The sequence below is a fragment of the Sebastes umbrosus genome, chromosome 18 (genome assembly GCF_015220745.1).
Source record: "Sebastes umbrosus isolate fSebUmb1 chromosome 18, fSebUmb1.pri, whole genome shotgun sequence".
Taxonomy (NCBI): Eukaryota; Metazoa; Chordata; class Actinopteri; order Perciformes; family Sebastidae; genus Sebastes; species Sebastes umbrosus.
In genome coordinates, this window is record NC_051286.1 from 15,352,742 (window position 1) to 15,634,374 (window position 281,633).

Sequence of the window (281,633 nt, forward strand, 5' to 3'; positions counted from 1 at the left end):
GATTTCAGTATAGTTGTGTAAATCTTGGTCTATCTCTGTAACTTCTCGACATCAACTGTTTGATGTCAGTGACCAATAACATGTTAGCGTTGTCTATCATCACGTAGGCTTTCCTTGTTTCCTTTTTGGCTTTGTCTGCCTTTAAGGCGCATTCCCCTGATTTTACACATGAAGTCCAGCTTACATATAACGAGGAGTGTAAAAAACAGATGTGTATGTTATGCTTTCAAAGTTAACGTGACAATAATGTGTTAACGCAAATTTGTTTTAACGCCACTTTCTTTAACGCATTAACGCAACTTTCAGTTTTTAATTAACCTCTTAAATATCTGACAGGCTGCCGATATTTTGGAGGCTGTACCGGGATCAGTTTTAAAACTAGAGTGAAGATACTGGCATCATATGAAACTAAAAAACCTAAGGAATCCATTTATGTCATACTAGCTTGTCGCAATCGGACGCTAAATAATGCTCCAAGCTTTCGCTAAATTTTGGTGAGAAAAAATGGCACGGCCATTTTCAAAGGGGTCCCTTGACCTCTGTCCTCAAGATATGTAAATAAAAATGGGTTCTATGGGTACCCACGAGTCTCCCCTTTACAGACATGCCCACTTTATGATGATGACATGCAGTTTAGGGCAAGTCATAGTCAAGTCAGCACACTGACACACTGACAGCTGTTGTTGCCTGTTGGGCTTCAGTTTGCCATGTTATGATTTGAGCACATTTGTTATGCTAAATGCAGTACCTGTGAGGGTTTCTGGACAATATTTGTCATTGTTTTGAGTTGTTAATTGTTTTCCAATAATAAATATATACATGCATTTGCATAAAGCAGCATATTTGTCCACTCCCATGTTGATAAGAGTATTAAATACTTGACAAATCTCCCTTAAGGTACATTTTGAACAGATAAAAAAATGTGTGATTCATTTGCTATGGACAATCATGCGATATATCATCATAATTCTTCATCATCATCATTATCATAATTGATTTTGACCATTCTTATAGCTCTTGTGACTCCTCCATCTTTATGGAAGTACAATATTAAATCACTGGAGAATCTATTTAACACAATGCATTATGTAGATTGTATGATATACAGGTTGGTAGAGGTAAGGCTAAATATATTAATCTGTTGAAAGTTTGATTTTTTAAAATATTTTTTAGTGTAATTTTATGATGTTCTGTAAATGAATAAGCTGATATGATTTGATTTGATATATCAACTGTTGTTACGGCTATTGAAGTAGACTTTTAGAGTTTAATCATGTAAATATTTTGTGATCAGACTGATTAAAATAATTGAGACAATTTTTCCTGTTTTCATAATGTTTCCCTTTTTTTCCTTTTGGGTCTTAATATAGAGAATGTAGCCTACCGATTGAAACACAGAAACCAATCACATAAACAGGATTATTTGCTAACACATTTGATTACTGCCTTCAACCTGCAGCATAATTCTTCCCAATTTACAGTGTATGAACAAGGGAGCAAATGTGAAGTTAGGGAATAAGGGGGTAACAACAAACTGTAGATATGTTTTTACAACTAGGTTCCTATTCTGACCGTCACTGAGCCACAAACTGGTTGTTTGGAGGAAGATGGGGTAATTATTTCTGATTGGCTACCACTCGCTGCCTTCGTTGGATGGATTGGTTAGGTTTAGGCATCAAGAGTGCGATTGGTTAGTGTTAGGGTAAGAATATCACGGTTAGCCAATCAGAGGCAGAGTAGGGCAGGGTCATATTCTTTGAACTGCAGAGAAGGAAACAAAGCACAAAAAAACGCTTCCCTTTTTACACAGAAAACAGGAAGTAGTGAGAAGTCAGGTCCTAAAGCTGCTCGGTCCTCGTGGTAATGTATTTGAAAACAAGAATAAGCAAGACAATCCAGTAAATAGGACGCTTAAATGTAACAAGGAATTCACGAGTGTTTGTTGAAAGCGTTTGGAACTAAAAGCACCGAACCTGAGCTCTGGCTGAGCAAATACGAGTGAATCTGTGAAAGTAAGTTTGCAGTCTGACAGACGCGGGAGAAATCAACAAAATGGCTGCTAAAGCATCACTGACAGAAGTGGATTGCACCTGCCCCGTGTGCTGTGAGATATTTAAGGATCCTGTTGTGTTGTTGTGCGGTCACAGCTTCTGTAAGCACTGTCTTCAGGAGTGGTGGAGACAGAGTGCACTCCAGACATGCCCAGTCTGTAAGGACATATTTCCAATGGCTCAGCCTCCACGTAATCTGTCACTGAGAGACCTGTCTGACAAATTGAGACAAGAGAAGATCAAGAGAGCTATCTCAGGATTTAAGGACATCTGCAGACTGCACATCGAGAAACTCAAGCTCTTCTGTCATGATGATCAAGAGCTCATCTGTGTGATTTGTAGAGATGCACAAAAACACAAGACACACAACTGTGTGCCCATCAACGAAGCAGCAGAATCCTTTAGGGTAAGCAAATATATATATAGTTCATAAAAACAACTGAGACAGGTTTAGGGTTTGGTAGTTTTCATCATTTTAGAAATATTGCATATTGCACTTAACATAGCAGGCATATACTGTATGTGTTGTGTAACTAATCCACTGTTTACTATGTATTTAACCTGTGCACCTTTAATTTGTAGGCCCACCTCAAGCTGAAGATGATGCATTTAAAAACCAAACTGGGGTCTTTTAAAGCTCATAAACGCACTTGTGATAGATTGGATGGCCACATCAAGGTAAGTCTCAGACATAATGGTTATAGAAGCAGAAAGCAACATGTGTTACTTAAAGCAATGTGTTTCTCCTCCTCAGCTCCAGGCTCAGCAGACTGAGAAGACAATGAAAGAGGATTTTCAGAAGCTTTATCAGTTCCTGCGAGCAGAGGAGGCTGCTAGGATTGCTGCAGTGAGGAAAGAGGCGACAATCAAGAGTGAAGCAATGAACATCAGGATTGTTAATTTAACGGCAGAGATCTCCTCGCTCACAGACAAAATCAAAACCTTAGAGAGGGAGATGAAAGCTGAGGACGTCTCATTTATGCTGGTACTGTTGAACTCTGTTAATTCATATTATGATCTTAATATTGAATATTTGAAAAAATTATAGGTATTGATTTGTTATCTTGTTTTGTCTTTATCTGACAGAATGTCAAATCCATTAAGGAGCGGTAAGTTGTTGTCCTGAACACTATCTATTAAAGCACAGCTGAACAATAGACAACATTTGAAAGTGTCAACTTCAACATTGCATTTCAACATTGAAGCAGGGTTGATGGTAGCTGAGTGCATCCCATTGAAAAGTTTAGGGGAGATAGAAGCTGCTTTCTTTGTGCTTCCTGTGATTGAAGGTGGGGATGTTAACCTGTCACAAATTTGGAAAAGTGAAACACACTGTATGAATGTTTTTACATTGTGTGGGAATGGCGGACAAACATTTTATAGCTAGAGAAGAATAAATACCAGCCGTGAATAATACAGAAAATTTCGTTTGATATGATAGAAATTGTGAAGATTATATCTTTAAGATATGCACCAGCACCAAACAAAAATGTGACCAATGTGGGGAATTTCAAAATATTTGACTGGTAATGTGTGGCTGCCTAATATTCCCTCAGATATCGGTGCAAGCTACCAGACCCAAAGCCTCCATCAGGAGCCCTGATCGATGAGGCCAAACACCTGGGGAACCTGCTGTTCACAGTCTGGATGAAGATGGAGAACTTAATCCAGTACAGTAAGCAAAGTGTTTCTGCCTCGCTATATTTTGACATTTTAATCTGCCGTATACATGTGACTGATAAACTTTATCACCAGGCTTTTCTATGAATACACTAACACCTTCAGTAAAAATATACCTTTACTTTATTAAACATCTTAATAAACCTTCTCTTTTGTTTCCATTTGTTTTTCTCTGAAGCTCCTGTAACTCTGGACCCCAACACTAGTGGCAGTAGATTGATTATATCCGAACACATGACCCGTTCGACAGAAAGCGCCAAGAGTCAGCCGCTTCCTAGTAACCCAGAAAGGCTGCGCAGCACTGACGTTCTTGGCTCTGAAGGCTTTAGTTCTGGAAAACACAGCTGGGACGTGAAGGTGGGGGGTAAATGGACTGTTGGTGTGGCTGTTAAGGGTAAAATCCATATAAACATGTGGGGCATCTACATGCACCTTTGCGCTGACATTCTGCGTGAACTTACTCCAGAGAGTGATTTGAAAGTTGTATCTAGAAAGTCATTTCCCCAAAAGGTCAGAGTGCAGCTGGACTATGACCAAGGGATTCTATCATTTTTTGACCTTGTTAGGAAAACACCTGTACACACCATCAAACACACTTTCACAGAAACAGTCTTTCCGTATTTTGGTGAGAATGTAAAAATCCTTCCAGCTGAAATGTCAGTGAAGATAAGAAAACCCAGGTAAACATTTCACATTACGGCCTTATTTTGGGAACGTAAGTGTTCACGATATCATCTACCTTTGAAAATCCTGGACTTGTTGCCTTTTTCAGTTTTTAATACTGTATAATTTCTTTTGATCTTTTTTTTTGTTTCCATATTTAGTTTATGTTTCTCAGATTTCAGTATAGTTGTGTAAATCTTGGTCTATCTCTGTAACTTATTGACATCAACTGTTTGATGTCAGTGACCAATAACATGTTAGTGTTGTCTGTCATCACGTAGGCTTTCCTTGTTTCCTTTTTGGCTTTGTCTGCCTTTAAGGCGCATTCCCCTGATTTTACACATGAAGTCCAGCTTACATATAACGAGGAGTGTAAAAAACAGATGTGTAATGTAGGGCTGTCAAAGTTAATGTGACAATAATGTGTTATCGCAAATTTGTTTTAACGCCACTTTCTTTAACGCATTAACGCAGCTTGCAGTTTTGAATTAACCTCTTAAAAAGCTGCCGATATTTTGTTGGTTGTACCGGGATCAGTTTTGAATCTAGAGTGAAGGTACTGGTATCATATGAAACTAAAAAACCTAAGGAATCCATTTATGTCATACTAGCTTGTCGCGATCGGACGCTAAATAACACTCCAAGCTTTCGCTAAATTTTGGTGAGAAAAAATGGCATGGCCATTTTCAAAGAGGTCCTTTGACCTCTGACCTCAAGATATGTAAATAAAAATGGGTTCTATGGGTACCCACGAGTCTCCCCTTTACAGACATGCCCACTTTATGATAATCACATGCAGTTTGGGGCAAGTCGTAGTCAAGTCAGCACACTGACACACTGACAGCTGTTGTTGCCTGTTGGGCTTGAGTTTGCCATGTTATGATTTGAGCACATTTTTTATGCTAAATGCAGTACCTGTGAGGGTTTCTGGACAATATTTGTCATTGTTTTGTGTTGTGAATTGTTTTCCAATAATAAATATATACATACATTCGCATAAAGCAAGCATATTTGTCCACTCCCTTGATGATAAGAGTATTAATTACATGACAAATCTCCCTTAAGGTACATTTTGAACAGATAAAGAAATATGTGATTAATTTGCTATGGACAATCATGCGATTAATCACCATAATTCATCATCATCATCATAATTGATTTTGACCATTCTTATAGCTCTTGTGAGTCTTATAGAAGTACAATAATAAATCACTGGAGAATCTATTTACCTAAATGCATTATGTAGATTATATGATATACAGGTTGGTAGAGGTAAGGCTAAATATATTAATCTGTTGAAAGTTTGATTTTTTAAAATAATTTATAGTGTAATTTTATGATGTTCTGTAAATGAATAAGCTGTTATGATTTGATTTGATATATCAACTGTTGTTACGACTATTGAAGTAGACTTTTAGAGTTTAATCATATAAATATTTTGTGATCAGACTGATTAAAATAATTGAGACAATTTTTCCTGTTTTCATAATGTTTCCCTTTTTTTCCTTTTGGGTCTTAATATAGACAATGTAGCCTACCGATTGAAACACAGAAACCAATCACATAAACAGTGTTATTTGCTAACACTTTTGATTACTGCCTTCAACCTGCAGCATAATTCTTCCCAATTTACAGTGTAATATAGTTATACTAATGGTGTTCCAAGTACATGATACACATATGAACAAGGGAACAAATGCGAAGTTAGGGAATAAGGGGGTAACAATCTGGGAACTCTGAAAATAACTTATACTGTAGATATGTTTTTACTAATAGGTTCATATTCTGACCGTCACTGAGCCACAAACTGGTTGTTTGGAGGAAGATGGTGGTAATTATTTCTGATTGGCTAGTACTCACTGCCTTTGTTGGTTGGATTGGTTAGGTTTAAGCATCAAGAGTGAACGGCCGCAGGTGTCGCTGTTAACATGCATTTCTGATTCTTACAAACAGTCCCTTTAATACATCCATGAGGAAGGTTCCTAACGGAGTGAAATGAACCGTAAGTACCTCAGTAGCAGCCATGACAAGAGCTGTTCGAATTCACCAAATACTAAGGAAAGGAGCTTCAATGCTTCCTTTCTTATCTCCTTTAGCAGAGGATGCACTGGACCATCCTTTACCAAAGGAGAAGAGAGAATAACATCCCACAATTCCTTGTGGCCGCAGCATTGGCCATTCATAATAACAAACTATATGCTTATCTTGCATATTATTCTCATACGCTCATACGCTAATTGGGATTCATGTTTAATATGAGTGGACAGTGACAACCATTTGGTTTCACTTTATTTTTAATTCATTATTTATTTCGAACATATAACAAATACCTCAGTAAAAAAACAAAACAAGAATAACAAATAAAATGAACAGTAAACAATCAATTAACAAATAATCAACATCAATAAATATTACATGTCCGAAAAGAAGTTGGAAGATGTATATGATCCTATACACCTTCTCCATAACTCCAACAATTAACTCAATAGTTATCATATATTCCTTTGTTTATTTCAATTCCAACCTTGGTAATGAAGTGATATTTTTCACCATAATCCTTTATTATATGTTGATGTAAAGTGTTCCAGCAGCAGGAGGAGGACCTGTGGTATCTCTCTTCACACACAGCAGGTGAAGGACTCTGTCACTGAAAGACCTATTTAAGAACGCACGGAGGGAAGTTGCGTCTTTTGTAGTCCATCTTCAGAACATTGTAGTTTCACCACAGCAGACTGACGTCACTAACATCCGCCTCCGTCGCATCATATTTACGCAGCCTAAAGTGAAAGTATAGTCGGTTTCTCTGAACACCACGGTTGTCTCGGGCCTCTTGGTGATGTTTTTGAAAACAAAAATAAGCAAGACAATCCAGTAAATAGGACGCTTAAATTTAACAAGGAATTCACGAGTGTTTGCTGAAAGCTTTTGGAGCTAAAAGCACTGACCCTGAGCTCTGGCTGAGCAAATACGAGTGAATCTGTGAAAGTGAAAGTAAGTTTGCAGTTTTTACAGACGCAGGAGAAATCAACAGAATGGCTGCTAGAGCATCACTGACAGAAGTGGATTTCTCCTGCCCTGTGTGCTGTGAGATATTTAAGGATCCTGTTGTGCTGTTGTGCGGTCACAGCTTCTGTAAGCACTGTCTTCAGGAGTGGTGGAGACAGAGTGGACTCCAGACATGCCCAGTCTGTAAGGAAATATTTCCAATGACTCAGCCTCCACGTAATCTGTCACTGAGAAACCTGTCTGACAACTTGAGACAAGAGAAGATCAAGAGAGCTAACTCAGGATCCAAGGACATCTGCAGACTGCACAGTGAGAAACTCAAGCTCTTCTGTCAGGATGATCAACAGCTCATCTGTGTGATTTGTAGAGATGCACAAAAACACAAGACACACAACTGTGTGCCCATCAACGAAGCAGCAGAACCCTGTAGGGTAAGCAAATATGTATATATATATAGTTCATAAAAACAATTGAGACAGGTTTAGGGTTTGGTAGTTTTCATAATTTTGAGAAATATTGTATATTGCACATGACATAGCAGGCATATACTGTATGTGTTGTGTAACTAATCCACTTTTTACTATGTATTTAACCTGTACGCCTTTAATTTGTAGGCCCAACTCAAGCTTGAGACGTTGCATTTAAAAACCAAACTGGGGAAATTTAAAGCTCATAAACTCAAGTGTGATGAAATGGACATCCACATCAAGGTAAGTCTCAGACATAATGGTTATAGAAGCAGAAAGCAACATGTGTTACTTAAAGCAATGTGTTTCTCCTCCTCAGCTCCAGGCTCAGCAGACTGAGAAGACCATCAAAGAGGATTTTCAGAAGCTTTACCAGTTCCTGGGAGCAGAGGAGGCTGCTAGGATTGCTGCAGTGAGGAAAGAGGCGACAATCAAGAGTGAAGCAATGAACATCAGGATTGTTAATTTGACTGCAGAGATCTCCTCGCTCAAAGACAAAATCAAAACCTTAGAGAGGGAGATGAAAGCTGAGGACATCTCATTTATGCTGGTACTGGTGACCTCTGTTAATTCATATTATGATGTTAATATTGAATATTTGAAAAAATTATAGGTATTGATTTGTTATCTTGTTTTGTCTTTATCTGACAGAATGTCAAATCCACTAAGAGGCGGTAAGTTGTTGTCCTGAACACTATCTATTAAAGCACAGCTGAACAATAGACAACATTTGAAAGTGTAAACTTCAACATAGTATTTCAACATTGAAGCAGGGTTGATGTTAGTTGAGTGCATCCCATTGAAAAGTTTAGGGGAGATGAAAGCTGCTTTCTTTGTGCTTCCTGTGATTGAAGGTGGGGATGTTAACCTGTCACAAATTTGGAAAAGTGAAACACACTGTTTGAATGTTTTTACATTGTGTGGGAATGGCGGACAAACATTTTATAGCTAGAGAAGAATAAATACCAGCCGTGAATAATACAGAAAATTTCGTTTGATATGATAGAAATTGTGAAGATTATATCTTTAAGATATGCACCAGCACCAAACAAAAATGTGACCAATGTGGGGAATTTAAAAATATTTGACTGGTAATGTGTGGCTGCCTAATATTCCCTCAGATCTCAGTGCAACCTACCAGACCCAGAGACTCCATCAGGAGCCCTGATCGATGAGGCCAAACACCTGGGGAACCTGCTGCTCACAGTCTGGATGAAGATGGAGAACTTAATCCAGTACAGTAAGCAAAGTGTTTCTGCCTCGCCATATTTTTACATTTTAATCTGCACTGTACTTGTAACTTGTACTTGCAACACCAGGCTGTTCTATAAATACACAGTAATGTACCTTCAGTAAAAAAATACATTTACTTTATTAATTATCTCAATAAACCTTCTCTTTTGTTTCCATTTGTTTTTCTCTGAAGCTCCTGTAACTCTGGACCCCAACACTGGTGACAGTAGATTGATTATATCCGAACACATGACCCGTTCGACAAACAGCTACAGGAGTCAGCTGCTTCCTGATAACCCAGAAAGGCTGTGCTACTTTGCCGTTCTTGGCTCTGAAGGCTTTATCTCTGGAAAACACAGCTGGGACGTGGAGGTGGGGGGTTGTTGGGCTGTTGGTGTGGCTCCTAAGGGTAAAAGCTATAAAAACACGTGGGGCATCCACGTGTACGGTACCAATGGGTTTCTGTGTGAACTTACTCCAGAGAGTGATTGTAAAGTTTTATCTAAAGACTCGATTCCCCAAGCGGTCAGAGTGCAGCTGGACTATGACCAAGGGATTCTATCATTTACGGACCTTGATAGAAAAACACATGTACACACCATCAAACACACTTTCACAGAAACAGTCTTTCCGTATTTTCATGGCAATGCAAAAATCCTTCCAGCTGAAATGTCAGTGAAGATAAGAAAACCCAGGTAAACATTTCACATTACGGCCTTATTTTGGGAACGTAAGTGTTCACGATATCATCTACCTTTGCAAATCCTGGACTTGTTACCTATGTCAGTTTTTAGTACTGTATAATTTCTTTTGATCTTTTTTTATGTTTCCATATTTAGTTTATGTTTCTCAGATTTCAGTATAGTTGTGTAAATCTTGGTCTATCTCTGTAACTTCTTGACATCAACTGTTTGATGTCAGTGACCAATAACATGTTAGTGTTGTCTGTCATCACGTAGGCTTTCCTTGTTTCCTTTTTGGCTTTGTCTGCCTTTAAGGGGCATTCCCCTGATTTTACACATGAAGTCCAGCTTACATATAACGAAGAGTGTAAAAAACAGATGTGTATGTTATGCTTTCAAAGTTAACGTGACAATAATGTGTTAACGCAAATTTGTTTTAACGCCACTTTCTTTAACGCATTAACGCAACTTTCAGTTTTTAATTAACCTCTTAAAAATCTGACGGGCTCCCGATATTTTGGAGTTTGTACCGGGATCAGTTTTGAATCTAGAGTGAAGATACTGGCATCATATGAAACTAAAAAACCTAAGGAATCCATTTATGTCATTCTAGCTTGTCGCGATCAGAAGCTAAATAACGCTCCAAGCTTTCGCTAAATTTTGGTGAGAAAAAATGGCATGGCCATTTTCAAAGAGGTCCCTTGACCTCTGACCTCAAGATATGTAAATAAAAATGGGTTCTATGGGTACCCACGAGTCTCCCCTTTACAGACATGCTCACTTTATGATAATCACATGCAGTTTGGGGCAAGTCATAGTCAAGTCAGCACACTGACACACTGACAGCTGTTGTTGCCTGTTGGGCTGCAGTTTGCCATGTTATGATTTGAGCACATTTTTTATGCTAAATGCAGTACCTGTGAGGGTTTCTGGACAATATTTGTCATTGTTTTGAGTTGTTAATTGTTTTCCAATAATAAATATATACATGCATTTGCATAAAGTAGCATATTTGTCCACTCCCATGTTGATAAGAGTATTAAATACTTGACAAATCTCCCTTTAAGGTTCATTTTGAACAGATACAAAAATGTGTGATTCATTTGCTATAGACAATCATGCGATATATCATCATAATTCTTCATCATCATCATCATCATAATTGATTTTGACCATTCTTATAGCTCTTGTGAGTCCTCCATCTTTATGGAAGTACAATACTAAATCACTGGAGAATCTATTTAACACAATTCATTATGTAGATTGTATGATATACAGGTTGGTAGAGGTAAGGCTAAATATAGTAATCTGTTGAAAGTTTGAGTTTTTAAAATAATTTATAGTGTAATTTTATGATGTTCTGTAATTGAATAAGCTGTTATGATTCGATTTGATATATCAACTGTTGTTACGGCTATTGAAGTAGACTTTTAGAGTTTAATCATGTAAATATTTTGTGATCAGACTGATTAAAATAATTGAGACAATTTTTCCTGTTTTCATAATGTTTCCCTTTTTTTCCTTTTGGGTCTTAATATAGACAATGTAGCCTACCGATTGAAACACAGAAACCAATCACATAAACAGGATTATTTGCTAACACATTTGATTACTGCCTTCAACCTGCAGCATAATTCTTCCCAATTTACAGTGTAATATAGTTATACTAATGGTGTTCCAAGTACATGATACACATATGAACAAGGGAGCAAATGTGAAGTTAGGGAATAAAGGGGGAACAATCTGGGAACTCTGAAAAGAACTTATACTGTAGATATGTTTTTACTAATAGGTTCCTATTCTGACCGTCACTGAGCCACAAACTGGTCTTTTGGAGGAAGATGGTGGTAATTATTTCTGATTGGCTAGTACTCACTGCCTTTGTTGGTTGGATTGGTTAGGTTTAAGCATCAAGAGTGCGATTGGTTAGTTTTAGGGTAAGAATATCACGATTAGTCAATCAGAGGCAGAGTAGGGCAGGGTCATATTCTTTGAACTGCAGAGACGGAAACAAAGCAAAGAAAGAAAAAAACGCTTCCCTTTTTACACAGACACAGGTAGTAGTGAGAAGTCAGCTCCTAAAGCTGCTTGGTCCTCGTGGTAATGTATTTGAAAACAAGAATAAGCAAGACAATCCAGTAAATAGGACGCTTAAATGTAACAAGGAATTCACGAGCCCTTTCTAATTGATCTTATTGTCATAATTAGCAAGTGAATTCTTGAGTTATGGAAAAAAATAATGTTTTTTGAGGTCACAGTGACCTTTTCACCATCTAAATCTTATGAGTTCATCCTTGAGTCCAAGTGGACATTTGTGGCAGATTTGAAAAAAATTCCCTCTAGGCGTTCTGAGATATCACGTTCACAAGAATGGTACGGACAACCCAAAAACATAATGCCAACATTATGAAAACACAGTGACCTTTTACCCTGATCTGTGTCTGCACTTTTTATCTCAATGTTACTCCTCCCTTACACTAGTGAGGTGTAAAAGGTTGTATATGGTTTGCCATTTTGTGATACAGAAACCAATCGGATAAACAAGATCATTTCTTTCCTCATTAGGCAAAACCAGATGAGTGTGTTTCTATTTATTGCACAGGGCAGGACACAACTGCAGGTATAATAAAGCAAAAACTCCTCCCTTATCACACAGAAGACAGGAAGAAGTGAGAAGTCAGCACCTAAATCTGCTCGCGGTAATGTATTTGAAAACAAAAAATAAGCAAGACGATCAAGTAAAACGGACGTTTATTTTTATAACAGGGAATTTCTGAGTGTTTGCTGAAAGCGTTTGGAGCTAAAAGCACTGAATCTGAGCTCTGGCTGAGCAAATACACGTGAATCTGTGAAAGTACGTTTGCAGTCTGACAGCTACAGGAAAAGTCAACAGAATGGCTGCTAGAGCATCACCGACAGAAGTGGATTTCACCTGCACTGTGTGCTGTGAGATATTTAAGGATCCTGTTGTGCTGTGGTGCGGTCACAGCTTCTGTAAGCACTGTCTTAAGGATCGGTGGAGACAGAATGGACTCCAGACATGCCCAGTCTGTAAGGAAATATTTCCAATGGCTCAGCCTCCACGTAATCTGGCACTGAGAAACCTGTCTGACAACTTGAGACGAGAGAAGATCAAGAGAGCTAACTCAGGATCTAAGGACATCTGCAGACTGCACAGTGAGAAACTCAAGTTCTTCTGTCAGGATGATCAACAGCTCATCTGTGTGATTTGTAGAGATGCAGAAACACACAAGACACACAACTGTGTGCCCATCAAAGAAGCAGCAGAATCCTTTAGGGTAAGCAAATATATATATAGTTAATAACAACAACTGAGACAGGTTTAGGGTTTGGTAGTTTTCATCATTTTAGAAATATTGCATATTGCACTTGACACAGCAGGCATATACTGTATGTGTTGTGTAGCTTATCCACTGTTTGCTATGTATTTAACCTGTACGCCTTTAATTTGTAGGCCCAACTCAAGCTGAAGATGATGCATTTAAAAACCAAACTGGGGTCATTTAAAGCTCATAAACTCAAGTGTGATGAAATGGACGTCCACATCAAGGTAAGTCTCATACATAATGGTTATAAAGGCACAAAGCAACATGTGTTATTTAAAACAATGTGTTTCTCCTCCTCAGCTCCAGGCTCAGCAGACTGAGAAGACCATCATAGAGGATTTTCAGAAGCTTTACCAGTTCCTGCGAGCAGAGGAGGCTGCTAGGATTGATGCAGTGAGGAAAGAGGCGACACTCAAGAGTGAAGCAATGAACATCAGGATTTTTAATTTGACGGCAGAGATCTCCTCGCTCACGGACAAAATCAAAACCTTAGAGGGGGAGATGAAAGATGAGGACGTCTTCTTAATGCTGGTACTGGTGACCTCTGTTAATTCATATTCTGATCTTAATATTGAATATTTAAAAACAATTATAGGTATTGATTTGTTATCTTGTTTTGTCTTTATCTGACAGAATGTCAAATCCACTATGGAGCGGTAAGTTGTTTTCCTGAACACTATCTATCAGAGCACAGCTGAACGATAGACAACATTTGAAAGTGTCAACTTCAACATAGTATTTCAACATTGAAGCAGGGTTGATGGTAGCTGAGTGCATCCCATTGAAAAGTTTAGGGGAGATGAAAGCTGCTTTCTTTGCACTTCCTGTGATTGAAGGTGGGGATGTTAGCCTGACACAAATTTGGAAAAGTGAAACAAACTGTTTGAATGTTTTTACATTGTGTGGGAATGGCGGACAAACATTTTATAGCTAGAGAAGAATAAATACCAGCCATGAATAATACAGAAAATGGGTTTGATATGATACAAATTGTGAAGATTATATCTTTAAGATATGCACTAGCACCAAACAAAAATATGACCAATGTGGGGAATTTAAAAATATTTGACTGGTAATGTGTGGCTGCCTAATATTCCCTCAGATATCGGTGCAAGCTACCAGACCCAGAGACTCCATCAGGAGCCCTGATCGATGAGGCCAAACACCTGGGGAACCTGCTGCTCACAGTCTGGAGGAAGATGACGAACTTAATCCAGTACAGTAAGCAAAGTGTTTCTGCCTCGCTAGATTTTTACATTTTAATCTGCTTTGTACATGTGACTGATAAACTTTATCACCAGGCTTTTCTATGAATACACTAACGCCTTCAGTAAAAAATTACCTTTACTTAATTAAACATCTTAATAAACCTTCTCTTTTGTCTATATTTATTTTTCTCTGAAGCTCCTGTAATTCTGGACCCCAACACTGGCAGCAGGACATTGACTATATCAGAACACATGACCCGTTCGTCAAACAGCGCCGAGAGTCAGCCGCTTCCTGATAACCCAGAAAGGCTGCGCAGCACTGACGTTCTTGGCTCTGAAGGCTTTAGTTCGGGAAAACACAGCTGGGACGTGGAGGTGGGGGGCTATTGGGCTGTTGGTGTGGCTGCTGAGGGTAACAACGATAGAAACATCTGGGGCATCTACATGTGCCCTTGCAATGACATTCTGCGTGAACGTACTCCAGAGGATTATATGAAAGTTGTATCTGAAGATTCATTTCCCCAAACGGTCAGAGTGCAGCTGGACTATGACCAAGGGATTCTATCATTTTTTGACATTGATAGGAAAACACCTGTACACACCATCAAACACACTTTCACAGAAACAGTCTTTCCGTATTTTAGTCATGATGCAAAAATCCTTCCAGCTGAACTGTCAGTGACGAGAACAGACAGATAAACATTCTGCGTTACTGCGGAGTTCAAACAACAAGATGAGGCCTGATCTTAAGCGTTTATATGACCTATAGCAAATCTTTGTTGCCACATTTTTTATTTCTGTATAATACATTTTTCATTCTTTATTTTTACTTTTACAAATTTAGGTTATGTTTCTCAGATTTCAGTATAGTTAGGTTAATCTTGGTCTATAACATTCTGACCAATAACATGCTCATCTTAGTGTTGTCAGTCATCACGCAGGCTTTCCTTGGTTTCTATTTGGTTTAGTCCACCTTAAAGGGACACTCCACTGATTTTGAGCTTTGAAAGATATGGGCATTTAGGAGGCAGGGACGGTCTAATGAAAGATGCTATGGGGTTGCATTATGGGAAATGTAGGATCCTGTCCTTTTGGAGGTTGACCCATACTAGGGACTAATAGTCGGCTTATTTTAATCTAGTTTTTGTGAGACCCCCAACTTTATGGAAGTACAGCACTAAATCACAAAATCCATTGTATGTTTTAAAGGGACTCAATGGAAAAATCAGAAATTGTTTGCTAAAAGTGACACCTGTGGACATTAAGTCAACAAACCGCGTTCTGTTGCTTGTGCTTGTGCTCGCACTGCGTAGACGCGAGTGAACATCGGTAAAAACAGTGAGGCGACACACACGAGACTGAACGTTATTGACAGGCATGATGTTGATTATCAGTAGCAACATTAGCAAAAAAACACAATATCACTATATACTCACTATCACATGCTTGGCAGTAATGTTAGCCCTCCATGAATCGAAAGCCCGGCCGATGTTAATCCTAGCGTTAACTTTTCCTGCTTCAGCCTCCCGACCGCTTTCAGAAGGCACAGGGGGAACACCGTAGTTTTGGTCTCCTGAGCCGGAGAAACAAGATGCGGGAAACCTCTATTGGTCTTGAGGAGCTGCAACATTTATTTCTGCACAAACTGCAACTTCCACTGTACATTTACTTGATATTATCAGAGCTAAACTAACTCTCTTCTGCTCCGCTGCTCGCTTGTTTTCTCACACACTTGCCGCTGCTCTCTCTCTCTTGCTTCACCACTCACTTCCCCTGTACACACACACACTTCAACAACACCAGATCCCCCCCCCCCCCCCCCCCCCCCGACGTTGGTCCCATTCCTGTTTTGCAAGATGGGCTTCACTTGATATAACTTTGGTTTTGTTGTTCTTCCTTGGAGTTTGTGTTGGAGTCTGAGTTATGGTGGGGGCTAGTCGTTTGTTAGCATTAGAGGACTCTATTTCTAACCGAATGTCTATGTAAGCAGGAAATAAAGGCACTCGCGAGTGGGCATGATGTCACATCCGATTTTATCCAAAAGAAACAGCCCGTATTCCTCACATTTAAAGTAGTCTACAGGCTGATAAAGGAAACCTAGGAAGTTTAATTTTTTAGGTTAGGTTACAACCCATTCACACATTGTCAATACAATTTTTCGAAAAATGTTTATACATGAAAAACTTACATACAGTCCCTTTAAGTAGAGTGTGTGATTTACAGGTTGATAGAGGTAAGGCTGGTTATTTGAATCTGTAAAAAGTTTGTAGTTCATCATTTTGTGATATGTTGTAAATATAAGGTGAATGAAACGTACTTTTGGAGTTTATGTAAAAATGTTATCAGACTATGATTAAGACAATTTTCCTGTTTGTATAATGTTTCCTTGTTTTTGGGGAGTTCTTGCTTATGTGAACTGATGGTCTAAGGATGGAGGGTGTAGGCCACAGATTTCTTTTTTTTTTATTATTATTTTTGAGTTAAATTTGGGATTTGGGCTTTATAAAAAAAAGTGACTTAACTTGTATGTGCTGCAATATCAGTCAAAATGTATATCAAGTATTTTAAGTAATTTCTTAGAGAGCTGTTTCGGTATACATGTCAACTGTTGTGTAATGAAGGCAATAGTCATATGATGCTAGCATCTAGTGTGTTATGGTCCAATTACGGATCATGCATGGAGGGTGTCCATGCTGATGACTGAAAAATGTAAACTATAATCCATCTAAAAACAAACAAATAAACAAAAATACAGCTCTCAGCCAGTCTGAATGTCTTCATTAGAAATCTCCAGTATTCCCATAATGCCCCTGTGTGGCTGATATGTCTGCCTGCATGTACGCATAGCACAGGGATGAATCATTATGAGGCAATGCCTAACATCTCTAGTGTACTGCCATCTCTCTCTCTCTCTCTCTGTTCGTCGCTGTCACACACACACACAAGTTTGAATCCACTGATACTGAATCTCAGTGGTATTCCACTTTTTAATCCACTTTTTACTATGTATTTAACCTGTACGCCTTTAATTTGTAGGCCCAACTCAAGCTTGAGATGATGCATTTATGATGCAGAGACGGAAACAAAGCACAAAAAAACACTTCCCTTTTTACACAGACACAGGTAGTAGTGAGAAGTCAGCTCCTAAAGCTGCTCGGTCCTCGTGGTAATGTATTTGAAAACAAGAATAAGCAAGACAATCCAGTAAATAGGACGCTTAAATGTAACAAGGAATTCACGAGCCCTTTCTAATTGATCTTATTGTCATAATTAGCAAGTGAATTCTTGAGTTATGGAAAAAAATAATTCCAGACCAGGCGTTCTGAGATATCACGTTCACAAGAATGGTACGGACAACCCAAAAGCATAATGCCAACATTATGAAAACATAGGGACCTTTTATCCTGATCTGTGTCTGCACTTTTTATCTCAATGTTACTCCTCCCTTACACTAGTGAGGTGTAAAAGGTTGTATATGGTTTGCCATTTTGTGATACAGAAACCAACCGGATAAACAAGATCATTTCTTTCCTCATTCTTTTGCACAACCAGATGAGTGTGTTTCTATTTATTGCACAGGGCAGGACACAACTGCAGGTATAATAAAGCAAAAACTCCTCCCTTATCACACAGAAGACAGGAAGAAGTGAGAAGTCAGCACCTAAATCTGCTCGTGGTAATGTATTTGAAAACAAATAATAAGCAAGACAATCAGTAAAATAGACGTTTATTTTTTATAACAGGGAATTTCTGAGTGTTTGCTGAAAGCGTTTGGAGCTAAAAGTACTGAACCTGAACTCTGGCTGAGCAAATACACGTGAATCTGTGAAAGTACGTTTGCAGTCTGACAGCCACAGGAAAAGTCAACAGAATGGCTGCTAGAGCATCACCAACAGAAGTGGATTTCACCTGCCCCGTGTGCTGTGAGATATTTAAGGATCCTGTTGTGCTGTTGTGCGGTCACAGCTTCTGTAAGCACTGTCTTAAGGAGTGGTGGAGACAGAGTGGACTGCAGACATGCCCAGTCTGTAAGGAAATATTTCCAATGGCTCAGCCTCCACGTAATCTGGCACTGAGAAACCTGTCTGACGACTTGAGACAAGAGAAGATCAAGAGAGCGAACTCAGGATCCAAGGACATCTGCAGACTGCACAGTGAGAAACTCAAGCTCTTCTGTCAGGATGATCAACAGCTCATCTGTTTGATTTGTAGAGATGCACAAAAACACAAGACACACAACTGTGTGCCCATCAACGAAGCAGCAGAACCCTGTAGGGTAAGCAAATATGTATATATATATAGTTCATAAAAACAATTGAGACAGGTTTAGGGTTTGGTAGTTTTCATAATTTTAGAAATATTGCATATTGCACATGACATAGCAGGCATATACTGTACAGTATGTGTTGTGTAACTAATCCACTGTTTACTATGTATTTAACCTGTACGCCTTTAATTTGTAGGCCCAACTCAAGCTTGAGACGTTGCATTTAAAAACCAAACTGTGGAAATTTAAAGCTCATAAACTCAAGTGTGATGAAATGGACGTCCACATCAAGGTACGTCTCAGACATAATGGTTATAGAAGCAGAAAGCAACATGTGTTACTAAGAGCAATGTGTTTCTCCTCCTCAGCTCCAGGCTCAGCAGACTGAGAAGACAATCAAAGAGGATTTTCAGAAGCTTTACCAGTTCCTGCGAGCAGAGGAGGCTGCTAGGATTGATGCAGTGAGGAGAGAGGCGACAATCAAGAGTGAAGCAATGAACATCAGGATTTTTAATTTGACGGTAGAGATCTCCTCGCTCACAGACAAAATCAAAATCTTAGAGAGGGAGATGAAAGATGAGGACGTCTTCTTAATGCTGGTACTGGTGACCTCTGTTAATTCATATTCTGATATTAATATTGAATATTTAAAAAAATTATAGGTATTGATTTGTTATCTTGTTTTGTGTTTATTTAACAGAATGTCAAATCCACTAAGGAGCGGTAAGTTGTTATCCTGAACACTATCTATCAGAGCACAGCTGAACAATAGACAACATTTGAAAGTGTAAACTTCAACATTGTATTTTAACATAGAAGCAGGGTTGATGGTAGCTGAGTGCATCCCATTGAAAAGTTTAGGGGAGATGAAAGCTGCTTTCTTTGCACTTCCTGTGATTGAAGGTGGGGATGTTAACTTCCACAAATTTGGAAAAGGTGTATTTGGGGTATTTAAAAATATTTGACTGGTAATGTGTGGCTGCCTAATATTCCCTCAGATCTCAGTGCAACCTACCAGACCCTGAGACTCCATCAGGAGCCCTGATTGATGAGGCCAAACACCTGGGGAACCTGCTGTTCACAGTCTGGATGAGGATGAAGAACTTAATCCAGTACAGTAAGCAAAGTGTTTCTGCCTCGCCATATTTTTACATTTTAATCTGCATTGTACTTGTAACTGATGAACTTTATCGCCAATGCAACACCAGGCTGTTCTATGAATACACAGTAATGTACCTTCAGTAAAAAAATACATTTACTTTATTAAACATCTCAATAAACCTTCTCTTTTGTTTCCATTTGTTTTTCTCTGAAGCTCCTGTAACTCTGGACCCCAACACTGGTGGCAGTACAGTGATTATATCCGAACACATGACCCGTTTGACAGAAAGTGACAAGGATCAGCCGCTTCCTGATAACCCAGAAAGGCTGCGCAGCTATGAGATTCTTGGCTCTGAAGGCTTTAGCTCTGGAAAACACAGCTGGGATGTGCAGGTAGAGGGCTATTGGAGTGTTGGTGTGGCTGTTAAGGGTAAAACTAACAGAAACATCTGGGGCATCTACATGTGCAGGTGCAATGACATTCTGCGTGAACTTACTCCAGAGGATTATATGAAAGTTGTATCTGAAGATTCATTTCCCCAAACGGTCAGAGTGCAGCTGGACTATGACCAAGGGATTCTATCATTTTTTGACCTTGTTAGGAAAACACCTGTACACACCATCAAACACACTTTCACAGAAACAGTCTTTCCGTATTTTGTTGATAATGCAAAAATCCTTCCAGTTGAACTGTCAGTGAGGATAAAAAAACCCAGATAAACATTCTGCGTTACTGCGGAGTTCAAACAACAAGATGAGGCCTGATCTAAAGAGTTTATATGACCTATAGCAAATCTTTGTTGCCACATTTTTTATTTCTGTATAATACATTTTTCATTCTTTATTTTTACTTTTACATATTTAGTTTATGTTTCTCAGATTTCAGTATAGTTAGGTTAATCTTGATCTATAACTTTCTGACATGTCAGTGACAAAGAACATGTTAAACTTAGTGTTGTCAGTCATCACGCAGGCTTTCCTGGTTTTCTATTTGGTTTAGTCCACCTTAAAGGGACACTCCACTGATTTTGAGCTTTGAAAGATATGGGCATTTAGGAGGCAGGGAGGGTCTAATGAAAGATGCTATGGGGTTGCATTATGGGAAATGTAGGATCCTGTCCTTTTGGAGGTTGACCCATACTAGGGACTAATAGTCGGCTTATTTTAATCTAGTTTTTGTGAGACCAACAACTTTATGGAAGTACAGTACTAAATCACAGAATCCATTGTATGTTTTAAAGGGACTCAATGCGAAAAAAAAAATTGCTTGTTAAAAGTGACACCTGTGGACGTTAAGTCAACAACAGTCCGCGTTCTGTTGCTTGCGCTTGTGCTCGCGCTACATAGACGGAAGCGACATTGGTAAAAACAGTGAGGCGACACACACGAGACTGAATGTTATTGACAGGCATGATGTTGATTATCAGTAGCAACATTAGCAAAAAAACACAATATCACTATATACTCACTATCACATGCTTGGCAGTAATGTTAGCCCTCCATGAATCGAAAGCCCGGCCGATGTTAATCCTAGCGTTAACTTTTCCTGCTTCAGCCTCCCGACTGCTTTCAGAAGGCACAGTGGGAACACCGTAGTTTTGGTCTCCTGAGCCGGAGAAACAAGATGCGGGAAACCTCTATTGGTCTTGAGGAGCTGCAACATTTATTTCTGCACAAACTGCAACTTCCACTGTACATTTACTTGCTATTATCAGAGCTAAACTAACTCTCTTCTGCTCCACTGCTCGCTTGTTTTCTCACACACTTGTTGCCGCTCTCTCTCTCTTGCTTCACCACTCACTTCCCCTGTACACACACACACTTCCACAACACTAGTAATAGGGGTAAGGCTGAATATCTGAATCTGTCGTAAGTTTCTTGTTCATCATTTTGTGATATACTGTAAATGTAAGGCGAATGAAACATACTTTTGGAGTTTATGTAAAAATGTTATCAGACTATGATTAAGACAATTTTCCTGTTGTCATAATGTTTCCCTGTTTTTGCGGAGTTCTTGCTTATGTGAACTGATGGTCTAAGGATGGAGGGTGTAGGCCACAGATTTCTTTTTTTTTTAATTATTTTTGAGTTAAATTTGGGATTTGGGGCTTTATATGAAAAGTGACTTAACTTGTACGTGCTTCAATATCAGTCAAAATGTATATCAAGTATTTAAAGTAATTTCTTAGAGAGCTCTTTTGGTATACATGTCAACTGTTGTGTAATGAAGGCAATAGTCATATGATGCTAGCATCTAGTGTGTTATGGTCCAATTACGGATCATGCATGGAGGGTGTCCATGCTGATGACTGAAAAATGTAAACTATAATCCATCTAAAAACAAACAAATAAACAAAAATACAGCTCTCAGCCAGTCTGAATGTCTTCATTAGAAATCTCCAGTATTCCCATAATGCCCCTGTGTGGCTGATATGTCTGCCTGCATGTACACATAGCACAGGGATGAATCATTATGAGGCAATGCCTAACATCTCTAGTGTACTGCCATCTCTCTCTCTCTCTCTCTCTCTGTTCGTCGCTGACACACACACACACGAGTTTGAATCCACTGATACTGAATCTCAGTGGTATTACAGCTGGAATGTCTGCTATGTTTTTTCAACTAATGAAAGAATGAAGAAAAACAAACAGAGGGGCCAAATTAAAAGAGAAAAAAAGGGCTGAGAGAAGAAAACACACTGAGGGAAAAGAGGAAATAGAGGGAGAGCAGAGCATACGAGTGTCCCTCATTCAATTTGTATTCCTCTGCATGTTTGACATGATGATGAGTCCAGTTTTCTCAGAGCTAATGAAGGTTGGAGATCAGAGAATAGTTGATACAACATTTGCTCAAATGGTCATGGGGAGGAATCCTTTTCCCCCCCCGATTACCCAAGATAAATTTCAAACTTTACAAGTCCGTAATTAGAAAACGCTAGAATAGAAGTGTGTCAGCTTGAGTGGTTACTCATCTGTGAATTTAATTAGGCAAAGTGTACATTTCAGGTTTGACATTCAGAATTGGTTTTATTCAAAACTGAATTCAAGAGTGGCTGCTTAGCATAAATGCATCATTTTATATGTAGGCATCTTTTTAAGGTTTCTAGTTATTAAAATTAATCCTTAAACTGAATGCAAGTGAGCAATTATCTGGCAGATTTCACATTTTGGAATCATTTTTTTTTTCTCTTTCTCCCTACAAATCATCATTCTTCCTGTATAAACCATTACTTTAGCTCAAAGGAATGACGGCAAACCAGCGTATCCAGCTTCTCTCTTTCTTTCTCAAACTCCCCTTTGAACGATCAATCATTCGATGGTGACCAGAGAGCACCGAGGAGCCGCTGAGTGGAATACGTCAGATGTTATTTCACCGAAAGTCCCGTTTTTCTACTAATCAGATGAAATAAACACATTAATCTGAGGAATTTCAAAGCGCTGGGCATTTTGGCTTTTGGCCCAAAACATTGCAAAGAGAATCAATCATATTTAACATCAATGATTTTAGCTACACCAAAAGGCAAAAAAAACAAGCTGTATACATGGGTGCACGTTAATTTATAGGTTCTTTATGTGAGTGTGTTACTCATAAATCTGTATGAATCAGGATGGAGAGATCAAAGGTGGTGACAACATGGCTCTGAACTGGAGCCAAAACAGTAAGCAGATATCAAGTTAAGAGACAAATAGAAAGAATACAAGAGACAAACAAAGGTGTACCAATGGCCTGAAGGGTTGAGACAAGACGTACAGTAACTCTGTCTGTCTGGACCAGCACCTATGTAGTTTGACCTGGCTTCTGAGGAGAAGACAGTGTGTGAAATGTGTGTGTGTTGAGGATAAATTTGCAAATACAGATGGAGGACTAATGGTGAAAACAAGCATAACATGTAATCAAAAATGACCGTACGAGCACACCACAATTATTGCCTAACTGAGTGCAGTGTACATAATGTATAGATACAAGAACACACGCATGGAAACACACACACGTGCACTTTTATGTGGTTGTTTTTCCATCTGCTCCTTGTTTTCAAGTCCCTTTTGGTCACTTTTTTGCTGTGGTCTGGATATCTTCAAGAAACAGACTCCAAGTATATGATGTTGTCATTTCTCTCTCTCTCTCTCTCTCTCTCTCTCGAAGGGTTTATTGTTTTGTTTGGCATTTATGTTTCGTTTGGAGGCAATCATTGAAGAATTTGAGCAGCACGTGTCCTCGGCAATCATAATCATGAAATCCCTACTGGTCTCACACACACGCACGCACACACTAGGCCTGATTACTACTGCAGTCTGGTCTGTGTAATGTTATAGATACAGATTGAATGTGTCAGTCAGGACCTCACAGGAGGATATTGGGAGCGATGGTGAAGGAAGGAAGGAAGGAAGGAAGGAAGGAAGGAAGGAAAAGGAAGTTTGCTTTTTAGTAATGAATGAATTACAACGTGAGTAAAATGCTGTATTTCAAAGACAGATTTGACATTTCAGATCCTATTATTGTGTTCTACAAAATATCTCTACATTAAGTGTTTTGCTAAAGCTCCATCTTCCTCTCTCTTTACACACCAACACACACACACTTGCACTGGCCAGCCTCGATGGTCAAGTGCTGTGATAAAGTGCTGTCTAGTGTTCTCTCACTCTCTAAGCCCCCTGAGAGTAGATCGATACTCACTCAGCATCAAGTTACCGCTAATGTCTTCATGTTTTTAACCAGGCAGCGTGTGTGTGTGTGTGTTGTTAGTGAGCCAGTGTGCGTGTGTGCATCTGTCCCTGGTGTGACCCAAGTTATAATTATCATTAAATGTCAATGAAGGCGATGGGAAGAGCAGTCCCAAAGCCCTGACTCACAGCGCCTCCTAAGGACCTTTATGAGAAACTGCAGCTTCAGTAAAGGATGCATTCACTTCACAAGAAGATGAATTCTGTGGTGTGGCAGAGTTATGACCTTATGTGTGTGTGTGAATCACTACCTTCTGACATTAATGAGAAGAAGGCCCTCATCCATTATCAGCCTCCACTCAGCTACTATTTCACATCTACAGTTATGTTGCTGAGTCATACAGGATAGTTAACACATCAATAATACATGTCTGTCTTGCTGAATCAACAGGTATACATTAACTTGAATGGATACTCTCGATAGCGATCAGTGTGGTTAGCGGTTTGCGGGATTTAAAAATGTGTGTATGAGTCACATTCGTTGCCAGCGCTGACTTAAAGGAACATTCTGCTTTATTACAACTTGGCTCTTATTTTTGGCCATCATTTTTTGTCCGTTATATGACAACATTGTACTCACCAAAGTAATTGCAAAGATCTGGGATCACGGTAATGAAGTTTGAAGGGGGCGAGAAACACGAGCAGCTTGACAGCAGGTTTTAAAGCTGGAGTAGGCAGATTGGAGCAGTTTTTTAAAACAGTTATTTTTATGAAACGGTCACCATATCCTGACAGTAGTGCATGAGACAGGTAATATGAAAAAAACATGTGCCTCTGTGTCCTCCTAATGGCATCTGCAAGATTTCACAGACCGGAGGAAAACAACCAATCAGAGCCGAGCTGGAGCGTTGCCGTCTCTGAGCAGCTGTCAATCACTCGCGAACTCCGATCAAACGGTGAAACTAGGCAGCGCTGATCAAATATGAATTAACATTCTGTTACTGTAATGCCTATTTCTCACCTCAAATGTTTTCACAAACGTCTTGTAGTGTACTGTTTAGCTGTAAAATTAGAAAGTTTGTGACCCGGCAGCCATGTTGAGACCAGTTGAGGAAATACCAAGCACCGCCCTCTGGCTGGAGCAAACTTTCTAAAATAGGCATTACAGTAACAGAATATTGATTCATATTTGATCAGAGTTCACGAGTGATTTACAGCTGCCTCCATTGAAGATTAGATTTTAAATAGACATAGATACATACATTACATAGATTTTTTAAAGCCTTAAAACAGAGCCATGAGGAGATGCAGAAGTCTAGTTATCTCTCAGAACACTTGAGTTACAATATGCTGAAAGGTTATTATGGAATTTTAGCTCAATGATGCCAAAAATATTCAGCCTACTGTCGCTTTAAACACACCAATGGTTTAGCCAGATTATCCAAACCACTTTGGTGGTAAAAAGACAGCACAGTCAAACTGTTGGTAATAATCCTTCCATTGCACTGGAAAGCTACAGTAGCTTTTAACAACTCTGTCTCCTTAAAAAATCCATTTTGGAGCAAATGTGATTGCTGCCTGGATTATGTCCAGAGAGTGTTACAGTCTTGCACCCTGGGTGGATGGTGGTCATACAAAGTGTAGAACTTTGTCACTGGAGAACGAGGATGAGGAGTTTGGGCCTGAGGGTGAGGGAGGAAGCATGAGGAGTCAAAGGTAGATTTTTGTCATTACTCAAAGACAAAACTGACAGAACACACTTCTTCTTCTTCTTTGGCTATGTTCCGAATTGCATACTTTTTCTTTTTACTTTTGGTGCGTACTGCAGCTGCCCTAACAAAGGCAGTATACATGCAATGAGACATACCACTTTGTCATAACATGGCGCCTTGAACTTTGTCCCTCTTGCTCATATATCCGCTGTGCAGAGGATTGTGGGTCAGAATAGCCAGAAAAGCATGCTGGCTTGCATACTGCAAAATGCGACCGGATGTAGTAGGACATCCTGGTATTTTTGGCATACTGCGTTTGACATATTATGTATTTGGACATACTAAATCTTTTTCTGGCATACTAAATAGTATGCTAGTATGGGTATTGGAACGCAGTTCTTCCTCTCCTTCTTCTTCTTTTAATGGCAAACTGCAACCGGGCAGAGCATTGACAGTGTCACAAAATTCAGACTACTTTTGAAACACAGGAGTAACACAAACAACCAACTAAACTACAAATAGAACAAAACAGAACAATTAGTTTAGCAGTATTTTGCAATTAACCAAAACAAAAGCAACAAACTAATATAGTCTAAAGAAACAAATCGAAAATCTATTTCTATCCCCCCCCCCCAAAGATGTGGCACACACTTGGTACATTCTGATTGGCTACTTCCTGTATTTAAGAGCTCTGTTTTAGGGGGCCATCTTTTGCTCCAGTCTGACAAGATGTCCTCCCGGCAGCGGCAGCAGCAGCAACCAGCAGCACTGGTAACTAAAAGAAATAGAAATTAGAACAATTTAAGACGAAATAAAGCGTGAATCTACAGAAAAACTAAAAGTGTGCACTATAAATGGAAGCTAATTTACTGCCAACAATACTAAATAAGATAGGAGTATGATGGTATGAAACAAAAGCTGTGTTTCAGCATTTTATCTGTTCCCTGATGAGCATGAGGTCAAAAGGTCAACAAACTAAATGAGAGAAAATATTTAACTATTAAGTGTAAACTAGCCTATAGAAAACTAAGGTGTGTGCAGGAGGGTTACCGACATTTAAATCCCTTGTGTGGCAGCAGGGGCGGCCATCACAAGGCTACAAAAGGACCTTGGCTAATGTTGGGGATACATTGTGGTTTGATTGAATGCTATAATTGTAAACTAAATGTTTCATATCATCATGATTCATATGGTACCATTGAATGTCCACTGTCTTAAACTGAAACCGGCAACGGCCTTCAAAAGACAGTAATGTTAACGCCAGTCAGATGATCCATCATCAAAAGTAGGCCAGTAAACCAAGAACTAAGGAGGAGAATAATTCCAATTTTAAGATCATGGTGATCAATGAGACATGCAGTCTAATTAATATATAACCTTCGGTTTCATTTTTCACTTTTAGATGGTTAAATTATGTTATAAATAGGCCTACATGTATTGCAATTACATTTTTGGCCTATTGAAACAAGACAATTTAATTTAAAAGATAGGCTGTATATCAGCTTAACTTGTTTGTTTTTTTTCCAATATGTTACTGTGTCTGGTGCATTCTGGTCATATTTAATTATTATTTTTTTGTCTCATAATCAAATTCAATATGGTATCATAAGCTGTATGCACAAAAATAACACTGAAAACCTCCCAGTAGGGCCCGCTTTGGTCAACGTTTTGCAGATACAAACAGTATGTTTTGCAACTTTGCAAAAAACCTTTGCTCATTGTGTTAAAAACACATAACCCATGCATCATTACGTTTTTTTATTCAATGTATTTGCTGTTAGTAGTAAATAAATAAGTTTGGCTACATGGGGTTTCGATTAAAATCTTTATGATCGTCTGACTTCTTGTGTTTCTTGTCTTGTCTGCCTTTAGTGGAGCAATGTCGCCACATAGACCTCAATAATTTAGTGAGTGCAATATAATTATTACTGAGAGGAATGTTGATCAAAACTGTAATGTTCCCTTTAAATTATTTTTAAAAAACACAGGTGTAAATACATACAATGCTGCATACAAGAGCGTATACATCATTATAATAAAAAGAAAGTATTGCACCCCGCTCCACCCCTTCTTTCTCTCACCTCCACCTCTCTTTATCCATTCCCTCATCTCTCCATCCCAATCAATCTCTCCCTCCCCCCTCACTAATGCACTCTTTCATGTGCTCTCCTATTTCTCCCCCTCTCTCCCTCACCCTGATGTCTCATGGCCTTTTCGTAGGCCCTCTACATTTTTGGAGGTAACGTGATCCCCCCCCCCATTTCTCCCCAGGGTGGTCCGCTCCTCTCATTCAAACAACAAGCTCGGGCTGAATGGAGCTGGCGGTGAGAGGGGAGAGATGGAGAGAGGCTGGGGGAGAGGATGGAGAGAGAGCCAGATAATGGGTATGTAAAACAGCCATTAAATCTCATCCTTGTTCATTCATATCTTACACCGACAGGTGGGTGTGCATACGTAATGCATCACATCAGGTGAGTGGATCCTGTGTGTGTGTGTGTGTGTGTGTGCTAGTATCGTACCTGTGCCATCTGTTTGGTCACATCCAGCAGCTGCTCCTGTGTTCAGCCTACAATATCAAGGCTAACTCAATATTGCCTCAAAGCAACATTTCCATTCAAATTTACTTTTATTCAAACATATGTTATCAAAAGGTGTATCAATGTATTCAAAGAAGTATTTTTTTTTTTTTTATCATTGTGTGTTCTCAAGCAGTTGCCTATTTACACATCCAGCAGACACAGAGCAACATTAATATTCATTAACAGTCGTGTTTCTGGCCACCTGACAAATATAAATCCGATATTCACTCTCTTTTAGCTCCATTTTGGTCTCCACCAGTCTGCCTCTTTAGCTCACTACATTCACCATCTATTGCTAACTTTATATGTCTGCTGTTTGGTGCTGGGCAGGAAGCGTACAGCGGGTTTATCAGTGGGTTTTTACACTGGTTGATGAGAATTGGTGATGATTGTCTTTCGTCTCGTTGCTACAAGCGACCTCTTTCGCATCATTTACAGTCATTTAAAGGAACAGTGTGTAGGATCTGGCGGTATCTAGCAGTGAGGTTGCAGATTACAACTTCTACTGTTTGCCAAGCATGTTGAATTGCTACGGTGGCTGACGTGAAAACGCGAATGGCCCTCTCTAGAGCCAGTTGTAAGAGTAGAGTGCTTAGCATGTGTGTGTGTACGTTGGAAGTGAGTGGTGAAGCAAAAGAGAGAGAACGGTGGCAACAGACGTTATTTACTCCGGCTCAAGCAGGAAAAGTTAACAGAGTTTGGTTTGTCTGTTCTGGGCTTCTGTAGAAACATGGCATTGCAACATGGCGGACTCCGTGAAGAGGACCCACTCTAGATATAAACGGCTCATTCTAAGGTAACAAAAACACAACGATTCTTGTTATCAGGTTATTATACACTAAAGAAAACATACTTATTAATAATATATTCCATTTCTGCCAATAGATCCCCCTAATTGTTATGCATTGGTCCTTTAATCCGTTGTTGATATACAAATATTGATTAGTGCAGCTTTAAAGTTATTTTCAAAATCAGTTTTGTGTCTTGTTTTAACGCTGGAATACTGAATCTCCTGTCTGCGCAACAAATTTACCTTCGGGAGTCAATAAAAAAAACTTGACTTTTTCCATCCCATGCGTTCAATAACACGTTTAAGTTTCAGTTTTCTTGAAAAAATGTTCAGATATGCTTACAATAAAATCAATTTATACAATAATGTAGGTTAATTAGGCTCATAAGCAGCTATACAAACCCAAACATTAAGAAGAAAAGGCAGATTCTGCACTCCGCCTAGCAACCGTTGTTCTGATCCAAAAAAAATATTTCTTTGGGAAAAAAATAAACTTATTGATAGGAAGCTTTAAACTACTTTTTCTATCTTGAATTCACTTTGATATTGATTATTTATAAAGTGTTGGTGTAGTAGTATGATACGCATTTTCATTTTTAAACACCTTTTTCTCATCTGTTCCTGTTTTATAGTTGACACATCATGTTTCTGTTCTTTCTCTCTTGCCGTTCTTTCATCCTTCTCATCATCTCCTCTCTCTTTCATGCCCCCAAAATGTATTTCACCTCTTTGTTTCTGACTCAGGCTGTCATCCTCCTTTCCTGTCATCCCTGAACCATCATGTTTCCTCGCCAGGGGACGTTCACACACACACACACACACATATGCACGCACACACTCACCTATACATACCACTGCGGTGCCCCAGACAGTCCTCCACAATGTGGATGCCCCAAGGGAGCTTGGGTAACTTAGTCCCCTCTATCTGCCAACTGCTGTGTCACAAAGAGGCTCGCATTACACACGCACACACACACACACACACACATACTCGTTCACATAATTAAACACACACAAGCACATACTCAATATTTAGGCATGCAAATACAGACACACACACACACACACACTTTCAGCAGGTATCAAGCCAAGTCTCTTTCATTGCCGGCTCCAAATTGAAGCTTATAAGGAGGGAGAGAGAGGATTAAGAGAAGGGGAAAAAAGTGAAACTGAGCTAATGTCCTTACATACCGACAGGAAAGCTTTAAGGCCTCACACGCGTTCATTTCTACACACTCGCACCCAAAAACACACGTTCACTTTCCAACAATGCAAAAGTTATTTCAAAGACACCGTCATTTTGTCACCCTGGATTAAGTGACTCTTTCATCAGCTATTTTTCAAAAATACGTCCGTTCGAATGAAAATCATTTTATCCTCACTTGTCACCTCTCTGAGTGCAAATGTGTTTAACCAAGTCTGTGTTTGTGTGCATGTGGGTGCGCGCTTGAGTTAGGAGTTGTTGTTGTTGGCTGCGGGGCTGAAGTTCAGCTCCAGTTTGGCTACGAGCTACAAACCTCAGACCTTCACACACACACACACACGCAGTGGTTTGTTAAAGTGTATGGAGGGAATGCTGTGGTCACACCTGGGAATGCTCTTTCAGCTAACCTGCCTAACGTTTTCGCTTTCTCCATCATTTCCTCTCTCTAGAGGTGGAAAGTAACAAATTACATTTACTTAACTTGTGTTTACTTCTCCTTTAAATCAGGCTTTAGTTATAGGAATAAGCATACACAGTGTTGTAGCTTTTTGAGAGACTTAAAAATTGAAAGACTGGCCATAAAACCATTCAGAAAGCCGTGCTATAATACAAAATACATATTCTTTACACTGAAACGTGACCACTTCTTGTAAATATCTCACAACTCTTTCTTTTCAGTAAAATCTTACTGAAATCACTACCTAATTGTTCTTATTGTTGACTCTACATATATTGACATTTTGGGAAATATGCGTATTGGCTTTATTATCAAAAGTTAGATGAGAAGATCAAAACCACTCGGTGGCATCGACCTTCTAATCTAACTCTTGGAAAGAAAGCCAATAAGCCTATTTCCCAAAATCTCACAGTTCCTTTAATTTCCTTCTGTGTTGCCCTATATTTGTATGATCTTCTCTTATCAAAAGAAGTTTATTCAAGTATGCTATTAGTATACTTATTCTAAACTTAAAATAAGAGTATATTTCAGTTTACTTTTTATGTACTTATCAGAGATATACTTAACAAAAGTATACATAAGTATGCTTCGCTCATACTGACAAGTATACAGAAAAGTCTACTTGGCTTATAGTCCTACTTGTACTTAATCTTTTGATGGAGATAAAATAAGTATAATGAAGTATTCTTGCCTTATAGGCCTACAGAAAGGTGTACTTGGCTTGTGGTTGTGCTTACTTTTTGATAGAGTAGCCTATTAAAGTGTGTGAGCTTATAGGTTTATTAACTCATCTTTCTCCCCCTCCTCCTTACCGCTCAAATTAAGGGGAATATGTCTTTATTGGTAATACTATAGTCTCCATTAAGAGTACTCAGTAATGTCTCTCCTCCTTCAATGAACGGATCACACAGTCCTGGGGCAAAGCCAGCACAGGAGAGATTATAATGTAAAGTTACCACAAACACACACACACACACACACACACACACACACACACACACGGCTAGACAGTTTAACACACAGCAGGCCGCTGCCACGATGTGTAGGATGCACATTGTGACACAGTGTGAATTTTAATTCTGATTTGATTGGAATTAAAGTGGTTTTAAGCCAGAGTTAATGGGTTTAGACTGGCTCTAATCCTGGTTTAATGAAGGCCACGGTGGGCTTCTTGCCTCTTTCATCATCCTGGACTCCGGCCCATCATAATCCAAGTGGTGAATTAATCAACCACTTTATGGCGACTGAGGGACGTATGTGTGTGTGTGTGTGTGTGTGTGTGTGTGGGTGTGTGTGGGTGTGTGTTTTGTAGAAATAAATACATGGTCTAATAAGGCTGTCTATGAATGTTTGGATTTAAGCACTTAGAGGATAGCTGGGTCATTCTTGACTTTCTTTCTTGGTCGTGTCCATGGTGTGTATGTGTGTGCATTCTCCACCGTGCGCACTCGGGCGCGTGCTCGCTCCCTCTCTCCCCATCCCTATGTAACTGGAGCCAGCCCTCCCCTGTCAAAAATAAAAATCATTTGTCCGCTGCACGAGTGTGTCCATTAAAAATGCATGGTGGAGGGAGCTGGGGGCCGCTGGGGAAGAAAGCTGATACTCGGCTCTCCGGAAGGGCATCAGAGTACCAAGGTGGACAAATGGCATCCAGAGAGAAAGAACGGGATGGAGAGTGAGGGTGAAGTGAATGGGTGAGTAGGTGGGTGTTGTGTTTGTCACACTCTTAATGCGCTGATGAAACTCTCAACTTGTGGGGTCTAGTGAAAGTGCCTCTTCTTCTCGCTCACTGACCCTCACATACACATAAATGTATTCAAAACCTATAGATTATATAGATCCATCACAGTGTGAATTTGAAGGCAGGGATACAGGAGAACATGCCATACAATGCTATACTTTATTTAGAGAGTAATCATGTGGAAAAGGCTATTATGGAGTTGAAAGTGACACAGCAAAATTCATCTTCTCCTATGGTCCCATTTAGAGTCAAATAGACCATAAAGCAGTGTATGCTTTAGGGCGGAGCTACCTTGTGAGTGACAGGTCGCTAACACGGCGTTGTCCGGTCTAGCAGTTGTCCTTGTTTTCGTCTTACAACTTTAACCCTTTCAAGGTTCACATTCAAAGTTTGATTGTGTTTAGCTCCACCCTCTCGTGTCACTTCTGGTTGCAAGAAACCAAGATGGTGACGGCCAAAATGCTGAACTCAAGGCTTCAAAACGGCAGTCCACAGACCAATTGGTGACATCACGGTGACTATGTCCACTTCTTATATACAATCTATGGCTCATTTGCTAATAATAAGCTCACACATTTTATTTAAAAGACATATATATGTATCGACTCCTGTCTCATTACTGTCTGCAAACCAAAACCGACAGAGGACATTAAATAAACGTGGATGGTGCAACACAGCTAATATGCTACAGTGGCTTCCTTTTATTTTGGACAGCGCTATCAAGACGTCTTACTTTGCGCAAATTTCACCAAAGTGGAATTTGACGTGAAAAATTCACAAGATCAATTTACTTTGCTCCTTGCGTGTGAATCACTCAGTTTCATTGAAACAAATCTATTTTGTTATCAAAATTTGCTATATTCAATGCCTTAAGTGTTTTGTACAAGCAAAAATTAATTCTGATGACCCCACAAATTGAGATTTTGAATTGAAAGTTCTTAAAACCTAAGATTATGGCCGATATTAGGTTGTAATCTGCTCTGCGCCAACTGTTAAGAGGAGGTAAGGGAGTTTGGTGGACAGCTGTAAATATAGCTGACAGGAAATTGTGAGAGAAATACAGATGTAATCTGAATGAAGGCACAGCAGTGTGGGATTTTCCTACAAGAAAAAAAAATCCCCAACGTAGTGTTTGACCTTCCAGCTGAGTTTTATTGAATCTGTTTTAACCTTTGGAACTGTGTCTGGTTGGGCAAGAAAAATAGACTCTAACTGGAAAAGCAATGAGTTTTGAGCATGGCACAATAAAAACCTTGATATGGTGAGGAAAAACAAGGTCATTCCTTACGTCCTCTTCAGTGTTTGAGTCAATGCCTTTTCTTTTTACCACAGCAGTCATTCCCAAAGGCTGGGTCAGGACCCACTGGTGGGTCGCAGGAGATTGTATTAGGGTCAGCAAAGACATTTGCAGAATTTCTTCCAAATTAACATTTATATCTGCCGTACATCTTTGAGCCACATGAGGGAGCCTGAATGTTCGTATTGTTCTGATAATTGTCGCCTACTTATAACATTGAATCTAATATGAAAGGATAGCGTATATTCTGTTGTCTTACTGATGAGAGAAAAAAAAGAGGGCCCGTTAACTCCCCCTTATTGCCTTTATTTGGTCTCATTTATAGAAGTATTTAACGTGTATATGTTTTAAATAACACATAAAAAGTTGTGATTTATTAAATGTATATCTCTTCGAAATGACTGGTTTACCTGTTCAATATAAGGTGAGCGGAAATGGCAGTAAAAATGGTCAGAGACGCTCATTAACGCACAATTTCACTCATCTTACGATTTATAGATAAGGCCTATTGTGAATTGGGTCGTGATAATTTATCATTATTAAAAAGTGACTTCCCAGAAAGGTTTGTTGCTCTACAGTATGAGATGAATTATCCACACAGGTATTAAATCACTTAATTTGCACATGAAATGAGGCAGCATGTGTGAACTATAGTTGCACTCTAAATGCTATGTCTGCATTTTGTAGACTATAGTTGATGATTTTCCAGTAATTTGTCGTGCCTTTGTTAGTTTGTCAGTGTTTAGAGAGACTTTAGAGTGGTGTCATTGTTTTCATATTTTGTGTTTTTGCCACTAAAATGTCGGGATGTCATTTTTTCCAGGTGTACTGTTGTGTGGTCTGCATTGTCTCCTATTTTTAAACAGTAAAAATACAGATGTGGCTGAATTGGATGTCTTTCCTACTCTCCACATCTGCCAGTCTCTCACTTTTCTTCCTTCCCTTGCTAAGTGTACAGTAGTGTTACACTTTTCCTCTCACAGTGGCCTCTCAGAGCTGTCACTGGAGGAAAAGTGCTGTTGTGAGTTGCGTCACTCCACTCACCAGATAAATCTGTCAAAATACAGGTGTGTGTGTGTGTGAGTCCATGAGTGTGCGGAGATTAGTGGTTTTTCACGGTGTCAAACTTGTGGCCCTGCATGCTAAACTCATTAAGAAGGTGGGTGATCAGAATATACTGTTACTGTCCAACATACTGTAGTTCAATTCTTGCATTTTGATCAATAAGGTTGAGACTTAAGAACATTTAGTCTTTTTTTCTCACATTCACATTTCTTTCTGTCATACTAAAACCTCTTTCTCTCTTGTGGGACTCACTGTTTTCTTTCCTTGGTCTTGTCCATCTGCTTCCTATAACACTGGGGCAGTCTGATCTGGTTTGCAGAAACCCCCTCTGAAAAATCTGACATTTATTCACGTACAACCAAAATAGTCCCTTTTTTTTTTTCCCAACAAAATAACCCCACTAAAAAAAACTGTCCCGGCCCTGTTTCAATAGGGTGGTCGAATCTGGACCCAATTAAAACGGGGACCCCCTAAATTTCCTTCACACCCAGCTTGAGGAAGACCCCAGATTAGAGGAATATTTTCCTTATTGCCGACTTTACGTTTTGCGGAATTCCTTGGGATAATAATTGAGCCCATGTGTGCTCGGTATTCCGAGGTGTTCCCCTTTTTGGTGGGATAAAAATGGCACGTTGTTAGAGCCATCAGGGCGGGCACAGTTTTGACAAATCTGTTTTCTTTTTTTCTTCCTCTTCATCTTCTGGCTTTTTCACCACAATCCCTGGAACGTTGTTTGGAATTAATAGAAGGGGATTTTTCCTTTTTTTTTTTTGGGTCAGATGTCCATGTGGGAAGAGGCGGAGGCTTAATTGAGATCAAATAAACAAAGTCACCTGTGAGTGATTTCAGCTTATAATGAGACACATGTTCGCTAACACGAGGCCACGCGCACACATATACACACTCACCCCCTCAGTTTGATAAGCACTAAAGCAGGTGTTTGTATCACTCCCTGAAATCCGGCCATATGCCTCCACACTGGCACTGGCTTTTTGTCCAAACACACACACACAGACTCACCAAGGATTAGCCTCGGCTTCTCATAAACTCCATGACTCAACAGTGAGAGCTTGTGTTCTGCTCCCCTATGCAGTGACCCATCATCCTCGATCCCGCTCCCTCTGGCTTTGTGAGTGCTCCGCTCTAACCGCGAATGAATAGCCACTTGTTCAATAAAACCCGGGACGCTGCATGCTTAGGTATCACAGTTGTCTGCACGGTATTATTCTAAGTGCTAATAATAAGAAAAGCATCAGGACACTGTCTGACTTCTCCGCTGCTCGGCTCAGACGGTTCTCTACCTGTGAGTGGTCTGCGGAGAACTGTGGGAGTCTGACTTTGATTCATGTCTTCCTAATTGTAATAGACCTGAATCCCCTAAAAAACAACATGTGGATAATTCTTATGCACACACAGACACACACATATACAGAGGCTTGTGTGCATGCACCCACAGGAACACACACACACACACACACACTCCACACACAGGTAATTGTGCCCACCTGGGAAAACATCATTTAGTCAGGCGCCCCTTCCTTCTACTAACACTGCTCTTACAGCATGGATACGTGTGTGTGTGTGTGTGTGTGAATGTGTGTAAGTGTGACCTCCTTTAGCCTTTGTATGCTCTGTGATCCCAAATTGCATTTGACTATCAACACTCTCTAAGCCCTAAACCATCCAATTACAATACTGTATTATATAAGCTCAGCAGTTCAAGGCTTTGGGGGAAAAAGACTGTGCTTCTCTGTGCAAACAACCAACCACGTTGCATCGACCATCTGTCCTACCAGATATCAAATACATACTTAATTTACGCTGAGAAGGAGAAAATAGCTTTCTGTTGTTTTGGTTGTCGTCTTTTCTCTAGTTGCCTCTATAGGTGCAGGTTAGTCCATATATATTAGTGATTTTAGTTATTGTAACATAATCACCAAGGCCTGGGCTGACAGCCACCGTGTTTAGGTCAAATTCCTTCACAGTCTGCTGGATGTGAAGTGCTTTAAGCTACATAAATCTGCGTGTAAGCAACTACTTCAAGGCTTCAAGACACAAACATCTCACAGTGAAATTTATTGTTTTTTCACTTATGTGCTGTATAATGGCTCAGGAGGAGGAGGAGAATGGTTGAAAGCACCCAAGCAGTGATGGATATTCATCTGTTCTACTTGTCTACCTAACAGCTATGTGTGTGTGTGTGTTTGTGTGTATGTGTGTCATGTTTTCGGAGCTTTGATCTGACTATGATGCATTATAAGTTGTGTTTAAATAAAAAAGTTGCAAATCTTTGAATTGACTTTCTACAAAAGTCGGCAAAATAAAATAAAAATACATATCTTTTTATAAACTAGTGTTCAGCGATTGTATGTGGCAAGACAACATAATTAAAGGAGTAGTATGATAGTTCGGGATATATGCGTATTTGCTTTTTTGTTGCAAAGAGTTAGATGAGATGATCATGTCTGTACGTTCAAAATGAAGCTGGAGCCAAGTTAGCTTAGCTTAGCACAGAGACTAGAAACGGGTTAAACAGCTAGCCTGGCTTTGTCCAAACTAACGTAACAGAATTTGCCTACCAGCACCTATAAAGCTCACGAATTAGCATGTTTTATTTTTTTATTTTTTTTATTTAATCCATACAAAAACTGAACTGTAAACACATCATGAGTTATGTGCCGGACTATTTCTTGGCCTGGTGCAGTGACGTCCTGCAGACTTGAATGGAACGTATAAAAGAAGGAAGGGTCATTACGTCTGAACTCACATTGGTGCCAAGCGGGTGGTATTCTGCATGTATTTGATTGTAATAGGGCATCTTTGTTATCAATAACTAACAGTATTGGGTAAGTTACTCAGGAAGTGTAATAAGTGACTTTTTACTTATTGGTCCTTTAAAAAATAATATTACTTGGCATCAAATATAAAACGTTACTCATAAATATTACTATAATGCTTTGCCCCTCCCCCCATGGTTGAAAGCAATGTGCTGCTTGCACAAAGTTTACAGCTGACGACAATGTTCTTTGCATCTTTGACTGAGACAAACTCAAAATAATAACAATACTTCCAGCGGTTGAAATAAGCCTTCCTCTACTTCAGGGCAAAGTCACACATGTGCAAATGCAAGTGAGTGGCCACTGCCTGCAGAAACGATATTCACCTACAAGTTCACCAAATTTCAACTCAATGAATATATAACATAAAACAAATTGTGTTCTGGTAACAGTAATGCAGCGTTACTTGGATTAATAATATAATGACTTTTTTTGGAAATTGTAATCCCTTACACTACTCGTTACTGGGGAAAGTGATATTACAGTAAGTGTCCAACACTGATAACTAACCAACCATCAAACTGTAATATTTAATAATATTCAGGAGGGCTAACATTAGCCAGCTCTCTCGATAATGTTTCCTATTATTGTCAGGAAGTGGCGCTAATCGCCAAATTTTATATGCCACTATAAATCTGGACCTTTTTATACGGGTTCTTGCAAAATTAGAATAGTGTCACGATGATGTAATGACCTTTCCTTCTTTTATGGGTTCCTTGGAGACTTGTTGTCACTGTGATGTTGCCAGGCAACCAACAGAGACTTCAGGAAGTCATTATTATTTCCCCAAATGTCAAAATATTCCTTTAAACATGCACCAGTGACTCTGATACCTCATGCGTCTTTGCCACTTAGATGGTATTTTTTATTATTCTAACAACTTAATTTGTGTCCTCTGCCTATACACACTGTGTTAGCCGCCTCAGTGACGGACCATATACTGGCAAAAGGTCAAACTGACAGACTGCAGAACGGTTATAGTATCTGTGGTAAACAGAGAAAAAACACACCTTATACACATTAAGTCAAATAGATTTCAAAGTTTTGGTACCATAATGTATTGCTGTATCGAACCTTTTCTTTCACACCTAGTATTGTGAGTGGAAGGGTCAGGGGGTCAAAAAATTAAATGGGTTCTTCTTGTGAGTGCAAAAGGTAGTTTTCTGCAGAAAAAAAAAAAACCCGAAGGAAATAAAGACCGATAGTTTACTGCATGGATGACTCCAGCAGTGACGTAAAGGCCAAGAGTCTCATGGCACCTGCTGTGCTCCTTTTAATAAGCACAAACTGATGCCAACACCAACAATCACACACACACACACACACACACACACACACGCACACAAGCGTGAGCATGCCAATAAACATGGGTAGGTGATCTGGGCAGGCCTCAGCTATCTCTGGCATCTCCTGTGCTCTGGTGGCTGCTGTGCCAGGCTGCCCAGGCTGCCATACCATCTGATACAAATTGACACCACTACCAGCTGTTGCCTAACCTCAGTCATGTTGGTATATCTGTCCGTTTTTTAAATGCACGATGAGCTTGTTTGCTTCCTCGCTCCTCCACAACACTGACCCCCTGCTACCATCTCCAGTGTGTCCACTTGCTGTGCAGCCTGTCATCATCTTACAATATAGTCTCTAAATCCTCAAAGATCCATGCGATGTGTCTTTATTTCTCACTTCTCCCACCCTTCTATTTCTTGCCCTTATTGCTTTTATTGACATTCACAACTTTTCATTATAGGGGATCCTCTGCTGCCACCCACTGGTTTAAATAGTTATTGTTTGCAGATGCACTTTCTCCTACATGGTGATGGACATTTGTGTGCCACTTTAAATGATGTAAAGCTACATATCCATTGTGCGTTTGAATAATTGTCAAAAAATAATATGATGGACTGAGGTTGAGGAGCAGCTGGTAATGATGTGAGTTTGTGTCAAATTCATCCATTTAATTTAATCCCTCCAACACCTAAAATGATGTGTCACCAGTATTGTAAAGCTGCCATCTTCTGGTCATATAATGCCAAGTCATTATAATAAAGACTTTTGCTGTTATTTGAAATCATAATAATAATAATCTTCTCGACATACATAACATAAAGACGTATGGGGCTTCGTTACAGAGCAAAGTGTTAAGCTGACCTTTCATGAGAGCAGCAGCATGTTGTGTTTTTGATAGACACTAGTCTCTAGTTAAACAGTACAAACTGACACACAGATGGATAAAGAGAGACATTGGAGAAATCCCAAATAGTGCTAGATAGTGATAGTGGTAGAAGTTATAGATTTTCAGCGACAAAATATGCAAAGAATTGGAAAGTTTTAATTACGCTTTTTTCATACATTTGCAAGGAACACCTCCTAAATACAGAGGTCAAAGCCATCCATAACTATAGAAGTATAAAGGTAAGAGCATCTTCTTTACCGATGACTATACAATTAATTAAAGGTGCTAAATTCGAAATTCAGAGCATTAAAGGTACACTGTGCATGATTTGGCGACATTTACTGGTCTGGTTGCAGATTGCAACCAACTGAGAACCCCTTCAATCCCTATCAAAGACTGCAGTAACGTGAGCTGTCGTGTACAAAACCGTGGTAACGCCATTCACCTCACTCAGAGGTTATCCTTACCATAGTAATAGTACTTTGGGAGCAACGGAATCAGACAGTGGCTGCCGGTACCACGGTTTTACACGCTGCGGCTCACATTCCCGCAGTTTCACAAGCGTGTTGGAGAACTACGGTGGCCTCCAGGTAACGTAAAAATGCGAAAGCCTCTTTCTCGAGCCAGTGTTTGGTTTGTCCGTTCTGGGCTACTGTAGAAACATGGGGGACTCTGTGAAGAGGAATCACTCCCTATGTAGATATGAAGGGTCATTCTAAGCTAATGAAAACCCAATTCTTAGTTTTAGGTGATTATATGCTAATGAAAACATAGTTATGAATATCATATTCTATTTTTACTAATAGATTCCCCGAAATGTTACACACTGTTCCTTTTAATATAGCAGCAAACAACAAGAACTCCGAAAGATGCTACTACTACTACTTATTTATTCATGTACAATGAAATTATATATTCAAATAATAAAAAAAAATGTTGAAATGTATCTAAATCCCCAAACGACCCCACCATATAGCGAAGCAACATCTGCTATTTCTCACATGACCATGTAGACTAGCCTGCTGCACGTGTCTCTATTTATCTTTGTGTCACCTTTTACTCTTTTAATCAGAGAGCTTGCCAAACAGTTTATCAAAAACATATGCTGCAGCTTCCATGACATATTTTGCTTATAAAACGGTTACCAAGCCCCATAAATACATCTCCATTTTCCCTGATGAGGCAGCAATAGACGGAAAACATAAACCTGCACTCGTTCTGCTGTTTTTGCTGCCCGGCCTGTTGGTTTCATGTGCTCTTGAGGAGTGAGCAAGTTAAGGAGGGGAGACCAAACGCCTCGATTTCCAGCTTAACAAAAAGCAACTTCTGGGCCCTGATACCAAACCTGATCAAACCAACACCGGCCCTAACATTGGGGATGGAGGTGAGGATGCTGAGGGACATGGTGGGTGGAGCAGAAGGTGGAACTGAGGACTATGGAAGCCAGGCTGAGGGAGACAGGCAGATGAGCAGAAGTTTGATCTCCTCCTCACTAAAACCAGCTTGGAGGAACTGAGGAGAGATCACACTGCTACGGAGGAGAGATTGAGAGCTGGTGAAAAACAAGTGGAAGAAATTAAAGTAAGCATGGAGCTGGGTGTTGATCTTTAAAACCAGGCTGCTGAGCTTTTGTCCAGAAGACAGAGTGACCGTCGGTGGCTGACAAGCAGGATGGATGACTGGATGAAGTTGAGCTTACATCTGAAATGGACAGGATGAACGCTACTGAGAGCTGAGTGGATATTCTGATCAGTGCAAAGGTGGCATTTTATGCTGCTTTGACAGACTCAAAAGATGCAATACTCCAACAGTCCTAAAGTTCAGCAAGGTCTTCACCAATGTTGGCAACGCCTACAGTCCAACCACTGGCTTCTTCACTGCACCGGTGAAAGCAGTGTACTATATTAGATTCACAATATGGTTTTCAGACAAGGAGGGCAGCATGGTAGTGCAACTGTTTCACAACGGGAGAACCATAATGTTTAATTTCCAAAGCAGGTATAATGGGTATTTTGAGCATCTGTCAAATGCTGTTAGAGTTGAATGTCGGTGATGAGTTACATTTGGTCCTCCCAGAAGAGCATGCAGTCTATGATAATGTAAACAATCACAGCACATTTAGTGGCTTCTTGCTTTTCAGTATTTGATGCCGATCTAATACAATTTGGAACAATCCATCAAAATTGAATAAATGACGAATACGATAAATTATTACCGTGTTTTTGAAGGCTACTCTGTCAATGTAAAACATTTACCATGTAATCATCCAAATAAATATTTTTCATCTCTTGTACACTGTGAATATTGTCATTTATTTTTTCTTGTGTCTTATAAATTTCCGCTGTTTGAACTTACATGTTACTATAACACAAGTTTGATTGTCAGGTCCCAAGATGTCCACAAAAACACCTTATATTTTGTCCAGAAGATGGCAGTCTTAGGATGCTACATGCACAGATGGATGTGTTATTTCAGTGGTTCTCAACCTTTTTCCTTAAGGGACCCCTTTTCTATCATTGAGTAAACTGTCGACACCTGACTAAGCGATATATTTGATGGATATGTTATATTATATTCAATTCATAACAACAACAATACAGAACACCTGATAAACTGTACAATTAACCCAAATAGTGAAACACAATAACTGCAGGAAGTTTGTGTAAAACGAGTGATTTGAAAGAATTTTGAGCCGATTATTTCCTGTGAATAGAGATGAGTTTTCCTGTTATTTTTTAGGGACTTTTAAATACAATTCTCTGTATTGTGTATTTTTTTTTTTTTTAATTTTCAGCAATCATACGTACTCAATAGGCTTCTTTTTTGAAAAACTCCGTGTTTTCTTCTCCCTGACGCTTGGCCATTATTCTATCAGCTCTTTGGTTGTTTTAACTGCGTACTTTTCGAATGCAGGACGAGGCTATTTATAGCAGAGAGAGAAGGCTCTGTGAATATAACTTGATTTCAGGTCTTCACCGTGCCCTTATCCTGTTTATATCTTAAATAATAATCCAAACTTTAAAAATAACAATCTCTTTTAGTTTTCTTAACATTAATGAATGAAATGCTGAGATATAGGCCAACTGTATACATTTTAAAAAAGGAGTTGTCTTACACCCCTTAAAATCAAGAAGGCCTTGTGACCCCCCCGTGAAGCTTTGGCGACCCCTAGTGGGGGTTGGGACCCCCATCTTGGGAACCAGTGTGTTAGAGTGGGACCTGGGGAGAGTTTCTGGATGGTAATGACATGTACAGTATATAGTGATGTAACATAAGAGAAGGAGTGCTGTTTTTTTGCAGAGGGCTTGATGAGATCTTCAGAATAAATAACTTTTAAAGTATAAAGAAAAACATCATAAATACAGCTGTATATGTCTCTCCATTGGCTCATATATCTGTCCAATATTTATATATAAACAGACTGCTGGAATGCACAGTATAAACTGTTGATTATAGCCTTCACACTGTTACATTGCGTTAGCCATATCATCCCTGAAAAACAATATAAAGTAAGTGATCTGAGGGTAGATGGGAAACATGATGGGATCAGCTTGTGATTTCTTTCCTCCTCTCAGTCCGTGGACCTTTTTCACATCCCTGTTTTGGGCAGCCGTCCAACAAAACAATTAGCAAGTATGGGAATCCCGGCTCTGCTCTCATGCAGACCCCTCCCTCCCTTCTCTCTATCTCTCTCTTCCTCTCTTCGCTCTCTGCAGCTGGCCCCAGGAGAGAGGCGGCCAAGTTTATTTTCTCCACGGTGGTCCCTTTGAGGTGGCGGCGAGGCCCCTGCCACGCCGCCGCTGATGTATTAGGTGAGGGTCCTTGAAGAGATGTCGGTGGGACTCTTTTATTACTACAGCACTCAATCTTATTGTTCCTGTTATTAAAGGATACTTGGTACTGTCCTTTTCACATGGGCAAAGTGAAGGGAATGAGTTAAGTGTGATTAAAGTCAGTCACATCCCTCCTGATCGTCACTGAAAAGTATAATGACGAATTAAGCAAATAGCAGCATCAATAATAATGTAAATATCTCCATGACAACTGTCCATCTGTGGGTGAAGACCACGAGATGCCATTGAAAGTAGAAAAAAAGCTAGTAAGTGGTTCTTGATTAGCATTATTTTATAAAACCACTATTTTCAAAAGTCAAGAATGACATTTCACGCTCAGTTTAAATAAAATGGAAATATTAAACATTAATAAACCAACGTTATTTTACTTTGTAAAAATGGCAAAATTATCTAAAAATATTCCAATACAAGTAAAAGTCCAGCATTCAAAAATGTCTTAAGTAAAAACACAGAAGTATTATTGGCAAAATATACTCAAAATATCAAAACCACAAGTATTCATTAGGAAGTCTAATGGCTCAAGTCAGTGCTAGATTATTGGATTACTGAGGCATTACTGTGTACGCAGCATTTTAACTCTGCCACTGAGGACACAGAGGTCATGACCTCTGTAATGTTTCTGTGAATGTGAAGGGAGTTTACACTGTACGATTAAAAATAACACACTGGGGTTATTTTAGCCTGATTCCTAGATTAAATATAGATGGAAAATATTTAAACTAGACCACTTTTACATTAAAAAATATATATATTCTCAGTTTTTGTCATTTCTCTAATCTTGGCCACAGACCTGCCTGTAACTTTGTAACATTTAGACCACTAACTGTAGTTATAGCTGGTCATGGTCAAGCTCTTTTGTTGCATATTGATTTATAACAATGTATCATTATTGTATTATCTCATCAAAGGTTATGTAGACTAAATATAACCAGTATATCTGAGTACAATATTTACCTTTGAAATATAATGGAGTAAAGCAGTGATTCTTAAAGGGGGGTCCGGGCACTCCATAGCACTCTGTCAGTGCGTCCGCAAAATAATTTGCTATAAATTATAAAATTGTGCTGTATCATTAAAAAGTGCATATCTACAGATGGGGACTATTTGCGGCAATAAAACAAGCCTATTGTGTCCATTACTCCCACAGCTGACACACAGCAATAAGCTCATTATTTCTTTTAAATTGAAACACTTACTGAAAGTCAGCTTTAGACTGGTAATTATGAATGTCTGGATTTATTAGGACTCTGCCAGACTTGCTACTGTTCATTTTCTGAAAGCTTATAAGATCAATTACTTGAAATGTAGGCTATAAATGCTGTCAAGTTGAGTCCAAATGCAGTTTTGAATAAAATCACCCTCTTTTTAAAGGTATATAACTGGTATCAACATTCAATAACATTGCAAATGTCCTCGCTGCCGGACTAATAAAGAATTATCTCATCTTATCTTAACATGATTCAAATTGAAATGTTTCCGTTTATCACTATAAATAAATGAAAGAATGAAAGACTTTATTTCGAACATAAACATAAATAAAAACAGATACAAAATAATAACAAACAAAACAAGAGTAATAGTGTCCGAAAAGGAGTAGGTAGAAGTAAAACTTATATTTCCCTACCCCTTTCTCACTTCTCCTCTAATAACTCATATATCATAGAATGATTATATAATATAATATATAAACTATCCCAGATTTATTTACATCCCAAATTAATATATGAACAGCATCCGGAGTTTATTTACAACCCACATATTCATCCGGAGTTAAAAAGTAGATATAAACCAACTCTTATCACAACTCTTCCTCAACCATATACCTCCCAAAAATATATTTTTCGTATAGCTTTTTAAAGTGATTTATATTTGTGCACCGCTTCAACCCATCACCTAACCCATTCCACAGATCTATGAAACAGGTCTGAAGTATTTTGGTTGAAAAACGTGTAGAATACAAATAGTTCCAAATGGCATCTAAGAGTATAAATGGTAGTAAGAATATGCTTAATCAGTGGTACAACTATGAGGGGGTCGTTGGGAAATTTTCTCCCCTGCAAGGGGTCCCTGGCCCCAAAAAGTTTGAGAACCCCTGGAGTAGAGGTAAAATAAATGATAAAAAAAGACAAGTACATGACTCAAAGAAAAATAAAGCAATTTTGCTTGTCTGTAAAATAGTACAAATGTAATATTAACATCAGGTTTGTATATTTTATGTAATAATTATAAGTCATTTTCTGAAAAATTACCTCAAATCAAGTTCTGGAACCGAACAAAAAACACATTAACTGTCAGCTAAAGCAGTCAAAATGCAAAGTGAAATTATTTTTTTAAAAAAATGCCAATTAAAGCAGAAATCAGGAATACTCAACCTTTATTGAAAATTTTAAAAATGAAAAAAAAAAGAGGAATGAATGTAAGGAATGAAGGTTATGCTTTCTTACCCAGTGAATGCATGCTGTTAGAGAGAGTATAGGCCTACACTGTAAACAATTGCTGTTAATTTACAGCAGGATTCCAACAGTATTAACCTGTTATTGCTAAAAACAGTGCTTTACTGTTAATAAAAAAGAAAACCTGTTAAATTACGCTCATAGGCCGTTTTTTTAATTGAACTATAATGCATTCTTAAAAAACAGCACTTTACTGCTGATCAACTATCTAAAGTATCATCAGTAACAGTTTCATGCAGTATTTTTTTAATTCTGGGACCTGATCTGCTCATGTGAGGCTTGTACATTGTACATGATTGAAAAATCAGTGAATTAGCTTTATTGTTCTTCACTCACATGTTGTTATGGTTTGCATTCTGTGCTTGTAGCCAGCTATAGACAGACATTTTGGGAAAAGTGTCAACAAGTCTATTATAGCCTTTTTCCTAACAAGTGCCTTTAATTGTATTTAGTGTGACTATTCCTATGTCTGTAACCTGATAAGTTTATTCATCTAGGCCAAAAAAATAATGTTTATTAAAATGTATGTAAAAAATACAACTTAAATAGTGCATTAAAACAAATCAGTAAGATAATGTAAAAGAAAGGTGAAAAACAGCTACATAATGTATCTTTAAACAGTAAATTAACTGTAAAATACTGTGAAATTAATTAAAAAAAAACCAGTTCAAATAATATTTTTCATTAACAGTACAAAGCTGTAAATTTCAGCGACAGTATAATAATGTTAATTTTACAGTAACATAAAGGCAACCCTGCTGCCAGTTCTTTACTGTTATTTTACTGGGAAATTCTTAACAGTGTAAGTGTGAGAGATATAGAGATGGACAGAAAGGGGGAGAAAGGAGGGATTCCATGTAAAACAGAGAGAGAGAGAGAGACAGAGGGGCCTCGTGTCAGACTGCATAAATAACTGTCTGCATGATGTAAACAGCGGTCATAACCCGAGCGAATTAAAACAACTGGTCTGGGCGGGATTAAAGCTCAACCAGCAGCTTTTCTACAATTTTTAAACTGTCTAAAAAAAAAAAATCTCCTGACCTCCTTTCCTCTCTTCTGATTGGCTGAATCCTAAATAGTCTATCCAATCAGCACAGTTAATTATCCTAAATGTAATTATGGGCTCAAACTCATATTTGTCACTCATTTTTATTGTGATATTGTTTCAGAAATAAATATGTGAAGTTGTTGGCAGTGAATAAAGCAAAAGCTTTACATAATTTATGGCCTAACAATAAAGACATTTAGAAGTGGAATTATACTAGCTGATCATAAATGGTAATTTTTGGTGCATTTATCAATGAAATTGGCAGGGAGATAAACTTAATTTGACTTGTTTAAACTACAAGAACTGCTTTTAGGGTCCCAAATAATCTTTTGAAGGTTTGTTTATGTAATGACAACCACGTCCAACTGTTATCTTTTAGAAAAACAACAGAGAGAGACTTATCTGGTGCTCAGGTTCTGCTATTCTGAAGGAGTGGAGTGATAACAGAGGTTACTATAAAGGTCAAAGCATCGGCCCACACACACAGGGGAATAAAACAGAATTAAACGGAATAATAATAATAAAAAAGTACACAAGTTGTAAAAGTGATACAAATATATTTTATATACAATCTGTACAACCATTTGGACACTTTTCATGTGCACATCCATCCATCATGAAACAGGCCTGCATCAGTAAAAAAAAAAAATGCATCTGCAGAGTATAAAAAAAAGCAATTTAAAGCAGTTTATCTTTGAACCAGCAAAGACAACGATATGTGGCAGGATGCATTAAATAAAATCGTCTTTACAGGAACGAAGGAGAGACTCTCTCCGTTATTCCCACTCAAAAGTCTGCAGAGATGAGACGCGCATGTCACAAGTCACAGTTTTGTCTTGTCAAATCATTGTCCCTTTTTTGAGGTGTCCTGCTTGGTTTCGTCAAGACGCAGTTGTTCCACATAACCTCGTTGTGTTCAGCATCTCCTTCAACTCGTTCTCCGGTTTACCTGCAACCATGAAAGGCCACGTCTGCGGAGGGAAATGCATTTAATTATAAGACCAACAGCTTCTTAGAATATAAATTCATCACGTCATTAAAGACCCATTATGTGTCAATTAATCACCTGTAAAGGATCAGTTGAGAACATAATGAATTACAGGCGGGAATCATCAGATGTTTACGCATTGAATGAAAAATGTTTCTTTGTTATGATACAATGTTATAAAATGTACCTCATATAGGCTTAAAAGTGAGATTACAGTGTTTTCCCGATTGTTTTCTTATATCATGATAAAATATTTCTAATTATTTGGAGATATTAAGTGATATCTATAGCACAATTATTGAAGCTTTTTTCATTTATTCATTTAAGGCCCAATGTTGTACTGCATCATGCTTTATATCGAATGAAATTAGGCTAATTGTGAATTATGCTTCATAAAGGGTGATAATTGCTTCTGAGTCAGATTTTTTGCCTAAAAACAGTCACCATAAATAGCAATTGTTGCTTTTACCCTCTCATGCACCTGCTTCACAAAAGCTATCACCCTCATGTGTCACCTTGGTACCAAGCATTTGAGGCCTATAACATGCTGCAACCAAAATCCTAATAAATATATTAATTCCAGTGGTGCATCCTTGAATAAAAAAAAAACATCAGTGACTGATGTTATTATTAGGCAAACTAACCATAATTTCAACAAAAGTCCCATTTTTCATGCACTATCTGCAACCATCTTGGACTCAAACCACTGGCGCACTTACACTATACAGCCTATATACCACTTTATAGACTGCACATATGCACATATTACATTTATTTATTGACGGACTGCATACACTATGTTCACCCATTCACTCTGTATCTTTTATATCTCTATTATTGTTTTTATAATTTTTGTATACCTTTTTACCTCTCCTGTGTTTCACTCTGTTTGCTGATGTTGCTGCTTTGACACCTGAATTTCCCTCCGAGGATTAGTAAAGGTTCATCTTATCTTATCTTATTTTTCAGAATGTGGGCCAACCTTTTAAACTTCACTTTAACTGTCCCTCACATACATTTCTTTCTCTATACCATAAATAAACTTCCAGCTGTGTTTCCCCTCCACCTTCACCTCTCTATATCCCCATGCAGTCTCACCAGGTTAACAGGGTGGATATATCCATTTTCATATTTGTCGTTGGCCAATATCTGCACCTGCTTCACAAAAGCTATCACCCTCATTTGTCACCTTGGTACCAAGCATTTGAGGCCTTTAGCAGTCTGCAACCCAGATTAAAAAAATCCTAATAAATCTATTAATTCCAGTGGTCGTCCTTGAATAATAAAAAAATAATCAGTGACTGATATTGTTATTATTATAGGTTTTGAATGTTGAGGTTGTTTGTAAAGCTCATCTACTTAAAAGTTGGTTTATAGACTGTTGTAATTACAAACAGTGGATTGCATATATGAAAACAGCCTTGAAAAAAGGGAAAAAATAAAGTATATATATATAAAAAAAAAAAGATATTGTTATTATTAAACCATCTAACCATAATAGTTTTTAAAAAATCACAATTTTAAGAATGTAGGCCAACTTTTTAAACTTCACTTTAACTACCCCTCACATATATGTCTTTCTCTATACCATAAATAAACATCCAGCTGTGTTACCCCTCCACCTATCAGCTATCACCCTCATTTGTCACCTTGGTACCAAGCATTTGAGGCCTATAACAGTCTGCAACCCAGATTAAAAAAATCCTAATAAACCTATTAATTCCAGTGGTGCATCCTTGAATAATAAAAAATAATCAGTGACTGATATTGTTATTATAAGGCAAACTAACCATAATGGTTTCAAAAAAAAAATCTAACTTTTTATCATGTCAAACTTCACTTTAACTATCCCTCACATTCTTTCTCTATACCATAAATAAACATCCAGCTGTGTTACCCCTCCACCTCCACCTCCACCTCCACCTATCTATGCTCACCAGGTTGACAGGATGGATAAATCCGTTTTCATATTTGTCGTTGGCCAGTATCTGCCTCAGGTGCGCGATGTAGCTGGACGCCAGACGCAGCGTGTCCAGTTTGGAGAGCTTGGTGTCCGCAGGTACCCAGGGTAAGGTGGTCTTCAGCCGGGAGAAAGCTTTGGACAGGACTCTCATCCTGGCTCTCTCTCTGGCGTTGGCTGCGTTCCTCTGCACAGGTTTACCCTCCTGCTGCACAGCCCCACCTTTGGATGCACTTTTCCGGGTCTTCCGTTTCTTGCTTGGTGCGTCGTTTGTGCCCTCGCAGTTGGAGGAGCTCTCCTCGGTGCTCTCCTCGTTGGAGCCGAACTTCAGGATGCCGTCCAGGAGCTCGTCGTCGATGTCGCTTTGAGACCCAGTGGACATGGTGAACTTGTCTCCTGACCTGGAGCTGGGTTTAACACATGGGAGGATGAGGGTGGACAAAAACACACTACAAGCCTTTTGGAGATGGTGTTCATCTACTGCTCACTCTGCTGTGAAGAGAGGAGCAGACTTTATATCTTCATATAAAGGCTGCAGAGGGCGTTACCTCATGCTGGGAGGAGACACATGGTGCTGGTCTATAACATGCTGGTCCACAAAGGGTTCCCAAGGGACCCTGGATGGATCCCCAGGAAAAATGCAGAATAGATAGTTTATTTTAAGTATCCATCCCTTTTGGAAAATTGCAAAGAGATGGATTAATTAGACCTATAAAAATCATCTTATTTACACAAGGAGCCCCTTGACCTTTTTAGAAACTTAAAGGGAGACCTGAATATTACTTTGTGAGCTACATAATATGAATGACCTAACTGTAAAGTCTGGTGCCTATACCATAACTATATACACTCGTACTTGTGTTGAAAAGGAGATTGACACCTTTCAACCTTGCACAGATTATTTATTATTATATTTTTCTATTTATCTATCTGTTAATAATATGGATATTCATGGATAATTACATAAGATGTTGTGGCACATGAGTTGTTTCTGAATGTTAGTTGTACATGATTTATAATGTGTATTATGTTTATTGCCTTAATTTCCTAAATTTATGTACAATATAATTGTTGTTATGAGGTTTAAGAGCTATGCCTCCCTCGTGTCTCATACAAAGTGCCTTAAGAAATCTTTTTTTTTTTCTGAAACACATGCAGGCTCAATCTGTAATCTGTAAAGCTCACGTGGTCATAAATATTACAGATGTTAAATAAATAAATAAATAATAATAATAATAATAATTTGGGAATGATAGTTTTTTTTGAAGTGGTGGCAAGGCCCTTTTTTGTTGCTCCTTTTAAAACCTGAAGAAAAAAAATACCTGCAGCCAAATGTTTTTCAAAAACTTTGGTAAACTTTTTTTTTTACATATCATCTTGTATATGTAATTGGCATGTTTATTCTCATAACCTAGAAATTAGCTCAAAACATTGCTAAATTCAAATATTGCGTTTTTTATAATATGTTATCATGAAGAGGTTGTGTTGTTCCTTAAACCCAAAGTTGTAAATCTAAAATACTGTATAAAATGTGCTATTTTTACTATTTAATAAATCATAAATCATTTAATTCTTACAGACTTTACCTTACAATTAAAATTCCGAAGTATTTGGTATTGGCCTGTTGCACTCACAGGGCCCACATAACTTTCAGCACATCTTGCCAGTTAACGGGATAAAGTGCAAGGACAAGGGGGGTATCACGTCTCAAATGGCAAACTGGCGCCTTGGTCCCCTCTGATGTAATGGATACCCGGCACCCACAATCCCCTGTTTGGCCTTCCACATCATTCCACACCGATGCTCCATGCACCGGTCCACTCAGGGCCAAGTCCAAACAACAAAGTCTCTGGAGCTGCTTTAAGTGGAAAATGTTGGGGTTGCACCAGGAGAATACTGATGATTATCACTTGCATCTCGCTGACTTCCTTTTGATATACATCGTTCATTGTGAGGGAGAGACTGAAACATGTCATGTGTGCACATTTGCATGAGGCTGCAGATCTTTTTTGCTTGGATGCACGGTTGTGTTTGTGTGAACACAACGCCTTTGCCTGCACAGCTTAAGCGTGTGTGAGGGTGAGAGGTGTGTCTCTTGAGAGCTGACCTTTAACCTCTTTGCTTCCGGTGTCACAGTGCATCTAAACAGGCACAACCACCACCACCACCACCATACGTTTTAGCCACTAGAATCGACACAGAAACACACTTAATGTGGAGCTGCATTTTGGATCCAGTTGGAAATTAGTGTTCACAAAAAAAATGTACATTACACATCTGAAAGAGAAGAACCCATTTTGGAAAGAAGTTCACAGGACTGATACTGCGAGGAAAAGAGAGAGAGAGAGAGCGCTACACAGAGCAGACATAAAGAGAAAAAGGACTAGATAGGTGAGGGAGAGGAAAGAGAGGAAGGAGGGGGCTTAATCTCCTGGGTGGGCTGGAAATCAAAGCACTTTGTGGAAAAGTAATAATAGAGTCTGCTAGATTGATGATCACCTCTGAGATACATGGATCCACCAGAGAGTAGAGAGAGAGAGTCAGGGAGAGGAGGATGAACTAAAATAGCACAAGAAACAGAGCACAGCCCTTTTTCTCCCCACTGTGTGCGTCAATAAAACACAGACCCTGATGTAATGCCATCATAATTATCTTTTGTACTAGCTAAAGGCTCTTCATGTGAATGGCAAAAGAATGTAGCGAGTATTTAGGAAATCTTTTCCCACTCGGTCACACACACACAGTGACATGAGGCAACAGGTGGAGAGGGGGGGGGGTTAATGAGGAAGATGGAGAGAGAAAAAAGAGGGGACCCTGGCAGTTATGGAGGGACGTGTTGCTAATTAGCCGGTTTGGGGTCAAAGGTCAGGCTGGTTGTGTGATGTCACCACGAAGGGACGGGTTCCAGATGTTGCTTGAAGGGCCACCGAGGGGGACACCTGATGCCTCGGGTCATTATCATCATTTCTCTCTCTGTCTCACACACAAACACCTTTGTTAATGTTGAGAAACGGTGGACCTACTATGTGAAATTGTTATGGGAATGTCCTGTAGGAGAACAATTAATATTGTATCTGTGATGACACAGGCATTAAGTGTCCTTGCTCCAAAACATACAAACATTTTCCGACTGAACTCAATATTAATTTTCACTAAGAAGTCTGTATATTTATCCTTGGTGTATATCTCAGTTGGTGAGCACTAAAGATGGTTTATTACTTCAATTCCCATCACAGGCAGTTAATCAGCTGGGAGCCAATGTTGTTAGCCATTAACCAGGCTTCTTAGGTCACAGGACTACCTGTTTCTCTGATTTTTGACAGCTTGGTTATTTGCAGTGGGAAACTTATGGGTCTGAAAAGTGAAGCCAATGCAGTAGTGCCTTAAACTTGCATTATTTTCTAATAGCCAGCAGGGGGCGACTCCTCTGGTTGCAAAAAGAAGTCTGATTGTATAGAAGTCTATAAGAAATTAACCTACTTCTCACTTGATTTATAACCTCAGCAAACATTGTAAACATGAGTTTATGGTCTCAATCATTAGTTTCAAGTCTTCTTCGATACAGCATGATGTTCATTTAGTAAATTATGGTCCCGTTTAGAGTCAAATAGACCATAAAGCAGGGGATGCTTTAGGGCGTGGCTACCTTGTGATTGACAGGTCGCTACCATCGCGTTGTCTGGTCTGGGCGTTTGTTGTTGTGGTTACGTCTTACAACTTTAACCCTTTCGCAGTGTTTTCAGTTCATGAAAGTTAATTGTAACATTTTGTCGCCTAAAAAATTCTTTTTCCTTATTCTTTTGTACTTAGCTCCACCCTCTCATGTCACTTCTGGTTGCAAAAAACCCAGATGGTGACGGCCAAAATACCAAACTAGGTGATGTCACGGTGACTACACCCACTTATTATATACAGTCTATGGTTATTTGCTGCCACCACAACTAGACCCATGAAAGAGAGACAGCTAATGCTAACTAGACCCCATCTTATCTATAATGTATGACAAATATTACACTAATAGTACACACCCATCGAGGCCTGAAGCTTTGGTACTCTTTCCACAAATATGTCCAAAAAATCATTGTTTCCTTACACAAAAAAGTGAGATTTCAAATTTCAATTCAACTTTAAAATGTATAAAGAGTCTCTACAATACATTAAAAAGATGGTATTGTGGGATGAAATGGAGTAAAAAAACTAAAAATGGAAACTGAAAACAAGGAAAAGATGTTATTGAGGCTTAAAGCTACTATATCTTCACTGTGAAGAGTGGTTATCAGCAGTGCTCTAACTTGGTTATGAAGATTAAGATTCCCTTTGACCTCTATCAAATTTTATTTTTTAAGGGAATATTCTCACTTTCACTTTCATAAAAACTACTTTTCTCATCTTCTTTCCTCACCCAATTTTTCTAAACTTAACTGAAAAGGTCAAATCATCATGGGGACAATACAATACAGAGAGGAACAGTTGAATAATGTGAAGCAAAATATTGTTTTATTTATTGGCAAAAAACTGAAAAAAGCTGAAAAAAGAAAAAAGTATAGTTGCTTGGTGGCTGTGAAGAACAGAATGAGAAACTGTAATCTCAGAGTGAGGCTTGGGGTGAGAAAAACATCATCCATCTATGTCTAAGCACTCCAGTTCCCTGTCCCTTATCACAACCATACTCCCCCAACACACACACACGTAAGCACACATTGGTTTCCGCCTCAGTTCAAGTACCTCTAAAAAAAGCACAAAAATCAAAGTGAAATAACTAAAAGCGAGGTTGCAGAAAGTGCAGCAGGGAGTGGAGAAAGCCGGGGGGATCAGGATGTGTCGCACAAACTGGGCAATAAGAGAGAATTATGAAGATGTTTATGGGAGTGGAAATATCACATTATTATATTTCAAAAACAGTACAGTCCTTTGATATTCAGTGACAGGAACATCCGGAGGGAGGCAGACAGTGATCCTCCAGAATAAGACTGATATTCTGTCACAGTGTCGGTTAATGACCTGGAAGTCTTGTCCTGACAGTGTGAGGGAGTCGGAGTGTATTGGTCTCTGGAATGTGTGCACACATTATCTACATAAGTGTGTGTATCTGTGGTAAATGTATTCGGTTTGCAATATGTATTACGGATGGAACGTATGTGAAGAAATCCTGTGATATGTTGGAGAATGTTAGAATCTGTGAAATGCCCCTGCAGCATTGCTTAAACGTTTTTCTCCCACCTCACCGACCAATCAGACGACAGGAACAACGTGCTATTTTGACTATAACACAAAAACTAAAAATCACTTTACAATCAGCTGTTCGTTTATGTCCCGTATTCACAACGTTCAGTTTCATTTTCACTTTACAAACGTAGCAGTTTTAAGCTCAACCATGTTGTTTTTTCCTAAACCTAACTGAGTGGTTTTGTAGCCTAAACCTAAAGTGATGCCAAGGGGTGTGACAAAGCGGCTGTATGTGGCAAGTTGGGATGAGAATGTGTTGGTAGAGTCGGCAAATGAACACAGACAGGCAAAAATGTGTCAGAACACACCTTTAGTGAGCTGTTCCTCTACTTAGAGTTTCTTTAAGACATTTGTTATAGAGAAAAGAAGACATGTCAAATACAGGCAGATTGAGGTCAGTAACAAATCAACCATGGGAAAGGAAAAGAGAGAGAAACAGTAACAGTAACGCGGTGCAGACTGCAGAGAAACCAACAAAGAGATTAACAACATTTAGGACTGACTTTGCGGCTGCACTGTCCAAAAGGCCCTGCTGCATCGATGGCTGTGTTCAGAATACACATACACACACCGTTACTCAAGTGGTATCGGCTTGAACTTGAATTGGCAGAGTGCCCAAAGTGGCCTGTCGGAAGTAAGTGAGACGCGATGCAGCTGCAGTTTGAGTGTGTTTGTGTGTGAGCATGTGTCCCGCTACAGTATGGCACTTTTTTAACTTCTGCTGCAACCTCTGGCCTGGTGATCGGATGCACAGATAAAAACTGTGTGTGTGTAGTGTGTGTGTGTGTGGCTTCACTTGTCAGCACTGGGCAGTAGGGCAGTGTATAGGACAGTGCTGGATTTCAGAGTCAAAGGTCTGGTCTGTGTCACTGTGATTGAGGCTATACGCTTTATAAACAGAGAGAGGGACACTGCTCAGCTTTCTATCTCACACAGTTTGTGTGTGTGGTTTAATCCTCCAACAGACCAGAACTCCCAGCACCCTACTAAATCCTTCACAGCAGCCGTTTGCCCCCTCTTCCTCCTCTGTGATCCCACCCCTGCCTCCACTGTCCCCACTACTGACTCCACTCTGTGTTGTTGGATGTCTGGTCAGCTCCGTCTAGCCAAAATAAATAGAGTCAAAACAGTTGAGCAAAAAAACAAGCTTTTCAGCCAAGATGCAGCCACACACTCAATCCTGTTTACACACTAATACCTGCATTTTAAAGTGGTATACAGGCAGGTTAAACTGAGATGTAGAGTTTTTTGGCCCCTTAGTGTCATACAATCATGAGTAAAACCTGCATTAAACATTAATATGTTTAATTCATTCATTCATTTTCACCTTTTAAAGGTTCTCTATACGGAATTTGTTGTTTACCGACGTATTTTATTTAGTTTACGTTAGTGATACACCGATCCGACTTTTTCAGTTCTGATACCGATACCTGGGCTTTGGGTATCGACCGATACGAGTACCGATCCGATACCAGTTTTTAATTAACAAACTGTACGCCTCACTGTGAGGAAGTGACCGGGATCATTCCTTTATGTGTAAGGAAACATCAGGCTTGACTTAAACATTGCTTTCTCAACATTGTAAAACTAAATGTAACAAATAAATAAATATATATATATAAATCGTACACAAGCAACTTGATAAGAAATATGAAAAATGAACCGGAATTAAAATTCAAGTGTAAACCCTTTTAATGCAGAAACAAATTGCTCAAAACTTCAACAGGAATTAAAATTCCAGTTTGTAATGTAGATAGTATATAAACATACAATTGGATTGAATAGATCGGCCCCATTGGCACCGATATCTGATCCAGCTATTGGAGTCAGTATCGGCCCGATATCCAATCTGCTATCGGTGCATCCCAAGTTTACGTACTTATTTTAAGCCCAACCATGACGTTTTTCTTAAACCTAACTAAGTGGTTTCGTTGCCTCAACCTAACTACGGACGTTACCGTAGTTTTGTTGCATGGCGTACAAATGACACCCGAAAAGCGACGTATAAATGACCCAAAATGCGTCCTCATGACACACAGAATGTCTGTGTAATGTTGTGCTATTTATACGCCTTCCTGTGAGATCGGGTTGACACAGGACAATAAAAGCAGATATACAATTAAAGGACAAAAAGTTCAAAACCTATTAGGGAACATGTATAATGAGTCAGTATAATGCACATTAAGAATCAACCATCATTTCAAGCGAGTAAAATATATCCAAAGTAAAGTTTATTCAAGACAGAGTCATTCCATATCTCTATATCTCTGTAAATGAAGGGGGATATAATGTCAGGATTATCATTACACACACCTAATTAGCGATGTAATGCTGGACCGTCACTGATATTATTCACACCTGATTACTCAGGCTGCTGTTAACACAGAGGGCGATGATGGAGAGGGATGATAAACAATGCTGCGCTCTTATTGGCTGGATCAGGTTCTGTGCTTTGATCCTCTTCCTCCTCATTACTCAGAGGGGGAGCGACAGGTGTGTGTGTGTGTGTGTGTGTGTGTGTGTGTGTGCGTGTGTGTGTGTGTGTGTTTTATATATGTGGAAATTTTTGTATCACGTTAAATAAGGTGCACAAATTCCCGAGTAGTTACCAAGGAGGAAAAAAATCTGTTTAGAAGTATTCTGTATTATATTTATTATCAACATTTTTACTCCTCACAAATGTTTGAAATGCAGCACTTTTATTTTGAAAAATTAACAAAATGTTCCTCTCCCTCACAGATGAAATGATCTCACCACATCATATCTCCTCTGTCTCACTGGTCCGGTTAGCTCATAGTTGCACACTCACAAACAGACCACTGATACACACACACACACACACATACACACTGATTATCTATAACGTTCTATGGCATTCAGTGGTAATTACTGTAGCTCACTGTGCAGAAGGAGACAGAGTATTATCAGACCCCAGGAAGAGAGATAGGAGCAATCCCTAAAGACACCACTGTAACTAGTGTGTGTGTTTTGCATTTATGTATTTCTTTGTCTCTGTGGAGGAGGGGTTAGCCTGCTCTTGTCTACATGAACAAACTCCAGGCTCGAGTGCGATACACCCACATAACCTGCTGATATCTCCGGATAAACCATCCAGAACTGCTGATAGCCAGCGACGTGTTGAGTGCCCCGAATGCAGGGAAATCTCGGCCTTCCTGGGCGAAGACATTACGCATACCCCCGTCCTCCCCTGGCTGCTTCCCCTCCAGCCTACAATCTCCCTTCAGGTCCCACAGGGAGCCGTCGCCCCCACCAGGCCCAGCATCGAGGCTCCTCCTGGGCTACTCCGCCGATACTCCCCTCCTCCAGGACTGGGCCTGATGCACAGGGAGGAAACTTGTACAAACATTTGACTTATACGTGCACAATCTCTTACACACACTGTAAACCCAGAGAAAGCCAGGCATAGAATATACAACAACAAATCTACTATACTTGTTTAATATAAACATGTAAAGCCTTCGGCGTTACTTATGACCGAAAAGTGGAAGAAAAACTGAAAGAAAGACAAAGAAAGGAATGTGAAATTATGAAATGGAGCGGACATGTTTGGCTGTTTAGGATTTGTGATTTGGCATATCACTCTACTGATGGTGTGTGTGTATTTGCGTGTGTGTGTGTGTGTGTCAAGGATTAAGGTAGCTGACCTTAGCAGAACCTCCTCGCATCTCATTTCAACCTAATCTGTGTTTGCGCAAGTGTGTGTGTCAGTTCTCCCATGAGATTCAGACGTAATGCTACAGGAGGCTAACAGGAGATGACTAAAAGGCGAGTTGTGATAAAAAAAAAAAGTCCCTGACACACACACACACGCCTAACATCAAATCTCAAGAGACCCTTAAGATCCTCTGAACCCCAAGTCCCAAGGCAGGAAGCAGACAAGTGTGTGTGTGTGTGTATTAGCTCATTAGTGTGTGCATGTGTTTGTTTGTGTGTGAGTGTGACCCAAGCTCCGGTGCAGTTAACAGACAGGTCCACTTAGTAGCAGAGGACAGACACAACAGCACCTCACCTTTATGGCGTAATCACAAACAGATGTCTGGTAAATGTTGGCTGTAGCATTTAATTATTGAATCATCATATCAGCTAAATAGTAAAACCGAGCGTAAATGCATGTTCTTGCATATTTCTCTGATGACATAAGTTAACTCAGCACAAAGATATCTGCGCTATATTGTTGCCAGATTGGCTGACATTTTAAACTCTTAGCTAGTTGCCTCTTATTAGCATTTGAAGAGTTTCGAAAGAAACTCCATTGCAACTGTGTTCAACACAATCATTCAGAGAAATATCCATCTATACTCATTATAGAGAGAGGCAGGGGTATCTCACTTTTGCATTTTGCATACATTTTGTGACTTCAGATCAGATCACAGCCACACTCATTAGATTGCTGAGGGCAGCATTGAGTTCAGTGACAATGAGCCTCATTCATAATTTTGTTTTCTTATAATGGTTCAAATCATTTTATTTGTTAAAATTAATCATACAAATGCAAAAAGAAGAAGTAAGAAAATCCAACATCTGGTTCAAAAACTCACACTAGAAATAGAAGTTAACACGGCCAGGATATATAGCTATGATATGTAGCTGCAGTACTTGTACTCAAAATGACTTGCCATAATGACTTAAAAACTACAGTAGATAATTTGTCAACAAATAGAATGTGATTTTAGTTATTTAAAGGTACAGTGTGTAACATTTCGGGGATCTCTTAACAGAAATGGAATATAATATTCATAACGATGTTTTCATTAGTGTATAATCACCTGAAACTAAAAATTGTTGTGTTTCCGTTAGCTTAGAATGAGCCCTTCATCTACATCAAGGAGTCCGCCATGTTGCTCTGCCAGGTTTCTACAGTAGCCCAGAACGGACAAACCAAACACAGGCTCTAACAATAGCCTTTCATGTTTTTACGTTACCTGAAGGCCACCGTAGTTTTCTGACACGCTTGTGAAACTGCAGTAACGTGAGCCACAGAGTGCAAAACTGTGGTACCGCCAGCTGCCGTCTCACTTCTGTTGCTTCTAAAGTAGTGTTATTATGGTAAGGATGACTTCTGAGCGAGGTGAACGCGGTTACCACAGTTTTGCACTCTTCACATTACCGCAGTCTTGGAAAGGGAGGAGTGAGTTGAGGGGTACTCAGTTGGTTGCAATCTGCAACCACACCACTAGATACCGCCAAATCCTACACACTGTACCTTTAATGTCAGTACATTTAGATTTTTAAGATATTACTGACACCAAATACCGCTCGTTGTCTCCATTTGGTGGTTAAAAAAGCCATCACAGCAGGCTTTATTTTGAAAGCTGAGGGAAGAGTGTCACAGGATGACCTTTCACTTCCAGGTCAAATTGAACAGGTGATGCTGTGCTCTCAGTGTGAGTTTGCACTCAGGGGGTTCTGATTGACAAAAGTGAACATGTGCAGCTTCGACCGTTATGAACGTGAGAATCCCCATTCCTTACTCTACGCTAATGATTCTGTCCTCCTTCGTGCACAAATCTAATTCTGCTCTTACAAATCTGTGCCTGTGCGCTCTCAAAGGTTGACTTGCAGACTGGGTAGCGCTCAAATTTGTTTTGTACACTCTACTTCCATATTTTTCCACTTTCCTTTATTCTTTGTGCGGTATGTTTATGCGTGTAAAGCTCTATTTCTCTCCTGCTGTCTTTTGTTTTCTGAGAAGGTTGTTCATTCAATTAATCTCATATTCCAAACAAGTGGCGTAGTTTCTGAAACACACAAACACACACACACACACACACACACACACACTTTATACACATGTGTATGTGAATCTCTTTTTTTCTTGCTCATCCTCTCACTTGCTTAGACACACACGATCGCTGTCACTGTGGTGTATCAGATGTTGTCCAGCTGTTTGATTTGTATTTACTTTCTTTTTATTTATTTGACAGCAGCAGTCTGCATTTTAAGAGGTGAGAAGTGTATGTGTGTGTGTTTGTCAGTGTGTGCGCTTGTGTTACTCTTACAGTTTCATCATCATCACTGTTGTTAATTGTTAATGAGGCATGCGTTAATGAGTTTTGCTCGCTTTAAAACTCAACTTCATCTCTACTAGTTTGAGTTTACAGTAAATTACTGGGTAGTAGTTGCATTACTTTGCCAATTTACACAGTTACTGTGTCATTTTCACAGTTAATTATAGTAAAATGACAGCTGTGTTACTTTACAGTTAGATATGCTATCAGATTACTGTGATGTAGCAATATGCTGCTGTAAAATGACTGTATAAACTACAGTTAATGTGACTCAGTAGCCAGTGATTTACTGTAAATTTGCACTTAAAATAATATTGCAAAATACTTTAAATTGGCCTTTTGAAAAGTTTGATTTCAGGTCTTTGAAAAGTTTACTTTTTCTACAAATATATGGGGATCTTATAGAATATGATGCATCACTGTAGATTAAACTACCCAACAGTTTATAAAGGAGTTGAAATTAGCAAAACCATAAATGTCTATAGCAGTAAAATACAACATACATATTAATGCAGCAATGATATTAATTAATTAAAAAAGCATAATAATATAATATGTAAAACACAAACAGAGAACATTTTATGAGTAATTTTACTTTATAGGCTAAATTTAGCTTATAATACTTACATACTTTTACTTAAGTAAGGTTTTGAATGCAGGACTTGTAGTGGAATATATTCACAGTGTAGTACTTTTAAGGATTTGAATACGTCTTCCAGCACTGAGTATACAGCCATCCAGGGGAGAAATAAAGGTAAATGTGGAGGCATCTGGACTTTTCCAGGACTGATGATGCCTCACCTCTGCTTTTCTTGCTTTTTTTTTAACTACTACACTCTTTCTTCTTGGTTTGGAGAAGAAGAGACAGAGCAGATCTATCAGCGAAATGGTGGTCCTGATCTATCTCTTTTCCCCCTGGATGCTAATTAAAGATAATAAACCTTGCAGATCATTTCTCTGCAGCTCCAAACTCACCGTCACCTCGGCTCCTCTCTCACCCAAACTCACATGGCCAGATGGGGTGAGAGCACACACTCGCCTAAACACATGGTTGTTGGCTTGCCTTGAGGTGGCAGGTGTGTGTAAACTAAAATGCTGTAGATAGTCGCATAGGCAACACTGAAATGCATGTTTAAATAAGCATTGAATAATAAAAAATAGTGTAGGGCTTTTAAATACACATAACGCTACATCTTTCAAACACATGGCTACACACACACACACAGATTCATTTCTTTGTATGTCTAAGTTTAAACCCATCGTTTATCTTCGCTCCACGCCTTAAACACAGGTGTTTGGAGAGCTTACAGATGAGTCGGATGCCAGATATCATGTTATGATGTAACTACGTTCGAGTCCTCTCTCACACACAATTGTTTCCCACAGAAAATCCCCCTATACTTCACTTAACACAAACACACAGACTCTTCTCAAACGTTTCTTGTTTCCCCCCACTCACCAATACCCAGATATTTATTTAGCCCAGAGACAGAAAGTCTCATGAGCAGACTGTGCCCTGAAATTTTTATTGAGCAAGAAGATAAAACGACTAGTTCTGCTCTGTGTCCATTAGGGCTAAAATGGCCAGAAGATCGTCTGATGAAATGGAATAAACTGTTGTGGTTATCTTCCCTGGCTGCTGCAGTGGAGGAGAGCCAGAGAGAAGGAAACTACACGTTACCACACAGACGCAAAACCATTCACATACACACAAATCTACCCCTCCTTGGTATTGCCCAGGTCTGTATTTATCCCTAACCATAACAGAGCAGGCAGATAATGGCTGATGGGACTGTCGTAAAAATAACCTGGCACACGTCTGTTTGGATTAACCTCGTCTCCTCTCTCCTTCTTTCTCCATCTCTATACCTCCATCATGTTTTATTGCTCTTTGCTTTTCCTACTCTATCTATCTATCTATCTATCTATAAGTACACAGAAATTTCCATGAACAACACATTCTCTTCTTGCTTACTAATATGTTGCATATTTATTTTGGAAGACTCTTATCAACAGAAAAAGCAACAGAGGCTGCTTGTTTTCCCCTCCACACTAACCCTCGTTGTTTGCGTAAGATATAAAATACTTGTCCAAATATGTTAAAAAACTGAATCTGAGGAGAAAAAACAAGACAGAGAGCAAAAGAAACAGCATGTATCATCCCAAGCATTTCCCTTGTGGGGGGTTTGAACTGCACCCACACACAAACACTGAGCATAAAATGATAACAAGTTAATCTAGTTCTGAGTAATAATAAAAGCTCACCTGTTTCCAGCGGAGTTTCCCCGCAGCATGAGTCATCGCATGGATTCTTAAAACAGTTGGGAAAATGTCCACGTAGCCTATGTTACAGGAAGTGGATTTTTAACTCGCATTAACTGATTTTATGGCCACTAGGGAGGCAGCAGAAACAAGCTGTAAACACAATATTGGCATGTTATCACATGTTATCAAACAGTTGTACATTTATACATCCAGCAGATACATAGCATTCATGTTTCTGGCCACCTGGCGGATGTAAGTTCAATATTCACTCTCTCGCTCTGTTTTGGTCTCCACCAACTCCCGAGGAAAATTTCTGGCTCTATAGCTGCTAAATGCTCCTGGTTCACCCAGCCCGTTCTCATTCATAGGGCGTCAAATACCGATGCTTTGTCACGGCCATCGGCGTTCGATACCGACGCACAAGGCACCCCTTAGCGCCAGTATGAAACGCACCGGGCGTTCCATTGACTACAATTTAAACCCATCCGGGGCAACAGTAAACACTCCGAGGCCGGGATTTTGGTGATGCATAGTTTAAAGAACGAAAGACACACACCGGGAGGGCGGAAGGGGTGGTGGATGGGTCCAACAAACACAAGTCAATCAACCAGGAGACCGCTGTTCGTGTCCTATGTGTTACGTTACAATCAACTGTTCGTTTATGTCCCATGTTCACAACATCTAGTGTCATTTTCACTGTACAAACGTAGTAGTTTCAAGCCACCATGTTGTTTTCTCCTAAACTTAACCATAGTGGTTTTGTTGCTTAATCCTAAATTGACGCCAAGGGTAACTATAGGCTAGTGGTTTTGATGCCGAAAATAAAGTGATGCCAAGGGGCCTGACAAAGCGGCGGTGTGTGACGAGTTGGGATGAGAACGTGTTGGTTCACCAGCTAGTTTCTGTGTCTATCTGCTGGTTGGTGGTGGGAAGTATAGAGCGAACCAAGTAGGCTAGTGACAAAACAGAAAAGTTGAAGGCCTGAAAACCAGAGCAATGAGCATAACGACACTTAAACATCACTCTGTAGAGCTGAGGAGTGATAATTCTCCGTATGTTCGATGCACGAGTACCATTTCATATATACAAAAAAGCTCCAAAAACTGGCTACCAGTCCAGCACCAACCAGTAGTTAAACAAAGAGGCAAATATTTCCCTCAGAAGTTGTTAGAAGTCTGCTTTTAGCTTTTTATTCATTTTTTTCATCCTCTTTTATCTCATTGTTTTGGTTTGAAGCCCTGCAAATCTACTGTGCTGTCTCACCACTCTCATCAAACCCCATGTTTCCAATGAAAAAGCTCTAATAAACCCACTGCTCACTACCTGCCCAGCACCAAACAGCAGACAGAGGAAGTTAAAGTGGCTGGTTGATTATCCAACAAGCTTTTTTCCAGGAGCTGGTGACCAAAGCAAAGCTTATATGGACTTACATTCGACAGGTAGTCTGAAAAACGACTCACAAATGAATGTAATGGTGCTCAGGGTCTACAAAATACACTGAATGCTAACACAATATCCATAACAACTTTATATGCTGGGATATGAAATATGACCCTGCCAGTTTGTGTTGATGTTTATGTGACTTGTTAAGATGAACATTCCCACGTTTAAAACCTTTGTATTACCCAGGATGCCCCTTTTGTATGAGTCATGTTCAATAAAACCGGAAACAATTATGTTGAAAACCAACAACAAGACAGTTGATAACTTCAGTAAACTCTCTGAACTCCAAAAGGAGGACGTGGTGAGCATGTAAAACGCTGATCCCCGTGTCTGATGAGAATGGGAGGCTAATATTTTATATCCCTGTGGAGGACGGGGATACAATATATCTGACACAGCTTTATTGGCTTAATGACTTCCTGCACAGAGTAAGGCTGAAGGAGACGGAGGGAGTCTAACTCGCTGAGAATCTTTCTGTTTTTGGACTTTTCTTTTTTAACTATTTATGCTCTTTAACTCATTACCTGTGTGTCTGCTCCTCACACCGAGGGCTGATTCCTCATTCGCTTCTCTCACATCTACAACTTTCATCGTCATTTGGAGAGACTGTAAAGTAAATGCCTCTTCAACATGATAAGTATATGACCTTGTCCATGTATTCCTTAGTGTACCTCTCTCTCTCTTTCTGGATGGCTAAGATGGGGTTACTAATGAGCACATGTTCTGATGATGAAGCCTTTTTCCAAGAATCTTTTCTCCCAAACGCCCGTGGCCTTTGGATGACTCCCCAAGGAGACCATTAATTTAGATATCAGTGTGTGTGTGTGTGTGTGTGTGTGTGTGTGTGTGTGTGTGTGTGTGTACATGTGCGTAGGCATGCGTTTGTGTGTGTTGCTCGCATACGAGTGGGAGATTTTTGTTGCTTTGTTTTATCACACACAGACACAAGTATGAGCAAAAACAGATCAATTAGAAAGCGTTTGCATGTCGGGCAAACGTGCAACAACATCGCACACCGTACGAAACGAAACTCCCAAACTCATAGCGGCTAAAACACAACAACCCCCTTATCACATATCCCTCCTTCCTATCATCATTCTACACCTTCACCCCGACTCGCTCCCCAAACGCCACCCCAAAACATCCTTCTATGTCAACACCTCCCACCCCCCATTCCACCCAAATTCAGACCTTTACCAGCACAAAGTTTAGGAGACTATTTACACACACACACACATATGGCAGAAGAGTTTAGCATCCACCCTCTCCTCCTACTTACATTACCATACATAGTATACATTAAGACACACAGTGACAATGATGCATTTCACTCCTGATTGCAAACACACACACACACACTTTATCTCAAAAGGCAACCAGGTGTGTAATTGAAGGGAGCCCCCCAAACCCAAGCTAATGCATGTGTGGTTTTCCTCTGCGATTGTTAGGTGCCGTTCAGACGGACTCCTCCACCGCTCTTACAGCAGTTTGTTTTCGCAGTGCTCTGTTTTCTAGTGAGAGAGGAAGAATCCACTCCACAAAGCTTACAGCAACTCCTTCTCTATCCAAACACTGTCTGTCTGAGGTGCTGACAAAATGGCCAGCGGGCCCCAACTCTGTAGCAGAAAAGTATTGTTTGTTCACAGTCAGAAGCCACAAAAATGGGGGTTTGCCATCAGGATTTTTTATGTAATTCCGAAAGCATTTAATGCAGCTTTTCGTAGTTGAGCAAATCCAATTTTTTAAATGAAAAGATGGGTTTATTCTGTCAATAAATGACAAAGAAGGGCATTTATTTTAGATGTTTTTCTCATCGTGTGTATCATGTCTGTCCACCCTGGATGAGGCACAGGCCTCTGTTGCTCTTATGAGCTTTATACCGGCTGTGGCTTCAGAGTTAGATCGGATCGTCTTCCAATCGGAAGGTTGGCGGTTTGATCCCCGGATGGGAAGTGTCCTTGGGCAACATACTGAACCCCAAATTCCTCCCGAAGGCTGTGCCATTGGTGTGTGAATGAGTATTTATATTAGACAGGTAGGCAGAAATGCAATGAAAATAAAAATATATATATTTTTAAAATCTATCTAAAAGCATAAAGTTTGGCTATAAATGTTTTTTGTTTTTTTTTTAACTACTCTTCCTTGCTCTTTGTTTTGTTTTAGAAATAAATCAGAAATTTAAATTTCTGATTCATCCTGGAGCTTCCTCAGCATTATTTCCCCTCTCTGTTTTCCGAAAAGAGCAGGTGCTTTCTCTGCGCACTGGAGTCGCACCAGATAATGCTCATGGCAGTGTCATCATTTCCAAAACTAGTCTAAACATGGCTTAGCAGGGAACTCCATAACATTTATGCAGGTGCTGTTAATGTTAGGCCAGTAAATCTGGCGTGATGAGCGTTGGAGTGATTGTCTCTCTGTCTGAGCTGTGATGGGAGGCTGAGAGGATTTCACGTCTTTGTAGAAACTCCTATTTGTTAGGTTGAATGTCAATTTTTTTTGGGACCTTGATTGGCTCTATTGTATATGTTAGACTCCCCAAGGTGAGTAAGTAGATAGAGAGTGTTGGGACTGCTGACACATTGGGTCATCCTTTACATGATCTGACTTCAACCGTGTAAAAAATAGATATTGGTTAACTGATACATTGTGTTTGAGGATAGGTTTAGATAAATCATGTGATTGCAAATGAAATCATGGGAAAATCAAGGTATTTTCTATCCTAAGACCACATGTAGTATCAAAATGACATTGTTTCTAGGGAAATATACTGATTTGTGTTTCCTATGTTAAATACTATGAATTTCCTATGAATATTTCAGCCTAAAAAGATGGGTAAACTGACTCTGAGTAACTGACTGAGTGGGTTTACAGCCCTGCTTTGACGAATTAGTCATCTCCTCAGAATCTAAATCTGAATCTAAATTTAGGATTTTAGGATGATGCTTGTATAAACAAGCCTGCTTACATGCATTTCTGTATATGCATTATCCTCTATACATGTGGGTGAGCATGTATGCACATGAGACCGGTGTGTTGGCTGTGCCCCTGATGCCTGGCTGACTGGTCCCAGTAAGAATGGGAGCTGATATAAACAGGCTTGGTCGTTCCCACGTCTCTGTTTACACTGGGAGACCCCAGAGCAGCACTGCCAGAGCACTGGATTCCCTCCGCACGGCAAACTCGCACACTATCCATCTCTGTCTCGTACAGGAACACTCACTCATAAGTACACACATGTAGTACGTGGGCATGCAGATCATATGTGCATCAACGCAGAAATGCAGCCATGCATATTCAAGGCGCATATTGTCACTTTTATCGTCTAGATTCTTTTCTTCCTGCTTTTATTTTTGTCATTTATAGCCTCCTCGCTGGATCCCACCTGACTCCTTCATTTCCCCAAACCTCTGCCAAAAACTCAAACTGGTAAAGATTTAGCAATGTGACACAGAGTTCCCACAAAGCCATCAAACCAGTACTGAACTCAGTTTTACAAGTCCACCGCAAAGACTCTCAAAAGCTTTAACTTTACTCTCTAAGCCCTTTTGAAATAGGCCTGTGATGTACGCCCAACATAAACAGAACACTGGGGTCCTGACAAACACGCCCAGTTTACAGGCAACCGTGAGGTCACCCCTGCCGAACATCTCTGCAAAGATGCATCTGCTGATTTGGGACGAGACAAGTTTTTAAAAGAAATGGCATTGTGTTTTTGGAAAGTTGAGGACACAAAATGACTTTGTTTCAGTATGTTTCTTTGGGAGTTTGGAGAAAATTGCGTGACCTCGTCAGCTTTTTGTCATAAAAATACCAAACTATCCAGACGTTGAGAGGAAAACACACTTCTTGGGGCCTGGGGATGTATGGAAATGCAGCCTTCATTCACCCTTGTTAGGTTGATAATATTGTTCCACCCAAAAGCAAACATTTTACTTTTTCTTTGTGTCATGTTTGATAAGTATAAATAAGGGTAAAAAACTATTGTTGCACACACACATACATGTGCACACAAACACAAATATATTCCCAGAAGCATGAAAAACTGATTTATCTCTCACTTTCCATCAGTCACTCTCTCTTTGACACATGCACACACAGAGTAGTTACAGTGATGGACCGTCTATTTATTCTTAAACATATCTGCATCTATTAAGCCGTAAGTGCTCACATCTGTGTGTTTATACGCTGCATCTTATGACCTAATGAGAATACGAGCATTGTTCCCCTGGGAAGAAACTGCCCCAGTGATGTGCAGCCCAACAAACTGTAAACACACTCCTGCGCCCTGCGTCAGCCCGCTTCACAACACACACAAAAACACACGCACACCATCAATGCTAGCAGTCTGACTTTCCTAACCTGCTCTAAATCTAAACCTTTATAGTAAACATCTTGGGACATCTGAACAAGGCTCTTGTGCAGAATGGATATGAATCACAAGGCTATATTTCACCAGGAGAAGCCCAGGAGGATTAAATGAGAGGGGAAAGGAGACAATTTGGTAACCAGGGAGGAAGAACAATAATAACAAGGCTGAATCATAAAGAAGTTATTTTTCTGTTTTGTTTGGACGCAGGCCAGGAGGGAGAAGTGTTTGCAGTGGTCTGAGCAGAAGAGCTGGTTACAGGACAAAATGCGCAAATGTAAGCAAGCAATAAGTCATGGATATTAACACGGAAAAACAAATACATATGAATGTGCTTATACACACTCGGATTCACACACATTTAAATCTGTGTTTAGTTTAAGCGAGTTTATTTCATAAAGATTATATGTCATTCTTATCAGTTTGACTTTTATGCCATGTTGTGCAAAGTTGAGTAGAGTGTGACATATGAGCTCAAGAAGAAGTACAAAACCTCATGAAGTCATGATCAGTCTGCCTAAAGGTCACGATCACTGCAGGATGTGACAGTACGCAGACACCTCGGGACAGCATCCATTCACTAAATTCATTCATGAGCCACGGGAGCGGCTGTGAACTCTCTCATTGATAACACAAACATTCCCAACCGCCTCCAAACTTTACTCCTTCTCCTCTTTTGTAGCCTGTCCAGAATTCCCTGAGGAGTATTTACTGACCAGATGTGCTCATTTTCCTCAGAGATGTTCTAATCCACACAGCGTAAATGTCAATACACCATAAACACCGAAAAAAAAGTTACACATTGTTATCTGGAAATGGTGTTAACATAAGCCAGTTAAGTGTAATATTGGCAGACGCAGATGATCACAAAGGCCAATTTGTGGACACAGAATTTGGCTACAGTCAAAGAGCATTTTAACCCTTACTTGGACTTGCAAATTATATCTTTTAATGATTCAAAATTCCTTCATATTAAGTTAAACAATAACATTAAGTCATAAACTCATTCTGCAGGACATGGTGTAAAAAACATGAGCTTTTCTTGCTTCAACTTACGTCAAAATGATCTAATTTTTCTTTCCCACGAGACAACCCTCATAGTCCACATGGCGGTGCCAGATATCAACTTAAAACTGTTACTGTTAGAGTCTGTGTGACCAGGTGTCCCACTTTACAAGGGACTGCACACGATTTTTATCCCTTGTCCCACATCCCACATATTGAGACAATGTCCCACATTTTCATTGGTTATAGTTTTCAAAAGTCAAACCACTGCAGGACAGACACTTTTTTGAAAATCTGGCTTTTATCCAATGGCTGTGAAGAAAGCAGGGAAGGTTGTCATCACGGGGCTGTGTTTGCTTTCAAACTGCGTACACGTGGGTCAAGTGCAGGTTAACATTTCACTGTCTTTGCTACGCTGTGCCCAACGGAGAAAATTGTGAGTCGCCGCAAGGTCACAAGCAGATATAGGCGGAAATGTGAGGGAAACTACCACAAAGAAAAGGAAGAGCAGCTACAACAAAGACTGTGAAACTACTTATAAGTATTTATAAGCCGGTCGAAGGCGATTCTCCGAGTTTCTTTGTTAAATTTGCCAGTTATAGAAATAGAATAGAAATGTTAATTATTTAAGTTAGATAGACAATACATCAAAATTGTAGACTACCTCTCAGCCTTGGTATCGTGTCCCACATTGTCCCACATTGTCCCACACAAACATACTCTTTCTCCCACATTTGGTTTGTTGAGATATGGTCACCCTATCTGTGTGGCAGCCCGAGATTAATCAGATAATGAAATGTCTTCTGGAGAAAATGATTGTTACTTTATTTGACATTGAAAGTTATTACATTTTCACATAAAAATGTAATGTAGACCGGCTTATAAATAGATATTATGAGGCTTCAGGTGGAGGCTTCAGATAAGCCCAGTGGGTTTTGTTTGGCCTCTTTCTGCACTTTATATAATTCATTTAATTTTTTTGTTATGTTGTATAGTCTTAAATTGTGCAAAATAAATAAACAAACATAAGTTACTATAAAGTTTTGCCTCTTCCTGCACTTTATATTATTCATTTTTTTTTTATTATGTTGTATAGTCTTAAATTGTGCAAAATAAATGAACAAACATAACTTACTATAAATTTGTCATCTATAAATGTTTGTTTTTCTCGTTGTTATTTTGTTACAGGAAGTTGAAGTTATTTTGAAGTCCACCTGCTTTTATTTTGAAAGCTGCAACCGGAAGAAGGCTAGCTTGTAGTCCACGGAGGAGGAAGAGGTCTGTCCACTATTTATCATTACTATTGACTGTATTGTCCTATAGTCTCGGGGTTTACAGCCCTGAGCTAAGCTGAAGAGGTAGATACTTTATGAAAACAAACACATTTGCCATTAACACTTCAACCCAGCTGGAACCAGAGTAAACACCTCAGTGTAACGTTAGACAGCTAGCCTGCTAGCTCGCTTAGCTAACAACTTTTCATTCATTACATTCATTAGAGCCTTTTCTTTGTTGCTAAGCTAACGGAGAGCTTTATTAACAAACAGTAGCTTGCTCAGTAGTGAGGTAACGTTATCGTTGCTGTGTTTTTAATCGTTCATTTCAGTGGAAGTGTAGTATTAAGAGTTGACAGCCTGGTTTGTTAGATTAGCTGGTTTAGCATCAATTTCCCTAAACAAGCTTATTTGCGTTACTATGCAACAAGACACTGAGGTGAGCGATGCATCATCAGCTGTAACCAGCCAGTAAACCTTACATTTTAGCCTTATACCTTACTCCTTCACATATTTAGCTAAGGGTTAAATGCATTTTATATTTAGCCTTCAGTATATCATTTCTTCCTATATCTTGCTTTGCAATTTACTAGCAGAGGAGTAGCTAGCTACTGATCAGGCTGTACTAGCGGGTGTGATTTGGTGTTTTGGAAACGACACATAGCTGGAGAATCAGATGAATTGGTGCTGCAGCTGAGGTGACAAGTTAGAGCCCCCTTTTCTTAACATTTTAACGTTTTTTATTCAGGTGTAAGAACAGCTTTTACACATAGAGAAAGGTGATTTTTTTTTTCTCTTGTGTACATAAGTTAATTATCTAGTGTACACAGGTTATTTTATCTTGAATGCACAAGTTAATTATCTCATGTGCAAGCTATAAGCAGTGCAAATATGACACATGAAAACAATCAAAACAAGAAAATAATAAGGGCAAAAAAAAAGGGCATGATGCATGAATCAGATGAATTGGTGCTGCAGCTGAGGTGACAAGTTAGAGCCCCCTTTTCTTAACATTTTAACATTTTTTATTCAGGTGTAAGAACAGCATTTACACATAGAGAAAGGTGATTTTGTTCTCTTGTGTACACAAATTAATTATCTAGTGTGCACAAGTTAATTATCTCATGTGCAAGCTATAAGCGGTGCAAATATAACACATGAAAACTATCAAAACAAGAAAATAATAAGGGCAAAAAAAAAGGGCATGAATCAGATGAATTGGTGCTGCAGCTGAGGTGACAAGTTAGAGCCCCCTTTTCTTAACATTTTAACGTTTTTTATTCAGGTGTAAGAACAGCATTTACACATAGAGAAAGGTGATTTTTTTCCTCTTGTGTACACAAGTTAATTATCTAGTGTACACAGGTTATTTTATCTTGAATGCACAAGTTAATTATCTCATGTGCAAGCTATAAGCAGTGCAAATATGACACATGAAAACAATCAAAACAAGAAAATAATAAGGGCAAAAAAAGGGCATGATGCATGAATAAGATGAATTGGTGCTGCAGCTGAGGTGACAAGTTAGAGCCCCCTTTTCTTTACATTTTAACATTTTTTATTCAGGTGTAAGAACAGCATTTACACATAGAGAAAGGGGATTTTTTTTCTCTTGTGTACATAAGTTAATTATCTAGTGTGCACAGGTTATTTTATCTTGAATGCACAAGTTAATTACAGCTATATGTAGTGCAAATATGACACATGAAAACAATCAAAACAAGAAAATAATAAGGGCAAAAAAAGGGCATGATGCATGAATAAGATGAATTGGTGCTGCAGCTGAGGTGACAAGTTAAAGCCCCCTTTTCCTAACATTTTAACGTTTTTTATTCAGGTGTAAGAACAGCATTTACACATAGAGAAAGGTGATTTTTTTCCTCTTGTGTACACAAGTTAATTATCTAGTGTACACAGGTTATTTTATCTTGAATGCACAAGTTAATTATCTCATGTGCAAGCTATAAGCAGTGCAAATATGACACATGAAAACAATCAAAACAAGAAAATAATAAGGGCAAAAAAAGGGCATGATGCATGAATCAGATGAATTGGTGCTGCAGCTGAGGTGACAAGTTAGAGCCCCCTTTTCTTTACATTTTAACATTTTTTATTCAGGTGTAAGAACAGCATTTACACATAGAGAAAGGGGATTTTTTTTCTCTTGTGTACATAAGTTAATTATCTAGTGTGCACAGGTTATTTTATCTTGAATGCACAAGTTAATTACAGCTATATGTAGTGCAAATATGACACATGAAAACAATCAAAACAAGAAAATAATAAGGGCAAAAAAAGGGCATGATGCATGAATAAGATGAATTGGTGCTGCAGCTGAGGTGACAAGTTAAAGCCCCCTTTTCCTAACATTTTAACGTTTTTTATTCAGGTGTAAGAACAGCATTTACACATAGAGAAAGGTGATTTTGTTCTCTTGTGTACACAAGTTAATTATCTAGTGTGCACAGGTTATTTTATATTGAATGCACAAGTTAATTATCTCATGTGCAAGCTATAAGCAGTGCAAATATGACACATGAAAACAATCAAAACAAGAAAATAATAAGGGCATGATACATGAATAAGATGAATTGGTGCTGCAGCTGAGGTGACAAGTTAAAGCCCCCTTTTCCTAACATTTTAACATTTTTATTCAGGTTCTCTTGTGTACACACGTTCATTATCGTATGGTTAACAAGTCATTATCAAGTTAATTATCTAGTGTGCACAGGTTATTATCTTTAATGCACAAGTTAATTATCTCATGTGCAAGCTATAAGCAGTGCAATATTAAGAAAATTACAAAGACAGCCTTCTATCACCTGAAGAATATAGCAAGAATTAGAGGACTGATGTCTCAGCAGGATTTGGAAAAACTAGTCCATGCATTTTATAAACCCCAGTAAACCTTTCATTTTAGACAAATACCTTATACCTTAATCCTTCACATACTTAGCTAAGGGTTAAATGCATTTTATATCACGTTTAGCCTTCAGTATATCATTTCTTCCTACATCTTGCTTGGCAACAGAGTAGCTAGCTAACGACATCAGGCTGTACTAAGATAAGATTTTCCTTTATTAGTCCCGCAGTGGGGAAATTTGCAGTGTACAGCAGCAAAGGGGATAGTGCAAAAAAACAGATGCATCAGCTAACACAGTAAAAAAAAAAAGAGCTAAACAAAGTGTAACAAAATATGAACCATTTAAATAGAAGGTAATATAAAAATAGGAGCAGTATATACAGTATTGACAATAAACAGACTATTAACACAATTGCACAAGTGGAAAATTATATTGCACGGTGAAAATGAAATGAAATTCCACCTGAAAATATCAGGTTATTGTCATTGTTATTGTACTAGCGGGTAACCTAACGTTAATACATGGACATAATAGCGTAGAAGTACATTCAAAATATCTAAATTTATTTTATTGCATTGCAGATGCCTGTGTGATTCGTGTTTTGGAAACGACACATAGCTGGAGAATCAGATGAATTGGTGCTGCAGCTGAGGTGACAAGTTAAGCCCCCTTTCCTAACATTTTTACCTTTTTGTTCAGGTGTAAGAACAGCATTTACACATAGAGAAAGGTGATTTTTTTTTTTCTTCTATTGTGTACACAAGTTCATTATCGTGTGGGAACAAGTTAATTATCTTGAACGCACAAATTAATTATTTAGTGTGCACAGGTTATTTTATCTTGAATGCACAAGTTAATTATCTTGTGTGCAAACTATAAGCAGTGAAAATATGACCCATGAAAACTATCAAAACAAGAAAATAATAAGGGCAAAAAAAAGGGCATGGGACATTGCGTTGTACTATAGCCAGGGTTTGAAATTAACCTTTTTCCTCACCTGCCACTGTAGCAGGTCACTTAACATTTCTACCGGCCACTCATTTTTTTTTGTCTGCCACTTCTGAAATCTACGTAGAACTCTTTAAAATTGTAAACACTGAGTCAGTGGTACCAGACACTAGAATTTTGGAATATATCAGTAAACCTTAATCCATGACTATATTTCATTTAGGCTTTAGAGTTGCTTTTTAAAAATAATATTTCTTAATATAAGGAAAACCTGTCTGTCTTGGTGGCAGGTGACCTGGAATTTTTTACCTGCCACAGCCAACATTTAACCTGTATTTGGCAGGTGGCAGGTGCTAATTTCATTCCCTGCACATAGCGATAGGTGATTTCTTTTCTCTTGTGTACACAAGTTCATTATCCTGTGGGAACAAGTCATTATCTTGAATGCAAAAGTTAATTATCTAATGTGCAAGCTGTAAGCAGTGCAAATATGACCCATCAAAACAATCAAAATAATAAGGGCAAAAAAGGGCATGGGACATTGCTTTGTACTATAGTGTTTGTGCATGTTTGTGAAAATCATTGTAAAAAAAATTGAAAAAAATATATAAAACTGACATTTATAATTTATATCTCTCAAAATGCTAATAAATCCTGGGCTTTTTTTTCCCCCTTCCAGCTCAACTTGTCTCCCTGTCCGTCCGTCCGTCCGTGAAATGGTGGTGATGATGGCGTTGATGATAAATGTGTGAGGAGAAAGTCCCTGTGGTCCTCTTGCTGCACCGCACACTTCCCCATGGATTCCAGCAATGACGATGCACTTGATATCATTATCACCAATGTGGTGGCAACCTTCAGGACCAGGTGCCACCTCAACCTCCGCACCATTGCCTTAGAGGGAACCAATGTCATCTATAAGCCGGAAGTAGGGGTAAGGAAGTCAAAGTCAAGGATATTCTACATGTAGATATAAAAAAAAAAACAGCTCACCTTTATTTTGATTATGTACAGCTTTGCTGCTTTTATGATATGAATCATGTTGGCAGTATTAAAGTTTTGACCACTTTTTATTTCTTAGAAAGTCCTAATGAAGCTTCGTAAACCCAAGATAACAGCCTCAATCTGGTCCTCAGGGAAAATCATCTGCACTGGAGCAACAAGGTAGACACTCTGCACATGAAACACTCACACAAACCATTAACTGTATAGAAGTCAGTAACTAAAATCTGCAACTGCACATAACAAAATTGAGTTTCTGTTGCCAAAGGCCCATTCATTTTCTCTGGTGAGAGAAATCTTGGCTGCTGATGTCTTGCTTGGCTTCAGCTGAATTTTTAAGCAAGATCCTCCATCATCTGCCAATAATGTCGGGGCATTACCATTTGTCTCCACCTGTCACAGATACGATGCTGACATTAGAGCTAGTGATTATCATTTTTGGCAAATCAGCCACCACAAACGCACAGGGATGCCTTTGATTGTTGGTGCCCTGAACTCTTAAGGTTTCCACTTTCTGTGTATGTGTTACGTCTCTTTTGCATGCCAAACCATATACAGTATGCATACCACGGTTATCCTGGTTCTCACTCTTTGCACTCCTCTTTCGTACAGTGAGGATGACGCAAAGCGGGGTGCTCGCAGGTTAGCACGCGTTCTGCAGAAACTGGGCTTCAAGGTGAGCATAACTGTTGGTTAACAGCATCATAACAGATGCCACTTGCCATAACATGAATACCAATGCAGATATAGAGCTTATTATAATATCGGTTAAAGGTTTGCATTTCAGATTTTTTTACAATCCTGGTCTTATTGTCTTAGTTTTGGTTATTATGCCTGAAGGTTAGTGTAATAAGATGAGGTACTTGTATCGTATGAGGTACTTATCCATAGTCAGTGTATTACCTACAGTAGATGGTGGTTGACTCGGCACACCCCCAATTTGGAGAAACAGACAGGAGTACCAGCAGCAAGGGAGAATTTTTTTTTGCGGTAGTAGAGTCAGATGACACGCCAAATTCCCCATTTTATGGGAACGCGCACAGAGCCTGAGGAAGAAAGTCTGGCTTAATGAAGACGGTTAATAACCACCGTTGTGGTACCCATTATCTCTGTCTGGGGCTTTAGGCTTTGTCGAGCCCGTTAAGGCAAAGAAAGCCTGGCTCTGTTGACCTTGCTTCATGGTACACCAAAATTCTCCCTTGCTGCTGGTACTCCTGTCTGTTTCTCCAAATTGGGGGCGTGCCGAGTCAACCACCATCTACTGTAGGTAATACACTGACTATGGATAAGTACCTCATACGATACAAGTACCTCATCTTATTACACTAACATTCAGGCATAATAACCAAAACTAAGACAATAAGACCAGGATTGTAAAAAAATCTGAAATGCAAACCTTTAACCGATATTATAATAAGCTCTATATCTGCATTGTCAACATGCAGATTAGCTGCTATTTGTAGTTTATATTTGCTTTTATTTCTGCAATAACTGGAGTGAGTACAAATGAGGCTAACTTACAGGTATATTTGCCAACACTAAGGCCATAAAGACCAAGATTGAAAGACCAGAGTTTTCCTTTTAATATGAAAGTATGTGCATATAAATACATTCATATGTGTGTGTGTTGTCTTTTCAGGTGAGGTTTTCAGCCTTCAAAGTTGTGAATGTCCTGGCAGTGTGCTCCATGCCGTTTGCAATCCACCTTATAGACTTTACCAAGAAGAACCGACCCATCGCCAGGTAACACAGTACTATACATCATCACACTAATCACCATTATCAGAATCCAGAATCTGTCAGAGCAGTATTTAGAAATATTTCATTGTACTGATTTGTTCCCTCTGTAGCAGATCTTACCCCTCAGATGTCAGCCCAGAATCTCTTAAGTTTGATTATGCTAATTTTTTTGGGATCATTTGAGTTATAAATGTTGATCTCATAAGGAAAAATACAGATCACTGTCATAACTACCTACCATTGTCATTTATTTTGATTTAGTTTAGCCTGAAAATGTTACATTTTTTACTAGTAGTGATTCAATATTTGCAAGGACAGGATGACCTCTAGTGGTGGGAGCACTGGTCGGCACTTTAGTATGCATTTGGCACCACAAGCAGGCAGAATATGTTGGTGTAGTCAGCCTCTAATTCACTTGTTTATATGATAACATATGACGCACTGGCATCATGTAATACTCTCAAAGCTGTATACGTGCATGTTTTTTAGATATATGTGCTGAAAGCCTTTAATACTTAACCCTGTGTTTGTTTGTCAGTTATGAACCAGAGCTCCATCCTGCTGCCACGTACAGGATCAAACACATCAAGGCTACTGTACAGGTGTTCTCTACTGGCAGCATCACAGTTACAGGTAACTCTCACATTTGCATACCTACACGCACACATACAGACTAACCTCTCACCCTCATTTACTAGAGGGCACAACAGCTTAAAAGATTGAGGTCATGTTGTCCTAATGCACTTTTATGCTCTGTTACAACCAGAAAAGAGGTTTGTAAATAACCCGATTCCTCAAGGAATTTTACTCAGAGTGAAATAGTTTATGCCCTCTTTGTATGTCGTGCGTTAGGCTGAACTTGACCCAAACAACTGCTGTGATCTGTGATTCTCCATTTTTTCTGTATGTTGTCTGGAGCTTTTTCTTGTTTATTGTACTCGAAGCTTATTCTTATGCTCTCATCCCACCCTCACTCCTCCCTATCCGATCGTTCAGGACCATGTGTGCAGAACGTGGCCACAGCTGTTGAGCAGATCTACCCGCTGCTGTTCGAGGTTCAGAAACCCCTCCGCAAATAAAAGAAGACGACGGAGGGAATGAAGGAAAAGAGGAGAGCCCGTCTGATTCGTTTGTTACAAGTGAGGAAGCACCTTATCCTTGGATTTATTTGCTCGATTTTATCACTACGCGGCAACAGACACAAACTTTTAACACAATCAACGGACTGGATGTCACCGGGATTTAAAAGAATCCCCTCAACAACCCTTGTCGGAGTTTTAAAACTTCCCTCTCACAAAAACATAGTTGTTGTTGTGGATTGTGTCGCTCTTGTGATTTTAACAGCCTAAAAGTGCATCTTTCAAACATCAGATCCTTCAGCGGAAGTAGCTCCTCCAAACGTGACTGACACTGAAGGGGGGAGGCAGTTATCTGCTCTCGCTCTTTATTTGCTCTGGGTTTTTTTGCATGGACACAGAAAAAACAGTTTTACAACAGTCTAACTATTTCAATGACTAACAGTTGTGACCATTGCGAAGAGTCAGTATGTGAAGACTAAGAAGCCTCAACTTTAACCCTATATACAAGAAGTCGTCCCATTTGCTACATACTCTAGATCTCCGTCCATGGGTCGTTTGCAGACGCAAATACATGGCAACCACTGTATTACCCATATTTTTGCCCAAAGGGAAAAACAGCAGTCAAACCATAGACTGAGTCTTGACTGTTACACATGTACACACGGTAAGAGCAGGTCCTTAAGGAGATGCACATATCCACTCACAACACACAGTCATGATCTCTGATTTTAATAGTTGGTTTCTCACATTTCCTTACTTAGTTTGGTTGTCAGTTCACTATAAATGTGTAAACTGTGGCATTGGATCAGAATGCACACGCGTTATCTCATTTCATTTCTTGTCATTTCCTAAAAAAATACTTTTAAACACAATGCAAAGACGAAATAGTTTTTTTTCTTGGCTGGACAATGTACAGAATAAGCTCGATGTCCTACATTTTTTGGTATGTAATGAAAACGTTTGAAGGGTTCAGGTATATTTGATTTTTCAGGCGGTCCGTTGTTGAGCCATAAGCTCCTTTCACACGGCCTGTTCAAGGCGGGAATGTTGCGCCGTTATTCCACCTCGCTGTCCTGTATGAAAGGTACGGAGATGGAAAGAGGGGAGAGAGTTGTTCCGCCGCTGAGCCGTCAGTGGAGGTAGTCGCAGAGCCGAGCCGATGGCAGGACTACACGCACACACGCTACACGCAGACGCTGTTGTGTTTAATGTCACACCCCTTTTGCTCCCCCGATGCGGGCGTGATATATAAAATCGCACAACAGGCCGGTATTATGCCGCCATTGTTTTGTTCAGTGTGAAAAGCAAAGCTGGCGTAATGGCAGTATTGCGGAATCTCTGTGTGAAAGGGGCTATAGACTCCCCTCACGCTTTTACTTAACTCAGCTACTGGTTAGAGAACTCATAATTACAAAGCAGCCAGTCTTCAGTTAACTCGTCTGTCACTCATTGAGAGGTTTGGCAACACATTCATTTCAATTTGTGAAGCAACGTACGACCACACACAGTGTTGAAAGAGGACATGCCGACAGCATTAGCCAGTCTGAAAAACAAACCCTTCACAGAATATCATTCTCCTAAAAAACAAAAAACAAAGGTTTAGTGTTTTTTTTAAATAGAAAACCCTAATGACAGGCAACATAGATGTATGTATATAATAAAGGCATCTGATGGAAAAGATGTAGATAAAAAACATGTTGTCTCAAGTATGTGGGATGGACTTTTTGAACCAGTGTCAACTGAACATTTGTGACACTTGTTCAGAATTTTGTATTTTGTATAAAAATAAAGGTTCATGATAAAACAAGGCCACCACAGGACTACTGTTCACTTCAACGTCCTCTCTTTTTTGTGTATGCGTGTCCTGATTACAGGTGGAGAGAAGCACTTTCAATGGGTTTTCAGTGTGACACGATACAAATGAAAAAAAGATAAGGAGATGTATCAAAGTACAGATTAAAAAATGTGCAATTTTAATTGTTAACAAGTCCACACAAGTCATTCATTCTCACAGTAAAACATCCCACTTGTTAATCACCTAACTATAATTTTGGCATTACAGACGCAAGTAAAAAAAAACACTCAGCACTTTTCACTCTTCGTACACTACAGTACTAGTTATACTATCTACTCAATATCACTACGACACCTGATGAGTTTAATATTTCTTGTTGAGGATTCAGCAGCCAGGCATAGCTTACATCGAAACTGAGCGTGTTGATTCATCATCAGACACCAGAGAGACACCAGGCTCACCCTACTTAATGTAGATTACAGTGTGTTCTTTAGCATAACTGGTATGACTGGTTTGAGCCCTGTTGGTGTATATGTTATTACATCCCATATGACAGGGAGCAGCATATAATGGTCATGTTAAAGTAAGTAGTTTGCAAATCAAAGAATGTTACATACACAGACATTTGAAGTGATTAGCGTCTTATTTTTTAGTACATTGATTTGTCCATGATAGTCCAAAAAGCCAATCTTTACCAGCCGCAACAGCGACGCCGGTATTGTTTTCACGTCGTGAGTCTGCGTGTGTGTGTGTCATAGCAAAATGTGGACCTGGAAACACCTACTGTAGCAGGAACTACATCAGGTGCACAATTCTGTCTGGGGACAGATTTTGGCAATGCAGTAGCGTTGTAACTTTGTAAGATTCAGTAACAAAACATTACAGGTGCGTAGTTGAGATCAAAAAAAAAAAAAAATACCCCTTCCTGAATTATTGTAGCTGTATTCGTAGATAGGGAGGTAAAGAAAGAAGGGAACTAAATAAATATAACGACATTCAATCCCCATTGTTTACCTTTTTTGCTGCGTTTTAAAAAGCAAGAGTGAACCCTGAGATATCCTCATTTGAGCAAATTCACAAATACTTCTCAATTATTGAATTCTTTACTGCATATGTCATTTTCCACCATCCCTGTCCTATTGATTTGTTCCTTTACATACACACAGCATGTAGCAAGAAGGAACTTTAAAGACAGAGACATAATGATAGGAATCAGCTGGAACAGATGTGGGTGAGATATACGAGTTGTACCCCAGAGTCTTAACAGTGATACTATATCGTCCTTCTTGATCCTTTTACTATCGACTCTCCTTCAGGTGAGGTGTGCAGTTGTGGTCTGTTAAAAAAAAAAAAAGTCAAGATGTTTGCTGGAATCTCTGCTGTTGATCAGGCTCTCCTGAGAAATCCATTTCACAAACCGGTTTACTAGATACATCGATAACATTAAAGTCATGCGGAAGCTGCCATTCACTTCTTAGCCAGTTCTTTGGATATCTCCTCCAGCGTGCGACCTTTGGTCTCTGGGACACAGAGGATGACGAACACCAGGAGAACAAAGCACATGGCAGCGTAGAGGAACATCACATTGGGAAGGCCAATCTTTTCTAGAAAAACAAGAGCAAAGAAATGTGTCCTCAAAAGGCTGAACATGGCCTCAGGCAGAATGCTTGTGTGTTTTACCTGTTATAACATTACGCCTACGCCTTGTTGACTCGATATTAACCTTTTTTTTTCTTTTTTTTTATTGAGGAATGTTTTTCTACACAGGATTAAAAACTGAATTGCTCTGACGTTCAGGGCTGCAACTAACGATTATTTTCATTGTCGATTAATCTATTGATTATTTTCTCAATTAACTGATTACTTGTTTGGTCTATAAAATGTAAGAAGATGGTGAAAAATGTCAATCAGTGTTTCCCAAAAGCCAAAGATGACGTCCTCAAATTGTTTGTTTTGTCCACACAACTCAAAGATATTCAGTTTACTGTCACAGACGAGTAAAGAAACCAGAAAATATTCACATTTAAGAAGCTGGAATCAGAGAATTTTTTTTTTTTTCCTTTAATAATTACTCAAACCGATTATCAAAATAGTTGGCGATTTATTTAATAGTTGACAGCTGATCGATTAATCGTTGCCGTTCTAATTAAGTTTAAATGAACTTGACAGACATGACATAGGCAAAAAAAAAAAGGGCTGCAACTAATAAAAAAAGAAACGGTTCATATCAAAGACTACAAATTTGAATAGTGACAAACTGTTTTAGGTGTCTTCCTGTTTTGCTAGTGCCTCCACAACAGGTAGGCAGTGTGACTGAACCAGTAGTAGGAACAAGGTGAGACACACCTCATTATTTCAAGAACAAACAAATGAAACGTGTTTAGCATGAAAGCTCTGGCTGTAAACCGTATAGAGTTTGCTGGTTGTTGTGATCTATCTTGGCCTGTTCCGGGCAAAAGATACAGAAATGGATCTACTAGTGAGTACTTGCCTTAATTGCATAGACAGTTTCAGTAAAATGATAGCTCTACCACAATTACTTGAACCTACAATTAATAAATAACACACACACACACACACCTGTAATTGTGAGGAAGGTCATGGAGATGAGCAGGTTAGTGGCCCAGTTTACAGCCGACACCACAGACACCGCCCTGCCTCTGACTCCCATTGGAAAGATCTCACTGAGAACCACATACACCACTGGAAAGAGAAGGAAACAAAGACATATACATTATCTGGGGAACTTGAGCGTTTCAATGTATACTTTACCTAGGCCTAGTTATTGTATGATAACCATTGTTGTACTTTGTACTTCACAGTACGACGTGTTATAAGCTGCAGGGAAGGGAGTGGGTGAATAAAAGTGACTGAATGGGTTCTTACTTGGTCCGAGGCTAATGGAGAAGGCTGCCACATACACCAGCAAGCTGATCAGTGACGCCCACTTCAGTACGGAAGACACTTCTCCAGAAGTCCTTCCTCCTCCTGACTCCCCAATCCCATCATCTTCTTTGTTAGGCCGCTGTGCCTCCTCACTGCTCCACTGGCTGGGGAGGTCAGTAGAAAAAATGCTACCGTTGTCCAAGTCTATAGAGGTTCCGTTTAAATCCCATGGCGTTTGCGTGTGGTTTAGTATAGTTTGACTTTTACACAGGCTGGTGAGGTTAGTGTGGCTCTGCAGTGTCAATGTGCCAAGTGCAATTAGCGACATTCCCATCGCGACAGAACCCACACACAAAAAGCTCTTGGTTCCAAAGCGGTCGACCAGCAGCACGGCCGGGATGGTGCCGACTACCTTCACCACTCCGAACCCTGTGGAGGCCAAAGTTGCCGCGGCGTCACTGTTGAAGCCTACGCTGCGTAGAAGTGGTGAAGCGTAGTAGAGGATGTTAGGCTGACCTGTAGCCTGCTGAAGGAAGACTAAGGCCACGCCTGTTAGCAGCCGTGAACGCAAGTTGGCCTTGGTACTAAACAACTCCCAGAAACTATGCTCTGATTCCTCTTTAAGTCCTGCCTGGATGTCCCTGAGCTCCTTTTCCACATGCACCTGAACCCCACCTCTCATTCTGGCCAGCACTATCCTGGCTCGCTCCACTTTACCCTGGGTAACCAGGAAGCGTGGACTGGGTGGGAGGAATATGAGTACACCGATCTGCAGCAGCGCTGGGGGGATTACCAGTCCAAATGTAAACGCCCAGCCATTGGGCACGGTAGCGAAGGCGTAACTACAGCTGAATCCCAGCATTACACCCACAACCAACATCAACTCATACAACGTCACCAGCAGACCCCTCCTCTCCCTCGGGGAGATCTCCGCAATGTACAGACAGGCTGCCGTCCCCGACAGCGCCGTTCCCATGCCGACTATCACCCGGCCCAGCGTGATTGCAATAAATGAGGTGACTGCGATGTGCACGACGCTCCCTACGACCACCACGGAGGCGCTCAGGAGCAGAGAGCAGCGGCGGCCGTAGCGATCCAGAATAGGACCTCCGGCCAGGCAGACGAGGAGAGCGCCGAGCAGGATGGAGCTGACCAGCAGTTCTTGTTCCCGGCAGGAGAGGGAGAGGAGACCCCGCAGCTGCAGCAGGACTCCAGAGGTCAGGCCCAATTCATAGCCCAGCATCAGGCCGCTCAGAGAGGCTGTTCCAGCCGCTACCACCAGCAGCCAGCTGCTGCCTGGAGAGAGGGACAGAAACAGAGAGAGAGTCAGAGAATATAAGATATCAGCTTCCCAACAAAAGGCTACCTACCTACCTGTATGCAATCTGCCCGTGCCCTGATGCATTACACCGGAGTCTTCCGCAAGCTGCTAGCTCGACAACTGTGAGTACAATAGGCATGTTTGTTGATTACATTCGTTACAATATGTTTAAGTTCATAATGATAATTTTGGGGGAGTGGTTTTGGAGGGAGCCCTGAAGGGACGAGCTGTCAGGGTTGCCAACTTGGCATCTTTCTCGCTAGATTTAGTGACGTTTAGAGCTACTTTCATTGGAAAGGAGTTGGGGTGAGTTTTTCAGTTGGATACTTTCAAAATCGAGCTGGTTTCTCCAATATTGCTGACCCCAGCTTTAATACGCTTTTAAACATTAGTAATTATACTGTATTTAGGCAATTATTATATTGAGAATGTGCACAACTTAAGGTACATAAAATGACACTAAATTGGCCACAAATGACTCTGCCCCAGGTGTGGGTGTATTTCCTTCCTAGTTAGATATTTGTCACGCTCATTTTTTAGCAGCAAGGAAGTCACGAGGGAGATGATCAGGTCGACGTGTCGGCGAGCATCTGCTACATTGAGGTGTTAAAGAGCAAGACACCGCACGGCAGTGAGCGGGGCCAACAAGACAACCATTTGTTCCTTCTGAGCGATCAAACAAGTAGTGTTCTTGTTTACGGCTAGTAACGTTTTAAAGCAGCCGATGGTCTCATGCGCAGTTGCAGTAATCAGGTTATTAGCGTGATAATCTCACCAAAAGCGGTGTTGTCAGGCAGCAGCAAAATATAATACAATATGTTATTGTGTCCATACATTGTTGTCATAGCACAGAAACTCAACTAACAAAACCTTCAGTCAAGGAAATGAGTTATAGTAAAAAGAGAATCTAAATCGCCCATCACAAGAGGCACTGTACGTACATACATGACAGCATGATGTCAGAGGGGAGAACGCTGTAAAAGGTCACTTAGCATCAATAAATCACTACACAAAAATAAAACATATGGTAATATATTTTAAAGGACCTGGATGCCATAACTTTTGGCAGGGTCACAGCTTTTCTCCCCCCAACCATGAGTTGTCTTAAAAGTGCTGACTGTGTGGAATTAGAGGTCGGATGTTCACAAGAAGAATGCCCATCAATCCTGTAAATCATTGTGAGCGTGCACGCATGCTTTGTCTTGCCACTGTGAGCTAACAGATATGTCTTATCATTAGAGAGATAGGAAAGAAACAAATCTGAGTGAATCAAAAGTGATGAGCTTAGCATGTGGACATATATACTATTTACATATATTTCAAACTTATGAATTAAAAACTGTGTAATATGCATGAGCTTTTTTTGATATTCATATGAACAGTCATAAACTTCCACCATTATTGATCCTTGTACTTGTTTTATTGCTGAAATACTGCTGTCGACGTCCATTTTTCCTTTGACAGCTTTGACTAAACAAGACTGCACTTGAATTATTATTGTTTAAACGTGCTAAGTTTGTTTTTATAACAGGCTGTAGACTTAGATGCTAAGGTATTTAAATGCAATTGTCCTAATAATCTTGCTAGTGAGACTTTTTTCTTTCGTTCTAACGTCATTCTCATGGCCCATGCAAGAAAAACAGAAACGCAGCTGCAAACTGCAGGGTCCTATAAAGTAATTTGCTTCAACTGTTACACTGCATACCCCTCTCTGGATTACAATATTTAATATATGTAAGACTGTACTCTCTTGTAATGAGTCTTTAAGCTACTGTATAATCGGCTTACAGTTTAGTTACATTTCTACTTCAGGTTTCTTCCTGAAACATTTAAAACTAGAGACCATCTTGCGATGGGATCACACCAGCCGATATGCCAAATCAACCAATGGCCCCTTCCCCATTCCTACACCCCTACATCCGGCGCCCTTGCTTGGACCACGGCAATCTTCGAAGTAGACTTTCATTTGATCTTAACTACCCATCTGTAAAGTTTTGGGACTGTATCTTGCACGGTTGTGACGCTATTGCGCTGTCCTCAGACACACAGTTATACCTGTCTCAAAACCGCCTCTGTGGTAGTTCCTGATATACGGCTTCAGGACATATTTTGCCATGATGAGTCACATGCAGACTCACAGGGTGAAAACAATGCCAGCATCGCTGTCGTGGCTCGTAATGAGATTAATACAGATATAATACTCTGGTAAGAAACTTTACTTAAGTACTTCTACTTTTTCAATCCTGATGCCGATACTCAGAATTGGGTCATTTTACTGAGTCGAAATTACTAGGCTCACTATTCTAATGTGTAAGGTAACAAGCTGGGACATTCATACAAAACATTTAACACATTTTTACAGCTGGTTTCTGTAATGTAATGGTATTTTAAACACGTAGTTTAGCACACAAAAGGCTTCATCCAGAAACAATTTTGCCCCAGTAAATGCTTTAGTGCAAGGCAACAGATTAAATATGTGCTGACAGGCAGTTTGTGATGAGTGCGTGATACGTTTTTTGGTATAATGCCCCCGAGGTTAGAGTGACCCAGGACACAGGCATAAAAAACATCATAAATAACTTTTGACTTCATCATTAATCCACGTTTAAGAAAGAGCGGACGTGAAGAAGTTAGTTAGTTTTAGCTGAAAGATCACTGATCTCATGTTCAAATTTGGAAATTCATACATCTTTTCCAAAAATCTGAGTTTTCTGAGTTATCTGGATAACTTTGTTGAGTAAAAAAAACCCAGAGCAGGACTTTTTACATCAGTCCAAGTTCCAGATTTGCGGGGGGGCTGTTACTAAATCTAGAGTTATCTAGAGTTCGCTATCTAGTTATCTAACTGAATCATCAGGTACACCCTCACTAAACATTCAAATTATTTAACATGTAACCTCAAAACAAAACAATAGCACTCCTATGGCTTAGACTTGTATTCACATAAAAAAAAAAAAAAACATTTTATCTGATAAACATAATGTTACAGCCATCTGTGTTTACCTGGTTCTCTGGATGGGTTAAGTTTCTGGGTCTCAGAGAGGTTAGAGGTCATCATCTTGGTCTCACTGTTGGGGTCCATCTTCAACCACCTCTAACAATAGGCCTAGATAAAACAAATACAAACCAACACATTCAAACAAAGAAACACCATTAATTCTGCAAACTAAACATGAAACCAACAGACCCTCCCAATTCTGCACAGACACACCTGAAATACTTCCCTGAGGTAAAGGACTACGCACCAAGTCCTGAATATGCAGTAGGATAATTCTTCTCTAAAAACAAGTTTAAATGCTCCCCGTATGTTTGGGGATGAAGCAGATGGAAATCGAATTCCTATCTAACTGATGCCAATAGACACACATGACAAAATTCGACCCTAATTTTAGATATATAAACATATTTTTTTTTACAAATCAGGCCTAATTATTCTTAGGAATGCACCGATACTGGATCGGATATCGGGCCGATACTGACTCAAATAGCTGGAACAATGGAGCCAATCTAACCAATTCAATTTTATGTTGATATACTATATACATTATATACTAGAATTTTAATTGCTGTTTAAGTTTTGACTGTTTAAGTTGCTGGTAAATTTCTATTCAGTAAATGTATATCTATATATTTTTTTTTTGTCACATTTTGTTTTACAAAGTTAGGAAACGAATGTTTAAGTTAAGCCTGATGTTGCCCTACACATAAAAAAGTGATACTGCAGTCACTTCCACACAGTGAGGCATACAACTTATTAATTAAACACTGGCATCAGATCGGTACTCGGTCTCGGTTGATACCCAAAGCCCAGGATTGAAAAAGTCTGATTGGTGCATCCCTAATTATTCTTATATACTGGCTTTAGAAATGATAAAACCAACCGCTATACCATGAGGCATATTTAACTTTCTCCAAAATACAGAATAAACCAATCCTGGTGCAGCAAAAAAGGGTGAAATTTGAATGATCATCAGATTCCCCTCCTTTTCCTTTTCTCAGTAATCCTGGGTTAATTTTTACCTATATTAAATGCCTTTTGTTGACTCTGGATACAATCAGCAAGCTCCCATATAAAAAAGCCCTGTCATAAATACCAGCTCTGTGAAGCTCACAATGGACAGATGCAGCTGGCTGGAGATGTTGAGTGAAGTTGGGAAAAATACTTTCTGTGATTGTAGTTTTTTGTAGTGTTTCACACTGATTAAGTTTCTGGTAACCTTTGACCTTAGACCCTCATATGGTTTATTATTTTGTTGGCATACAGAAATGGTCTGGGAGACTTATTCCCAGTTGTCACACTAAGGACACTTTCCCCACACTTGCAATAGCATCTTATGGTAATTTATTTATATGTAATGACAATGACACTTTTGCTTTTTTATGTTTTTTCAATTTTTCTGCTCCCTAAAAGTCCATGACTTGAGCTTAAATGGCCATAAACCAAAGACCACCAGGGAAAACACAACGTCTTTATAGCAAAAAAAACAAAGTGATCAGCTCTCTTTAACACATGACACTTCCAAGTATGGGCTTGTCCACTATTTATGTGCAACTTAAATGGGTTTTGCTGCATGCAAAGTCTCAGTAGCCTATAATAACATCTGTATGCAGTGACACTTCCCTACCTGACGCCCCAGCGGTGTCTCTGCTCTTAGCTTCTATTCAGTGTTTATCGGTTCATTCGCTTTCTTCTCCGGACTTTATGACTTCTCCTCTGCTCCACAACTCGTCTTTCTCTCGTGTCTGTGCAGGCACGCAACTTGTTTTGGTAAAGCACTTGTTTAGCCCCGCCCATATCTGCACAGACAACCAATAGGAAACGTGGATTTGGCTCAAGAAACGCCCAACGTGGAATCCTATTGGTCCAAAGCGTGTCAATCAGTTTGTGTGCCTATATACTTTATAATTAAAAAAGTGTTCTACAGAGCGAATATATGATAAGTTTGTCTTTTTCTGTGCTGCTTTGTATATAACTTCCATCTGCCATTAAAAGGAATTATAAAGTTTTTTTTTTATTATGCTGTGATCAAGCAGCAATAAAAAAAAATACACCTGCATCAATAATGGTTTTTCTCTCATGCTGCATGGGAAAACAAATATGGAATTGCCACCTGCTGATTTGCTCGGTTCCCATGTCCTGTTTCTACGAATGCTGCATGATCTGAGCTGTCACACCTGTCCTGCTGCTTCACAGATGACAGCATGGAGCCTAATGTGCCTGTAATGCCATGTGTGTGCTTGGTCTACTTCTTTTTAGTTTGTATTTAGATGTTCAGACATGGCCTCTTAGAATCCAAAGTTTTCCCCGCTGTCATTTGATCCTCAGTTAAGTTTACCAAAAGCATGTGTGTGTCTGTGTATGTGTGTTATGTAATGACTCAGTAACCAAGATAACTATAGGCGGCCTACTTGTTGGAGACTGGCCTTTACCATGTCAGCAAATAATCACTTGTTTAATATTGTAATTTATAATTATTTTGTAAGGTACCTTGGCTAAATGGGCCTTTGGAAAGTCACATATTTCTTCTCTAGGTTTATCCCTGTGGCTTAAATACCATATTGGAATGCAGTTTCACAGTCTTCAACGTTTAATATGGACACACCCAAACAGTACATGATGAAACAAATTTTGTGCTTGCAAGGCTTCTTTTTCAAGACAGTCAAAGTTTTACTCACCCAGCGGAATGATATTGACAAATTTGGAAACATAATCAGAGCAGACACACCTATTGATAGTCCAAAGGTCAAACTTGCAAAATGTTGGTCCATGCAAATAAAAACAAATTAATCAATGGGTTTGTTTTGATTCAAAGTCACATTTAAAGCAGCAGTGGGTAGAACTGGAGCAAATATGATTAAAAGAGAATTATTGTTACAAAACAGTCACTGTATCTGTACAGTAGTGCATGAGACAGGTAATCTGAAGAAAATCATGTGCCTCCGTGTCTTCTGGTGCTCCTAAATGGCATCTGCAATATTTAATAGACAGGAGGAAAACATCCAATCAGAGCCGAGCTGGAGCCTTGCCGTCTATGAGCAGCTGTCAATCACTCGCAAACTCTGATCAAACAGTCAAACTAGGCAGCGCTGATCAAATATAAATCAATATTATGTTAATATAATGCCTATTTCTCGCCTCAAATGTTTTCAGAAACATCTTGTAATGTACTGTTAAGCTGTAAAATGAGAAAGTTTGTGACACGGCTGCCATGTTGACTTTCTTTCAACGTACTATACTATAACTTTTTTTTTTCTTTTCGACTCACTATACTGTGACCTTTTTCAACATACTTGACTACGACTTTTTGTATTTTTTCAACATACTATACTATGACTTTTTTTCAACTTGCTATACTATGACTTTTTTTTAAACTTTTTTCGACATACTATACTATGACTTTCTTTCATAAAATTTTCAACATACTATACTCTGAGTCTTTTTGGTGAAATTTTTCGACATACTATACTATGACTTTTTTCAATATACTATAACATACTATATTATGACTTTTTTTCGAAATACTATACTATGACTTTATTCGATATACCCTACTGACTTTTTTTAATCATCGTATACTATGACTTTTTTTCGACACACTGTACTATGACTTTTTTTATCTTTATTTCGACATACTATACTATGACTTTTGTTTTGACATACAATACTGACTTTTTTTCCACATGTTCTCCCACGACATACTATAATATACTATACTAAGACTCTTTTTTCAACATACTATACTCTGAATTTTTTTTTTACATACTATACTGTGACTCTTTTTTCGACATACTATAATATACTATACTATGACTTTTTTGACACTATCCTATGCCTTTTTGTTAAACTTTTTCGACATACTATACTATGACTCTATTTGGTGAAATTTTCCAAAAACCATACTATGACTTTTTTCCTTTTTTTAACGTAGTATACTATGACTTTTTTTTTTTTTACTTTTTTCAAAATACTATATTATGACTTTTTTTGGCGTACCATACTATGCCTTTTTTTCAACAGACTATACTATGACTTACATTTTTTCGAACATACTATACTATGACTTTTAATTTGTCGACATACTATACTCTGACTTTTTTTCAACATAGTATACTATGACCTTTTTATTTTTTCGACATACTATACTATGACTTTTTTGAAAAAGTATGCTATGACTTTTTTTGACATACTATACTTTGACTTTTTTATCACTTTTTTTCGACATGCTATACTATGACTTTTTTTTTGACATAATATATCATGTCTTTTTTGTACTCTTTTTTTTAAATGCTATCTTGTGACTTGTGAAATAGCTCAGTGTGTTAGATAACTAGTTGGAATACTGGAGGTTGTGAGTTCAATCCTTAGGTGACACAATGATTTTTGAGGGCTTACTTCAAATACAGAAGTCAAATACATAAGGAAACATTGGATAGGTGTATCCCGGCAGATATCTCAGTGTGGTAGATATCATCATGGTTCGATCCCAATGTGACACAGTGATTTTTGAGGACTAACTTTAAATTAAGAAGTCAAATACAGAAAGAAACACCACATCAGTGTATCTACAGATAGCTCAGTGACGTAGATACCTGGTTGGAATACTAGACGTTGTGGGTTCGATCCTTATGTGACACAGTCTATTTTCAGTTCTAACTTCTAATGATGAAGTCAAATATACGAAGAGAACAGTCCTCTGTGCGTGTGGCATTGGTGGCTTGGCTGCTAAGTTCCTGGTTCTGTGTGTGACAGAGCGTTGGTTCGATCCCCACCCTCACATCGATGCCCGGTGCCCGACAGTGGAGTGAGACGAGCGTCTCCTCCCAGGGTTTCGGAGATATACAACTGGGGGGTTATGCAACAAAAAACAGAAATTGTAACAAGTTTTTACAAAAGAACGAGGGTTATGTGCTGTAAATAGTTATCCCTATACAAAGCCAATGTATAATATATAACCCCGACCTGTATAATATAAAATCCTAACCCTGACCTGTGTAATATAAAACCATAACCTGTATAATATAAGACCCTAACTCTGAGCTGAATAATATATAACCCTAACCCTAACCCTAACCCTGACCTGTATAATATAAGACCCTAACCCTAACCCTGAGCTGAATAATATATAACCCTAACCCTAACCCCAGCCTTGACCTGTATAATATAAAACTCTAACCCTAACCCCAGCCTTGACCTGTATAATATAAAACTCTAACCCTAACCCTGAGCTGAATAATATATAACCTTAACCCTAACCCCAGCCTTGACCTGTATAATATAAAACTCTAACCCTAACCCTGAGCTGAATAATATATAACCTTAACCCTAACCCCAGCCTTGACCTGTATAATATAAAACTCTAACCCTAACCCCAGCCTTGACCTGTATAATATAAAACTCTAACCCTAACCCTAAGCTGAATAATATATAACCCTAACCCTAACCCCAGCCTTGACCTGTATAATATAAAACTCTAACCCTAACCCCAGCCTTGACCTGTATAATATAAAACTCTAACCCTAACCCTGAGCTGAATAATATATAACCCTAACCCTAACCCCAGCCTTGACCTGTATAATATAAAACCCTAACCCTAACCCTGAGCTGAATAATATATAACCCTAACCCTAACCCCAGCCTTGACCTGTATAATATAAAACTCTAACCCTAACCCTGAGCTGAATAATATATAACCTTAACCGTAACCCTGAGTTGTATAATATATAACCCTAACCCTGAGCTGTATAATATATAACCATAACCCCAACCCTATATAATATATAATGCTAACCCTAACCTTGACCTATATAACATATATACAGGGCTTCGAAAATTCATGGAAAAAAGTCATATAAGTAGTATGTCGAAAATGTTATGAAAAAAAGTCATAGTTTAAAATTTTATGAAAAAAAAGTCATAGTATGTCGAAAATTTCATGAAAAAAATCATAGAATAGTATGTCGATAATTTTATGAAAAAAAGTCATAGTATAATATGTCGAACATTTTATGTCGAAAATTTCATGAGAAAAAGGCATAGTTTTTTGCCATAAAAACGTGTCATTAATATTCATAATACTTTAGAATGCTCATGTTTACAAATGTAAAAAGGCCCTAGGTTTTCCTACATAAAATAAAAAAATACCTATAAATTAAACACATATTTATGATAAGCATAGATGAAATTGTCTCTATTATCACAAAATAAAGAAAAACAGTAATCAAGAGGTGGTCAAAGTATAGTTCCACGTGGTGCATGGTGTTTGTAATGTCATATTTGTTGTCTGAAAAAGTACAAGCAACTGGTTTACTTTATCAGTTCAAGACTTGGCCAGCAGATGGCAGTACATGACTATTGCTGCTGAGCATATCTGGAAATAGCACAACACATCTTCGGCCCAATACAATTTCTTCTACATGTAACAGCTTTTCAAAAAAAAAATTAAGTTATTATGGATCTTAATCAGCAGTAAGTAACTTTGTTTACCCTCTCCAAAAACTAGGACCGATGGATAATAATGAGGAAGATGATGATGGTAAAAACTACTTTGGAAGTTAAGCAAGAGTTCAAATAGATACAAAGGCTGCAGTGTAAGGTAATGATTTGAATAGTCTTTAATCTTATATATACATGTAGCACATGCAGGCTTTGCGTAGATCATCATTTTCTTATTCTGAAGAACATGGAAGCTCTGTAGTGACTTTAAAAAATAGCATTTTACCCAATTATATTTCTGCTGATAAACCTTGTGTGAACTTTTTGAACTGGATTCACTGAATTTTCAAGCAACTCAGACCAACAATGTCAAACTGTTGTCCAGAGAGTTAAACATTTTATGGGTTTCCACGAGGACACCTTCGTCACAGTCCTCTTCTTTTTTTCACTTCCCAGAGGTCAGAGGTCACCTGCACTATAACGTCCCCTTTAAAGACACCCCAGCAGACTCAATTAACCATGCAAACATCCTTGAACTCTAATAGAAGGGCATTGTCCCTCATCAACACACCACTCTGCTGTAATCTTATTGAAGATGCGGTATATATCATTTACACTATTTCTACTTGAATTATCATTCATGTGATTGCAGCTTTTGCTTCAAAAAACAATGCTCTAGTGCGATGTATCAGGGCTCTGGTTCATTAATATGCTTTGACCTGGAGTTGCCTTATCATTCTATCTGAGGCAAGCCAATAATTTCCCCGCAAATGGATGTCACAATGATTGTGATGTAAGGCTGCTGACGCACGGAGGTGGGTAAAGTCCATTCTACGCTAATATAGGACATTTGGCAGTGGTCAGTAGGTCAAGTTCCTTCCACGAGGACTAGTTAATGTTTACTAGATCTTCATTCTTTACATTTTTTTAGTTTACTCTATAACTTAAAAAATGTGCTTATTTTTTACTGGCAATGTGAAGACAAGATTATGTAAAAATCAGCTGCTCATTTCAGACCAAAGTAAAATCAATCAAATTAATGTATTAATAATTACAAGGTTATAAGGTGTAATAAAGTTAAACTTTTATTGCAAACCAAACATGGTCACATAAATCTTAATTTTACAATTTTACAGTACATTTAACATATATTGTTACATATATATTTAAGCATACCTTTAGTCATTTTTGTTCAATAATAATATACATTAAAACTAGTACACATTACTCCAAATATACAAACAAACTTAAATACCGTCAAACTGCATTACAGCAATATTAAAATGGAATGTTCAGTTTCGATGTCGTCAGGCCGGCTGCGGGTCGCCGTTAAATTATTGTGAGGCGAATGGAAGACTAAATGAGGGGGATGCACTTGATAAAGCAGAACTACACAAGCACTTCTGAACACATCACTCTCTTTTCTCACCTAGCAGCTGTGCTCTCTCTTTCTCTCTCTCTCTCTCTCTCTCTATCACCATTATTGTTTTATGTGCAAACGAAAGATATGGAACATCATTTGAGTTCTCTACGTCTCACATGTTAATGCGGGAACAGGTGTGTTAATTTGGTGCTCCCCTCTGGTAACTTAAAAATAAATCCTCCTCACCTGAAGTCAGGTGTGAGATCTGATGGAGAGAAAAAAAAAATAAAAGGCACATTTGAGAAAAAAAAAATTAAACATCCCCCTCTGTAACATTCGGCTTCAAGTGACTCCCTTTTTCAACCACACAGAAAGTAAATGAGAAGAAACTAAAGCACCAAAATGGATGTGATCTCCAAGCTACTCGATCAAACTCAACCAATAGGTCCCCTGTGGAGGGGGTTAGACAGAATCTCAAAATAGGGAAGATGTTTCGCTACATAGATGAAGATGGAAATCCTCGTCAGGGCTGGTACAGAAGAATCCAGTCATCCTCTTTTGAGAAAAGTTGGTGTGTGTGCTTGTTGGTTGTGGCTTCAAGGTCAAGGGGGGCTTTTTAAGCTGCCTGAGCTGTGTGCAAACAGACCTTCCAGAGATGGCCAATTGAAGGCTGCAGAGTGTTTGTGTCTGTGTGGAAGGTTGAAGAATTTGTGCGTTGGTAAATCAGTGTAAAATGGAGAACAACTACAACCCCAATGAGTCGTCTAATCATGGCAGGCTTCCTCTTTGCAGCAATTCTTCTTTCAAGATCTGGAGACATTATGGCAAGTACACGTTTAAATTCTTTTGCAAATGCAGAGTTGTTGCAGGGGGGTTGGTTTCGGGAACATCCATCAACCCGATGGGAAATGTAAGGTGGGGGGTCAAGATGCAAGTCAATGGACACGCCACAGTTCATGTCCCATAAGTCTGAATTGGTGTCCATTGAGTGCCTTTGTTTAAATCCTATAGGTAGGAGTCCATAGACGGGGCGTAGGAGAAGCCCACAAAGGCCTCAGCAGCGTCTTTGATGCTGGCTGTGACTAGCGCACTGTCTGGGGAGCAGCCAATGGAGCTGGGCACCGGCTCGTCTGTGAACTCTGGATCAAAGTGCCGCAGGTCGTTGGGTCCCGTCTGAGAGGGAGGAAGGAGGGAAGGAGAGGGGAGGGACAAGTAGGGATTAGTCAGGCTGTAAAATACCTTTCCATAATTGGAGATAATTCACAGCGAGGATGTTTCGTGCTCTTGATCTAGTCATGTAAACGTGAATACTGAGGACTAAGACAAGAGCAAGTCTGCAGTTTAGGCTACTATGCTGTAGAAAAAATAATCGATCTGCCATAATGAGCACTTATTGTGGTATTAAAAAAGGAACATACCACGTTGGGGTTGAAGGGAGGGGTGATCTTCTTGGCATTGAGTTCATCCCAGTTGATGGGAGAGAAGAATATGTGGTTCTTAATTTCAATCTGTGAAGAGAGACACAAATGATGAATAATTAGATGACGCACATAATACGTAAACATGCATACAGATAAACGCTTAAATCGCATAACCAAACACTTACAAAGTCCTCTGTGCAGCCCAGCCTCTTTGTTCGGTCCTTCTGCAGCAGGCCCTCCAGCATGTGTCTGGCTGCGTTGGAAATGTTGGGTTTCAGCTGCAGCGGCTTGTTCAGGATGTTATCGTACATCTCTGCTGTGTTGCGGCTGTAGAACGGAGGCTGGGGAAGGACAAAAAGAAACTGATTAGCATCTTGGCAACGAGTAGGAGCAAGGAATCCACATGACGGAACACTGATTGCGTCATTTGAAAATCATGCATGTACAACAAGTGGAACACAAATGAGATGAGATCATTGTGTACAGTATATCTCAATATTCTAGTACATATTTCTGACAATTAAGAAAAAAAAATAAGGATGGGGTGTAACTTTACTATAAAATCATGTAAAGTGAATGTGAATGTTACTCACCAGGCCATAGAGCATTTCATAGAGCACAGCTCCTAAACACCACCAGTCTACCGTCCTGTCATACGGCTGCTTGTGTAGAACCTCAGGAGCTAAATACTGCAGAGAGAAAACGCCAGAGAGAAGTGGTAAGCTACTAAATATTACAGAGTTGAGCTGTCAAATTCGGAATCACCGGATATTTTGTCCTATTTTGTCCTTACCTCTGGTGTACCGCAGAAGGTCGACGTGGTCCCGTTGAGTTCGATGTTCTCCTTGCACAGGCCGAAATCCGTAAGAATGATGTGTCCCTGCGAGTCCAGCAGGATGTTCTCCGGCTTCAAGTCTCTGTAGACGATGTTGAGGGAGTGGAGGTAGCCCAGCGCGCTGGCGATCTCTGCCGCGTAGAACCTGGCTCTGGGCTCCAGGAAGCAGCGCTCTCTCTGTAGGTGGTAGAACAACTGGAAGACAAGAAAAAAAAGAATTGTTTTTTTAGTGACAAAACCTTTATTGTGTTACAGATTATCTACAAGATGTCATGAGTAGAGATAAAAAGACAGATATAGAGACAGAGGAAATAAAGAGGAAGGAAGGGATTAAAGAGTTTGACAAAAAGGAAGACAGATTAAACGAGGGTCAAAGGTGGAGTGAAAGAGCAGCAGGATAGAGGGGAAGAAAAGAGAAAGGAGAGTAAATGCGTCCTGTTTCCCCCGATGAGGCCCATATTTAATCAGCACTGTCTTTGCTCGTCCAACAATCGCAGGAAATTAGCTCGATTAGACACACACTGAGTCTGAATGGCGCTGCTAATTTTGGCCTCGAGTCTCTCCCGCTGTCCCAACCCACCCCATGATTTCCTGAGAGGTGTTTCCTTTTACAGAAAGAAAGACGGCTTCTACTCTGCTTCTCATGACAGGATATCCGCTCTGTCTGTCTGTGTTTCTGCCTCATATTTATCTCTGATTCTGGCACTATATTATTCCTCTTCATCTTTAAAATGCCCTCCTGTACCCTATCCATTCATCTTTAGCTCCTTTAAATAGCACAGTTTCTCCTCTACCATATCTGCTTCATATCTTTTCTGGCGGCAGTTTAACTCACCTCTCCTCCGTTGATGTAGTCCAAAACGAAGTATAGTTTGTCCGCTGTTTGGAAAGAGTAGTGCAGGCCAACCAAGAACGGGTGCTTGACATTCTTTAGCAGCACATTCCTCTCTGACATGATGTGTTTCTCCTGAGGAAATACAAAGAGCAGACAGGTTAGACGAGTCGACACCTTTTGTCGCATTGTGTTCTTTTGGCGTGTCTGCATGCAAATTTACCTCCTTCTTCTTGAGGATGGCCTTTTTCTGTAAGACTTTGACGGCGTAAAACTCGTCATCCGCACGGTGGCGTGCGAGCAGGACCTTGCCGAAGCTCCCCTTGCCGATCACCTTGAGGAAGTGGAAGTCGCTGGGTTTGGCTGAGGGGTTGGAGGATGGACCGAGGTTGATTTGTTGGGATGGACTAGGCTGTGAGAGGGGAGGAAGAGGAAGAAGTTAGCGCCCCATTATGACTCCCAAAATGTATGATAAACATGTAAACAGAGGATGTGTATCTCTGCATACGGCGACATGTAAACAAAGGAAAAATCACTGTTTAGTGCAAATATACTTACAGGAGGAGACGGGTTTGTGTTCATGAGCTCAGCATCCTGAGGAGTACTCAAGTTCAGAATAGACTGAACTTCGGGACTGAAAAAACACAAAGAGTTCAAACTTAGTTCATTCAACAAAAGCTTTTTAAAAGAATCCACAATTGTTTTTCATGTGAATCATCTGATCTGGAAAGTCACAACAAAGCTTCTCCTGAGGACAGATAACTGGCATTTCTTCTGGTTTGTGTTTCTCAATGCTTAGTCCTCCGGAGAATGCAGAACAATAACATGAGTCAGATGGTATACTCACTGCTTGCAGGCGTAGGAGTTTGTGGCAAGCCTCTGAATGAAGTCGTTCAGACCCATCCTCCTCTGTTTCATGAAAGCTGCAACACAAAAGAGAGAGAGAGAAAAAATAAATAAAAAGCAAAAAAAAAGAAAAATGTCCATCCATATCATGCTTTAAAATATCCAGTTATGATTCCATACCGGTGAGTAATGCCACAAGCCCTTTAGATTTCGAGTAAGTCAGGACAGACTTTTCTGTTTCTGTTTTGATCGTCATGATGAGTTGAATGGCAGATCTGCACTCAGCAACTGCCTCTAAGCTTAAATAACTATCATGTCTTTGGCTCCTCTTTTATAACAGGTCTGGGAGGAGGGAGGAGGGAGGTGGGAGGAGCTGCCCAATAACTCCCACACCCCCCTGGTGGGCGTGATCCTCTGCAAACATTCCTCTCAGTTTACACGGAACTGTGACAGTTGATCGATCTTGTTCTCGACCAATCAGAGGCCGTTGCGCTCCTAGCGCGTCATAGCCGCACCTCAAGTGCTTGCGTCAAAATACATAGGAAAAAAGAAGTGCTTTACCACAACTTTACTGAAAGGCCGGGTTGTACTATTGCACATATGCTTTGAGCAACACCATAACAACTCCCACACGGTCTGAACTTGTCACCCAAACAGCAGCAGCATTTCAGTCTATAGACCCAAAGCAAACCAAAACAAATCCTATATAGGCTAATGAGATCCAGATGTGTCCACTAAATAGTAACATGTGGTGCCCCCTTAATGTTGCAGGAGTAAAGAGTAAAACTGCAGATTGTACATGAGAGTTTACTATTTTAATCCTTTTTTCCCTTTCCTATTGGTCTTATTACGCTCTGATTATTTTAATATCCTGTTGGTTTTAAATTAGTGTTTTATTGTGTTGTTTTTATGTTTTTATGTATAATTGTACAGCACTTTGGGTTAACTTTTGTTGTTTTTAAATGTGCTTTATTATGGTGCCCCTTAATGGTTATTATGGTTACACATGGTGCCCTTAATGTTGCAGGAGTAAAGAATAAACTGCAGATTGTACATGAGAGTTGACTATTTGAATCCTTTTTTTCCTTTCCTATTGGTTTTATTATGCTCTTATTATTTTAATGTCCTGTTGGTTTTAAGTTAGTGTTTTATTGTGTTGTTTTTATGTTCTTATGTATAATTGTACAGCACTTTGGGTTAACTTTTGTTGTTTTTAAATGTGCTTTGTGAATAAATTTGGATTGGAAACAAGTGGAAATGACGAGAAACTGCTTCAGAAAGTTTGGTGAGATTCGGGATTACTCTCCAAGCTCCTGATTATTTTGGTAACACTGACTGTTCCCATGCTCCACGCCTATAACCCCCCTCTGAGATTGCAACTTGGTCTTGTACAAATAATCTGATAGCCTCTTAACTAGGCCTATCAGCTTCTAAAACGGTGAGTGACGCAGGTCTCCCCCTCGGTATACAAAAGAGGGAGAGCCTGAGCTGAGCTGAGGGAGGCTTGGTGCCAAGAAAAAAAGCCGCTGCTAGTGGAAAAGTACAGACTGAGAAACTTCTGAATGCATGCAACTCAAATGAAAAAAAAAAAAAAAAAAAAAAAAAAAGACAGAGCAGACCCACAATCTGCCAGACAAGCCTCTCAGGAGCAGCCAAAACACTTCAATAAGATGAACAGAATGAAAGTATGTGGACAAAATGCCACTCGTTTTGTGCGCTTGGCACACAGAAGCCCAGAGGGACTACAGTTAGGTACAGTTAGGTACAGTTATGTAACACACCTGGTTCAAGTTGATCAACACGCCTGAGTGGAAAGTTTGTAAGACGATATGTCACATATGGAGGACAAAAACCCATTATTAAAAGTATATTGATAACCGTGCGTAAAAAGGTAAGGAGACGCAGGGAATAAAAAAATAAGTAATTGTCGCTGCACACTTTCTAAAACAGTTTATAGAAAAGATTAGAGAAGGGAACAATGCAAGTAATCAATTGTAACTTTTGCTGCACAATACAAGCATTTACAATTTAAAATGCGTGCGTAAACACATTATCATTTCACAGGTATTCAGTTTCTTAATTGGCTGAAACAAATACACCATGCTTCAGTTTCCAGAGAAAAACAAACAAACCTTTCAGATCTCTCATTTCTCTGCCTGCATGCAGCTCCAGGATGACTCAACAAGAAGTTGCAAAAAGAGAGTTGCCAAGGTTTCTCTGGCACTTTTAAAAGACCCCCCCTCCTAATCAGCTTTTTTTTTTCTATAGATAACAGCATCATAAATCCAGGTCAAGAGTTTATAATGGGGTGAATGAAGCGACCCCAGTGCTTACTTCACAACCACACACAGAAAGTAGGTTATGGAGCTTTACCCTTACAAAAGAAACTATAAATATCACAATAAGCTGGTGTATAATAAGCAAATATACCATTACGCTTCATAACATAACCCTGCAGGAGTATTATAGAGGGTTTTTTTCGAATGGAGATGGAATGGAGTTGGTTTCAAATGAATAGGCAGTCTACTTACACGTCAAAGTGGTCGTTTTCTCTTTCATAAGGACGCTTTATTTGCTGGATCACAACAAGGAGAGGTGCTTTAGGTTCCTTGGCAGGCAGGTACAGTAATCTAACTACCAAGCAGTCCCCCTCTTGGAGATTTTCATCCAAGATGTTTTATTTTTTGCTTTCTTTTCAGGGCGGAGCCGTCCCGCCTCTCTTTCCTTCTCTTTCCTTCTTCCACTCTACACTTTGGTGTTTCATGCATGGCTGAATGAGTTTCCCTCAGGGCGGGGGGACGTGCTGCCTTCAAGTGCTCCTCAGAGGCTCCTACTTTAGAGTGAAACCATTGGAAATATAGACCTCTCTTTTATTTTAAATGACAAGATGAACAAAAGTAACACATAATAAATGCACTGTTAAGCATGTCCCAGTAAAATAACAGTAAAGAACTGGCAGCAGGGTTGCCTTTATGTTACTGTAAAATTAACATTATTATTCTGTCGCTGAAATTTACAGCTTTGTACTGTTCATGAAAAATAATTTTTTTTTCACATTATTTGACAGTTAATTTACTGTTTAAAGATACATTATATAGCTGTTTTTCCACCTTTCTTTTACATTATCTTACTGATTTGTTTTAATGCACTATTTAAGTTGTATTTTTTACATACATTTTAATAAACATTATTTTGTGCCTAGATGAATAGACTTAGCAGGTTACAGACATAGGAATAGTCACACTAAATACAATTAAAGGCACTTGTTAGGAAAAAGGCTATAATAGACTTGTTGACACTTTTCCTAAAATGTCTGTCCATAGCTGGCAACAAGCACAGAATGCAAACCATAACAACATGTGAGTGAAGAACAATAAAGCTAATTCACTGATTTTACAATCATGTACAATGTACAAGCCTCACATGTGCAGATCAGGTCCCAGAATTGAAGAAATACTGCATGAAACTGTTACTGATGATACTTTCTTTTGTATTAACAGTAAAGCACTGTTTTTAGCAATGACAGGTTAATACGGTTGAAATCCTGCTGTAAATTAACAGCAATTTTTTTTACAGTGTGTTGCATCTAGTTTATTTACACACATAATGACAGCATATCTTATCAACATATCATTATCATTAGCAGTGGCGGATTAAGGTGGTCAGGGGCCCCTGTAGGCTACTCTTTGTATGGCCCCCCCACCATTGCTCATCATTCTTTAACGTTACCAGGAAAAAGTAATTTAGTGCAATGTATAAAAGCAGGCTAGGAATATTACACGGCCCACACATACACACTCTGGGAGCACTGGCATACACACACACTCATTGAGACAGCCTTTAGTCTAAGCCTTGACATATCGGGTCAATTTAGGGATTTGCTTTAGTAGATCTTGGTCATGGTGTCCTTTCAGTCGTTGAGCTTTTCGTTTTTGTGCTCCGTGATCGTATTTTCTTTCTGACATTTTGCCACTATTCTGTCCAGTAGTGACAAATTATTTGAAAATCAAATTGACCTTATGAACCTGGTCACATCATGGGGCCAGGTTCATAAGGTCAGCTGATTGATTTTTTAAATGTTTCTTATGGGTCAATAGGGGTATCGGGTTTTTTTTCTTCTCTGAAGTACATTTAAATAATTAAAAAATAATCAGGCCAATCTGGGGGCCTTGCAAACATGGGGTCCTTAGGCTGCAGCCTATAGGCCAGCCTGTGCAGTAATCCACCCCAGACCATTAGCTAGTCACACATTTCATCTGCATTTCACTTGCAAACTGCACTTCTCATTGTGACCATTCAACATCACATAAAGCCAAAAACCAGCTTATAGTTAAAGGCTAAATGTAAATGTTTTACCTACTTCAATTTCTCGTTGTAGGCAGTTGTTTTTTTCCACTACAGCCTGCTAGCTGAGGTCATTCACCCGCTGAGCTCCGAATTAAAAAGTAACCTGGATTTGGAAATTCACTGAGTTCACAATAATTCAAAGTTTGTGAGCTGCCAACAAGTTGAGGCCATATTAATTAACTCTTGATGTATTGCTCTCCCAACTATTTTGTGCATGTGTATACACGTCTTTGGGAGTGTGTGAGTAGAGAAAAAGAGAGAATATACGACAGGAAACATAAATGTGAGGACACCAGTGGCAAAGCACTGAAGATATGGACAAGGGAAGCAGTAAGGCAAACCATGGAAATGTAGGGCTGCATAATTAATTGGCATTTTATCAAAATTGCAATATTGCTTGCAGCAATTTTCAAATTGCAGGAGGCGTGGTATTTGTTAAAGGCGAAATGTGTGTCAAAATACCATTTTAAACTAAATATTGTCGTGCTACAGAGATGCCCTGGCCTACACATCATATTCTACAAACTTAAGAAACATCTTTGTTTGGTACAGATCCCTGCAAACATCACACCATAATCATTTTAATATGTTTTCCAGTGCAAATGAGAATAATGATGTAAAAAATTATCATTCCCTCTAATATCGCAAATCATATCGCAATATCAGTCAAAATAATCGCAATTAAAAAGTTTTTTAAAAATCGTTCAGCTCTATGCAAATGTGGATCAGACAAAGAATAAACAGAAATGAGAGGATGGGGAGATGAACATCTGTTTACCAGCGACAGGTCACAAATCAAATGGAGAGGGAGCAAGGGTGTGTGGAAAAAAAGTATGCTTTTGTGCTGCAGAAACACTGAACAGAATTGTTATTAGACTGTGAAAATGCAGAGCCAAAGACAAGCAGCAATTAAGGCTCGTCCACTAATGACTAAAAGAGAAAGTGTGTATTTTGTTTTGCTCCTGACCCCACAGTCTCTCTCAGAGAAAATCATTGTGTTCATTGTGCATGTGTGACTCTGCAGTTTTTAAAAATAGCCTCAACTTTTCACTGCTGTCTCTGTTTCTCCCTTAACTCAGGTCAAATCTATTATTAATCTGTCCCCCACCGTAGCCACCTGATGCACACACACACACACACACACACATGCAGAGCTGGAGGGCAAAACAAAACTGCAGAGAGACACACACAGAGAGAGAGAGAGAGAGAGAGAGGGCATATCAGGTGCTTCCTAAATTCCCTCAAGGTGTCCAACACGCCCCTCCCTCACTGCACCAGCAAGAACTTTAGCACTGTTTGTTAGAAAAAAGATATTTCTCCTTGAGACAGCACAGGTTGCATCCTTCAACACGCATTTAATCTGCAATATCTCTCCACTGAACACGTTACAGCAGCAGTCCACATTGGACACAAAGGGACATCTCTCATCAACACTTGAAAAGCATCACACGCCAAACTAAACCTTGTACACCACCACATATTGCTTTCTCAAATAATAAGAAAGGACCTTGAATACTTTGCACACAGATGTACACACAAGGAGACTGGGTTTTAAACTCTGACTGATGAGCAGCTATATTTTGCATTTTTATCCCAAGCAATAAGAACTAAAACATGTAACAGGAGAGGATGAAAAAAAAAAAAACGTTACCTCCACCGGGAAGTGAGCACTGCATCTTTGGTGATTGCCCAGACTTGAGTGAAATGAGAGAGAGGTGTTGAGAGAAGATCAGGCGAGAGGAAGAAAGAGAGTGAGCAATACTCACAATAGGTCCACTCAGTATTTTTCCTATCTGGCCCTCTCTCCCTTCTGGAGTTGCAGCCTGAACAAGAGGAGGCTCCACAATACAAGCTGTGTGTTTATTGCCCTTCTATGTGTGTGTGTGAGACACCAGTGTGTTATGTAACCCACTAGCGGCGCTGTCATCGGGTGCCAAAGCCGGCATTGACTCACACACACACACACACACACACACACACACACACAATTAGGGGGGCCATTTCGTGAAAAGGACAGGAAGAGGTTCGCTGCAGTGCCTACAGGGTTGAGGTGCAGGATATTAGAGTTGTAGTATAAACACACGCACACTTTCTCAGCCCACCCACCTACAGTATATACCCACACATACACAAAGAGCAGCATATGCCCATATTCACGCTGTCTCCTGGCAGACGACATCCAGCCATTACATCCTTTCATCTCTTTCATCCCTCCCATCTTGTAATGACGGCTCTCTGTGCCGGGTGGTGATGATGATGAGGCTGTTTTGTGGCTACAGTTTGATCTGGCGTTGAATGTGAATGAGCCCCGGTAATGAGGAACCAAACGACAGCGTTACATAAAAGGCCTCGGCTATTCAGAGAGGACAGCTAGCCTTTTATTTTGCCACTGGTGTGTGTGTGTGTGTGTGTGTGGAGTGTTTGGCTAAGTAGGATACCGAAAAGTAGGCTACTTATGCCTTTAGCCAAAAGGTCATGGATGATTGAGACTCTCCGATGTTTGAAATTTGATATTCTTGGGCTTCTGTGTGTTAGAGATGTCCGCTGGTCAGTGTGTGTGTACAGTTTATTTTTTAGGTCGTACAGTTTCGGAATCATTTCCTAGAAATTAATTGATATTATAATCCATAAAAGTCAATTGTTTGGAGGGTTCCTGGAAAGGATCTTGTAATTTGATACTCATTATAGGGAAAAATGGAGACAGTAATGGGTACACTACCAATAATATAAGTAAGGGATAATGCCAGACAAGGTGTCCATTATCAGGAATTAATGCACACCTTGAAGGGCATATACCATGGTCACATTTTTAAGACCATTCATTTATATTTTCCTGCGTTTGCAACCAAAATCTTAAGTTTTTCACAATCCATTCTCGTCATTTCCCTGGTAACCCTGAGGGTTTACTAATACCTGGAGAAATCATTACCATCCCATAAGGTTCTTATGCAATGGAAACATTGTTCACTGCTCCAGTAAATAGGACGGACCTTAGCTACGTCTTAGCAACGGGAGATATTTTTAGTCTGCTCAGATCATAGAACCCTTTGGCTCAGATATGAGCCAGAAAGCTAACATTATGTTAGCAAGATTCAACGTCAATAAGATTGCGTACTGTTGACAAACAGTAAATATAAGACAGTATGTTCAACAATAAGACTAGCTAGCTATCCATCCATGTCATTGTCCCCAAATCACTATCAAGATTTTCACAAAATCTTGATTAAATAAATATTAATTTAGAACAGTGAACAGACAATTTCACTGGAACTAATTAGTGGGTGTACATTATCAGGAATTAATGGACACCCTGCAGCCAATCAGAATTGAGTATTCACCCAGACCATGGTATAACTGAAATTAATTGCTTAGTCAGTCAGAGCGCAGCAGCAGGCCACCTAAACACGCAACAATGTATAATTTAATTTAACATACATAGAGAATATATAATCAAGGAATGGCTGTTTACCTGGGTTAAAATGTTATGTTAAGGAAATCCAAGGCTGCTTATAAACTCAACACAACCAAACTGTTTCAGATCTTTGTTCTCATTAATAAATACAGAATTTCTGCTCTTTCCAAGAAACGCTACAAGTCTAGTAAGTTATCAGGAAAATACGAATACATAGAAAAAAAGTTTACAGTACGTTCTAGTACTTCTATCTGTGAAGGAACTCTTGGGTGATAAATGCTAAAAGTGAGAACATTTAAATGTATTTTGGGGGGAATTTTAGGCCTTTATTAGATAGTGACAGTAAAGAGATGACAGGAAATTAGATGGGAAAAAAAGACGGGGAATGACATGCAACACAGGTTCCCCACATGGACGTGAAGTGGGAACGTTGCATTCTTAACCCCTAAGCCATCAGGACGTCCCAAAAAGGGATTTTTTTTTTTGCAATTTTTGCAAAGAGATTAATTTGGTTGATCTACAGTTTTTTAGTGGGGCCATATGAGGGCAAGGATTTGGCTTTTGGATTAAGGCTAGAATTAGATTGAGGTTGTGATGGTCAAAGGTAGATTTAGGGAACAGGGATTATGTCATTGGCAGCCCTGGCTCTGAATACAGTACACACTGTACAGTACATCCAAATCTGTCTTACTGCAAATCTTCTGGGTGCAATGACAACAAACGTGTTCAGACTGTCTCTATTGGGAGTGCCTTAATGGATAACAAATTATATGCACATGTTGTGTTGGTGAATATGTGCACGTTTAGGTGTGAATGTTTGCCAGTGTGAAGGGCAGGTTAACACAGGTGAGCAATGCGTCATGAACGGTGGAAGAAAAGACTAAATAACAGCTTCCTGGAGGGAGCTGCTATGAGGATGATATCGTTGTATCACTGAGAACAAAAGAGTTACGTTTGAGAACAGTTTGAGTTGTGGACAAAATTTGAGGACGTCATCTTGCGCTTTTAGAAACACTGATCAACATTTTTCACCATTTTCTGATATTTTATAGACCAAACAACTAATCGATTAATCGAGAAAATAATCGTCAGATTAATCGACAATAAAAACAATCATTACTTTCAGCCCTATATAAACCTGTTGGCATCTCCGGAAGAAGAGCCCTACAAGGTCAGTGTGTAAATGCTGATTAACTGCTCTTTAGCAAGTTGATGAACATAATAATGTGTTTTAATAAGGCCATTCTAAGCAGATGCTCTTTGATACATAAGATTAAAGTGAAAGTACACACAGTTTGCTGTGTTAACTCTTCTGTGAAATTGGACAGTCGGAACTCTACTCCCTATAATTATTATTATTGGATCTATCCCTACTCTCCATCATTGCTCTCTATTGCTCCCTCTGTCACGCACATCACTGCATCATCGTAAATGACTCACACGTGACAGACTTCAACTTTTAAGTGCTCCTAAAGCTAACTAATTGCTGAGCCTGGGAGGACAGGGTGTAGCGGCATCACGGGCCGAGGCCACAGGAACAGCTTGTCACCAGCTCGGCTAATTGCTTGGATGTCTTTCCATACGCTGAAAACTCCCATAATTAACAGGCAGACTACTCCCAGTTAAAAACATTTTCATCAGAATATGGGGGTTATTGTGTTCATATGGTTGTTATATTGTCACATGTTTTCTTGAAGATGTTCAGGCAGCGGGTACCAGTATATCTGTCATAAACTGTTATTGCAGTAGCACAGAGTGACAAGCGGTGGTGGAAAGTAACAAAGTACATTTACTTCACTTATCTACTTAAGTACAAATTTTAGGCACTTGTACTTTGAATATTTCCATTTCATGCTCCTGTATACTTTATGTGAGGGATTATATACAGCGAGCTGGTCATTGTTGTGAAATAAAGACCCCTTTGCTTGCGCCGGGGTGCCGCATGAAGGGCTTTATTTCACAACAATGACCCGCTAGCTGTACATTATCACGCTTATTACACGGCTACTTACTTAAGAAATCAATAATTTGACCCAAAAACAGTCCACCAGAGTCCGACATCAGAACTGTGCCCATAGCAACGGTCTGTTATACATAGCAACGGTCTGCTATAAAGAAATAACAGACCACAGAATGCCATAATTGACCATTCAGAATCGAGTATTCAACGAAGCCGTGTAATAAACATCTTCAGTTACTAGTTACTACTACAGATGAAGACTTTACATACAAAACATATGATGGACTAAAATATGATGCAATATGATAGATTAACCCAACAGTAGGGTATATAGAATAGTTAAAATTAGCTATTGACCAACTACAACAGTAAAATACTACTTATACATTCATGCATCAGTAATAATAATCCAATAATATAATTTGTAATAGTATAACACGCCATTTTTCTGAATTATAGTGCTTTTACTTTCGATCGTTTAAGTACATTTTGTTAATAACGCTTATGTACTTTTACTTAAGTGACATTTTCAATGCAGGACGTTTACTTGTAAAAGAGTATTTTTATATTTCAGTATTGCTACTTTTATTTACAGTTACAATCTCGGAGATTAATTATCTTTGGCAGCACCTATGGTGATATACAGTAATTGCTGGTGTGTTTTTGGATCTCACTTCAAGGAGATCCAAACAGTGTGCGCCGTTTGTGTTTTTTCCCCGGAATGTCGCCACAGACACCCAGTTCGTAATACTGCAAATGCAAAGGCTTTCATCAGAGGGCCATAAACTCAGACAAGTCAAGACATTTCTTTAAATTAAAATCTTTGAGATTATTACTTTAAATAAAGAACTTCTGCCACTGCCGGTGAAATGGATGTGCATACTATCCAAGAGAGGAAATGAATGGTTCCAACGTGGAATTAGCAAAATAAGGCAATTGCAATGCAACGCATTAGAAAAATATCAGTTTTCATCTGATAACTATGATCTTTTACAGTTTAAAGATGAACAGAATTCAATATTTTTTTAGTTCATTGTGAAAGGAAAGTTAAAGTTTTTGTTGCTAAAAATGATATATAATGTAATGGTGAGCTCAAACACAAACACGCACACACACACACACACACACACACACACACACTCACAAGAAGAGCTCATGCAAGATTCCCAGCAAAGGTAAAGGTAGCAATAAAAAAGAGAATAGATAGGCTTCATGCCAAGCGATGACATCCATACATATTGGGTACTTCGGATTGGACTATGATTTGTGGCACAAGTAAGCGGCATGATGGAAAATTAAACACCAGTCACTTACAGTCGTGTTGGTTATAAACCGATGCTGAACTCTCACCCAGTGACAGATGCAAACACACATATTTCTTCTGCAGTGAGCAACAAAAGTTGTTAACAAAATGTGGAAAAGGTCACTGTGTCATGTGTATGATGATGATCAGCACTCAGTATTGTGTCTGTAAATACTGTTTTGCTCTCCAAGCCGGTTTCCACAAAACAACAAAACAGTAATCTTGGTTTTATGAACAACAGTTATTATCCTGGGAGCTTAGAGGTTGGATTAGAGAGCCAAGTGGTAACGTAAGTTAAAGTTACACAGTGTGTGTGTGTGTGTGTGCTGGCTGAATCATTTTGCTCCCACAGCTATTAGATTTGGACGGAAGGGAAACAACAAACAAGAGGAAAAATAGACAGAAAATGAATGGTAGAAGATTATTTTGGATTGATGGTGAAAATAAACAAAACTGCAGATAATAAAGAGAAATGACCCCGAGACTGACGGAGAGAGATAGCACAGGAATGAGAGTCACGGTGTGAAAGACAGATGGGAAAGAAGGAGAGACTGGAGGAAGTAGAAGAATACAAAACAACGGGTTTAGTTGCCGGTGACTTACTGTTGTTGTCGCCAGGGCAACAGTAGCTGTCTGGGTCTGACTCATTGTGGTAATACAGGTCCATCGCCTGGGGGAGAAATATGGCATTACTTAGTAAGAACAAATATAATACTTTATGACAAAAACATGCACATAAAAGAACATAATGTATAAAATGCAGTCACACTGAATTTTGAGACTAAGGCTGTGGATTCAGTTGAATAGCATTCAAATAATTATCCATATTCGTTAATAACTGACCTGACATATTAGGCAACACCCTGCTAATGTTGTGTGCAACCCTGCAAATCTGGTTTTGTTGTTTGAATACAGTTGAATGATAATAGGTGTTCTACAACTTGAGGAAACTGTACAGCCCTTAGGCTGTAACTGTCTTGTAAAGTCCCTATTAGATACATTTAAAAAAAAAAAAAACAGGCTGGCAAAGCTACAATCTAGGTCAGTAGTTCCCAACCTCATGGGATCACAACACAAATTGGAGGTGTGGCTAGACCATTAACAGGATATGAGAGCAGAAAAAACATCTCATTGCTACACCAAATTATGAGGAATTTTTCTTTTCCTTCCTTCTTCTTGTGAAACACTTTAACTCTTATTTATTTAAAACAAGGTTGGTTGAAATGGTCACAACTGGTAAACAAATGTAACCTGTGAAGATGGGTCACAAGCAATTGATTTGTTTTAAGGGGTTACAAACCAAAAAGTTGCTTATAAGCTCTTGAAAAGAGTACAGTGACTTTAAGAGATGTGAACATCAGCACTCTTAATCAGCATTTCTAAAACCATTGGTTCTGACCCAGACTTGTTCGTGTCTCAGCATCAGTTGGTTCCCCACATGACTTGTTTTAATGAGGGTGGGTTTCCAGGGTGAGACTGCACTAAATCACTTGAGTCCTGCGCTGAAAGCGGTGAGAAACCTCTGCTCTAACAACATGACGACACAGTATTATTGTGCTTTAGTGAGACTGAATGCCGGGATGAAAAGAAGATGAACTGCTTCTTCATCTTGTTAGGCTAAGTTCACTGTGAAACATATATCTTTAAACTGTTTATAGAGACATAAGACGGTCTCATATGTATCTCTTTAATAAAAGACAACACATGTGAGCAGTGGTGGAAGTATTGAGATCTTGTACTCAAGTAAAATCACAAATTAATGTAAAAATACTCCATTACACGTAAAACTCCTGCATTCAAAATCCTCAAGTACAGAGATATTATCAGCAAAATGTCCTTAAAGTTTAAAAAGTAAAAGTACTCATGAGCATACACGAACAAGTCGATTTTTGTGGACTTTTTCTCTAATGTTTGTTTTTCATTGTGAAATATTGGACAATTTGGATCCCAAATCAATTATTCAAATGAAAGGGGTTTAGAGGGGACACGTCTCTTTGGTGGAACTGACTGAACTCATAGACAAAGGGCCCCAGCGTTTTTGTAAAATGCCACAAGCCATTAAGGCTGGGAACTCCTGGTTTAACCTTTAACAAGGCATTTGACTCTATTAACTTTTTATCTGTTGTTTTATGTCAAATTTTGGGCTGTCAAAGTTAACGCGATAATAACACATTAAAGCAAATTTGTTTTAATGCCATTAATTTCTGTAACGCATTAACGCAGCTTGCGATTTTTAGGTTGTAGCGGGCTCAGTTTTAAAGCTAGAGTGAATCATATGAAACTATAAAACCTAAGGATTCCATTGGTACCAATCATAACATACTAGCTTGTCATGAAGGAGGATAAATAACGCTCCAAACATACGCAAAATTTTGGCGAGGAAAAACTGGCATGGCCCTTTTCAAAGGGGTCCGTTGACCTTTGACCTCAAGGTATGTGAATAAAAATGGGTTCTATGGGTACCCACGAGTCTCCCCTTTACAGACATGCCCACTTTATGATAATCACATGCAGTTTGGGGCAAGTCATAGTCAAGTCAGCACACTGACACACTGACAGCTGTTGTTGCCTGTTGGGCTGCAGTTTGCCATGTAACGATTTGAGAATATTTCTTATGCTAAATGCAGTACCTGTGAGGGTTTCTGGATAATATTCGTCACTGTTTTATATTGTTGATTGATTCCCAGTAATAAATATATACATACATTTGTATAAAGCAAGCATATTTGCCCACTCCCATGTTGATAAGAGTATTAAATACTTGACAAATCTCCCTTTAAGGTACATTTTGAACAGATCAAATCGTGTGATTAATTTGTGATTAATCGCAATTAAATATGGACAATCATGCGATTAATTGTGATTGTGAAATCTTCATCTGAGAAGTAACCAGTAGGAAGCACTTGATGACTATGTAGTTGTTTTCCATCTCTCGTGTTTATGCCTTTCTATGTGTTGACCTTTTACCTGCTCCATTTGATTATACAAGTCAATACATTGCTCTAGCATGTGGAATGGCTCAGAAATGTGCAAGTAAACACTCAAGAATGTGCACAAAGGTCTCAACAACAACTACCTAAGTCTGTCACACTTTTCTATTTTCACATGCATTAACAGTATAATTGGCAGCTGTCGCAGGAACCAGCAGTATTTGCATCTCAGGACATTCCCGTGAAGTCGTGTCAGATATTAGTTATTTGTGATGTCGCAGTCACTCATCGACTTTTCAAAGTATCTCTGTTAAATACAGTCTTAGCCTAGTTTGCTATTCCACGTTGCAGCTCTGAAAACTTATCGCAGCTCTCAGGATTCTCCCATGGGTGTTTTCAGAGAACCAGACAAGTCGAGGCATGTGTGTGTGTGTCTGCGTGTGTGAGAGTTGTTTCAATCTCAACACTTTGTTTATTCATTCAGAGGCAATGCTTTCAAAAATCTGCCTGTCACGCTGGTCATTTCATCTCCATATAAGTCTCAATATAGCTGACAGCAGCCTCGTCTTTTCCTCTTTTTTTGCTCTCTCACATACACACACATATATACACATATTCTATTCACATCCCCTTATACTGTCAACATCTCTCTTTAGTCAATCACGTCACCGTTCATGCCCCTTTCTCCTTGAATTTGCCTCTCGTGCTCTTTCCTTTCTCTTTCTTCTGAATTGTTTATTGATTCAGTATAAAGATCTGATGGAGTCGTATCCATAGTGACGGCGAATCTAGGCTTTCCGTTCATTAATATTTCATTGCGGATTTATGTTTCCAAAAGAAGACAGAAAGTTTGGGTTGTTCAAGCAGAGGCAAAGAGAGATAGGGAAGAAATCATTTTTGTCTGTGTGAGAGTCAAGGTGAGGTAGAGGCTTATATGACTTGACTGTGAGTCATAAAATAAAGCACATATAGCAGTAATGGAAAATAAATAGTTTACTTTTACCATCAAATATATTAGGACGCTTGTTTTGTAGGACAAAAAGATGCAAATGAAAAATGGAAGAAACTCGATTATATTAATTCTAGTGCTATAATTCTTTCTTTACTTAAGTTTTTCATACTGACAACAAACATATAATTATTGTGCTTTCTAATAACCCTTATTTTTATGTAATATTTCGTATTACCATGAAAAACAATTTGAATTAAGTCAGTATACTGTCAATGATTTCTTATGTTATGACATTTTCTCAGACTTTTTTTTGTCTTGTTTGGTAAGAGAGCAGAAAAAGCAAGTGAAAAGCAGCTTTTTGGTTGCACAAACAATATACAGACACATATTAAATATGACCATGTGCTGCTGTTATAGCTTATTACACATTTGCTGCAATAGTACTTAAAAATGTGGATGCCACAATAATGTCATGGGTTTAAATGAAAAGGGTCTCTGAAGTAACCTCATGAAAATTACAAGTACTGCTACTAAGGTGGGTCATGTTATGTTGAATACCAATTAGCAGTATTGGTCAGCAGTAGAAGTGGTGTGGCAGTCAGCACTTTGCACTGCAGTGAACAGAGCCAAATGATCTGTGGCCAAACTGTACAGTAGATGCCTCGGACAAAAAATAAATAAATATGGATATACTCTAAAATCGTTAGCTTTAACAATGCTGCAAACTGACATGCAACCCTTTTACGGGCCACATTTATGAGAGTGTTTCCTATAACGATTAAGTTACTTCAAACTTAAAGTCCTATAACAAGTATTTTAATTATTTTCTCAACAGAAAGTAGTTAATTAGTGTTTGCTACCTGTAATTCAATTAGCTGTAGGCTACTGTAACTTACCTGTGTGCGTTGCCGTGGCTGCCAGGTATCCTCCAGGGCGTAGCTGATGTAGGGCCCACTGCAGATGGAGCACTCCAGCATGACGGGGCTGGCCAGGAGGGGCGAGGCGTGGATCCCCCACGACTGACAACCACCCAGGTGGACGTCTGACTCTGCTTCCTTCTGCTTACCCGTACCGTCGCCGTGATGGCGAGCCAGCATCTTCCACTTCCTGACCTGTAAGAGAAGATACGTGAAGGTGTTTTAAAAGTTTAAAACCAAAGTAGGGCTGCAACTAACAACTATTTTCATTGTCAATTAATCTGTTGATTATTTTCTTGATTAATCAATTAGTTGTTTGGCCTATAAAATGTCATGGTAAAAAATGTGGATCAGTTTACTAAAGCCCAATGATGACGTCCACATATGTCTTGTTTTGTCCACAACTCAAAGATATTCAGTTTACTGTCATAGAGGAGTAAAAAAACAAAACAAAAAATATTCACATTTAAGAAGCTGGATTCAGATATTTGTTTTTCTTTGAAAAAATATTTAAATCGATTATCAAAATAGTTGCCGATTAATTTAATAGTTGACAACTAATCGATTAATGGTTGCAGCTCTAAAACCATGTTGAATAAAAGCACCATTTAAGACCAGCTAACAAACGACGACAGCTTGAGTCAACACCTTCACTTTATGAGTAAAATATCTGAGGGTCACATTTGCATTGCACAGGAGGCAGTGAATGAGTTTAGCAGTAATCTCCTCTGGTGTGACAGCTGCGCTGACACACTCTCCTGAGGACTTTTCATCACAAACAGCTCTTCTGAATCATTCAGCATGTGACAGGCAAACGCTGACTGAATACATATCGTGGGCATAAACCAAAAAAATACCCTTTAAGCAACACATGCACAGGAGAGAGAAGGAGGTGTATAGGAGAGAGAAAAATAAGATACATGGGACAATGGCAGCTATAAGGTCAAGGCACGCATAGTTCTTGAGGAAACCAAATTGCATAGGTGGATGTGTCAGTGACCCAGAGTGGCTGTTATATAAGGCAAATGGTGTCCTTGGCTCACAGAGCGAACAGGTTCAGTGACTGCAGCCATTTCAAATGAGTCTTATCAAGGCCTCTATCAGTGGCTGCTGCTCTGCTGGCCTCTACATTACCACAGCTTGGCTTGGGGAAATGTGTGTGAGGGAGATTGTGTGTGTGTGTATTAGAGTCCAAAACTTGCAACTCGGCAAAACACATTTTCCCCGTGTGTGAATGGTTGCTCCCTTGACTATAATTATAGCTCAGTGCTGGAAGGACAGAATGGATCTAATCAATTACTGAGGCTGTCATAACGCTGAGGGTGTGTGTGTGTGTCTACTGTGAAATGAAATTGGCATATATTGATCCAAATTTGAGAAAATTGTATTGAATCAATGGGCCTATATTGCTGTTTAGGTGTTAAAGGAATAGTTCAACTTTGATTGGGAAATATGTTTATTCGCTTTCTGTTGGAGTTACACAAAGAGATTGCTACTACTTTCATATCTGCCCGTTACACATAAGGATATACAGCCAGTGGTCGGTTAGCTTATAGCTCAGCACAAAAACTGGGAACAAATGGGAACAAACAGCTAGCCCGGCTATGCGACGTGAACTCACTAATTAACATTTTACATCTTGTTTGTTTAGTCTGTACAAAAACGTGTAAAAAAATTACAATTTGCTGTTTCTCGGGTCTGAGCAGTTGCCAGGCAACCAGTGGAGACTCATATAGAAGTTACTGCTCCCAACCAAAAGAAATAGGCACATAACTCCCCACAAAACAGCAAATTGTCATTTTTATGCTTTGGTTTTTGTACGGATTAAACAAACAAGATGTAACTTGTTAATTAGCGAGCTACATATACACTGTTAGGCAGATTTTTTGTTACCTTCGGAAAGAGCCAGGCATATGTTTGATTCTGTTTCCCCTAATTGTTTACTTCTTTTAAATTTACATGGCTATATTTTTCTTGCATACTAATTCATAGCTTTCTATATCTCAAATGCATATGTATTTACATATTTATTGCTAACTACTAATTATAAACATGAAGGAAGTCTAGGACAGTGTGGAGGTATCTATGTGTGGGTCATAAACTTTGTTTCTCTAGGCAACATTTCATCATAGTTATGTATATATAGACCCATAAACTGCTCTTTAGTAGACTGAACTGTGCATGTTTATCATGCAAGTGATCCTATATTGTATGGCCTTTTACTGAACCTTGTTCCAGAGAAAGTACCATGCATTCCTCCAGTGGGTAAGAAAATATGTGCACAGGAAGTACACACACAGACAAGCACATAATGCATGCCATCTCTAGATTCCCCTTCCTCTTAACCCCTTTCCCTGCCCTTTGACCTAGTTTCATGCTGCGCCCCATTGAGACAACAGTGGTCCCACTATTACTTAGGTTGCATAAGGCCTGTCCTATAAGATATGTCCTTTCACCTCATAAACTCAGGATGTATTATAGGGGAAATTCACACATTAAGGCCAGGATGTACACATCACCCTCAAAGTCCCACAAATCAAGAAATAAAAACATCACGCACCACATCCAGACCCCCGTTCGTCTGCCTCTTCCTCACTAATCTCTTTACATAACTGTCCTTTGCCGGTGTTCTATACACATCACCTTTGAAAAACAATCACTGACAAAGTTATGTAAAACTTTTACCTTAAGATTTGCCCTTTGCTCCCATACAGTAGTTCTAGCCATAAAATGCAGTACTGTACGATAAAGCTGCAGCTGAAAACACTGTTATCGTGAAGATTTACATCATAACCACATAACTCAAGCTACTACTCAACGCAACACTGAGTATACTGCCAACACGTAACGATATTGCATAATACATCAGGTAAGGTTCTGTATAAAGTCCCTTCATATAGGGGTAGACAAAATAATAGAAGCAAAGCACAATACAGTAGCCCTACAGTAAATACTGATTTAATGAAAGTATTTTTAGGGCCACAGTTGTAGTTGTTGGGCAAATTCTTGTTAAAGGGGTACTCAACTGATTTTACACACATGGGGTCATAAGTTAGATGTCTGTTTGGATCATAGACTGTATATAAGAAGTGGACATAGTCAGTGTGATGTCACCCATTGGTTTGTGGACTACCATTTTGAAGCCTCAAGTTCGGCATCTTGGTTTTCGGCCGTCGCCATCTTGGTTATTTGCAACCAGAAGTGACACGAGATGGTGGACTTATATACAACCGAACACTGAATAAGACATTTTTATGAGACCAAAAAGGTTGCATATTACTTTCATGAACTGAAAACACACTGTGAAAGGGTTCAATTTGTAAGACGAAAACACGGACAACTCATGACCTGTCAATCACACGGTAGCCACGCTCTAAAGCATACCCTTTATCGTCTACTTTACTCTAAATGGGACCATAATTTACTAGATGAACATCATGCTGTATTAAAGAAGACTTGAAACTAGCGATTGAGACCATAAACTCAATACAATCTGACTTATTTTTGCAACCAGAGGAGTCGCCCCCTGCTGGCTATTTAATAGAATGCAAGTTTAAGGCACTTCTGCATTGACTTCACTTTTCAGACCCCGGAGTCAAAAAGTATAAAAGCAAAGAGACGAAAATCCAGAGTTTTTTTTTTGACAACAGCAGCTGCCGCCATTATGGACTGAAAACGCATATTATATTTATAATATTTTATTGTTCAACACAGGTTGATAAGTGGCTAGCATACTGTATAGCGTGCAGTACCTGGTAATAATCATTGGACATTAAGCATTGGTAGGATATAAGTCTATGATAGAATAAATAAGGTATTAACAGAGACTCAAATGACTAAGTTGAGTTTTAGTAGAGTTTTTTTGTGTTTGGATGGTCCAAATATATTTTAAAAAATCATAAAAGCTTACATACAGTATACTGATAATTAATACTCAATATGAATGATTTCTATAGATCCCTTTATAACTGTGATTTACAGTCAGAAAAACCACAATGACATTTGCAAAGTGAGAAAAACAGCACTGACAGTGTTCAGACCAGCAGTGACTGAAAGACCAATCTGACAAAAAATATATAATTTGCTTCTCTAAACTGGTATTTATAGCTGCTGTATTGCATCGTAAGGTGTTTCTGTTATTGTGTGTTATTAGCCAGCCTATGGCCCTCTTTCCTGGTAACCCCCTTTTTGCCTCGTCCTGCTTATCCCTCCCTGTCCTCTACCAGCTCCCCTTGGTGTGTTACTCCACCTCTAACAAGCTGTGTGACGTCCCACATATGTCTGAGCATCAAAGAGTAATGAAATGAGGGGAAGGCGAGGGAGCATTGGTGGGGGGGGGGAATCATAAAGTAGAAGAAGGGAATGAGGTGCGAGCGGAGATATGGAGACAAAGAAAAATATGTTTGAAAGACGAAAAGATAAATAGAAAGAATGAGAGTGCGAGATAGTCTTACATAAGACGTCCCATTCCCTTTCAGAGATAAGACTTTGCTCATTAACACCAAGGTCACTGCTCTTTCTTCTCCCTTTCTTTTCCTCGCTTCTGTTTCCTAGATCGCAAAACACTGTTTTTTAAAAAGAATAAGGGAGGGAAGGGAGTCGGATCCAAATGGGTAGAGAGGGAAAGATGATTCAGGCAGTCCAAATGGAATTCAAATGCCAACTACAGTATATCCCACGGGAGATTAAGCCTCCGAAATATTGTTCAGAGAAAAAGAGAGAGGGAGAGTCAACCTAAAAAACGAGAACGAGTGTCTGAGAAACAAGACAGCGGGACGGAGAGAACTGCAATGTTATTGTTGAACAGGGGAACGCACCAAGGGGTAAGTTTGGGATTTCAAGATTGAGATATTGACCCTAAGCTGCTTTTCAGCCATTTTCATCCTCAGGGAGCGTTGCGGTCTCTGAACCTCGACTTCCTGGCAAACACTAAGAGGCATATTCATGATCATCCACTGTGCCTCAATCCCTGCATTTTTTCTTTTTAAATTAAAAAGCTGCACTCTCTCTGGACTTTCTTAGTATCTTCTCCCATTTCTCTTTCTTTTTGTCATTTCTATAAAACAGGAAGAGAGGAATATATCTACGTGGCACAGAGCCTATTTGCTCACTGCTCGGGCTATTATGAGATTTGCTTCGTTCTCCATTGTTTTGACATTAAGCCTCACCTCCTGTCTCTCTGAGTCTCAAACATTTCAAATTGCATGAGCACACTTTGACTAAATTGGCCAAAGGTGAAAACATTGGAACACTGACTTTAAAAGCACTGCGAAATATATATTCATATTTTCACGGCTCATCTTATTTGAGATGTTTGAGGGTAACTACCTAATTTTACAAAATTGTCTGGATACCAACTTTGTCTTCCATAATAAAATTGGATATTAATTTCACAGATATTTGTGAATGACTACTGTATACTCATGAACAAGAGTGTACAGCCATGCTAGCAGCTCTGTGAGGCTGTAGCCACAGTGGTGTTAACTTCATTTTATTTCCTTTTTTTATGCAAAATCTATTTTTTCTTATTATTATTTTTCTTTTTTTCTTTTGTGCGACCAATACCAACATGGGGTGGTCCTTTTTCTATGTTTTTATTTCATGTCATGAACACCCTGCCATGTTCTCCATTTGATATGATGACTTTGCCGCATCTGCAAAAAAAATAAAAAAAATAAAAAAGATTGTGTTTAGCATGTAATCGTACTAAACTAAAAGCTAATTAGCACTAAACATAAAGTTTACCTGGGGTTGATGGAAATGGCATTATTTTTCAGGTAGGCTATTTATTCACGAACCAAATAGTTGTGGAGACATTTCACTCAAAACCACACATGTCATGAGAAGTCGAGGGATCACCAAAGTCAGTAGGATTCATCTTCTGGGGACCATGTACACAATTTCATGGCAATCCAATAGTTGCTGAGATATTTCAGTCTGGTTCAAAGAGGTGGAGCGACAAAACAACCAAACGACCCAAAGCATGTGTCTATACTTCTGCATAGGGGCTGTCCTCGACCAAAGAAATTCTTAGTCAACTAACACTCATACAATCGGTCAATTAGATTAGTTGATTTAATCGACAGACAGTTTCTCCACTAAGAATCATACAAAAGCACCACTTTAAATCTGGTGTTTACCAGAGATGTGCTCATAAGTTTATTAAAAATAAGTCATTCAGCATGAAAAAGCATAAAAAAATGACTAATTGACTACAGAAATCTTAAGACCAAAATGACCAACTAGTCGACTAACCGACTAACAGAGGTAAGCCCTAATTCTGCAATTGGATATCAGTGCTAACTGTCCTTTCAAAACACAGGTTTCACAGCATACCAATATATTTTATATATATTTTCCATCTTGACTATAGATTATTTCCCTTTTTTGTTGCTGCATGACATTGGATCTTTCAAGGATTTAGCACCACAAAACCAAAATGACATCTCAAGGTTGACCTGAGCTGGAAATGGAATAACAGTATAACACCAATGAGTCCGAGCCTTCTACAGCACAACAAAATGCAGTATGTAATCACAAAGCACAACTACAATAGCTTGTTGTACACCATGCCATGAGTAAGCATAATGTCTATGTGGAAGCAGGTCAACTCGCAAGCTTAGTTGTCGAGTATGTGAGCCATAAGCTCCCAAAACCTCGATGCACTAAGCAGTTTCAATAGAGCTGAGTGTGTGAATGGTAGTTACACTGCATAGTCACGGTGCTGCTGAGCCTCTGTGGCGCAGCAGTTTCTTGGCATTAACTGTGGAACATCAAGATGGAAGAGATGGGATTAGCCGGGCTCTCAGGGTAGATTAGAACAACAATAATTCCCAAATTCCCTCACAATGAGACTCGGACGGAGGATGCTCCCTTTTTTTCTTCTAGTGGGCCAATGTCGGCGGAGAGAACGGGGGAGGAGTATTGATGCTGGTGGATCTCCCCGATACGTGGGGGAATTAAGCCACAGGAGGTGTAGAAACTGATACAGAATCTGTTACCGGTCTTTTGAGTCTTGTGAACATCCAAGTCAGTGATTGTCCACTGAATGTATCCTACATAGTCCATTTTATCTCAGTTAATACACCTAACCATCAGTCATATTATCAGTTATCCTCATCGTTAACCCCTTTCTTCAAGCACCCATGCACTGAAACCCTGAAAGTATTATCAAAAATAAAACTTCCCTTGACATTTCACCACACTACATGCAGTCGTGCAGATGTATATCTCTCTCTATGTACGTCCAATGCCTTCGTTATCTGTATCAAACCAGACACAGATTAGTCAGGATGGCTCTTTACATCACAAACAACCTGCCTTCCTTCTTCAGCTCCCCTCTAGCTTGTTATAGCTAGAGTTGGGTAAAACGCAACAAAGCTAATTCACACATCCCCCTTCGTCACGACAAATCCAGGAAACTGCAGCCAAGGTATGAAATGCCTTCTGTATTCATCTCCTTTTTTTGTGCTTTGGCAAGAGAAAGCCTGCAGTAGCAACGGTTGGAAACCAATGCATTGTGCCATTTTAGGGTGTGTATATACATCCTCTGTGAGCAAGAAGAGCGATCACGCAAGAATTTCAAGTTTATTACTCCAACCGCATTCTTCCACTGCCAGAGCACTTGGCTCTGGAACAAAAGAATAGCGAAGGATTAGCAGTTTTCCATTGCTAAGTGTATGCTAAACAGTGGTAGCTTAGAACTACTTTCCAATCCCTGTGAGAGATCCCTCATTTAAATGCTGCTTAAATATGTTTAAATCAGAGGAGAGAAAAACAACATGAGTCATAACAATAAGGAGGGCAGTGGATGATGGTAGAGAAATAACAAGGTTGTGAAGGATATAGGGCATGATTTTAATAGAAGTAAAGGTTTTCAACAGACTACCAGCTGACTCTGTCAGGTATTGCCAGGAGGACAAGAAGGAGCTGGAAGTTTGCCAAACTGATTCAAACTGGCTTTATACCCAACGCTTAGCTGGCACCTCACCAGTTTCATTACTAAGCACAGAGTTTGAAAGACTCAAGGGGTTCTGACTTGTGGCATGAATATGAATATGTACCGAGGTCTTTAACAAGGAGAAAAGAAAGTTTGGAGTCAATTAGCCAAACTATTTAAAAGAGTACAAACAGAAGTTTGGACTGAGAGGCATTTCTCCCTGGTATTGGTACAATATGCATGACAAGCCAACCACTCGGAAAGGGATTTTTGCTCCCAGTGCTCTCTGCGTAACTCTTTGTATCAAATATAATTGGACCTTGTGGGTTGTTCCTCTTAATTCCTTCTTATTCCCAATACAAGCTTAAAAACCGCTTTGGCAGTTATGCAATTCATGGTAAATGCAACTAAAGCTGGAATTCAAGTGAGGTTTTTCTAAAAGGTAACCTGTTTGGCAAGTGAGGAGAGGACTAAATGTTGCTTTGGAGAGACACAGACAACATAGTTCATGAGTTCATTAGGTGCACATAGTTATCCAATACAACAGCCCTGCAAGAAGTCATACAGCTTTACTGAGACTGTGCCAGGGAGTTCTTTTGTAAGCTGCAGTTTGTTGGTTTCATAATACTGAAATACGTTTCTAATATTGACCTAAATATTGGTGAAAAACACAAATCAAGATTTTCAACCCAGAGTTCACAGTTTCAATTCAAACAGCTGCTGGAGATGGCTGGAATCCAGAGTTTGTGTCCTTGAAAGCATCATCAGCGGAGTGCTAGTAAAAGGTCACCAGTGAAGCGTGGCTTCGAATATGACACACAAGTGATTAACCATTAGCTCCAATAAGAGGTGATCTCCTGCCTCTCAGTATGCACAGGTAAGACATTTCACAGATAGGATTACGTCAAGAGCTAAAGTCTGAAGTTCAAAGTCCAACAGAATCGTATTCTCACATTAGAACATGTGAACCATAAAAGTGGGAAATCTTTTTCTAAGAAGATGAAGTTAACAGCCAATATGTGCAGCCAAAGTTGAGGGCATTTCTACTTCTAATCCCCCTGAATTCTCATCTGATTAAGCACCTGAATTGCATTTGCACTCTTCATCGACTGACAGTCTCACTTGACAGGATCTTTGAATGAAATCAGTCCACCATCAATTGCCTCGTCCTGGTCTCATTCACTGCCTAGGACACAATGCATTAGCATTGGTGGAACAGAGCTTAGCCTGCAGGGCCTTGTCACTGCTGAGTGAGAACAAGAGAGGTGGATTTGTCACAGGTCGTCTCCCTCGGTTTTGTCACTGTGGTGAACAAAACCGGTACGGCCAATTTCTACATGAGAAACCCACTCTTTAAAAAACGTCACTGATCATCTGAGCCGGTGCGTCTTTGAACTGTGACGACAAAGGTACATGATCAAGCTTTTAGTTCCAGCTGACTAACAAAATGTTAACGAGATGAGATCACCTCACCGACAAATGAGGTTTCTAGAAATTCATATGCAGTTTTTCCCCGTCTACTTTGCCACCACTCTCAGCTGAGATCTAATCAATAGTCGACGACATCTCACAGGCTGCATGGGAGCAGATAAAAATCACTGTTCTTCTTGGACACGCTTGGCTTCTCTCATCTCTTTGGATTTCTTCACCCCTTGTCTTTTTTGTTCCCTTCCTGCCTTCCTTCCTTCCTCCCTCCTCTCTCTTGCATGACTGATTTTGGACAGTAAACACAAATGGGAACAGTGTAGGTCAGGCTTTCCTGGACAAAGTTGGTGTTTAAACCATAGCAAATACACTGACTGATTAACAACACCATCACCTGATCCATGCACAAAACAGGCCATGAGGAAATGGAAATAATGCCAAAAGCAACTTAGATAACGGCTATGAACTCATGTGATACATAATGTAAAGATAGTAGGGCTGTGGAAGTTAACACGTTAACGCAAATTTGTTTGAACAGCACTAATTTCGTTAACGCATTGACGCAACTCACAATTTTTAGATTGGAACGGGCTCAGTTTTAAAAATCCAGAGTGAAGACACTGGCAAGATATGAAACGGAAAAAAAAACAAAAAAATTCATTGGTACCAAACATTTCATGCTAGCTTGTTGCGAAGGATGCTAAATAACGCTCCAAACGTACACTTGTGAAGAAAAAACTGTCATGGCCATTTTCAAAGAGGTCTCTTGACCTCTGACCTCAAGATATGTGAATGTAAATGGGTTCTATGGGTACCCACGAGTCTCCCCTTTACAGACATGCCCACTTTATGATAATCACATGCAGTTTGGGGCAAGTCATAGTCAAGTCAGCACACTGACACACTGACAGCTGTTGTTGCCTGTTGGGGTTGAGTTTGCCATGTTATGATTTGAGCATATTTTGTATGCTAAATGCAGTACCTGTGAGGGTTTCTGGACAATATTTGTCATTGTTTTGTGTTGTTAATTGATCTCCAATAATACATATATACATATATTTGCATAAAACAAGCATATTTGACCACTCCCATGTTGATAAAGTATTAAATACTTGACAAATCTCCCTTTAAAGTACATTTTGAACAGATCAAATCGTGTGATTAATTTGTGATTAATCGCAATTAACTATGGACAATCATGTAATTAATCGCGACTAAATATTTGAATCGATTGACAGCCAAAAAAATAAAATAAAATAAAAGCGATTTTGCTGTTATGTCTGTTTATATATCATGTTGTTCTTTAGATTACAGCACGCAATCTACAATGTTGTAGGAGTTCCCCTAAGATTCTAAAAAAGTACTGAATCTATGTGACAAGAGAGATAACATGCCAGGACAACCATCAGTCAGCAAAAGTTGTTGTTCTTTCATGTTCTTTTCATTTTTGATTAAGTCTTCATCAAGAACAGTACGGGCTTTATGTAGGAGATTAGAGGAAAGGCTGTGTTTGCATTAGCTTTGTGTGTGTGTGTGTGTGTGTGTGTGTGTGTGTCGTATCTGACAGTCTGATGTTGCGCACACAGGACAGTACAGGACGTCCTTATCAGGAGGATTTATATGCTTTTGATTTCTGGCCATGCTCAGGCGCTGGGGCAAATGCTCTGACCTCATCCTCTACGTTCTAATAAAAGTGTCCTCTCAGCTCCTCTCATCTCTCTCTCTCTTTATCACGGCTGTTTCCTGTGTTTATGTCTCTCCTCTCAGCTCCACCAATCCCTCAACTCTTATCATTTTTCCTCTCTGGTTATTACTGTTTACCCTTTGTCCATTTTTAATTCTAATTTCCTCCTAATTACTCATATTTCCTTCTACTAACAGTAAACCTCTCCTCCTGTCCTCCCTTGTTTTATCTGCAGTTATCACCCCATGGAAAAAAAAAATGCAGGCACAATAAATTCAGTACACCGATTTCATAATATAATAAGATCAGCGCCATAAAGTTGGTCTATATTTAGCTTTGGCTGTGATAAACTAAAGCAATGGCAGATGGGGTGAAGGCTATGCAAAGCACTGGGTCAAGGCTACGCTAAGCTACCTGCATTTTAAATGGTGCTGATGCTTCGTAATTAGAAAAACAAAAAGCTGCTGTGATGGATTTTCAATGAGGAAGGGGAGGTGGAGGTGGACAATCTGTCAGGGAAGCCTTTTTGGAGAGAGAACAACATAAGTAGATGTACTTATATTTATTCAAATATTGCAGATTTCATGATTTATTTATTTTTCTGCCTCTAAGGGGTTAGTGAAAACTTTAATTTCAGTTCATATGCAGCTCCTCTGGCAGCAAACAACCGCATTTCGTGGCCAAGTACAGCTTAACAAATTCAAAAGCTTCTGCTCACAATGAGTGTAACGCAGAAAAGCTAATGTTGAGCATTCAGTATTCGACAATACAGGACACTTAAGGCAAAATAACGTACTTCTAGATTTACAACAGCGTACAAAAAATAAAGAATGAAGAGCATCGTGTGACAAATGTCCTATGAGCTTTCCCTTCTGTCTCTTGCACACTTAAGAGAAGGCCTATAAGCTGACACCGTCTGTCAACGTCTGGCGTCCTATTCATCTCCTCCTCCTCTAAAAAATGTGACAGCAGCCTCTCGGCGTCATCACCCCACTTTTCTTAAGTCTGAGACACTTGTTAGACAGCGACTGATACGGTTCACTTTGATGGGGGCTGACAAATTTCACAGCGAAGCTTCGCTCATTTGCATTCGAGTCAGGACGTGGGTGGCCTCCTCGAGCACGGAGCGGCGCGTTTTGGCATGGGAGGGAATATGTTTCTGTTACCGCTCCATTTGTTGAACAAGTGTCACGCTCTGCGAGTGTTCGGCAAGCCGTGAGGGCCTGAGTGTGTGAAGTGTTTGGACAGAGTGTGCCGAGATATGGTACAGAATGTGGCAAAGAGTACGGAACATGACGTCTGTGTGCTGAGGTTTTTGTCGTGGAGTATTTGGCAACAAAGTCAAATAGAGGAAGGGAGCATTTCAGCCCATATTTAGGTTGTGAATGCAACTGCGACTGTATGTTGTAAGTTTCCAGTTTAAATTCGGTCAATCATTGATTGAGTCTTACCACATTGGAGTAGCTGCTATAGGTCAGTCCAGTTTAACTCCACATTGGCTGTGCATGGACTTCACACTCCACTCTGCAGTGAAAACTATGACTCACCACAGTGCCCCATCCTCTTTAACACCCCACAGCCTGCTCCAAACTCACCGCAACACCCATTAATCCTACACACACACACACCGGTTATCTCCAGTGAGACATTAGTGACAGATCTATTGGTTGTGAGGGCAAGAGGTGGAATTTGTGGAGAGATAAAGGGAGACACAACTGCCTGGAAGAAAACCAGAGCAAAATGAAACTAAATGAAACTAAAAGGTGCTGCAGGAGTGACGGACAACAACAACACGGTCCTGTTTTATATTCCTACACGATTCAACGTTTCTCGTTGCACACTCGCTCACATGCAAACACACGCGGTACACAGTGTGGCTTTGTCTTGCTGGGACAGTGATGACTCATTCTCTCCTGTCGCCAATGGGACTGGAGAAACACAAACATACGAGCGAGGAACCACTTGATGGGTATGATGATTGATAGGAGTGGGATGGCTATTATGATTGCAGTTGCAAGGACAACCTGGACACCTGCAGCAGCGTTAGAATGAATGGACTGGTGTGTGTTTGGACAAGGCGTTGGTTGACAGCCTGCACTGGTGTTTTATCTAATTTTTTATACAATGTTCATGTTCTCTGCTGAATATATGCCTCCTGCTGTAATTTTAGAAAGACCAGCCCGTGGTGAGCAACAAGTGGAAAGTTAAAAAAAAAAAAAAACGCCCAAGTCTTCTTAGTGTTTATGTTACATAACAACACTCGTGGTAGAGCTTAAAGGGCGAGTAAAGATAAACTAAACAATGTCTAGAGTCCTGTTAATACCTAATTTGCTTCTTTAATTTCTTTTAATGAGCGCTAATGGGCAAATAGAGGGAGATGTAAAAATGATTGCTGTTACGGAGTGTGTTAGTTGCACCTGAAGGCCACAGGAGGAGATTTGTGGTGAGAGGATGGCGGGATGAGACGGTGGTAGAAATGCAGAAAAAGCATCACAATATCACATATACAGTATATTGGACGTACTTGTTCCACTGAATCTACAGTATAGAGAGATGAAGTGAACTTCTGAGTTCTTCAGAATAAAATGGTTTAGATAATCTGGCTAAACTATTTGGTTTGTTCAATTTGTCTGAATGTCTGACTTAGTGGTTCCCAACCTGGGTTATCGGGACCCATCGAAGAGGTCACGAGATAAATCTGAGGGTTCATGAGATGATTAATGGGATAGGAAAAGCAGCATCGGGCCGATACTGACTCAAATAGCTAGATCGGGTACCGGTGACAATGGGGCCGATCCATTCAATTCAGTTCTATGTTTATATACTCTATACATTATATACTGGAATTTCAATTGCTGTTTAGGTTTTGACCAATTTATTGATGCATTAAAAAGGTTTACACTTGAATTGTAATTCCTGTTAATTTTGAAGATTGTTTACCAAGCTGCTGGAGAATTATGTATTATTTTAATAATAGATAACCATTCGATAATATAATATCTATGTATTTATTTGTTACATGTTGTTGTACAGCTAGGAAAGCAATGTTTAAGTCCAACCTGATGTTGCCCTACACATAAAAGAAGGACCCCAGTCACTTCCACACAGTGGGGCGTACAGCTTGTTAATTAAACACTGGTATCAGATCGGTACTCAGTATCAGCCAATGCTGATCAGCCCAGGTTTCGCTATCAATATCGGGACTGAAAAAGTCGGATCGGTGCATCCCTAGAAAAAAAAGTGATTCCTCCAGACATCCCTGTTATATTTGCTTTTTTACTTATTGAATACTTTTGCATTTTCAAATACAGATTGCTTTGTTTTAGGGACCACTTGTTTTCTTTGTTTGTCTTTGATAAACACAATGGTGTTATAATCGATAGAAATGATGACCAAGCTATGAAAATAAGACCTCAAGTTGTATTCAACTTTACCCTTCAAATGAAGACTGAGCATATTACTCACTGCCAACAGCTGTGTGTGTGACGGAGGTGACAAATGATGCTGCAGTTGATTGTGTGTCACAGTGTTCAGTGTGACATAATGACTGACTACTCACGCAAATGCATTCATTGACACTCTCTCTCTCTCTCTCTCTCTCTGTGTGTGTATTTGTTTTTACCTTGCATCCTTTGCTCTTGTCATGGCCGCTGGTTTGCCCACTGGCAGGGCATGGCGAGCACGGCTCCTGGTGGTAGTACTGTCCGCCCTGCAGGCCGCCGTAGTGACAGCAGCCGTAAGGCGAGGGGAAGTGCGTGTACCACAGGTCGTCGGCCAGCGGACACTTTGGACACGGGTAGATGCCTTTCCCTTGGGCCTTCTCCACGCTCACCTTGGGGTTCCTCATCCACCTTTGCACCTGCATGGGAAAGAAGCGCTCAGGTCAAAAGCAGTTTGAGAAATACATTTTTTTTTAGAAGAAAAAGGTTGGTTGGATCTCACTTCTACTTTGTACAAACACACACTGTCAGCTCTGCCAGCTGCAAACCTTCGATGAGAAGAGTTTCTCATGTTATCCCTGATTACATGTCATTTCAAGTGACACACACACACACACACACACACAAAATTACATTTAAGTGAGGCTCAGATTGCTTCTCTGCTCTGCCACACGTCGAACACATGAATCCGAAAGGGAACACACACAGAATGACACCCATGCACCCACTCCTGTTGCATGTATGTGACCTTCAAATATGACAAAGAGTGACATCTATCTTGTCAAAGTTTCTTCAAAATCTTTGCCTTTGAAATATTGTCGACCTTAAAACGAGTCAAGCGAGTTGAGTCAGAGAGCTCTCCCTGCAGAAGCGAACTTCAAACCAACCGCACGTGACTATTATGATGAATTAGCACAAATTAAAACCCTTCTACATCCTCGTCACTAACAGATGTTCACATTACGCAGCCGTACGGTAATAAAACAAAAAAAAAAAGAGTGAGACGTTGTGTTTACTGGTGAAATATCACCGACACATGTTGGTGCATGCGAGCACAGCATTGCATACACACACATCTCTCCTGCAGTGACTAAGGCTTCCCAGAAAAGCACTGTCACTAACCATCAAATCTGGTGTGTGAGTGTGTGGGTTTTGGGGCAAGAAACATGGAGGAGAGGTGGTTAAAGTGGAGAGAAAACAGAAAAAAAAGGGGCACATGGGAGACAGAAGGAGAACGACGGGGAAAGAAAAGCGAAATTTTCATGAGAAGCCTTGAGAAATCTGGTCCTGCTGCGTGAATCGAACATTTAGCAAACACACACCGCGGGGGCAGCATAGCCTCTGTGACTGAGCAGCACAGAGTCCAGACAGCTGTGACACACACACACACACACACACTAAGACTGAATGCCTAAGTCGAAGGGTAGCCAGACAGCATGTCAAGGCACGTCGGCTCTAAAGGAAAACAGACTTGGAAAAACACTCCAGCAGGTCAACACAAAAACAAACCAGCCACTGGAGGACTGGCTCGTACAAGTCCAATGATATGCACCTAAAATAAGAGTAGGCGGGATTGACGCTACATCCAATTACAGGATTCCTCCCGTTCTTATTTGTCATCCTATTCAAAGCAGAGTGAGAAATGTTTTGGCATTACCCCCAGTGGATCAAACGCTGCACTGTCATACCGCTTGTTTAACATATCCCGCTGACCATGAAACTGATGAGAGGTGTCTGCCGAAGCTTACCACTTATTCAACTCAGACACAAAAACACGGTGCATCGTGGCAGCAGGAATGTGTTCTCCTTTTTGTGGCCCACTTAAAAACCTCAGTGAAGAGCTATACTTCATCTTTTTGATGGGGCTTGTTTGTCCATGTGTCATATCTCAAAAGCTGCTGACTAATTTTGACGCAACTTCAGGGAATTATTGCATTTCAAACTTTCCCATATTGCCCAAATGTCTAATCAACAATCAATATGTACAGTCCAAATTCACAGACAAGAAAACACACACACACAGAGCCATTGATTTTACATTTCCTTCCATTATTTCCCTTACTCATTTGTATGATATAGTGCTCTGTCTGGACTGCTCTCCCCATTATGTAATTAGGCTTATTTAGATACAAATAGAGAGACAAATAAACCCCTAACAGCAGCAGGCATTGATTCTGATTTGAGGCTGTGTGCTGATGCATATCTGGAAGCTCCTGTTTTTCTTGTTAGGGTGGAGCCCAGAAGGAAAGTCAGTTTTATACAAAATATATGCAAAAAACAAGGCAAAAAGAGCTAAAGATTTATCATACGTAGATGTATAGATAGATCCTCAGGCTCTTAATTACTGATTCATATTTCAATTTTTTTTTTTAAATCCCATGCGAGACTCACCGCAGCAGAATGTGCCTGTGGGAGTGCATGTGTGTTTGTGCGTGGGTGTTAACACAACACAATCTGCTCATATTAACCGGCCGAGTCATCAGGGATCCACACCATACTGTACGCCATCTGAGACCAACAACACTACTGCGAGCAAGATCACACATCGATGACACAACCAGAAACATATCTAAATCTACTCAGCAACTTCAAACCTTTTTACCTATTTATCAAGCACATAACTGATTGTTTCCAATTAGATGTCATCCTGGAACATATTCTCTCCCTAAGGCTGAAAATGTGGTAACTTGAACATAATAACCGGTGAAATAAAGCCTTACTTTATCATCTGATTTATCGTATTACACTGTTTGGGTAATGGAAAATAATAACGTTGCACCATATTCCCAGAGCAATACAGTGATTATTGAGTAAATGCATCAATCTGCTTCTCTTCCGCGAGCTGGAAGTAATGTTAGTTATTTCCTTCCCATCATACCCCGCAGTCATATTGCTCAATGTTTTTCTTTTGATCTCATGTAAATCGGCGGCAAATTATTCAGATGTGAGGGAGCAGAAGTTGAACTGTTTGTCAAGCTTGGCATGTTTGGAGTGTAACAAACACTAATGGAGGTTTAGACGGATACAGCATATACAGTATACTGAAGCTCAGAAGTCCAACAAACTACTGATCTCCTCATCATGTTAACAATTCATTGGATAACATCCATATGCATTACCTCAAATTTTGAAACTTTAAGCTTTTCTACTTTCTTATCTACTCTGATTTATTAGATTTAATGATTTGTATTTACTGATAAGCATTAGCATTGAGCACAAGGATTGTCAGCGTGTCACTGTCTGTTTATGGCTGGAATTAATGATTGTTTTTATCATCAATTACTCAATTATTGTAATCGATTTCTATTTGAAAAGTCAGAAACACTGACTTTTTTTTGTACTTTTACTCAAAAAATGTCTGATGATTACTGATCACCAAATAATTCAGCAATTATCAAACTAGTTGTCAATTCATTTTCTCTTTATCTATTCATTTTTCTTAGCTCTACATGTTGTTATTTTTCTAATGCATGCCATGCATACAGTTCAAGCACAGGACAATCTACTACTTTTTAATACGGCGTAGTTTGTAAAGGGTTAGCAAGTTGTAATTAATGGCTTTATTAATGTTGATAAACAGTTTATTCATGTTAATAAACAGTTTATTAACGCTTTATAGTGAACGCTTTATAGGAACAACTTTTAGGTGCCTGATTGTGAAAAATCCTCCTCTAACAAACTTTACTTTTTGCTTTTAGCTAGCTCTTTTCTTCATCTTGATGTCTCACTTAAAACAACATACAACAACCCATGAAACCTCAATTAATGGCTTTATAACATAACTTCATAACTTCAGCGTTGGTGGCTTATTAGAAAGTGAGTAAGTTATTAATAAGGGTTACGTTGAGTTTCTCACTTAAAAAACAAATGAAAACTTAAAGATCTTAAAAATGTAAAACTTAAAATAAGCCATCAGGCTTGCAGTTATAAATGTTAATCAATCATTAATAAACTGTTATTCCACTTTAACCATCTATGAGGTGATAAGTTTGATAATTTGGTCATAACTCTTCAATCAAATAGTGCAAGACATATTCATAAAAGTGTATTGCTGCTGCTAATAAGTAAATATAACTGTAATTTGAATAAAATTGGATGGGGGGGACATCTGCAGTTGTAAATGTTTATACAGTCCTAGTTAAAAAGAGCTAGTTAATGAGACAAAGCAGTTATATTCAAGAACTAATGATATATTTACCATAATTAAAGCCATTAGTTACAACTTATAAAACCTAAGTATGCCTGATTAGAAAGCTGTACCAAATGTCCTCCCTATGCAGATTTGTAGTCCATTAAATCCCTGAATTGTACTTTTGTTTTTTGGAAAAGTCAGCACACGCACTCAAACACAAACACGCCAACCGAGGAACCCATTTAATGCAACCCATTAACATTACACAGGAAACGAGCCTTGTGACAGCGCTGCAGCATAATGCAGGAGATGCTGAGTGGATCATAAACTATATAGGACCTCGCCAGCTCGGTGATGTCATGATTTCTACACAACAACAAACACTTGTGGGTTCTGTAGTGCAACAGTGTTTTGGAGCACGCGCAAATGCACACACAGTAAACACAAGTACGCAGGGGAGCCGAATCTTGCGCCTGATTAGCTTTCACAATGACATCATCTCTGGCATGCACACACACACACACACACACACACACACAGAAAGAGAGAGAGGGAACACTCCGGCTGTGACACCCCCTCTCTCGGCCAATACACCTCTCACTCTGGTTGTGTAGGTGCATGTGTAGGCACACACACTCACATCCATCCCAAAATGTGTGTGTGTATGTGTGTGTGTCACCCAAACTCACCTTCCTCTTGACAAACTGGAAAGCAGAGCACTTCTTAAAGGAAAAGGCAGTCTTTTCTCCACCTCCTCCACCTCCCCCGCCGCCTCCTCCTCCTCCGCCTCCTCCACCTCCTCCTCCTCCTCCTCCCCCGTTCACCAGCTTCATGGCCGACACCGGCACTCCGCTTGCCTCCGTAGATCCCAGGGTGACGGACACGACTGACAGGGAGTGAAACGGAGAGAGGGAGAGTTGTTAAAAGGCGTGAGGAGAGTGCGGGACAGAAAATGAGAGGGATGCTTCTGTGTTGAGAGAGAGAGAGAGGTGGCAAAAAGAGGATGCGAGGAGGAGAGTGAGAGGAGGAGGTGGAGGTGAAGGTGGAGGAAACAGATGGACCAAAATGCAAAGGACAGAGGCAGGACGCTGTGATGAGAATGAGATTACTGGAACAACTAGGTGTCAGGATGGAGATAAAGATAGGGAGGAAGTGAGAGAGAATGCACACAAAAAGATGGAGAGAGGAAGACGAGGAGGAGGAGGAGAAGGAGGAGGAGGAGGGTACCAGCAGCTCCTGTTGCTGTGAGGAGGAAACTGTTTACATTCAGTGAACTGTCTGATGTATGTGTGAAGTTTATCCATGCATGTGTAAGTGTATTCACATGCTGAGTGTGTTTATACATATCCCTCCAAAGTATGTATATTAATGCATGCACATGCTTTCATCCTTCCATACCTTTTACTGGTGCGTTGGCTGGTTCCGCTGCAGCTTCAACAGCCTCTATTCATCCAAGGACTCCTTCCAAAAGCTGGTCCCAGATGATCAGATGCACCAACTCCTTGCTCCTCAGGTGTCACTGAACTATGCCACACATACCCGAAAGAGAGTGGAGAGAGAGAAGAGGATGGAGGGTGTCTGCGAGGATGTCTGTTTCAATAAGAGTGTGTGGTCAGTCTGTGTGTGTCCTCAGTTGTTTGGAGTGTGCACTGTGAGTGAATGCATTGATGCCGCTGTGGTGTCAGCCTGTAAACAAACACCCAGGAAGTGTGTGTGTGTTTGGGTGTATGAGAGTGTGTGATGTGTCCAGCTGCAGTCCTCTGGTTCACACCAGCGCTACTTTATCAATGAAAGGCTCTGCAGTGAGCAAAATGCAGCCTCCACTTCTCTCTCCTCCTTCCATCTCTCTCTCTCTCTCACTGTCCCTCATCACCACTCTGCCCTCCCCCTTTTCCTCCGCTCGCTCATTTTTCTGCTGCAGTCGATGGCGGCACCTCCCTCTCTCTCCATCTCCCTCACCTCACTCTTCACCCCCCCCCCCCTCTTTCTCTTTCCCCTGTCTCTGAAATTGTTCCAGTGAGGACTGAAGAGGACAGGGACACCCAAAAATATGTCTCCACCACAGTAAGTGTGTGAGGGTTTAATGTAGCGTGCTATCTTTCCTGACAGCTTTGGTCCTGCTGGATTTGATACACACAAAGCAAACACACACACACACCTCATCATATCTGTGTTTATGCCCTTGTATGCCTCTGTACCTATAACACAGGGTTAGTTTAATTTCCTGATGTGACACCCGAGAAAGATAAAGCTGAATCATGTTCCTTTCAAAAAAATAATATCATGTTTCTAGTTGTGAGCTGGCTATATTGCGTTAAAAATAAATAATAATAAATGAAATATTAAGCCAAAAGAAAGAACAGTTGAAGAAAGGTTACAACCCTTTAAATATATATTTTTTCTTTTTCTTGTATTAGTCTGTCTTCTTCACTTATCAGTTAAAAGTTGATGTGTACTGACTTCACCCACGCAGGCTGTTCTTATTCACTGTTCGTACCTACGAAAAGTAATGCACTGTAATTCGTATCACGTAATTGTGAGCCAGGACGTGCAGGGCTGCCTCTGAGGAAGTCAGGTGACGTAGTATAAAGAGCAACAAGTCTGCAAACAGAAGAGTTCGGGGTGGATGGATGGGTCAAAGAAACACAGGACTTTACCAATAGAACCAATAGGACATTGTATCGGCAACAATCTGGCGATACGATACGTATCATGATACAGGGGTTACGATTTGATATATATCGTGATATAATGCGATACTGTAAGTAAGGCGATATATAGCAATTTTTAAAATCTAATCTTAGGAAATCTGTCGTATAAAGAACACGCCACGATATGCATGAAACCTGAGCAAAAGAAGTTTACTTTTTTTATGCAATCAGAACATTGGGATCTACATTCGCATTTATCACAGCCCCCATTAACATCCATCAGCACTACTTTGCAAATTAAATAAAGTATTGACTCTTTGCATGTAAACTATTAATTATTATCGCGATTTTCGATATTTTCTTACATCCCTAGAAACCAAAAGTCAACGTTGACTTATTTTACCTTACTTTTGTTACGTAACTTACGTACTTAACTAAAGCCACATACGTACGTACGTACGTACGTATGTTACATATGTTACATAATGAACATACATATTTTATGTAAGAAATGTACTTTTTAACCCATTTAAACCCAAACCACAATCTTTTCCTAAACCTAACCAAGTAGTTTTGTTGCCTTAACAGATTATGCACTGCAGGCGCACTGATCGCTTGTGTTGCTGGACATTAGTAGGAGAACGCACTAAAATGAAAAATAATACGAACTGTTCTATAAGTATATGTTGATCCATGATGAGGAAATTAGTTCAAACTTGACCTTTGCCGGCTGTAGCTCACAAACTCAAATGGCCTGAGGCATTTCTAGTAGCTAATGTCAAAGTGTGACTTGAATTATAATTGGGGCTGGATCCAAGGAATTGTTTGTGTGGCTTTTTTTCTTTTACCAAAACAAACTGCTCATATCTGATCAGTTCTTGTTTGGCATGAGTCAGTGGCTTATCATGGCTGGTGGGAGTGAAAACCAAGACTATTGGTCATTGAATCCTCATGGTTGTTAATTGTTGCTATCTCTAAATTGGTCACTTAGTTAGTTAGTTCAAAAGCATCCGGATTTTTAATGGAATTGTTTGACATTTAAGGAGGCGTTTATTTGCTTTCTTGCAAAATTGAGAAGGTTGATACCAATTTTACATCTCTATGCTAAATATGAAGCGAGACAGCAGGCAACTAGCTTAACTAACTTAACGCATAAACACAAGAAGAAGGGAAAAACAGCTCGCTTGGCCCTGTCCAAAGCTAAAAAAATATATATATATACACAGCTCCCTAATTATAATGTTATGTTTTGTTTGTTAAAAGCAAGACAATGCTACTTTTGAGAGAAAAAATAACACACTCTTCCACTTAAAAATCAAAAGTTGAATTGAATAACCAACATGCCATAATTGTCATCTGTACTCCCAGTGGAAAAAATCAAAATAAGCGTATTTACCAAAATAAACAATTCCTTTTAACATAATGCAAGAAGGTATGAAACACAGGATTAGGTACTGCTGCCTTTCACAGTCAAGTTTTATCATACTATCTGCTAATTATGTAGTAGTTGTGACCTACATTTGTGTGTGAAAAGATGTGCTCCATTGCCAGTTAACTTAATGAACAACATTTGTATTAGTAAATGTGAAGAAAATGCTGTTAAAATGCACAATTAAAATATATTGAAAAATAAATCAGTTTGCTGGAGTGTATTATTTAGTACAATAGTTACATTGGCTGGAACTGTATTGATCAAGACAAAACCAATTAAAGAGAAAGGTTAAGAAGCTCTCGCTGTGTAAATTACAAGGTGTTTCTTAATAACACTCGGCGGCATATGCGGAAATTAAACTCTCATTATGCAGCGAGCGAGCCAGTTTGCCTCAGCTTCATATTGAGATGGATGTAGCTCTCCTTTGCAGGGGGAAACAGTGACTGTGCAGTATTCACTGTAATCAGGATCAGTCAAAGGCCCAATCAACAGTGACTCATCGGTAATGACACGGAACAATGATTGGTGAAATCAGCTTTGCACCCAGCTGCATGAAAACCCAGGGCAGCCTGTAATTTACCAACAGTGGCAAACAATGTATTTCCCTCTATAGAAAACTTCTCAGGTTTGTTTTTTGGTTTCACCAGCATCTGTTAAAATTAATTTGCCTATAAAATATATATAATAATATTAAATATTCTTCAAACTTTATATTATGCACTTGGTTTTTATCAACATCCTTAGTCATTAGAGTTGTTTTTAACTTGAGCCCTCAAATGGTTTTAATTGAAAGGGCTGCACATAAATAGCACAAAAAGATATAAAAGATTGTTTGAGCTATTAAGTGCATTTTGTAATACTTGCCTCACTGCATCTAGTCAATAGACTAGACTAATAGTTATTCTTTTAAAAAGAAGAAAAAGGCTATTTTGGCTCTTAACATTTGAGCACCAGTGGTTTGCTTCGTTGAATCCGGTCATAAGCCTAAAGGAAGACAAAAACCTAGTTTGCCAAAATATCTCCTCATAGATCTGTAAGGGCTCTAGGGGGCTATTATATAGTCTGACAGCAGCACAGTCTTACATAACCGCAACAATTTCTCACTCAAATATATAGCTCTATGGCACATAAATTATTCTGTAATCTCCCAAAAGACCCAACGATTCTCTGCTGCTCTTGTGAATTCAAATGCAGCCGATAAATAATTAATAACAAGCTTTCTTAAATGGTTCAGAGAACTGCCAAAATTATCGCAAAGTCAATAAATTATGAATTTTCCTAAAAGTGAGCTGGATGCAGTAAAGTATCATATACAAGCCCCCTCCTCCTCAAAAACAGCCCCCAACTGTGACGGCCACGTGATAGGCTATGTGGGGGTTGGTGTTTACAGGCATTTATTATTTACCCAGAATAATCAGACAGTACATTTCCGACCGAGAACTTTTAATAGAAAGCCAAGTGAGGCTGTTTTAAGCCCTTGTGATGGTCAGAGGTGGTATACACTTTCTATCTCAGTCTGCTAATGAGCTCCACTGGGCATGTTTTGATCATATACGAACAAGACCTGGTAAAAAAAAAAATCTCTGCTAATCCTTCTCAGCCTCTTTTAGAGAGAAAATCACCCCGACTCGACTTGACTCTCTGATGAAACCAGTGTATCTGAGAGACATCACAGACAGTGCAAACAAAAAATGTAAAAATAATGCAGTGAGAAAATATTTTTTGATTACCGGTACATTACTTTTGTTGCTTATTTTAAATCTTTTAAATATCTTTAATATAAAATATGTCTCCTTTAGGGCTGTCAAAGTTAACACGATAATAAACCCCATTAATTTCTTTAACGCATTAACGCAACTTGCGATTTTGGAGTTTGTAGCGGGCTCAGTTTTACAGCAGGAGTGAAGATACTGGTATCATCTGAAACTAGAAAACCTAAGGAATGCATTGGTGCCAACCATGGAATTGCTAAATAACGCTCCAAACTTGACCTCTGACCTCAAGATATGTGAATGAAAATGGGTTCTATGGAAACCCACAAGTCTCCCCTTTACAGACATGCACACTGACACAGCTGTTGCTGCCTGTTGGGGTTGAGTTTGCCATGTTATGATTTGGGCATATTTTTTATGCTAAATGCAGTACCTGTGAGGGTTTCTGGACAATATTTGTCATTGTTTTGTGTTATTAATTGATTCAATAAATGTAATTACGTGATAATAACTATATACAGACATTTGCATAAAGCAAGCATATTTGTCCACTCCCATGTTGATAAGAGGATTAAATACTTGACAAATCTCCCTTTAAGGTACATTTTGAACAGATAAAAAATGTGCGATTAATCGCGATTAACTATGGACAATCTTGATTAATCGCTATTTAACTATTTTAATCGAGTGACAGCCCTAGTCTCCTTTCCTGCATACATTCCAAGAGATTCACTGTTTCCAGCCAAACAATGAATCACAGTGTCAAAGGCAGCAAAAGATCATCAATGGAAATCGATTATCTATCTACAAGCTGTACATAGTGCAAAGAGGTCTCCACCTCTACAGCTAGTTTAGCAGAATTCACATTTGCAGCAAGTTACATTTGCAAGAAAAGAGTAAAGCGACACTACAGATGAGAAGATGATGAGAAGATTATGAAAAGATGCGTCTTTGCCAGCCTATCTTCCCCTCTCTCTCTATCTTAGCCTTTACCCTCTGACCTGTCTCAACAGCAGAACACAATGTATTTCCAATGTCCTCCATAGCTCTGCTATTCTACTCAGAGAGGCAGGGTCTGACATCTTGCCACAGTTTTTTTCTTGGCATGGACAGGCTGTTCACCGATACCCGGAAGGTGAGCTCATCACTGGGAACGATGCCCCGAGTTCCCTCCACCATGTGTACCTGACTGCATGCAGCTCTGTGTTGTGCAAAAGTTGCTTTCTGACACACATTCAGCCACCGTCTTTAGAAAAAGCTGCTCTTGACTCCGACTCACTTTCATAAATTAACCATATTCCTGCTCTACTTCCACAGGCTGCAGCATCTGAAGAAGTGCTTCTCTCATCCACCACTGCATGTTCCCTCCCACGCTGAAAATAGTAACCCTGCCTCGCGCATGTGTTGTCACAAAGCTCCCAATTCCTTCTAATCTGATTCACAGGGTAGGTGTGCATATCTGCGTCTGTATTAAAGGTGCGTCGGCATTGTGTTGGTAGGTGTTAGCGTGTGAGATTGTTAGCATATATGCAAACTGACAGCATTTGTTTGGTGTGAATAATATCAGGAAGCAAAGGTGTTGCAATGACAGAGGATCATGAAGGAAGGTATAAGAAGTAGGTGTGTGACAAAAATGTGTGTGCATGTGTAAGACTTGATTTGGACTTGCAAAAAATTACTCTCTGCTTTTTAGTCCATGAAAGTATACTTTATATACTTTAACTTACAGTACTTAGCCAATGATTTATGTATTACATAAAGAAACTTGCTCCTTTTGCTATTTGACTTGATGATTTGTGATGAGATTAAAAAAATAATAAAGTGTGTTGTTCTTGCATGCCTCTACGGTGAACGGATAATCCAAAAACTTGATGAATTGAGGTAAATTCATATCAAAACATCCTTTTACAAACTCTCACAACTACAAGCCAAGTATACCTTTTTGTAGAGCTAAAAGGCAAGAATACTTACTTATACTTTTCTTAAATATATCTTGAAGATTAAGTAAGTAGGATTATAAACTAAATGTACTTAGACTTTTCTGTATATTCGTCAGTATAAGCCAAGTATACTTAGACGTTTCTTTATACTTGTCAGTATGAGCCAAGTATACTAAGACTTTTCTGTATACTTGTCAGTATGAGTCAAGTATACTTAGACTTTTCTGTATACTTGTCAGTATGAGCCAAGTATACTTAGACTTTTATGTATACTTGTCAGTATGAGCCAAGTATACTTAGAGTTTTCTGTATACTTCTCAGTATGAGCCAAGTATACTTAGACTTTTATGTATACTTGTCAGTATGAGTCAAGTATACTTAGACTTTTCTGTATACTTGTCAGTATGAGCCAAGTATACTTAGAGTTTTCTGTATACTTCTCAGTATGAGCCAAGTATACTTCGACGTTTCTGTATACTTGTCAGTACAAGCCAAATATACTAAAGTATACTTTTGTTAAGTATATCTCTGATAAGTACATAAAAAGTAAACTGAAAGTATACTCTCTAATTTTAAATTCAAAAGAAGTATACTAACAGCACACTTGAACAAACTTCATTTTGGTAAGGGTGTGTGATGGTATCACAATGATTGAGAACGAGTGAAGGACTGCCACCTGCAAGTAAATACAGACTTGGACAGGTGCAGTAAACCACATTAATTCACTCTGACAGCCACATTTGACTAATGAATAGAGTGATGAACACCACTTTGGGAGTGTGGGCGTTTTTGTGTGTCTGTGTATGTGTTTCAGTCATACTTTTTATTAGGTGTACTTTACCTTAAGGCTCTCCAGGGCCTAAAGTCAAGCTTACTGAATCTATCATCTCCTAATGAGCAGCACGTACAGAGCCACGTGCCTACTGTTGGTGCCAGTGTGTGTGTGTGTGTGTGTGTGTGTGTGTGTGAGATGCGTAGGAGTTGGTACGGATGGTGTATCCAAAAGGAGGGATGGGTTGTGAGAGTCAAGTGGGGCTCACACACACACGCATCCTCACGTGCCTCATGATTGTGGTGCCTTTTTGTGAAGTTTTGTATTTTTTGTTTGCCAGGGTACAGTATACCGCGTTGGTGTGTGTGTATGTGTGCGTTGGTGTGCGTGGGAGGGAGTGCAGCCATGAAACAAGTCCCAGTGGGACTGACAACACTGCAGTGCTGAGCTAAGGAGACGGAGGGAAAGAACTGGAGAGGAGACAACCAATTACAAAGGCTCACTGGCCGACTCTCATCACTGTGCTCAGTCAGCTAAAACAGGAGCAGCGACTGCAACACGCAGCGAGTGAGACTCCCTCGCCCAGGATTTACTTTACATAATGTTTCATTTGCCGTGACACTTGGAAAAATGTTTTAGTGTCGGTACTTTGTAGAGGTGTGGAGTCGAGTCACATGACTAGGGCTCGAGACAGACTCAGGTCATAAATTTAATGGCATCCGACTTGAACAAATCAAAAAAGACTTTTGACTTTAAAGGAGAACCTTTACACACCGGGGCGTTTTTTTAGTGTGATTAATTCACATTTTTTCGAACTGTTGTTTTTGGCATGAATACTTTCACACGTTGTTCGGAACAGGTTTAGTTGTGCCTGTATTTATGACCTGATCCACTTCTTCCATTCTTACCTTTCACAATAAAAGCCCTAGACATATAATATTTGCAGGCGAGTATTTTGTAATTTCGTGTCGTTTATTTGTCACGCCCCCGATGTGTAAAAACCTTAAAGCTGTGAAAACAATTCCAGAAAAGACCAAAACCAACAATTAATTGATCCTAATAAAAAGTACTGCCTGTGTAGCTAAAGGCTAATATAGCTTATTCGTCTGCGTCATACACCTCAGTTGTTGTCCAAAAAAAACATCAATGAGTCACACGGTTGCACTGGGTGACATGTTCCTTCATTCCAATGAACATGGGTTCTGTAGTTTATCTTGAGTCGATCCCAATTGCACTGTCCCGCTGCAATAAAACTTAATTTTGCCTGAAATGTGTATAAATATGCTGCTGAAAGTAGTCCCCAACAAAACAGTAATTATTCCTCTCCGAGTGACATTTAGGCTATTAAAAACTACCGTGCCCGGCAGCTTTAGATGATCACTTAGCCTTGTTTTAAAAGGTTTACATCGTCAGAAGGAATGAATGGGCTTGGGGCTGAGAGCCAGGTTGGGGAAGTATTGATAAACAGAGTAACTTGTAATTGGTTTTGGTCTTTTAATGGGATTTGTTGCCAATAAGTAATTTAAAGAATAACGCCAGTCTTATCGTTTAGCACCAAATGACTTTTCACTTTACATGGACTTGAGCTTGAGACTTGATATCCTCCTCAAACCCAAAGTTTAAGAATCATGTTAATTGAGTGTTCAAATTCACCTTTTTAGGCTAAATATCACTTGTTTAACTGTTTTAATCCCATATGGTCATCATGTCATGGCACAATTTGGTATATGTAAATAGAGACAGAGACGGAGGGGAAAGAGAGGGATGGGTTTTTGAACTATGTTTAACAATAAAAGCATTATAAAGTGTTATGAACTCAAAAACCCAAAAGATAGGATTTGGGACTTCACTTGGGTTGAGAATGTCGAGACTTAAGACTTAACTTCTTGTGACAATGACTTAGTATCGCCTTTGTTACCTAGTATTCATTTAACAATTCAATTGCTTCATTGCAGGGAAGAAAGAAAGCCAAACAATGCAACAATTGACACACTATTTGTCATTTGCGGTTTGTTGGGTTAAAACATAAACTGATGGTTTTGTCCCAGACATTTACAGGTCCAAAGACCAAAAAAACAAACATTATATAATATTATGCAATCCCCTGACAACAACACCCCTAACTATGGCTTCAAAATAACTATAGAGCTGAATCAACACTTCACTGACAGTTGGTAAAAAAAATGTGTTTGCTGTTGTGTTGGCTGGATGTCAAGAATTCTTGTAAGTTTGTCCAACCCTGTACAAGCCTATTTAGAGAACAAGGCGAGTTTGTTTGTACAGTACATTTCAAACCCAATGGTAATTCTAAGCAGGTCATCTTTATATGATCACCTCAGTGTGACTTCATACTCTATGCACAGAGCACACAATTGTATTTGAAGACATTGGGCCTCATGCAAAAACATTTTCATATTCTTTTCTTAACTTTCTCATACCGCAGGGTCATACGAGTGTACCACGTCAGATTCAGCAAACGCTCCTAACTTCATATAAAGGTGTAAATGACCTGCATAAACATGATGAATGCCACCTAAATGAGCGTGTGTTCATGAGAATTGTACGCTGTCTAAATACACGCTCTCTTCCAAGGGCATGACCAATGGGGCCTGACGCGCATCCAAAAGAAGTAGCTCAGCCATGACGTGTCTGGTTACACTTCCTGTTGACCTTATCATATACAGAGAGAAATTAACCTTCAATTAGTGTGTAATTTAAGTTGTTTTGCAGTTTGAGATGTTCATATTGATATTGTAGTATTATATTAGCATCAATGACCAATTTAAGTTAATGATGATATCATTAGGATATGGTAATACATTTAGAATTATATTATACATCGAACTGCAGAGTCAAACAGGATACTGTCAACATACAGTACTTATGAAGTGTAATTCTAAAATTGATTCAAAAGTAATGAAATATACAATCAATTAGTGAAAAGCGTAGGTTTGGATAACAGCAGACTAATTGCTCATGACTCCTACGACAGGTCTTTACTCATAACATTGTGTTCTTACCTAAGAGAAAAATTCAAAATACCAGAAAATTGGTGAATGCAACAAGTTCTCCTAAATCACTCGTACAAGCCACTTTAGAACGATTCTGTTCGTACGAGTGGTTCTTGTATGGGGCCGATTGTGCTCATTTCACAGAATGTCAGTCGGCCAGGCTCAGGTATCTCACTTTGAAAGTGTAAAAATGTCATTGGGTCAACTACAACAGCCAGCAAAGGTTAGTGGGACACAAAAATCCAGACATTCTTTCAGTCTGATAGTAAAGTGAGAGTAAACGGCAAAGTCGGCCACTTTCTCACACCTCAGCAGTCTGTGAAGGTTTTCTGTTTGACTCAACTTAAGGAGGACCTTCAAAATGTTAACTCTTTGGCAATAAGCAGAGCTTAACTAACATACAGTTTCAAGTTTATATAATAGTTTTACAAAAGGGGGGTTGTTTATTTCATGATATGAAGAGGTCTGAGGCTTTTCTTTCAATTCAAACATATTTTGAGTAAAGCTAAAGGAATCTATTTTGATTATGTTTGTTAACAGCATTTTTGCATTTCTTTTGAAACACTTGATATGTGTTGAGCTTTATAGTTCATTCTTTACTTAGGAAAACAATACTTGACAAAACCATTTCAACTCAAGATCCACTAAACAAAAAGAGTGTTTGTCCCAGTTCTTTTGTGAGGATATCGGTATTGAACAACACCCTGATGAGGAGGCGGTCACAAGTGAATGTAAACTCAGAATTGTAAACAGTATGCATGCACATAGTTTTCTTATCATAATTATTATGGTCTATTATGACAGATAATTATAGTGCATGGTAATTTGAATGTTCTAGTCAAAGTAAATGCCACTGTATAAACAATGTTAACTCTTTGTGATGCTGTAACCAGTCATCAGCATAAAAATGTCAACATACATATCCTTAGAAATCACACATTAAGTTAAACAATCTCAACTTGAGGTTGACTTACTTATATTAGGGGTATAAGAAAATATCGATACACTAGTATCGAGTATCACGATATTGTGTTTTTGCGATATTTATTCTCAAAAACAATGTATTGATTTTCATTTAATAGTTTACATGCAAAGATTCGTCGTGGCAGACGGTGGCTCAGATTGAACAAAAAGTAGTGCTACGATGTAACAGGGACTTTGATAAATGCAAATCCCACTGTTCTGATTGCATACAAAAAGTAAACATACTCAGATTTGATTCATATGTCGGTGTGTTCTTTATACTATAACAGTTTTCCTAAAATTAGAAAATTAAAAATCGCAATATATTGCCTTGCTTACAGTATCACGATATATCACAATATATTGAATCGTAACCCCTGTATCATGATACGTATCGTATTGCCAGATTCTTGCCGATACACAGCCCTACAAAATATATATCCTTAGAAACCACACATTAAGTTAAACAATCTCAACTCGCTTGATCTGAAGCTTTCACGCGTATCACATGGTCCTCATGCATCACGTGGTGTGCTCAGTTGCCATGGAACTGTTCTCATTTATGTTGATTTAAAATTGATCTTGCCGAGTCATCATTGAAATTGGAAACAGCACTGACGTCTCATGGTTTCCATATCTCCTGATGTGGACCATGTGATGGGCTTGAATGCTCCAGATCAAGAGAGTAATTCCACCTTGAGTTGAGATTGTTTAAATTAACGTGTGATTTCTAAGGTGATGTTATGCTGATGACTGCTTACAACATCACAAAGAGTTAACATTGTGTACAGTGACATTTACGAGACTAGAACATTCAAATTAACATGCACTATAATTATTGGTAATTAAACAATGTTATGACTACAAGACTATGTGCATGCATTTCAGTCATGCTGTTAACATTTTGGAGTTTACATTCACTTGTGACTGCCTCGTGTTTGACTGCCTTGCCCTCATACAGTACATCAGGGTGTTGTCTAATACCAATCTCCCCACAGACAAAAAGAACTGGGACAGACATATTTTAAAATCACGCAGTGAGGTGTGGCGATGTCTCGGTTGGGTGGCAGAGGTGCTGTGGTGGAGTCACCTGATACCCACACATCTGATGTTCACCATCTGATGACTAAATGGTGGTGTGACGACTGCAGTATGTGTGTGCATAGAAAAATGGTTTGTTATCCTTTAAGTTATGCAGAGTGGATATTATTATATGAATCATTTTCATTGATATGGATACATGCGTAAAGAGTGTTACTTTTGCAGCTGCTCAAAATGCACGCACAAACACCGTGTACTACATTTAGCCACTCACACGAACACTTATTAATTTGTTCCACTCCTTTCTGTAATTCCACACACTATACAAGGTTGTAATGTACTCGGGAATCAATGCCAATCAAAAGGGTGTGTGTGTGTTTGTGGGATTGTCCCAGTGTTCGTTCCAGCACATACCGTACCTGAGTAAGGAGGGGTGCCAAAGAATATTATGGTGTTGACATCACATGATCTTTGTCACAGGGTTTTTCAAAGCAGCGACCGCCGAGCAATGCGAAGTATTTGGCGGTGAATTTGAACAACCTATCAGCGTTTTCACTTTCAGTTATTTTATTGTCGATCGCCCGAAGGCTGGAGGGACAGGAAGAGCGGGAGCTGTGAGACGTCATCTATCATGTGTCAGGTCGGGTAGAACATAACATGTGATATAACATAATGTATATAACAGGTATCTCTAATCAAGCAAACTGATTGGCTTATAGCTGTGATATAATACCAACATATATAACCACTGCTATGACGCGTCTAACATTTGCATTTTCAGTATCACTCGGCGAGAAAAAAATGTTAGACTCATGGTTGATCACTTCCACCAACATGGCACAGGTTACAGATACAAAGGAACAACAAAGTTAGCTGCCAAATATGGCTACAATATTAAGATGAACTTCTATGGAGGAGTGGAGTGGATTGAGCAGTGCCCATCTCCAGAAAAAAATCCACCTGCTAAACAACAAGCAGCGCTATACGTAAAGAGGAGGCTCCACAGTGTTGCTCAGAATGTGCAAGCAAGCAGGAACGCAGCAGAAATACACAAACCACTGCCCCTGCAGCACCACGATTCAGAAACGATCTGATGCAGGTCTTGACACGAGAGCGATTATGGCTGTAAGTGTGATTGGCAACCAAAATTCGGCAACCAGAGAAAAGCAGAGCAACACCAAGCAACACATCTCCACTTAACAAAAACAGGCCAGCCGCCTGGTACAAGCAGTTATCAAAGTCATCTTACCGATGCTGGACAGTTTTTCAGTGGTTGCATAATAAATGGCAACATTTACAATAATGTAAATTTAGAGCCAAATAGTGAAATCGATGTAACGCTAGTCTGTGCTGTAGGTTCCTGTAGCAACCACCGCTCTAGCAACCACCTCGATATGTGTGCAGGCAGGAGGGCCTATTTTATTGGGAACATTATTAATTATGAATAAAAAACTATTTAAATTGGAATGTGTCTTTAACTTTCATATTGCCATACTTGATGACCGTTTTATAAAAGCGAAAGCTCACTTCAGACCGTGATGTTGTGATTATATCACAGCTAAGGGGCGTTGTTTGGCACGACGTGCAGTGGAGGGCCTGTTGTGAGCTATTGCTTAAATAATATAATGTAATATAACATAACATAACATAACATAACATAACATAACATAACATAACATAATATAATATAACATAACATAATATAATATAATATAATATAATATAACTAAGGGATAATGTACTGTGAGCTGGTCATTATTGTGTAATAAACCCCGACAGCGGCCTTGTGACCAACACTGCGTCCATAGCAACGGACTGCTATAAAGAAATAACAGACCGTAGAATGCCGTGATTGAATCAAGTATTCAACAAAGCCGTGTAATGATACAATATAATATAGAGTGTATATTACTATGGTCTATTTGGTGTACATTTGCTGGTTTCAGACATTGCACATATTCAGTATTTTGCATTACATCAATCTTCTCATATAGATGGCAGCAAGTAAATGAACAATTTTGCACCAAGGTATAATTCATATGGATTGTGATTCATTTCCAGACTTCTTAACCAAAAAAACATTGCAAAATGTCAATAATGCATGGTGGTCAAAAGGAAAATCCAACCAGGTGAGGTGTTCAGTCTTATGGGGAACAACAACCTCATAACACTGTAATACTGATCTATTTACATTAGGTTTGTGTTGAATATTTTAATTGTTTTTTATATATTTGAAGCGTCTACATATGTGTTGTTGAGGAACATTTGACGAAACTGTTTATGTGGCAGCTGTTCAAATGACCTGAAAGTATGTAGCATGTGAAGTATGTACAGTATGTGTGAAATACCTTGGAAACAGGAAGTCAAACCGCAGCTCTGGTGTCCCGCCTGCTTGGCTGAGATGGTAAATCACCTGCAGGTTTACAGTCTGAGCCGGGCAGGTTGGCTAGGAACATTCTGTTCTAGTCAGACTTCATGTTGGACCACAAACCAAGAATGTGGACCAGATACTTGTTAATCCTCCAAATGGAGTCAGTAATTCAGAAATATTTATGAAATTATTTTTTTTAACTTTTTGTAGCAGACCTTTGTGCGACTCTCTCATCCTTTTCTTTGCCTGTCCATTTTGATCCAATACCTATTTAAAATATTCATCTGTCTCTGTCTCTGCCTGTCTGCCTATGTGACCTTTTCAGTAATACAGTCTTCAATGGATGATTGACAGGAATAAAGCCGGGGGGACACATTACCTGCTCACACGCACACACATGCACACACACACATTCTTGAGTCATGTGTCTCTAAGGACACAGAGCAAAGGGCATTTTATCTTATCTTTTCATCTTTGACTTGATACTGATCTTATTCTGCCCAGAAAACACAAAGGCAGGGAGACATTCATGCACACACAGACACTAGTTGCATGCACGCGTCGCTGCATCTCCAGTTTTGGTGATTTGCATGTTCTCACTTCAGCTTAAAGTCAAGATCAAATGGAAAAATGCTCTTTTTAACCATTTTATATCACATCCCCGCTCATATTTTACACCTATTTAACAATATACGCAAAGAAATGTACAAAAAAATAAATTTCTTTGGGGTTTTTTCATATCAAAATCCAATGATCTTCCTGTAAATCAAATGTGACATGACATGTGCTTACTGTTTATGTAAGCTAGTACCTATACCGTTCTATACTATCATGACATCCATCCATCAATCAATCTGCATCTTTTTGTGACAAGAGAGGTGTGTGTGTCCTCTGTAAATCTGTTTTGCGCTACATTATAACCCTGCCTACTTTTTAGCAGTCCAATCAAATGCAAACGATTTGATTTAAATCTCTCTTGCAACACTATACTGCTCAAATATGCCATCTCACTGGGGAACACTCACAGTACAGAAGCTAAAGGTGCTCTAACTTCTGTTTCATATATAATCTTTCCAAATGCAGATCCTTCTAAAGGGATTAACATTTAATTTAATTTCCAGGAGAGAGGGCAAAACCGTGACACCGTGCCTTCTGTGAATAGTCAACGTACACTACATTTTTGGCAGGTCAAATACAGCACAGTAACAAAATTAGTTTGTTTGGGAGCCATTTTTTGGAGTAATAAATATGACATTACGCCTGTTAATTTGCTCTCCTGCACAAAAATAGAGTGAAACTATTTCTCTGTTCATAAAAAGATAAAGTCCAACTTCTGTATCAAACCTTGATTTTTAACAACTGAGCTTAACTGCTGAAAAAGTTATGAGGTTGGAAAGTTTCGCGCTAGGCATGAAAAGTGTCTTTATTCATATGGGATATGTTGAAAACCCAAAGTCTGCTAAATTGAGAATTTATAAAGGGAAAGTCAGCGGATTGGAAGAGGAGTACATATTCAGCCTGTGGAATCTCTTCTCTGAAAATACAGTGAATCATAAACCTTATTTTCCTGTTGGCTACTGGTCCAAGCAACGTCTATGTCATAATCTTGAGGTCATCGGTCTAATGGCGTCACCATGAGCTTTTTAAATCGTTGTAATAAAAAGGATGCTTTACTATTAAAAAGGGCTGTAAATCGATTACTTAATTATTTAATCGTGATTAATCGCATGATTGTCCATAGTTAATCAGGATTAATCGTAAATTAATCACACATTTTTTCTCTGTTCAAAATGTACCTTAAATGGAGATTTGTCAAGTATTTAATACTCTTATCAACAGGGGAGTGGACAAATAGGCTTGCTTTATGTAAATGTATGTATATATTTATTATTGTAAATCAATAAACAACACAAAACAATGACGAATATTGTCCATAAACTGTAAGAAAATAGAAAATATATGCTCAAATCAACTCAAGCCCAACAGGCAACAACAAATGTCATTGTGTCAGTGTGCTGACTTGACTATAACTTGCCCAAAACTGCATGTGATTATCATAAAGTGGGCATGTCTGTAAAGGGGAGACTCGTGGGTACCCATAGAACCTATTTTCATTCACATATCTTGAGGTCAGAGGTCAAGGGACCCCTTTGAAAATGGCCATGCCAGTTTTTCCTCGCCAAAATATAATATCATAGGAAGGCCTGTATATACAGTATATTCTGTTTTTAAAAAATATAGTATTCTTATGTATATTAGTTGTTGTACTTATAATTGGTTAGATTGTATTAATGTAAGCCTTACGTTTTGATAAACAGTTGTCTCATAGGTAACTCAACATCTTATTGTGCTCAATACTTCTTCCATTGTCTGTTTTGCTTCCATGTATGGTCTAAATCCAACCTTTTACTCTGCCCTGTGTACCCCTCTCTGTCGCTCCCATTGAACCAGCTGTGAAATTCCAGCCTTTCCAGGAACAATGGGAAGCGTTGACTTCAGAGGAGCGATCCAAGCGATGCCTCTCAGATAAGGAAGTCTGCAGGAGCCACAGAGAGCACGCAGACGTACAGCGGCACTATTTACAGACAGCCTTTGTTTCTGCCTTTTGTCTCTCGGGGGGCTCGAGGCATGCCAATCATTTCCCTTTGCCCTGATCTGTGCTTCGGATATGAAAACACAGTTTGTATTTACTCTATACCCTGTAAGGTAATCTTGTGTGCTTAAACAACTGTGATCTCAGTCTCAGATGTCTGGTCTCCATCAGACCCATCACCAGCCGATTCTAACTAATTTATCAGCGTTAAAGCAAGTTTGTTGATGCATATTAGGGAGTAATGGTAACACTTTACTTTAACCCTCTGCATTTAACATTTTTAAATAGTATACACTGTAATGTGGTTATATAAGTTATATATGTGGAAATATAAGCACATTTGGTAACACTTCATTTTACAGGTCCACAACTTTCATGGTAATTAAGTGATAATTAGCAAGTAACCTATTTGAAATTTCTTTGGAATTACTGCCAAATTACCCCAATATTTACCTCAAAATGTATTAAAAATTACTTTATTATAAACATTATTTATTGTATATATCTATCTACTGTATCTATCTATCTATCTATCTAGCAACTAATGTTGTCAAATAAATGTAGTGGAGTAAAAAGTACAATATTGGTTTCCAAAATGTTGCGCAGTGGAAGTATAAAGTAGCATAAAATGGAAATACTCAAGTTAAGTAAAAGCACCTCAAAATTGTACTTAAGTACAGTGCTTGAGTAAATGTAACTTTACACCACTGCCAGTTACTGATGCATCATAAGAGAAGTTATCGTGTCAAATATGTTAATAAAACACTTAAAATGGCTTTAATTATGTTTACAACTACATTATAGCGTGTTATAGTTATTCATTGTTATGATTAATAAATGTGTAATAAAGTCTTACTGAAATAAAATCAGTAAACTAAGAGTGATGAAGTGGATTTAGCTGGGTTTTACCCTTCACTCCATCCTACATGGCACTACTGAAAACAATGGTCTACACACACACACACACACACACACACACACATATATATATATAGGCTACATACACACATTCACTCTCTTCTTTACTCGCCTGAGGTTCAGTGTGTCCTTTATTGTCCACTTCCTGCACAGCGGTCAGCTGCTTCCTATCTGGCGCCACACCAATGAACGACCGCCGGCCCCCCATCACCACGGTGACACTATGAGGGGGTCAAGAGAAGAGTGAGGAAAGATGAAAGATTGTTGATGTGAAGAAAGGGGACATTCCTGTGCTCATAGGTTGTGGAAATTGCAGAGTGATTTTTCAATGCAGCGGGCGCTTCTTCAGCCATAAGAGGTGTAAGATCATGTCACAGACTGATAATAGATACAGCCTGGAAAATCCAGAAAAAAAGGACTTTCCATGTCTCAATATAAAAACAGCATCATTGAATGATTCACCAGCCATGCTTGATGTCATCCTTTATATAAAAGCACACAGGTTATTAACTTATCTTCTAATCATTCAAAATTGAAAGACTGATTCCAAGACTTTGTGGAGTGATTTTATTCGTTGTGAAAGTTAAGTCACGAGTCAAGGCGTCTGCTTTAGCTGTAAGGCAAGAATTTCAATTTCATCATGAATGCCGTGGACATGTACAGAGAGAGAAAGAGAGGGAAAGAGAGAGAGAGAGAGAGAGAGAGAGAGAGGGGGGAACCAGTTCAAAGTGAAATCCTGATAGATTCTGAGAAAAGATACGGAGAGCCAGATGAATGAAATACAGGGGGAGTGTGCTGGAGGGGTGAGTAGATGTGAGAGAAAAGAAAAAGATGAATATAAAGAGGAGATGAAGGCGCTGGGAGAAGAGAGATCGAGAGATCTGACAGGGGGGACAGCTCTCTTTCATAAAGAGCATTGGATATGAGCCTCAGTCTGTCTCCCCAGGGGATGTGGCCTGATTTCTGTTTTCCCAACACACACACACACACTCACACACACTCACATATACAGTGAGTTGTCAGTGGAAGCTAACACTATATCAACCGAGAGCACACAAACAAAATATTTGCTCAGACAGAACGTTCAGATACATGAAAGACAAAGTAGGTGAACAGTTAACTAAAACATTAACGTCCAGAGCCAAATTAATTTCTCTTGCCCGTTCCTTTCCCTTCTTTATGGATTAACAAAGACATTGATGCAAACTTAAGGGAGAAAAACACTAAGCATCAACAGTAAATGTCAGCCTTTGGTGCCAGCTGCTCAGCAGCAAGCAACTCCTTCACTGTCTGACAGTGAACTCAACAGACTTCAGAGCAACACAGTGACGTGTTGCTTTCAGCAGACACAGTCCACGATTGAACTGCACCAGCTATAAATCCATTCCTAAATGTGTGTCGTAAAGTCCTCCATAAGTAACTACTAGCTAGTAGTGATGCATTGGTCAGGGTTTCTTTAATACCAGCACCCACCAGATCAGGACTGGAAGTCAACTTTTTAGCTCAGTGTCCCGCAACTGTCCCAAATTCTACTTTAAATTGTCCCAGACTTAAAGGTCCCATATCATGCTCATTTTCAGGTTCATACTTGTATTGCGTGTTTCTACTAGAATATGTTTACATGCTGTAATGTTAAAAAAAAACTTTATTTTCCTCATAATTTCAGCCTGAATATGCCTGTATTTACCCTCTGTCTGAAACGCTCCGTTTTAGCGCATTTTGACGGAAGTGCAACAGAATTGCGTTGCTAGGCAACAGCTTGGGTCCATGTGTACTTCCTGTCAGCTGATGACATTCACATACACTGCAACCAGGAAATAAACTGGGACACATTTAGAATGTTTACGTTTAAAATTGTGTCAAGGGTCTAAATATTGTATATTTGTGACATCACGAATGGGCAGAAATCCTGACAGATTGTTTCAAATGCAGAGTTTCTGAATACGGGCTGTGTGTATTTCCCTGTGGATTGAGTGTTTTTGACACTTTCACAGTATTTATATAGGACTTAAGCCTGCTTTATAATAAAAAAACGTGGAAATCTCACTTTTTTATAATATGGGACTTTTAACAACTAATGTCCCAAATTTAAGTTCTTTTTTTTTTCATTCTACATGATAAATACAGTTTTATTATAAAAATATTTGATATTAATAAACTATGCAGAGTTAACTCTCATCACTTCATTGACTCACTTTGGTCCACCATGGAAGTTCTGCTAATTGTTCCTGCACTTATACTTAATTCAAAATTAAAATAAACCTACGTGTTTGGCCACAATCAGTTTTCATTATTTGTGTTTACTGTTTGATCAATAAATGCATCCCTGCAAACTGCAGAGCAAAAATGCAAACGTGTTTCTGATACAGGCATACAGCGATGGAAGTTTACATACATACACTTTGAACATATCTCATAGTAAATTTATAATAGTATCAATAATATGTCCATTTTATTCTAAATTGGGAAGCTGTTTGTCAAAAATGGCTTAGACCTGAGAGGTTAAAAGTCATCCAGGAAATGATGATGATATATAGCAGCGATAGCAATTCCAGTGGTAGAATTGCCTTTAGCATACCAAAGGCTTATCAAGAATTCAGCATTAACGTGCCAGTGTTACATTGTGTTGAACTGTGTGACCCATTCGCCCGGATACTGACTGTGATACGTTATCAGCTGTGCTCTCGGATGTCTGGACAGATGACCCCTAAAAGTTTGCGTAAGCTTTTTCTTTTTCTTTGCAGCTATTTCCTGTCCTTTAAATTCCTTTCGGGCTAAAAGTCATATGAGAAGAACAATATTCCCAGAGGTTGACTGGACGGATTTACAATGCCAATAAATGCAAGGCTTTCACCTATAGTTCTTTTCTGTCTTCTTTGCTCATTAACTGAAATAATACTATTTAAAAACAAAAGATATATTAAATAGAATGACAACCACTTCTGCACAAATATGTAATCTGAAAAGATAAACTTATTGTACAGAGGAACTGCAGGGAAAGACAGAGCAAGCTGAGCTGTAGCCCCCAGTGAGAAACACTTCATCTCTTATTCTCTTTCATCTTTCAGGCTTGTTGTTTTACTCCCTCTGTTTTACATGTATTTGTTATCTATGCAATGGGATTTTTTGGGGAGCTCTCATATTACACCCACTCACTCCCAAGACCACTAGACAACATCTACACATTGCTTATTTTTACTTCAGATCACACACACATGCACAGTCTCATATTTATTTTTGAACACCTTCATCATTCATTCATGTGTATTTTTTAGATTTCAGCTGAGGGAGAGGAAAAACCCAAAGAAATACAGCCTCGAAATATTCATTACAAATGTATCGCAATTTATTTTATTTCCTCAAATTTTCAGTTTTGAATGCACCAAACTGCAAAGAGGAGCACTAATGTAACCAGGAGAAATACCAGCCAACTTGGTCTTCAGCAAGTACAGCAAGTACTGTGCTAATAAATAAACATGTGTAAGGCAGGAGGGCAGACATTTTGAGTTACCTTCTTTTCTGGTGACCTAGATTCAACCAGTCTGATTATTTTTCTGCTTCAAGTGAAGACCTCACTTTTAGCACCTGAACCATTTCTTAGACGCAACCACCAAAATCTTAATCCAAGTTTAACCAAACTGCAGTTATATTGAGAAATAATGCCTATAAAGACATTGAATGTGTGTCTATATTAAGATAAATATTTTAAATATGCACCTCAATATATAATCACGTTCTCATCCCAACTTGTCATATACTGACTATGTGTGCTAGAACAGAGAGAGATGGAAAATGGGCAGTAGGGGGTCTGGAGGTCTGGATTTAATATAAAGAATGAAACATCATTAAAAAGTTTTCTGAATCTGCTCTATTGATTTACAAGATATGAATTTACAGGGCAAACATTTCCAGAAAAATTCAATGTTCAGACAAAGGTTGTGATATATGTAAATAATAATATAATTATTTAACTATAGCTAGTTCTGTTTTTAAGCTTTTGGGTGTTATCTATAGCAATAACATACTCGAAAATGATGTAAAATCGCATATTTCTAAGTCAAACACCTTGAAATTTTCTTGTGGGAGAACCCCCAAACTCGACCCCAAATTTATACCAGTTCTCTGCTTTGTGATATTGGTGGGGTTTTTTATAATTGAAAAGACTGATCTGCTCGTGTTGCCACTGTGCACACAGGACTACTTGGCTCAATAACCTAGCTTTGTCTTGACATATTGTTAAGTCTTATAATAATGACTTTCATATTCTGTTTACTGATGAGTAGGGCAATCCATTTACAATTTGTTGCTGTCCATTGACGGGAGGTTCTGAATTAAAGTTGTCGTGGTATATTGTGAAGGAAGGGAAGGGCCTCCAAAACTTCTGTAGCCCCGGGGCCTCAAGTCATATTAAGGAGCCCTTGTCGGCATCAATCTTTTTGGTCACAGTAAACACATGCTTAATGTTGTGAAGTAAATAAAAACATGTGCTTAGGTTTAGGCAACAAAACCACTATAGTTAGGTTTAGGAAAAAAAACATCATGCTTGGGCTTAAAATGCTTCGTTTGTACAGTGAAAATGACACTGAACGTTGTGACGCACGGGACACGAACAGCGGTCTCTTGGATGAAAGCCTTATAATTGTCGGACCCATCCACTTCCACTCCCACCCGCCCTGTGTGTGTCTTTTCGCTCTCAAAGCTACGTCACCGCACTTCTGGCACACTTTCCCTGAGCGTTTGATATTGAACAAGGATGGGTTTACATTGTAGTTAATGGAAAGCTTGGTGCGTCTCATACCAACTCTAAAAGGTGCCTTAAGCGTCGGTATCAAATGCCGGCGGCCGTGACAAAGCGTTGGTATTTGACGCCCTGGGAATGAGAACGGGCTGGAGAAACTGGTTTATTTTGCCTGGTGTTTTACATGCAAAACTGACCTATGCCATAAAAAAACAGGAGCCTCGATCAAAACAGGTAGAGGACTGCTTCGCTCTTATTTTAGTATGGAGAATAAAAATGGGGGAAAGACCTACCATTTATTTGAATAAAGGTTGCTCCCCCCAACAAAGAAACCAAATCAAATATTTGTGATGGATTAACTGTATCAAGAAAAGCCATTGCCGACTTGAGGGTAGGGAAAAAAAACCTCCATAATAATATAAATACACGTGATTAGTTGTAAATTGGCTAAATATTAACCAAGTATTAGGTTTATTCTTGTAGCCAAAGTAAAAGTACTTGGGAGCAGACGAAAATGGTGTTTCCTTGCAGGCAGAAAGTACGTTTCATAATAGGCAGGCACTGACTGTCTCTCTCTGTCCCTTATTCACCTCACTTACTTCCTCTCTGGGGAAAAAAGTGCATTCATTTGTGTGCCTTTGAAGAGTGTATATAAGATAACAGTTTTGCTTTTGGGTAAGAGGCAAACAGAGATGTCACTGAACATTTGAGCAGAAGATTTCAGAGAGCTGTCCTCGTCACGGAGTTCAGCAGCCTGACACACATACATCTCATGCACTGATGTGCATACCCTCACACACACACACACACACACACACACACACACACACGCATGCATGCACGTACACACACACTGATTTAGAGACCCCAGCGTTGCTTTGAAATGGAAATGTTTCGGCCACGTTCCAGGGAATACTGAGCTGAGAAAGAAAAAGCATACTCTCCTGACAAACAGTGAACAGTGAAAAACTAAAATGGCGAGGAAAAGTCAGGCGTCTGCAAACAAGTCACTCCCTAAAGACACAATGTGACTTTGTAAGATTTCAAGATTTGTTTGTCAAAGTACGCAAAGGATTTGTGATGAATCATTCAGATATTTTGACATCGGTTCATCATCAAGCTGCAAACACAAACAGGAAAGGCATCCCAATGTCGGCCACTGTGGCCCAGCAAGACGTGTTGATACCAACTCCAAAACCAGTAGACCCGACATTTCTCTGACCTGCCAACATTACTGTCTTTAAGAGGTTGTAGCGGGCTCAGTCTTAAAGCTAATGAAGATACTGGTCTCATATGAAACTGGACAACCATGGGAATCCATTGGTACCAACCATGTCATGTTAGCTTGTTGGGAAGAAGGCTAAATAACACTCCAAGTCTAGGCTAAATTTTGGCGAGGAAAACTGGCATAGCTTTTTTCAAGGCCTCTGGCCTCAAGATATATAAATAGAAATGGGTTCTATGGGTACCCACGAGTCTCCCCTTTACAGACATGCCCACTTTATGATAATCAAATGCAGTTTGGGGCAAAAACATGTGTTTCTTGCATGCAGTACAAATGTGTTATTTTTGCCTATTATAAAAATGGTGTATTTGACTATTTCTGCATACTGGGGTCCATAAATAATATTGGCATAACATAAATTGGGTATGACTGTAAAGCTGAGACTCTTGTGGATCCAATGAGCCCAATTGTATTCATGTGTGATGATGTTAGTCCCCATAGTAGCCATTCCATATAGTGAGACCATTTTTTTCAAATTTGACCTCACTGTATAAAATGACCTGTGGTGACCTCTAGGATAATCACAGCCTCATGACACTTTACAGCCACAAGCTACAGACCTAGAGTATTCAGAGGATGGATGGCTTTCCTAGGTATATTGACAATAAGGGGGTTTCTGAGCAGTTTCCAGAACAGATGTGCTCGCCACCCAATTGCCAAAAAATGCAATTCTTACAGAAATATACCAAATCACAGCATGGATTTTTCAATGGTGTTCATCAAGGATAATTTTTATCAATCATTCTCGAGTGGTAAAAAATGGTTAAATTTAGCACCAAATCTGTCTATAATAATGTTCTAAACACTTATACACTTTCACAATTCATTTTAATTAATTAATATCATTTTTTTTTTATTTATTCTGTCATACTTGACACAGTGCTGATCTCAAATTAATCTTCAGATGATGTACACCACTACTATGTGACATCTACATTTGACCTGCTATCTCCCCCTAAAAAAAACCTGTCCCCCCCTAAAAAAAAGACAAAAATGGCTCTATTGTGGAACTTTAAGGGATAAACTAGCGGGCAGTGCACTCATACTGGTCATAGTTTTTTAGATTCCACACAGCGAGAACAAAGTGAAGTCTGACATCTGTCGATTTGCACGTGTTTTGACTGACCAGAAGGGGCACACATTGATTGACAACTGTCAAAAATGCAGCAGAAGAAGAAGAACATCTTGTGTGTATGTGTTTTGACACCAGCTGTTGTCTTTTATATCAATGAAATACACGCATGAACCTGCTTTTATCTCCTGCATCATTCCTAGTGCATGAAACCCCCCTGCATAGGTAATCCCATGTCAACCCAATGAAAACTACTTACTGTATAAAGACATATTTACACTGTATTGAATGGCTAAAGATGAATTATAATATAAAGAATAGGGCTGATTTGTAAGTTTAACCCACAGAGAACCCACAATGGTGTGACTACACTGGCTGCAGACTGTGGTTCTTTGACTCCTGAGGAGGTTTCTTTCTGCTCCTTTAACCATTAGCCGGCATGAGTAAGGTGGAAAGAGAAGGAGGTAGAGAGTCAGGCAGAATGATAAATAAGAGCTGTGTGCGCGCGCGTGTGTGTGCGTGTGTGTGTGTGTGTGTGTGTGTGTGTGTGTGTGTGTGTGAGAGAGAGATCGCTCCTGGTGCCTCATGAGAAGGATTACATTGCTTCTAATGTGTCATTACACAGCATCTTCTCTCTTTCCATCGCCTGAGGAAAATGACACAAACATTGCATTTTCTACATGTTTATTAATGTTCTTTTTTTGACCGTCTGCTCTCTCTCTCTCTCTCTCTCTCTCTCCTTCTCTCTCTGTATTTTCTCACACACACACACACACACACTTAAATTGATTGCACACACACAAGCATGGCCATAAAATCTCGCTGCAAGTTCATTGGCCGACGCAGCACAACCCTCGAACCAATGAGCGCGCGGGACAGGTCTGTGGACCGGTGGCCTGCTGAAACTACTCGGTGACTGAATCATCTTATGCCAATTCATGAGCATATACACAACACACACACACACACACACACACACACAGAGGGCAGATGAGGGGAAGTGGGACACGTCTCGCATACAGAGCAGGCAGATCTGTCTCAAAGGGGAAAGACATATTGGAAAACAGGGTGAAGGAAATGTGACATCACTATTATTACTACTGATTGCTTGTCTCCATGTGTCTCCGCGTGTCTCTGTGTGTGCGCACCGTCTCCCGTCTGCTCTGTCTCCTCCTATTCTCCTTCTCCTCTCATCACCCCTTGCTAATTGACTCCTCTATGTCAGCAAGCGTTTCTCTGCTTCCCCTGTTTCTGTCTCCATATATCTCTCCCCTGTTCTCATTTTTCCTCCAAATTGTTTATTATCAGGGCCCAAAATCTTCCCTGCTGCTCCTCCATCAATCTCCTCCCTCTGTTCTTCATACTCATTAACTCCTTTTAAGCTTTTCTAATTATCTTTCCTTTACTCTTTCCTTTCCTTATCTCCTCCTCCTCCTCCTCCTACATCAGCTTCCTTTCCTCTTTCCCCCTCGCCCTCCTCTTCCTCCGCTGGTCTTGCATATTGCTTCCAACTGACAGAGTAATTAGTTTCTCTGGGCTGGCGATCAGCCTGTATTCCCAGCAAGGGTAGCACATTCATAAATCAGCAGCGTGCTCGCTTTAACTTGTACTCTCGCTGAGAAACACAGCGCAACGTGTCTGCGTGTAAGCTTAGATCTGTTGAAGGATACAAAGATAGCTGTAGAAATGAGGGAGAAGATGAAAGTGTTGGACGGGGCTAAATAAAGCGGGATAAAAGAGAATGATAGAGGGGAGAAAGAGGTCAAAAGTGTGAGTTATTTTCTCTTTGATAAATGATGTAATCTCAGATACACCTGTCTTTGTGTTTGTAGAAAAAGTTCTGATTGGACAATCAGAAGTGAATGATAGGAAAGGGCTGTCAGTACATGGCTTCCACCTATACCCCACACACACACACACAAAGTTACATAACAATTAAATTCAATCGATTTGTGAGTTTGCTCTGTCTCTCTCTCTCTCTCTGTCTGTGAATGTCAACATCACAGTTGGACGTTCTTCTTTGTTGTGAAAAGAAACACCCGTGCCAAAGGCTACCGCTGCAGTTACGCTGACATTACATCGCTGACTTCATGGTTGCATCATAGCAGCGGGTTGGAGCGGTCTTTTGGAGTGAAGGGATGAGGGTCGCTGATGTCAGAGGGCTGTGGTGAGTGCAAGGAAGAGGCATTTTGGCAATCTATTTTTGGTAGCATTTCTTAATAAAGCACCCTTTACAGTGGGGTTTATAAGTTGTAACTAATGGCATTAATGATGGTTAATAAATCATTTTTTTAATTTTTTAAAGGTGAGTTACACGCCATTAAAGTTATATACATAAAATCAAACAGTAGTACTTTACAATATCATTTATAAATAGTAAATTCATAGTTAATTAAACTTAGTAGTTATTTTATTCTTAACAAACAATGAAATTAAATTAATATTTACTAATTATTACAAGGCTATTATTAGTAATGCTATAATTTCTGCTATAATAATGCTATCATTGTATCATTAGTCTGTGTATTAGAAAATTTAAAAAAAAAGGAAAACTTCTTTATGATATAGCACTTCTTAATTTTGTTTTTAATGGTAATATCTATTTAACACCACACAACCAGCCATGTGTCTCTGGCTATAAATGTGTGTGTATGTGTGTGTGTGTGTGTGTGTGTGCGTGTGTAGCACTATTTTGCTTGGGAGAGGAGGCCAGTTTTGAAGCCAACTGCCAAAATGGGACAGATGCTATTTGCAAATTCTTTCACAGGGTTTCACTTATCCTCCTCATGCGCCAGATGGGCATGGTTCGCCTCGCAGGACAATACAGTGAGTCATAAAGTTCCGACAATCACAGGAAAGAATTTGAGAGTTGATTTATTGCACCTTTCTTTGTCCTGGCACTCGGAAAAGATAAAAAAGAATTTGAAGTATTTTAAGTACAGCTCGGTCCAGGTTTGAGTGGTTGGTTTCCAATTCAGAACGACGCCTCTGTGCCCAGAGTCTATTCTCTTTTATCTAATCTCTGAGTAGGCAGCAACTTTCCTGGTTGAAAACTCACTTTTGTAACTCCGGCATCTCGCATATTTTTTGCTGTGACACCTACTGCTTCTTATGGAAAGATTAGATGCGGAAGCACACATACACACACACACAAACACACACACACACACTGTTTTTCAGATAGCGTGGGTGTTCTTTGCAATCTTGCCACTCTGTATCTCTCTCTTAGTTCTGCTTGATACATATCAGCTATTACGTAAAGATGCTGACTGCCTCACTGTGCAGGGAGCAGTGCTGTGCTGACTGGCTGACTGAAATGTCAAGTGCTGTCACAAGAAGAGTTTCATCAGATACTGCAGAGCTGCAGTCTCAGTCTGGCCTGGCCTGGCCAGATGACTATCAGAACTGGGTCAAATAAGTGTCATTGTACACTTAATCCAGCTCTAGATGGGTGGCATTCACTGCACTGGGACAAACCGTGTAAGGTAAGTTGTCAGTTGCAGAAAACTCTGTTCAGTTGACTTTTGAGTTGTAACTGTAAAGCACAGCAACAACTTCTGCTGCTTATGTCAACAATCACTTGCAAAAACTGTTTGGCAAAAACTTGCTCGTGTGCCACAGGGCTGTGAGGGAGAACAGAGTCCAAGAAAACAGAGTCTCAAGAGACGGAAGACAGAAAAGTCAGATGGACATCAGCGCTTTTTGCCTCCCACTCAGTCACAAATGTCAAGCAGAAAGCCAAAAGATGTCAGGCGCTTGAAAAATGGAACACAATTCCTCAGATGGAGTATTTTTATTTATTAAGGAAAGCATTATGTTAAGATACAAAACCGGGACACACTCTTAAAAACATTGCTCCATAGCACTACTAGTGGTCAAAAACTCAAAAAGGGCACCTTTAAGTGTCTGAGCATTAAGTTTATTCCAAATATGACATTACGGGAATGTGAATATGGCAGCATTTTAGCAGTGATTATGAAGTCTGGTTTTGTCTTGAGTGTGAAATTACTTGCGACCTTGTCAGCTCTGCAACCCTTGAGAAGGAATCTTCAACCATAAATCTCCTGCATTTTTAAACATTACAAAACTGCCTTACGACTTTGTGTTTGCGTGCATGTGCATTGCTATGTAAGCACTGTCACCACTCTAATGTAGAAGGCTGCAACCTAAGTAGGAAAGGTCATGATGATGATTCAAGTGCAATGCTCAGGGGGACTTTAGTGTCAGTGTGGAATAGTAAGTCACACTCTGGATTGATTTTAATGAAAAAAGATACAGTATATTGTGTCTGTACTGTAGATGCATGCAACAACATAGTTACACCGACTACAAGTTGATGAATAACTGGAAAGCTCTGTAATTTAAAGGTACAGTTGATAACAGTGATAACATTCAGCCACTAGATGTCGCATTCTCCCTCCCCCGTTCCATTGCATTTACTTCACAACAAGTTGTTGCCAGGCACTTAACGTCAATCTCAGCCATTCATCTGATTTTTCCTCACAAACTGACGACCCAGTGATACCAATGTTGTTTCACTATTGGCTTACAAACCTTGTTAGAAGTGGGAACCAAACGTCAGATATCTTCCACAGAGATAAAAGAAAAATATTTATTTTGACCCGCCAAAAATTTCTAAATTATTAATTCACAATCATAATATTTTTTTTATTTCAGGAAAAGCTATACTTTTATTCGGCACCTTTCTAAAGGCTCTGTGGATTTAATATGATTTTTTTAAATATACGTCTAAATAAAAATGTTATCATCAAGACCTTTAAAATGTATAAAATATGATGTATTTACTGACATGCAATACCAAATATTAAGGTTTACATTTGGCACACTCATTTGCAAAATTTATTTCACTGAAAGCCCCCTCCTATTGTCCGATTTGACGCTTTACAATAGCTGTCCTCAAAGAATAGCATGCAGTGAAATGGTTTCCCCCCTGGTGCCTGTGTGTCTACTGTCCAGTCAGTGTAGTAGTAGTAGGGGTGTGGCGGACAGGGATGGAGTAGTCTACAGGAGGAAGAGAACAGACACTAGAACAGTTCAGACAATGGCTTTGGCCTGCGTCTGCTATTTTGAGAGGCTCCCTCCACCTTTAGCTTCGCCCTTAACATCACCCACCCCTAGTCAGTTCGGCTCTATCTTTTTGGTTTCGTGCTAGCAGGGGTCTAATCTAGATGAGAGGGTGAGTCATACAGTGTGCACGACTTTTTGTGGATTCAAACAGCTTCCTGGATGCTGTTTCTGCCTCCCTGAGCTGCTGCCATTGGAACAATGGGATGAAGAATGGCCAGTGAGATTTTTCGGGGTCAGGGGTAAATTCAGATTTGCTTTAATGCAAATATTTTAGTCCCTACGTAGAATGTACCACCAACACCAGTACATGGATATGTTTTCTTTTTATTGTATATGAATGTATGGACTTTCCCATCTGCTTGATGCTGTAAAGTATCCAATATGAGGAATCTACAATACACACACACCAACTGTAACGGCGCCCTCAGCACAGGAAGCCCAGCCTTCCGATGACAGGAAGCAGCCCTCGCCATGGAGACAGCAGTCTGAGCATGGTGTCCTGCAGGTCAAACACAAGCACACACGCAATCTGATGCCATGTATGGAAGAGGTAGTGACTTAGAGTCAGAAAAGAACTGATGCACAAAACCCCTGTTTATACAGACCCTAACCTTTAACCACTGGGGAGCACACACACACACTTTCACTCAACCCTGAGATCAACACAGCTCTTTAAATAGATAGGAAGCACAAAGCCTCTGTCAGTCCACGAGGAGGTGATGACCCAATCTCTAACCTCTCCTGTCTCATTGTCTTTTGATCTCTCCTTTGTAAAGCGCCACTTATTATCATTACGTTTTAAACGGAGGCTACAGCAGCATGGGGAGCAGGATTGTTCTGAAAGTGTATCTATCTTCCTCTGTATCATTAAAGTGGCTGCTAGACAATAGAATAATGTGAATGTGTATAATTCAAAAAAGGAAACTCGTCAGTCAGTCACTGGTGGTGTGCCCTTTCAAAATAATGTTATCATTAACGAGGCAATATGCTTTTTATATCTCAGTGATCAACTCAGTTTACAAATATAACACCAGCCAATACCACACAACACTATACTACACCATACACTGGAAGTCAGTCAGAGTTGGGGGTGCTGAAAGAAAGTCAGTCTATATAATGACGTCATACTAAAAGCTGTGCGACACATATCAAAGTCTTGCTGCTTCTCTGAACTGCAAGAAAGCTATTGTAGTATATCATACCATACCACACTATAGTTTACCATACCAAACATACCATAGCGCTCATACTGCAGGCACTTACATTTAAGCAATAGATCACTACAGGCCGTGGTATGTTGAAATTATATAACAGCAAGTTGTTCGACCTAACACAAGGAAATATTTGGCTTATCTGTGAGCACAAATCACATATCTAACAGACTTGCAATGCTTACTAATGTCTGGGTCAAATCAGTTCAATCAACAAGGTACACTGATAAGATTGCCAAAAAATGAAGCTTTGTGTTGGCAGGACACCGAAGTCATGCGACCCATCACCTGACAGCCAGCTGATTGAATCACTGTTTCTAATAAGTCGCACACCAATCACAGCCCATTCTCACAACAAGGCGGTCCGTTTAGATATGGCTCCATCCTCACTGATCCCTGCTACACCAATGCTGCTACATACCGCTGCTGCTGCTGCTGCTGGCAAATCTTTGTTCCCCCACCTCCCCAGCCTCTACCTTCTAGTTCAGAGTCCAATCATGCATGGCTGCAAATGTTAAAATGGTATTCAATGTCTTCGCTGTATTGGCTTAGCATGCTGCTTGGCTAATCCAGGGAGCATCTTGAGTCATCAGCGCCAAGCATAACTGCATTTCCATTTGTGCAATAAATGGTTAAATCTATGACAAGCGTGTTCCTGAGTGAAAAACAAAAACTAGCAAACTTATAATTGAAGAGTTTTAAATGTTTTTTGCTCAAAATAATTATTTTTGAAGGAGGAGTTGGGGTAAATATTGAATAATAGTGTGGGCAAACAGTCCCTTCATGGAGACTATAGTTTATGCTCCTGTACTTCTGTGAATATGTAGAGCGCATGCTGAAAATATAGATTGTCCTTCCTCAGTTAAACGCTGCATTAAAAGACGAAACCTTGTTGCAGCCACAGTGATTTTTTGTTTTAATGGAGAATTTTATTCTTGCTTTTCCCAGCTGCTGCAGCAGCAGATTTACCAATACAGCAAAAGTGATCACATGCCAGGGACATTAAGCCTCCAAATTAGAGTAAATCAGGGCATGAATAATGCAGGCTATTGTTCTGTTGGTGTGTTTTGGATTGCAAAATACGTTCTATAAAATTGTGACGCACCTAGTCACTGAATGTAAACACAACTTTCCCTCCTGTGAGGTTTAGCATCCATGTATCTCACAAACAAGTTCATGTTTAGTGTGTATGTGTGCATATGTACTATAGTAACCTTAGTCCGGTATTCATTCATTAACATTACACACGTCATTTCCTCCAGTGTGTTTATGCTCTGACCCGAACCGTATGCACTTTCCTCATACTCCCTCCAAACCAAAATATTTACCTCTTTCTCCTCCTCCTCTCCTCCCTCTTTGTCACAAAATCCTCCCCTTCTAACTTTACCCTATCCTAGGAGGCTCGGCTTTGATACACATGCATATAAAAATATACACAAACTAACAGCCAAACACGTGCATTTATATAGAGATCCAATCAATCCAATTGCATAACCTCACATGGGGACAAACAGGATTAAAACAAAAAATAACGCTATTGCACAAGCAACAGGTTCAAAGCATGAACATTCTTGTTATTGTGCAACCCAGCCAATCAGAATGGACCAATAAGTGGGAGTCTCAGGTCAGTTTGGGGGAATAAGGTTAACTGATTGAAAATCTTGTGTGAACAACATGTTTAATGACGTGCCAGTGTCGATAGATGTGCTGTGGAATACACTGCTCAAAGCCACAGGTTAAGGATGCAGGTCTCTTGTGTCATGGGGGGGTCATTGCAAAAATCTGCATGGTGGTTAAAGCACTTTTGCCTGCGATTAGATGTGAAATAATACATTTATTTTTAATAGATCACTAACTTTAAGATTCATTCCCAAATCTTGTAATCTTGCCTTTACCTTTCTGACTTTTTTTTTAAACAATTGACAAGGTGACAACAATTGAACAACAAAAACATAAATGCAAAAATCTCTTATGGGAAATAACCACAACAGTCTTAAGTTTTGCGGAAAATGACGCGTTTGCGTCGGGCTCCGTCGCTCGTAATGAGAAGCTGATAGAGAAAATGTGTTTTCAGTGCCTTTAAAGGTCTTATTGATAACATATTTATGTAGACGAATATTAAAAAATAAATTAAAATATATCCACAGAGCCTTTAAAAAGGTGCCAAATAAAGGTATGACTTTTCCTAAAAAATATTATTATGATTGTGAATTAATCATTTAAAAAATTTTGGCGGGTCCAAAATAAATGTTTTGTTTATCGCTGTGGACGATATCTGATGTTTGGTTCCCACTTCTAACAAGGCTTGTGACCCAATAGTGAAACGACGTTGGTATCACGTGGTATCTCTAAATTGAAAAAATTGATAAATGGCTCAGATTGACGGTAAATGCTTGGCAACGACTTGTTGTGAAGTAATCAATAGCACCTTTAAATATTCGTTAAACCAAACATTATACAAAACAAACAATATACTGACAATGTTTCTATTCTCAAAGCCTTAAATTGGGCTTAAATGTAATGTTACGTACTGGCATTTTGAAAGCATCATTTCATCACCATCTGGCCATTACAGGTGTAGTGATCTTGCTCTGGACCGGCTGACTGCCTGAACATCATCCTTACCCAGTAAAATGACATACAGGTTTCATTTTCTCTGGCTTTGAACCTTTCATGGGAAACCTTAGTATGACGTATGTCACTAATACTGTATAGTGCCAAATATCATATGAAAGCCTTGCAGCTCCTCTAAACTGCAGAATAACTTCAATAAAGAAGCCAACCCAATACAAACCAATCCAATTCCTATTAGTAATATTATTTAAAATACACTGAGCCCTGTAGCGACCATTCTGAATGTCACAAAACACATTGTTGACTAGATTGATTTCAATGGGGAACTATTGAAAAGATTATGATGGTGACTCACATCCATTACTCATCTTCTTTTCCTTTTTTTTACAACACTTTAAAGTCTTCAACTCACTGTTTTCTCTGTCTCTGCCGCTTCCTTTTCTCCCTGCCTGCCTTCCTCTTCCTCTCCTCATCTCACCAACTGGTCTTGTTGTATCCTGAGCACAGCATCCCAGTGGGCCACTACATGGCTGGCCTACGGGTGTTGTGAGGCCCCGCTGTGCATCTACACAGCCCTCTTTCTTCTTGTGTCTATCTCAGATCATCTCTCTCTCTCCTTCTCTTTATTTAAGCCCACAGTTGGTTTCAGTGGCACGACTGACAGCACCCTAGGACAAGTGCTCTGCTTCCTTTTCAAGTGCTCCTCAAAAACAGAGGGTTACGCAATACATGCACACACACACACACACACACACACACAGAGAGACAGAGGACCAATACACACACACACTTTAATACTTAATGCCAAATCATCCAATTAGCTGAGAAGTGGGAGATGAGAGGAGAGAAAAACATATGAACAAGGTCTGCCAAATTTATGTGATTTTCCCTTATGAGACTATATTTGAGACTCATTACATTTGAATAATTTTAGACACAGGAAGAGAATAAACTGTTCAATATTTCTTAAAAAAAAAAAAAAAGGCCAAAAGAGATGCATCATTTTGTGTAGCAGAATTTACATTTCCTTATTCAGTACCCCAGTAATCATTTCTTGACCCCTTAAATTCATTCTGTTAGGAAACACTGCCATAGATCCCCATTGTTGTCAAAAACTATTAAAACTGGGTGACAAGTTCCTTATCATGATAGTTTGTTTTGACTCAGTCCTGCTGCCGTACATAGTATACTCACTAGAGCATCAAATGTGTATTAATCCACAGCTGAAACTAGTGCCCAACAAATTCACTATTTACTCCTGTTTGAATAACATTTGCTTAAAACTACAGTGCCCAGCTGTTTTAGGAAATATTTTGTACACCTGAAATGGCTCTTAAGTTCTAATTTAATTAATTGATAATAATAAAAATGCGTGAGCTTACAGGCTAAATAAGTAAATTGCTATCAGTTGGCAACTCCGGGCTCTGAAAAGTGAAACCAATGCAGAAGTGCCTTAAACTTGCATTCTTTCTAATAGCCAGCAGGGGGCGACTCCTCTGGTTGCAAAAAGAAGTCTGATTGTATAGAAGTCTATGAGAAAATGACCCTACTCCTCACTTGATTTATTTAACATTGTAAAGATGAGTTTATGGTCTCAATTGCTAGTTTCAAGTCTTCTTCAATTCAGCATGATGTTCATTTAGTCAATTATGGTCCCATTTAGAGTAAAAAAGACCATAAAGCAGGGTATGCTTTAGGGCGTGGCTACCTTGTGATTGACAGGTCGCTACCGCGGCGTTGTCTGGACTGGGAGTTGTCCGCGTTTTTGTCTTAGAACTTTAACCCTTTCACAGTGTGTTGTCAGTTCATGAAAATGAATTGTAACCTTTTTGGTCGCGTAAAAATTTCTTATTCAGCATTCGGTTTTACTTAGCTCCACCCTCTCGTGTCACTTCTGGTTGCAAAAAACTAAGATGGTGATGGCCAAAACCCAAGATGGCAACGGCCAAAATGCGGAGCTCAAGACTTCAAAACGGCAATCCACCAACCAACGGGGGACGTCACAGTGACTACGTCCACTTCTTATATACAGTCTATGATTACAATTTGCGGTTTAGTTTCACCAACTGTCCATCTTTCATATTTGACCAGTGATTCCCCTAGTGAGGAACTGGATCCCACAGAGAATGAATTCAGCAGTAAGCTAAGATACAATCACCACACAGAAGCAAACAAAATGCCCTAATGTGTCTTGGGAAGTTTGGGGAAACTGACCTATCCTTAAAAAAACGCCTTTACAGAGATTCACAGAATAATAAACATCTGTTGTCCAGGGTTTACCAAAATGTCCTATGAGTAAAGAACTGGTGGGACGCTTTACGTAAAAGGAAAACCAGCCGTGATCATATCGGAACTGACACTAGAGCCAACGAGCACAGGACACGAAAAGGCTCATTGTCCGCCCACATAGCGATCACATTTATGACGGCATACGGCTAATTAGCGAAATTAAAAAGAATCATTTTAATTTCCCCCGGGAGTGTTTAGCTGCAGATTGTTTGTATTTGTAATAATGTACAAGGACAAGGCCAACGCAGCAGAAGAATCCCCGGAAAGTGTCCCTTTCTCTCTGCACCGAGTCAGGAAATGCACTGAGACAAGGCCCTATTGTCACGAAAAGCTTGAACAAGGCGGCAAGGAGTGTGTGTGTCAGTGTGTGTCAGTGTGTGTAGAGTCAATTCACTTTTGAAGTAATAGTACTGAACTGAATTGGCCTTGCACTGATTTTATAGGTAAATATCAGGTGTGTTGTGAAATGTTACAGCATATATTTTAGGTCATGGAATGAATACATTAGATGCAGAGAAATAGATGGATGGGTGGATAAAAAAATGGATATATGGACAATAATATGCAGCTTGGTCAGTTAAAAACCTGAGTTATGTTAGGAATTCCTATGTGTTTATCAACTATCACCCATGTGACAAGGGATCGAGGTTGTCAGACAGAGTGGGTCATGGTCGTACCGTCCGTCGGTCATGGACAGGAAGCAAATGTAAACAGACGGAGAGGTCACATGGCGCCCATTCTGTCATGAGCCAGGAAGTTCTCGGACACTCTTTGTGTATTTAGGAGTGTTTGATCTTGTTCTCAGAGGCGGTGTGTCACCGGCTAACCAATCAAATGGCAGGAAAGGGTGCAAGCCTTAAAAACAAAAGATGAGCAGGGGGAAGAGAGAGACGGATGTACAAGCAGAGGAAGGATGAAAACAAAATAGAGGTGGGGTAAAGAGAGAAAGAGGAGGGCTGGAAGATAACACCTACTGTACCTGGGAATAACAGACAGACGGCAGATGTAGGTGGGACTGATGTGGGATCTTTATTAGGATCCCCGTTAGCTACAGCACTGCAGCAGCTTCTTCCTGCAGTCCACAAAACAGACTTTAGTGACAATGCAACCTGCAATTACAACTTGCATCGTAACCAGAACATTACAGAAGAAACAGGACAAGACTAAAGCACACACACACACATACAACACATTGCAAATCGTAATACGGTATGTATCACTCCAGTATTCAATACAATAATCTAAATATATGAAAGGAGACCGGTGTTTGTACCCCGTGTGAAACCAGAAGTCAATGCTGATTTATTTATCACATATAACTTACATTACGCCACTTCCACGATCTTTTCTTAAACCTAACTAAGTCGTTTTGTTGCCTAAACCTAAGGAAGTTGTTTCCTGTGAAGACAGAAGTTTATTTTGAAAAGATTGTATATGTAACGAACGGGGAAATTGACACGTGCTGCTGGATATTTGTAGGAAAACGAACGAAAAAACAAAGAAAAACGTAGACATCGTATGAACTGTTGTGTGATAATACATCGACTATTTCTACATCTTGCACTTGCTCTGTCTGTTATAACTGTCATGGCACATCTAAATGTATCTCCATATGTGTTTCTTTCGCTCTGTCCCTCTCTGTTCACACATATCGTATATAGGTATACGGCTCCTCATCCCTTTCACTTCGTCTTTTTCTGTCATTTTTCCATTCTCCAAACGCTCCCCTACTATTTAAGGTGGGAGGACTGAGAAGAGGCTCAGGCTATAAACTGAAGCGTGAGCGAGAGAGAACGTTTTCAGGCAGGAATTGAAAACTAAAACATTGGCTGGGAGGCAAGGTTTTGTTTATTCTTGTATATGCATATTTTTGTGTATGCGCATGAGTGTGCAGACAAATGCTTACCTGGACAATGGCCTGAGAAATCAGAGGCCAAACTGGGCCATCTGGACCTACGGCCCGGAACTGACCAGTCAGCATTAAGTAGGCAACTCTCTCTCTTTCTCTCTCTCCTTCTCTCCCCGTTATGCACACACATATCCACCCACGCACTGACAGACAGGCCTCGGCTCTGTGCGGTCTCAGCGGAACTCTGATGGCCTTTGTGAGGCAGCCATGCTGGAGGCGACAGGCCGCGCACACTGCTCCACCATGACATGTTGGCTTCGTTATTCCTCCATTCAGGGGAGGATTTGGTGTCATCCTTCCCCCTCTGCGTGGCGAAATGAAATCAAGCTTTGTGAAGCCTCTCCCAGTGAGACATTAATGCCATGAGGTATGTATTTAAAGAATCTATTGTAGAGAATTTGAATTCATATATTCATAGCAGAAGAGCTCAGATTGGGAAAGTGTAAGGATAAATGTTTTTCCTGGACAAGAAAATGTCAAGAAACATCAAGAAATGCTGACAAATCTGAAACGTGTGGAATTCATATTACAACAAATTACTAAACATTCAGACAGGTAGGCTATACGGACTGATTACCACTGACTTTGTGATGATGCATCATGTTTCAGATGTCCATCCTGCCTGTCCTCAGAATCAGCAGCTGAGCTGTCAGTACTTTCTCTATACAGAGTGTTTGTTTTTATCTCCTTACCTCCACAAGTCGATGTTTAGTTGCTGCTCTGTGCGCACAAGAGGACACCTGTGGCGCACTTGGGCACGGGTCAGGATCAGAACTTCCGGTCCTGAGAAGTAGAAACTGTGCAGAATAATTAATCAAAACATCTGTTACTGGTTGCACAAAATCTAACCAGCGGATCTGTCGTGCGTAATTTTGGCTTTACAATCTCTCCAGTTAGAGACTGCAGATGGAACAGATACCTGCTGCCTTCAGACGGCTATGAAGAGAGTCACAGTGTAAAGGAAAGGCCTTTAGTATAGTACTACTAACTCTGTCATGACAGACAAAGCTTTGTTCTAAATACGACTGATTGAAAAATCAGCATTATCATGTTGTAGCCTATAGAATAAAGTTATTGTTGCTCTCAAGCAAACAATTAAAGATCCAGTGTGTAGGATTTGGCAGCATCTAGGGGTGTGGTTTCAGATTGCAACTAACTCAGTTCCCCTCTGCTCACTCCTCCCTTTCCAAGACTGCGGTAATGTGAGCCGCGGAGTGCAAAACCGTGGTAAAGCCATTCGCCTCGCTCAGGGGCCATCCTTACCATAATAACACTACTTTAGGAGCAACGGAAGTCAGACGGCGGCTGGCGGTACCACGGTTTGCACGTTACTGCAGTTTCACAAGCGTGTCAGAGAACTACGCTGGCCTTCAAGTAACGTAAAAACGCGAAAGGCTCTCCCTAGAGCCAGTGTTTGGTTCGTCCATTCTGGGCTACTGTAGAAACATGGTGGAGCAACTTGGCGGACTCCGTGAAGAGGACCCGCTCCCTATGCAGATAAGAAGGGCTCATTCTAAGATAACGAAAACATAACGATTCTTCGTTTCAGGTGATACACTAATGAAAACATAATTATTATTACACTCCATCTCTGGTAATAGATCCCCCAAAATGTTACACACTGTTCCTTTAAGTAAATTATACATATTACCAAACTGATTATTGTTTGCAAATTCATGTTTCAGTTTATGCAGCTATAACAGCTGTCATCTCAGGAATAAAAAAAAGACACATTTTACTGAAAAAAGCTGCTGATTATTCTCCTGATGTACATTTATCAGGATGCTACATTTAACTGGCTTGTAACTTGCATCTATTCACCTTTGGAGATTAATTGACTCCCAGTGAAAAGACCCCTGAACCAAAAGTAGCCTACTCACCTGAAAGGTCAATTGTCTGCTTCCATTCAGACTCTTTAATTAAGGCTCAATAAATCCAGGCCAAGCAGTCGCCCAGGGCCACGGTCTCAGCACTGAATAGATCCAACTAGATCTGAAATGCAAAGATAAGAGATACTGAATATAGAGAGAATGAAAGGGAGTTTGAATAATATTCTTTTGTATTTGGCAGACAGTCATTTGAACTAACAAAGACAGCACCCATGAACGCTGGAGGCTATTTTATCAGGCTTCAAAAGGCATTAGGAGGTTGTTTGGTCCACCTCCTCCACCCTCTACCTCTACCTCTACCTCTACATGCACATCTATATATAAAAACACCAAAATATTATTATAACACGTACAGTAGAGTGGGTCACTCACAACATGTATCGACATACAGTATAATGGTATAACAAGTCATGGGATTATGTGAAAGACATCCATCATCGAGTTATCTGGGTTAGTCCCACACTGAGCACACAGACCCACTTCCACTCCAGATGAGTGATTACCTGCATGACACCCTACATAGAAGTGTCAACATGTTCTGTATTTTTTCCCCCGGTGCTAGATGAGAGTTGTTGGGTAACCAAGAGAGGCAGCGTCAGGAACGTTGACCTACATCGCTGGTGACCCCTCTCACTCTGCTATTTACCTTGTGCCACTGTACTTCAGCTGGAGAGCATCTTACATAAACAAACTTTAGGCCAACAGGTTGATGCTGGTATGACAACCTGAACAATTCTGACGACGAATTTTGTTTTTCTTCAAAAATGTCATGTTACTGTACATTGGTCCCTGTAGAGAAATCAGCAGGACAGAAGAGCTGGTTGGCAATCAACAGAGGTGGGACCAAGTCATTGTTTTGCAAGTCACAAGTTCTTCTCAAGTCATTGCACTCCTTAAGTCCCAAGTCAAGTCCCAAGTCAAGTCCTAAGTCAAGACTGGTAAGTTGTGAGTCAAGTCCCGAGTCAAGTCTGAAGTCAAGTCCTATCAAGACAGGCAAGTCCTGAGTCAAGTCCTAAGTCAAGACAGGCAAGTCATGAGTCAAGTCCTAAGTCAAGACAGTCAAGTCCTAAATCAAGACAGGCAAGTCCTAAGTCAAGTCCCAAGTCAAGTCCTGAGTCAAATCCTAATTCAAAACAGTCAAGTCCCGAGTCAAGTCCTAAGTCAAGACAGTCAAGTCCTAAGTCAAGACAGACAAGTCCCAAGTCAAGACCTAAGTCAAGACAGGCAAGTACCAAGTCAAGTCCTAAGTCAAGACAGTCAAGTCCTAAGTCAAGACAGACAAGTCCCAAGTCAAGACCTAAGTCAAGACAGGCAAGTACCAAGTCAAGTCCTAAGTCAAGACAGTCATGTCCCAAGTCAAGTCCTAAGTCAAGACAGTCATGTCCCAAGTCAAGTCCTAAATCAAGACAGTCAAGTCCCAAGTCAAGACCTAAGTCAAGACAGGCAAGTCCCAAGTCAAGTCCTAAGTCAAGACAGTCATGTCCCAAGCCAAGTCCTAAGTCAAGACAGTCAAGTCCCAAATCAAGTACAGAGTCCTAAACTTTGAATTTCGAGTCCTAAACAAGTCATAATGCGCTCTTCACCAAATATAATGCCATTTGCGTCTCAGTCTGTAATTTTCGACCCGCACCATTTGCATACTGCACTTTGTTTATGTTGACCACCGCATAGTTTTTGTACGCAAACAAAATTATGTTTGGTATAATTTTTTCCTAACTGGCGCTCAGTAACGTAACGTTAGTTCTTCACAGTTCTGTCCTGCGACTTGACTGGATGATGTCGGATTGGCTCAAACAAAGTGGATCTGAGGGATTAAGTGTTGACTTGCTGGTAATGAATAGCGTTAACATTGATTCAGGAAATGAAGGTAAATGAATTGACACTAAATGACATAAGTTAGAATCTTTTGGCTTGGGGGAAGGTATCAAGTATTTTCAAGTCAAAAGGCTCATGTCCAAGTGAAGTCATGAACCATTGGTGTTAAAGTACAAGTCGAGTTGCAAGTCTTTTTTGATTCAGAGTCTTACTCAAGTCCAAGTCATGTGATTGGAGTCCACACATCTGGCAATCACTGTCTTCAGCAGAGTCTTCAGATTTGAAGGGTGCCTTCCAACCCTTTACATTTTTACATTTTGCATCTATGGCATTATTTTTGTGCTTGTCATATTTCACACAAAAAAAGAAAACAAAGTGCTCTCTTTTTGTAAACCTATTACAACTGTTTCATACAACAGACATGTATTTTTTCTGCAACAACCCGCATGTTAAGTATATATAAGTATACAGTCTAGTGTATGTTGTAAGTTAAGTATATTCAAACCCATTACAACAACAGTCTTTTTATGATTAGTCAGTGAAGGATTTTCAAAATAGTCCTTGTATCACATAAACTCTTTATTGTCCCTTCTTTTCTGGACTCTTCTAGTATTTCAGCCTGAGCTTTGTATCAGTAAACGCCCCTGTGTAAACATCTAATATTTCCATGCTGACCTAGTTCCTCTACAATGTTTGCTCTTCGGTGGTTGACCCGAGCTTTTGTGTCCTCTTGTGTCTACGTTAGTTACACGATGCTATGCAAACTTCTCTTATGGAAACAGCCTCAGTTTGGTGACGTCCCAGAAATTACCAAACAGTGCTGCAGACGCACAGCCTGTGCTCAGTGCAAAAGGACTATGAGAAGGTCATCCATCTTCAGTGGTTCATTAGTTTTTCAGGTGGATATGATAGCCAGAGCACAAACATCTTAGAGCTCTGAGACATTTTTCTATTTAACCAGCTGGACACCTTGACCCCGGCTACATCACAGCTCAGTTTAATCTCCTCAGAGCTTCCTGTACCTGTTCCTGTATTATGTTATTGTGAGAATAGATACTAACTAGCTCTTCCTTAATGGGTGTGGAGAATTCCCAATGGCAGAATACTAGAAAGATAATGAGCGGGGAACCACTTCAAGAAAGAGGAACTATTTATTCAAGCATGAATCATTGCTGCTTGGGGAGTTGAATTGTAAAGCCTAAAGGTGTGCTTGCACTCTACGGCCATATTCAGACAATAGGAAGCACATTTTTTATCTTCACAACAGTCTACAGTATATTAGTTATTTTGTTCTGCTGCTTTAGATTTTTCCAAAAGCCAAAATATGCCATAATTCTTCAATGAAATTGTCCGAGCTTCCTCCTATTTCACTCTTTGTCTTTTATGTAAAAAAACAAAATTGTCTTATTTCAATGTCACTTTGCTCTCCGGAGTGCGAGGATGGATTGGCAACATTTTAAATGCGATACCAGACCTACAACCAGACCCAGAACTTTGCACATTGTTGTCCTAATACATGACATGGGGCTTCCTGACACGTATTGGCACTGTGCTCCATTTTAAAACCAAACAAAATCATCATGACTTTGCTCTTTAATCTGTTGGCCCATAAAGTGTAGTTTCGCTTGGAACATGCCGGACTGAATAGTATCTACCGCAACAGGAAGAGGACTGCCTCACTTTAATTCTTTGTAGCGTGGGGAAAGTCTTGCCCAACTTTACAACTCTGTTCAATTGGCTTTCCAAAAGTCTTTGGCATTCGCGCATCGTGCCAACCTGCCAGTGTAGTTATTGAATGCCAAAAATAATCCTGGTACAACCTGTGCTTAAAATAACAAAGTAGTCTAATATCCTTACTTAGCCCAGTAGTGACCCAATATCACATCTGTGTTTCAATGGAAAGATCCTGTGTCCCATGATGTATTTACACAATATGGGTAAGTACATTGTGGATGTCAGGTGTTGGCCCAGAGGTAAAATTGGACTTTGGCTCTTACATTATTGGTAATCAAAAATACAGTCCAGATGGTGTGAAGCAAAATGCTGTAATTGATGTATAATCAGAATAAATCATTCTCTCAATTTGTCAAGAAGACTAGATCTAGGCCACCACATGTTGGAAACTACAGCGTGATGATGTTTTTCAGTATCATATTAGCATAACAGAACTTCTTATCACTGTGGAAATTAAGTCATTGAAGATAATACACATTCATAGCATGTATTTCAAACCATAGCCTATTGGATGGGCAGATACAGGTGAGTTGGTGATAGTCAAATGAGGATGTAATTCAAAAGGTATCATACGATAAAACCACCAAGAATTATCACCCAATTCTGCAGTTCCTCTCAGCTCTACAGACCGTTTTAGCGTCTTTCAAGTCAATCCTTTACTGTTTTCATTCTGTATAACCGCTCTTATCAGCGTTGTTTCCAGTCGCAGGCACTGTACAGTACATTACCTGCCCAAAACCAAATGGCAGACACAATAGCTACTATCTATAGTGTACATAGTGGAGCATTTAGCAGTTAAAGAGCCAGAAATTTCCCTCAGGAGTTGGTAGAGACCAAAAACAGAGCTAAAAGGACAGTCAATACTTGACCAACATTCACCCCTTCCTGAATTAAAAAAAAAGTGTGTCCACTTCCTTAAAGGGACTGTTTGTAACTTCTTACACGTATAAATCAATCAAGTCAATCAAGTTTTCCGCATTGGCTTCACTTTTCGGACCCGGAAGTTGTCGCCTGGTGTCGGCTCATAGCCAAAAAAAGTCATTTTGTAATGGAATAAAATATTTTAAATTAATGCTATTTGTGAAATGCAAGGAAGAGCAGTTGTATCTGACTATGACTCCTCATCTTTTTTTTTTTTTAATTTGACCTTGATAGGTACTGCATGTGGCTCCAGCTTTATTTGGCACTTCAAACTGGTAAATGTAATGCACCTGCCAGAGATTGACATGCAGCTGCAGACATTTAGCCTTCTGTGGCCAAGTAACACTCTCAGTCCCTCCACACTCACACATGGGGATTCTCAGCTGACTTTGCTTAACCTGCTTGAACTGCAGCTTTTTCTCAGGACTCAGCTTCATCTCGGGGGCTTATCTACCTACAAAACCCAGGCCGCCCACTGTGGAAAATTCCCCTGAACCCAAAGGTGACAGACAGCCTTGAGAGACGGGAGCATGGCGAGAGCAGGAGAGGCTGGTGGTGAGAAAGAGCAAGCCTACAGTACTGTGTGTGACACATGACATTCAAAAAGAGTGAAAAGGAGGAAAAAATGCCACACGAGAGAGAGATGGGAAGACTGGAAACCACTGATTGCTGGTTTTGTCTCTACTGTTCCATATTCTACTTTGTTTCTCATAATACTAAGAAAAGACCTTTCTTTTCAAAGACCAAGCATAAGCCTGTGATTTGAACTCTGATCTCAGATGTCATAATGGACGAGGTTGTGTTAGTTCAAGCGATACATGTCAACAAACTGTTAATCTGGAGAATCTGGGACATGAGGAAACAATATATCCAGGTCGAGTCAGGATTGGATTTCTCTCAACCTTTCTCCGTCTGTTCCTTTTTCTCCTGTTATCAGTCTATATCTGTATCTCTCTTACAGTATACACATTCACATATCCCTCTCCAAATAGGAGAACCAATGTTCTTGTGTGTACATTTATAATTAAAACACCTAAAAAGATTACATTACACAGATTTATTGCACTGGGTTTTGGCCAAAAGAAGACAGAAACCGGCTGTTGGCTATGACTTCACTCCACATACATATCAATGAGAAGGCACTCTGCAGGAGGCCCATCACATCCCTGCAGCCAGCATGAAAACACATCTTTTATATATTCTGGCAGGCTAGATATTGCAGTTTCCTCGTGGTTATAAAATGGAAGGACGCTCTATTTTCTTTCCTCCCGGTGCCCAATAAGTGAGGTGAAAGTTAAATGCTTGGTTTGGCCGAAGCCACCGGCGGTGTCCTCAAAGTCACGTATACAGCGGGGCGAGACCTGCTTCAATGAGCCTTTTCCTTCTCAATGAAACTCCCACAAGAGGCGGAGATGAAAGATAAATCAAGAAAAAAGGGCGGAAACAGAGGAAAATGAAAAGAACATTGCTGAATTAACTTTGTTCCCATTCTGTTTGTAAGATTTGGACTTGGTGTGTGCGAGTGTGTGTGTGTGTGTGTGTGTGTGTGTGCGTGTGTGTGCTGGTGCAACAAAATACGCCACTCCAGACCTCCTAACCTGACTTTTGGGTGGTATCCATTTCATCACACGCTAGAAAGGCACAGGAGTGTGTGTGTGTGTGTGTGTGTGTGTGTAATCATGAAGCGTGACACAGCACAATACCCATGCATTCCCTAGCCAAAACACAGAGGGTGGGACACACACACTGGCTCTGTGGTAAATGTCACATACACCTCCCCACTGGGGGGGACGTGATTTTACACACTTACGCATTACGGATAGGGCGAGTCCCTCGTGTATACCCTCTTTTCCTAAACTGGCACGGGGGCTCAGGTGGAGCAGAGTGCATGACGCACACACGCATACGTCACACACACACACACACACACACACACGTCAGTCTCATCTCACACTGCATTAAGTCATGAGCAGATGTTTAGCAAGGTGAGGAGACATGTTTAATAGGGGGCAAAGAGGGGTAGCATGGTGGAAAATACAAGAAAAACGTAATCAGGAGGAAGATGAAACAAGCTGCTGAGGGTGGTTGTGGTTGGCAGATTTTGATCATTGCTTAAAGGGCAAATATGTAATATATTTACCGTATTAAAGGAACAGTGTGTAGGATCTGGCGGTATCTAGCGGTGACGTTGCAGATCACAACTTCTCACGTGAGCCAGGCGTGTAGGATTGCTACGGTGGCCGATGCGAAAATGCGAATGGCCCTCTCTATAGCCAGTTCTTGTAAGAGTAGAGTGCTTAGAGTGTGTGTACGTGGGAAGTGAGCGGTGAAGCACGAGAGAGAGAGCTGCGGCGGCGACGGGAACGAGTAACGTTATCGACTCTAGCCCAAGCAGGAAAAGTTAACAGTGTTTTGGTTTGCCCGTTCTGGGCTACTGTAGCGTGGCGGTGCAACATGGTGGACCCAGTGAAGAGGACCTATGTAGATATAAAAGGCTCATTCTATGCTAACGAAAACACGATTCTTATTTTCAGGTGATTATACACTAAAGAAAACATACCCATTAAAACACACTGGTCCTCAAAATCATAAAATGACCATGATATTTCATCAGAGATTAAGGAAACATGCTAAATTGAAATATTTAGCATGTACCCGACTTTTCATTAGGCAACTCCATCAGGTCAAAATTTTGAATTTCTCCTATACTTTGCTTTATGACTTAATACCTGCAAAACTAATGACATTTCCCATCAGCCTCAGCTGTACTTTATGTTTAGTGTTAACTGTAAGCATGCTAACTTCAGTCATCCAGGTCACACAGCTTGCTGACATTCCTATTCCCCTCTCCAAACATGATGTCCAACCGCAAAACGGGACAGTTTGTCATTTCTTCACCTTTCTTACGTCAGCAGGTCAGACACAAAAAACAACTGGATGTAAAGCAGTTGCTTCTGAGTGCATGAGGTTTGCATGACGTAAAACCTTCCATAACAGAACAGACTTTGACCAAGTGCCCAGCCATAAAGGAATAACACCAGGACACATGTAAAGTACAAAGTGTGCTGATAAAAATGTAAAACCTTTCAAAGTCAACGTCAACAGAGCAGTTTAGTTGTGACCCAGACTCCGACATCTATCTATCTTTTACGGACACTGTGTCATAGATAATATGAAGATTTATGGCATTCCACAGACAACAATGACACAACATTGGAAAGTAAACATAAAGACACACTGGACTACATTTTGGCATTTATATAAGTTTTTTTTAATTTGAGTCAACAGCTGAGTTACAAAACAGCTGAAGAAATACCAGTTTGATTTGACAGTGATTTGTTTATACGGTTTGGTTAGCCTGAGGCACGCACTGTGCCCACTTTCCTTGTGTTTCCTGCTTCACTGGAACCTTTTCACTTTTCTATTATCAGTGTTTGCATGCCTTCTTTTCAGAATTACTTCCTGAACATGACATGCAAAAACACGGACCTGTAGTGCGAACTTTTAGAGGATGTTGTTCCTTCATAAAATGTACTTATTTTTCTTGAAATGGGCAATAAATGAGTTTGTGCCTTATCTGGTTTCACCTTGTCTGGTCTGTACTTTTCCAAATTTGAAGCCCTAACATGCACTACTCGAAGCATTTCCAAACTGCTCAACAGTAGAAAAAGGTGGTTTAAAATATTCAGCAAAGAACTAATGAAGAAAGGTATGAATATTGCAGTGTTTTGCACTGTGAAATATTTCCTCTTCACTTGACATTTCTATTGGATCTCTGCTTGTTGTTTATTCGTCTGTATTGTTGCACTGTGACTTTCTCTGACTTTTTGTATTCTAGAAATGTGACTTAATTACAGGCTCCAGCAATCTGAGAGGGTGGGAGGTTGTCTTTGAAAGAGTATGCCGACAGAGGTTGATGAATGTCTGCAAAACTTTTCCCCAATCTTGCCTCAATCTTTCCTCCCTCAGTGTTTGATCGCGATTGTTTTCACCTCAGTGAAGAAGTGGTAGGAATCCTTCCCTCCCTCCCTGCCCACGCCAGAGTGCTTCATCCCTCCAAAAGGCAGGTTCAGATCCCTCACCAACCAGCAGTTGGTCCACACCAGACCGGCCTGCAGCCGCGTGGCCACCCGGTGAACCTTCCCCACATCCCGGGACCACACGGTGGCCGACAGACCGAAACGCACGCCGTTGCCCTTGGAAACGGCCTCGTCCTCTGTGTCAAAGGGGCTGACGCAGGTGACGGGGCCGAAGATCTCCTCCTGCATGACGCGGGAGCTGTCGGACATGCCTGAGATGACGGTGGCGTTCATGAAGTAGCCGTTGGCGTTACGCTTAGGGAGGTCCAGTGGGTCAACCCCCTCGCCACAGTGGACGATGCCACCCTCAGATTTGGCGAGTGCTACGTAGCTCCTAACCTATAGTGACCATCACAAAGAAGGATTTCAACTTAAAGTGTTATGAGTGTTGAAAACAATGGAAGCATTTAACATTTTGATTTCATCACCTTCGCCAGGTGCTCTTTGCTGATGAGCGCTCCGTTGTTGTTGCTGGGGTCAGAGGGCGCGCCGGTCTTCACCTTCTTAGCTGCAGCCACAAACCTCTCCAGGAACTCAGAGTAAATACTTCTCTCTACATAAATCCTGCTGGTGCACAAGCAGATTTCTCCCTGAGAGAAGGAAAGAAGGGTAAAGATAAAAGGATTCTGAATGAAGCACCAGTTGTTCAGGAGATTGTTTTCATGCCACTGCACTCATGACAAATTTGGACTGTTATCTCCCCCATGTGGACAAATCATGTCACTGCATCCTCATCACATACAGATATTCTTCATACGGATAACAGCCTTCATTTCATTGACATTAGTTATAAGAAAAAAACTGATCTGTACACATGTAGCACTTTCAAAAACAAGTTTACAAGTGCTTCAAAGATTAGAAAACAGATGAAGACCATGGCATGGCCAGATTTACCTGTGAGGGAGTCTCTGGGAAATTATAAGATGATGGACCCTTTTGAACCTCTGTTCCTTCATGCAATACGTTCTGTTTTTCTATGCAAGAATAATACCTGACCCCAAATTTGCTGTGCGTTGACATTAATCTAGAAATATGCAGCATTTAAGAGCAAAAATTAAGTTTTTAAAAAATTTGCTTTTGACACATGGATTCTTTAAAGGCCTCAAGATGAGAAAATCAAGTAGGACCCACCTTTATACACTTAAAGGGGACATATCATGTTCATTTTCAGGTTCAAACTTGTATTTTGGGTTTCTACTAGAACATGTTTACATGCTTTAATGTTCAAAAAACACATTCTTTTTCTCATACTTTCTGAAACACTCCGTTTTAGCGCCTGTCTCTTTAAGCCCCCCCTCCCAAAAAAGCCTAGTCTGCTCTGATTGGTCCGCGTATTGCCATCTTCACAGCACCACTGCATCCGATGACTCACTGTTTGTGTCACCTACACATAGTTTAGCGGCACTTCTACCGGTAACTGTATAGTTGTGACATCACAACCTTACAGAAGTCCTAACGGCTCGTTTAAACGCACAGTTTGTGAATACGGGCTGTGTGCATTTCTCTGTGGATTGAGTTTTGATACTTTCACTGTATTTTTATAGTACCTACACCTGCTTTATAATCCAAAAAGACATGGAAATCTCACTTTCTACAATACCTTTAATGGAAAAGTTTGATACTTTTGGGAAAAATATATTTTTACGGTGAGTTAGATGAGAAAATTGATACTACTTTGATGTCTGTTCGGTAAATATGAAGCTCCAGGCAGCAGCCGCATAGCGTGTATTAGCATTAAGACTGGAAATAGGAGGGAAACAGCTGGCCTGGCTCTGTCCAAATGTAACAAAACAAATAAATAGTAACCAAAAGTTCTCAAATAGAGTCTTTAAACACTTTTCTCTTACCTGATTGTTGAAGCTGGAGCGAATCGTGGTCTCAATGCACTTGTCCAGGTCTGCATCAGCAAAAATAATGGCAGGGTTTTTACCTCCCAGTTCCAGTGAGAGCTTCTTACAGTAAGGGGCGCTCCGCTCTGTGATGCGCTGGGCAGTTGCCGTGGAACCAGTGAAGGAGACCAATGGGACGTCAGGATGGCCTACGAGGGCGTCACCTGCTTTCGGGCCAGTACCAAATACGATGTTGACTACTCCTGGAGGAACACCTGCAGAGAAAGACAGGTTTATGCATTTCTAATTACTCATTTTTAATAAGTAATAGTGTAGAAATAAAAGTTTTGCTATTGCATTGTGGGTGCTGTATCCCTACCAGCCTCCTTCATCAACTTGCACATCATCCAGGCAGTCACGGAGGTCATCTCGCTGGGTTTTGCCACCACTGTGTTGCCTGTAGCAATTGCAGGTGCGATCTTCCAGGTCAGCAGGTACAGGGGGAGATTCCAGGGGCTGATCAGACCAGCTACACACACACACACACAATAACATCATTTAAATACACATACAGGTCCAAATAGAACAGGTTTTAATGCAAACACACCGAGCTCTCACCCACTCCCACAGGGCAGCGGACAGTGTAGTTCAGGCAGCCCATGTGGTCCATCTGACAGCAGTCGGTGGTGTGGTGGAGCACCGATGAGGCAAAGAAGCGGAAGTTGTGCGCAGATCGGGGAATGTCCACAGTCCGTGCAAATGTTAAGGTTTTACCTGTAACGTTACAGCAAAGATATAGAAGTGAACAGCGGAGAATAACACTCTTGAAAAGAGTTTGATATCAGAAATGTTTGATGAATGATCCCCAAGGCATGATCCCGGTTTATCTTGGACAATGCTTGAGCTGTCCTCTAGTGCCACCCTCAGGCAGAATATCAATTTAGTGCAGAATATGTCTCATAATCTAATACAGAGATTAACATACAATTTGTTGGAAACAAATAGGGTCATGAAATGGGGTCATTAGAATAAAAAAATCATGAAACTACTTAAAGGAATACTTCACCCACAAAACGACCATTTGTATATCAATTACTCACCGCGTGTTACCTTAAATCCTTGATGAATTGAAGTAAATGGGACTGTGTTTGACAACAGCATTGATATATGAATGGTCATTTTCTGGGTGAAGTATTCCTTTAAGTATTTTCATGATCTTTTCGTATTAATTACCCGATTTCATGACCCTAATTCCTCTGGCACCATTACATATATATTTATATACAATAAGTATTGCTTATAATTCTGACTAAATAATTTAAATAACATGTTTAGGGCTGCAACAATTAGTCGATTAATCAATTAGGTGATCAACAGAATTTGATAATAAATTAATTGTTTAAGTCAATTTTCAAGAAAAAAATAAACATTTTATTGTTCCAGCTTCTCAAATGTGAGAATTTGCTGCTTTTCTTCATTTTACATTATTGCGACCTGAATATCTTTGGGTTTTGGACTGTGCGCCGGATTAAATATGACGTTGATGACATCATCCTGGGCATTTTGACGGACATTTTTTTTTTTTACTATTTTCTGATGTTTTCTAGACCAAACCATTAAATCGATTGGTTGGCAGATTAATCGATAATGAAAATAATCGCAAACATGTTACCAGTCATCCGTTACTACTGCAGTTGAACAGAAAATGCATATAAGGGTTTTGAAATTTGGGTTCCAAATCATATCAAAGGTATTATTGATAATGTTTTTTATGTAGACAAATATAAAAAAAAATAAAAAATCTACCAAGCCTTTCAAAAGGTTGCGAATAAAAGTATGCCTTTTCCTAAAAAAAAATATTACGATTGTAAATTAATCATTTTTAAAATGTTGGCGGGTCCAAAACGAATGTTTTGTTTATCTCTGTGGAAGACATCTGATGTTTGGTTCCCACTTCTAACAAGGCTTGTGAGCCAACAGTATAATGACGTTAGTATCACGTGGTATCTCTGTGTCATCAGTTAGTGTGGAAAAAATAAATATAAATGGCTGAGATAGACGATAGATGCCTGGCAATGACTTGTTGTGAAGTAAATGCAATGGAACAGGGGGAGGGAGAATGCGACATCTAGTGGCTGAATGTTATCAATGGCACATTTAAATTCAAGGATTTGAGCATGCAGCCGTGTTCATTTTGACACACTGACCTAGTGCTACTGACTCAGAGGTTGATACCACATGTGTTAAAACAGCATAAGACACCTTGGTCTCTGGTCTCGGCTTGGACGAACTCCTCCAGGTTGGCTTCCAACAGGTCGGCCAGCTTGTTGAGGACTTCTGCTCGCTGCTCTGGGCTGCGGGCGGACCAGCCGGGGAAGGCTTTTTGAGCTGCCGCCACCGCCGCATCCACCTGCAGGTAGTGATGCACTGGCAGATTAGCACATGTGACCTTCAGGTTGAGGCTTAAACTACATCAGTGAATCCCAACGTGCACGTCAGGAACCTACCAAGTGGTCTCACATCTCATGTCCACACTGAGGCCACAACAGAGGGGTAACATCATATACACTGAGGGGGCGTCTGACTGCATGTACATTTTAATAATGGCTTGGATTTCATAAAATACTACAAGAACAGCATAGGAGCAGTAGTAGGATTAGGCCTAAATGATAACTTGCCAATGTTGCAAAAATATTCTAGGTTTATTGACATGTGTGTTTAATGATTACTTCGCTGTTGACTTTGTAAAAGAGCAAAGGTGCATCCCTCTGACTATGAGCTCTCTGAAGCACTGTTTCACATGCAGCAAATGCATGCAAAATAAGAATCTGGTTTAAATGCATCAACAGCACTTGTAATAAAATGCAATCCAGGTCAATATCCCTGCAATAAAGGGACTCTACCTTTGTCCAGTTTAAGATCATAACTGTTATCGACTGCAACATGTGCCAAACACAGGCCAAATGTATACTGCCAAAGAAGAACAGCACAGCCTCCAATACACCTCATATAACCCTACAAATATTTCTTAACATTTCTTCTTTGACAACCTCAACATTAAAACTTTACAAATGCATCATTTGCAGCAAATGAAAGCAGTCTGAACCATGGGTTGTATGCACGTGCATTCATTCTCAATACCATGTAGGCAACTGCAGAGAAAGTACCGAAAGCATAGTGCAGTATAATAAAACATCCTAAAGTAATATTACATGAGCCCTCTCCTGTGTCTGAGGATGACCCACCTCCTCTTTGCCGCTGTCAGGCACTCTGCAGTAGACCTCTCCGATGGACGGGTCGTAGGAGTCGATGTGGCTCCGACAAGGGACGAACTTCCCTCCGATGAAGTTCTCCAGAACCAGGTGCTCTGAGGTGTTCGGCATAACTGCAAACTGGTGATATCAAACTAATACAACAGACTGAGAGGAAAAACTGCAGAGTGCTGCAGTCAATGTCTCCAACCACATGATCCAACTTTAAAGAGATTGGTAACTTTGCTTTGAACTGATCCTCCCACTTTGCAGCAGTGGCCTCTACTCACATTTCACAATAAAAAGCACACTATGGTGTAGGCTAATTATTCTCCCAGGCACTGGTTAAGACACAAAGTTCTCATAGCTGCTGATAAGGGCTCATTAAATAGATCAATCAAGGTCTCCAAAGCAGGTTTATAAATTAATAATAAGGTTCATGTTTACCACTATTATACCCCTCAGCAGTGGCGGATTCAGGCTGTCGCCATATACGCTGTTGGGCAGCCTGTATGGTACTACATCAGGTTTTCTGGACTTTAAAGGGATAGTTCGGGTGTTTTGAAGTGGGGTTATATGAGGTACTTCTCCATCATCAGTGTATTACCGACAGTAGACAGTACGCCCCTAGTTTGGAGAAAAAGAGTACCGACATGGGAGCAAAGCAATGTACTGCTGTGGATGGGGCCAGCAGCAAAACATATTTTAGCCACCTCAAACAAAGTCTCATCTAAAAAAATCAAGGGCACTTCATCACATTTTCTCTATTTAAGGCCACCCTAGAGGGCATGCTTTCTCCATCTAAGGCCACATTAGAGGGCAAGTTTTCTCCATTTAAGGCCACCCTAGAGGGCATGTTTTCTCCATTTAAGGCCACCCTAGAGGACATATTTTCTCGATTTAAGGCCACATTAGAGAGCAAGTTTTCTCCAATTAAGGCCACCCTAGAGGGCAAGTTATCTCCATTTAAGGCCACATTAGAGGGCATGTTTTCTCTATTTAAGGCCACATTAGAGGGCATGTTTTCTCTATTTAAGGCCACCCTAGAGGGCAAGTTTTCTCCATTTAAAGCCACCCTAGAGGGCATGATTTCTCCATTTAATACCTGCCTAAAGGGCAAGTTTTCTCCATTTAAGGCCACCCTCGAGGGCAAGTTTTCGTCATTTAAGGCCACCCTAGAGGGCATGTTTTCTCCATTTAATACCTGCCTAAAGGACAAGTTTACTCCATTTAAGGCCACCCATAGAGGGCATGTTTTCTCCATTTAATACCTGCCTAAAGAACAAGTTTACTCCATTTAAGGCCACCCATAGAGGGCATGTTTTCTCCATTTAAGGCCACCCGTGAGGGCATACTTTCTCCATTTAAGGGTACCCTAGACACCCTAAGGCAACCCTCACTCTACAAGAGTATTTTCAGTTATTTTTGGTGGGACCTATTTTTCATTGAGCCCAATAAGGTGTAAAATGTGCAAACTTGGACTTCTCCATTATGTTGGCATAAAGGTTAAGCTTCTAAATTCATTTTTGGAATTGGGAACATAAGTTGATATGTGATGAGATTGTCCTCAAAGTGCCCAGGAAAAAAAACAACAACCTGGAAACAAGTCAAACGCCATCTGCTGATGGAGATGTCATAAATACCTTGAGGTGAGATTGTTTTGTTGCAGAGAAAGAAGAGCAACACACAGGTTTTTAGCGATGTAAATGTTAAAGATTAACCTGTTTTTAATACTCACAGGAGGGCTGTGGCTTATATCTCACCTTTGTATTGGACATTGCTCACACATGTTGTATTGTATTCCTATGACCACAAGGAGAAATGCTGTAGCTTGAAGGGTCACAAAGGAACTCACTCTGTCGTGACAATGTAAATGTACACTACATACTGTTTTTCTTGAGACGTGCTAATTAGATTATGGTGCCTTTACTTAAAGTTTTAGGCTTTTGTACACTAATGACAACAACCGAGTGTTTTTGAAAGTGCTTATTCAGAGAGGTGTCTGGTGAGGAAGCCACAGCATTAGTCATCCATTTACAGAGAAAGTGATTCATTGTCACGGTACTGACCACCAGACAGACTGTCAGCATTAACAACATGCTCTTATTATTCTAGATGCCTTCAGGGCCCCTCAGAGGTCTGTAGACAGATTCAGGCTTTGTATTTCAAATGTGTTCCAAGGTGACTGACACATATTTGACTGCATAATGCCCTTTTTTATGTATTTCTCAATAGCACAATAATTTGCTAGCCTGACGAAACATGCCTCAAGTACATTGTAGGAATGCATGTGTAGAGGACAGGAGACCTTGCATGTTGCTGAACATCATCGGTATCACATAAATATGCCTTTCAGTCTGTGTGTACTTGATCTCACTGCTGTTTCTGGAGTCTGAATAAGTCGTGATTTTTGGAGACCTTTGCCTCGACCACATTATATCATTTTGCAGTGTTTGTGACTGATGCCATGGCAATGCAGTCAACAACTGTGGTAGTGAGTCATATTATATATTCAGTTATATTAGATTAAGTGAATATCAATTAGCAGTATGTGTCAAGTTTAACGGAGATAATAGCATCACCTCAAAGCAGGTCAAAAGAGGATAGATAGTCAAAGCTGCGGTTGCTGGTGAATGAGTCACAAAAACTGCCAAATCATGTAATGCACAGATATAATACAACATTTAAAAAAAAATTAAAAAGCATTTAAATCCAATTATTATTATTTGTTTAACTACTTTTGCAAGTAGTTAATGATGTTTTTAAATATATTCTTTTTTTTCAATTTTATTTTTTTCCCTTTTTGTCTCTGGGTTTCATGACTCCGCTATGAGCTGCTAATATTCCGATATTTTTGGAGGATGCATACATATCGATAAAAATATTCAAATAAACAGATGGCTATCTAAAAAAAAAAAATTAAAACATTCATATTTCTGTTTTTCTGTTCATTCTCTGCATAACTAACCTTTAGCCAACTTTGATGCACACGCACTTTCCTGTGTACACATACAGGAACTATAGAGATTGCTCACCGTTAATCAGACAACATAATCTGACAACACCTTTCGTAACACATTTCTGTTATTAATAACGATCTAATAAAAGATCTCACACCGGAAACCCTCATAAATGCAAACAAGACATCTGGCATTATATGCATTACACTCATACTGTAGATTGTAATTCTTGTTATTTAACTCAATTTACCACTTTTGTTCTTTTAATTTGGGTACTGTCCTCTCTTCAGGTGTCACAATTACTTTTTGATGATCGTAGGGCTTTTGCATACAGGTGAGCACACTTTGCTTGCTTTTTGTCCCTCTCTTGATGTAGTATTTTGTGCTCAAACATGTCCACATTTAATCTTATTTTTCTTTGATTGACTGCAGAAAATAAAAGACAGAAAATCTTCTCGTCATTGTTAATTAAATGATGATCTCATCTGATGTTTCCTGTCTCTCACACCTCTTTGACTGTACATTTACCTCGTCTCTCCGTCTTTCTACCATCTCAACAATGACAAAAAAGTTTGTAAACTTTGCCCACCGCAGTTTCACATGCATATGTCGTCTCAGAGTCCGAAACTAGAAACTGTAAACAAGTTAAAGTGTTGTGGGCATGTCTTTTAAACTCTGAATTAATTTTCCCCTTCTGTACGCACTCAGTGCATCGTTTGTGGTGCTTTCCACTCCAGCTGTGTCACTGTCAAACATGACGGGAAATGATCACCTCTACATTCTCACTTTCTACCTTTATGTATTTTGACAGTTTATCTCAGCGCTTTAGTGCCAGAGTTTTTGCTGGCGTGCCAAACGCTTTTTGTTCACAGGCTTTATGCCGTAAACCTATCACAGATTTTTTTTTTCCAGTTGAATAGAACGGGGTGCTTCAAACTGCTGAAATCAAAACTCGAACCACAGATTACTGATGATATGTTCATTTTGCATCATCTTCCTTCACACTGCCTTCACCAACACATCGACAAACAGAAACGCAGCTCCTCCTCCTCCTCCTCCTCCTCTTAGCGGAGTCTTTTATAGAAAAAAAAACACAGATGAGCACTTCAAAAAGCATGTTGGTGCTTTACTGTAGAAGCATTTCAAGTATCTTTTGTTAACATAAATGAGAATTATGTCTCTTTATCCAGATGTGAAAATTTGAGTTTCCCTTTTTTGTTCACAAGCTGCTCTACCTTGGTTAGAGTGGACCGTGTCCCCTTGGCTATGTGATTTCAGATGCAAACATCCTTACGGTAAAAATAATATTAAATGATTTGCCTTCAACTCCTGCAAGACATAACATCTCTTTCTGTTATTTATGTTTATAAATAATAAAATTAGTCATTTCATGCCAGTGGTTTTGATTAGGAGAGCCTTATGCAAAAAAAGCTGTGATGTAAATCCTCATCTTAACTTTTACATAAAGAAGAAATGTGGACTTCTTTCACTCCGTACATACAGCAGAGAGCAAACGTCGTGCTTACACCACAGCTGATTTGTTAACTGCTCCAGTTAAACAATTAAAAGTTAAACCAGGATCCTTACTTTTTCAGTAAAAGATAAATGATGAGCTATGGCTCCTTCTAGGAAAGCACAGTGACATTAATCACTGTGGAAATCTCAGTGCGGTAAGATTGTCTTTTGGAGTCGGTATATATTACTGTTTTGGCTTGATCGAACGGCGAATTTAGAGAAAACACGTTTTTACTAACAAACGCGTGGTCAGACGGGGGGGAAATGTGAAGTTGGGGGGGTTGCTGGGTAATGTGCCTGTTTGGCCGGAGGAGGCTGCTCAGCATCTTGCCACATTGTATCTGTGCAGTTAGTGTTGATCAGAGCAGTCAGGTGAAGCAGCCGCTGCGCTGGATGGAGAGGTGGATGGATGAATGTGACGCTCTGAGTCTCTCTTGAGGGAATTGCACTTCGTCTCTGGCTGCATGCAGTCTCCAGAGCAAGGCCGGTCCGGCTCTGTGTCGATGGAAATGAATGCTCTTCATTCTTTGATCTGCGGTGACGGAAAAAAATCAAAAAGGAAACTGATTAAGGACACTTCATCAAGGATGGAAAAACAGAACAGTTAACGTAAGTAAAACCGAACGCTGAATAAGACATTTTTGGGCGACCAAAAGGGTTACAATTAATTTGCATGAACTGAAAACACACTGAAAGGATTAAAGTTGTAAGACGAATAAACACGGACAACTCCCAGACTGGACTACACCGTGATAGAAACCTGTCAATCACAAAGTAGCCACGCCCTAAAGCATCCCCTGCTTTATGGTCTATTTGACTCTAAATGGGACCATAATTTACTAAATGAACATCATGCTGTATTGAAGAAGACTTGAAACTAGCGATTGAGACCATAAACTCATGTTTACAATGTTTACTGAGGTAATAAATCAAGTCAGAAGTAGGCTCATTTTCTCATAGACTTCTATACAATCAGACTTCTTTTTTGCAACCAGAGGAGTCGCCCCCTGCTGGCTATTAGACAGAATGCAAGTTTAAGGCACTTCTGCATTGGCTTCACTTTTCAAACCCTTTTCAGTCTGGAAACACAAATATTTTTCCATACTAACTTTTCTTTTTTTTCCATTCTTATCCAGCCCTAGATATTACTAAAATCAAATCAAATTCCATAAGTTTCCATACTGTGTAGGAACCCTGAAGATAAATAGATTAGAAAGCTGCAGTATACACCTGTAGTTTAAAACATCAACGCGTTTTTATGCAATAACATACAATCTATGTTGTTTTTGTCTTCGTCCTCAAGTTAGTCGCACTTTACCTCGGTGACAACCCCTGCAGCAATGGTGGAGCCGACATATCTGAGCATGAAGCGGCCCAGCTCCTTGTAGTCCTTGTACAGCTCTAATGACACCGGCCTCTGGGTCTGGATCTCCACGATGGCATTCATGCCTTTACTCAAACACCTTAACAGGAAAGACACACACAGGAAGTAAGGATAACACACCCACCTGGATTTCTTTTCTTGTTTTTTTTCTTTCATTTGATTATGTTTTATCTACCATATTTAATAAAGTAAAAAGTAATATGAAGCACTTCCTGAGGAAATTTCAAAGTTGTTGTGGGTGACACTATTCATCGCTTCAGTGCAGCACACAGTAAATAAAATCCTTATGTGTACTGCATATTTAAAATATGAAATGCAATACAATGCACACTCACTTTGGTTTCTTCTTGAGGACCTCACCGCTGCTCTTGTGCAGAACGCTGATCAGTTTCCTAATGGTGGCCGGCTCACTGACTGTTTGGTAGTGCAGCAATACCTACACCGAGCACACACACACACACACAAACAATGAACAAACATGCGCATAGAATGAAAGTGAGACAGAGTTGTAAGCCTGTACATCCAGTACACACACTAACGTAAAAAAAAACAGTTGGTATGATTGTGTGTGTGAATGTGTTTATTTGCACTCACTGGGAAGCCTTTTGTGATGGGGACCTCGATATTGAAGAGAAGGATGCGGGCTTTGAATCGAGTACAGGCTCGAATAGGCTCCTTGGGATCACAGAACACACAGCCCACACTGGAAGGAAGCAGTTATCACTTAATATATAGTCAGATGTGCACGATCCAAACATGCTGTCTACATAACAGTTTAAATATGTTAAAATGATAGTTCAGGTGTTTTTGAAGTGGAATTGTATGAGATACTTATCCATAGTCATAGTGTTTTACCTACAGTAGATGACGGTCGGCACCTCCCAGTTTGGAGAAACAGACAGGAGTAACAGTACGGGAGCAAAGCAATGTGCTGCTGTGGACGGGGCCAGTAGCAAAACATATTTTAGCCACCTAAAAGAAAGGCCCACCTGAACAGTTTAAGTGTACTCCATATTTAAAATATTTTCACCACTTGATCTTGCGGGTATCTGAAACTGTTGTATCCATCTATGCTCTCGCCAAAGCTACCAGACTCCATTGAAAAAAACCTGCAATTTTACCTCGCAGAACACGGGGGTTGCTGGTCTACCGCTGCCTCTATCGGTTAGTTTGTTTGTGCAATTGTGTGACTTTGATGAATCCGAACTACCCAAAGTCACACAATAAGACAAACAAACTAACCGATTGAGGCAGCGGTCGACCAGTGACCTCTGTGTTCTGCGAGGTTAAATTACTATTTTTTTCAAAGGCAGTCTGGCTGCTTTAGCGAGAGCATAGATAACAGCTTCAGTTCCCCGATGAAAACATAGACTGTATAGCGGTTTCACGGCAAGGTAAAGTGGCGAAAATATTTTAAATATAGCGTACACTTAAACTGATACTGAGTGTTTTAGGTGGGTCTTTCTTTTAAGTTGCTAAAATACGTTTTGCTGCCTGCCCCGTTCACAGCAGTACATTACTTTGCTCCCGTGCTGGTACTCCTGTCTGTCTCTCCAAACTGGGGGCGTGCCGACTGTCATCTGCTGTAGGTAATACACTGACTATGGATAAGTACCTCATACAACCCCACTTCAAAACACCCAAACTATCCCTTTAAACAGACTTATATTAAATAAACAGAGGCAACAATGTTTTTACTTGATCTTGATGATGTCCATGCCGGTGACTGTCAGGCTGACATGGTCTCCTGCTGCAGCCCAGTCCAGAGGCTCGTCGTGTAGAGTGATACCTGCAGTACACATAGACAGAGTGTAAGTCCCCCTGCTGCCACAAGATGGCAGCATTCATCACTACTTACTCAACAGTCGCCCACATTTCAGAGATGTACAAAAAGGCGCACTCAGATGCAGGTGTGTTCGAAGCTGACGTGTTATTTACTCAAAGAAGAAAAACAAACCAGTTATTAATGTCAGCACAGCTTAGTGGAGAACCCTGCCTGAGGAAGTTCATTATAATCCTTAGTTAATTTAAGATGTTTTAATGACTTGTACTGTACAGTATGTATGTGTGAGTGTGTTTGCTTCTGCTTGTTTTGCTGTTAGATGCTGACAATAAGTAATGAGTGATGGGTTTTCTAGACGCAGAATCAAGTGGAATAATGTCATCGTCTTAAATCGCATACTATGCACTACATACTAAATATGTGTACTATTGTTCAACATACTTTTTGTGTGAATAAACAGTAGTATGTATCTTTTTCGGACGCACTGAGCTGTAATTTACGCCATCGCTTCCTGAGAGCCTCCTTGCTGGTTGCAGACGAGTAACCATGGTAACCCGTGCCAACCTCATGTGACCAAAACGACGGTTTGTGAGAATCAAAGTCTGAATTAATCTAAAATATGTATTACTCCAATCAAAGTGAAATCTTATCTTACACTTAAAGCATTATTGATGTTACAGAGCTGTCCGTTAGCGTCTATTCTATCGCCACTACCGCATTGCAATGTGGGATATTAATGCCACCGTAGTGTCCAGCGTTGCATACTGAAATATTTCACCGGAACTAGTATGCAATTTGCCTACTATTGGTTTCATACATACTAAAAAATCTCACATGCTGTTTTAGCGTACTAAATAGTATGTTAAGTGTGGAAGTTTGGACACAACCAGTCTTTTTTATTTAGGTGTTTCCACCTCTGTCGTGGGTCCTTGCGTGAGCATCCTTGTTAGCATACCAGCAGCTATCTGTGGCAGAGGCAGGTTCAGAAGCACAGGCTTCATGCTCTGCTACTGCAGATAAGTGCAATAACAGAGCCTTGATGAGACTTTTGTTGTGACAGATTTTTGTTTTAGAGGATTTTTGTGTGCCCTTTTTTCTCATTGCCATCTGTGAAGAAAATGCTCTGTCGGACTGCATGAACATGAAGTACCAAAGTCAGCCACCGTGCCAGACTGGCAGCAAAGACACACACAACAAAGCGCGTACCTTTGACAGTGCAGGTTTCATTGGGAGGCATAGCCAGTATTCTCTCTCCGGTCTGAATGTAACCAGCCTCAATCTTCCCTGTGACGCAGAAGCCTGAGCCTAGGTCTGGGAAGAGAAAAAATGCAACATCAGCTTTAATTTAGAAATATAGGGGAAGGGAAGTTAACAAATTCCATATATGGTAAGTATGCATCAGTGACTTCACCTTTGAACACATCAGACACGCACAGCCTGAATGGTTTGTCGACAGATCTCTGAGGAGCTTTGAAGGCGTCTTCAGAAAATTAAAAAAAAAAGAGGAAGAAAACAATTAGCAGGAGAAAGTCTAAGGAAATATGACGGGAAGCCTGGTGACCAGTGGTGATGAATCATTTTAACTGGCACTGGATGAATAATGTTTCAATCTTCTGATGGAGTCTGGATTGGTCTAGACAATCAGCACTTTAAGGACGGTCATAGCGCAAGTGAGAAATCTGCACGTACACCAGTGTTGCAGTCAGTTTCTCGTAGTATTCCACTCAAAATCTGTGCTTTGAATATCAAACATTCCCCCCCTGTAGGCTTTACGCTGAGAAAAAGCTCCATGTGGTCAGCTTCAATTCAGTCACAATGGTTTCCAACAACTACATGGATTTACAGCTGAAATAAAGAGCCATGACACCTTCGTAGGAACGTCTGAAACCACCCCAGCAGCGTAATCACCTTCTCCACTCGTATGCTCGGTCTATAAGATACGGCTAAATGTGCTACTTCCTGTGCAGATATGAGCTTCAAAAAGGGGCAAAAGCACAACTAGGAAGCGGTACATTTCATTTATCTTATAATATGACTGGAACATATCAAGCCTATCAATGGACAGCAACGAAGTGAATTATATAGGACTTGTAACCATTTTTTAATGCACATTTTCACAGTGCAAACTTGTCATTGTTGGAATCCACAGTAACTGAATGAATTCAAAGTGATCACAGCTGTGATTCTCTGTGACTGAGGAAACTGCAAAAGTTTTAGTGCCACTTCTCAAGTCTATGGGGGGAGTATTTGATACTAGGGCTGCAACTAACGATCATTGTCAATGACGATTAATCTGTCAAATGTCAGAAAATGTGGAAAAATGTGGATCAGTGTTTCCCAAAGCCAAAGATGACGTCCTCAAATGCTTTGTTTTGTCGAAAAACTTAAAGATATTCAGTTTACTGTCATAGAGGAGTAAAGAAACCAGAAAATATTCACATTTAAGAAGCTGGAATCAGAGAATTTACACTTTTTTTCTCTTAAAAAATGACTCAAACCGATTAATCGATTATCAAAATAGTTGGCAATTAATTTAATAGTTGACAACTAATCTATTAATCGTTGCAGCTCTATTTGATACTCAATAGATTTTGGTTAGTTGGAAGACTTTAGATGGAGTATCACTTTAAAACCTCTGAGAAAAAAAGTTATTGGCAGCATTTCCCTTTGATGCAAATTAACGTGTTTTATGAACTCTCTTGAATCAAGTGATCACTTTATAGCAAAGAGGGATTTCATGGTGTCAACCAGTTTTTCACTAGTATGATTTCATTCTATCGATTGATTTTGATTTGATTTTTTAGGTTAAATAAGCTTTAATATTGGATAAAAGTCTAAATTGCTCCAAATGTGCATTTAATGCAGTGCAATCAACTTTAAAAACATATTTGTTCATGCATTTGCAAGAGACCCATGATGAAAACAGAGGAAGAAATGCAGCTTGTGCTTGTATATTTTTTACTTTTCCCAAGAGAGACCTGGGTTTAGGTGTCAAAAGGCAGTAAACGCTTTGGGCAGCTTGAACCGTGCCAGTGTGCATTACCAATCTGCTCCAGCAGGCTGGGACCAGAGTACCAAGAGGTAAGTTCTGACACTGAGCTCCTGGTGGTGAGGTTCTCTCCTGACAGGCCGCTGCTGGGGATGTAGAAAACATCAGACTCCTGGAGGAAAAAAACAAACATATAAACACTGGATCAAACAAAAAGAAAAGCAAGGGAATACTTCTCCAGAGCCAAATATATACTGATAAAGAGTTTAATATCTTAAGATGTCGAGTGACTTGGTGCAAACTCACCTTGAATCCTGCCTGTTTGAGAAAATGGCCAAGTTTGGAAGTGATGTCTTGGAAACGCTCTTGTTGCCAGTTTACCTGATTCGTATAAACACGTAAAAGGAAAGAAATACACAGACAGAAAGTTTCCCCTTCAGCACAGCTTTGAAATGGAAATGTGTCCGTAACATGCCAGTGATTATAGGAAACAAAAACACAAAAGTACAATCACACACACACACGGCTCCCTAAGGCCTTCTTCTCTCCTGACAGAAACATTTAGAGGTGTTAAGTCTTGAATTTTCAGAAATAGGGTCCATTTCATTGCAAACCAAAACCTGTTTCTTCTCTCCTGACAGAAACATTTAGAGGTGTTAAGTCTTGAACTTTCAGAAATAGGGTCCATTTCATTGCAAACCAAAACCTGTTAAATGAAAGCAATGAGCCTCACAAACACACTTCAGATAAAATTGCAGAATTTCTACATACTGTGATAAGGCAAAAGCTGCTCTATAGCAGCTTTTGCCTTATCACATTCTGCAATTTTATCTGAAGTGTGTTTGTGAGGCTCATTGCTTTCATTTTTTTACCCCTAGATTTTTCTAAAAAGGAACAGATTGTATTACAGTCAAATCACCAATGTTGTATATCTCTAATGTGTAGCTGGGTCTGACCTGGTCCATCTTGTTGACAGCTACAGCCAGCTGAGTGACGCCAAGCGAACGCACCAACAGGGCATGCTCTCTGGTCTGACCGCCCGCCTCGAAGCCTGCCTCGAACTCTCCTCGGCTGGCATCCACCACGAGCACCGCCACGTCGGCCTGGAGAGAGAACCGAGGGCAAAGATGAGAACCACATGCATCTGTTTCTGCTGAGGCAGATGTGAGCGTTAAAAAAAAAAAAAAAAAAAAAAAATCACACACAAACTCAACTCAGTAGGTCATTTAACAGCTGAATACAGATGTTTCAACACATGTAAAACGAGAGAGCTTTTGTGGCTTAACAGTAGAATGACTGTTGTGTTAGAAAGCATTTCTAGTCATATCAAACCATTAAATGCACAGAGGCTAATACAGGAACATGAAATAACTTAAAAAGGCAAACTTTAGTTTAAGCTTAAAGCCACTATGACACAAGATACACAATAGGAATGGGACCACATAAGATTTTATCGTGGGTCGCAATAGAAAATACTAACAATAAGTTGATTGTGCATATCATCACGAGTGACTTGAAAAAGCGATCTAGCTCGCTATCATGGTGGAGAAGTGAAAAATAGAGCCTGATTTAAAATACAGAAATACATGTAAGAGAGAACAGACTCACACAATGTTGCTATTTGTTTTTAAATGTATCCTTTATATTTATTTTATTTACTAAAAAGGATGTTCTCTAAGAAAAGATGTGTCCTATCTGTGATGCAATAAAAATATTTATTTCTAAATAAAATGTTAGGTAAGGTGATACCAGTATGTTTTAGTGCCATTTTAGTGAGTTTTAAGCATATTTTGATGATTATCGGGATAATATCGCGAACTTATGAGTTTTTCTCTAAAATATAAATTTGTATCTATTTTAAATTACTCAACAATCTAGATGGAGACAACAGGTGAGCATTTGTTGCTCTTCTTCTATGACAAATATTTCAACTTGTAATAGGTATTAAAAAGCAAAATACAGTCAAATGCATCATACAAACTGTATTGTAGAAATATTGGTTTTCTTTTTAAATTGATAACAGTTTCCTGTTGATAATTACAATCTGAGAAATATCATCTTGAGACTGACAGACAGCTTCATTTGCTTGCAGCGGAAACCCCTTAGTCACTACATGATGAGGCTGAACGTGAAGACAGTCATATGGTAAAAAGAGAAATTACATTCATGTCTCAAAACAGAGACAGGCGAACACACCCATGCCTGCAAAAAACACCTTGTGACAACACCCAAAACCACAAAGATTATTTCAAATCACGCTGATGGGTGTGTGATAAGCTGAGGGTATAACGAAGGAGGGAGAGGAAGAACTATTTTAATCAAGCTTCAAGGTTCGTTAAGTTAAGAGAGATGCTTAGTTTCATCAAGAGGCTCTTTTATGATTAAATGTATTTAACTGATTTATTCAGCGGAATTGGAAGAATCTTATTATTTTGTGTTTTAACTGTCGACATGTGGGAGGCACAACAATCAATATTAATCCCATGCATTATAAAATTACACAAATTGTGACAGAGGATTTTATTCGTATCGTCCTCTCCTATACTGCATTATATTTACTATTCACCTCTTATTTTATATACTCTGGCACTCTGCTCAGGAATATTGGGATAACTGACAGTTAAGTTTTGCAGCATTTTACATGCACACTGGTATGTACAGTATGGAAGTGTAAAAACATGTAGCTTTCTAATTTCAATATATTTGTATTGATTTTCTACTCATCTGTGTCCTGTTCCTCTCAGGGCTGTTTTTATGTTATTGTAACACTTGAATTTTCACCCCGAGGATCAAAAAAGTCAAATAAAATGCTAAATAAAAAGATTATAAAATAATATTTTGTCTTAACCCATTTGTGCCCTCAACTAAAATATTTAATGTCCTATGTTGAAGTGTTCTCTGGGCTTGCCTAAGCACAAATTTGAAAACATTTTCAAAATCGGTCAAACCGTTTGGCTGAAAAGTGAGTTTTTCTTATCATACTATATCTAGTATTTGGGCACATGGGACTACTGTTTTTGCAATAGACCATTATATTATATTATATTATATTATATTATATTATATTATATGAAAAAACAGTCCCATGTGCCCAAATACTAGATATAGTATGATATAAGAAAATGGATCTCAGAAACTACAAGGAGCACAATCAAGTATTTGGTATCTATGAACTCATAACAAGTTGAATATCAAAGATATGCACACTTATGCAGTGTAAAAAAAAATATTTCATGTGGACAACATTTAATAAACACAATGTTAGCATTTTTTCATTCAAAAATCCTGACTTTGACTATTAATAAAAGTATGATTTTTTCGAAAAATGTCAAAGTTGTACTGTTAGATACTTGCACTTGGGCACATATGGTTTAAACCAGAATAAGCTGGCCATGCACCATTATTGTACATTTGAACAAAGATACATACTGGGCTACTAACACTGCCAATGCCCAATTTCTATCATTCATAGACTGTTCCTCATTACAGATAACACCAACATCAGGAGGAATATACTCTGATACCTGGAGATCTGTCATTCTCTCACTGTGTTGGTCTATATGCATTGTGCTTGAATACTTGGCATACCTGTGCAGCTCCTGTGATCATGTTGGGGATGAAGTCTTTGTGTCCTGGCGCATCCATTAGGGTCACCACCTTAGAGTTCGTCTCAAACTTGGTCATGCCCACATCCATCGTCACACCTCTGGAGCAAACACAAATAAATGAGGGGATTTTTTTATGACCATTTGACCCAGTTAAAGAGGACCTGTTGTGCTTATTTTCAAGTTCAAACTTGTATTTTGGGTTTCATTAGCTGGCCCTTTCTGTTGTGATTGGTCAACCGAACCAAACTCTTCGGACTCCGCTCCAGCTCCGCTCTAACTAGCTTTGTTTGAGGCCGTGCCAAACTAGTCGATAAGCGGGTATTATGCAAATGTGTTACTCTATGACATCACCACGTTACAGAAGAAAAGGCAGGACTTTAAGCAAGGCGTTTCAGGCAGTTCAGGAGCAGTGTTTCTATGTAACGAATAACTCTCTTTGGTGTGGACTTTGGGCTTTGTAACTTTGCAGACCTTTTACATGCACAAAAAACTATACAACACACTAAAGGAAAAAAAGCACAAAAGCATAACAGGTCCTCTTTAAAAAATTGCATCTGTAATGTGTAGAAGTTAAACTAAGTGTCAAAATAAATGTAATAAAACAATGGATGGACGTGGATGGTGTGCCGAGTAGCAGGACTGCCTTATAAGGTGATGTAGATTTAAAGCCTCGGTCAACTTCAGTTCAAGAGCAACGCCTATTGGTGGGCGAGGCTCCCAGTCATATGCTTTATGTATTACACATTCGCTACAGAAGTTACTGATAGGTGAATATGGATTCCCACCCAAGTCACTTTCTGTTTCTGGCCTATTTCGCTTCCGTTTCACTGTGGTAACAACAACAGAGACCTCAAACGGGGACATGTATTCTAGATAACATATTTTCTTTGTTAAAAAAAGGTCATCAATGGAAATCTATCAGCAAAGACCCGTCACAACTAGTGTAGGAAAGATTTCGTCAGTCTGATGTACAAGGCATTTTTTCCAGAACAATATTATGTTGAGTTACCATCACTAGCACCGGTACGTGGGGCAAACTGTTTGACTCTCAAGATGTGCTTGTTATCAACCAAAGCACACAGCAGGAAGAGAGTTTGGTAAGCATCAAGTGTCGCTATCTATCTGTAACCATTCCTGACTTTTACCCTCAATGTGGAGGGGAACAAGAGAGAATTTTCCTGTTTGGGTGTTACTCAAAACGTACCTGTCCCTCTCCTCGCCAGTTTCGTCCAGGACCCAAGCGTAGGCGAAGGAGGCCTTTCCCGCCTTCTTTGATTCCTGCTCATACTTGTGCATGGTGCGCTTGTTGACATTGCCCAGCAGATAAAGCAGGTGGCCCATCAGTGTGCTTTTACCTGCATCCACATGACCTGCAGAGAAGAAGAATAAATGTAATGTAATGTGTAATGTAGTGAGAAAGAGAAAAAGGAGCACAGAGGGTGGCGAGTGATAGCAGACGCACCAGGGAGGGATGAGAGGGACGGGGGAAGACAGAGGAAGAATGTAACAAGAGTGATAAGACAGGTAAGGGTGAGAGAGAAGATAAGATATTTGCAAAGGGAAGCCACGGATGGGAGCAGGAAAAGAAGAAGCGTTGCACAAGTGGAGGGAGGTAAGCAGAAATGGGAACAAGGATGGAGGGTGAGAGGGGGGGAAGGGAAAGGACCGTGGTAAAACGAAAGGTTTCACAGGCTGTGGGAAACGAGAATCATCTGCACTTCTGAAACCACCAAGTCACTTTTTTCTGGTGTAACTGAGAATGAGAAAGCATGATTGAGCAACTGCACACTGGTCTGACGTTCGACTCATTTACTAGCATTAAACAGAATCTGTATGAGGAACAAACTATGTACATTTAAAAATTCAAGGATGTGGTGGAAAAAAACGGGACTTACGAACAGCTATGTTGCAATGTGCATGTCGTGATGAAAGTTAGTGAGAAAAAATTTGATTTTGGCAGAAGGAAAATTGTTGAAGAAATGTTCCCACAGGAAAAACTCCACGTTAGTCTCCAGCTTGAGTTTTTAATGCATCAAAAATAGTTTAAAAATGTTACTGTAGTACTGCATATTGCTTCATGACTCAAGTAAGTAACTGTAGATCAATGTGTGCACTGTAGGATAGTTAGAAAGTAAGAAATTGAGGATGGACGATGCGAGGAGAGCATCATTATTTTTCAATCTCGTTTGCGCAAAATTAACTTTTGTACCCCTCGTTATTGTGCTGATCCCTTAATGTGCTATTAAACTGAAGTACATTTTGAAGTTGGGAGTGGTTTTAAGTATTTTTTCTTCCTACCTATAACCACCAAATTCAACAGAGGTTTGCCCCCCTGCCTCTTCTCCAGCTCGGCCTTGATATTGATCGACTGCCGGGCCTTTCCAGCGGAGCGGCCCGGGGTGGGAACTGTGGAGGGCTCGTCTCCGTTTGACCCTTTAGATGGAGTCGCGGGACGCCTGGATGTGGCTGGGGATGCGGTGGCGCTTTCAGGGCTGCCGCCACGGCGTACCGAAGCGGTGACAACGCCGTTCTCCCCTGTGCTGAGGAGAGAATGTGGCAGAGTTAACCACGATGAAACACAACAGATAATCATGCGAGCATATAGCTTCCAAAATCATTTCATCTCATCACATCTTAAAAATCCTTTGTACTTATGAGAATGATGTGTATGTGTGTACAGATGTGTGTTAGGTACCTGGGAACATCGAAGCCCATGGTCTGCTTCTTGCCAGAGACGGTCATGCGGGCCACTTTGGGAACCACTTCAGAGTCCAGTGTATTGTGAGACACATCTCTGATTTTAGCTACAGGGAACAGAGGAACAAAACTGAACACCTCCTCACAAACAAAGGCAATCATGACTCACTGTGGACAATACCTATGACATGAGGAACATATACATTTTTTTTTTCCTATTTAAAAAGGGCACAGAAGTGACCTTAAACAGTCACTACTATGTCTCATAACCAGGACAAGACTGAAAGGTTTCTCCCACTACATTTTCCGTTTAATGTTACTGACCCTCAATTAAGACGATTTTAAGTTAAGATTATTGTATGAAGATGTAAGAGTTCACACACACACACACTTTCAAGGTCACTTTATAGTTGGCAGCCCCGGACTATGGACTTGTCTAGTTATGAGAATTGATCTTTTGGTTTCTGCTTTTCTAGCTCTGGGAATAGAGTCGTTGATAAAATAGTATCTCCATAACCATCCCCATAACATCAAAATAATTGAAGTCTTATGGGGTTTTCAAACACATTTGTTGAAACACTGCCTGCATCTGCAAAATAATAACATGGATGTATGATAAGTAAGGATGTCAAAGTTAACGCAATAATAACGCATTAACTCAAATTTGTTTTAACGCCACTAATTTCTTTAACGTATTAATGCAACTTGTGATTTTTAGGTTGTGGCAGGCTCAGGTTTAAAGCTAGAGAAAAGATACTGGTATCGTATGAAACTAGAAAACCTAAGAATGTCATACTTGCTTGTCACGAAGGAGGCTAAATAAAGCTCCAAACTTACAGTACATTTTGGGGAGGAAAAACTGTCGTGGCCATTTTCAAAGGGGTCGCTTGATCTCTGACCTCAAGATATGTGAATGAAAATGGGTTCTATGGGTACCCACGAGTCTCCCCTTTACAGATATGCCCACTTTATGATAATTACATGCAGTTTGGGCCAAGTCATAGTCAAGTCAGCACACTGACAGCTGTCGTTGCCTGTTGGGTATTGAATTTACAAATATGATTTGAGCATATTTTTTATGCTAAATGCAGTACCTGTGAGGTCCACTCCCATGTTGATAAGAGTATTAAGGACTTGATAAATCTCCCTTTAAGGTACATTTTGAACAGATAAAAAATGTGTGATTAATTTACGATTAATTACAATTAAGCATGGATAATCATGCGATTAAATATTGAATCGATTGACAGCCCTCATAATAAGACCAAGATGTGGTGCCGCCGATCAGCCTTGTTTCGAATTTCTTCCAGTGGCCACTTGCGGTATTGCAGCGAAAAATCCCTGTCACCCCAAAAAAGCATTTTCCCCATAGACCACCATTGTAAAGGAGACGTCTGTAAAACTGTTGACAGGACGCCTTGAACTGCAAACAAGGTCAATTATGACTCTTGTACGAATTTTTGATCCATGGAAGTTTTATAATTTGTAAAGCTTTCCTAGAGGCAAGAAAAGCGATTTAAAAATCTGTGGCGTCTTCACAAGTCTATGGGCCGCGCGGGATTTCACGGGCGGGGTCAGCGGGAGAAACACTACTGCGCATATTCATTTGGCTGCATACCCCCAGAAGTAAACGCGGAAGATAGACAATTATTTTTGGCATATGTGCCAGGCGAGCAATTCTCATTGGAGGTCTTGGGTTCCGGTATCCAGTTCTTATCACACATCGATGAATAAATTACTTGGTAACATAAAGATAGCTTATTCAGCATCGCATGCCACTGTGGTGGTGATTAAGACACTGTGGAGGTGATTAAGACACCCGGAGGATATTGCTACAATACATTGTAGACTATGACTAATTATTCTGGGCATAGCTGTGTGCCTTCCTGGCATAGAAAGTATATGTTTTTTAAGAGTGAGCATGATGCAATCAGTTGCACTGAGCCTCAATCTACCTGACTGGTAGTTCATATTCTGCAGCAGTGAGACTTGCTGAGGTCATTGCTTTGTCATCCCAGTCCCAAATGGCCACGGGTCCCAGTCATATCAACCTGCTACTGATTCATTTAGACTGGGCTGCACAGCCAAGCCTACTGCACCCTGTGTGCGTCTGTGTGCATGTGTGTGGCAGTGACATCCTGGCTCAGAGAGGGTTAATTTCAGAAGTGGCCGTTTGCCTCGGGTCTCCACGTAAATAGAGCAGTGTGACGGAGCATTTCGCAGAATGAATCTTTAGAAAAAGGTGTCACTTCAGCAAAGTGCAGGGCTGGAGGTGATTGTGATACTACGCACAGACACACACACCGGATTTAAACAAACTTTCACATATTTGCACTAAGAGACATCCACAACATACAAAGACCCAAAAGTAGTTGATTTGTTACAAGTTAGAAAATTGATGTTGGTCATAAGATGTCGCTTTCCTTTTATATTTTATTTATTCTAAATTAGGGTTGTCAATTCAAATATTTAATCGCATGATTGTCCATGATTAATCGCAATTAATCTGACATTTTTTTTATCTGTTCAAAATGCACCTTAATGGGAGATTTGCCAAGTTTTTAACACTCTTATTATAAAATACGCTTGCTTTATGCAAATGTATGTTTATATTTATTATTAGAAATCAATTAACAACAGAAAAACAATGACAGATATTGTCCAGAAACCCTCTCAGGTACTGCATTTAGCATAAAAAAATATGCTCAATGCATGACATGGCAAACTGCAGCCCAACAGGCAACAACAGCTGTCAGTGTGTCAGGGTACTGACTTGACTATGACTTGCCCCAAATTGCATGTGATTATCATAAAATGGGCATGTCTGTAAAGGGGAGACTCGTGGGTACCCATAGAACACATTTTCATTCGCATATCTGGAGGTCAAAGGTCAAGGGAACGCTTTGAAAATGGCCATGACAGTGTTCCCTCCCCAAAATGTAGCTAGTATGACATGGTTGGAACCATTTCCTACTGATTCATTAGGTTTTCTAGTTTCATATGATACCAGTATCTCTTCTCTAGCATTAAAAATTAAAACTGAGCCCGGTGCAACATCAGGAAGATCGATTCTGTTAATGCGTTTAAGAAATTAGTGGCGTTAAAATGAATTTGCATTAACCCGTTATTATCACGTTAACTTTGACAGCCCTATTCTAAGTTTTTTATTGCAGCGTTTCAGTCCTCGGGTCTATATCAAGAAAGAAAAGCAAGAAAATGACTGCTCAGAAGTTTTTCCCCTTTTGATATTTGTCCATTATGAGTTGTTAAGGTTACAGCTTTTGGTTAAGTATGCATTTTATCCCTTGTGTGCTCCTATATGCTTCATGCAGTTCATTCATCATAAAAAAAAAAATACCCTAAGGGAAAATGAGAGGAAAGTAGGTGTGATTCAACTGAATTATTAATGGACTTTCTCTAACCAAGCAATCTCTGAATGACTGGCTCTGCATTAGAGAAAAAAGTCCCTCTCATTCTGAAACACTGATTCACAAGTGAGGCAGCTCACTGCAACCTGAAGAGGCTTTTTCTCTTTATAAAGTAATGTCATGTGCATGCTGTTTATTCCCACACAAACTGATCCTTGTCTGTTCAAAAGTTGGGAAAAGGGGACAACCAAAGATATTCTCATTTAAAACGGTTACAAGTTATTAAAACTGCCAGCTGCACGATGTATTTCTACACAAGAAAGTTCTGACAACTGCCTGTAAATGTAATAGATGGACCCACACAGAAAGGGCGCCTAAAAAACGGTTATCTTTAACACCACTTGTCATCACTGAAATCCGCATCATTGCTGGTGTTATCTGTCCTGCAGTAAGCGGCAACATGAGATGGAAAAAGTACTCTCTGGGGAATTTGGGTTCTTCCTGCAGCTGGGGACTTTTCATGTCCTTAACTATGTTGACGTGGAGGTTTCTACCACCTGTGTCAAAACAGGACCACAGCCAGCTTGCAATTCACTTAAATGGAACATCAGCTGTGAAACAAATGAGCTCATAATAAGGTCATACAGATAGTTAAACCTACACCTCACCTAATGTACATAATCATTAAGTGCCTGAAGGGGTTTTATATCTTCCCCTCTCTTATTTTAACCTGGGGTGAAACAGACAAGGCAACTCCCCACAGGTCTTAAGTAATAAACAACCCCCTTTTTAACTACCGGACATCTTGCTCAAAACACACTGTAATACCTTTGCAAACAACCGACTTGCCAGATAATTGTTTTTGGGGGCTGGCCTGGGGGCAGCAATACAGTGCAATCAGGTTCTGAGGCTTAGAGCAGGATCTCTTTACACTGTTTGGACTGGCAGGTAAACAGTTGGTGTCCTCCCATCCAGGATTTCTCCAGTGAAGGGGACCCTTGCAGTGCCTATAAGTGAGTGAGTCATGTGTACACCTTGGCCTGAGGGCCCAACTGAGCACAGGATAAGAGGAGTCCGCCCAGGATATGCAAATATCCACCCCCGCACCACCCCCCCTGTCCAAATACACACACACACACACACACAAGCACGCAAGCAAAAGTAAAACAGCAAAAGTTAAATAACAAGGGTTGAAAGAGCAGGTAACGGGGTGACTGACAACCTCGCAGGGCAAAGGGGGTGGATCAAGTGAGAGTAAGAGATCAAAAGGAGAGATATATAGAGGCAGATGGAGAGAAATCTAGTTGGATGCTATTCCTTCAAAACCACACTTTCCCAAAAATATTGAATAAACAAATTACCTGCTTTGATAAGTCATCACACTAAATAAGAATTCTTTAAAGAAATGTTTGATAATGGAGCTCCCTACCACTTGAGGCCGCTAAAGGCTGTAAAAGATTATGTTTGATTGAACTCGAATCTTCATCGGCACACTGTGGGGGAAAGTGGGGGAAAAAAAGGGGAAAAACATTTGAACTGTGTGAGTAAAAGTGAGCAATCTTAGATTAGTTTTCTATGGCTTTTGCAAAGAATCTACAGGAATAGGAACCATGTGAAATAAAAGTGCAGAGAGTATCAATTCATGCTTTTAAGTGCTACATAAGATGATTTCCACCAGAGAGGATGAAGTGGACTCGCATAGGGCTGCACAATTTATCAAAATTGTATCGAAAATTTTCAAATCGCAGTATTTGTTTAAGGTGAAATATGTGTCAAAATAAGATTTTAATTAAATATAATCATGATGCAGAGATGTCCTGGACTACACATCATATTCTACAGACTTAAGAAAACCACACCAAAAATCATTTAAATCTGTTTTTCAATGAAAAATGAGAATAATGATGTAAAAATTATCTTTCACTTTAATGTCGCAATTGCAATATCAGTCAAAACAGTCACAATTAGATATTTTTTCAAAATCGTGCAGCCCTCCCCTCGCACATAGCGGCCTATTTTTGCTCTAAACTGATGGATGTACCAATGAACCAAAGAGTTAAACTTCATTCACATTTGAAAATTTGCTGAAGATATGACAGAAAATGACAATGAACGAAATGAGACTGCTGGCAGCATAGGACCCATCTGACCCCTTTCAAGATGACACACACACACAATGTGAGTACCACCACTTAACATTTCATAGAATGACATCAATAAAGACATCTCCTCGTCCTTTACACCCCACCCACTCAGCAGACAGTCAACCTTGAGTCATACCTAACCACCTGAGAACTCTCACCGACTATTTACAGACATATTGCAAAATACTAACTACTGTAGGATTTATGTCTTTGACCTACAGCACGAAAACTATAACGGCACATTTATATTGTTTACTAAAATAATTAAACAGTAAAAGTCAACCTATGTTAAGTCTGTGTTGCATCCACTTTCCATTCAGAGCTCTGCTGCTCAACTTAGTTATAGAGTCCAGTGGTGGCTTTGTTGTGTGATGGACATTACTGCACATCTGGAGTTTCCAAAGAAGCAAGAAATAGGTTATAAAGAGTAAAACACTCCGATGCAATAATAAACATGAACTTATAAACTTTCAAAAATAAAACATCTGTATGGTAGAAACTCGGGACAACTTTACCGACTATCTAACAGCATTCCCTATAAAGGCATGGTGATCATACTATGAGGTTGATTTATTATCATTATCCACCCTGATAAAGGCAAGTAGAGTTGTTCCGATAATGCCTCCGGTGCAGTCTAAAATGCTGGATCGGGTATTGACGAGAATGCAAGTCTATGCACCAATCTGATATCACGTTATCATATAATTTATGCTACACAGGAACAACAACACGTGTCACTCACTACTCAATCTGTACATCCTGCCTGATCAGAACTGTGAGTGTGCAACTCTCAAGGATGAGAAAGTAGCGAGGTAGCTCATTCGTTAGCTACTTCCATCATCCAGCTCCGGAAAAAAACAATCGCTGCGTCCGAAATCGATGATGGAAGTAGCAAACGAGTGAGACATCTCGCTTCTTTCTAATCTCTGTTGGGAGTTGCAAATGTGCAGTACAAATCGAGCAGGTGCTAGCGGAGTGTGACGTTAGTCAGAGCTAGCAAAATGTCAGCAATGTGGAAAATATTTTACTCAAAATCTGTCAAACTAGATATCAAAAGAGAGCTCAGTAGCACTTTGTATGACGCCAATTATTGATATCATAGCAAGGTTGTCTGATTCAGGCTGCAAAACCACAACATGTAGATGATAAATGAAGCAGAATGATTCCTGAAGCCACTGTGCATCCCTTCTGCAAACTTACACATCACTGCTTTATGAGGTCTTTTAGGATTGCATGTGCCTTCAACCTCTGTACAAGTCAACTCTTGCACTTCTTGTAATTAGAATGCAGCTTTTTCCATTTAAATAAAGAATCCTATGTCTCTCTTTACCCTTTTTCCTGTAAACACATCCTACCACAACAAAGCATTAGTATTGATGTCAAACCAAATGCACCCGTTTTCTTTTGACCACTTGCTGTGAGTAAAATGGTATTTTCCAGTATTGGCACCACATCACAACGACACTATGTTTGTGCAACATGTACGCCTTGCAGAACTGCAGAGCCGTGTAAAGACACAGACTGGTTTGATCTGTCAAAGCCTTTTCGACAAAGCTGTGAAAGTCGAGAGACATGATCAGATTTTCCTACGTAGGTGGAGACACAGAGAGTAAGATGATCGGTCGATGTGCCGAGTCGGTGTGTGTGCTTAGGGTGACATTTTCTCCCAAGAGTGCAACTTCCTGCTCAAACCCACACACTGGCTCGCCTTAAGAGAAAAAAAAAGGACAAAACAGTTGCTGGACAAACCCACTTGTTAATAAGGCTTATTCATTTCTAGATTTTCACATCTGAAAAAACTGTAGATGTATATCTTCATTCAGGAAACACATTACAGCGTCCCTAATACAACATCATAATGCTCCCAGGACTTCACATACACCAAGAAACCGGTTTGACTTCTAGTGTTTGACTTGTCATTATTACCACTATCTGCTCGTTATTATCTATCATTTCCCTCTGGCTCACCAGTCTGTTTGACACCCTGAGGGTTCACTTCACTCAGCTCTTTGCACCTGTATAAAGTTTACACACATCCAGCCAAAAACCCTACCCTTGCACTCATAGATCATTCTCACATTTAAGACAACAATGAGGCAGTGCAAGAAAATGACTCAACAGTAAGGAAAGTTTGACATCAGCCCTTATCATCTCCTCGTGTCTCATAACTACAGCCCAGAACAGTGTCCTGATAACAACAGTGAGAAGATTAGGCGGTAGGGTTTTTTAGGGTTACCAAGACTGCATATACAACAGGTCTCCTGTCAGTTGATAATGTTAATACATGTTATCTATCAACCCTTGAACCAGTCCTTGCAAATCTTACATGCATTTCTTTAAGGGCAAGATCCTCCATTCAAACCAATACCAATGACTCACACTAAAGATGTGAGGTGCTTTTAGAAACTCTGGGCTAACCTACAAAAAAATGCACACGGAGACATAATGTGCAGTTTTCTTTCTAAAGCATTTCGTTTTGAAAATGGACATGCCCTCCATTCAACTCCTAAGTATTATTACATTGATGCCAATAGTTCATCCTTAAAAGGTGTTCAATAGAGCTAGAATGGCTCTAGCTCCAGAAGTGGAATTCACATTCATTCACTCCACTGACGTTTCAGAGTTTTAAGCATGAAACCAAGCGACGAACTACAAGATGTATTGTGATCATAAAAATTCTGATTCGGAGGAAAAAAAAATAATTGAAAAAAAAAAAAAAAAGGGCAACGGTTCAAGACTGTATTCATAATTATCTTAAGAGTGAAGGAACTACTCATCCCACAAACCATTGAGAATGGTGACTCACTGCCTCGGGAAATTCCCGAAAAACGTATAAACTAACCGTCGATCTAAAATGAAGACAGATTCAGCAACTGTATGCCTTATTTCTCGCCTCAAATGTTTTCTAAAACACATTTCGGTGAATTATTTTTGGAATATAAGAGAAAGAGCCGCTAATGCTGGTCCGTTTTGAAATGCAGTCACAAACCATGGAGCAGCACGTACGAGCATGTACCCTCACTAGCCGTCGCGGTAAACATTTCCATGGTAACACAGAGTTCCACCAATCAGAGACGTCGCTGTTACACTAAGGATTATGGGTATTGCAGTACTTCTTGATAACATTACAAATAAAACATGTTTTTCTTAAAACAAGGTTGATATTATACAAACTTGTGGCTTCTCCAAGAGCATTTACTATCTCAAAGCTTGTCTACCTTGGATGGTTATGACATTATGGCTAATAATCTAAATCCTCTATTCAGAATATGAATGGGATCTTCACTTACGGAGCCTCAATGTTGAATTCTAAATGAAATTCAGAGCATTTCTATTGCCTCCACACGGCTCTCAACATGGCGACAGCTGAGCCGGCAGCTCACAGCTAGCGTTGCTAACAGCGATAACAGTGCAAACAACGCCAACAGTGCTGACAGAGCTAACAGTGTTATCCTGAGGGGGCAACCGGAGCGTGGGTGCTACGCTTCCGTGAAGACGCTGTCGGTCGGGATGGCATTATCAGCTGTAACCGGCGTATGACGGCAGTGCAGAGTGGCGGCCGCGAGCTAGCCAGTGGAGCATGCTCACATGCACTAAAAAGGCACACATGCGGCCAGTCCGGCGATGTAAACAAAGCACAGAGAAACTCAGATTACAGCACACAGAGAAGGAGAGCGACTTCATTCTCTGCTCAGGTAGACATTACTCCTCTATATCTTTACATAGCAAATAGTTGTTTGCTATTATATTAATGCTCTGGATATCATATAGAGAACCTTTAAATATAGATTTACTACTGTACATACTCTATATATTTTAGATCCAAACAGGGAATAGAGAACCATTAACTGGTTATCTAGAATTAGTTCAATGCAACAACCCTAAACAGATATATCTTTACACTCAAACACACAAAAGTACAGCCACACACAACCAGAGAGACACAGGTGCATTCAGATTACGTACATTCAGTCATCTTTATTTCAAAATTGACAAATTAACCTCTGGCAGAGTGTCATGGTGACACACCCCGTGTGAATTAAACTCATTTGTACATCAGAATATTAAAGGCTAAGAGCCAGAAAAAACACTTTTACCTCTTGAGGGGATTCATTTTGACTCATCCAGTGCACTCTTTATGCACAGTGCTGGCATTCATAGTAAACTCATTTCTTCAATATCATACAGTGTTCATTTGTCTGTCGGTGCAAGTGTGTGTTAGTGTGTGTTAGTGTGTGTCTGCATGCACGTGCGTGTGTGTGTGTGTGTGTGTGTGTTTGTTCTCGCTCCCTCATGGGAAAATCTCCAGGTGTCCTCTAAACCAAAATGTCTACCCCATGATCTGAAACACAGGCAGCAGTAAACCAGAACAATGGTTAACTGATCCATATTCCAATAGCTGCAGCACACCTGCAAACTAAAATCAACCTCTTTTTCTCTTTTGAGGGTTCATGCAGCTCAACCTCTAGAAAAGAGGCCATGCAGAAAGAGATATACTTTGAATTTTCCCTGGCTTTAGATTAAACTACTTTACTTTCTCTACAAAACAAAATGTCAATTAAAAAAGCCAATGGCCATCCGAGCATAGGAAAATAAGACTCAAGTTTAAAATGTAGAAAAAAATGTTAAGTACAGTAAATGAGAGAAATGTTCTAAAAGCTCTTAAAATACTAATATTCCTTTAGCTGCTGATTATTTTCAAGCTGCCAGAGACACTGAGAAGTGTATCCCGCTTGACTCAGATATCATTGTTGTGTATGTAGTAGCAACATAAGACTTGTTTGCTTGGCTCTATAAAAAGAGAAATACATAAATGGTGTAACACTGTTGTATATACAGAATGCTGAGTTTTTTTGCAGTGATAAGCAGCGAGTCATTCTTAAGTACTGTTGGTCCCAAAAGTTTCTTTACTCCACATGACTGGTTGTAGGACACAGTTAAAAAGACTGATGGCCCTGAGTGCTGCATCTCTTTTGAGTTCTTTGGAGGAAAGACCGAAAATGTCTGAGCTTCCATACCAACTGAGTCAATTTAGCACCAAGCTGGACGCAGCTGAGTTAAATGCTATTTTTTTTCCTCGTCTACCTGGTGAAAGCTTTTCTCTGATTAGCACGGACGATGTCGTCAGGTGAAGGCGCGTCGAAGCCGAACGGTACAATTGGCGAGAGTGGCGTGTGCTGCTCTTCGGATTTGTCCGGTGATTTACACAGGAAGGCCTGGTAACCACTTCCTGTCCTCTGGCCTCTTATTTTTCCCTTCCTCGTCTTCTTCTGTTGTCTGTGGCTCTGAATCGACATAGTAATCGCAAATACTGATGGTTGTGCAAAAACTGAAGAATCCAGCCCCGTGGCGAGTGAAGACGGCGAAGACGGAGAGGACGGAGAAGGGAGGTCCAGGTCAAAGTGACGAGGGCCTGCTCCATCTGACTGGGCTATGAGTGCACTCAAATCAATAGTCTGCTTCAGCTTAGGTGGCCTGACGTTTTGGTGGTATGGTTTGTGGTTGAGTTTACACTTGGTCCCGCCCTCTGTAGTACTGTCTGCTAACACACCAGCTTTCTCTGGTTTTGCTGGTGAAAGGAGCGAGGTGAGGGAGTACTGTGACCCATTTGAGGTGTTTGAGGTTTTGCCTTTGTGTTCAGACGCCAAATGTGACAAAGGGAGCAGCTCAGAGATGCCAGGTGGTTGTTTCAGTGCATTTGCTGGAGAGTCAACGCTGACAGGTTGAAGGGAAGTAAAGGAACTGTTGGTTTGATGCTGCAGGGCTAGCTGAGACAATGAGACAGTCCCACCTAGGCATGCAGGATTGTTGGTTGGTTTAGAAAAGTCGAGTGTGTTTGCCGTTTGATCGGTGCTCTGTGATTGCGATTGAATGCGTGCATTCCTGTTTTGGTGCTGTGAAGCGAGCCCAGACAGTGAGAATGTTTGTGCTGGTGCAGCCATCCCCTGACACGTCACAGAAGTTATATCACTTTGGGGAGTAGGAAAGGAGTTGCTGCTGGTTGGGCTGCGGTTTGAATGTTCCTGGATCAAATCAGCCAGTGATGGGCTTCCCTTAGGACCAGCCATTGCGGCTTTGCCTCCAGTCTCAACTCCCACTGAGGGCTGATTGCTCAAGAGGACAGAACTAAGACTCCCAAACCCAGGAGGAGCAGCCAGAGAAGAGCTTGCAGTTGTTATCTTGGGGTTGTTTAGCGACAGACTACTGAGTGGAACTGAGAGGAGGGAGGGAGCTGAGCCGTGAAATGCTGAAGTCATGTTTAAAGATGCCAATGTTCCTAATGAAAGACTATTCTGATTAGGTATAATGGAAGGAGGGGAATTAGATCCTATGGTGAGAGCACTTAATGAAGGCACACCCAAACCACGCCCTATGTCAACTACTCCTGTCGCCTTACTCTTCTGCCGATGCCCAGACATGAGCTCTGCCAGGCTGGCACCACTGCTAACACCTGGACCACCGTTTTGATGGATACAATTTTGATGTTCAGAGCTGCTAACCACGGGGTCAGCCTTATGTTGCATTAAGAGGTCACGCAAGTTTGTCGCACTTGCTTGCACATGCGGTTGTGTGCGTTTGCACCGATCTGTTTGGGGTTTATGTGCATTGGGTGTAATGTCTGTGTGAGAAGCAGACAAACAGGCTCCTTACCTTACGAAAGCCAATTTCAGTTGTCAAAGAGGAGAGACAGGAGGAGCACAGGACAGAAGTCGGATCAATCATACCATAAACAAGAGGGAGAAGAACAGAAAGAAGGCACTTTGTTAAACATTTGCATGACTTAAATGTGTCATCGCACACATGTGTGAAATGAACAGTGAAATGCCTGTTGGCATTTGACATGGCTGTTAAGCTTTCATGTAAACAATACTAATGAAGATTATTCAAAAAGATCTTTTGTTTAAAGTATCTTCTTAAGACCCCACAGGCATTCAGTCAAAAATAGCATGATGCAGTGTTAGATGTTGTCAGTAAGCTATGTCTGAATCATTCATCAGCCCATTCTACAACAGTCCAGTTCTTATTTCTTAACCAAGACTAGGCTCTGAACCCTGTTTTACATTAATGCTTTTATTACAGTGGCCTACATCAAAACCCATTACCCCTGCTTGTTGGGCAATTTCTGTTATCTTTCATTCTTCACAGTAATAATTTGGGCTGTAACGAATAGTTTGAAGCTTCATTTATAACGTTAACATTCAAATTCTAAATAAACATATGAATGCTGCGCAGCTTTTTGTTTGGATTTATATTAATTGTGTTTAAACTAGGGCTGTCAATCGATAAAATATTTAATCATGATTAATCACATGATTGTCCACAGTTAACCATGATTAATCACACATTTTTATTTGTTCAAAATGTACCTTAAAAGGGAGATTTGTCAAGTATTTAATACTCTTATCAACATGGGAGTGGGCAAATATGCTTGCTTTATACAATTTCAAATACTGTCCAGAAACCCTCACAGGTACTGCATTTAGCATAAAAAATATGCTCAAATAATAACATGGCAAACTGCAGCCCAACAGGCAACAACAGCTGTCAGTGTGTCAGTGTGCTGACTTGACTATGACTTGCCCCAAAACTGCATATGATTATCATAAAGTGGTCATGTCTGTAAAGGGGAGACCTGTGGGTACCCATAGAACCCATTTTCATTCACATATCTTGAGGTCAGAGGTCAAGGGACCCTTTTGAAAATGGCCATGACAGTTTTTCCTCACCAAAGTTTAGAGTGCGTCTCACAGGGGCAGTGTGGCTGCTCTAACCTGTTAACACGGATGCCGAAATAAAAAAAGACAGGTAACGCAGCTGCCACGCGCTCCTGACATTCCCAGTGTGGATGAGGCTGATCCTGGCCTTTGTTTGGCAAATAACTCGAAAAAAATTTCAAAAGCCACCAACAACCAGTCTCTAATATGTAACTACATTGGATCAGTCAAGGACAACAATTCCTGAACAATAAAATGATCATAATTTGATCCGCTCCAGTGTACCTTTCTCAGCCACGGCCTCTTGTTTGGTTCTTTGTGGAAGCGGTGCTTTCTCCTGGCTAACTCTTGCTGCAGAAGCCGTCTCGTCATCGGTACTTCTGGTTACTGGGGCTGTCTTAGCGTCTTCAGACAGAACTGCATCCAGAGCCTTCTGCGGGTCGAATCCACATCTTATGGCTGCCTGGGTCAGGACTGAGTCTGGCAATGCATCTCCCAGCACAGTCCGCATATGGTCTAGACAGGAGTATAGCTTGGCTATACAGTAAAACACAGACATTAGAAACAGAAATTGTATTAGTGATCCGGAAAAAAATGAAAGGTTAAATGTCATCACAAAGATCAAAGGTAAAGGTCAGAAGACTTCAGTTATTTGTCACTTGCATAGCGTTGCGTGGAATTAATAATATCACCTTGGTCAAGAGGGTTAAGGTTGTGGCTGATGGTAGGGGATGTGGGTACCTCCTCTTCATCTTCTTCCTCTTCTAAAGTCTCCTCCTTTGGTGCTTGCACTCCTTGACGTGAGTAGATGAACTGATTCGCTGTATAAACCACAAAAATCTTTACTTATTGGCTTCTTACAAACTAGGAGATGTGATGTCAGGTGAATGTCGTATAATCTAAATAAATATTTTATTGAAAATTAAACTTTAAAAAAAAAAAAAACAGTATTTTGTCATGAATGTGTTGGAAGTAGCTATTGTTATCTTTAACTGGAAAATTAAAGTTATCACAATTTATATTGTCTGTTCATCAGCAAACATGTATTACTGTTGACCTATAATATTGCATTCACTGATACCAACCTGTTGCTGGTGATATACAGCAGTAGTCATCCTCCACAGACTGTCCGTACATGTCATCATCGTCAAAGTCTAGAAAACAAATTTAATTGCGGTTTAATTGTTTTTCCATTCCTCTACTTTACACAAACATACACATGCTGATATTTAGTTAACATCAAATCATAAAAGGTTTAATGTTGGATAGTCCCGTTAATATTTATGGTAAAAGAAGTTGTTGCTTGCTCTGTTTTTGTATTTTGACATAATATGCTATGGTCCAACCTCTAATGAATCATATTTACATCTATACTCTGTGAACAGTATTAACTTGAACCTAGGTCCTGTGTTGTGTGTTGGGTTGTGTCTTGAATATTGTTGTGTTTTTTGTTGCTGTCGCTTTTGATGTTGTGGTCATTGTTGGTAAGGATTGTAATGTGATTGTGTACTGAAATGTAGCCTAAAACAGTTCAAAGTGATTTAAGTGGACTCAAGGAGGAAGAATAGCTGGGCTTCAGCCACAGCTAATGGAGATCCAAATAAAAGATGACAGGTTTAATGGTGGATAAATACAAAGTCCCGTTAATATTTATGGTATAAGAAGTTGTTGCTTGCTCTGTTTTTGTATTTTGACACAATATGCTATGGTCCAACCACTAATGAACCAGCTAATGGAGATCCGAATAAAAGATAAAGATAAAGATTAATGTAGTTGTAGTAAAAAAGAAAGGGTGCTTTGTTACAGCTCTCAGTAGGTCCACAACTATTCTCAGGGACTCCTCCCAACCAGCTCATCACCTGTTTGACCTGCTGCCCTCTGGCAGGCGCTACTGGTCAATGAAAGCCCTCACCTCCAGACTCGCTAACAGTTTCCTTCCCTGGGCCATACGGACACTGAACAAACAATAAATCTGTGCAATATGAATACACTGAATGTGAAATACATTTGTCTGTGCAATATATCCTTGATGCAATATACACCTCAAGTGCAACTACCTTTGTTTACATTTATTTATTACATCTACACTACCTATTTTACAAGTACAATTACCTCTGTTTACATTACATCTATTTTATATTTTATACCTCTAGTGTAACACTTCTGTTCATATTTATTTATTACATCTACTTTACCTGTTTTATTTGCTTTATAACTGTGTGTGTTTTACCTGTTATATGTTTTATATGCCTTGTTTAGTCTTGTCAAGTATTTGTTTTAAAGCACTGACCAGAAGTGGCAACTGTGAATCTCGTTGTATTTAATACAATGACAATAAAGCTTTCTATTCTATTCTATTCTATTCTATTCAGTCACTTTGCCTCGTCAGCAACTTTACAGAATGCATAACAAACAGTGAATTGGGAGTCAGGCAGTTTTCTATAACTACTTCACTGTAGGTTTTTAGAAAATTTGGAGGCTTAATAACTTACAAGGACATGGGATGTTTATAAACCATATCCAACAATGTATTAGAAGTTTCTTTATAAACACTGGGACGTTAGGAAGCTATATCAGTGGCTTAACTTTAGTAAACATAAACATTATTATAGTCATAGACACATCACATTAAAGTTTTGTAACGTTACTCAGAAAGCTTGGGGTGTGTATACATAGATAACAATAATTTATCTTGTACAAGGTGCCAAAAAAAATCAGTATTTAATAATAATAATAATTTTATTTTAATAATAACATAAAAATCAGTATTTAATAATAATAATGCTATTTTAATAATAACATAAAAATCAGTATTTAATAATAATAATGCTATTTTAATAATAATAATAAAAATCAGTATTTAATAATAATAATGTTATTTTAATAATAATAATAATAATAATAAAAATCAGTATTTAATAATATTTTTATTTTAATAATAACATAAAAATCAGTATTTAATAATAATAATGCTATTTTAATAATAATAATAATAAAAATCAGTATTTAATAATAATAATAATGTTATTTTAATAATAATAATAATAATAATAAAAATCAGTATTTAATAATACTTTTATTTTAATAATAATAAATCAGTATTTAATAATAATACTTTTATTTTAATAATAATAATAAGAATCAGTATTTAATAATAATAATTGTTACAGCTGTCAGTCACTTTGCCTTGTCAGCAACTTCACAGAATGCATAACAAACAGTAAAGTGGGAGTTTTCTGTAACTACTTCACTATATATTTTTGAAATTAGGAGGCTAAATAACTTAATACAGGTCATGGGATGTCTATAAACCATATCCAACAATGTATTAGAAACTTCTTTAAAAACACTGGGACGTTAGCAAGCTAGCTAAGTAGCTAACTTTAGTAAACATAAACATTATTATAGTTATAGACACATCACATTAAAGTTTTGTAACGTTACTCAGAAAGCTTGGGGTGTATATACATAGACAATGTTGTAATTTATCTTGTGCCAAGGTGCCAAGTGACACGACAGCAATGTTATCACGCTAGCTAAGCTAAGCTAAGCTAAGCTAAGCTAAGCTAACTAGCACTGCAATCAACAACAGTGAATGTTAGCTTAGCTTAGCGGCTAACGAGTTTAGCGGTTTGAGGCCTTTAACCGTGACTCTTTATATCAACACGTAGTTAAGGTGATCTACCTTCATCGTAGTTGTAACCTCGCACATTTCTGTGCCGAGACATTTTTGCTTAAGTGTCTTCTCTCTCGGCTCCAGCGGCAATGTGTGTTTCGGCTCAGTTGTAACATGTGTCTCACAGCTCGACTGCCATTACTGCTGCTGCTGCTGCTGCTGTTGTTGTTGCTGTGAGGAACAGCAGTTTGATTCAGCAGCTTCGGAAATAGATAAATTAAATTATATATATATATTTTTTTTTTAAAGTTTTTTAATTTCGGTGTATTTTTTTTTGCTTGATGGTAAACAATGTAGTCTTTAAAAAAATTTCAATAAAAAAAAACTCGCTTTCAGACAAGATTTTTTTTGCTGACGTCACTTCCTGTTGTAGTTCCTCCAATGCGGCCCATGCGTAGGGATCAGATTTCCCAAAACAAGCTTCACAATTTTGCACTCTGTCTGACAAGATAGACACTGACTTCCAGTCAGCTGATATTTGCAGAGCTTATTTATTTATTTATTTATTTATTTTAGAAAATAGTACAATAACAATGATGTACATACAAAACTGCTCATGCCAGGGGTACATTAAAAAAAAAAATACAACAAAATACAATAAACAATAGAGAAATAGTCTAGTCAAGTCAAGTTCAACTTTATTGTAATTTTTCCACATACAAAGTACATGGTTAAAACGAAATGTCGTTGCTCGCGGACCAAGGTGCAAACACAAACATACAAAAACAGTCACAAACATAGAACATAACACAGTGAACAAAGTGCAAGGGTGCAGCAGAATAAAAAGTGGATGAAAGGATGATTAACAGAGTAAAAGCAGTATAAAAGCAATCAGGTCTTTAAAAGTGCTATATATAAAAAAACAATGACTCTCCAGTAGTTCTCCTTGTATAAATACCTAATAAATAGATAAATAGAAGTGTCAGTGCAAATAGTAGTCCTGAAATGTCTGTTTCATGTCATATAAATATAAATATACATCTATATAGAGGAAAAAGTAATACAAAATCATGCAGTTCAACTGATACATGTCTACAGTCTATCAGAATGACTAGCAGGGAAATAAACTTAGACCAAAATATACTGTATGTAAGTTTAATCAGTAGGCCCTATATCAGAATGTAGATCTAATAACTAGGGTCACAAAGGTATGAACTGAAGGAACAGTAAAAGGGTTAATGTCTGAATCTTCTTATCCCAGTGATCCTCATGAGGGTGATGGTGTTAGATGATACAGGTAAGTTATGTTTTATGAATGTGGAAACACCTAAAATTCATATTAATGATGATGTCTTATAAATGTGAAAGAGGAAGCACAATATCACAGATGAGCTATGCATGATCAAGTGGTTAGGAGCTTTTTTCCTCTTTGCACAACTTGGGGAAAATTATTTTAAGAGGTCAAGTGAAGTGCACTGAAAGAATATGAGAGCCTGCACAAAGCACAACTTTCAATCCCACCTCTGATCTTGGGGCGTGAATGTCTAAACCATTTTTTGTCAAAGGTCATGCCCTGTGGTTAGACCAACCTATCTGAGCACACACTTCACACTTCGCACAAACACATGCCCCCAATGAGTGACATCATTTTTTCCTACCATCTTTGCACCACAAAAACTTATAGCCTGTCTACCACAAAAGGGAAATAAATAAGATGTGTGTGCTTGTGTTTGTGCATGTTTATATGTACTTTATAGTCACACGCATATGTGTGTGCAGGTGCATGCATGTGTGGTTTTTTGATACATTTTGTTGATCTCATCTGTAGCCTGCGTGCCGATGAAAGAGAAGAAAATGTCAGGCAATAATCTGATAGCGGTGATGCAGGTGAAGTATAGGCTACACTTGCACATCTGCACGGGGTGAAATGAAATATGAGGTTAGGCGTGTCTCCCCGATCTAAAAATAGAGCAGAATAAAGAAAGACGTCTGCTTAGCTAATTGTAAAGACCTTTTCACAATGGATGGCTCGTATTGCAACTGGCAGTTTGACAAAGAGCAGCCTTAATTGACAGGAGGGGGAATCAGTCATATCAGGAGGGGATAGCGGAGGAGTTTATTATTTCTTGTGCACAAAGTTTCACCTTTGCTTAATATAGTGTGCGTATGTGTCTGCGCGTGCATGTGTGCCTCTAAGTGGGTGGAGGTTTCCCCTCTAAAATTCCACTTCCTGCGTTTTGAAGTCTTGGTTGCACATCTACATGTCAAAATAAACAACTGCACACGTACACACATGGAACACACAGGTAAACAGACACAAACATGCTCACTTTACAGGGTCACACAGGTGACAGAGAGGGAACTCTTTTGCATCACTGAAATGTTTCTAGGACACTCTGAAACCAAAGGCAGCAAAGAGCACCTGATATGTAATGGAAATGGAACATATTGCACAAGTGAAAACGTATATGAAACAGTAACATTGAAATTGTAATAGTGTTTGCAGCTTTTTTTTGCCTGCATTGGCCTTGTTTAACATGACCTTTTGCAGTTTCTCTTTGACTGTTTTATGAAGTCTTTCTGCCCTGTCTACAGTCCGATTTAGAGATGAATTAAATATGCGTCTGTGCTGCAACGAGACTGGGGTGTGATTTTCACACCTCTACACATGCAGGATCTGAACATTTGTTTCCTTTGCATGTCTTTTAAGCGCTCTCTCTGGTCAAATCTGTGATCAATGAATCAGTGGCGGGCGAGAAGGAAATCTGAGAGAATTATGAGTAGATGGATTAAACAGATGGACGGACAGATTGCCGAAGAATGAGCGGATCAGCGGAGGGGTGCTTTGTTTAAATGATGTAGAATTCATATTATTGAACGACTCATAAACTTCATGGTTTGCATCCACTGTACATTTTCTCTGTGTGGCTGAATTCTATTCAATTCTAGGATATGCAAAAAATGGTTCTTGGCAAGTGGATGGCAATGGTATCTATGGAATCAAGTGAAAGCAAAGGATTGCAAATCTGTCAACAACAGCATGCAAATCTGAAAACAGATTAATCCCGGCGTAATTGTAGAAGACAAAGCCTATGTGCAAGTGGGTGAGGGGTGAGGTCCATCCCAAAAGTTGGCAGTGGGTATGAGGTAATGCTTTACATAATTTGCCAAGGGCACCAGGCATCATGGGAAGAGTCTTTCACAGGAACTCACCCCCGAGGGAAATGCAAAACTTACACCTTTGGCAGTGTTTGACAGGTGGTCCAAACAACTAAAGTCAATACAGAAAACATGTGAAAAAGGCAAATTGTGAAATTGAAAGTTAAAATTCTGAAACCAAATTCATATGTACTGCAGAACAATGTAGAAATCATGTGCATGCTTATATACATCTATTAGCAATTAGTCAACATGTGGGTTTATTTAACCACATAACCATACAGGATCACATTCACTATTTGACTTGGGATCAACCCTTCTCAGGCCTTTTACATAGACACACACACTCACACAGACAATTAACAATACACGTTTGGCCTTCCCAACACTGGATCTGAAAGCGTGGTGGGGTGATATCTCAAGCCCAGGGGCCATCATTAAAAAACATTCAAATGAGCCATCCTGGGCACACAATGCTTTGCAAAGGGGGCGGCCATCACAATACCTGCCCTTAACCTGTCCAATCGCGCCCATGCAAATGTCCCCAGCGAGGAGTCAATGGGTCTCAGGCTTCCTGCTCAACCTACTATGGGTGAATTTGCATATACCCCGGCTCCCTTCCTTCAATTTGGTTTCAGATAACAAGATGTAGTTTTTAATATTACCCTCGAGGGAAAAGATATCGGCCTACATTTGGGGCTTGTTAGCTAAAGACACATACTGTAGTCACAGATATACTGTATACACAAACCAGACAAGTGGAGACAGACATTTTATTCAAATTAGGGCTGTCAATCAATTCAAATATTTAATCATGTTTAATCGCATGATTGTCCATGATTAATTGCGATTAATCACACATTTTTTTATCTGTTCAATATGTACGTTAAAGGGAGATTTGTCAAGTATTTAATACTCTTATCAACTCTACTCTGCCCAAAACTGCATGTGATTATCATAAAGTGGGCATGTCTGTAAAGGGGAGACTCGTGGGTACCCATAGAACCCATTTTCCCTTTGAAAATGGGCCACGAGAGTTTTTTCTCCCCAAAATTTAGCGCAAGTTCGTATTGTTATTCAACCTCCTTCACGAAAATCTATGGTTGGTACCAATGGATTCCTTAGGTTTGCGAGTTTCATATGATGCCAGTATCTTAACTCTTAAAACTGAGCCCACTACAACCTCCAAAAGATCGACTGCGTTAATGCGTTAAAGAAATTAGTGGCATTAAAACAAATTTGCATTAACGCATTATTATTGCGCTAACTTTGACAGCCCTAATTTAAATATTTGTTTATATGAAGTATGACTTGTTATTTCTTTTGCTTCTATTTAGTACGGCGTTAACACTGGTTATTACTGATGTTTTGGTTATTTTTCGTGCTGTATCTCTTTTATTAGCCCATTTTTATTTCTACAGTAGGCTAAGTGAGGCATCTTGTACTGTAAACTTGCACGATAGCTACTATATAATTCAACTATGATTCGAATAGATAAGAAGTACCATCCTCCTCAAGGCAAAAATGACTGAAACAATGCTTGTGTACACAGGTGTGTGCAGGATTTGAAGCCTACAGGCGATTGCAACCTGCAGGCAACCAAATAGGCATACATTATATCACAGGTCTGCAGTTAAATGTAGTGGCACTTAAAGTGTTTTTAATGTTACAAATATGCGAAAAAAATGCTGTAGATTGAGTCCGTCTTGTAAATCTTGATATTTCCCTCTGTCCACAGTAAGTGCTTCACTTCACTGAGCACCCCCCTGTCCACCCTGTTGCATCAAATAGTACAAATGTGTAGTCCATGTCCATGTGTGTATGAGTGTGTGTAGGCCTTTATCAGGCCACTATTATGATGACTGCCCTGGGACAATAGGCTGGTCTGGGGTGATGGTAATTACAAGTGACCAGGACAATACGGTCGCGTATGGAGGAACTAATACAATGAGAAGACACATTTATACAAATAAAGCATTAACCCCTCCTCATCCTCCTCCTCCCTGCAATGAATGGCTGAGCGAGGACAGTTCTGGCTGCATGCAGAGGATGGAGAACTCCAACCAAAACAAGATAAGCATAATATAATACATGGTGGCCAGGTATTCATACAGAATAAAGCAGAAGTTATGCAAAAGGAGCATATGATATATTACCCACTCATCTTTGACAGAGGGTTGCTAAAAACAGGCTCATCTTGTTCCTAATTTAAATGGGGATTATTTTTGAATAAATGCAAAGACGTCATCTGCAAAAGGTGACTTGAGATACAACTCGGATAACAAACATGAAGGTAGTTTAAGGAAGTTGTCTTTTGCGTGCAATAAATCCCTGCAAAAAAAAGTTGCACTGCATTAGGCTACTTTAACTTTCTTTTGTCTGGGCGAGCACAAAAAAAACTCATTTTATCAACACCAAGCTTCTTGCATGTTTTTATCACTGAGAAACATCTGCATTTGCAACGCCAGCCAAGCTACTCCACAATTAGAAAACATTGCAACTTCACTTTTCCACGCATGCAAAACACCCATTGTTATCCAGATATATTAGTTTCCTTCTCCTTTTTTCACCAGAAGAGAAGTAACTCACGAATATTGTTGACAAAAAGGCATTTAGCGCGGACAGCCAGGCGAAACGCGCCTCAGACAAGTCTAGTGTGTAGAGGCATGATGCATTCAATGACACCCCGTAAATTTTGATTGCTGCTCTTGTAAAATGTAATCCCACTAACACTCACAACACATTTTTTTTCCTTTTTCAGTTGCCAATTATCCAGCCACACTTTTTTTTTTATCATGGCATCTTTTATTATTGAATGTAATGGTGTAAAGCAGTGTTTGGTTTAGATATAAGGCTCTTTTTTTTCTCGTTCAAATAGTAAAAGGCAAGGCAGCTTTATTTGTATAGCACATTTCAGCAACAGGGCAATTCAAAGTGCTTTACATAAACATTAAAGAACATTGCGACAAAGTGCAAAAGAACATTAAGACATAATTAAAACAGTTATAAAAACATTAAAGATTAGAAAATAGCTAAAAAATAAAACTTAGGATAGAAGCTAAAATAGAAATATAACACACAAGAGTAAAAGCTCTAGTGCAGTATATAAGATCGTTATCTGGTTTAATAAAAGGCAGCAGCAGCAAACAGGAACGTTTTAAGCTTTGATTTTAAAGAACTCAAAGTTGGGATGTATAAATGTATGTTATTTTAGTAGTGTACCTTAGTTGTATTTACTTTTTTTTATTATTTTAGTTACTTATGTACTTGTTTGATATGCTGTGCACCTTATGTTGTTTGGTATGTTGTTTTGACTCTATGTACTTTGAAACATTTAATAAAAAGATTTACACTATTAAAAGAACTCAGAGTTGGAGTTGGTCCTGCAGGTTTCTGGGGAGCTTGTTCCAGATATTTGGTGCATGAACTTCTGCATGGTTAGTTCTGACTGAGGGGACACTAATAAGCAGACCTGAGCCAGATGAACCTGTGGATACTTCATAGTAAAACCAAAACGTCGGATTGGTACCTGAAGTATACTTTGTACTGCACATGCGCATTGAGCCAGCCACCTCAGGAGCGCCAAATGTACCGGGATGCATGAAGGGGAGGAGCAGTAAGTAGTAGTGAGAGAGGCTGCTGTAGTTTAAATTAATGTCAACCTGCCTCTCCACCGGGAGAACAAACCCAGCGCACATAGCGAAAGTACGAGACCAGCTCAGCGCAACCTGCGAGCCGCTTCTACACACATACTAACATGGCTCGGCGGCCGAGAAACAGGTAAGCAACTGCTCTTTCTTTTGCATTGTTTTTAAACTTTTTCCTCTTATTATAATAATAATAATAATAATAATAATAATAAATTGGACTTATATATATAGCGCCTTTCAGAAACCCAAGGACGCTTATGTGCGTCTTATAACCTACAGTTCTTTCTAATGCAAGTTGAGCGGTTTAGGTGTGCATCTTTAATTTATTATTATTATTTTTTCCATTAACTATTTCTGTTTTTAAGCTCGTTTTGTGTGTGATTGTGAACCGTTTTTTTTGTGTGTCTGTGGTGTGGGTTGTTTCTCGCTGGCGCGCTCATGACAGGTGGTGGTCATCTGGCATGTGCGCTCCTCGAGCTGCTGTCAGTGGAGAGAGAGAGAGAGAGAGAGAAAGGGGTCTCTCTCTCTCTCACACACACACACACACACATGGATTAATACTATTAGGCGGGTGGACAGGCGCGTGCCACGCTGTGCACAAGGACATGGACATTAATGGTTTTTAATTATAAGGAGCTTATAATAAAAACACAAAATCAATTAACTCTGTCTAAACTCACTCAGAATGTTTCTATTTTATTTATTGCACGTATTGGTTCCGGTGATCATCGGGCTCAGTAAAAAAAAAAAACACAGATGTTTTCATTTTTTTTTTTTTTTTTAAACCTTGCAGATTGGCTCTTATACACCAATATATAGCTGGCATATTTAAAGGTCATTTTAAACCAACCCGCCTTTGCACAGACCAGACCCTGAGAACAGTGTATGAATGTTGCCGCAGCATCTCTGAAAGCTCACTGTTATTTTGGAAACTTGCGCTTTCGCAGCGTCCTATCTGTGTGTGCACTTGTCTCAAGAAGTGGCACCAGCTCTCCCTGTGTATAGTTAGTAAAGCAGCAGCTGGTTATACTCGCATTGAGCTTGTGTGTCACCAATCATTGTTTCAGTGTGGCTCATTTTCATGGTTTTAGGCAGATAACCTGAAGAAAGTGCGAGTTGCACTTGACACAAAACCACCCTGCCGATTGAGATAAGAGCAATGATGATTGTGATTAAAACTATTTCATGGTGGTGCAGCTTTCACTTGATTCATCACTCTCAATATGAGTATAGAGCTTGCTATATTCATTGTCTTTTGCTTGCTTGTTTGTGCACACACAAAGTTCTCAGTAATTTTTTATTTCTTTAGTGTCATATTTTCATTTTTTTCTGAAAATAGCATTTGCATTTATGCTAATATACTTCAAAAAACTTATATTATTTACACATTTCTGTGTATTTTTTTCTGTATGGTCATTGCTGCTATCAGGTATAGTCACGCATGTGTGTAAATGGACAAAAATAAGGAAGATAATCCACTGTAAATATCCTCTTGTACATGCACACACACACACCAGTGGGGTTCCTGTTCACCTGTTGCTCTGTATGACACCAACGTACCCTACCTACCCTCCACGTTGTCCATGCTCTACATTGTGATTGGTTAACCAACCACTCCGGCGTCAGTGTGTGTGTGTGTGCATGTATGACTGTGCCGTACAATGCCTGCTGCAGGTCTGAACACGCCAGGGTCACGAAATTATGATCGCATGTGCCAATCCCAGTATCTGTGGAAACCAAAAACATTGGAACCTGTTCATCCATTCCCCCCCTCCCTCCTTCCCTCCCACTTGCTGTTCTTCTCTCTCTCTTTCTCTCTCTCTCTCTCTCTCTCTCTCCCCTTGTGGGTGTCTTGGCTAAACGCCTGCACCCAAACCTTCAAGAATGACTGGTTCTGTCTGTGTTGACACCTGATGAGTTAAAGAGTGGGCTGAGTTCTTTATGCACTCTGCAAAGAGAGATGATTAGGGAGTAGTTTGGGAGATAGACAGGTACTATTATTGTGCTATTATTTGCCTTTCTATTATCTTACACTATTCCTTTTCACACGGCCTCCACCTCTTTTTTTATTAAAGTTTTCTCTCTGTCCGTGTGTCTGCAGTGTTTACAGTAGTGAGGAGGATGAGGAGGAGACCGAGATGTACGAACACGATTATGACGGATCGCTGATCAAGGCGGGGAAACGCCACCTTGGCAAAACACGCTGGACACGAGAAGAGGTATAAAACACCTGTCGAAAAACCTGCTGTTCAGTGCACTAAATGTTAAACACAGCTGGATAGAAATTGCTTCAGGAGAGAGCGCACACTTCCCAGGAGCCTGGGAACTTTTCTTTTTATAGTTGTCTGGTCTAACCACATTCACTGACTATTATGTTAAACTGCTGGGGGTTGTTCATTGCGGTGACTAACAATGTGTTTTCAATTTTTTTTCAGGATGAGAAGTTGAAGAAACTTGTTGAGCTTCACGGATCAGAAGACTGGAAAGTCATTGCGAGCTTACTAACTGTAAGTACGGGAGGGCTGCATGCAAAAAATGGACAACAATAACCTCCCATTGTATATGCATGATTACTAATCCCCTGCACTCTGACCTACCAGAACCGTACAGATGTGCAGTGTCAGCACAGGTGGCAGAAAGTTCTCAACCCAGAGCTCATCAAAGGGCCGTGGACCAAAGAGGAGGACCAGAGGGTAAGAAAACAGTCTTTAAGAAAACGTTAAAATGCAAAAAAAATCAATAATGCAACCACATTTGTCTTTGCATATTATAGTAAAACCTTCACATAGCAATGCAGAACCACTTTTCATGTAATTGGATACCACTCACAGAAAAACAACACTATTCTGTAGCAACTCCTTGCCTGCTGTTGCGCATTTTTAGTTTCCCAAAAAGTTACTCAACGAGCAACATGCTCAGCCTCTTAAAGCCCGCGAAGTGTTCATTGAACTAGTCCAAAGGAGTTATATTTCCACCCAGATGCCACTGTAATGATTAGCAGAGTGGCTAACGTTCCACTGGAAACTCCCTCGCTGCTCACAAGCAGGTGTTCTCAATCACCTCCACAAGTTAAGAAAGATAAAGAAAAAGGGAAGGAGGGAGGAGAAGCACTCACTGACACTGTGTACAGTTTTCTGAGATTTTTCTGGGTAACTAACAAGTTTGTTTTGTTCTTATTTTCTCTCCTATCTCCTCATATACCTGTGATCTTTTCACCTTATTTGTCTTACTCTGCACCCCCTTCACTTCTCCCTCTCCTCCCTGTTATTGCTCCTTCCTTCCTCTTTCCTCACGCCCCTCCACTACCATTTACTTCTCTTCCTTTTCAACACTCTTCCTCCTTGTCTTTCCTCTTTCTCTCACCACACACACACACACAAACACACACACACCCCAGGTGATCGAGCTAGTCCAGAAGTACGGAGCCAAGCGCTGGTCGGTGATCGCCAAGCACCTGAAGGGGCGCATCGGCAAGCAGTGCCGCGAGCGCTGGCACAACCACCTGAACCCAGAGGTGAAGAAGACATCGTGGACCGAGGAGGAGGACCGGATCATCTACCAGGCGCACGAGAAGCTCGGCAACCGCTGGGCCGAAATCGCCAAGCTGCTCCCTGGCAGGTAAAAGAGCAGAGAATATATGAAGAAGAGGGAAAGGTGGGAAAAAAAAGGAGAAGCTAGATGAATCACTGAACTCTTGGTTGGTTGACTGTGCAATGTTGCGGTTTGAGAGGGTAAGAGGGGAGGGGAGGACACTGAAGGAGAGAGAGAAACAAATGAGAAAAGGGATGAAGTGAGAGAGAACACAGAAAGAAGAAAGTGTTTCCCTTCTTTTGAAAAATAGGAATACAAAATTATTGGGGAGGAAAAAAAGACTATATCAGGTCAGGGTGTTCTTAATAGAAAAAGGCCTAGAATCAAATGCCTAAGTGAAAGTGAAAAAGAAGATGCTGTAGTTTTGGCATGATTGTAGTTGTACTGATAACCTTATCAGTTGTGTGTGTGTGCCTGACTGTCCTTCTGTGGCAGCATCTGCCTGTGCCTGCATTGATAATGCTATCAAGCACCACTAGAGGGTCTTTGTGGGTATGCGGATGCGTTTCGTAATGAACAACCTGTTAATACGTGCTATTTCCTTGACCTCCAGGACTGACAACGCTATAAAGAACCACTGGAACTCCACCATGAGGCGAAAGGTGGAACAGGAGGGTTATCTGCAGATCGCGGCGAAGAACGGCAACTCCTCGCTCTCCATGAGCCACAGCTACGTCAAGACCAACAATCACATCTTGGGCTTCTCGCACCACTCGCACCACTCGCCCAGTCACGCGCAGCTTCCTCCCCTGTCGCCGCACAACTACACCTACATCTCCGACACACACAGGGTGAGTGGGCTTTTAAACTAAAAATGTATGGGATGCCGGCAGGAAAAGGAAATACAGATTGTGTAGCAGCAGGCGATTCATTTATTTGACGTGTGTTTCTGATCGGCTTAACAGGTACTATATCCCATGGCCTTGAACATCCTGAACATTCCCCAGCATGGAACCGCTGCTATACAGGTAAAAACAAGCAAGTAAACGCAGCATAATTGATCACTATAGTGCGGCAACAGGAAGGGATTATAAGCTAAAATCTGCTCTCTCTTTTTTTCTCAGAGACACTATAGTGAGGAAGACCCCGAGAAGGAGCAGAGGGTGAAAGAGATCGAACGGCTGCTCATGTCAACAGAAGATGAGCTGAGAGGCCGGCCGTCACTACCAGTAAGTGTGCATGCACGTCCACGTGAGAGCACAATTTATGTGCACATGTCTTTTAAGGACAGTAGTGTGGATGTGTGTTTCGTGTGAGGAGGAAACATCTGGGGGGTCTGTTTCTGCAAAAGTGACGAAATAGGACCTTATCGCCATTTTGGCACATGTGCATGACCCCTTGTGCAAGCCTCAACTCAACACTTCTTCACATAAAAGTTCCCTTTCTTCTTCTCTTTTTTCTCATTTGTTCAATTTTTTTTACACCTCTTCCTTTATTGTCAGGCTTGCATTTTCTTTCTTGGCGCTTGTTTTACACTTACTCTACTGTGCTCACATTTTCAGATGGTTATTTTTGTCAGTTATTTATTCTCTTTATATTCTTGTTCTCCCCCCCAGATGAACTTGCCCTATCCGATCTGGGCCGGCCAGAGCTCCAACAGCTCAGAGGGTGTAATGTTATTATCTCATCACCATGCCCCGGCGCTGCCTCTGGACCAGAGCTGCCTACCTGAGGAGAGCGCCTCTGCAACACGCGCCCACAGCAACAACAACAACAACAACAACAACAATAACAACAACAACAACAGCAGCCGCCATCATCACAGCAGTCCAGCGTTCTCAAATACTATGCCAGAGTTCATGGAATGCGTCATTGATTCAGTAAGTATCTGCGTTTGCTTTGTCCTACATGTTAAGACAACATTTTGTTCATTTTTGGGTGCCATGACCAACTGTGTCAAGATGAAAAAGGGTAGCTTAGCAAGTAGCGACATAGATTTTTACCAAGTAGTGGGCTCTGACCCATATTTTCCCACCCTTCTCCTAGAGCCTCTCCTCAGGGGATGAGGCCACTACTGTTCTCAGAAAAGACAGGGTCTCGCCCAATCAGGGCTCAAGAACCAATCACGGAGCGTGGGTTGGTTTCATCTGCTCAACTCCCAAGCCTCCACCAGTCAGAAACGTCCCCTTTTCACCCTCACAGGTAGTTAAAGTAGCCGCGTGTGATCAGAATCCATCCAATCACCAACCTGCCACCTGCTGATATCAACAACCAATCATTCAGAATTAGTTCCTCTTCCACCTTTTTTTGTTTTTTAGTTCAATCATTTCACCCATTCCTCTCCATTCACCGTGTGCTCTCATGATCTGCCAGATTGTCACTGCTTTAAAATAAACCCGTCAAACTACTTTTGATTGATTGCTTTTCCTTCCGTTTGCTTCACAGTTTCTCAACCAGTCAATGAGCCCAGAACACTCCGACAACGACAGCTTGCGAATGAGCTCGCCTGTGGACTCCAAGCCTCTTATCCACCACACTATCAGGCACCAGAAAGAGAATGAAATGTAAGTGGCTCTATCTCTAATGCATTTTTAATACGCAGTTATGCAGAATTTGGGTAAATGAGGATTTACAAACTCTCTCTTTCTCTCTCTCTCTCTCTCTCTCAGGTTCAGAACTCCAAACATCCGTCGTTCAATAATGGAGTCATCTCCTTGCACGCCCACGCCGTTCAGGTCAGCCCTGGCCATGCAGGAGGCCAAGTATGGACCCGTCAAACTACTGGTGAGAAAGAGACTTCAAAAATATCTTGGATTTGTCATGTTACCTTTCTGTTGTGCTTGCTGTAGTGACTCACTCGTGGATTTTTGCCTTTTTCCAGAACTCCCCTATGGAGCAGCAGATGGTAGATTCCATCAAGCAGGAGCCGATGGAGTGTCCCATCGAGCAGCCTCCTCTGAAGAAGATAAAACAAGAGGTACTTTCTACTCAACATAAGCACACACACACATATATATGGAGCCCCGGCAGCCAGCAGCCATAGAGAGAAAGAATGAATAAATTGAGGCTATGATTTATTAATTTGGCTCACAAGATAAGTGTATATATACAGAGAGCAGCCTTTCTCCCCGAAGCATGAAGTGTCTATCCATAGCTATCTACAACTAAGGACAAGTGCATGAATGAATTGGCCTTGTGTGTGTTTCCTACCCACAAATTAATCAAAACGTGGGAATGATTTAATTAAATTGAGGTAATTATATCTCATGCGTACCAATTATTAAATTATGGCCTTAATATATATATATATTTTTTTCTATATATGGCCACTCTCACACTCCATACATACTGTATGTTAAAAATAAAATAAATTATAAATAATAAAATAAAATAACGAAAAAACATGCAGACAAAATGTGAGACTGACAAAAGAAGATTTTTTTTTTTTATGTTGAGAAAGCAAAGGCGAAAAGTGGGATGTACTTTCAGTTTGCTGTTGTGGTAGCAAATGTGGGCACATGATTTTTTTGTATTTCCAGTTTTGCAACACAATCTCGGTCAAATTGGAGGTCAGGGTTGTCAGGGAAGATCAGTATCATTGTTTGAGGCTACTTTATGTATGTATTCACTCTCAATATTCACCATGATGTGTTCCGTTGTCTTATAGGTTGAGTCCCCGTGTGAGAGGAGTCCGTGTATGCAGTGGGAAGGACAAGACCTTCACACGCAGCTCTTCTCTCCGAACGGCCCCGCACAGGAAGTACCTGTAAGTTCACTTTCGACCACTTCATGTTCTCTAATGTGAATCTTACTCACAAATATCCTCAAACCATAATCTTGACTTATGTTGCTAAGTTTTTTTTTTACATTTTCATTCAGGATCTGCTCACTAGCTCATTACTGAGTGAAGATGGACACAGAATCTACCACCTCCCTCACAGAGGCATGGGCAGCCCGCTACAGGTGTGTATAAGTTTTAAAAATGCTATGTGGTGATTGCATGTTAAACCATAAAAAAACTCACCATCCTCTCTTTTCTCTCGCCAACAGCAGCTCAGCTCCTGGGAACAGGTGACCTGTGGGAAAACAGGGGAGCACGTTTTGGCCTCCGAGCAGAACCACAAGTACATCAACACTTACCCCACGAGGACGCTGGTCATGTAGACAGAGAGACACATGTTGAACTGGAAAAGATCAGCAATCCCTGCGCTGGACGCAGCGCCGCGGATTACATATTTGTTGTGGTACAACAGTTGGGAGAGGCTTCTAGGCCACTTGGTGTTTTTACACTCACACTTGTTGGATTTCAACCAACCAAAGACTAAACATTTTTTAAAATCTTTTTGTACAGAATTTGCTCTGGGTTCTATTGTTCGTCCTTTTACCTTTTTGGTCTCATCACTGTGTTATTATCGATGTTGTATTATAAATGGGAAAGGGTGGCTATATAATTTGGGCTGTATTATTAATTCCGAATTTTGATATTAATATAAAGAACAAGTTGATTAATTTATTTCTTTTGTTTTGATAATGTTGTTTTTTCAATTGGCCAATGGAGCAGTGTTGTAAGTTAAGTATTTAAGCATTGTTAGCATTATCATAAATCCAAAGGCATATTAATGAATTCAAAACTGACCTCTTTATTTCAGTCATGAAACTTTTCTGTTTCTTTTTCATTTCTTTTCTTTTTTTTTTTACCCGCTTCAATGTGTCTACTGTTTATTTCAAGTGTTTGGTCTGTGCCACCTCATGTAAACACTTAACTACTGAACAAGAACAGCGGTTCTTACGTTTATTATTCAACTATGAGTGATCATGTTTTACACGACAGAAGGGGCCAGCCTTATTAGTATTACCTGACTACCACATTGGCACCTTCATTTCACGTAAATTGAGTTTTCATTTCAACTTCATTTCTGGCCTTCGCAGTATCCTGTATGGGGGGAAACAGTCAATGAACAAACATATGTGTTAAAATTATATATTTATACATTTTAAAAATGAGCTTATATGTTTGAAACCATGAGCTTCACCCAGTAAGAGTAAGACCAAGCTGCACTTGAATCCTCTATTCTCCATAAAAAAGCGAGAGTATACTAAACACTGATGTTTTTATATTATGCTACAAACAAATCCCAATGGAATCTTTTGTATGGTTTTTGTTAAACATTTCTTTGAATAGTTTTGTATCATTGTATAATGCTTATTCAATCAGCATTTCGTTTTCTTACTAAGACTGCATTAGCCCATGTCAAACACTTAGCAGACAATCTTTTTATACGCCTTGTTTTTGTAGTAGCTTTTGAGCAAATTTTATAAACATGCCAAGTTTTCATGTTTTTATACTTTTATATACTGCCTAGTAAATAAAGTGTGTTGTTTTTATTACATCCTTGTGTTCAGTGTCATTTTGGGAATATTGTTTTAAAGAAGTTGACGATGTAACAGTGGCAGCAATTCAAAAGCGGCTCCTCAAAGACAATAAACAACATTTGCATATATCTAAGCTGTAAATATGCTTTTACTAGTCATTACTTTAGTACAAATAGCCTGCAGTGGTTTTAAGTTACCAGTGTAAATAGCACTGTGAAGGCACACTGTTGACTGGAGTAATTCCTCTGTTTAAAGTGAATGAACTATTTGCTCTCTGGTGCCTCTACCATGCAAATTCTTTGCGAGTACTATAGTATTCAAATACTCCACCCTCATCTCCCAAACACAAGCCTGCAGATACAAAGGTTTGTTGTCATAAAGTTGTGCGGACCGTATCATAAAACGTTCTCTCCATCTGCCAATTACTAAGTCGAGTGTAGAGTTTATCAGCCAGTGAAGGTAATAAGCAAATGGACCCAACCGTTGCCTCTTTTTGTGGATAAGAGTGGTCCACTCGCGTGAATGTTCCAGAAACACAAAGGGAAAGTTTACTCCTTTACAAACTTAAATGTACAATTACTGTATAAAACACAATACTCCTCGTTGTTCTCTAAAAACATTCACACACGTATGAGCTGCACATTTACTCTCTTGAGGACACTTGTTTTCCTGTGAGGCCATGAAAGCCATGAAAGGGGCCCAGACTCACAGACCAGGAGCTATATTTACGCCCGCTCCCCTCCACCTGCACCCCCACCTCACCCTGATCCACCACAGTGCCCTCAAATATAGATTCCTATCTCAAGTAGTAGTCTCGGAGGGGTACATAAACAGAAATGACATCCATCGTGACGGACACACGGCTAACAGGAACTGTGATATTAAAGGCACGGCCAAGCAGAAATAGTTTCCTCGGGGGGTGCATGCATACGTACTGCAGCTTTAAACCTGCAGTAGGCAGAATATTTTTGGCATCATTGAGGGAAAATTCCATAATAACCTTTCAGCATATTGTAATTCAAGTGTTCTGAGAGAAAACTAAACTTCTGCACCTCCTCATGGCTCTGTTTTCAGACTTTAAAAAATCTAGCCCGTGACGGGAGACTTTGGCCAATCACAGGTCATTTCAGAGAGAGAGCGTTCCTATTGGCTGTTCATTCAATTGTGGCAACTGTCAATCATTTGCAAACTCCGATCAAACTAGGGGCATCTGCAAGTTTTCACAGACCGGAACAACCAATCAGAGCTGAGCTGGAGCGTTGCCGTCTCTGAGCAGCTGTCAATCACTCGTGAACTCCGATCAAACGGTCAAACTAGGCAGCGCTGATCAAATATGAATGAATATTCTGTTACTGTAATGCCTATTTCTAGAATAAAATGTTGTCAGATACATCTTGTAGTGTACTGTTTAGCTGTAAAATGAGACAGTTTTCTCCGGCTGGAGGACGGTGCTTGGTATTTCCTCAACTGATCTCAACACGGCTGCCGGGTCACAAACTTTCTCATTTTACAGCTAAACAGTACACTACAAGATGTTTCTGAAAACATTTGAGGCGAGAAATAGACATTACAGTAACAGATTATTGATTCATATTTGATCAGCGCTGCCTAGTTTGACCGTTTGATTGGAGTTTGTGAGTGATTGACAGCTGCTCAGAGACGGCAAGGCTCCAGCCCGGCTCTGATAGGTTGTTTTTCCTCCGGTATGTGAAATCTTGCAGATGCCATTAGGAGCACCGGAGGACACAGAGTTTTTTTTTTTCGGATTACCTGTCTCATGCACTACTGTCAGGATATAGTGACCCTTTTATAAAAATAACTTTTTTGAATCATATTTGCTAAATTCTCTGTGAGCATTCAGCAATTGTAGTGTGTGTATGTGTGTCTTGTGGAAAGCGGCCAGAGCAAGAAGCAGACTTTCACATTGGGAATTTCACCATCTTCTACTACACCCAAAAGAAAAAAAAAGAGATAGAAAGAGAGAGAGAGAGAGAGAGAGAGAAAAGCCCCAAACCCCACGAGATTTACAGACACCTGCTTCCACTGAGTGAGAAGGCAGCTGCCTGTATGTGTGTGTGTGTGTGTGTGTGTGTGTGTGGATGGTGGTTTATTGACAAAAACAATATAGACCCAGATGGATTTTGTAAGACATAACATGCTGTAGTGTGAAAAGATGGATTGATGTCAGTGCATTTCAAACTGAGACCAATAGGAGGGTTTCTACTTGTGACTGTAGAAAATAAGACCTCATTGATGATTGGACAGTAAAACTCCCAGCTCTTCAGCGTTGGCTCCTTTAATCAAGTGAAAAGTGAAACAGGAATGTGACTGACTTATCAACAAGAGCACAGTGCAGCAACTATTTGAGAGAGGCAACGGGAGAGTGTGGTAGTGCACATTATCATCAAAACACTGGCTTACAATTTCACTCACATTGATATTGAATTTTGTCAGTGTTTTTCCAAAAATAAGCAGTTCAGAAGAGTGTTTTTGTTCCCAAGGACCAAACAGAATAAACTAAAATAACAAAGGAGAGCAAAGAATGTGAAAAATAAAATTCCATATAAACAAGTAAAAGGCAACTTCAACTGTTAAATGAAAAAAGATGGCTATAAAAACAAGTCCTCAAGCTGCGCTGAAGTTAGAAAAAACTCAGAATCAAAAAGATGACAAGACATGAAACTTGACTTGGACTTGCAAAGAATGACTTGTGAGCATCTCTGCTTTTTAGTTTTTAGTGCTGTTTAGTATACTTTGTATACTTTAACTTATGTTATTTATGTATTACATAAAGAAACTTGCTGCTTTTGCTATTTGACTTGATGATTTGTGATGAGATTAAATAAATTAATAAATAAAATGTGTTGTTCACGCACGCCTCTACGGTGAACCGATTATCCAAAAACTTGATGTATTGAAGTATATTCATATCAAAACTGTCACACACTCTAATACTCTATCAAAAAGTAAGCACAACTACAAGCCAAGTATTCTTTTCTGTAGGCATATAAGGCAAGAATACTTAATTATACTTTTTCTTAAGTATATCTTGATCAAAACATTAAATAAATTGGCCTATAAGCCAAGTATACTTAGACTTTTAAGTAGACTTGATATTTTGTGACAGAAAATTCTTGAAGTTTTAAAGTAAATTAATATCAAAACATATGTTTACAAACGCTCAGCATAAGCCAAATATATTTAGACTTTTCTGTATAGTTTTCTGTATACTTATCAGTATGAGCCAAGTATACTTAAGTATACTTTTGTTAAGTATATCTCTAATAACTACATAAAAAGTCTGAAAGTATACTCCCTTTTTTTAAGTTCAAAAGAAGTATACTAAAAGCACATTTGAATAAACTTCATTTTGGTAAGGTAAAGGCTGTTGTGTTTTACACAAATTGATATTTATCAGACTCAGAACCAGCTTTATTGGCCAAGTACAAGGAATTTCTGTAGTCTGTTACTATATAACGTGTCACATTATGTTATTTATATCCTCTTAAACAGTAAAGAAAACATGCAGCGACCTTTCAGCAAAGGGGGAAATGCAAAAATGTCAGATACTGTATCTCTGTCACAGTCCCAAATTATGTTCCCCTTTAGCAATGCTGTGTCCAGCTGTACCTTTCTCTACTTGGATACTGGTTTAGCTTTTGGTCCGGGGATGCCATGGCAACAAGGATGTTAAGAATATGCAGTGAAGTAAGTTGGATGTAGCGTGTAACTGGTAAAACAACGTTTTTTTTTAATGCAAACAGGAGCTTCAGGTTTTATTTCTGCGTTTAGACTTTATTGGACAATGTCAACATTTTGACACGACATAGAAAGGTTTTAAAAAGTTTCACACGAAAAAGGCGCATTTTCTACAAGCTCTAAACGTCAAAGCAGAAGTTCACTCTTACTACTACTATTTTTTTTATTCCAGCCTCCTTTCCCTTTTCAAATCAAACATGTCTGTCGCAAGCAGATTGGCTCATAAATTCAGTTTGACGTGTCACAATAGATTTATAGCCGGATGTTGCAGGAGTGGCGGGCTCCTGAACACGCGCGTGCGTACGCTCGCAAAACGCACACACATCATGAGCTCGCGAGCCTGGCCAGTGTGCTCTGGGCCTGCATAGATTACTCGAGCCTGATTTCCTCATTCCCTGGGTGCTGTTGTGGTTGCAGATACTCGGGCAAGAGCAGCCGCTCCCTGCTGGCAGCGGTCAGGTAGGAGGGCTGGGCTGGGCTGGCCGGGCCTGATAACTACCCTACCCATCCATGGTACGGAGGAGAGGAGAGGAGAGGGCAGAGAAGGAGACAAGTGATGAAGAGACAGACAGAGAGAGAGAAAAACAAGGGGACTTCAGTGAGGTCGAAATAGTGAAGCCAGAGTTTGTCTTTGTGTATTTTCATTCTGCAACAACAAGATCAAAAAGTGAAACACAAGCAAAGTTAGGGGTTTTTCACGAGGAGAGTGGAAATATTAGCCTTGGATTAGTGTGCAAAAAAGGGCTTTTATATTGAAAGTAAAACTAGAATTAAAGGAATACTTCCCCCTTAAAATGACCATTTGTATATCAATTACTCAACCAGTGTTACCTTGAATTCTTGAAAATAACTTGGTTTTTTTGCATGCCTCCACGGTGAACGGAGAAGTGAATCCTTGAGGAATTGAAGTTAATAAAGGCTGCATTTAACATCAGCAAAAATATATCAAAACATCCGTTTGCATACTCATACATAACTCATGCAGTATAATCCAGGTCTCATTTATTCAGTCATATACCTCAGTACTTCCCAAACACGTGCATTTTCGCAAAAAAAATACTATTTAAAACCCTTGCGCCACCCCTATAGTCATAGAAATCAATCGAGAATTAAAGGTAACACGCGGGTAATGCGATTAATTGATATACAAAAGGTCATTTTAAGGGTGCAATATTCCTTTAAATGAATAGCTTGACATTTTGGCAAATGAGTTTATTCGCCGAGTGTTAGATTAGAACATCAACACCGCTCTCATGTAGCGTTCATGAAGCGAGAGCCAGGTGGTCGTCTCTAGAAGGTAACCCACAAATTGCAAAAACGATCGCGAGACTCGCTGCTCGACGACATATCCTAAACTTAACCATTCGAGGTCTATGCCAACATGTTCTCATCCCAACTTGTCGTTTACTGGCGCTTTGCCGGCCCCCTCTGCATCACTTTTTGGTCACAGTAAACACGTACTTAATGTTGTGAATTAAAGAAAAACACTTGGTTAGGTTCAGGCAACAAAACCGCTACAGTTAGGTTTAGGAAAAAAACTACATGGCATCTAACGCCAACTGCCGTGACAAAGCGCCGGTATTTGACGCCCTGGGAATGAGAACGGGCTGTCTATGCCTAATGTTAACCATATTGCAAGAGTTTCGCAACTTTTGGGTTACCTTCTGAGACTGCAAGCAGGGGGAAAAAGCTAGCCTACATCTAATCAACATCTCATTGGTTTAATTGGTACTAAAATTGTGTCATCACTGTGAGGTTGCCAGGCAACGACGGAGATGCAGCAGTACAGACAGATGGGTAAACTCTTTTTCACAGAAGACATTTCGACATGTCGCAGTAGGAAAAGCTCAGGTTTGAATAATAATGTCGGCTGAATTCCATTTAGCTTCAGTTTCCTGATATTTTTTAAAACAAAGTTGTCCTGGAACGAATCGCTAATGTCTTAAAATGTTTTCAATTGTATTATTTACACCTATGTTTTCACTCAGTTATTCTGTCATTTATTCAGTTATTCTGTGAAGAAACATTAAGGATTAAAGACAGTAAATGAAAGTGAAATAAACCTCAACCCAGAAAACTGTGTTAAAGTTTAGGTCACTGTGTTTCATCAGAGTTCACGGAGAAGTTGTGGTACAATCAGCCACCTGACTTAACAGGTTTAAAAGTTTAGCTGCATGAGCAATATCATATCATATACGGCATGTGGTATATGAGCTTGATCCAAAAAGTGCATAGTTAAAAAAAAATCAGTTATAAATGAAAATAATATGGGACAAGCCTGCCCTGAAGTGGCCCAATCAGACCCACAAATAGAATGGTGTGAACTACAGTATATGTGACTGAACACCACAAGGTCAGACTCATTTAGTGTTACAGGTGACCTATTTCAACACAATTCAGCCACAATTCTATGGAAGCCCTGAACGGACATTATTCAAACATTATTTTGATACCGTTATCTCAAGATCACAAGTAAATGATATTGTTAATTCGAGAAAACAAGCTTTGTTATCTTGAGAAAACAAGTTATTTATCTTATTATAATTTAAATTGCGAATACTTTTTAAATTCATATAGTTGGAGATGTATATTATATTTATTTAAAAAAATAAATATTTGTGTGTGCATCAGAAATATATTTGTGATTGTGTTATTTTTTTATATGTGGAATTAATTTGTTTTATTTTCTTTTACATTTATATACAACCATAACTATTTTTTAAGGCTGTCAATCAATTCAAATATTTAATCACGATTAATCTCATGATTGTCCATAGTTATCGACAATTAATTGAAAATTAATCGCACATTTTTTATCTGTTCAAAATGTACCTTAAATAGAGATTTGTCAAGTATGTATTACTCTTATCAACATGGGAGTGGGCAAATATGCTTGCTTTATGCAAATGTATGTATATATTTATTATTGGAAATCAATTACCAACACAAAACAATGACAAATATTGTCCAGAAACCCTCACAGGTACTGCATTTGGCATAAAAAAATATGCTCAAATCATAACATGGCAAACTCAAGCCCAATAGTCAACAACAGCTGGGATTATCATAAAGTGGGCATGTCTGTAAAGCGTTATTTAGCCTCCTTCTTGACAAGCTAGCATGACATGGTTGGTACAAATGGATTCCTTAGTTTTTTTAGTTTCATATGATACCAGTATCTTCACTATTTAAAACTGAGCAAGCTACAACCTAAAAATCGCAAGTTGAGTGAATGCGTTAAGGAAATTAGTGGCGTTAAACAAATTTGCATTAACGCGTTATTATCGCGTTGACAGCCCTACTATTTTTGTGCATTGAAAAATATTTTTGTGGAGTGAGTCATGTATATATAAATCACAAAATACATTTGTGAATCCTTCTGTGTGCATTCATTAATATTGAGACTGATCTGACTCTGTTGATAACGACATGATTAACTCTCGATCTCGAGATAACGGCATTAAAAAAAAAAAGTTGGAATCATGTCCATTTTGGGCTTCCGTACAATTCGGTAGCTGCTCATTCAGACAAACAACCCCTATAATAAAGCATACAGTAGTCTTTTAATTCCTGGCATGCAAAGATCATGTATGATGTGTGTGTGTTGTGTGTTCAGCCGGAATCCATCCAGAGTAAGAATAGATGTTTTCAGTTGTCCGTTTGCAGATAAAGGTAAAGGTAAAGGTACCAGGACCCCTGCCCAAAAACGTCCAAGTTCGTCTGCAGCCACGTGAGGACCACAACACACGGACCGCACGACCCCAACGTGCACCCGCTGACTCACAATCACAAAATGCACACGCATGCATATATGCACACACACAACTAGAACACACAGATTGAGCAGATAGATGTGTGGACATGTGGAAAGAGAGACTGAGGGTGGAGAGATAGGAGGGTACGAGAGGTGAACACACGGAGAGAGAGACTGTTGGAGCTGCTGCTGAGGTGATTAGACTCGTCTGTAACAACAGTTGCTGTCTTCCCAGATTTGGCCGCCATTCGTTTGGCCGTTTGTTTGTTGTTTTTTCAGGACCAGAAAATGTATAGAGCAATGTGCCCGCTGCAGATAGCTCATAACAATAACTGTAAACATTTCAAAAAGTGGGTCAGCACGGCCAAAGTATAGTGCCAGCAGTGTCAAAGAGCAGAAAACAGACGTTTGGCCAATTTGGTAGAAGACTGACAAACAAAACAACAAAATAAGGGAGGAGATGAGCAGAGAAGGAAGCATGAAAGATAGTCAGGTTCTTTGTTTACTTCATCATAAAGAACAATTCAGACATTAATTACATCGTGGGTTCCTTAACAGATTTACAAAATAATTGTTTCATTTGGGTTTTGGATGAATGAAGGAAATAAGACCTGTTGCAATCTTCCAATATTCAGAAATTTTGTGAATATCAAGACAATAACCTAAAAAAATCACCATTGTTTTGATGATTTTTGAATCATGCAAATGAGGACATAGCTACATACAGCCTCAGAATAGGGGCTGCAATCAAAAATATTAGTTTATAATCATAATAATCTTGATTGATTGCTTGCTTGCTTGGTTGATTGATTGATGGAGTGATTGATAAAATGGTGCTTGTCTTGTCCAACCCGACAAAACCCAAAGATGTTCAATTTACAATCACAAAAGACAAACACAACTACAAATAAAAACTAATTCTACTTCAAAAATGCACATTTGATTGGGTGTACTTATTACTGTGAAACAAAATGTGAAACTTGGCATAAAACCAAAAGGAGATTAAGCTTATTATTGTTCCATAAAAACATTCTTGCTCAGCTCTGGGCTTTCAAATTACACACTGTAATACTATAATATTATGAGCTCTCATTCATATTTGGGATCAATATGGCAATATTTATTCCATATAATGTGGCCGAATTACACAAGAACGTCTTGTTACTGTAAAATGCATCTCTGACATGCAGAGCAAAACTGTACTCTATTTCCAAAGATATTAATTTCTTTGCAATTTTTATGTCCCAGAAATGAATCATCCTTCTGTGATTATGACATTTGTTTAATCCTAATTTGATTGCAAAACTTGAATATCTTATTCTTATAATTGTTAATATATGTACTGGAGAAGATCACCCAGGATAAAGCGCTCACAATAGCCAATATACGACTGTTTTCATATCGCATATAGAACCATATGTACGACAGAAAGACGAGAGACGACCCCCGACATCAGCGTGGCGTTTGACAACTCTTTCTTGAAGTGTAAATAGAAAACATGAAGGAATTAAATTGAAGCAGGTGTCGTGAGTTAAACAGGGTTTTTATAAGTAACCACACACACACACCAACACACAGGGACATCCTCGCAGCCTTCTGGTGCTGAGTGTGTGGTCAGGTTTGTCACCAAGTTTCCTGACTTTCTGAGGCCAAGGCCTTTTCCCAGCAACACACACACACATGTACACACTATCCAGACACATCCACTTAGACCTCACTTTGTCTACTTTCACATCAGCACTGTCTAGGTTTTTTTTCATCACACGCACAAAAAGAGAAACACAGAGAAAGATTGTTTTTCTAATACACTGTCAAAAGTCTGGGAATTTCTGTGTTTCTAGTGTGTGTGTGTTCGTGTTTGTGTGTCTATTTGGGTTCAGGATCGAGGGGTGGGAGGTCATGTGGCTAACTTTTTGTCTTGAGAATTTGTGCTTACATACAGTCACTCACCCACACACACATTTACGCAGCAGAGAATGACATGTTTTCCCGCTCAGGCTTGGTCCAGCTTCCCTATTCACCTGGGTAAATAGAGCAGAAGGAAGGGCCTTTCAATGGAGCCCACCACACACACACACACACACGCACATACACGCACACACGCACACACACACACACACACACACACACACACACATACTCAACATAACCCCACCCCTGCATTGCCATCACTGCAACTGCACACAAACACTTTTCAATTCTTCCTCAATCTAACATCCACTAACACACACACACATACTGTATATATCTGCCTCCTAAAACACTGTCCTTGTTTCCTCTCCTCCTGTCCTCTCCTCTCTTCCGTCCGTCCACTCCATTGTTGTCCCTAAGTGATCCTGACAAGTCGATTCACATGGCATGATCACGCCTGACCGCCTCGATTTAGGACACTTGTCACCAGGGTCCCCCGGCAGTCGATAAATCTGCCCTCGATCCGCCCTCCGCCCCTCCAAAAGCACACTCCCACCCCTTCATATACACCCCCCCCCTCCCCTACTGCCCTTGAACTCGTTTGGAGGGTGGGTGTGGTTGGAGGTAATGGGGTGAAAGTTGTGTGTGCATGTGAGCAAGCAGGGGTGGGCATAATTGCACCAATGAGATAACAATACCCAGACCTCAGGCTTGTTTGTGGTCTGCAGTCCAAAACACAGCCCGGCTGAAAAGGCAAACACACACACACACACACAAACACACACTCATGGATAGGCGCACACACGTTCTCTTTGTATGCGCGACACCTGTTATGAAATGAACTGGCGAACAGAGCGATGACTGTCACGTCCTGACATCATTAGTTCCAAGTTACACAGCTAAAGCTGGCAAATGTTCCTCTGTATAGTTTCTCTTTTTGTCTCTGTGTGTGTGTGTGTGCGTGTGCGTGTGTGTGTGTGTGTGTGTGTGTGATACAACTGTTGGAGAGGACATATGGGAGGAAAGACAAAACAAAAAAACAACAGTACAGCTGGCAGTGAATGCATCACACAGCTTTATAGGACAGTATGGAAGTGTTCTGGGAAATGGACCAAATTGTCATTATGAATGACAAGCTGATATGGACGTACACTTTGTAACATGCATAGAAACACATACGTAAACACATTTTTTTTATTATACTTATATAGTATAATACTTAATACAAACTCTTAGGAGACTGTATTATCTCATGTATCCTGATACAAACGGTGACAGACAATAATTGCGGAGATCCAGACTGCTAAATAATATAAACAAAAGCAAGCAGAAAATGTTGAAACATGCTAATCACTGTTCCCCAAATGTCTTGTTTTATCCAACTAGGCAGTCCAAATTGTATATTCAGGTCATATAATGTAAAACAAACAAAAAGAAAAGTATCAAAACTTCACATTTGACATGCTGGAGCCAGGAAATATTTGATGTTTTTGTTTCAGTCAAATCAAATAGTTGCCAATTAATATTCTGTCGATCCACTAAACTGATTAACTAGTTGTTTAAATTCTACTACAATCATGATGAAGCCTGAGGTCATGGTGTGAGTGATGAGTGGGAAAATTGCTAAGACGACAGAAAGAGAAAAGTGGGAAAAACCCGCTACCGATGTTAAATTTATCAATTTGTGCATGACAGTTAATTCTTGAGGTTGGAGACAATAGTTTGAGCTAAGTCATGTGATAACAAGTGGTTTTATAAAGCCTCTTTCACACATATAGTTCCCCTGAAATTACTCACTGATTTTCACTATTCACACTCATCTCTGCCTTACACCTCTTCAAACATGCCATGGCAATGCCGGAATAGAAGGGGCAAGGGACGGTCCAGCAGATGGAGGTATGCAACACCTATGGATGCCAACCGCCATAAAACTCAACAGAAGAAGAAGAAGGAGAAGACCGGATGTTCGTGTACGCAGCGGAAGATGTCTCTTATTATTTTCAGGAACATGGCGGGCGAGGAGCTGTTTTTTTTCCGGTGCCTATGGTCTTGTAACGTATTTTTATTTTATTTTTATTCAAAATACGTCATTGGCATCCATCACGTGACGGACATAACCCTTTACGCGCTTGTCTCTGCAATGTTACTGCTTTCATTCACAACACAGAAGTACATCATTGAGTTTCATACTTAGGTCACATTATGACAACTGAGCTATCTCCATGACAACTGAGCACACTCTATCTGAGGAAAGGTCTGAGGAAGACCATAAAATGCAGTTGAAAGCACCAGAAAAAGCTAGTAAGGGGACCTTGAGTTAGGATTCTTTTTGTCAAGATGATTCATTGCTGTTTTCCTTTGCGTTTTCTACCGCTATAGGGATCCTAACATTTTTTGTATATTGACAACTTTGTTGCAGGGCACTTGTGGTATAGACGAATCCAGGGAAATACCGGAAGTTAACGAGTCGCCATTGCTGCGGTGGCATCTCCCTACAACACGCACACGTTTGAATGTAAGCTGTCCTAAGAAAAGTACAATTTTGTACTTCTACCTTTACTTTCTATGTAACGTTACTTTTGGTTTTACTAAACATCATTAATCGGTCGGCGTCACAAACAGAACACGTACAAAGTGTCTGCTAACTGTGTTAACTGCTGACTTTCAGCCGAAAGCGTCGTGGTTGCTCGTATTGACGGCAGCTGCGTCCTCGTAAAAGCCTTCAATTCGACATTAATCCATTTTAAATACTTACTCATCTGAGTTTATTATCTACTCCAACCATTTATGTAAGTTCCCACAAGCAACCAGGACGCTTTTCGGCTGAAAGTCACCAGTTAACATAGGCAGTGAGTCACTACAACTTGCCACCGCAGTAATGACGGTGCCGCTAGATCATGGATGACATAAAGCGGTCGCCAGATTCGTCTATAGAGCCCACACACAATATACATAAAGCGGCAACCCCTGACTCACTTCACATCAATTCTCATCATGAACACTCATGTAGTTTACTTCCTTTCTTTCATTTCTTCTGTGGAAGTTGACAGGAAGAGGAGAAAGTGCTGACAAAGACACCAACACGAAGGTCTCAGAGTACGCATGAGTATATGTGATGTGTTGTGTGCATGGGTGTGTGAGTATGCAAGGCTTAGTGTGCACAAATGGTACGTAGCATTAATGCTCTTCTTTAGCAAATTAGTGTTAGTAAAAGTAAAAGGCCTGTGGGCTCAACAGTCACAGAAGAGGCACAAATGCAAACAAAAGAAGAAGAAGAAGAAGAGGGGGAGTTCTCAGAAAAGCAGAAAAGTCTTAAGAGGATTGTAAAAGAAAAAAAATTAATAGTCACATGACTTATTGCAATATACTTTTTGTTTTTCAAATTAAAACATTGCCTGAAATAGACATTATGATATCAAAATGACTACATCTCAAGCCTTGTTTGCTGAGGGGGTTCATGCATAGAAGTCTCCAGTGGCTGCAAAGAAATTATGTTATCAATGGCGGGAAATTCTGAGCAAACAGTTCAGTTCAGTGTGTGTGTGTGTTAGTGTGTGCGTGGGTGTGTGAGTGATAGATGTATACTAAGCGATGCGGACGGCAGGTTTTGAGACACCTGTCCCCCTAAAGATGAGAGCAGGAGATACCAGAGAGCTGATGAGGTGTGTTTCAGAGGCCTTATCTGAGCTGATGTATCTTGAAAGTCAGATGGCATGGCAATATAGTGCTGACACACACATATGTACACACACACGGCAAAAAGATCATGCGAAAGGGGACTATCTATCTATTTATCTATGCAGCAGTGTTTTTATTTGTGCATTTATTTTATGCTATTATCATTATTTTAAAGGTCCCATATTGTAAAAAGTGAGATTTTCATGTCTTCTTTATTATAAAGCAGGTTTAAGTGCTATATAAATACTGTGAAAGCATTGAAACTCTCAATCCATGGAGAAATAAACACAGCCCATATTCAGAAACTGTGCATTTGAAACAAGCTGTCAGGATTTATGTAATTTTGTGATGTCACAAATATACAATATTTAGACCATTTCACAGTTTTAAACGTAATCATTCTAAATGTGTGTCCCAGTATATTTCCGGTTGCAGTGTACGTATGTGAATGACATCAGCTGACAGGAAGTAAATATGGATCCAAGCTGTTGCCTAGCAATGCAATTCCATTGAATTTCTTTGAAATGCGCAGAAACGGTTTCAGACAGATAATAAATACAGGCATAATTCAGGCAGTTAGCAGGAAAATAAAGTTTTTTTTTTATTACAGCATGTAAATATGTTCTAGTGGAAAAATAAAATACAAGTAGGAACCTGTAAATGAGCATAATATGGGACCTTTAAAAGATAGTTTCCAGTTCCCAAGATGCATTAGATGAGAAACACTCATCCATTATAGCAATGACTAAAACAATATGTGTTCAATTACTGTACTAGCTTTATTCCTGTTAAAAGAGAAGTTGATGTCTAGCAGGTTCTTTACAAAATAATAAAAATGTTGCGTCACAGTGCTTTTAAACAAATGCGCAATGTCAGCATTAAGACTGATGAATCAGCAGTGTAAAATGTTTTTTTTTTTTTCTTTTATCACTCTCAAAAGCTTTCAAATGTCAGCCGTGATGAAGAGAAGCAGGAAAAAACATACAGTGCATTGTTTTTCCACCTACTTTTTGGTAATTTCCTATTAATTATTAATTCATTGATAAACATACAGCAAGTGATTGTTGTGTCATCAGTTACTCGATTTATCTCCTGAAAAACAATGTAACTGTAAACAGAATGATTTACCTAACATTGGCAAATTAACTCCAATACACACTGTATGCCACTACAATATATATATTACCTTCATAATAAACTAATAGATCAAATATCCTGATATATGTTTTTCTGTTGCGTGGCATTGATGAAACCTACTTTCAGGGCTGTCAGAGTTAACGCAATAATAACGCGTTAACGCAAATTTGTTTTAACACCACTAATTTCTTTAACGCAACTTGTGTTTTGAAACTAGAAACTAGAAAAACCTAAGGAATCCATTGGTACCAATCATGACATACTAGTTTGTCATGAAGGAGGCTAAATAATGCTCCAAACTTTCGCTAAATTTTGGCGAGGAAAAACTGGCATGGCCATTTTCAAAGGGGTCCCTTGACCTCTGACCTCAAGATATGTGAATGAAAATGGGTTCTATGGGTACCCACGAGTCTCCCTTTTACCTTGAGGTGAAGATTAATTCAGCTGAAGTAGATAAAGTGTATCTACATATCAGCATGCTTATGTGATGTGTATTCTGCAGAGATTTATGACGTAAGCAGTAAAAAAAAAAAAAAACAACAACAAAGTTTTGAAATTCAAATCTGTTTATTCATGTCTCACACTAACAGCATCGTGAGTGGAATTAGGAATATTATACACACCTTGAAAATGGGTTCACACACACACACACACACACACACACACAAACACACAGAGAAAACCACAGGCTTCACAATGTAGTTATCTGGATGCAACATTGGGGTAATGTAACCAAGCAGAGGCGCCTTAGCTCATCAACAAAATGAAGAGGGTTGAGGTGTGTGTGTGTGTGTGTGTGTGCGTGAGGATGTGGAGAGTGTGAGAAAGAGGAGGGGGGCGGGGGGGATTGAGGGTGGTAGGAGCACAGCCGTGCAGAGAGATAAGAAGTTGTGGGATTGTCGAGTCGAGAGGGAGAAAAAAACAGCAGAGAAAACAGATGGATATAGAGACTCTTTATGTGAGTGGGAGTGTGTGTGTCTATACCACAACTTCACAGCAGTGGTGCCAATATTAGAGGTCACATTTTAAGCACTTCTGAATAATAACCAACATGTTCCTTCCCATTAAAAACATTTATTACAGTTTGATATTTTGTACAAGACTACACATGAACCGATTCCCGTGTTAGTATACATAAAGTTCAAAGAGTTTTTACCAAGAATTTGTGCCACTTAATAAATGTTTTAAGCCTCTTTTATTCTGCACAACATGAGTTAGTAATGCACATCTGCCAGATTCAGCCCTTATCCACTCACCACGTACCATCTGCTGGGTGCAGCTCTCTACCTTTCTTTTTATCAAAGAAGCCGTTAAAGCAGGGGATTCCCGATTCCTCCCAGAGTCCAATTCCTGCCATTTGGGGATGAGAAGAAGTCCGGTAAAATAGAAAAAGAGAAAAGGTTGAAGGTGAAAGGTCAGCGTTTGGATAATATTCCTCAAAGAAGAGACAGTGTTAGAGAGCGGGGGCACAGAGCCTGAATGCGGCTTCACATGACGCTGATATCCAAATAAGCGGCGAGGATGATTGTCCGGGTAGCGCATGCGTGTTCGCACTACAAATACATGGACACACGCATCACACGTGAGCGCCGTGTGGCCGTCCATCCTGTGTACGCACACGCAAGCGGGCAGAGCAGTCTCACACCTTCTTTTCATGTACATGTACAGTGATGCTGTAAGATGAGAAACAATGCAGCAAAAAAACTGTTGCAGCGCTTTCACACACATTCTCTCCGAGCGGGCGTTCGCATGTTCTCACCACACACACACAGCTAAGGTAAGCAAATTATCTCTGTGTTGTTAAAGCCAGCTTTCTATCCATCCTCTCACAGTTGCTCACACCTCTAAACACACACACACACACACACACACACACATAGTACCTTTCATTTCCTGTCTTGATTTTACCCCCTGATAGACGTCCACGCGGTTGTACAGTGGACATTACGGCAGTGGAAGCCGAGGGAAGCGCGATGAGAGGAAAAGAGAAACAGGAGTTATGCAAAAACAATCATGCGGTCAGCGCGTCACATGAGTGAAAAAATGAGAAACAATGCTGCCTGATGAATAGTTTGGGTTGTGATTTTTCTGGTATCTGTCGGTAGAGAAGCTCAACGTGAATGTGCATTTGTGCAATAAGAAGTAATAGTGCACATGTCTTTGTGCCTGTCTGTGTGTCTGTCTGTGTGTGTGTGTGCACACATCACAAGCAGTGAAAGTACATTCGGTTTAAATCATGTTCTGAGAATCCGCGGGCCCACATCAGATACATGTGCCGCATGTATTAGACACACACACACACACACACACACACACACTGTCATAAACAAAGGGTCCTGTGGGAGGAAGTGTGAGGGAGGGAAAGCACCTCATCAAGACAACAACAACAGCAGAGGTGCAGGGAGCGACAGCTGCTCACTGAGAGAGACATGAGGGATCACCTCTGTACCGTAACAACAAACACAAGCATGGCTGCCTCCACTCTCACATACACACACAGAACACACCAATGGACACACCTCATGGTTCAAAAGAGGGCAAACCTGAAGTCGGTAAAAAGGAAAAACCTATGAGTTATGAATATTTGCTCTGTCTCCCATTCACTTCAATTACACTTTTTGTGTATTCCTGCAATTTCCAACAAGCTACAGAGTTCTTCAACTGTGTTCGGCCGGCAGAAACACTCACGCAATGTGTTTGGAAATGGAGAAGTTATTATTGTAGCATGAGAACTGTTTAGTACAATATTCCTATACCGGATGACAAACTGCACCATCTGTCTCACAAAGACTGTTTCCTACACAATTATGTTCCCATACAACGAAACTGCATGTTTTGAGGGAAACATATTTTCTCCCGGATTGCGGTCTCAGTTTTAAACAGTTTTAAACACGTTGTTAATGTTGTAAATTGAAACAAAACAAAAACCGCACCAACATTACTTACTTAGGTTTAGGCAACATAACTACTGGGTTAGGTTTAGGAAGAAAACATCATGCTTTGGCTAAAAATGACTACGTTTCACACGGGACACAAACAGCTGTCTCTTGGGGGAAAGTTCCACCCATCCGTAGTGGACTTTCTCACTTGTTATACTCTTTATTATACCACGTAACAGGGCTAATATTAGCGTACCTTTTGTCAGCAAAATCTAAAAATATCTATTTTGGCTGGAAGTACTGTTTGCCTGGTTACCATGTGGTATTTACGAGCCACGATCAAATCACTATTTGATGTTCTTTCAGTTGTTTGGCAGCAGAAACAGAAAAAAAGGAGTGCGAGAGAACAACAAAATTGTGAGTTTTAACAGCTGAGACTGTATCTGGGTTAACCCACTGTTGACCAGATGTTGGCTGACAGAGGATACTGGCTGCGGGTATACTCTGGCTGCAATTCGCCACCAAAAGTCAAACTATTCCATACTTTTAGCTTGGCCGCACTTCACCGCAGCATTCCACGGACATTGCCTTGCAGCTTGCTGCAGGCCGCACTTCGCCGCTGCTCTGGTGTGTTTTTGGCGTTAGTCTATTGATAGGTGAGATCTTTATGATGCCCTTCATTTCAAAACACATAAAGGTTGTGTCTAGAAGGTAAACCATGAGTTGGGAAAATCTCGCTAGATTGTTATGGTTAGGCATTGATCTTGAATAGTTGAGGTTAGGATAGGTGGTCCGGCGGTGAGTCTCACAAGAGTTTCTGCAAGATTTTGCCAATTTCGCAATTTTCGGGTTACCTTCCTGACACAACCACACATACACTGCATTTTCAAAAGTAGCCAGCTAGTATGAAATCTATGAGGGCTACAGTGTAAACGCCTATGGCTTGTTTAAAGCTTCTTCCCTCTGTATTATGTAAATTATGTCAACATGTGTGTGTGTGCAGAAAGTCAATCAGCACCAAATAATGAAATGGTGCTCTCTATTGACAAAGGCTGTGCTACTGAAACATTGTATTTGCTGAAACTAATGTTTTCTTGGTACTTCTTTACTTTCTTGTTAGTATCACTGACACAAACACCTGAGGCCTTTTCTGTGTGTGAACACACAGAAATTATCCCCGGCTGCAACATATCCATCGCTCTATCTATCTATCCTGAGTCCCCTCTGTGTCATTCTGCTTTCACTCTACAGACAATGCATATGGCTAAGCATGTTGCTGCTTTGACCTTTATCACTTTAACTTCACAGTAAAAGAGGCCCCCATTCTTTTGTGGGTATGATAGGAGCAAAAAGCCCAGCCCAACTCCACCCATCCTGAGTACAACCACACACACACACACATATACAGTATCTGACCACAGTAGGTGTCTCTCTTGACCCCAATTGATTCCAATCAAACCTATCCCCAGCACATAGCCATGGCCACGCCGAGAGGCCCGGTGCTGGTCCAGCCCCGCCATTACGTCATTTTAATTTATGCTAACACTCATTTCACACTGAGGGTATAGTGTTTGTTGTTAAACTGGGAATCCCTGACTTGCTGTACGACTGCATGAAGAATATGAATCGTACATTTAGTCATTTAGTCATCCATCAATGTGTCGTATTGATAAGTGAAAGTTGTCCCTCAGGGGGAACTCCCGGCTGCAGAGTCACTCTCACACACTCACACATAATGCAAACAGATGCACACCTGCCTCCAGGGGAAACCACCCCATTGGGCACGGCCTTAGATAAATTGATTATTCATCAGAATACATAAAATGGTAGTAATAAATACGGACAGGAAACCCCCACCGCTGCATGTAACAGTAGCAGCCCATAGAGGTATTTGGCCTGACTCAGTTGTCGTAAGTGTTTTTGTTGGCACTTTTCTTCGTCGGGTGAGTTGTAAAGTGCAGGTGCACAGCCCTCTGGACAGATTGTTGCAGGGCGAGGAGCTTTTCCTATGCAAACACACACACACGCACACACACACACACACACACACACACACACACACACACACACACACACACACACACACACACATGCACAGGTGCATCTAGGTAGATAACCTGGTGTCGTGCAATTTTATCACCCATAGATGATGTTACAACTTCTTTGAAGGGGCATCTCTCACCTGCAGTATAAAGATAACCACTCACACCCACGCTGCGTCCGACTCTTGAAATGTTATTTGCATTTTTGCCGATTTACAGCGTACGATAGTGAGACTGTCCACAACGTCAGCAGCTCCCGTCCTGCTCTTTGTTGGATTTGGGGAAGTTTACACTCCAGCAACAATAACCGAGATAGTGTTGAATAGTGATAGTGAAAACATAAATTTGAAAATGTGAAAAAAGTATGTAAGATAAAGAGCCAACAAATGGTTATATTAGAATGAAAAAACAGTCTGATCTTACATTTTATAATACCAGCCTAACACAAGAACAATGCTGTTTCCGTCGTTTTTGACTGGGACATGTAGTTTTAGCCTCAAGCGTGATTTATGCTTGCACATCCGCGAGGGTTGCGAGTGTCTGCACAGCTAAAGTATCATCAGGCAGGTTTTCACCCGTCCGTGCACATCCAAATTTTTCTGGCAACGCGCTCACGCATGGGCGGCAAAAATGGAGAACTTCGATGAGCTTTTAGAACGAGGAGAAACCCGCACGGAGTATAAAAGATCCAAACGTTTCCTTGTCATGATTCCACGTCAGCTCATGTCCGTGTGGCCGTCCTTGCAGAAAGTAGAATCATCATAATCATGTAGTCTATGTAGCCATCATTTCCATATTTAAGACCCATTTTTAAGGGTTCGCGTTTAAACACGAGTCAGATGGAAACATTTAAAAAGCCGACTGGACTCATGGAGCTCACGTTGGCTCGATTAGTTGGCTAGCTACAGCTGATAAACTCGGCCAGACCCTTCGCCAACCCCTCCCTAGAACGGCCACTGTCCAATCCTACGTTAGCAACAGTAACTAGTGGCAGGAGGCCTGTCAAGATTTCAGCCGTGTGTATGGAACCTGCAAGTCCGACAGCGGATATCTCCAAAGTTTAGAGGGGAGTGTCGTATTTTTCCACTTTTCCGAAGTCAAAAACGCAAGAAGAGCGATATCGGATATGGTGCGTGGAAGACCTCACTCACAGCTGAATCCATCGAAGATCAACAAAAACTCCTTCGTTGGCTCCATGGTAAGACGCTAAGAATGCCACGTGAAAAAGCTTGAGGCCTAGCAACAGTAACCAAGGGGGGAGGGGCTTAGCGGAGGGTGAATTCAGCGGGCAAAAATCGAAGGTTGCCAGTTAGAAATGAGAAGTCTGTTTTTGTTTACCTCTGTCTGAAATCAAGGACCCATTCCTTCAAACATTAATACTAATTTCAAGTGGTACACCAGCCACTGTTGTGCCGTATGAGAACAGGATGGTGCTCTGTGGACAGTGAAATTGTGCCGCATCGAAAATTTGCTTCTCTTTCTGTCTTAAAATGGCTTTTTGAGCTCAACTTTGGTATTTATTGAAACCCTAAATTCAATTTCTACTGGATTATTTGAACGGATTTGGATCTCAATAACCCTGTTCATTGCCAGAAGAAAGGCACAGTCACCTAAAACCATTTGATGATTCCTTTAATAATATGTCAAATGTTTAAATGGACAATATTTATGCCAAGCTTCTCTTAAGAGGCTGCTGAATGCCCTCTCTTAGGGGGGGGGTAAAGAGAAAACCGGCTGTTCCTGAATCAGCCAGAGGCAGACGTTTTCTGGGAGGGCATGGTGAGGATTGCAAAACAGGAAACACAGGGCCTTGATAAGTCATGCACACACACATACACACACACACATACAGGGCAATTGCACATACAAAAAGTGTGTGGGCATATTGCGCAGGGCACTTGAAAATGGGTTTGAGTGAAAAAGAGAGTGTGAGCATGTGTCACAGCAACAGGGGCCCCTTCTGATGCTCTTCTCTGTAAGTACAGGATGTGTGTGTGTGTGCAAGTTGTGAAGTTGAAGAGATGGGTGTAGGGCTTACGGTACGTGCCAAGATGATCACAAGGTGTGATTGATGGCACTGTTAGCGAGTTGGCCCTCAGTCGCTCTGCAGGACTAACAGGTACCAAAAGGAGGGAGGCCTGGGTGACAAAAAAAAAGAAACATGAAGGCAAAACATGATAAACGAAAGGAACAGTAACATGAGTTAAGTGCTCATAAAGATGGATGAGTACCTCCTTCTCTTCATCTCTCTATGTATCTGTTTCCCTGTAATACACACACAAACACATTCAACACGGTGTTATCTTTCCTGTGAATGCTGGACAAGTTTGAACATGCACGCCGCCCCGTGATGACTTTAAACACACATACGGCGCACACATGTCGAACCAGCACTTAGCGTGGTGTAACACTTGTAACACAGAAATATGATAGGGGAAGTTTCACGAGGAACTTATTGGTGAATGGTACAGTTACGTGGCTACCACTCTGTTAGCATTCAAAAATCTGTCTTTAACATACTTTAAAAGTCACTGTTTCTTACCTCGATCATCCTCTAACTGCATGAAACACCTGCACCTTTTTCTTTGCCCTTTACAGTCACGTTTTCTTCTTTTGCTGCTATTCAGAAATGGACGTAGTCTTCGTGACGTCACCCATAGGTTCCTGAAGAGCCGTTGTGTTGTCATCTTGGCAGTGACGACGCAGCCTAAATCCTGGCTAATCCAAAAATGGGCAGAGAGGTGGATAATCGGTGGAGCTGAGGCCCGGGTGGCAATATTACGAATCGTACTATAGCAAAGTCATGACCCGCCCAATATGCTTCTGATTGGCTTACCATATTCTTAGCCTAACCCTAAGAACTTCAGGTTTCTTCGTCTGGAAGTCAGTGGGTTTTTAGTTAGAGGCTTAAAATAAGGTCACAAGCTGAAGAGATTTTAACGTTTTGTTCTGCGACATAAAATACATCATTAAATAACTTGGGAATTTGTAAGCTTTGACGTGTCTTTAAAAAGGCGGTTGGTAACAAGTGGCTAAATGAGACTACAATACGTCATCACGCCGACTTATCCGCCTTTACAGCCTTGTTGTGTATGGGGATTGACTCGCTTTTAGAGCCAGCCTCAAGTGGCCATTCAAAAAACTGCAGATTAGGGCTTTATTTTTGGATATTCATCTTACATACAGGAGTCCCAATGTTTTCCGATCTTCTCTTAGCCCTGCTTCACAGGAGCTTAAAACTTAAAAACGGCTCTGTTTAGATCTGTCCTGATGGTTTAACAAAGCTCAACAAAATGCTCAAAAAGATTTCTACCACTTTGAGTGGACAATCTTTGCCTCTGTAGATAGAGGAGTCAGTAAGTCAACCCTTTGCTGCAGTCAAAAGTTATTTTCAGACATGGAAAATGTAACTTTGCTGGCTTCATCTATCTGTTAAAGCATTTGGCTGATGTGTCTATTATATAAATGTTTGTCACAGCTTTATTCAGACATAACACTACCATTGCAGCCACAACCTGGTATATAAAGGGGAATTGTGGCATTGCTGGACAACAGTGGGGAGTTCAAAAGTAATGATATCAAAGAGGAAGAGTGTTTTTCTGTTCTCTCAAAAGTCAATTTTCCATCCAAATTTAGTGCAAATTTCAACCAAATTTCCATATTGGCAAAAAAAGGTGTGAATTACTGTAATGAGTGTCTCTATCCATCACTGTTGTGCAAATATTAGGAGTTGGGCACATTGAGATAAACAGCTGGTGATGCCAATTCTCTGAACCACTGCAGAAGAAGAGGGCGCAACAAGATTATGTAATGAAAAGAGCGCCAGTCGAACCTCAAACAAACAAAAACGAAGTGGAGAACCTGATGGAAACATGGCTCTTAGGTTTGTTTCATGTATTAATTTGAGGAAGGTTTCAGTCTCCTCAGCGCTCAACAGATCTGATGTTTTTGCCTGCTGCCATTTTTCGTCTCTTCAGTATAGCAGAAGCCGCATTTCATAATTTCATGTAAAAAAAGGTGGATGAATTGTTTTATGGCTGAAGCCTTAATTAATAATGATCATCATAAGCACGAGAGGTGCTCGACACAACACAAACTTTTCTCGTCAGTTTCACCATTTATAAGAGAATTTGGCTGCCATCCATGCAAATGTTTCATTGCTATATATGCAGATGAGTGCATGGTATACATTTTATACAGTTATAAAGCAAGCCATCCCTGCTGGATGAGTGTTACTGTGAAGCAGCATTTGTATTAACTACTTTTGTAATATGATGATAGTACAGCAGTTTGACCAGAGTAGAATCTAACGGAGATATGTTACATTTATTTGCTGTGGCGGGTCAGAGGTCAAAATTGTACATTGAACAAATAGACTCCTAGTGTTCATACCGAGCACAGACTGCATTTACTAAATGCAGTTATTCAAATTATATTGGTTTCTTCATCCCTAAGTAAAACATACAAACCGCTACAGTACAAATCTTTTTTGTTTGTTTTTCCAGTAACTCAAAAGGTAAAGTTAAGAAGCCCCCTGCAGGAGCTGGACCCCGAGGCAACATCTATCTGGCCCCTGTTGCTAAACAGAAACACTATGCAAACGTCTGGGTTGTCCTTATGGGGAGTTTACTGTACATGCTGTGGTAGTGGTGTATGTGTGTGTGTGGGGGGGGATTCTCTGGAACAGGATGTAGCTGTGCAAACGCCTAAAAGCTTCTTTTGCTTGTGTTTGCACAAGAGATGAAGCAGCAAAAAAAAAAAAAAAGATCCTTTACTCTAAGCCTCAGGTCCGCATTGTACCCATGCTGGGGACTTTACCACAACCTGTCAGTCCGAGGGAGGAGAAGGTGATAAACCACCTGATAAAAATCTCAGTTTGAGATTTACTTTATATCATAATGTTATGTAGACCTTCAGGTACATGAAAAGCACTATATATCTTATATTTAAACAGCTGAATGGATAACTTGGCAAGTAACACAGTAGAATGCAAAGTTATGCAAATAAGATGCAAAGAGAGAGTCAGCACTGTGATGGAAAATTTCTACTTGGCTCAGAGACACATTTTCACTAGTGAGTACGCAAATGAAAATGTGACTTCAATCATGATTATATAACAATACGGTGGTGACAGTAACTAAGTACATTTACCTGAGTACTGTATTTAAGTACAGTTATGAGGTACTTGTATTTTACCTGAGTATTTCCATTTTGTGCTCACTTTATACTTCTACTCCACATTTAGGAGGAAAATGTTGTACTTTTTACTCCACTACAAATATTTGACAGCTTTAGTTACAAGTTAAATTTAAGTTAGTCAAGTTATTAAGTTTGTCAAATTTAAAGTTTCATCCAAAATATAAAAGCAGCTTCTAAAATATGATGTATTGTTACAGATAAAAGTACCCAGAATTAAATAAAGTTGATAAAAGACTGCTGCTTTTACGTTAATGGATCAGTAATATTTCAATAATAGATATGATATATATAATACAAATATACAGTGTTTGAGTACTAACTAGTGTACTTTTGTACTTTTACTTAAGCAAATCCTTAATTGCGAGACCTTTACTTGTAACGAAATATTTTTATATTGTACTATTTTGTAAAAGACCTCAATACTCCTTCCACCAGTTACTTTTATTACCTCATGTAGAGTTTGCTGATAAATACTTATGTACTTATACTTAAAGGGACAGTGTGTAGGATTTGGCAACATCTAGTGGTGCGGTTGCAGTTTGCAACCGAGTACCTCTCTGTTCACTCCTCCCTTACCTAGACTGCGGTAACGTGAGCCGCCGAGTGCAAAACCATGGTAACGCAGTTTCACAAGCGTGTCAGAGAACTACGGTGGCCTTCAGGTAACGGAAAAAACGCGAAAGACTCTCTCTAGAGCCAATGTTTGGTTTGTCCATTCTGGGCTACTGTAGAAACACGACGAAGCAACTTGGCGGACTCCGTGAAGAGGACCAGCTCCCTATTTAGATATGAAGGGCTCACTCTAAGCGAATGAAAACACAATGATTCTTAGTTTCAGGTGATTATACCCTAATGAAAACATAATTATGAATATTATGTTCCATTTCTGCTAATAGATCCCCCAAAATGCTACACACTGGCCCTTTAAGTAGGATATTCAATGCAGTAGATAATGTTCTTGTTTCAGTTTCTCCTTCCACAGGGAGGTCAAAGGTCGGGGTCAGGCACAGTTAGTAACCTGGTTTGAGGGTATCTCAGCTGAGCAGGTGCTTGTCAACCCCAGCTTGAACTCACCCCTAGTAGTACGTACACAAATGATGTGGGATGCGCAATATAAACAGGGATTAAAGGTATAATAAATGACTTACGGGTCCTCACTCTTAATAATTCCCCTGTATGTTCCTTAAAGGAGCAGGAAGAAGAGGTGAAGGAAAGAGATCCCTCAAGATCCAGCTGGTAAATGAAGCCAAAGAACAGGTTTGGCAGCTATGACTTCATCCTCCCAACAAAGACGGCGCTGGATGGATGGAGGCGTTGGGAGGAAGAAGGGAAGAAGAGAGCAGTCATTAAAAGAAAAAGTCACATCACCGGCAATTCCAGGTACATTAGTGGGTCACATGAGATGCCATTGGCAGGAGATTGAACCACACCCTGGCATTTGGTACAGAAGCACAAATGAGTCTAAGTTTATCCACATGGTAAACAGCTATTGTATTTAACCACTCTTCGTTGACACTCTTGGCTTCTAGCCCTGACGTCTCGATAAAACTGCTGGGCATTAAGTGTCTCCAAGCTGAACACAACTTACTAGACAGTTATGGAAACCTTGTGGACCAATGATGGCCAGCAGATGCCTATCTGGTGGTTTTTCTCATGAAGCTTAATCCCTGAGTGTGTGTCTACTGTCAGACCCTCACCCCACCCGCTCCTGTAATACCCCTAGTCTTCCCATGCTGCTCCATTTAGTTTCTATCTATATATCTGTCCTTTTTTGTCTTGCCTCTACCTGGACCGAAAAACGCCGGAGGTTTTTCTCGTGGGAAACTCTTGGGACAGGTATGTTGCCCCGTGAGCAGGGAGTGAGAGTGGAATCCCGTTTTTCTGGGTCTGGCTTCACTCCCTGTTCCGCGATCCCATCCCAGACTCGGTGTCACGATCAGGCATCGTGTCAGGACTCGCAGCGATGTTCTCGCCTGTTCTTGCTCAGCCGGATTTTGGGGTTTTGGTTGTACACACAGCACCTGTGCTCTACTTCACCCTTACCTTTCTTCTCTGCTCCTGTGTTACATCACAGTGTTTCTAATTGTGCTTCCTTTACAGCAGAATTTCACTCCCACATTTTCCATGCAAGGAACACATTCACACTGAAACTCAAAATACCTGATTTCCTTAAAGAACATTTTGCCTGAGAGTGCAGTGTGTTTACCACATTACATTTTTTGATTAAAATATAGGCACTTTGCAATGACCTTTATCATAATTAAAGCAGTATTAAGGAAATGTGTGTCTCTAGAGTACATCTGCTGCCAGATCTTCCTTGTCAAACTCCCCAGTCAAGTCAAGTGAAAGACTTTTACTGAAGTCACATGATTTTCAGTAAGTGGTATCTTTTTCTAAACAGTGCAGTAATGATTGCAGATGTCTGTGTCACAATAGTTTTCAACTAATTATTACACAATATGTGGGAGTAATGGCTGAAATGGAAGAAAAAAACCTGTATAACATAGTGATTCACATCATAGTGACTATTACTATGACCAGGTCCAGAGGATAATTTCTCAACAACTCCTGATAGTCATTAATTCAGATATGAGTATTAAAGGAAGGTTAATATTAAGGGTTTTGGTGATCCTGACCCTTAGTCTAGTGCTATCTGATGAGTGATGGCTGGGTTTCCTTCATACAAGCTGTGGATGTTAAAGGCCGGAGTATGCCCTGAAACAAACTCATTTAAACTAGCTTGTACTATGTGTCATCCAAACACGTTTGAAAGTATAAGTGGGTTTTTAAAGTGGCATTAGTCAACTTTTCAACTCCCTATCCCAGCATTTCTAAGTGGTATTATTGTTGGTGTCTACTACCTACAAGTTTAGCGACTTATTCAGACCACCCTCTCTCCCTGTCATGTCTCTGACCTCTTAGTACCATACACACCGGTACGTACTTTGAGATCCTCCGAGGTCTTCTGTCTGTTCCACAGAACCGGCTGAAAACTATTTGCAGTCAGGAGCTTAAGGCTCTGGAACGATCTGCCCGAGGAAATCAAGTTAGCTGAGTCGGGAGACTCCTTTAAATCCCTTCGTAAAACATACTTTTATCGGAGAGCCATTCCTGATTTGGGGTTTTAATTTCCTTAAGCTGTCTTTTATTTCTTTTATTATATGACATGTCTTTTATTTTGCTGCCCCTTGTGAAGCACTTTGTAACATGGGTTTTGAAAGTGCTCTCTAAATGACGATTATTGTTATTATCGTTATCAAGGAAAAGGCAAGACATACAGTATATTCAAATATATTATATTGTAATTCATTCCCAATGCTGCTCAGAGTAATCGCAAGGCTTTTCTCTCTTGCCCAGTGCGCAGGCGGTCTCTCCCTCGCTGCAACGGACACAACCACTAAGCTTTATGCAAATTAGTGTGTGATGATGTCACCAATATGCAGATGAGCGTATGGCGTCATCTGGCGACTTTGAAGCTAGTGCCAGCTACTTTAATTGGAAAAGAGTTGGCAACACTACACTGCATTTTGTTTTCCACAGTTACTTCGGGTGTTCCACCGACCGCCATTTCCACTAAAGGGGATAGTGACTGCAAAGAACTTGTATCGATACTTTTTCGTAACTGGGGATGGCTACCAATAGCTACATAAAATAAAAGCCCTATGCTCTTCGTGTTTTAGTTTCGCAATGGTTGACGCACTTCCTTTGTGATATATATTGAGCCTTCGCCCTCCCGGCAGAGATCGTACCCAGTGGCAAACAGAATTGCATAGTGAAAGCGACACTTCTGTACTGTTCTGTACATACTGCCTCTCTGTCCTATTATCAGTTTCGTATTATCTGATTATTTTTGCAAATTGAAAGTTGCTGACTTCTGTTAAAAAAGAGATGGAAATGTACTCTTGATTAAAGCAGACATTTGTGTGTCTGAAAGGTTCTAAAACATGACTTTGGCACATCTTGATATATCAACAGAAATATGCAAAACGAAAAAAAAGGAGATAGCGTCTCTCCTGTTAACTTCCTCATTCCTCTTCTCCTCTCCCCATTTCCCAGAAAGAGAAACACGATGAGCTTGAAAACAAGGAAGAAGCCTGCTGTGAACTTCTTTTTGAAATACAGATCTCTGAGTCAGCCTTACAAACTATGAGCAAAACCGTGGGTGACATTATCCCCAGACTTTTATGTCCATGTTTCTCTGTAGTCATTGTTAAATTGAACACATAAACCACAAGTATTAGCCGTCAACAGATTGCTATTTTGAGATGTTTTCAAATCGAAATGTCAATGCACAGTATATCTCTGAGAAGCAGAACAGCCTGACATCCCCATCCTACTTTCAGAGTCACATCACAAAAACAAAGAAAGAAATAGTTCTTGTTCAGCATCAAACTGTATCAGCCGTGATAACACGGGGACACACAGCCGATCGGAGAAAACCACAAAGACGGGTAGACAGGCAAGCAAGCTGTGTCCAAGCTCCTGGACCTGTGCGAGGTGGGACAAGGAGGTCAAGAATGAATGAAGCGAACAAAAGACAGTCACAGACTTACGCTGCGATGACAAAACAGCTGATGTCCTCACGCCTCGTCCTGTGGAGATGAAAAACACACTGGACTTGAGTCTGAGCGAAACGGACGCCGAGAGAGTGGACGGCAGGAAGTGAGTGATATCAGCTGGGGGAAGAGTTTGAGAGAGACGCTTCCTGGGTCACACACACACACGTGTGCACACAGTACATGTGCGTTTGAAGACTAACACGCATGGTGATGCAAGTGACAAAATGTGTGACATAACCGCGGTTAGATATCTAACACATATGTTAGGAGGTGTTTTCTGTTTCCACTATGACTTCACACATTTTACTACATTTTCACTTACTTTTTTGTAAACTGCAGCACATATTTTTCTCTTCACTACTTGGGGGAGGTCAGAAAAGGTCAGATTAAGAGTTTGGGAGTGTGTGTGTGGTTGGGAAGTAAAAAGTAAAACTATATGTTTTACTGGGAGGCAGTTTGGTAAAAGAAAAAAAGGGGAAACCATCTTTATTTCATGGTATAAACACCTCATGGAGAACTTAATTGGAGGAAGTTTGATGCAGGAGGAACAACAACAAAAGCAATATCCAGTTATATCACATCAGTAGTGGAGCATTGGGTGTATCCCTCTTTCTGCAATACACACACAGCAAATGCACGGAAGAGAAAAGGGGAAACTCTATCTCAATGAGGTGAACAATACTTGACATATCTTGACATATTTTTACTACACACTTCCCCTCTTTGTGACAACTTCCTCACAGTTTTCACTACCAGCGCTGCGTACTATTAGAGGCTGCATATGAATGAAGAAAGATGCGCACACACACACACACACATGCAGGAGAGGGGAGAGAACGAGAAGAGAGTTATTTTGCAACTAGAAAGAGGAAGGTACATGTGCCACTCATTGTTTTGTGACGCAACACGGACCACTCAATGAACACACACTCTCTCTCACACACACACAGGGCTCACGTTATTACCGTCTCTTATCCAATCTTTTATGCAAAATATTCTGTATCGCCTGGGTATATTTTCATTACAAGAAAAAAACCTCTTGTTAACCCTGGAACAACGAGGGACCTGAGGGGGGCAAGATGGAGCATGCAAGTACACTCAGTTCACCCACCTCTCCCTGTGTCCAACTCACTGGCCCAGCAGATTTGCATAGATATTTGCAAGTCAAATGAGATGCATGCAAGAGAAGGGGTGTAACTCTGGAGAGCAAACTATCCCAGAATTCCCCTTCCTTCTGGGAGACTCCCAAATTTCTTCCAAGAAAAAAAAGAGGATGTCTCGTACAGTTTGCTTATAATTGTTCCATCGTAGGTCATTGGGATTGGTCGAATGCATTGCACCTGCACACCTGCATGCAGAAAACATCCACAAAGGCACATTACACAGTAAGCTTCTCATGCACACATCTGTGTTTAAAATTTGTTCGGAGCAAAAACACTGTATTGATATTCTCAATGTACCTGATCACCCAAATCAGCCTCAGGGCCTGAAATAAAAGTGTTATCACTGTCATTTGTTTTGCCTGCATTTACATTGTTGATAGAGATGGAAATGTTGTCTTTGTTTTCTGCTAATTGATGCTTGAGGGGTCAAGACCTTGCTGCCCTTCACAGGCTTTGATTTCACATGACCATGACCCTTAAAGGTCCTATATTGGAAAAATATAGATTTTAATGTCTTTTTTTTTTATTATAAAGCAGGTCAAGGTGCTATATAAATACTGCGAAAGTATTGAAACACTCAATCCATGGAGAAACACACACGCAGCCCGTATTCAGAAACTGAGCCTTTGAGACAAGCTGTCAGGATTTCTGTAACTTTGTGATGTCACAACTATACAACATTTAGACCATTTCACAGTTTTATACATAAAGATTCTAAATGTGTCCCAATTTATTTTTAGTGTATGTGAATGACATCACCTGACAGGAAGTAAACATGGACCCAAGCAGTTACCTAGTAACGCAATTCTGTAGAAATGCACTAAAACGGAGCGTTTCCGATACAGGGTAAATAAATAAATATATGTATATATATATATATATATACATATATACAGTGTGTGTGTGTGTGTGTATGCATTTCCTTTTTTAATCAGCCGAGCTACTCCACAATCTTTCTACTTACCCTCAGGGGTACAAGTATCCCCAGTAGGAAATCACTGCAGTACTTAAATGACATGTGCTACTTCTGGTATTAATGACTTACTGTAGATATCTAGAAATCTAATGAAAAACATCTGCTATAGTGACATTTTAAAATGAACATAGCTAGAGACCATCTTGCGGTTCCCGCAGTAGGTGTCTCCAGGTCCACATTTTGCCATGATGACTCACACACAGACTCACCAGGTGTAAACACAGCTGAACGCTGTCGCCGCTGGTAGTTACCATCAAACGTATATAAGAACAGAGCCACTTTTCATAGTAGGCATTTCAAAGAAGTATATTTTTGCAATATAAAATTTGCAAAGCCAAGAGTTGGAACCAAACAAAAGTTATATGGAAACACAGTCACTCTAAAAGCTCACTGCTCTGATGTGAATCGAGCCTCTTTGAATTGACTGGGAGACATTTTGAATATGCAAATGAGAGGGTCTGCCCTCTGGCCAATTGGTCCTCGAGTTAGAATACTATTAAAGCAAATTTTACTCTATTTTGGGTACTTAAGGATTCTATAGGATCTTCCACAGTCTCATGTTTAAGCCGTCTGCCTCGGCTGCTCGTCTACCTTCAGTTCAAAGATGATGTCCTTTAGTACACAGGAGAAAAACACTAGTACTCTAGTAGTAATTCTAGTAGTATTACACTTCCCTTGCCAAAAAGAAGTTTATTCAAGTGTGCTATTACTACACTTCTTTTAAACTTAAAATAAGAGAGTATGCTTTCAGTTTACTTTTTATGAAACTTCACAAAAGTATCCTTAAGTATACTTGGCTTATACTGACAAGTATACAGAAAAGTATAAATATATTTGGCTTATGCTGAGCATTTGTAAACATATGTTTTGATAATAAAAATTTACTTTAATTATCTAAGTTTTTGCATTCTCCTTTCACCATGGAGGCATGTGAGAAAAAAAATTCTTTTTTTTTTTAATCTTGTCACAAAATATCAAGTCAAATAGAAAAAGTCTCTTTATGTAATGCATAAATCATTGGCTAAGTACTATAAGTTAATGCAAACTTATAACTATACTTGCAGTAAAAACTACTAAAATAGTAGTTTGCTGAGAGTATGTATGTGCTGGATGTACTTTCATAAACTAAAAAGTGGACATAACTAGTAAACTAACAGCATACCTATAAGTTCACTTAGATGTAAACTAGTTGTGTACTCAAAGTTTACTATTCTTACACTTAAAGTACACTTAAAAGTATACTTTTATAAACTAAAAAGTGGGCCAATTTAGTCCCAAAAGTATTGAAGTAGTACACTTAAAAGTATACTACCAGTAGACTGATATTAGTATACTTACTACATAAAGTATACTTGGGAAATATACTTGAACTTAATTCTACTTCATAAAATAAACTTGAAGTATACTACTTTTTTGTAAGGGTTTGCTTTTGCTGTAGTTTAGGGTGCTCACAACTCTCTGCAAAAGCAAGAAACATGATTTTTTTAATCTAGTGTAAGTTGTATTTGGACATTTTCTGGATTTAAATGTGCATTTCCCTGTTTAAAAATACCAACACTACCACAAAACTTGGCCGTGAAAACCACAAACAGATCACATACACGCACACATCCCCAAAATCTAGACTAAATAAACACTGGCACGCATGGTTTACTCCAACACTAAACGCCTTGTTTACAGCAGCAACAATATTACTGCCCGTGCAGTTGTGTCTTTGATAGCAATATGATTTGACTAATGATGCCGAGCCAAAGGAACAGGCCCAACTGGTTGGACTGTACTTACAAAAACAAGAGGAGACGTGACTTACAGGAAACTGCTCAGCGGGCCTGAAGAGGAATTGCACAGACCAGTGGAGGTTTTGCTCCATGTATAAAGTGAATATATGCAGAAAAACGACTTTGAGGGCAACCAGCAACATTGAAGAATTAATAAATCTAGAAAAAATAATGCCTTCTTAAGTATTTTGTTTTTTTATTCAATGAATCCTGAAAAAAAAAGAGAGGGAATAATATGTATCTCACAACTTGTTTTATAATAAATACTCACTAATGGCTTTTTAAAGGGGCACTACACCAATTTTACACATGATCAGTTTACTTGTAATGAGGAGTACTACTCATCCTGTGAATACAGTTAAATAATATCTTGGAGGGAGCTTTCCAAATTATGAAAAAATACCATATAAATAACCCCTCATAATAGAATTCACTATTCAGTTGCACCATGGGAATTGTAGGAGCTGGCATTTTTAGAGCGGTGGTCTCGGACCGTTTCCAAGCAAACCAAAATACACGCTACGACAGGTTAACATGAGTGGGAGCGGACTGGCATGGACTTCTGCATAAATCCGATGTTTGCTTTACATCTGGGCTGAAGAGAACACACAGAATATGGTAAATAAAGCAAAAACAGTGACATTTATGAAGTCATAAACTGGAGGGATTTGTGCGCAGTGCCGAGCCAAAGTGAAAAAACTTTGATAACATCATAGTCCGCGATTCCCTGCATAGAAGTGGCAGCTCTCGGGATGAAAAAGATAAATTTACATCTTTGTGCACCCCCCTCAATTTATTTTTTTAATTTGGTCCGCTTTGACTTGTGCACTCTGAAACCGAACCAGACAGAAAACAAACAAAAGTAGCATTTTAACTCAGATTCGGACTAGCCAAAACGGACTATGGCTTATGACACGCCCTTACTAAATATGTATTTCATCAGTGCAAGCAAAGTTCTCAAACCATGCAGAGATTTGTTTTTATCAATATAAATTGTGTGGGTTGTACCACAAAGGTCAAAGGTTACTACCATGGTATAGATTTGAATAACATAAACAGCAGGAAAAGACAGGAAACCATACATACCGCTACTATGTTTTGGTGACACATTGCAAAAACACGTGTCATTGTGTGCGATTAATGAGCAAGTCGCTGCAGGTTGCTGCACCTTTTCTTTGGACATGAACATCAAGCCAGGCCCTCGGTACGATCGGGCTGCAGCCACTTAATAATCGGTTTTGCTGAGACTTGTGTCAAGTGGTCAGAAAAAACACCGAGGAAAAAACCCAATGTACATCGTGTACTTTTCGTATGCTAAAATCTCTCTCATCTGCCCACACGTTCTTACACATATTTGCAGTATGTAAATTGCCGAAAGCAGGCAACAAATCTGTGCGCACATGCACGCATTAATCCCTCAAAAACACTAAATCACCACACAGTGAAAATATGAACGCAAGTGTGCTGACATGTACAGTACTCGCTGTTTATCGTTTGCACCCACAAACACCCACACACACACACACACACACATAGAAGTGGAGCAGGTGAAATGTGGCAGGTGTGTTTCTACAGTACCTGAGGGTTGTGTATCATTTAAGTCAGAGCTACAGCAGAGGGATAGGGGTTAAGAAAGTCAGATAAGATCTTCACGCACACACTCAGAAGTACAGCACAAACAGGTTTTGCTCCTGGATATTGATCATGTACATATTTGTTTGCAGCGTGTTTGTGAATGTGTGGGCGTTGCATGTCAGAGATCTCAATACTGCATGACAAATTAACCCTTTATTTCCCCTAAGCGTACGCTTTAGTCATTCCACGACACAGAGTGCCGCTCGGAAACCACCTGCTGCGCAGAGACACTCAAACACAGGGATGTAGTGGAGTGTAAACCCGACAAAGTACTTTTTACAATAAATTTTAGTTTTTAGTCTCATACAGATGTGCATGCTTTTATCATAAAAAATGAACTAATTATTTGGGATTTAATAATAGAAGATGAATGGGATTTGAAAATTCTTGACTGTTTGTGGTTACCCTTTGATGTTGGAGGTCGGAGGTCACGTTTATATTCTTCTCTCACCACTCATTTCTTTATTCGCCTTAAATTTTCCCTTACGTATAGCTTCAAAGTTTGGTATAGTATATGGACAAACTGGCAATTAGATCATTTAGCTTGAGGGAGTTTGCAGTTGAAGGTGCACACTACCCGGAGCTGCTCCGACCAAGATTTGGGCATACTGTTCTGCTCTGCATCTCTGCAACCAGTGTGATTTTGAGTTGAATTTAAAATACAACTCTTTTGTTTGGGCATTGGTTGTAACATTAGTTTATGGAGATAAAGAAGTGCACAGACTCTCTAAGGCAGTGGTTCTCAACCTTTTCGAGTCGCAACCACCCCAATATCACTGGGACATTTAACTCAAAACGCCTCGTTGCAAACTCATTGATCGCTCATGAACTGTCATCATATCAAAATCCCCACATATAGCTGTAGATTCCCTATATGCTGGCAAGACGTTTAATGCTTTTACGGTGTCTAAACATATGACTAATGTAAGCCCCACAGAAAAGCAAGTGGGCGTTTGCGCTGCGAAAAATGAGCATGGCTAAATTAGGGGATGCTTGTGTAGGCGTAGCGCTCTCCAAAGTATAGTGAAACGGAGCAGATGAGATCAAGATCTGCTGATTTTGAGTGACTATTGTGAATGCTCTGATTAATAAATGTTAATAAATAATGCTTTAGATTAGTTTTGTTTAGTTTGAACAGCTATTACCTAGGCGTCACTGTCCAATGTGCTCCAGATACTGTGGATTTTTTAGATTTTTGCCTTCCGGGACTTTTTCTCTCCCCCTGACCCGCCGGAAATCCCCAGTCAGAACGTCATGTGCAAGCACACTTTGACTCAAACAAATACACTCAATAAAATCTATACTGAGGTAAATGATATCACTGGTACAGGCCATGAAATGTAGTAAAAACCATTCCCCAGTTGAAAAAATATGTTATTTCATTTATAATATTCTATTTTATTTTTTTCTCCACAACCATCTGGCGACCCTCAGAAATGATCTCGCGACCCCCTTGGAGGTCCCCGACCCCCAGGTTGAGAACCACTGCTCTTTTTTTAACTTTTTTTTTTTTTATATGTATATATCATCTGTCACTGTCAATATAAATCCTACTCACTGTACATGTAGATATACATACATACTGTACATAATCATCCAGCCCATGTATTCAGTATTTAATTCTTTGCACCATTTGTATTGTCTACAACTCACCGAACACTTGACTCGTATATAGACGTTTTATTTTATTTATCATTTTATTGTTGGTCATTGGTTTTCTATTATATATATTTACACAATATTTATATATACACCTATTTTATCACCCCTTGTGTACATGACAGTTCTGTCTATTCCTCTCCTTTATTTGTCCAGCCTTGTTGCCCTTGTCCCTAGCTGTTATTTTTTTTTTGTTTCTGTGTAAGTACGTTTAGAGAATCACTGATTTGGTGGTCTATATCAGTCTTTCCCAACCTTTTTCCTTAAGGGACCCCTTTTCTATCATTGAGTAAATGGACAACCTCCTGACTAAGTGACATATGTTATGGATATTTCACATTATATTCAATGCATAACAATAACAATACAGAACACCTGATAAACAGTACAATTATACCAAATAGCGAACGCAATAACTGCAGGAAGTTTGTGTAAAAGGAGTGATTTGGATGAATTGTGTTCAGATTATTTTATGTGAATATTGCATCAGAAAGAAAATGTTATTTTTTAGGAACTTTTAATAAAAATTTGTGTCTATATTATGTATTTTTTAATTTTTTTAACAACAATAATATATCCTTAATATGCTTCTTTTTTGACAGATTCAGTGTTTTCTTCTCTGTGACGCTTGGCCATTGTTCTATTAGCTCTTTGGTTGTTTTAACTGCATACTTCTTTAATGCAGGACGAGGCTGTTCAGCAGAGAGGGAAGACTCAATGAATGTAGCTTATAGCTTTCAGGTCTCCACCGTTCCTGTGAATATCTTAAATAATAATCCAAACTTTAAAAATAACAATTTAGTTTTCTTCACAGAAATGAATGAAAAAATAAATTCTCTTACACCCCTTAAAATCAAGAAGGTCTTGCGACCCCCCGTGAAGCTTAGTGGGGGTCGGGAACCCCCCCGTGGAAACCACTGGTCTATGGTGACATGTACATTATGTACTGTATGTAAGTGTCAGTGCGAGTTAAGAGCGTGAGAAATGCATCTCATAATTATGTCTCACATGCTCTATTGAATTCTGCTAAAGTACAGGGGGTGGACAGAATAACAGAAACACATGAAAAGTAGTAGCTATTGCAGTGCTATTGGTAATAGATTGAATTAAACTCACAAATTCAGATAATGCAAAGAAAGGGAGCATGAACACAGTACATATACTGCAGCGGGGATACTGACTAACAACCAGAGATTAACCCTTTCACAGTAGCCAGACAGACAAGGTGAGACAGACACAGCACATGTTCACCACAAGTTTCATTTTTCAAGTTTCACTCTTCATCTCACAGCAGTGGACGTCTCACAGTTCACGTTTCAGCTAAAATGTGATTACCTCCTCTTTCATTTAAAAAAAAATAAAATAGATACAAATAAAATAAAAGGTGTATTCCGTGTAATGCAGCTAATGGTGAAAAATGCCAAATACCTTTTTCCAGTTTTGCACTTTGAGGTAGATGGTTATCGGCACGATGGGGTGCATGTTTTTACAGAGGGAGTGGTTGGCTGACTATCATTTAAGGGGCAAAAGAGGGGGCTCTGTTTGCACTGTCAATATTTACAGTGACACATGCTGGATGAGCACTGACTGACTGAGGGGAATTGAGTGTGTGTGTGTGTGTGTTTTTGTGTGTGTGAGCGGGAGACAGTAAGACGGAAAGACAGAATTATCAGCATGAGTGGATGTCAGATGGCATGCCCTGATGAACAGATTTAAGTCTTCTTTATTGTTTTGGAGTGTGCAGTAATAAGAAAGTCCCACAGCAGTGGGGAAAATTGAGAAGCAGCGTTCGAAACAGGCCTCCGTCGCACGACAAGATAAAGTTTAGAAAAGTCAAGCAGCACAGTGTAATGTGATTTAAAAGGTGGCCAATCACGAGCGGACTCTGTCACAATCTACGAAGCCTCTTTTGCATTGCAAATCAGAGATATGCAAATGAGGGAGGGAAACACAGGCTGTCTGTACCGCTTCTCTCTCTCTCTCTCGCTGTATCACTATCTCTGGTGCTTTCCCTCTTTCAAACCTTGTATTTACTTTAGCTTAACTTGTCTTCATTCGTCTCTTTTGAATACTAAATCCACATTAATCCTTCTTGACATTCATTTTTCTTTGTCTTACTTTTTTTTTTGGCTTTATATTTCTTGCTTCATATGCCTTTCTGTGAGAGTTTTCCTCTACAGGTGAGAAAAACCTCCTTGCGATATCCCAGCATGCATTGCGGGTTTCATGAGTCAACATAGTGACTCATTCAGCTTCATGTTCTCTGTTTGCCCTGCAAACTACAACTACGCTTGACTTTACGCTGTTTGATTTCAGCCTGTCTTTCTTCTTTCTTTTAAAGTTTTCTGTTTACACATGAGCTCTTGGCCCCCAGCTACACTTACATCTCATAAATCATCATGTTGATTCGCAGGTTGACTATTGTATTTATACTGTAAACAAAGCAGCAGGGAGAGACAATGTGCCCCCCTACCATGAGGAGCTTTTCCCTCATGCACAGAGCCAACTGAAATGATGTCACTGCCCTCTAGTGGTCAAACATTTCTCTTTGGAAATTCAAAATGCTTGCATCTAACTAAAATCAGTCAATTTGAACACACAAATACACGAGAGATATTTAATGTGTTACATGTTAATTTGAAAAACATTGATTTTATTGCTCACAGTGCTCAGAGGTTGGCTGTCAGGACAGAAATGTACAGTCAAAAAGTCAGATGGCAAACATCTCAAGTATTCATTTTGGACATCATTTGAAGGGTTTCATTAAAAAAAAAATCTATGATAATTATTAAGCGTATAAGATTAGTTTACCTTAAGACATTAAGGTATAGCTAGCTGTAGCTATTTGCTGCTATCAGTAGCTATCTGTACACCTTCAACCTTCAAATTCATGTGCTGATGAAGAAGAGCATGTGATATAATTAAAAGCGCCAAAAACAGATATTAAATGGACCTTGTTTTGACATATATTTCTAAACTGTTGCTCACGAATGATTTTTTTAAGCAAACATGGACAAGAAGTACTTAAAGCATTCAGAGAAAAATGGAAACATGAACATCTACAACTCCATGCGATACGATCGAAACCAGAGACACTACATAACGGACCTTGTGGTGTGATTGTTTTCGCCAAAGTGGGCATGTTTAGTTTTTCACACGGTGCGTCAGTCTCAATGCCACTCACAGTTAAACAAATGAACAAAATACAGAAAGAAAAACAGCATTTAAACGAGTAACAGCGGCACTAGATTGACTTGAACCCACTTACGTAGAGGGTGAAAAAGAAAAGCATATTTTTTTACTTAGTTCGGAGTATTGGGCGCTGGGATAACAGTCTTTCAAACCATCAGGTGACTATGTGAAGATGGAGATTACACTATTGTAGTTGTGGTACCACAGGATTATTTAGTTGAAAACAGTGGTTACTTTTGAGCATGTATGACCTTTTAACCCTCATCCCACCAACATATTTAACATACAAGGACAACCGACTGGGGTCCCCCAAGAATAAACTACTGTAAGAAACAACCATCATAGCAAAATGCTAATTTGATTCTTCTGAAAACATTATTAATTAATGTCATCGACGTATTATTTTAGGAAAGTTACAGTTAATTTACATATTGTAAAATGAAAATAGACAGAGCACATGAAGAAATCTGTGTCCCTATACCCCCCCTGATAGTGTGTGAAACGTTAAATTAGAACCCATGGCAAACATTTATCTATCTATTCTATTTTATCTATTTAAACTGCATAGGCTGCAATTGGGGGGCTTTTGGCAGGGTTCCCCCAATACATTGGTCTTTTTTAAAAAGCACTAATTAAAACGGAAACAATGACATGAGGTCATTAGGAACAAACTGATTGACCTTGTCTTGAAAAATTGGAATGATCGAATAAAGCACCTGTGAGATATGACAAAGAGTATATCTCTGTAGCCAGTTGGTAGGATGAGGTTCACTTCAATGCATACAAATGTTCAGTGTTTACAGACATGTAGGTGTTTCTCTTCAATTTTGTCCTTTCTGTGTCCGATCTTATGACAGAAGCTACTGTATACCAGGTAGGCCTAAACTAACCTCTTTTGACCATCACTGTAAATTCACAGATTTTATGAGCCTGTTTTTAATAAGATGATAATTATAGTAAATCTGGAATAATAAACACCTTTATTAAACATAAACAGTACATATTTGTACTTGTTAGTGAACCCAGTATGGCTCAGTGAGCCTGTATCAGTGCTGATTCTGAGAGGTATTGAAATAGAAGGCCGCTGAGGCCACCTGTCTCGACTAGTAGGTCTAAACTACGGCAGTATGTAAATATTAAAACACTGCCGTGTTAGGTAGAAGTGATGTTCTGAGTTCATTCTTAGTAACCGCTGGTACTGTGATATAGTCTGTGATTCCCCATCACAGTAGAGATGTTCAAAACAGTGAAACCAGTAGTGGATTACATATAGTGGGAGTTGTAGCAAAGCCAATAGAGTGCTATAGTGAAGACATTAATACTTTATAGTTACCAGATCTAAAGATAGATATGAATATGGCGACTTTCTTACAACTTGGCCAGAGGCTTAACTTTATTGCACTGCACCTCATAGAAAAGGCTTAAAAACTGTTAAAGAAATTCATTGTTGTATAATTGATTTTACACTTTTTATGAACATAACTTGTCAATATAAAGTTGATAATCTGATAGAATACATTGTATGTAGAATATATTGTGCGTTGGCTCTTTCCTCTATAGCTCAGGGAAGACGTGGTGCTTCTGCTGGCACCGTGTAAAGTACACAGCCTCAACCATGCCAGACGGAAATCTTAAACGTGACAACCTCAACTATGCATATCTAGAGCAGAAAAAAATGCGTTTTATATCGGTACATCTTACACTTGGACCAACTAGTATTTACAAATTTGTTATATGCTGTTTTAGGTTATAACAGCCTCAGTTCATCATTAAGATTAAAGATATAAAAGTGCCATTTTAGAGCATGAATTGTAGCCTACGTATTTTTTTATAGACGATGAATGACGGTATAGTTTTCTAAAAGGGACAGTGTGTAGGATTTGGCGGCATCTGGTGATGTGGCTGCAGATTGCGGCTCACGTTACCGCAGTTTCACAAAATTGTTGGAGAACTACGGTGGCCTTCAGGTGACGTAAAAGGTCTCTCTATAGACTCTTGTCCGTTCTGGGCTACCGTAGAAAAAAATGGTGGAGCAACATGGTGGACTCCATGAAGAGGACTCACTCCCTATTTAGATATGAAGGACTCACGAAAGGAAACACAACAATTCCTAGTTTCAGGTGATCATACATTAATGAAAATATAGTTATGAATATTATATTCCATTTTGGTAACACTTCATTTTACAGGTCTGCAAATTTCATGGTAATTAGGTGATAATTAGCAAGTAACCTATTTGAAATTTCTTTGGAATTACTTCCAAATTACCCCAATATTTACTTTAAAATTGATAGAAAATTACTTTATTAGAAACATGATTTAATAATTATATGCTAAAATAACATGTAACGGTTGAAATAGGGCCCTTAGGCTTGAGAAGCGGTTGTGCGCTGCTTTTCATCGGAGGTAGAAAACCAAAACTAATAGAAGACACTTCTGATCAGGCAGTTTTTTAAGAAATTTCAAATAAGTTATTCGCAAATTATCATCTATTTACCAGCATACATGGAAATAAAGCATATCAATTAACTTTGTATTCTTTTCCTGGTAATGTATTAAATAAATTACCAGCTATTGGGCAATAGCAGAATATAGTTATTAAATAATTTTTATAATAAAGTAATTTTCGATAAATTTTGAAGTAAATTGGGGTAATTTGGCAGTAATTCCAAAGAAATTTCAAATAGGTTACTTATCAACCGGCTAATTATCCCTTAATTACCATGAAATTTGCAGACCTGTAAAATTAAGTGTTTCTGCTAATAGATCCCCCAAAATGCTACACACTGTTCCTT

General features: G+C 39.7%; 12 protein-coding genes and 1 long non-coding RNA gene across 28 annotated transcripts in view; 7 read left to right on the forward strand and 6 right to left on the reverse strand.

The window, feature by feature from the left end:
* LOC119477157 (zinc-binding protein A33-like) overlaps positions 1-209 on the forward strand; it is a 2,638-nt gene extending 2,429 nt beyond the window's left edge. The window contains exon 6 of the mRNA XM_037751067.1: positions 1-209. This exon is cut by the window's left edge and continues 659 nt beyond it. The gene's annotated coding sequence lies outside the window, so the exon portion shown is untranslated.
* Positions 210-1,820: 1,611 nt separating this feature from the next.
* LOC119477160 (tripartite motif-containing protein 35-like) lies at positions 1,821-4,415 on the forward strand. The gene is made up of 6 exons (XM_037751069.1): positions 1,821-2,457; positions 2,634-2,729; positions 2,806-3,036; positions 3,138-3,160; positions 3,608-3,726; positions 3,910-4,415. Exons 1-6 carry the CDS (start codon positions 2,053-2,055, stop codon positions 4,413-4,415), a joined length of 1,380 nt encoding a protein of 459 aa, XP_037606997.1. The 5' UTR covers positions 1,821-2,052.
* Positions 4,416-7,150: 2,735 nt separating this feature from the next.
* LOC119477158 (zinc-binding protein A33-like) lies at positions 7,151-10,162 on the forward strand. Its single transcript, XM_037751068.1, has 6 exons — positions 7,151-7,831; positions 8,015-8,110; positions 8,187-8,417; positions 8,519-8,541; positions 8,989-9,107; positions 9,294-10,162. The coding sequence occupies exons 1-6, from the start codon at positions 7,427-7,429 to the stop codon at positions 9,797-9,799; spliced, it is 1,380 nt and encodes a 459-aa protein (XP_037606996.1). The 5' UTR covers positions 7,151-7,426; the 3' UTR covers positions 9,800-10,162.
* Positions 10,163-12,452: 2,290 nt separating this feature from the next.
* Positions 12,453-17,099, forward strand: LOC119477161 (zinc-binding protein A33-like). Its single transcript, XM_037751070.1, has 6 exons — positions 12,453-13,082; positions 13,259-13,354; positions 13,431-13,661; positions 13,764-13,786; positions 14,233-14,351; positions 14,535-17,099. The coding sequence occupies exons 1-6, from the start codon at positions 12,678-12,680 to the stop codon at positions 15,035-15,037; spliced, it is 1,377 nt and encodes a 458-aa protein (XP_037606998.1). The 5' UTR covers positions 12,453-12,677; the 3' UTR covers positions 15,038-17,099.
* Positions 17,100-17,930: 831 nt separating this feature from the next.
* Positions 17,931-22,076, forward strand: LOC119477155 (zinc-binding protein A33-like). Of its 2 annotated transcripts, XM_037751064.1 has the most exons (7): positions 17,932-18,140; positions 18,182-18,614; positions 18,802-18,897; positions 18,974-19,204; positions 19,306-19,328; positions 19,604-19,722; positions 19,921-22,076. In XM_037751064.1, exons 2-7 carry the CDS (start codon positions 18,210-18,212, stop codon positions 20,424-20,426), a joined length of 1,380 nt encoding a protein of 459 aa, XP_037606992.1. In that variant the 5' UTR covers positions 17,932-18,140; positions 18,182-18,209; the 3' UTR covers positions 20,427-22,076. The 2 variants fall into 2 exon arrangements, with proteins under 2 accessions (XP_037606993.1, XP_037606992.1); XM_037751065.1 differs by having other exon boundaries at positions 17,931-18,614.
* A 25,584-nt stretch (positions 22,077-47,660) lies between these two features.
* Positions 47,661-51,017, reverse strand: tcf21 (transcription factor 21). Its single transcript, XM_037750074.1, has 2 exons — positions 50,504-51,017; positions 47,661-48,549 (listed from the first exon to the last, which is right to left on the reverse strand). The coding sequence occupies exons 1-2, from the start codon at positions 50,906-50,908 to the stop codon at positions 48,460-48,462; spliced, it is 495 nt and encodes a 164-aa protein (XP_037606002.1). The 5' UTR covers positions 50,909-51,017; the 3' UTR covers positions 47,661-48,459.
* A 21,099-nt stretch (positions 51,018-72,116) lies between these two features.
* Positions 72,117-81,576, forward strand: tbpl1 (TBP-like 1). Of its 5 annotated transcripts, none has more exons than XM_037750918.1 (8): positions 72,137-72,218; positions 75,580-75,650; positions 76,626-76,877; positions 77,025-77,107; positions 77,558-77,621; positions 78,585-78,688; positions 79,224-79,318; positions 79,682-81,576. In XM_037750918.1, exons 3-8 carry the CDS (start codon positions 76,743-76,745, stop codon positions 79,762-79,764), a joined length of 564 nt encoding a protein of 187 aa, XP_037606846.1. In that variant the 5' UTR covers positions 72,137-72,218; positions 75,580-75,650; positions 76,626-76,742; the 3' UTR covers positions 79,765-81,576. The 5 variants fall into 5 exon arrangements, with proteins under 5 accessions (XP_037606850.1, XP_037606846.1, XP_037606848.1 ...); XM_037750920.1 differs by lacking the exon at positions 72,137-72,218 and adding an exon at positions 72,709-72,832 and having other exon boundaries at positions 75,580-75,657; XM_037750919.1 differs by lacking the exon at positions 72,137-72,218 and adding an exon at positions 72,710-72,832.
* Positions 81,577-81,714: 138 nt separating this feature from the next.
* On the reverse strand, positions 81,715-91,566 carry slc2a12 (solute carrier family 2 member 12). Of its 4 annotated transcripts, none has more exons than XM_037750914.1 (7): positions 91,443-91,522; positions 90,392-90,563; positions 88,770-88,872; positions 84,446-85,741; positions 84,140-84,262; positions 83,031-83,163; positions 81,715-82,895 (listed from the first exon to the last, which is right to left on the reverse strand). In XM_037750914.1, exons 3-7 carry the CDS (start codon positions 88,846-88,848, stop codon positions 82,832-82,834), a joined length of 1,695 nt encoding a protein of 564 aa, XP_037606842.1. In that variant the 5' UTR covers positions 88,849-88,872; positions 90,392-90,563; positions 91,443-91,522; the 3' UTR covers positions 81,715-82,831. The 4 variants fall into 4 exon arrangements, with proteins under 4 accessions (XP_037606842.1, XP_037606845.1, XP_037606843.1 ...); XM_037750917.1 differs by having other exon boundaries at positions 82,993-83,163; XM_037750915.1 differs by having other exon boundaries at positions 90,392-90,509; positions 91,443-91,495.
* A 4,695-nt stretch (positions 91,567-96,261) lies between these two features.
* Positions 96,262-136,811, reverse strand: sgk1 (serum/glucocorticoid regulated kinase 1). Of its 4 annotated transcripts, XM_037750808.1 has the most exons (14): positions 136,336-136,811; positions 135,627-135,823; positions 130,988-131,224; positions 116,297-116,512; positions 112,122-112,188; positions 100,498-100,573; positions 100,209-100,284; positions 99,874-100,062; positions 99,654-99,785; positions 98,777-99,013; positions 98,577-98,672; positions 98,169-98,324; positions 97,981-98,070; positions 96,262-97,735 (listed from the first exon to the last, which is right to left on the reverse strand). In XM_037750808.1, the coding sequence occupies exons 2-14, from the start codon at positions 135,768-135,770 to the stop codon at positions 97,568-97,570; spliced, it is 1,884 nt and encodes a 627-aa protein (XP_037606736.1). In that variant the 5' UTR covers positions 135,771-135,823; positions 136,336-136,811; the 3' UTR covers positions 96,262-97,567. The 4 variants fall into 4 exon arrangements, with proteins under 4 accessions (XP_037606736.1, XP_037606739.1, XP_037606738.1 ...); XM_037750811.1 differs by lacking the exons at positions 112,122-112,188; positions 116,297-116,512; positions 130,988-131,224; positions 135,627-135,823; positions 136,336-136,811 and adding an exon at positions 106,495-106,558; XM_037750810.1 differs by lacking the exons at positions 112,122-112,188; positions 116,297-116,512; positions 130,988-131,224; positions 135,627-135,823; positions 136,336-136,811 and adding an exon at positions 103,028-103,178.
* A 17,193-nt stretch (positions 136,812-154,004) lies between these two features.
* On the reverse strand, positions 154,005-176,492 carry LOC119476684. 2 transcript variants are annotated; one of them, XR_005204081.1, is made up of 5 exons: positions 176,388-176,492; positions 175,200-175,304; positions 174,505-174,811; positions 173,578-173,670; positions 154,005-154,562 (listed from the first exon to the last, which is right to left on the reverse strand). It is a non-coding gene; the product is annotated as an uncharacterized LOC119476684 (long non-coding RNA). The 2 variants fall into 2 exon arrangements; XR_005204082.1 differs by lacking the exon at positions 154,005-154,562 and adding an exon at positions 166,281-167,023.
* A 7,621-nt stretch (positions 176,493-184,113) lies between these two features.
* Positions 184,114-190,279, reverse strand: aldh8a1 (aldehyde dehydrogenase 8 family, member A1). Its single transcript, XM_037749848.1, has 7 exons — positions 190,020-190,279; positions 189,037-189,184; positions 187,393-187,548; positions 187,154-187,303; positions 186,793-187,049; positions 185,374-185,535; positions 184,114-185,284 (listed from the first exon to the last, which is right to left on the reverse strand). Exons 1-7 carry the CDS (start codon positions 190,155-190,157, stop codon positions 184,832-184,834), a joined length of 1,464 nt encoding a protein of 487 aa, XP_037605776.1. The 5' UTR covers positions 190,158-190,279; the 3' UTR covers positions 184,114-184,831.
* Positions 190,280-193,949: 3,670 nt separating this feature from the next.
* On the reverse strand, positions 193,950-224,073 carry hbs1l (HBS1-like translational GTPase). 2 transcript variants are annotated; one of them, XM_037750374.1, is made up of 18 exons: positions 223,874-224,058; positions 221,274-221,342; positions 220,881-221,009; positions 220,474-220,725; positions 206,960-207,068; positions 206,563-206,804; positions 205,469-205,634; positions 204,245-204,362; positions 201,613-201,759; positions 200,963-201,037; positions 200,711-200,828; positions 199,079-199,147; positions 198,874-198,978; positions 197,583-197,673; positions 196,479-196,587; positions 196,220-196,320; positions 195,819-195,963; positions 193,950-195,032 (listed from the first exon to the last, which is right to left on the reverse strand). In XM_037750374.1, exons 1-18 carry the CDS (start codon positions 223,914-223,916, stop codon positions 195,021-195,023), a joined length of 2,100 nt encoding a protein of 699 aa, XP_037606302.1. In that variant the 5' UTR covers positions 223,917-224,058; the 3' UTR covers positions 193,950-195,020. The 2 variants fall into 2 exon arrangements, with proteins under 2 accessions (XP_037606302.1, XP_037606303.1); XM_037750375.1 differs by lacking the exons at positions 193,950-195,032; positions 195,819-195,963; positions 196,220-196,320; ... (9 more) ...; positions 206,563-206,804; positions 206,960-207,068 and adding an exon at positions 216,426-219,119 and having other exon boundaries at positions 223,874-224,073.
* A 6,498-nt stretch (positions 224,074-230,571) lies between these two features.
* myb (v-myb avian myeloblastosis viral oncogene homolog) lies at positions 230,572-239,534 on the forward strand. 3 transcript variants are annotated; one of them, XM_037751595.1, is made up of 16 exons: positions 230,572-230,743; positions 232,715-232,832; positions 233,049-233,120; positions 233,214-233,306; positions 234,011-234,231; positions 234,758-234,995; positions 235,110-235,172; positions 235,269-235,373; positions 235,761-236,024; positions 236,191-236,346; positions 236,590-236,708; positions 236,814-236,928; positions 237,026-237,121; positions 237,812-237,910; positions 238,024-238,107; positions 238,198-239,534. In XM_037751595.1, exons 1-16 carry the CDS (start codon positions 230,721-230,723, stop codon positions 238,306-238,308), a joined length of 1,977 nt encoding a protein of 658 aa, XP_037607523.1. In that variant the 5' UTR covers positions 230,572-230,720; the 3' UTR covers positions 238,309-239,534. The 3 variants fall into 3 exon arrangements, with proteins under 3 accessions (XP_037607523.1, XP_037607522.1, XP_037607524.1); XM_037751594.1 differs by having other exon boundaries at positions 230,573-230,743; positions 238,195-239,534; XM_037751596.1 differs by lacking the exon at positions 236,191-236,346 and having other exon boundaries at positions 230,577-230,743; positions 238,195-239,534.
* Positions 239,535-281,633: the final 42,099 nt, after the last annotated feature.

What these genes read in the sequence shown, in the direction of transcription:
- LOC119477160 (XM_037751069.1), top strand. Translation starts at nt 2,053, where the DNA reads ATGGCTGCTAAAGCATCACTGACAGAAGTGGATTGCACCTGCCCCGTG. An exon ending in GTCAAATCCATTAAGGAGCG is followed by an intron (nt 3,161 to 3,607) that starts GTAAGTTGTTGT and finishes ATATTCCCTCAG; the next exon opens with ATATCGGTGCAAGCTACCAG. An exon ending in GGAGAACTTAATCCAGTACA is followed by an intron (nt 3,727 to 3,909) that starts GTAAGCAAAGTG and finishes TTTTCTCTGAAG; the next exon opens with CTCCTGTAACTCTGGACCCC.
- LOC119477158 (XM_037751068.1), top strand. Translation starts at nt 7,427, where the DNA reads ATGGCTGCTAGAGCATCACTGACAGAAGTGGATTTCTCCTGCCCTGTG. An exon ending in AAGCAGCAGAACCCTGTAGG is followed by an intron (nt 7,832 to 8,014) that starts GTAAGCAAATAT and finishes TTTAATTTGTAG; the next exon opens with GCCCAACTCAAGCTTGAGAC. An exon ending in GTCAAATCCACTAAGAGGCG is followed by an intron (nt 8,542 to 8,988) that starts GTAAGTTGTTGT and finishes ATATTCCCTCAG; the next exon opens with ATCTCAGTGCAACCTACCAG.
- LOC119477161 (XM_037751070.1), top strand. Translation starts at nt 12,678, where the DNA reads ATGGCTGCTAGAGCATCACCGACAGAAGTGGATTTCACCTGCACTGTG. An exon ending in AAATGGACGTCCACATCAAG is followed by an intron (nt 13,355 to 13,430) that starts GTAAGTCTCATA and finishes TCTCCTCCTCAG; the next exon opens with CTCCAGGCTCAGCAGACTGA. An exon ending in GTCAAATCCACTATGGAGCG is followed by an intron (nt 13,787 to 14,232) that starts GTAAGTTGTTTT and finishes ATATTCCCTCAG; the next exon opens with ATATCGGTGCAAGCTACCAG.
- LOC119477155 (XM_037751065.1), top strand. Translation starts at nt 18,210, where the DNA reads ATGGCTGCTAGAGCATCACCAACAGAAGTGGATTTCACCTGCCCCGTG. An exon ending in AAATGGACGTCCACATCAAG is followed by an intron (nt 18,898 to 18,973) that starts GTACGTCTCAGA and finishes TCTCCTCCTCAG; the next exon opens with CTCCAGGCTCAGCAGACTGA. An exon ending in GTCAAATCCACTAAGGAGCG is followed by an intron (nt 19,329 to 19,603) that starts GTAAGTTGTTAT and finishes ATATTCCCTCAG; the next exon opens with ATCTCAGTGCAACCTACCAG.
- tcf21 (XM_037750074.1), bottom strand. Translation starts at nt 50,908, where the DNA reads ATGTCCACTGGGTCTCAAAGCGACATCGACGACGAGCTCCTGGACGGC. An exon ending in TTATCCATCCTGTCAACCTG is followed by an intron (nt 48,550 to 50,503) that starts GTGAGCATAGAT and finishes TTCCCTCCGCAG; the next exon opens with ACGTGGCCTTTCATGGTTGC.
- tbpl1 (XM_037750922.1), top strand. Translation starts at nt 76,743, where the DNA reads ATGGATTCCAGCAATGACGATGCACTTGATATCATTATCACCAATGTG. An exon ending in TCTATAAGCCGGAAGTAGGG is followed by an intron (nt 76,878 to 77,024) that starts GTAAGGAAGTCA and finishes TTTATTTCTTAG; the next exon opens with AAAGTCCTAATGAAGCTTCG. An exon ending in AAGAACCGACCCATCGCCAG is followed by an intron (nt 78,689 to 79,223) that starts GTAACACAGTAC and finishes TTTGTTTGTCAG; the next exon opens with TTATGAACCAGAGCTCCATC.
- slc2a12 (XM_037750916.1), bottom strand. Translation starts at nt 88,848, where the DNA reads ATGGACCCCAACAGTGAGACCAAGATGATGACCTCTAACCTCTCTGAG. An exon ending in TAACCCATCCAGAGAACCAG is followed by an intron (nt 85,742 to 88,769) that starts GTAAACACAGAT and finishes CCCTCTCTCCAG; the next exon opens with GCAGCAGCTGGCTGCTGGTG. An exon ending in GACCTTCCTCACAATTACAG is followed by an intron (nt 83,164 to 84,139) that starts GTGTGTGTGTGT and finishes TTGTTTTTCTAG; the next exon opens with AAAAGATTGGCCTTCCCAAT.
- sgk1 (XM_037750808.1), bottom strand. Translation starts at nt 135,770, where the DNA reads ATGAAGCTGGTGAACGGGGGAGGAGGAGGAGGAGGAGGTGGAGGAGGC. An exon ending in CCATCCTCAAGAAGAAGGAG is followed by an intron (nt 99,786 to 99,873) that starts GTAAATTTGCAT and finishes GTATTTCCTCAG; the next exon opens with GAGAAACACATCATGTCAGA. An exon ending in TGGGCTGCACAGAGGACTTT is followed by an intron (nt 98,071 to 98,168) that starts GTAAGTGTTTGG and finishes CTCTCTTCACAG; the next exon opens with ATTGAAATTAAGAACCACAT.
- aldh8a1 (XM_037749848.1), bottom strand. Translation starts at nt 190,157, where the DNA reads ATGCCGAACACCTCAGAGCACCTGGTTCTGGAGAACTTCATCGGAGGG. An exon ending in CCGCTGCCCTGTGGGAGTGG is followed by an intron (nt 187,304 to 187,392) that starts GTGAGAGCTCGG and finishes GTGTGTGTGTAG; the next exon opens with CTGGTCTGATCAGCCCCTGG. An exon ending in GCAAAGAGCACCTGGCGAAG is followed by an intron (nt 185,285 to 185,373) that starts GTGATGAAATCA and finishes TGGTCACTATAG; the next exon opens with GTTAGGAGCTACGTAGCACT.
- hbs1l (XM_037750374.1), bottom strand. Translation starts at nt 223,916, where the DNA reads ATGTCTCGGCACAGAAATGTGCGAGGTTACAACTACGATGAAG. An exon ending in TGATCACAGGAGCTGCACAG is followed by an intron (nt 201,760 to 204,244) that starts GTATGCCAAGTA and finishes TTCTCTCTCCAG; the next exon opens with GCCGACGTGGCGGTGCTCGT. An exon ending in CGTGTCTGATGTGTTCAAAG is followed by an intron (nt 198,979 to 199,078) that starts GTGAAGTCACTG and finishes TTCTCTTCCCAG; the next exon opens with ACCTAGGCTCAGGCTTCTGC.
- myb (XM_037751594.1), top strand. Translation starts at nt 230,721, where the DNA reads ATGGCTCGGCGGCCGAGAAACAG. An exon ending in ATGGAACCGCTGCTATACAG is followed by an intron (nt 235,173 to 235,268) that starts GTAAAAACAAGC and finishes TTTTTTTCTCAG; the next exon opens with AGACACTATAGTGAGGAAGA. An exon ending in GCCCCGCACAGGAAGTACCT is followed by an intron (nt 237,911 to 238,023) that starts GTAAGTTCACTT and finishes ATTTTCATTCAG; the next exon opens with GATCTGCTCACTAGCTCATT.